Below are 240,672 nucleotides of genomic sequence, written 5' to 3'. Positions count from 1 at the left end.
CTGCTTTTAGCAAAACATTCAATAACAAGTTAAGAAATACAGCATATTCCACTCCTGCCCATTGAAGTTTGGAAGTTATAGAAGAGAAACATTTTCCATTACATTATCTTCATGTTTTTGTAAAAAGACATCATTGTGAGCAGCACTGCTGTCCAACTTTAATTATCCTTGAGAAGATTCTACTGTACTACAAGACAGTGAAAAATAACACGAATGATTCAGAATCAAAAAAGAAATCCAAAATATTAAATATTTATCATTATGCTGGCTTCCAATGTGGGACTATTGTTACGTGGGATTGTCTTGTTTAATCTTGTTGCAGCAAGGTTTTGCAATGCCACATAAGGCATATGATGCAGAGTGGGATTTGTCTTCCAAAATTTACTCTTAGATTTGTCCAAACTTTTTACAGATCTTGTCCCTTCACCTACGTTTGCCAATAGAGAAATGATCAAAGGGTCCATATCATGACATTAGCTGCAAGCATGAAACTCTTGTCAAAACTTGTAATCAATATGGCTCACAGACTTTAGACTTGCATTTTACAAATAATTAGCTCTGAGCTCTGAAAATGTTCATAGGTATTTGCTTTGTCTACTTTGTAACGGAAGTATTAGTCTGGTTAAAATGGAAGAATCTATTAACTTGTTAATCTGTTGCCACTAGATTTTTTAAAAATAACATTTTAGTACATTAATGTCATAGTAGGCAAGTACCATGAAAAGGACAAATTATGGATGGTACAATTTTTATCTTGAAACCAGTTTAAAAATCACACAATATCAAGTTATAGTTCAACAGGTTTATTTGGAAGGACACGCTTTCAGAGCATTGCTCCTTCATCAGGTAGATAGTGGGGCAGGATCATAGGACACAGAATTTACAATAAATACAGTAAATCATAGTAAATATAGATTCTGTAAACAATGGAAGTTGAACATGTAATGTTAGGGAAAGTAGGCCAGATATATTAAACTAATTTACCGTTCTGACGTAGAATCACTCTGGGCTTGAAATGTTAATTCTGTTTCTTTCTCTACAGATGCTGCCAAACCTGCTGAGTTTCTCCAGCAATCTTTGTGTTTGTTTCAGATTTCCAGCATCCACAGTACTTTGCTCTTATTTAAATTAGCTGCTAAAAATGTGTTGCTGGAAAAGCGCAGGTCAGGCAGGATCCAAGGAGCAAGAGAATCGACGTTTCGGGCATGACCCCTTCTTCAGGAAGGAGGTCTTCGATTCCGGAAGAAGGGCTTATGCCCGAAACGTCGATTCTCCTGTTCCTTGGATGCTGCCTGACCTGCTGCGCTTTTCCAGCAACACATTTTCAGCTCTGATCTCCAGCATCTGCAGTCCTCACTTTCTCCTCTTATTTAAATTAAACCACCCAAAAATAAGTCCACCCAAAATGCAAATTTAGTTAAAGGAGGAAGAAGGATTATTAAAATATGAAGTTTGCAGAAGAGTTAAATGGGCAAGCGTAAAGAACGTGTAATGTGTATATTCAATCTTATACAGCCAGGGGAGAGTGCTGATGCAGAGGAGGCTAAAGTTCTTATATATTTTTGTAGGTGCAGGTACACAAGATAACAGAAGTAAATTGAGATTAAATTAAAAGCAAAGATGAATGGACTAAAGAGCTTATATGCATGTCAGAAACTCCTTGAGACTTCCATAATAGATTCGTGCATTCCGTACATAAAGGAATTCCAGGTTCACCACATACAAAAGTATTTGGTGGACGGGACTGAATAAGTACGACAGTGGTTGATTACTAAATGAGCATTAGGAGGTAAGTTGGGGAGGTTGAACTGACACGACATATGGATAAATAAGTATCAGCACCAAACACATATGTAATGTATGACAGAATCCTGAAATGTGAGTTGGACTGATCTAATCCAGTCGATACACAAAAGGCCTCTCAGGTCATACAGCAACTGCGAATAAATGTCACTCACATCCATATTGCCCAAGTTGTGCTTTTGACTGGCCAATTTATTTTCAGAACCATAAAACCCTTGCCTTCTCTGCAGGACCTCACGAAGCAGCAGCACAACATTGCTTCATTTGTTCAGGTTTCGCTGCAATGATTCTGATTTAAAAATCACACAACACCAGGTTATAGTTCAACGGGTTTAATTGGAAGCACTAGCTTTCGGAGCGTCGCTTCTTCATCAGGATACAGAATGAAATACAGGGCGTCAGAAAACAACCACCAAACCATTTAAACAGATATTGAGTTAGATGATCTAAAGTTTAGTTAAAGAAATAGTTTTTAACTAATGTCTTAAAGGAGGAATACAAGGTAAAGAGGCAGAGAAGGAATTTCAGAGCTTGGGGACACAGGCTACTTAAGGTATGGCCACCAATGATGCACATTTAAAACTGGAAGTGCAAAAAAGCCATCAATTAGAGGATTATGTGCAATATCGAGGCTGCAAACAGACTGGCTTAATGTCAGATTACTGCCAGGGAAATTGAGCATCATTTTAAGAGTTCAGGAAGGATAGTGCACTCTGCATAGTTCCTGTACTATGTACCAGGAGACAAGTTAAATTACACACTTGATCTGAAGCTTAATGTACTGCAAGTTCACGCAATGATCAAAGAGAACCATCCAACCAACATAGTGCCAGGACTAAATTATCAACCCTTAGAAATAATGAAAGGTAGCAGCTGATGCAGTGTTAGAATTTTTGAAAAATATATATATATTGTGGACAGGCATCCATTTAACAAAAGAATCAATGCAAAGAAATCGATTGAAGATAAAAGGTCTGAAACAGGACAATATATGGGTACTTCCAATGTGATTTAAATAACACACAAGGATTTGGCCTGAAAAGCAGATAGCAGAGTAGTTTTTTTATTCATTACTGGGATGTAAGCATCGCTGAAAAGGTCCATGTTTACCACACATGTTCTCAACAAGGTCAGGCTCAGTAGGTCAGGCAGCATCCGAAAAGCAGGAAAGTCGACGTTTCGGGCAAAAGTCCTTCATCAGGAATAGAGCCTCTATTCCTGCTGAAGGGCTTTTGCCCAAAACGTCAATTTTCCTGCTCCTCGGATGCTGCCTGACCTGCTGTGCTTTTCCAGCAACACTCTGCTCTAAACTCTGGTTTCCAGCATCTGCACTCCTCACTTTTGCCAAGGTCGGGTCCAGTGACTATACAATGCATCCACCATGCTATTAAGAGAGTTTGTGGAGTTTCACCCAGCAACAATGAAGGAATGGCAAAATAATTGCAAGTCAAGATGTCATGCGACCTGGAATGGAACTTGCGAGCAGTAATGTTCCCGTTTATCTGCTCTCTTTTTTCTTCCAGATGGCACAGTTTGCAGGTTTGGAGAGGCTAAGGGGCAACTTTTTCACACGGAGGAATGGTGCCTATATGGAATGAGCTGCCAGAGGAAATGATGGAGGCTGATGCAATTGCAGCATTTAAAAAGCACCTGAATGGATATATGAATCAGAAGGGTTTTGGAGGGATGTGGGCCAAGTGCTGGCAAATGGGACTACATTAGGTTAGGATATCTGGTTGGCATGGACAAGTTGGACCGAAGGGTCTGTTTTTGTGCTGTACGTCTCCATGACTCTTTGATGAGATTTGAAACTATATTTCCAGATCATTAGCTTAAAGTCCTGGAAATCAAATCCGGTGACATGACTATTATGCCACCACCTCTCTTCCTTTCAAGCTCATCATGAGTTCATAACCTTTGACTCTGTTTTTTTCAGATGATAGCTGTTGATGATCATCCTTTTCGCAATTACACTTCCTTTATTATGCCTTTTTCTTATCTCTTCGTAAAGATTGTATCTTTTTTATTTTTCTGTCTTATTAATCATGTGGACTGAAATATGAAAAGGACTGCTTTTAAAAACTGAGGATCGTGAAATTATTGCTACACTTTTTAAAAGTGCACTACCTGACACTCTTTGCAAAATTTGTTTATGCTCCTGCACTGTAATGGTCTATGTTCCTGTTAATATACCGAAGACTTTGATCAGATCACCTCATAACCATCTAAATCTTCTGCACTGTTCATGACCTTTCAAGTATCTAAGCACCTCAACACCAAGTCTCTTTGGACAGCCACTGTATTTAACTTCATACAATCAAGAACATACCCTGATCTATCTGCCTGATGATACTTTAAGACTTGGTACACCATCAGTTACATTTGACCCTGCACCTCATATCCACCTAGCTCAACCCCTCCCCATTCCCGTACAACTGCTTCTGCCCTAAGACGTTCATTGCTATGTTGGTCAGGGGCAAGCAAGCTGGTTCTGGGGTGAGAATTGGCATAATCTGATTACTGCTAATAAGCAAATGAATCCAGCAGACCAATGTGCACTGGGCCTGGCACCAGCATCTTTCGACTCTCTCAACTTCTCTCTCAAGTTTTGACTTTGGACATCCTGCTACGAAGAAATCTTGTTGGCAACTGTGTTTTGTCAAAGACAATGGGAAGTTATTTATTTCTCATTCCATTCCAAAAAGAATAGCTTTCTTGGAGCCAAGATTAGAGTAATGCTGGAAAAGCACAGCAGGTCAGGCAGCATTCCGAGGAGCAGGAAAATTGACGTTTTGGGCAAAAGCCCTTCAAGATTCTTGAAGAAGGGTTTTTGCCTGAAACGTCAATTTTCCTGCTCCTCAGATACTGCCTGACCTGCTGTGCTTTTCCAGCACTATTCTAAACTTGACTCTAATCTCCAGCATTTGCAGTACTCACTTTCACCTAGCTCTCATGCAGCCAACACACTGTCTAATTCTCCTACAGAATTACAAACAATGCTTACAGAATAATTTGTAACAGAAAAGCAAAATGTCCTATAGCATTTGCCATGTATGTTAGGTATGCAAGATATGAATAAACTGTTGAAAGCCATCATTTTGCTCAGAATAGAGTTCTTCTTGTATGTACCTTGAGTTCTAATATTGAACAATACTGCTGTAAGTGTCTCAGATCAAATCAAATGAAACAATAGCATTGAGAACAATGACAGTTTCTGTTGTTTGTATTATGAAGCATATCATCATTGAGAAGTCATCTCAAGATTAACGTAAAGACCATGACCATTATTGTTTCTCAATAAAGCATCCTCATGATGTATTAATGACCCGTCACTAAGGATTGTCATTTGCAACAAAAAAAAGGAATTGACTGCACTCACAAGTAGGTTGGATAATGTTATCCTATTTTTTTTAATTTTTTTTTCTGAACAGCGGTTATAATTCTGATGTTTACACATTGAGAAACAGCTGGTTTTTTTTAATTGGCAAAGGACAAAGGAACAATCTGTCAGTGGTGTGATTACTTGAGCTCCTGTCACAATTAAGCAGTTTAAAGCAGACAGTGTTCAGAATGAAAGTTGCTGAAACACAGATAAGTGACCAATGAGGAGACACATCATGGCTGTGACCAGAAAAAAGCATATGGAATAGAGAACCCATGTCATTACAATTCTGCACTTTTGAATCAATCATATGTTTTGTACATTTTGAGGCCAGGTCTTATGAGATCCTTTTGGTTTTGTAGTGTAGGGCTCATTATTTATGACCCATGGATTCGTGCTGTTGTTTTAAGATTGGTCAGATTTTGTTGGATAGCTGTTTTGAAATGCTCAGTGATATCAACAGCTGAGGTTCAATTCCCACACCATCAGAGGTCATCTCAAAAGGTCCAGTCTTTTCAATCCCACCCCTCACCTGACGTTAGGCAACCGTCAGGTTAAACTTACTACCATTGTCTCTCTTTCTTTGATGAGAAAACAGCCCTCAGGCCCTATGGAACTGTGATGACTACGAATTGATCAGCCAATGATGAAGAAGGCTCGGTTCAATTGCTTCCTATTGTTTGATAAGTCAATTGCATCATAGCTCATGTTGCACTAAATATCTGTTCTGTGGGCTTGATTTTGAATGTTCATTCTCAACCATCATTCAGATTTGGTTGCCTCTTTGAACCAATGTTTGGAGTAATGTAAACTAACCAGATAGGACAAGGGGAAATTAGTTATCACAGGAAAATATCAAAGTGCAAAAGAAAAACAATGTGGATCCTAGAAATCCAAAATAAACCAAAAAGTACTGGAAATACACAGCATCTGTGGTTAGAAAAGTAGAAAGGTCATTCCTGAAACATTAACTGCTTCTCTCTCTCTCTCCAAATGGTGCTAAATCAACTGAGTGTTTCCAGCATTTTCCATTTCTGATTTCCTTTGTACATCAAAATTATTGCCATCATGTAGGAAAGTTTCACATTAGTGACATTAGGAAATACACTTCTAGAGTGCCACATTCAATCTGTGTATGTACTGAGGAGCAGTTAAGACATAATTTGGGGTGACATGGTGGCTCAATGTTTAGTACTGCTGCCTCACAGTGTCAGGGATCCAGACTTGGTTCCAGCCCATGTAGAGTTTGCACATTCTCCCCATGTCTGCGTGGGTTTCCTCCAGGTGCTCTGGTTTCTTCCCGCAGCCCAACGATGTGCAGGTTAGGTGGGTTGGTCATGCTAAATTGCCTGTTGTGGCCAGGGATGTGTAGGCAGAGTTACAGGGATAAAGTTGGATGCTGTTTGGAAAGTCAGCGTGGACTCGATGGACTGAACAGCCTGCTTCCACAGTGTGTGGATTCAATGAAATAGGACAATGTTTATTTGAAAATAATTCATATTTAAGAAATAGCAACAACCTAAGAAAGATTTGATCATAAACTCACCCTACGGTGTGTTCTTTTACAATTGTATGAGTTCAATTACCAGAATAAGTTCAGAGAGGGACATCCTTTATATCACAGTGATTTAAAAACAAATACAAAGTCTACTTATCTCACAAGTTTGAGATCATCAGTTATTCCTGACATCATTCTAAAATTACCATTGGTCAGTTGTTAATTCTGCTAGTTTTCAAAGAGAAATCATTAGGTCAATGGATTTGTAACTTTCCCTTTCAAATGAAATCAGGTCCAACTTGAGACAGCCATTGATATTGAAGTTATTCTAGGAACAGTGATATTTGTCTCTTATTTTGTGCATTTCACTGTCAAGTTCATGCAGAATTGCCTGGGTTTTCCACCATATTCTTTGTGTCTTAAGGCTGTGGAGCACACCCAAGAGCAGCATAAGCTTTACTGAAACATCCAAGTAAGTTACTAATTAGAGAGCAGATTACACCATAGTGCCATTAGTGTCATTTCTCCAAGCAGCTTGTACATCAATATCAGCATTAGATCTATGTGCAAATAATCAAATTCCTGACTGTTTGCCCATTTTGGATAAAGCATCACACACTGTGCCAAGTTTATTCTGGACGTCTTGAACAACTTTTTCAATGCTTTTGATATCCTTGAGGATTTCAACGCTTTGGGTGTAAGGGTTGTAGAGTATAGAGTACGGGCGTTTGACTGATTTGGAAAATTCCCTGGAAGAATAAACAAAAAATGTATAGTTTGTAATAAAGCAGAGTTAGAATTGCATCCAAAATGATTTCACAAAGAATATCAGGTAGCAGGAATACAGGAAAATAGGAAGCATAGAATGAGAAAATGTAACTGGTCCCATAAAGCTCAGTTCTTTCACAGACCATCCACAGTTTTCTCTGTGGACTCTTTCTCACCTGCTTAAATCTCCTAAAAAAAAGTCCCTCAATTCGTAAAGGTAATTTGGCAAAAATCTAATACTGATTTGTATGAAATATATTTATTCACAGGCTGTGGCAGTCACAAGAAAGCCCAGCATTTATTACCAATCCCTAGTTTCCCATTAGAAGGAGAAAGTAAGTGAGCTTCCTCCTTGAACTGCTGTACTCTGTGAAATAGGCAAGGTAGTCTTGCCATTCAAGGAGGTGATGTTCTTGAACAACTTTGCAGATTTGAATTGCAAGCCTATTATACAATGGGAGTCAATTGGATGGGTTCAAACCATCATAAGATTTGATACATATAAGTTAAAATACAAATTAAAACAATGTAAAATACAAATTTTAAAAATGTCCTGATGGAAAAATTTTAAAATATGCATATAAAATTTGTCATATAAAATTACCAATGAAATGATAATAACAATGAATGCTCACATGCAAATACTTCAGCACAGACAATGCACATTCACTGTGCACATTCTAGTCCAGGTTTTACAGCATAGCACATCATGAATATCAATCAGATACTTGATTTAGGCATTTTTCATTTGTCTGATACTTTCTCAGTTCTTTTTCTTCTAAAAACTGCAAATAAGTGAACCTTGAACCCTCGATGGACAAAATGCTGTATAAAATGTTTTGAGAATTCACAGCTGAGTTTCACTCTCCACATACAATGCTGTTTGGAAGGGGCTTTCCAGGATTTTTACTCAGCAAAAGGTGAACATTCAATTGCTCTCCAATTCAGGCAGCTACCCTTCAAGGATACCAGATCCTTCGCCACAGTTGAGAACAATTCTGTCCTACAAACGATTAGCAGCTACACCCTCTCACTGCTAAACATGAAATTATCTCCCCAAGGACCCTATCTTTCCGATTGATCAATAACTATGCACAAACAAAAAAATTAAGGAGAGATGTGGCAGAGTCACTAGACTAGTAATCTAGAACCCCAGACTAACAATTTAGGAACATGGGTTTGAATGCCACCACAGTAGAATTTGAATTCAAGGTAAAACCTGGAATATAAAGCTCTCTGGATGGTGACCATGTAAACATTGTTGATTGCTGTAAAAAAAAATCTGATCCACTTAATGCCTTTTAAAAGGACATGAAACTGTCATCTATACCCGTTATCTCTCCAGATTCATAGGAATGTAATTGACACTTAAGTGTCCTCTGGGCAATTGAGGGGCAATAAATACTGACTTAGCCAATCACACCTTAATATCATGAGTAAATAAAAAAAAGGCTACTAGAGTTCAAAAGCCAATTGAAAGCCTCTCCCCTCCCCCAAAAAAACCATACTTTGACCATAGATTTTCTTTGATAGAGAGACTTTCTGCACTAGCAACATTTTGCTAGCTGAAGATCACTGCTGTTTGTCTTATGTCTGTACATATAAAGGGATGAGAGAGAAAACATGTAAAGATTAGATTAGATTACTTAGTGTGGAAACAGGCCCTTCGGCCCAACAAGTCCACACCGACCCTCCGAAGAGCAACCCATCCAGACACATTCCCCTACATTTACCCCTTCACCTAACACTACCGACAATTTAGCATGGCCAATTCACCTAACCTGCACATTTTTGGAATGATCATTTCCTGCATTTGTCAAACACAGAAATTTGATGAACAGACTGATGGTCAACAAGAAGATAGATTACAAACACATTCAAACACACAGTAATGTTTAACTTTAGTTATGAGAGATAAATTTCAATTAAGAATGAATTGGATTTCACTCCAACTGATTCATCAGATCTGTAACCACACCACCTGGTGGATTAAAAGGAGAGTAGTGCATCAGTATCCATGAGAATAATTACACAGCAGACCAGACCTTTCTCACTGTAAAAATACAGAGATTAGGAATAACTTCTGCTGGAGGAAGGAGAAAAATATAAAGAAGTAGCAACTCTCAAAATCAATTTAACTTTAATGATTTAATGAACAATTCCACAAAAACAACAGGTTACACCTTTTCTTTAGCTGAGAAGTAATTTTCTTAAGTCGCTGAGTTGATCGGGCTGGTAGTTTTGCTGAATAGCTGATAATAAATTAGTGTAATCTGTGACAAACAACACAGAAACAGCTCCTCAAAACTATTCAATTAGATCATGCCTGATCTAGCTTCAAAGACCTATCTTTGCCCTACATCTCTTAATGACTTTAGATAATAAAATTCTCATTTTTTGGATTAGTGGTGCTGGAAGAGCACAGCAGTTCAGGCAGCATCCGAGGAGCAGTAATAAAATTCTCAGTCACTTTTAAAATTAATATGACTTCAATTGCTATTTGTAGAAGAGAATTATAAACTTGGTTTGAGACTTCCGAACCGGCTTTCTCCCTGTTCTGTTTATTTCCATTAGTATCTTGAAAATTTGCCCCTTGACTTTTTAAATTCTGGAGAACATAAGCCTAATAAATATGTAATTCTCCTTATAGTTAACCCCTGAAGCAGAGGTATCATTGTCATTAATCACTGCTGTATTCTCTTCAAAGGCCAGTATAGATTTTCTAATGGTAGGTACTCAGAACTGGTCTCCTATTCGGGGTGGGGTATATAAAGCAACCTGCATCCCCTTATTCTGTGGTTCTCTAGATATAAAGGACAGCAATCCATTCGCCTTTAGAATCTTGTTTTAGTACTATGCACCTCAACTCCCAAGTGTCTTTGCACTTCCACTATTTCTAGTTTCGGCCCTTTGAGGGTGTACCATTCTACCCTTTAGGGCTAACTTATATTGGTTTACATTGAAATCCATTTCTTCCCAGTTTGTTCATTTACTTAAAAGTATCAGTAGCTATTTTGTAATTTTATGCTAAGACATGATTTTCTTAATTCTTGATCAAACACTGAATTTATGAGTCGGGAATTTTTTGTAATTCTATCTGCAGTGACACCTATCTTGACATTTTCAGTAAACTTGGACAGATGCCTTTTTTCTATCCCATCACAGCCATTAATAAATATGGTTGCTGTTTGAAGCTCCACACAGATTGACGAGAGCCACAATTAGTCAGATCTTGCTAATGAGTTTACAATCCCATCATACCTATTTATACATACTGTCTCCCCCTACTCAACCAACATCCTCATCAGGTCAACGATTTTCTATCAACTCCAGGGGCTTCAATTTTAACTTCCATTCTTTTGAAGAGCTAAATATTGGCTGGTAGCCCATGTAACTAAAATCCATTGGCATTCCCCTATTCTCTATTAAAGTCAACTTTTCAAAATATTCAATGAAGTATGTCTGGCATGAACTAGTCTTGAATTCGACCATTCATTGTCATGAAGCAATGGTACAGGGTAAAGAGAGGGGCAGAGTATAATTGTAATCATCATCATCAAAGTTGGGGAGTGCAGAAAATATTTCCAAGGATGTTGCCGTGGTTGGAGAATTTGAGATATAGAGCGAGGCTGGGATAATTTTCCCTCGAGCGTCAAAGGCTGAGAGGTGACCTTACAGAGGTTTATAAAATCATGAGGGGTATGAATAGAGTGAATAGCCAAAGTCTTTTACCTAGGGTAGGGGGGTCCAAAACTAGAGGGCATAGGTTTAAGGTGAGAGGTCCCTTTCTAAACATCTTTCCCCGAAGTGGCAACTTTTTTCATGCAGAGGGCGGTGCGTGTATGGAATGAGCTGCCAGAGGAAGCAGTGGAGGCTGGTACAATTACAACATTTAAAAGGCATCTGGAATGGTTTATGAATAGGATGGGTTGAGGGGGAAATGGGCCAAATATTGGCAAAAAGGATTACATTAATTTAGAATATCTGGTCGGCATGGACTAGTTGGACCAAAGTGTCTGTTTCCATGCTGTACAACTCTAGGACTCTATGAATAGTGGCTCATCATTGCTTAATAATTGAAAGAGAGCCCAGCAAATTCTCCAGTTACTACTGGGCAGAGATAGTGAAAACACTTGGTGCATTCATGACCACTTCCAAAGAATCAAGTTGTATAAATTCACAGTTTTTCATCAGAAAACTACAAATTAGACAGACTTTTACACCAGGCATACAGAATGCAAGTTCTGAAAATGCACATTGATAATTCTAGCCTCAAAGACAAAGCATTCTGTAAGACTTTCCACATATGAATAGTGTCCAAATTCCTGATGTGCACTCCCAACTTCCTAAACGATGTCAAGAACACATTACAAAGTGCATTTACTAATGTAAAAGAGGGAGAGATAGTACTCTAATTTCATAAGTAGTGGAGGAAAATCTCTTCAAGTTGCTTCATGTAACAAAGGAAACTGATTTCAATTCTCCTTATTCCTGTATACCATGATTAAACTGTTTCATAGGTTTTTGATTATTCTTTTAGAAGGAAAAAAAAGCAGTAAAACGTATGGATGACACATACAGCTCTCAATCATCTTGTATACTTCAAAATGGTATTCCAATATGACCAGTGTATTCATTTCCAAGTATTACTGGTTTTTCATCAGTCTTCCCCTGGGGATAGTGCTGAAAGTGCAAGACTGTGAAGCACATTTAGCAAGTAGCAAAACTCGCAATGTGTCAACATCCATTGATTCTCCAAACTGCATCATTAATCATCCATAGTAAATTCCCAATGCAGTCTGGAGCTGCTGAAGGTGCAAATTCATTGGAATATATAAAAGAGCTTGAATTTACAAATCTTATAGGCTGTTCCAACAAAAATGTGCAGGGATAAAATTCTGGCTAAACTTAAATCAGCACTTGAAAGCAACTCCAGGTCAGCTTTGTAGGTGCTGCTGGATGTAGGAAAACAATGGAGGGTTTCCCTCACCGTCCTCTGCCTAGACACATTACTACAACTGCTACACTCCTACTACACTTTATTGGTGGTTGTGGAAACTGTCAGATGAAACCAAGTCTTTCTTTCATTTTAGGCAAGTCGTGGTCACCAATGGGAGCTGACCTGACCTCCCCACTCCACCATCTTGACGCAAGAGTGACAACTGCAGTCCTTCAGTGGGTTGGTACCTGTGTAGGATGGTGAGAGACTACATCAGCTAGAATGAACTCAATCAAAAAACATAACCATACATGGGCTCTTCACCCAATAAACCCTTAAAATACAGAATTGTGTACACTTGAGAGAGTGTACTGAATGGGTGCAAGGTGAGGCAGCCAATAGCAAAGAGAGGGTTGGTATAGGCAAAGTTGCTCAGCCTGAGCGTGACCCCCACATTCTCATACACCCACCATCACCAGCCCACACAGAATACACCGAGCCAGTGTTTAGATATGGTGTACTCTTCTCCCTCTCAGGCACTGGTTGGAACCACATTAATCCCAGCAGGTGGAAAGCAATGGATCACGCTCTGGACTGGTGCCTTATATATGGTGAACAAGACAGAGTTATACATTGCAGAATTCCCAGCTCTTGCAGTCAATGTTTATATGGCTTGTCTAATTAACTTTCTGATCAACTGCATTTCTGTAGTATGAATATTACTTTCCATTTATCAGTCCAAGCCCAAATGTTGCTCAGATCTTGTTAAATGTAGTGAGTATCTGGGGAGTGCAAATGGTATTGAACACTGCAATAATCAGCAAGCGTACCTCACTTCTGACTTTATGCTAAAGGCAGTGTTATTAATGAAGCATCTGATAATATTTGGACCTTGTATCCTACCCGAAAGGAATTCCTGCAGAAATGTTCCAAGACTGAGATTGACCTCCAACAATGTCAACCATTTAACTTTGTGCTGGGTATGACTCCAAGCAATGGAAGGTTCTCCCCAGATTCCAACTGACTGGAGGAATTTCATGGCTCTTTGATGTCACACTCTGTCAAATGCTGCCTTAGAGGAGGGCAACAGTCAGACTTTGTACTTACCTTTCAAAAGGCTCCTAAATTCAGACCATGATTCAGAACTTCTAAGGAGCCATGAATCATGAGTCAGGGAGAAGCTGGTCTGACCCTATAAATACTGGGGGAGTATAGGAAATGGCTAACTACACAATGGAGCGGACTAGCTCAGGAGTGTTACGTGAAGCCTTATCCCACAACAGTGATAATTGTTGGTGTCATAAATGGAGTGAGAATCAGAAAGTCTGAAATTGCTCACCATGTTTGGCTTTGGAGCTATCCTGACTCTATAAACCTGGCCACGAGTCTTTCACCAATGTTTTCATGTGAAATTTTCCAATCAATTCTGAAGATAAACTGAAATGTTTTGGAGGTCAGAATAAATAATTAAATGGTGCAATTTAAAGGGTAGCAAGTGAATAAAAAATGGGAGCAACCAAAACAACCTTTCCTTTTCTTATGCAATTTCACTCTTTGAAATGTGGGGAAAATAACAAACCATATTGTCTGTTCTTCACATAGGCCGACTTCCTTGCTGTCACCAGTATCTTAATTTCCAGACAATTTCTCACTGCAAAACAAAAAACTGGACTTCCTTAAATTTAACTTTGAGCTCTGGGTTCCTTATGTACACCTCAGTCTCTTGTTCAACACCTGACTGTCCATGTTTCACATTGTCCGTTCTCTACATCACCAGGAGGATAGTAATGGCAGCAACCTCTTCTCTGTGCAATTATTCACCAGTAGTTTTGTCAAACTAGCTAGTGCCCTTCCCTTTAGAAATAGTTTAAAAAGGACATGGCTCACTATTCTGCAAAAATATGGAACTATTCAGGTAAGGGGGCCTGAATGTGACAATAGTCATTCCTGTTTTTTTTAAAACAGACCATAGACTATAACAAACAGATTTCTCTAGCTTTATCTGCAAGACCAGTCTGAGCTTTTCTAACACTTGCTTGAACTCACTTTACTTTCAAGCATTGTACTTATAAGTATAGCTCTAATCCAAATCCTTCACAAAAAGTCAAAAATAATCAAAAAATATCTAAACATAAGCAAATTGGATATATAGACTGTGCTCCCCAGTCTTTCTATTAATCAGAAATAGAATTCTACAAATTAACTCTCACCCGAGACACTTGTATCTCTCCCAGTCATAATTCACAAAGTTGTTTACTATGCCCAAGCCACACAAAGTAATAACAGCAAATATTGATGTATTTCTTGTGTTTACTGTTTCTATTCTGAATTTCTAACATTTTTTCTTTTACATCATAATTGGCATCCTTGGAAGTGACCCATGGGTGTTGTCACAGTATCTCATTTTTGACAACATATACTCATAAGGGTCCAGTAGTTGTACCTAATTATGGTTTGCTTAGCATCAGTGCAAACAGTGTCTTCAGGAAAAGGAATAGAACTGTGATTTCACTCCTTTCACAGTAAATGTTTGGCATTCCTCAATGTCATTTTATTCACATTGGTGATCGTGCCAAGTAATTTTCAAGCCAAGTTTGCAATATTACGTAGGTAGGTAGGTAGGTAGAAAGGACGAAAGGAACGAAAGAATCGCAATTAGATTTAAGACAGCTGGTGCTCCCTGAAACTTATTGACAGACCTGCAGTACCAACCACTTATATCATGCATATTTATTGGGACCAGCCATCTAAATTATGCAACTAGCATTAACCATTTTCCAATACAGATTTCAATTCCAAAGTAACCAGATACTACATGAGAAATACTACAGATTTTTCAAGCAGTGGTGAACCATTGTGATATTGCAACTAGTGTATAAAATGTATCTCCTGACTAACTTAGTGTTCATCATTCCAATATATTCTTAGACTTCTGATGCAATTGCTTTCAGTCTGATCACTTTGTACCATCATTAGCAACCAAACCTTATGGTGGCTAAAGTGTGTTAACAGTAAGTTGCTAGCAGTGAGCACCAAGGTCTATGGTAACAATGTTCAATGGGTTCTATTGATATTACTGCTGTTATTGTTGTTAATCTAATGGATGCTAATGAGCTTATTTTACACCTCTATTAATACAACAAAGGAAAGACTATACAAATGCAGATGTTGAGCATTTGTCTATTCATGGTAAGTCAGTTGTAGACTTTAGAAGGGAAAAAAAAATGACTTGCCTCATTTTGTTTTTGGCCTCCTCAAAACTTTCTGACAAAAAATAAGCTTCCTGGAAGGTGGTGATGAGGCATTCCTGTGTGCAGGTTGTCTTTGGATCAAAGGGTTTCACAATTGCTTTGTCTGACAGTGCATGCTGTGACAGAGAGTTACAAGTAAAACCGAAGTCACTCAATTATCAGCTACAAGCATATCTCATTGGAAATTGAAGAAAACATTTAATAACAGTTCTTTGCCTTTAGTTCTCCGATCGAAGACAGAAGTCCCGCACCGTAAGCGCGCAGTTGTCCATCTTGCTTACAAAGCCCAAACTCCACTGTGAAGAAGTAGCACTGCAGAGCAACATGGGTAACACATCAATTAGACAGACTGCTGTGAATGCTTATAATTCCTGTTTAATTCAATAGTCCATCAACCATCTAATGAATACTACACTGGATGTTTTTCAATATACTGCATAACAAGAAAAGTAAATAGTTTCACCTGCAGGCTCTTGTGGCAATTTAAGCAACTGGACATTGTAAAGTACATCATCTATCCCACTGCTAGGTAACAGTAACTGTGGCAACGACATTCTCTCTATCACTAACCAGCTTAACTCTGAATCACCAGAACTAAAGCAGTTGATCACTAACCTGGATAATTACCAAGGTTCTTTTAAAATCAAATTTGCAAATGTAAAGTAGTCAGACCTAAATAATCCAGATCAGTTTGTTAATAGGCAATGATTATCAAGAAAATTATTTAAAAATTCTTTTATAAAGAGATTGTCATGTAAAACAATTTAGACAAGGCTTTTCAAAGTTATAATTCATTCTTCCTTATTGATCTTAAAAACAGCAGCATATAGCAATCTTACAAGTTGAATTCTTAATAATATGTCTTAGAATCACAGCACTGCACAGCATAGAAAGAACCATTTGGTCCATCAACTCGCACTGACTCTTTCCAAAAAAACAAACCGGTTAGTCTCCCATCTCTGCTTACTACTTGATTTACATATATTCGCAGGACGCAGACATCACTGACAGGGTCAACATTTATTGCCATTGAGATGGTAGTGGTAAGCTGACATCTTAGACCATTGTAGCTCATGTGACATAGGGCCACCTATGGTGCTGTTAAGAAGATATGTGAAGTAGACAGACCAGAACAGAAGGAACCCTTTATTTGAACCCAATATTCAACCATTCTTTGCAAACATCTGGATCAATTCATATTTAAATGATATTTTTTCCTAACATTTGTTTGTGATGACCGCTAAGACAGTGATTTGAGCTTTAAAAGATCTTTGCAACATACGAAATTTCAGCTGTCTCCAATAATAATTCACAATTTATAAATCACTACTGCAATGTACTAGTGGAAAGTTGAATTTGTACATCTTGCAAGTTTCCTGAGACATCCTCAGTGAAACGAGGTCAGAAGTATCAAGGCACTGTTAAAGAAGAATAAAAATTTTCAGATCATATTCTCAAAACTACCAATTTACTCCATTACAAGGTGAGTTAGAACCATCAGAACTGTTAGAATAGAATAGAATCCCTACAGTGTGGAAACAGGCCATTTCGCCGAACAAGTCCACACCAACCCACCGAAGAGTAACCCACCCAGGCCTATTCCCCTACCCTATTAATTTTACATTTAACCTGACTAAGTCACATAGTCTACACATCTCTAAACAAATGGGCAATTTCGTCTGGCCAATGTGGACAGCACGGTGGCACAGTGGGCGGCATGGTGGCACAGTGGTTAGCACTGCTGCCTCACAGCGCCAGAGACCCAGGTTCCACAAGTAGGCAGCCTGTCTCCCGGAACGTTTCAGAGAACACCTCTGCGACACCCGTACCAACCAACCCAACCGCCCCGTTGCAGAACACTTTAACTCCCCCTCCCACTCCGCCAAGGACATGCAGGTTCTTGGCCTCCTCCATCGCCAGACCATGGCAACACGACGCCTGGAGGAAGAGCGCCTCATCTTCCACCTAGGAACCCTCCAACCACAAGGGATGAATGCAGATTTCTCCAGCTTCCTCATTTCCTCCCCCCCCCCCCCCCCCCCCCCGCCCCCCACCTTATCTCAGTCCCAACCCTCGGACTCAGCACCTCCTTCTTGACCTGCAATCTTCTTCCCGACCTTTCCGCCCCCCCACTCCCTCTCCGGCCTATCACCCTCACCTTAACCCTCACCTTTGCTAGGACAAATGTTCAGCACAACATCGTGGGCCGAAGGGCCTGTTCTGCGCTGTATTGTTCTATGTTCACCTCCTTCCACCGATCGCATTCCCAACACCCATCCCCCAAGTCCCTCCTCCCTACCTTTTATCTTAGCCTGCTTGGCACACCTTCCTCATTCCTGAAGAAGGGCTTATGCCCAAAACATCGATTCTCCTGGTTCTTGGATGCTGCCTGACCTGCTGCACTTTTCCAGCAACACATGTTTCAACCCTAGAGCTATGAGGTACAGTGCTAACCATTGCCGTCCCATTGATTATTTGCATTGATTATCTAGGGCTGACGGCCTGAAATTGGAAGTATTGATGGGGGTAGATGAATATGGCTTCAATGAGTCCATTGGAGGAAACTTTTAGCTCATCCAAGTGCTGGTACTAGGATTTCAACAATTTGACAGCAATATTTGGGTTAATTTAACAGTGACAAGGTCGAACTTGGTGCTGCCAGCATACATGAAATAAAATAGATATAGTATACATAGTATCTAATGGCTTTCAAGCTAAGTTTAAAACTATTTTCGATTTGGTTTGATTGAAGCTTAACAAAATAATCATCTTTCTACCATTAAAGGCTGTGCTTTTCTTTTTTTCTAATCTTCCTTTTAACCCTCGGAGTTTTTTTGAGCTACCGCCACCTCCACTAATCACTCCCTGATATTCCTAATCAAGTAAAAGACCTTCGCCAATGAGTTACCGTGAGGTGACCTCCATTTAGTCAAGGCTGACTTTTCCCCATCCCCATGCCCAGTGAGAGTGGTGGCTCATATGAGAGGTTTATCTACTTTTTATCTCTTATAATTCTTGGAATGTGAGCATTGGTTACAAACATTTATTGCCTTGATCTAACTGCCTTTGTGAGATTAGTGGTGAGCAGCTTTCTTCAACCACTCCAGTCTATCTGGTGTATGTACTGCTGGGGAGGAAATTGAGGGTTTGACCCAGTGGCAATGAAGGGATGGACAATTATATTGTTGCAAGTCAGGAGGATTTGTTCCTATGTATCTGCTGCTTCTGTTCTTCACTGTGGTGGAGGTTGCAGGTTTGGAAGTGTTATGATCCCAGTTATGTTATTACCAGATAATCAAATCCCACACAGGACCATAGCTTGACGTATCATATTTTTTGTTTTGTTTTGGCTTAAAAAAGTGGTCTCTTGCTGAAATTTAAGCACACAATGCTGCAGAAATGTAGCTCCAGGGTCCCTGGTTCAATTCCAGCCTCGGTTGACTGTCTGTGTGGGGTTTGCACATTCTCCCTGTGCCTGCGTGGGTTTCCTCCGGGTGCTCCAGTTTCCTCCCACAATCCAAAGATATGCAGGTTAGGTGAATAGGCCATGCTTAAATTGTCAATTACGTGATTAGTCAGAGGGAAAAGGGGTTTGGGTGGGTTACTCTTTGGAGGGTTGGTGTGGACCTGTTGGGCCGAAGACCCTGTTTTCACACTGTACGGAATCTAATCTAAAAGATGTAATCTAAACCTGAGGCATTTTTGTTCATCTATCTTCCCTCATACTTCAGTTGCATGTAGCTCCATTGTTGACCTGGGTTCCAAATGAGTGAAATGAATTTGATCCCATATTCCAGAATAGTGGTGACCCTTCGTAGGGTCGCAATAATACAAGAGAGATGGCACTGGAATGGAAGCAGGACCACGATGCAAAACAGGAGAAATTCAAACCCACACAATTCAACACTGATAAATGAAAGCCATGCTACCTCAATGGATACAGCTGAACTGGTAATAAACCTTGGTCTTCAGAAATTGAGAATAATGGGCTGGGATGGTGTGGGCTCTACACCCTGGAATGTTTGGTGAACTACTCGATCATACCCATTCCAAATCAATAGGGAACTTACAGTGGCTAACTTGTGAACATCTTCATCTGTCGCAGCGAGAGAGACGAGACCAAGCTCCTGCGAAAACTCTGCAAAACTTGGTTCTGCCAGAAGAGGCACATGTCCAAGCAGCTCATGACATGTATCACTGAAAAATACATGTTGAAAAGAGGAATATTTTGAAAAGGTATATGGTAATGTGTAATAGCTAAATTTTTATATCTAGGCTTCACCAGGTACATGTAAACACAAATACATAAACATATCAAGAAAAAATTGCTCAATTACAGTTTTATAAATGTAACACCATTAATTTATGTTAGCTTTATTCCCTACACAATATTTTTAAGATGGAGACAGCTAGAAGGCACAGCAGCTTAAAATATTGCCCCTTTGGTTCTGAAAATTGTTTAGTGTTTTTCACATCTGCAAAGCATGTACTACCTAACAATATTGGATATACATATGAAGAAAATCTCATTTCAAAATTCAAATCAGACCCCTGAGCGAAGGTCAGGTGACCAACACGGTGGTACAATGGCATAATGCTAGCAATAAGGAAACTCATTCAAACATAGATAAACAAATCAGTGAAGTGAACAGCAAAAAAAAAACAAAGAAAGCAACTATTGGAAGATGACCAAGCATTTCATATTGCCAACTCACACATCACGTCAGTGCTATGAGACAAGGAGCTTTTTTGATCATCAATATTGTGTCCCCTCTGTGCAGTCTGAAACTATGCTAGCACCAACAAATTTGCTGCTACGCATTCTAAAAAACATTTGCTCCAACAAATGGCAGTCCATGATATAACCAACAAAAGACTATATCACACCATATAACACATCATCAATTCTGTGCAGTGGTACAATCACAATGCAAAGACAGTATGCAGGAAGCGAGCTGCGTACCATTAACAGACTGAAAGAGTTTATGCAGAAATCCTGAAATAGCACCTTTCTCAGACTGCACACTTGCACTTCAGAGAATACAGTCCCTGCAAATGCTGCTCAATGCATGGATCCACTTTCTACTATCTATAGATATTTTCTGCTCAACCTGTTCAGAGATTTTACGTTGAACATCTAGAGCAGGTGTGACTTGGTCAGTGGCCACCTCATCCAGAGGATTGGGCACCATCACTGCATCACAACAGCCCCTCAGTTTTACACTCTGTAAAACAGGTTAGATTATTAGATTCGGGTCCTCTGTAATCAAGAATGGCCGGGAGAGGCAGACTCCTTTGTATCTTTGGAGACCAATTGGTGTGTCTGTGCTCACAGGCAGAGGCATCCAACTAGGGCTTGCTGCTGAGGAATAAACCGAAGGAATAAACATAAATCTATCACTCCAGCTCACTCTTTAAAACCTCCCAGAGGCTTAGTTCGACAATGAATTCCTTAGAAATTGATAGAGATGTGAAGTGCACAGCAGCTGCTTACCCCCTTGATCAAGTGGGTCTTAATATTAAAAGAATCTAAAGTAGGGATAAAATTATCAAACAGACTATGTATTTATTTTATCATAAATATAGGATTATGTTGTTCTTTTACATTACACCAATGTGCATTTACATTACTATTGCAGTGCCTGGTATAACATGATCTCTGCTGCATCTATCAGTTATAAATCCAACCTCAGGACATAACCTAACTCCAGAGTGAAGAAAGCAGAGTGAAAATCTTTGAAGGAGGGATCTGTACTGCAAATCTCCCCATTGTGGGAAGTTAAAACACTTTTTTAATCCACCCTCCAATTGCAACCGATTATTTAATATTGGTCCATGATTCAGGAATGCAGCTGCAAATCAGATGATCTAGGTCTCTAAGGCAAGACAGATATTTCTGTGCCTCCAATGGGGAGTCGTTTCCTTCACGAATATAGTCTTTGAAGGCAATGTAATAAGCAGCAGAATCTGTTCAGCTCTCTACATAATGTGGAACAGCGACCTTAAAAAAATGCCACTTCAGCATATACAGGAACGGCCTCGGGACATTAGATAAGAACTCAAAGTTAAAGTTACAGACGAATGTGGGTTCTAAAATTCCATACGCATGTTAAATTAGAATCAGATTATCGAATACTTAATAGTTATAACATTAATGATGCATTGCAGTAACATTTATAGTCTAACACATACATTCACTGAAATATGATGGAAAAGTATTAATTCATAAAATAGCCACTAATTAAATCGCAAGCAAGTTTTAGAATGATCGAAGAAAAAGGCTCGAACCTGGCAAACAGAAACTTACGGTTCTGGTGTGTAAAAGGGATCCGAACTGTGACGCACATACTGAGTGCAATGGAAAACCCGAAAAGCCAAGCCAGCTAAAAAATCCCTTGGGGACAAATAACCAGCTACAGGTCGGACCACAAAGCCTGATCGTTCTGAAACATGAAGCAAACGCATTTCAACTCGAATTCACTCCATAAATAGAGAGGAGGGGAGGGGAAGGACAAATTTCAGAGTGCAATAGTCGTAATCTCAAATACCTTTCAAAAATACTGAGACGTCTTCCAGTTGGGGGATATTGTCCTCTCTGTAGCCACAGTGCTTTGTCAGAAGAGGAAAGTTTTTAAGATATTCTCGGCATGCGTGAGTTGGGTAAAGTTTTGTGAGCTCTCGGAACACCGTTCCCCAAGTCTTAATTTCTTCCTCTGTGTACTCCACTCTGGGAATGGGTTGGCCACTAGAGAGCAGCAGCAGGTCACGTTATTGAACAATGAGATTAATTGCTGCTGCAATCTTTCACCATCTGGTTATGGAGAATATTAAGTTTTTTTTTTAACACAGTCAACTGATTGTTAAATATTTTTGTGGTGACCCACATCTTAATTGGCTGGGAAGTCAGTTCTCTACAGGCTTAAATACTACAGGAATAAAGTCAGTCTTCAAAAAGGTTGCACCATCCTGAAACCATTAAACTAACTGATAAACTTCAATTCTTTCAAACAATAGGATACAGAAAACAAAACTGAAGTATGAAAATGATGGAAAATTCTGAAAAAAAAGCATAACAAATCTTATCTGAAAAAGAATGTGAACATTACAATTCTGTGGTATATAGTACTGGGATTTATGTACTGTTCACTTGGTTTAGAGAGAGATCTTGGACACAATACTAGACACCTGTATTTGATAACCTACTGTGCACAGATGTAACTAAAGGAGTGTCACTGGGTAAGCAGAGTTAGAGAACCTTACTTAATAAGAAGGAACAGATAGTGTCAGGGGACAGTGTATGTGCAGACACTCAGTCCAGAGAGACTCCAGATCAGTATCTCAATATATAGGTAGCAATATTGCCTTAAAGCACAAGATAATAGATACTGCAAAACTGCAAAGTTATTTTCAAATTCCCAGTGGTCATTGGTCAGACAGCTTTGCTGAGAAAGGTACAAGGTATCACCAAGTATGATCAGCAAATCTAAGACATGACTAAATAGGAGAATAGTTATTTTTTCCATAGAAGATCAAATGATACATGAGCCCCACATGGAAATGCTACACCTTATGCATATTTCCCAGCAGGATGCACATGACGTTTTATTATTTGGCAATTAAAATAGTACACATCCTATTTGGTTTACTGGCTGGCTTCTAAAGTGTATTGATTCTGCCACGTACAGCAATCATAGCCAATGACTAATGACTTTCAACTTACTAATAACAAAGAGAAGCAAGGAAAATCCAAGGATCTCATTGGGTAAAATGTAGGGTGTTGAAGCAACCCTTTGAGATCAGTCAACATGGCCTTCAAATCTGCCCAGATAGGATGCACAAAATTAAACTCTATGCTTCACAATGTTCTTATCATAGAGGCCACGTACTTGAATTCTATAGGGAGAAGTTGAAAATTGTGAAGAGATGGAGCAAGAACAGTAGGAGGAACAGTATACAGTACAACATTCTGGATGAGCCATTGGAGTCAGTGGGGACGTGTGTTGAGACCTCAACAGCCAAGACTTTCTCTATTGGATGTTTGTAATTTCAACAGGAGCTATTTATAAAGACAGAAATGTTGTTTGCATAACCCATAGTTCTTTGTATATTTATATATGATTTACTTTTGGACAACTAACTAAATGTGTTTAGACTTTAACATTGATGTAGTGTGGAAAATGGTTACGTTAGGAAATTAAAATGAATCCCATTTTTCAGGAGAGATCTGAGGAAGCATATCTACATACAACAGGTGGTAGAGGTTTGGAACTCTATTCAACATATGGCAATTGGTGCTCAAATCAATTGTGAATTTTAAATTGGAGATATATAATGTTTTGTTAAGCAAAGAGATCAAGGAATATCAGCCAAAGACAGCTATTTGGAGTCAGGCCATAAATCAGCCACAATATTATTGAAAGGTTGGACAGGCTCAAGGGACTGAATGGCCTACTCCTCTTGCTATGCTCCCTCCTGGTAGAATAAGGCAATCCATTTGCCTTTGGTGTTTTAGTTGTTATGTTCCTAGCAAAGATTTCCCTGCATACTTAGTGTTTTTGCACAGATCTTTCATTCTGATATATTCCATACTCTTCATTCCATATATATCCTGTGTTGTTGCATCAACAGCCTCCAAATTTTAGTGCTGTTCTCCCACATTCAAATGACTCTCCTATTTCTTAATTAAAGTGATTCATTATTAATTTGAGAAGTGTTAAAAGTCCATTGTCATGGATGCACAATGGCGGGAAATGTTTAATAGTCATTACAACATTTTTTACATTGAAAACTGCAAAATTCAAAAATTGCATGTTCTTGTCATTTTATCTGTTGAGCATTGATAATGATGGAAGTGACAATTTAGTGTGTTTGTTTTTAACAAAGAGAAAATACAAATGTAGAAATGTCACAACAGGAAGGTTCCAGGACTGGGTGACATGATCAGATTATTATAGCATATATAGTTATTTTTTTTAAATTAAATGTAGATTATTCACATCTTGTCACATAATTTGTAATGTTCTTCTTTACATGAGGAGTGCCGGATGGAGTTTAATTTCAATAAATATGAGGTGCTGTATTTTGGAAAGGCAAATCAATATATACACTTATACACTTAATGGCAAGGTCCTGGGGAGTGTTGCTGAACAGAGACCTTGGAGTGCAGCTTCATAGTTCCTTGAAAGTGGAATCGCAGGTAAATAGGATCTTGAAGAAGGCGTTTGGTATGCTTCCCTTTATTGGACAGTGCATTGAGTATAGGAGTTGGGAGAATATGTTGCAGCTGTACAGGACATTGGTTAGGCCACTTTTGGAAAACTATGTGCAGTTCTGTCCTCCCTGCTATAGGAATGATGTTGGTGAAACTTAAAAGGGTTCAGAAAGATTTACAAGGATGGTGCTAGGGTTGGAGGGTTTGAGCTATAGGGAGAGGCTGAATGGGCTGAGACTGTTTTCCCTAGAGCATCAGAAGCTGAGGGGTGACCTTATGATTTTATAAAATCATGGGAGCATGGATTAGGTGAATAGACAAGGTCTTTTCCCCAGGGTGGGGGAGTCCACAACTAAAGGGAACAGATTGAAGATGAGAGGGAAAAGATTTAAAAGGAACCTCAGGATTTAAAAGGTATCTGGTTAGGTATATAAATAGGAAGGGGTTAGAGGGATATGGGCCAAATGCTGGCAAATGGGATGAGATTTACCTAGGATATCTCTATGACTCTATGCATTGGGGAAATCAGGTTGGACTGTCTCTCCTCGCGGAGACAGGGTTTCTGAGTACTGGTGTTGGAATTGAAAGAGCTGCAAGGGCAGAATTATTTATTAATTTGTCATATCAAATCAGAGTTAAAATGCAGGAAATGGAGGGGTGTGCTAGCAGGCCTTGTGAACACAGATCATCCCTCTGTAATGTTCAAAATTCTTACACATTTCACGCAACAATAAAACACAAGGTAGGTAGCTTGAGATGGAAAGCAGAATTATGTACTTGGAATTTGAGAGTCAAATGACTTTCCTTTTTTCTTCTCCGCCCCAAATCTCTGCTTACCCATTTAATAATACCAAGCATACTGCCATCTCTGCTCAGTGTCTCTTATCAACTGCAGCATAACAACTAATGCTGGAATTTCCTGAGATCAGATTTATGGAGCTTTCCTTGTAAGAAACCCATTGATCGTAGACCAATAGGACAATGTTTTTGTAGTAGACCTATGATGGTACAGCTTGTACTACATAAAATGAACTTTGAGGCAGTAATGTCTACATAAATCTGTAGCTTATTGGAAACAAACCAAATCACAGAATGTTTATGGCAGAATCAATGAAATTCTCATTGTTACCTGGTACCACGTACATTTTGTAATTCATAGCAACATCCACAAAGTACTTTCTTCGACTTCTGTACACATCATCTTTAAAGCCCTGAGAACAGAGGGAGATTAAGGCTGCCAGGTAGCAAACCTGAACTGCTTTGCACTGACACTGCTATTAAAGTCTAAATGCAATCTAAGACAAAGGCACTTTAAAAGGTTGTTACGCAACATTGAATTGTTATCAGAACAGACAGTATGCCCATGCTAAAGAAAACAAGGTGCAAACTTATAATACACATTGAAAACTGTGACAGCAGCACTTTTAATTGCACATGCATTAACTGCTTCATCGAGGAAGTCCAGATCACACAGAGTTCAGCAATGTAGAAACAGAAAACAGAAGTATTGCAGCTTTAAATTTTTAAGCTTCCCTTCCCTCTGCAACATGAGTGAGTCAGGGATTTTTTTTAACAACGAGTAATGTCATGGTCACTACTTTGGAGAGTAGCTTTATATTCAGATTTAATTATGTATTTAATTAATATCTATATTATAATCCATGTCCCAGAGCGTGGCCCCTGGATTATCTTTTCCAGTGATATTCTGACTATTTCAATGCCTCCCTTATATTAACTAGCAGGATTCACCTGGAAAGGGAGGCAAGGCCTCTGAATCTAAACATTTTCAGGGCAATTTGTCCTGGTCATAGCTAAAGAATTTTCTTTGTTGAAAAAGCTCACTTTTATATCTGAATGCAATTGGACCGAGACTGTCAAAGTCAGTATTTATTGTCCAACCCTAACTGGCCTTAACTAGTTTGTGGTGACAACTGAGAGATTTGTTAGGCCATCTGAGAGGGCAGTTAAGTATCTGCTACGTTGTCATAGGTCTGGAGTCACACTTAGACCCAGCTAGGACAGCAATTTCCTTCCCTAAAATACATCAGTTGGATTTGATTATTTCATGGGCGCCAATATGGTGTTGATTTTTGTGTTCCAAATTTATTTAATCGGTAAAATTTAAGTTCTTCATCTGACATGGCAGTATTTAATTTCACATTTGACCAGGTTACTAGTCTAGGTTTCCAGATTATTAGTCCATTACAAAATCGCAATGCAGCTCATTGGAGTCAAAGTGGGGTAATTTTTTTTTTAAACGAACTGGGCTGAGCTAACTACAACAGATTAACTAGACTCATCTTGTTCATCTTTACTATTTTGGACACAATTGCATTTAATTGCACAATAGAGAACTGCATTTTAATTAGTGTTTTCACGAATGTCAGCCTGAGACTAATGGCAACTCCATTCCCCATGTTGCTGTTTAAATGTGGACTCATTTTTGGTACTCACTGGGTGATCTGCATCAAGATCTGATCCATACATCAGGACTCTTTGGGAAGTTTTATCTAGTTCAGAAATCTTTCTTGGAAACCAAGGGATGTCATCCAATTCTATACATTAAAAAGAAGTACAAACACTGATAAGCCATCAGCACATTCTATATGCTACATAAATTAGAATGAACAGAGTAGTTTTCAAAAATGAGGGTTGTCCTGAAAATCCATGAACTAATAATTCCAAAGTAATGTTGAGGTCACAATTTTTCTACACTCCCTGGTTTGAGGTCACGGGAGGCTCTCCCTTGTGCATACTGGGCATCAGATGCATCTCAGATACACACTTGTACCAAATAAAGTCTGAAAACGTCTAGTGATTGTGAAATTTCTGGGTAGGTTGTTATCCCTCCCTGGGACTGTTCTTACAGTCGCCTTTGTAAAGAGGTTTCCTTTACAGAGGAACAATCAATCTTTTATAGCGCACAAATTTGTTAGCATGGAATGTTCTTTCACAATATTGATTATGGTATTGTCTTGACCATAGTTACAATGTAATGTTCATATGTATCTTACGCAGGACTTGCACACTATTAGAATTTGCATAATTGTTTTATTGCCCCTGAGAAGAGCTAATAAGTAACTAGTGACTGGACAGTTTCCTCTTTTTGGATGGGCTCATTATTACATTTAGTTTATGTGAGAATATGGAGGAATTTGTCATAATGGCCACTTTAAAGTTTTGGTGAGCTGTACAAAATAAGGAATGCCTTGCAAAATAGAGGAACTGTAATTTGAACCACAATAACAGTATCAACAAGTTGCAACTAAATGGCACAATCTTAAACTTTCATATATGATGGGAACTGGAATTTACACAACAGATAAAATTAATTCATTTAGAAATGAGTCAGCAATAACAATAAATAGTCACCACAGCTGATAAGTTACCCAAAAGGCCACTTGAGTCAATATTACTGAATGGTTACACCATTTATACATGACAAACTATTTGTCAAAAAGTGATGAACATATCAATGATGTTAGATTCTCTCTTGGTGATACTCATTACCTAGCATTTGTATGGCACTTACCACTTGTCTGCCCAAATGTGGAGACTGTCCAGGTGTTACTGCATTTGGACATAGACTGCTTCAGCATGTGAGGAGTCGTGAATGGGCTGGGCATTGTGAAAACAAAAATCAACAAACATCCCCACTTCTAACCTCCAATTTGAGGGAAAGTCATTGATGAAGTAGCTGAAGATGGTTGGGTCTAAACATTACCCTGAGGAACAACTGCAGTGATATTCTGGAACTGAAATGACTGACAGCAACAGCCCTAATCATCATCCTTATGTCAGGAATGACTCCAATCAGAGAGTTTTCCCCTTGATTGCCATTGACTGCAACTTTACTAGGGTTCCTTCTTGCCTCATTCAACTAATGTGCCCTTCATGTCAAGGGCTGTCACTCTCACCTCTCCTCTGGAATTCAGCTGTTTTGTCCTCGTTTGAACCAAGGCTGTAATGAGGTCAGGAACTGAGTGACCATGGAAGAACCCATCACTGAGGAAATTATTGCTGAGTCAGTGCTGCTTGATGATATCCCACTCTCATTCATGTCCACTTGATATTTCTGCACAATCATGTAACATGTTTTCCAGATGTTTTGGAGCAGAAAGATGCAATTTGAGGAAGATCTGTGAAGTGGCTTATGATCATGGTCCACTGTTACTTTGTGACTCCCAAACAGATGCAGATTAAAATGTGCACGAGCAAGGGCACCACAAAGTACTCTTTATATATCTGGGTCTACCATGTGCAAAACAAAACCCGTGGAATAAATGCAATAGGTAGTCCTTAATGCACAAGAACTGCTCCATGACTTGTTGCACTGTGAAGGTGACTTTTCCATTGACACTGTAATACAGCATTAGTAACTTGTCATTTCTTATTTGATTTGACTGAAGCCTATTCAGCAGTGCAATTGAATGGAGGTTCACACTGATGACAAATTAAACAAGAAGTTTGGTTAGCAGTTCGACAATCCAGCCAACTGCACTAAATTGATTCCCTCGAGGCTAGTACAATTACAACATTTAAAAGGCATCTGGATGGGATATGTATAGGAAAGGTTGAGGGATATGGGCCAAATGCTGGTAAACAGGGATTAGATTAGTTTAGACTATCTGGTCGGCAAGGACGAGTTGGATCAAACGGTCTGTTTCCATGCTATGCATCTCCATGACTCAAAGATAAGAAGAAAATCAACAAATCATTGCAATGGTTTCAAATGATTGCTTGCTGCAGCCCTCACCTTGTCAGGATCCAGGTAAAGTCCTTCCAGTGATAGACTTACATGCTTGACTTCAGGATTTTAAGTTGCGTTCTTGTTCAGCTGGTGAGCTCTCTCCAGCAGTCATACAAGGTTCTGATTGTGGTCTGTGATAGCCTCTTCCATAATGCCTCCACACCCAGTGACCAGGGCAATAGCTTTTGATTTGAGAAGATTGCTGATTATCTCATGCTTTCTGTATTGATACTCTTCTGGAACCGTGGAAATGTCAAACAGCATGTGCAACCAATTGTACCTCCCGAATGGTGTTCAGAACGTATTTAGAAAGCTACATTTCATCCAGCTTTACTGGTCAATAACCACCCTTATATCGTAAGAAAAGACATTGCTTTATCAAGTTGTAGTAATGCACTTCAATAATTAGCATGGGGTATTGTTACTTCTGCAAAACTTTATTGAGATCTTTACACACTCTCAGTTTCTCAATTATTTTCTGAGTTCTATTATGCTGCAATGTGTGTGGAAAATCGTGTCTCACTAACTTGATTGAGTTTTTTATAGAAGGAAGAAAGAGGATTGAAGCAGGCAGAGTGGTGGATGTGATCTATATGGACTTCAGCAAGGCATTTGAGGGGTTCCTCATGGTAGTCAGGTTAGCAAGGTTAGATCTCATGGAATACAGAGAGAACTAGCCATTTGGATACAGAACTGGTTCAAAGATAGAAGACAGAGAGTGGTCGTGGAGGATTACTCTTCAAACTGGAGGCCTGTGGCCAGTGGTATGCCACAAGGATCAATGCTGGGTCCACTGTTTTCATCATTTATATAAATGATTGAGTGAACGTATGAGATATGGTTAGTAACTTTGCAGATGACACCAAAATTGGAGGTGCAGTAGAAAAAGAAAAAGGTTTCCTCAGAGTACAACAGGATCTTGATCAGACAGGCCAATGGACTGAGGAGTGGGAGATGGAGTTTAATTTGAATAAATGTGGGTGCTGCATTTTGGAATGGCAAATCAGGGCAGGACTTACATACTTAATGGTAAGAACATGGAGAGTGTTGCTGAACAAAGAGAGTGCAGGATAATAGTTCCTTGAAAATTGAATCACAGGTAGACAGAATAGTGATGAAGCATTTTGTATGCTTGCCTTTATTGGTCAGTACACTGAGTATAGGAGTTGGAACGTCATGTTGCAGTACATTGGTTTGGCCACTTGTGGAATAATGTTTGCAATTCTGGTCTCCCTCCAATAAGAAGGATGTTGTGAAACTTGAAAGGGTTCAGAAAAGATTTATGAGGATGTTGCCAGGGTTGGAGGATTTGAGCTACAGGGAGAGGCTGAACAGGCTGGGGCTGTTTTCCCTAGAGCATCGGAGGCTGAGGGTTGACCTTATAGAGGTTTATAAAATCATGAGTGTCATAGATAGGGTGAATAGGCAACGTTTTTTTTTCCTGGGTGGGAGAGTCCAAAACTAGAAGGCATAGGTTTACGATGAGAAGGAAAAATTTAAAATGGGCCTAAGCGGAAACTTTTTCACACAGAAGGTGGTGCGTGTATGGAATGAACTTCCATAGGAAGTGGTGGATACTGATATAAATACAACATTTAAAAGGCATCTGGGTGGGTATATGAATAGAAAGGATTTAGAGGGATATGGGACAAATGCTGGCAAATGGGCCTAGATCTATCTCAGCTATCTGGTCAGCATGGACGAGTTGGACTGAAGGGTCTGTTTCCATGCTGTACAGCTCTATGACTCTATATGGGCCAGGAGCAGGACAAATGGAACTAATTTAGTTTGGGATTATGTTCAGCATGGATTGGTTGCACTGAAGGGTCTGTTTCCATGCTACTCTGACTCTATAACTGTTACAACACAGACAGACAGTGCAACCAAATCCGCCATTTAACCTCTATATTTGCAACACAGTAAAAATTAAAACCTGCAAAGACCCTCAAAGTTTTCCCCAATTGTTCCTAATTTTTCCTAATTGTTCCTAATTCCAATTTTTTGAATAACCAATCTTGGAGTTCACAATTAATAAATTATTGACACCTGATTGTAGTTTAGAAGACTTAGCAATTTCCTAACAATACCGTAACTTTGGCAAAATGAAATTAAATGGTTCACAATTCTTAGTTTATAGCTCCAACCAAAATTGATTTAAAAAATAATAAAATGAGGAGGTCTAACATAATCTGGACCGTCAGAGTTGTCATTTTCTTGACTGTTCCCTTATTTTCTATATATAGCACTTCCTCTTTCAGGCCAGAGAGCAGCTGGAACTCCTCTCCAAGAATTATTTTGAATTTTCCCTTTGAGGAACCCCAAGGACAGTGGATAAAATCCTCTTGTGTGAACCAGCCTGAGTTCAGGTGATGGCAGACAATGAAAGTCACAGTCAAAAGACTGCTTCTAGTCACAGTTGTGTTGCAAATAAAGACTTGCTCTCATTCTAAGTGGTAGACACCAGCTAGGTAGTAGTCAGACAAAAGGAAAATAGGACAACAAATGATCTTACTGTCATCCTGAATGCTGGAATTCAATCATGGTCCAAAGGAATCAGAATGACAGAAATTAATCTATCTCCAAAACTAAGGGGTACGAAACTGGCTTTCCAACTGCCAATGTTAATGTTCCTATCATCTGCATTGCACAAACAATTCAGCAATTGATCTGCATTTTTTTTTCAATTTTATCTTATTGAACTCTTATTGGACGAGTTGGACCAAAGGGTCTGTTTCCATGCTGTACATCTCTATGACTCTATGACTTTATACCGCACACAGATTATAAATAAGGTGTATGTTATATCACTAATTCTTCATGCATTTGGCAATGAATAAACTCACTCTTTGTAAACTCAAGAAAGCCTGACTTTCTTGGCTCTCTTTCAAGAGCAATTTGTTTTGGGAGAAAGGTATCCACAAGGGAAGAGATCATTTTAAAATTAATTTTTTATAACCAACGTAGGAGGGGATGAAGAAAGAAGGGCAGCCAGTTTATCTCTTTTCACCTTGGACCTTAACAGATTGAGGGATCCCAATTTGTGCTCTGATGTTGAACAAACATTGTTATTATATAACATTAATGTAGAGTTCAAAACAGATTTTGAAAGCTTTCAAAGGTTCTGCTGTCTGACATTTCTACTCCCCCTTTAGATCTAGGCTGCAATTTGGCTTGTAATACTATCTCCCCAGCACTTATGGCAGATTTACAACTTTTATACATGTTTTTGAAAAGTTAATTTTGCTATTGAGAATAGAAAAAAATCCAATTCTGTTTCACATCTTCTTTCATTTCCACAGCAGCATGGAGTGAAAATTGTGCAGCCATTCTTACTCATTGAATAGTGCAATATTGCAGACTGATGTTTGTTCATTTCTCTTTTTCAGTCATTGGCTGTTTTACAGCTCTGAAAATCTACACATGTTCACCTGGACCTTACTTGCTGTCTTTTCCATGGAATTTGGCTCCTTTGCAGCTCTGAAAAATCGAGATTCTATAAAGGCAGTAGGAGTATACTCAAGAGGGAAATCAGGAGGGCAAAATGGGGACATGAGATACCTTTGGCAAATATAGAGTTAAGGAGAATCCAAAGGGTTTTTACCAACGGACAAAAGAGAGAATAGATCAGCAAGGCGCCCTTTGTGTGAAGCCACAGGAGATGGGGAGATACTACACAAATATCTTGCATCAGTATTTACTGTGGAATAGGATATAAAAAATATAGAATGTAGGGAAATAGATGGTGACATCTTAAAAAATGTCCATATTACAGAGGACCAAGTGCTGGATGTATTGAAACTCATAAGAGTGGATAAATCACCAGCCACTGATCAGGTGTACCGCAGAACTCTGTGGAAACCTAGGGAAGTGATTGCTGGGCCCCTTGCTGAGATATTTGTGTCATTGATAGTCACAGGTGAGGTGCCGGAAGACTGGAGGTTGGTAAGAAAGGTGGTACGGAAAAGCCATTGAACTGTAGACCAGTGAGCCTGACGTTGGTGGTGGGCAAGTTGTTGGAGGGAATCCTGAGGGACAGGATATACATATATTTGGTAAGGTGAGGACAGATTAGGGATAGTCAACGTGGCTTTGTGCGTGGGAAATCATGTCTCACAAACTTGATTGAGTTTTTTGAGGAAGTAACAAAGAGGATTGATGAGGGCAGAACAGTAGACGTGATCCATATGGACTTCAGGAAGGCATTAGATCTCATGGAATACAGGGAGAAACTAGCCATTTGGTTAGAGAACTGGCTCAAAGGTGGAAGACAGAGGGTGGTGGTGGAGGGTTGTATTTCAGACTGGAGGCCTGTGGCCAGTGGTGTGCCACAAGGATTGGTGCTGGGTCCACTACTTTTCATCATTTATATAAATGATTTGGATGTGAGCATAACAGGTATAGTTAGTAATTTTGCAAATGGCATCAAAATTGGGGGTGTAGTGGACAGCAAAGAAGGCTACCTCAGATTACAACAGGATCTTGATCAGATGGGCCAATGGGCTGAGGAGTGGGAGATGGAGTTTAATTTAGATAAATGTCAGGTACTGCATTTTGAAATAGCGAATCAGGACAGGACTTATACACTTAATGGAGTGTTGCTGAACAAAGAGAGTGCAGGATCATAGCTCCTTGAAAACGGAATCATAGGTAGACAGGATAGTGAAACGTGAGGAGCTGCATTTTTGGAAAGCAAACCTTAGCAGGACTTATACACTTAATGGTAAGGTCCTAGGGAATGTTGCTGAGCAGAGACTTTGGAGTGCAGGTTTATAGCTCCTTGAAAGTAGAGTTGCAGGTAGATAGGATAGTGAGGAAGGCGTTTGGTATGCTTTCCTTTATTGGTCAGAGTATTGAGTATAGGAGTTGGGGGGGTCATGTTTTGGCTGTACATGACATTGGTTAGGCCACTTTTGGAATATTGCGTACAATTCTGATCTCCTTCCTACCAAAGGATATTGTGAAACTTGAAAGAGTTCAGAAAAGATTTACAAGGAAGTTGCCAGGGTTGGAGGATTTGAGCTATAGGCAGAGGTTGAATAGGCTGGGGCTGTTTTCCCTGGTGCGTTGGACACTGAGAGGTGACTTTATAGAGGTCTATAAAATCATGAGGGACATGGGTAGGTTAAATCAACAAAGTATTTTCCTTGGGGTAGGGGAGTCCAGAACTAGGGGGCATAGGGGAAAGATATAAAAGAGACCTAAGGGGCAACCTTCTCAAGCAGAGGGTGATACATGTATGGAATGAGCTGCCAGAGGAAGTGGTGAAGGCTAGTACAATTGCAACATTATATGAATAGGAAGGGTTTGGAGGAATATGGTACGGGTGCTGGCAAGTGGGACTAGATTAGGTTGGATTATCTGGTTGGCATGGATGAGTTGGACCGAATGGTCTGTTTCTGTGCTGTACATCTCTCTGACTCTATGATAGCATGTTCCAAGTAATGTGTGTTTAATAACTGTCACAGATTGCACACAAATTTACACATAGCAACAGCAGAGGTCGCAAGACTACAATAATCAAACCAGTAAAGGTACAATGGCATTTCTCCATACAACACCGACTATAACAAATTTTAAAATAAAGTACCTTTCTACTATATGAATTCCAACATGAAATTTTAGGTTGGGGAAATTCTGAAGAATAATTATTTTCCACCTATTTGTTCAATGAAAAGTGTAAATTATCCCAGAGCAATTTTACTCAGCGCCCTCAAATCCAATAGAAATGATTAATATGCAACAAATTCTCGTATCAATCTATACTTAAACACAGATGCTGAAGTTCTGAACTAAAACAGAAATGACTGGAGGAACACAGCTGCTCTGACAGCTTCTGTGGAGAGAAAAGAGAATTAATGTTTTGAGTCCAGTGACCATTCTTATGAGGTCCTGCCACCCCTGCTGAGTTTCTCCAGCAATTTCTGTTTCTCTTACTGACATATGTACCACAGCCACTGAATTGCTTTGGGTCCCAGAGGTTAAAAAGTAAAATTTACATGACCAGCCAGCTGGAATCACTCATTTTTACTAATGTGACCACTGCAGAACAAGGTGTGAATTGCAACTCATACCTTCTTCCTCTGTCCAGTTGTTGGCCAGTGGATTCAGAGAAATAACGTTTGTGTTGACTCTTAATAGCTGAATCAGTTCATTAAAATCTTCTTTCGTGCTGCTGCAGTCCACAAATATCTCAACCTCCGAAGCTCTCCTCTTTGATTTCCTGGACTCTATATGAACTAGGTTGATGTGTTTGTCCTGATAAAATAGAATTTAATTCAAAATTTGGAACATATACAGGGAGAGTCAAAATGAAGTGTTGGTTTGGCAAAAGTGGTGTTACAGTTGAGGCAAAATTATATTAGCTTCAATCGTAGTTCATGTTGTAATTTGAACACTGTCTTTATGTTGAACAAACACTATGATTTATGTTTATCAGAGTTAACTAGCAAATATCAGGAAATCTGGCATACAGAGACGGAGTGTACTCCGAACAAAGATCATTAGCCTGAAGCTTTAACTCTACAGATGCCACCAGACCTGTTGATTATTCCCAGAAATTTCTAATTTTATTTAAGATTTCCAGAAGTATTTTGCTTTCAAGTTTGGGTTTCTCAAAAGTGATCTACAAACATTCAATCCCTCCATCACCGGTGCTCAGTAGCAGCAGTGTGTACAATCTACAAGATGCACTGCAGAAATTCATCAAAGGGCCTGAGACAGCACCTTCCAAACCCACAACCACTTCCACCTAGAAGGACAAGGGCAGCAGGTACTTAGAAACACCACCACCTGCAAGTTCCCCTCCAAGCCACTCACCATCCTGACTTGGAAATATACCACCATTCCTTCACAGTCATTGGGTCAAAATCCTGGAATTCCCTCCCTACTGGCATTGTGGGTCAACCCACAGCAAATGGATTGAAGTGATTCAAGAAGGCAGCTCACCACCATCTTCTTCACGGCAAATAGGGCTGAGCTATCAATGACCAGCCAGCGATACCCAAGTCTCACAAGTGAATAATAAAAAAGGGAATGGAGCTAAAGTGCAAAGTTATAGCACTACATGCCCGCTACAGAGAGGATGGTGGAATTTTAGCATGACATTTTCACAAACAGTTTCCAACGTGGACATAGGAATTTGTTGTTATGAGAATGTTAATAAAAATGAGAAGAAATATGATTTTGTAGATCAGGAGTCCATGCAAACATTATATTATATTATAGGTAAATGCAATTAGTTTTCAGGAGGTAAACATGATATCTTCAGTTGTTTCTCTGTACATTATAAATCTTACCTGAAAGATTTGAAGGGCTTTCACAAGTCCACCAACTTCATTTTTCATGGCAAACAGAATTGTTGTCCTGGTACTCTCATTCTTGCCATTTCCTTTGCTAACTTTCTTCTCATCATGTTTATTGAACCACCCTTTATTTACCTGCAAGAAATGTTTCAAACAGTTTTCCTTTACAAAGTGGTTATCAAATCAGAAGAATGTGTTTAAGTAGTAATAATAACTGTGTATAACCGTGAAAATGAGAGGGCTGTACTGATGGTAATTTATTGAATCTGAAGGGGAGGCGGTCAGGCGCCCACATGCTGGAAATGGTCATTCCTTAGCACTTGTATCATGTGAATGATACTTTCCATTTATCAGGACAAGATTGGATGTTTTCCAAGTCTGGTTGATTGCAGTTTTGGACTGTCATTTTCAGAGAAATTGCAATGGAACTGAAGTCTGTGCATTCTTTCAGTCCCAGTTCTGATCTTACCTGATGCAAGGACAATTATTGATAAAGCATTTGCAGATCAATGGGCTAAGGACACTGTCCTGAAGACATCCTGCAATGATGTCTGGAGTTTGAAATGATTGACCTGCAACAATCACAACCATCTTCTTTAAAGCTGGATCTATCCCCAGCCACTGGAATGTCTCCCCCACCTCTGCCTTCCCGCGCCTTCCCGCTCCCCCCCACCCCCCCCCCAACACCCCGCCACCATGCAGATTCCTGTTGATTTATATTTTACGAACATTACTTGCTGCCATGCTCAGGGAAATCATGTATCTATCTATCAGTTCTTTGAAGAGCTAGCGTGTGGTGTGGATAGAAGGGAACCAGCAGATGACTATACATAGATTCCCAGAAGGCATTTAATAAGATGCCATATCAAACATTATTGTGGAAAATAAGAGCTCATCATGTAAGGAGTAACATGTCAGTATAGACCAAAGATAGCTCGCAAACATGAAACAGAACAGGTTTAAATGGATCCTTCTCAGAATTGGTAGGATGTCATGAATCATGTGCTGCAGATCAATGCTGGGTCTCGATTATTTACAATGTATATAAATAGCTTGGATAAAGGGACGGAAGATATGGTTTCTAAATTTGCTGATGCCATAAGGCTAGGTAGGAAAGAAAATTGTGAAGAGGAAACAAAGAATTACACAGAAATATATACATAGCTTAAATGAAGGGGCAAAGATCTGGCGAATGGAATAAAATAGGCGAAAATGTAAACTGTCCATTTTAGCACAAAAAGTTTAAAAAAAACCTATATTATCTAAATAATAAGAGTGCAGAGCTCTGAGATGCAGAGAGATCTGGGTATTCCAGTGCATGTATTTCAAAATGTTCACTCACCTAAGACAGATATTTCTATGACGCAAAAAGTAGTGGAAGCAGAGCCGTTGAATTGTTTTCAGGCAGAGATGAATGGATTCATGATAAGCAATGAGGTAAATGTTGAACTGAGGTTGGGTTGAAATATGGATCAGCCATGGTCTTAGAGAATAGCAGGGCATACTGAAGGGGCCAAATAGCCTATTTTTGCTCCTAACTTATGTTTGTATTCAGTCAAATGCTGTGTTGATCTCAAGGGCAGTTGCTCATATCTAATAGCTACAATTCAGCCCTAAGACATTTCTTGACTTTTAGTAGATTGAATTGGCTGAAGACTGACAAACTGATACGGGAACGCAAGGGAAACACAAATGATTAGGAAGGGTGTTGCATTCTAAAAATCTAAATTTGTAACTTTCTAAGTTTCTGATCATTTTTTAGTATTGCTCCTCCCACCCCCTATCTGGGATTTATTATGCGATGAGATAAGCCACATTGTTCCAGCAGCATATCAAAAACCAGAGGTGAAATTCTGGTCCTGAAACTATCTGTACTGGTATTACACGACATGTAATCATCGATTTGAATTATGCAACAAACCTTTGCATATTATAGATTTACTTTTCCTCCACTTTTACCTCCTTCAACAGGAAACCCCAGAGCTTGTCAGATACAATTATGTCCTGCGTGATATAGGAATTTACGTAATTTGTTTTCATCATGACAGGTCCTGAAATGAAATCATTAACTTTTTCAATTACGAACATTCCAAAGCATGCTCCGAAGTTCTCCTGTGTAGATCTGGAAATTAGTTTCATATTTCATAAGGGCCAGACTGAAAATCCTGGGCCTTAAACCTTCCTTTGTGTTTAACTGGGAATGTATTTTTTGCTCGCTACCTTGATAATCTGTCATAACAACCGTAAGTTTCTTTCCCACTGATGTGTAAAGCACTTTGTTTTTTCAACAAAGGGCATATCTCTAGGATTTGGGGCAAACATTCACAGTTCTAGTAATCTTTTACTTCAGTTCTTTCTGCCCTCCATAGAACATAGAACAGTACAGCCCGCAATGTTTTGCTGAACATGACGCTAAATTGAACTAATCTCTTCTGCCTGTCCTTGGTCCATATCCCTCCATTCCTTGCATATTCATGTGCATATCTAAAAACCCCTATTGTATTTGCCTTCACCATCACACCTGGCAGCAGTGTTTCAGACTCCTACCACTTTCTGTGTAAAAAAACCATCCCCTCACATCTCTTTTGAATTTTTCCCTTCTCGCTATAAATGCATTCCCCTGTTACTGCACATTTCAATTCTGGGAAAAAGATTCTGACCATCAACCCTATCTATGTACTTCATAATTTTATAGACTTCTGTCAAGTCCCTAATTGTGGCTTTGCTTTTGATTGGGGTATAACTGTAAGCTGTGTTTTACTGCATTTTACTCCATCTACATTTCCTTTCCCATCAGTTTAGTTTCAAACGACTTATTGCATTTTTAATGATTTCAATTTCTCCTGCTTTTGACTACCATCTCAATTGTAACGACAAGAATATACTGAAGCTTTGCTGACTGTCAAATCTGGTCAGAGATTGTTTTCTTCAAGCAAGCATTGTTCCTACAGTACTGTAGCAAATACTGTAAAACTGTATTCTTACCTTTTGCATTCTTTTGTAAAATTTCTCAAAAAATATTTTTACCATGTCACAAAATCACTTTCAAGTTTTTTTCCACCATCATTTCTTTATATCCCTTTGCAGTATCCAGTAATATATGCTTAAGGACACTTAGTAAAATAATATTTACCAACATAAAGAGTATTTATTTGGTAATTAATATTTTAGGAAGTCGCATATGTTTTATGGGGTCAGTTTGAATAACATGTGTGATGAAGTACAATTGCTTTGTTGATCAGACAAAAGCAATGTTTTTTTACTGATGGACCAAACGTCCCCATAAAACATGTAACACAATGACTTCCTAAAAGATTTACGTGAATGCACATTCTTCTTTTTAATTAAAATTACCATCACTGTAATTTACAATATAAAATGGCTGATCAATTCACCACTGACATCACAAAGTGTCATTTCCCAGACTCAGTTATTCTGCTAATTGAAAAGGCCAAACAAGAAAAATCATATGTATCTACCATCACTTCGGATTATTAAGTCATTTCCCAACCTGAGTTACACTGTGCAATACTTAATCGTTATTCCTTTAATTGACTTATTTCTCTAAATTGTGTGAGGCTTTTATTGCTAATAATTTTCCAGGATTAAAGACAGGATTCTTGGCAGTGTGGAGGAATCGAGGGATCTTCGGGTCCAAATTGTTAGATCCCTCAAAGTTGCCACCCAGGATGATAGGGTTGTTAAGAAGGCATATGGTGTGTTGGCTATCATTAGCAGGTGGATTGAGTTCAACAGCTGTGAGGTTATGCTGCACCTCTATAGAGCCCTGGTTAGACCACACTTAGAATATTGTGTTCAGGGGTTCTAGTTGCCTCATTATAGGAAAGATTTCAAAGCTTTAGAGAGGGTGAAAAGGACATTTACCTGGACTGGAGGGCATGACTTATAAAGAAAGGTTGAGGGAGCTTTCTCATTGGAGCGAAGAAGGATGAGAGGTGACTTGATAGAGGTGTGCAAGATGTTGAGACAATTAGATAGAGTGGATAGCCAAAGAGTTTTTCCCAAGGTGAACTGTCTATCACAAGGGGCAAAATTTTAAGGTAATTGGACAAAGGTTTAGAGGATATGTCAGAGGCAGGTTCTTTACACAGAGAGTGGTGGGTGCGTGGAATGCACTGCCAGCAGTGGCAGTAGAGTCAGATACATTAGGGACATTTAAGCGACTCTTGGATAGGCACACAGAAGTTAGTACAGTGAAGGATATGTAAGTTAGTCTGATCTTACAGTAGAATAAAAGGCTGGTACAACATCGAGGGCCAAAGGGTCTGTATTATGATGTGCTGTTCCATATTCTATGATTACTACATTATAGAAGTCTTCATGCCCTATATACTATAACAGCTTTCACTGAAAAATAAAGAGTTAACCAAATTGAATTTATCTTCATTGTATAAAATTATTAATTTGTGTTTAATTAAGGAATACTATATGACACTGTCGAGCAATTTTTAATCTCTTATGAAATAGCATAAAGAGTAATGCACAGCACATTTCTTACAATGCTGACAGTTGATTTTTTTCATGATGTTCATTGAATGTATTCCAGTTTACAGCAAACTCAGTATCCCAACAAAGATTGACATGTCTGCCTTCAGTTTTGATCAGAGTTATCCTGGCTTTGAGCTTTAGCTGCAATTATTTTATTTTGGACAGGGCATTCAGTGCAACAGGACAAGTCTTTTTTTTAGGAGTTTAGGAGTAGGAGTTGGTAATGCTGCTGCCACTGAGCTAAAAGACCCAAAGTACAACTCCCATTTCAGGACTTACTAGATTATAGAATCTCTATGTGAAAATAGGCCCTTCAGCCCAACCGACCCTCCGAAGACCAAAACCAACCCACCCAGACCCATTCCCCTACCCCATTATCCTATATTTACCACTGACCAGTGCACCTAACTTACACATCTCTGAACACTATGAGCAGTTTAGCATGACCAATTCGGCTAACCTGCACATCATTGGATTGTGGAAGGAAACCAGAGCACCGGAGGAAACCCATGCAGACATGGGGAGAATGTGCAAACTCCACACAGATAGTTGCCTGAGACTGGAATTGCACCCAGGCCCCTGGTGCTATGAGACAGCAGTGCTAACCACTGAGACACCGTGCCATCCAAAGAAAATTCCAGCAATTGGTACAAGAAAGCCAGTGTGCATCAGTATCAATCCCCAACCCAGAAACATGGGAAGAGTTAACAGTAGAATGGACACCTGGCTATAAAACTAAAGTACAAATGAAATACAGTACTTAATATTAAAGGATGATCAACTGGCATTGTGCTGGGAAAAGCAGAGGGACCTCAATAGGTGCCTTCAGTCAGTTTAGCTGTAGTAATTATGATATTATGCATATACAATGACCTAAGCACTGTACAGCAATTTTACTCATATACGGGAATGAGAAACTAAATTCATAGCCAGATAAATATAAACAGCTTGAGGCAAATTCAGCTTATGACTGGGCACTCCACCTGAAGTCAGTTGATTAATTTATATTGTGAAATCAATGTATGTTGCTTTATATCCATATCTAACATAATACTGGACTTACGTTGCAACATTTTCACAAGGTAAGTATAGAGAAAATATCAAGCAAAATTGTTACGAAAGACTGAAATAAGGAAGATACCGCTGACTAATGAAAATATTCTTAATTTTTAAAAAATGTTTAAAATAAAAGCAAATCTACAAATATTTTTGCCAAATTAGCGGAATAACAATTCTTGTAAAATATTTATAAACATGAATTTGAGGAAAGTGCATATTATTGGCTTCAAACTCCACTAGCAACTCAAATTTCAAAATACCAGTATTGTATGATTTTATTACCAGTATAGAGAGCAAATTAATTCTGGACTCGACAATGAGAATTGAAAGAATATTTGATTGAAGTCTACTGTAACTGGTGAACATTGTTTTTAATTAATTTTCTCTTGTATAGTTTACAAGTTTAACCCGCTACGTGATTTCACTGCAGTGACAAAAGCCATAACTGAGTCTTCAATTGGAATAACTATATAATCATAAAGTCAGAAGTCACACAGCACCAGGTTATCGTCCAACAAATGTATTCAAAATCAAAAGCTTTCAGAGTGCTGCTCCTTCATCAGGACTATAACCTGATGTTGTGTGACTTTTGGCTTTTGTCCATCCAATTCGAACACCAGCATCTCCGCATCATATATGATCACAAAGTATTGTCCATCTTTAAAATTCCTCAATATAAGCAAATATAATGTAGTTATCATCCATTCTGTCTGCAACTCAGAGATGTCAGAATAAAATTTAATATGAGGTGAACATTTTTACCTCCTACAGTCTGGTTAATTATTAATAATTTTACTCAATATTAGATAATTGTTTATAAAAACTTTTTTTAAAAAACAATCTTATATCAGTTCGTAAACTGCATAATACTTGAAAGACCTGCTGTACTGGAAAAGATTTGGTCAGTATTCCAGAGAGAATGTGTTGTGAATGTAATTTTTTTTTAAAAATTTGGATATCTAATGTTATCATCGGGTGAGCTGACTGTGAAGCTATCAAATTGAAATTAAAAACCCAGTTGATTCACTAATGTCCTTAGGGAAAGAAGGCTGCTTTCCTTACCCAGTCTGGTATACATGTGACTCCAGTCCCACATAAACATGGTTGACTCAACTGTTCTGCTAAGTAGCCTAGTAAGTTACTCAGGTGCCCAACAACCACCTTCTCAGGGAAACACATGCTGGCTTTGGAGGGATGCCAAATCTGAGGATAATAAAAAAAGGAAAGGAAATATCGGAAGTATATGAAACTTCACAATAAAAACATGTGGCCACTAATTCTTAAGATACATTTATTTATGGAATTCACAGGAAAGTCTTTTACTGTGTGGCAGACATAATGACTTCAACTTGATAAAGCTATTATTCAAACCCAAGAAACTCACAATCTTCAAATAGAGCATTAAACAGGTTTGGCTCAAGAATTTGGTATTTGAAACAATATAACAAAAGTAAATCTACAAAGTAAATATGTGTGCTTTATTTATTACCCAATACAACAGTTCTCAATGTGACAAAAAAAAGCTATGAAAATCGTATCAGCTGTAACATGTATAATGGAGCATTACTGACCCATGTGAAACTTGTGATTAGTTAAAAACTGCTGCTCTCCCTTCCTCACTATTATCTTCCATGGACTAATCTGACCTCCCTCAGCCTCAGCATCTCTTTTGTCAAACTATACCAGGGAATCTACCTTAAAGTGTTTGTTAATTTCAAGTAAGTATTCAATCCATATTAGAACTTGAGCTATCTATATTCACTTGAATATTACTCCTCAATTAGCTTCATTGCATCCCAAATTAAATCAACTTTCTTGAGTATACACTTTCCCCGTTGTTTATCTGAATTTCTCCATCAGCAAAAACACTTACAGACTGTATTCTAAATATGTATATCCTGGTACATAGAGTGGGTTGATTCACACAAATTCTGTGATCCAATGAAGCATTAGGAGCCAGAAAAGACTGAATATTTCTTAGTTCCAGCAAGTATACTACAAAACCCTAGATCTACCACGACTAGTTTAGCCAAGTGTAAATTGGGTGCCTTTTTTATGGAACTTCATACAAATATTATCAAGATATGTATAATAAATGCTAGAGATGCATGCATCTCTGGAACAATTAAAAAACCTGCTCTTTGACATTTATCTTGAAGTGGATTATTGAACTATAGCTGTTGGAAGAGTTTTTAAGGATTGTTAAGTAAGAAAAGGCTAAGAAACCAAAACCAACTAATAGCAACAATCTGCTCTAAATCAGGAGACTTACTGAACTCCTGTGTAAATATAATAACAGATAATCAGTTATGAAAAGTAGTTAAAATTAAATACCTGGTGTTCAACTCGTTATAAGAACCTTACAACATACAAATGGCCAAAGTGGCTCAACAAGTCCATGTTGCTGTTCACCCTCTGTCAGCAAATCAGACTGAGCAACTCTGTGCTCAATTGCCTTCAAAACCCTTTCTCCCTCATCCATCCATCCATCCATCCCATTTCATGTTGATCACTGATATCATTTGTGCCTCAGTCACCAGTCCTGATTGTGGATTTCGCCTTGAAAGTCAAATCCATGTTAAATGGCCTCTCATGTCTTCTGTTCTAAGTTTTAAAAAAAACATCCTGCATCTATTCCTCCCACACCATCAATTCTCTCAAGACCAAAGCACACTGCAGCTGTGAACACACCTGGTCGCTTACACGTTGCTGCCTCGGCAAACCTGAGTCCAGCGACATTCCTCGTTTTGCCCGGTATTTATTTCCAATCATCATCATCATCTTGGCACGTTTTTAAGGGCAAGGTTTTGGAGGACTGGAAGGGTAGGAGAGTGTTCTTCACTGGGACGGCGAGTCAGCCTGGGTAATAGCCTGAGGCTGCTAAGGGATCTTTAAATACCCTGTCGAGCTGAAGGGCGGAGCATGCTAATTTACTAAACCGCACTCTTGGGCTCCTTCAGGCATGGGCTGTACTGTTTAATTCTGGATCAGTGGTGCTGGAAGAGCACAGCAGTTCAGGCAGCATCCAACGAGTAGCGAACTTCGGAAAAGTCCTCTCCACCTCACCAATGGCAATGAACTCCAGCTGTAAGATTACTAATTTACATTTCAGCCTCTGGTTTACATCGCAATGTTGAGAGCCAGGTGATAACAAAAGGGTTTTTTACACAACCGATTAGAGCAGGGTGCACTGAAATATCCGCGCGTTGATGCATCCGATCTGATATTATTTCATGAAATCGGATTAATGTTACAGTAAAAATGCATTTATCATTTTCTTTGTACAGAGAGCATTTAAACAGTTAAAATACTAAATCGCTCTTCTTATTGGTGGCCAAAGATTTCAATATAGAGGGGGGTTTCTGACCCTTAGCAAATAACGTTATATGTTTGTAATGTGCTCAACAGTTATCTCTCTCCGTTCCCTGGTTCTCCCCAGCTTTTAAGTGGCTTCCAAATCCCTGGTTTGATGATGAATCGCAGTTTGAATGTTTGAAAAAAAATACTTTCAATGCCACCAAAGTCAGTGAAATTTAAGATCTGTCAATTAAATGCACAAAACACTATCTCCTTGTGAGAGTCCTCAACAATAAGTGTATCAGGGAGAGGCCCCTGTTTTCTCTCCCTCTCATTCAATATGCACTTGTCTTAAATAAACTGGTTTATTGATTTCATTGCTCCCCTTCATACCAAGATTTCCCCAATACTTTTTCTCCATGCCCATTATCTTCTAGCTTCTGTGACAAAGATGGAATTCCCATCAGAGGATTGAACACAGAATATCAGACGGGGGGAAGTAATGAGCATATATCATCTGACGACTAATACTGAGAATATACAATACATTAATTAAAAATAAAATACTGCAAATGTTGGAGATCTGAAATAAAACCAGAAAGTGCTGAAGGAACTCAGCCGATCTGGCAACACTGGCCGAGAGAGAGAACCCTTTTGGAACCTCTATCCTCTTGGTATTTTGATTTTCTACTCTGTCATCCGCAAATTCAGAAACCATATATTCTGTCTCCTCGTTCAAATCGTTTTCATGAATTGTAAATTTGATCCCCCCACACATCACTCATTATATCTTGCCAACCGGAAAGATCAATGTATGCCTACAGTTTCCTGTCAGCTAGCCAATCTTCCGCCTAGACTAGTGTCACCTCCTATTCCATGAGTTTTTATTTTCTGCAATAATCTTCGATGTGACATCTTATCAAAAGCCGTCCAGTTCCCTTCAATGTATGCACTTACTTATCCAAAGAACTCTCATAATTAGTTAAACATAATCTCCCTTTCACAAAACTCTGCCTGGTTACCTTGACTTTTTCTAAGTACCCGCTATAACATCTTTAATAATAGTTTCTAAACATTATTTTCTATGACAGATTTTAAACTACTGGCCTGCCACTAATTGATTTCTGTTTGCTTTCTCTATTTTCAAAATTAACAGAATAGTCTCTAAATCTAGGAACAGTTGGAAAGTTAAACCTAATGCATCAGCTATCATACTAGCTACTTTTTAAAGCCTCTACCATAAAGTCCATCAGCACCCATTTGGCATAAGACTTTATTTGGCTCTTGCCCAATTAAGTTCACACATTGCTATTATGTCAGGGACAGGTAAATCCCACCCCTGGTATACCAGAGAATTCTAACTGGACAAATGAAATTGCATTGAATTGCACTTTCACAAAAAGTAGCACAGGATCACAGAAAGGTTTCAGTAAAGAAAGAGGTTATTCAGCCTATAATGTCTGTGCTCAACTCTTGAAGGAGAAATCTACCTCCTTCCACTCTCCTGCCTTTTCTCCAAATACTTGCAAGTTTTTATTCTTCAGATACTGATAAAATTCCTTTTTGAATGCTTCAGTTGATCCAGGTTCACCATACTCTCAGACAATGCATTCCCAATCCTAACCACTCACTATACAACAAGGCTCACCTTCACTTTTGCTAATCACCTTAAATCGCTGCCTTATGGTCTTGACCATTCTATCGATGGAAGCAGTTTCTCCTGATTTACTCTATCCAGACTCATCATGATTTCAAATAGTTCCAGCAAATAACTTCTCAACTTTCTCTTCCAAGAAAACATTCCAAACTCTCTAGTCATAGAGAAACAGACCCTTCGGTCCAACTCGTCCATGTTGACCAGATATCCCAACCTAATGTAGTCTCATTTGCCAGCACTTGGCCCATATCTCTCTCAACCCTTCCTATTCATATACCCATCCAGATGCCTTTTTAATGCTGTAATTCCACCAGTTCCTCTGGCAGCTCATTCCGTACATGCACCACGCTCTGTGTGAAAAAGTTGCCCCTTAGGTCCCTTTTATCTGATCTAGATCCCATTGTAATCTGAGGTAACCTTCTTCACTGTCCACTACAACACCAATTTTGGTGTCATCTGCAAACTTACTAACTATACCTGCTATGTTCACATCCAATCATTTATATAAATGATGAAAAGTAGTGGACCCAGCACCAATCCTTGTGGCATACCACTCGGCCTCCAGTCTGAAAAGCAACCCTTCACCACCATCCTCTGTCTTCTACCTTCGAGCCAGTTCTGTATTCAAATTGGTAGTTCTCCCTGTATTTCATGAGATCTTACTTTGCTAACTAGTCTGTCATGAGGAACCTTGTTGAACACCTTATTGAAGTCCATATAGATCATGTGTACTACTCTGCCCTCATCAATCCTCTTTGTTACTTCTTCAAAAACCTCAATTAAGTTTGTGAGACATGATTTCCCATGCACAAAGCCATGCTGACTATCCCTAATCAGTCCTTGCCTTTCCAAATACATGTAAATTCTGTCCCTCAGGATTCCCTCCAACAACTTGCCCACCACTGACATCAGGCTCACCGGTCTATAGTTCCCTGGTTTTTCCTTACCCTCATCCATGGAACCATTCTTAAGAATAATTTCTGTGCCGTTTTTAATATTTTCACATACTATATAAAATGTGATGACTAGAAATACTGCAAATGCTGCAGTTGAGATCAAATCAGTCTTTTGTATCAGGATAGCAAACTTCCTTGCTTTGTAGCCTATGTAGTTACTGATGAAGATCAGGTGCCATTTGCTTTGTTGACCACTCTGTCAAAGGGAATGAATCATTACATCATAGACAATCAGATCCTACCTCAAGACACCATCCCCTAGATAGCAGAAACATGATGCACAAAATGTCATTTCAACTCTCAAAATCTAACAATTATGATACCACAATTCTACTCAACAAAACAAAGTAAGAAAACTTAGGGTATCATCACTGTCCTAGGCTCCACATCTTCAGTTGTTTCATCAGTGGCATTTTCTACTTTAAAGCAATCCATTTGATGTGCAGCAAGACCTGGACAATATCCTGTGGTGGGCTAAGTTAAATAACATTCACACCATAAAAAGTTCCAGGCAATGACCAACAAGAGAGTCTCTAATCATCTCACCTTGTAATTAAATGGCATTACTAACACTGAATCTCCCATATCTTAGGGATTTCCCTTGATGAGAAATGGAACCGGATAGCCATTTAATAATGTAGCTGCAAGAGCAGGTCTGAATCTAGAAAGTCCATGGTAAATAACAGACCCCCTGACTTCCTATTTCCTGCCCACAATCTACAAGACAGGAGTGTGGTGGAATACTTTTCATTCGGTCGGATGAGTGCAGATCTAACAACAGCACAACAATTGAGAAGCTCAGCGCCATCCTGAGAGAGGCTACCCATTTGACACATCACTATCAGCTTAGAAAAATCACTGTCGCGAGTGTAGTGCTGGAAATGCACAGCAGGTCAGCCAGCATCCGAGGAGCAGGAGAATCGACGTTTCGGGCGTAAGCCCATCATCAGAAATCCTGATTCTTCTGCGCCTCGGATGCTGTCTGACCTCCTGTGCTTTTCTAGCAACACACTCTCCACTCTGATCTCCAGCATCTGCAGTCGTCACTTTTTCCCTTAGAAAAAATCACTTCTGTCTCTGACAGTACAGTGTACAATGGATTATAGTTTAGCGATGTAATGGTCCAAGCACATATTCCTCTCCCCAGATTAAAATGTTGGGGTGTGAGGCAACCAATCCAAGATCTTGACAGTTTCCCTGCAACAATTTGAAGCTGAGACTTTTGGTCTGCTTTCAGTAGGATATCTCATCTTGGACAACTCCTGGTCAATTGGATCAGTGGCAGTTGTGTTTTCCCTGTCGAATAATCAGGAGTGTCGATCATTACTGGAGCTGCAGACAGTTCCACTAAACCAAGAATGCAGACTGAAAAATGTGTTGCTGGAAAAGCGCAGCAGGTCAGGCAGCATCCAAGTAGCAGGAGAATCGGGATTTCTGATGATGGGCTTACGCCCGAAACATTGATTCTCCTGCTCCTTGGATGCTGCCTGACCTGCTGCATTTTTCCAGCAACACATTTTTCAGCTCTGATCTCCAGCATCTGCAGTCCTCACTTTCTCCAAGAATGCAGACTGTCCCAGTCAAAGTGGTGTTCTTCCTCACCCTCTCTCACTATTATCCTTACATACGGATGAGGAAGGACACCACTTTGACTGGTACAACACATCCATCCTAGGACAAGCCAAACAAAGACACGCACAAGAATTCCTACTGAAACGCTATCAACAAACACATCGAGTTAGACTCCATCTACCACCCCCTGAGAAAAGGAACAGGAAGTGACTTCACCACAGGAAATGACATCACTAACCCAAAGAAACCCAAACATATAAATAGAAAGCAAGAATTTTCAGCATTGCTTCGCCAGAGGCCCACTGAAGGTGTTACCTAGTAGAGTAACGAAACGTTTGGAAATGAACCTTCCAGCTCAGCGAGCAAACCTACAACCAAAACCTCAGCCTGAGCTACAAATCTTCTCAAAACTCACTAAAACCTAGAGCTCCCTTGATAACAGCAGTGTGTACTTAACCAGATGGAACACAGTTCAAGATGCTAACTCATCACCAAAAGCAATTAGAGATATGCAACAATGGCTAGCCTTGCCAAGGTTGCTTAAATCCTGCAGGTTAGCACTGCTGCCTCGTAGTGCCAGAGACCCGGGTTCAATTCCCGCCTCAGGCGACTCTCTGTGTGGAGTTTGCACATTCTCCCCGTTTCTGCATGGGTTTCCTCCGGGTGCTCCGGTTTTCTCCCACAATCCAAAAATGTGCAGGTTAGGTGAATTGGCCATGCTAAATTGCCCGTAGTGTTAGGTGAAGGGGTAAATGTAGGAGAATGGGTCTGGGTGGGTTACGCTTTGGCGGGTCGGTGTGGACTTGTTGGGCTGAAGGGCCTGTTTCCGCACTGTAAGTAATCTAATCTAATAACTCCAGGAACTTGGATTCAATTCCAGCCTCGGGCAACAGTCTGTGTGGAGTTTGCACATTCTCCCTGTGTCTATGTGGGTTTCCTCCTGATGTTACGATTTCCTCCCACAGTCCAAAGATGTGCAGGTTAGGTGAACTGGCCATGCTAAATTGCCCATAGTGTTCAGGGATGTGTAGGTTAGATGCATTAGTCAGGGGTAAATATGGGATAGGAGAATGGGTCTGAGCGGGTTGCTCTTCAGAGGGTCGCTATGGACTTGTTGGGCCAAAGGACCTTTTTCCACACTGCAGGGATTCTATGGTGGCATGAAAGAATGAAGAGGGAAAACATAGCATCATCAAGCAAATTTTCACAAGACAGATAACAAAATGATGTCCAAAACAGGTGAGAACCTCACCAAGGTATTAGTACTGGACTGCTTATGACTGGTCATGACTGGATCACATTCTAGGAAAGGGCTCCCATGACCATAGCAGTGACGAGCCTACCAGTTTCTGTGGTTGCCTCAATGTTGTTGGTGAGAGTGAGAGGCAGAATGTGCACAGCAAGAAAGAGAGTTATCTTTTTAGGCCAATGATCTTCGGCTGGAATTGGTGACTGAACTAGGTAGCTTGAGGTACATTGGGAGCACATTGAAAAGTAAGTGGCTATACAGCAGGGAAGTGGTGAATAATTATGTGGTTTGTAGCAACAAGAAGGGGTGTCTTGTAATTGAGGAGCATGTGATGTTCTGGGGCTTGGCAGATCTGAAGTTATAATCCCTTGAATTGACTCATTCTGATAAAAGACTGACTGACTTCTGGTCACCAATGCCAACTATATAGATTATTTTAGACCGTAGAATATTCACATGCAAACTCATATACTGGACACTTTATCAAGACTCATATTCCAATGTGGCAGATAAATATTTTTGTTAGACATATGAACGGATTTGATACCATGTAACAACTGATAACATTTTAATATAAGGGTTTATTTTAATACTTTGCAGAGGTAATTACAAGATGCAGATCATCAATATCAACCCCGTTGATTGTGCAATAAACGAGAAAGCATGACTCACTCCTGCAATACCTGAGACCAAAATACTGTCTGCCTTGTACAAGAAAAAAAGAATGAGTAAGTGCTGCAAAAATGAACAAAGAAAAATTATAACCTTCTCAATCCAATTCTGGATGAGCAAATGTTTAATTACATACTTTCCATACTAACCCCCTTATCAGAAGATATGTATCAAAGTGATAGCTGTATGTGATTCTGAATAAAATTAGATTACTAACTTCGAAAAAAGTTGCATTGAATACCTGGTACTTCTTTTGCAACACATGTGAAATGCAATAGCATATTAAAAAGACTGTTTTAGGGAGTGAACGATTAAGATTTTGAACATGTTGTCTGATATTGGGAGGGGACAGGCTGAATCGAGGCCCTCAAAAGATATTTGGATAATTATCTGAGGAGAAATAAGTTGCATGGCTGTGGAAAAAGGGCACAGGCTGAGTTGCGCTTATAGAGAACTGGCATGGACAAGATAAGCTGAATGATCTCCTTACATGCTGTAACTTCCTATGATTCTTCTCTGGCAATTTGACAGAAAGTAAAAGAAAAGTTCAACATCAAAACCATCATTTATCTTTGGAAGCACACTAGCTTTCGGAGTGTCGCTCCTTCATCAGGTGGTAGTGTCGCGACGCTCCGAAAGCTAGTGTGCTTCCAATTATACCTGTTGGACTATAACCTGGTGTTGTGAGATTTTTAACTTTGTACACCCCAGTCCAACATCGGCATCTCCAAATCATTTATCTTTACTTCAAGTGATTGTTTTGTTCATTATTTCTTTTTAATCATTCTTCATTCTCATCCAAGTTACTACCTCAGATTTTTCTATTTCAGATCAAAGAGAGGGTGGATAATAGTTTTACTGTACATGAAACATTTTGTTCTTTGCTACCAATTCCAAAGAAAACTTTGGAATAATGCAATGTCTTCAACAGGATCAAACACTGTGCCCTTCTAAATATGCCATGGGTGGCTTAGTGGCTCATGATTAGTATTGCTGCCTCAAGGTGCTAGGGACCCAGGTTCGATTCCAGGCCCAGGCAACTGTTTGCATGGAGTTTGCACATTTTCCCCAGGTCTGTGCAGGTTTCTTGTGGGTGCTCTAGTTTCCTACTACAGTGCAAAGATGCACAGGTTATGTGGACTAGCCATGCTAAATTGCCCAGAATGTAGAGGCTAGGTGGATTAGCCATGGTAAAGGCAAGATTATAAGGATAGTGTAAGGGAGTGGGTCTGGGTGGGATGCTCTTCAGAAGATTAGTGTGGATTTGATGGGCCAAATAGAAACCTTAGGGTTTCCAACATATATGTTTTCATAAAAGCTATGTCTGAGGCAATGCATATTTTTGGGCAGCCCTGGTATTAACATTGGCCCCATGGCAGCAGCAGCAGGGATCACCAACAAGGCAAATGAAACCAGCATCAGATCCAGTTTCACAAAATACAAGGTCTTGTAAGAGCTCTTGACTTTCTCTTGTAAATTTCCTTCAAAGCCAGCAACTTCTTTCAACGAAGGGCCTTTTTGCATGAAGCTTTTGGGTTTTAGCTTGGCAATTTTGCAGAAGTCTTGACTGAAGCTGAATGTGTATAACAGTTGCTCCTGATCACAACTGGGATCATAATAATTAGGAACTCTTGGCAGGAGTTCAAATCACTGGAATTAAAAGGGGTCCATGTCTTTCTATCTTTTTAAAACAACAGTTGTGTGGTGGTTCTGGACATAAAGCAGATGTGTTTTAGTGAATTTTATTGGAAGATGGCTTTGAATTTAACTTTTTTTTGGATGGTGCAAGTTATAATAGTGGATTATTTGAAATCTTTGACTAAAGCTAAACTGAGTGTTAGTGGCTTAATTGAACATTGAAGTAAAAGCATGAATTATAAGGATGTTATGCTTCAAGTGATTAACCATCATTTAGAATTGGAAGGAAGGAACCAGAAAATATGATATCACGAATGGAATTAGCTGGAATACAACTAGAAATGGAAAAACTGAACATAAAGTGAGATAAAAAGACTTGAACTGGAGACAGAAATACAGATTTAGAGTTAAAACAATTTAAAATGTAAAGGGAAGAAAAAGACAAATAAAGGAATTTGGAAATAAAACGTGAACACCAAAGAGAGAATATGAGTTGGCCAAAGGAAATAATACTTTGGAGGATACTTCTGATTTTAAAGTGGGATATAACTGTACTAAATCTACATTTAGTGCCTAAACTTACTGAAAATGGAATCATTTGGTATTTTACCTCATTTGAGAAGAAATCTGGACAAATAAAGAGGCCAATTATTACTTTAATGTTGAGAGCATTTTGACAAGTGCAGCTATGGCTGAGTACACTGTTTGGCTGAAGAATCATCTGCAGTGTGCAAAACTATCAGGCAATACTGAATGCTTAACAGCTTGTGCTTTAAGCTTAACAATTAATATTTAGGACTACAAGAAAGAAACCTCATCGGACATTTGTAGGATTTGCAAGGAAAAAGAAATGCTAGAGGATGAGTGGTTTAGACCACTAAAGCTAGAGGGAAAAAATTGAGAATATGAGGAAAAATTTGATCATGGAAGAATTCAAAAATAGCATTCCTGTAAATTTAAAACCTTACTTAAATGAGCATCAAGTATTAAGGATAAGAGAATCAGCAATCTGACAGATGACAATAATACATCACACATAATTACAATTGGGAGATCATCAAATGGAGTTGAAACCTGTTGCTCTTTGGTTAAGTCTGAGTTGTGATGCACGCTAAGCTTTCTGCCATGAATCCTCGTGCATTTTTTCACCTTATCTAACCAAATTCCCCCATGGATCACACCTTAAAATGTTGGTGTCCAATTTCCAACATGGACATTGTTTGGAGCAAGCAGAATTCAAGTACTCACACTGGCTTTTCTTGTTCAGTTTTTCCAAAGTCTAGCTTTTTTTCTCAAGTTTGGTAAGCTGGGAGACTAAATATTGATGAGGTGAGTTGCCAAACAAGAAACTTGCATGCCGCTCACAAAAATAAAGATAGGTACCGTGAATTGATCCCAATTTCAAGATGGGGCTTGCTGTATGTATGTCACCTGATTCCACTACACAGTACTTCATTGCTTTTGAAGAATCGAGAATGTGGTGCTGGAAAAGCACAGCAGGTCAGGCAGCATCAGAGGAGGAGAACAGACGTTTCAGGCAAGAGTCCTTCATATGGAATTCACCAGTTTCCTTATTTTCCCTCCCCCCACCTTAGATTAGATTCCATACAGTGTGGAAACAGGCCCTTCAGCCAACAAGTCTACACCGACCCTCCGAAGAGTAACCCACCCATTTTCCTCTGACTCATGCACCTAACACTATGGACAATTTAGCATGGCCAATTCACCTGACCTGCACATCTTTGGACTGTGGGAGGAAACCAGAGCACGCGAAGGATACCCACGCAGACACGGAGAGAATGTGCAAACTCCACACAGACAGTCGGCCAAGACTGGAATCGAACCTGGGTCCCTAGCGCTTGTGAGGCAGCAGTGCTAACCACTGAGCCACCGTCCCACCATCTTATCCCAGTTCCAACTTTCCAGCTCAGCACTGCCCTTATGATCTGTCCATCTTCCTTCCCACCTATCCGCTCCACCCTCCTCTCTCACCAGTACCCCCACCTCTATCTACCTATCACACTCTCAACTACTTTGCCCCCAGACCCTCCCCCTTCCATTTATCTCTCCACCCCTTCGGTTCACAAGCCTTGTTCCTGATAAAGGGCTCTTGCTCGAAACGCCAATTCTCATGCTCCTTGGATGCTGCCTGACTTGCTGTGCTTTTCCAGCACCACACTCTCGACTCTGATCTCCAGCATCTGCAGTCCTCACTTTCTCATACCCCTATAAGACTCTGCCCATGCAAATTCAAAAGTGCATTGAAGGAATACCAGATGGACATTATCAATACAAAGTCATACCCCATGGAATGAAAAAGGCATTGGCAACATTCTACAGACTAACCTACAAAGTCATTGAAGGACTATGTATCTGTTGTTTACATTAATTATTTTGTTTTTTAGACAAAACTGGATATATCTGTACCACTTGACTAAATTTTTTGATTGGTTACAAAAAACCAATTTGCTTATAAATTTGGCTGAGTGCATTTGGCAAGGCAAAGGTGATTTATTTCAACCACACTGAAATAAGGCCCAAGTATCGTCTTGCCTCATGTGTGTGGGGACCATTTCACTGCAACATGAATTGATGGGATTGTAAAGTCTGTCAATTATTTTCCAAAGAAACATATCAGCAATATTCAATCACTGAAAGTGAAACAGTTGTGTGTTGGTGCTACATCATGAACAACGTAGAAGGTATTGTCATTTATGCAGACCGCAATCTATTGATTTTCTTTGAAGAAGCTTGGTACAAAAACTTAAATATTTCATTGGAGCTTAATTCTTCAACCATGAGGGTGGCACGGTGGCTCAGTGGTTAGCACTGCTGCCTCACAGCACCAGGGTCCAAGGTTCAATTCCAGCCACGGGCGACTGTCTGTGTGGCATTTGCATGTTCTCCCTGTGTCTGCGTGGGGTTCCTCTGGGTGCTCCCGTTTCCTCCCAGGTGAATTGGCCATGCTAAATTACCCATAGTGCTAGGTGCATTAGTCAGAAGGAAATGGGTCTGGGTAGGTTACTCTTCAGAGGGTCGACGTGGACTGGTTGGGCTGTAGGGCCTGTTTCCGCACTGTAGGGAATCTAATCTAAATACAGTTGAAAATCATTCATCTACCTGGAAAAGAAAATGTTACAGCAGATGCTTTATCAAGAGCACGTATGAAGACACAATGTGGGACATTGGTGACGCCATTTTTAGAATACGGTGTTCAGTTCTGGTCTCCCTGCAATAGGAAGAACATTGTTAAACTCCAAGTGGTTCAGAAGAGATTTAGAAGGATGTTGTTAGGATTGGAAGGTTTGAGCTATAGTGAGAGACTGAATAAGCTGGGGCTTTTTTCACTGAAGCATTGGAGGCTGAGGGATGGCCTTTAAAGAGGTTTATAAAATCACAAATGGCATGTATAGGGTAAATAGCCATGGTCTTTTCCCCAGAAACAGGAGTCCAGAACTAGAGGGCATAGGTTTAAGGTGAGAGGGGCAAAATAATAAGAGGGACCTAAAAGGGCAACTTTTTCAGAGTGTAGTGCTTATATGGAACGAGCTGCCAAAGGTGGTGTGGTGGTGGCATATACAATTACCAAATTTAAAAGGCATCTGGATGGATACATGAATAGGAAGGGGTTAGAGAGATAAGGGCCAATTCAACTAGATTGGCTTATATCTCATTGGCATGGGTGAGCTAGACCAAATGGTCCGTTTCAATGTTGTACAATGCTATGACTTATGCAAAATATGGTAACTGTGTAACCAATTATTTAATTTCAATGTCATTCCTGTTAATGTGAACGTTGCAATAATGTTAAGATAATTTTAGATTTGTAATGAAAATGCTATTTAAAGATTCATTTTCATTCTTTCCAGGGAGTACATGCAACATAAGGCATGTGATTTATCTATATTTTAATATCACTTATTTGAGTGTTAATATTTGAGCTATTGCAATATGGTTTTGGCTTGTGTGTCTGAAGAGATTCAATGATTAACTTGCATGTATTTCTCTTGCCATTTTCATTTAAAACTGTCTGACAGAGATAATCTTTGGAGATTCTAGGTGTGAACGAAGTAAAAGTGCATCAGGATTTTAGTTTAGAAGGTCAAAGATTATGATTTTGTTTCTTTTAATTAGGGGAAACACTCATAGCTCAGGAATAAGCTTTTGGATTTCAGTTTGGCTGTTTTGCAGAAATCTGGGTTGAAGCTGAATTTGCAATTCAGTTGTTTCTGATTAATGGAGGTTTTAACTTCTTAATAAATATGTTACCTCAGTGTAAGCAGTTCCATTTGAAAGTTCCAGACCAGAAGTATTTCAATACAACCTGAAGGAATAATTTGAATCTGAGAAAATCTAAGCTCAGTTATATGAAGGCTCCAAGTAGAGGTTATTGGTTGTCAAGGTGAGGAGTTGAAGCCAGAGTTAAATTAAGCCCTGTGGTACAAAAGGGAAGAGGATTCTCTCTGCTGAGTCCTATAAAGGTACAATTTTGGGATCAAAATGTCTTATGATCAGTTTATAAACCTTTAAACACATATTATATGCAAATAGCTTGGTTTATTCTACTTTATTCTTAATTTTGTTGATGGAAATGTGTTGCTGGAAAAGCGCAGCAGGTCAGGCAGCATCTAGGGAACAGGAGAATCGACGTTTCGGGCATTAGCCCTGCCCGAAACGTCGATTCTCCTGTTCCCTAGATGCTGCCTGACCTGCTGCGCTTTTCCAGCAACACATTTCCATCTCTGATCTCCAGCATCTGCAGACCTCACTTTCTCCTCTTAATTTTGTTGGCCTAATAAACTTGTTTTATTGTTAAACCAAATCTGCAGCAAAGCATATTTGTAATGCAGCAAGAGACCACCTCATCAAAACCAAAGAAAACTGGTTCAAGCAAGGCAAATTTCAGTCTGGAATCTGACTTGAGAATTAGCATCAGTTGGAATCATAATATTTGCTACAATGAAAAAATAATTAGAGATGTTTTGAACTTTTTCCCCCTCACTTAACATTTGACAGTGGCAACATTCACAGTCAGCTTCCAGCATTAATAACCAAAATAAAATTAAGTGGTACAGGTATGTTGCCCAGAATTATCCATAATTGATAATGGATAATGGATGAGAATCTAAGGATGGAGTCAAGCTCAAACAGTTAAAGTGTCCTTATCCCACAAATTAATAGATGTACTCTCTTGAAGGCATCTATTTCTCTCCCTTACAAAAGAAAACACGGTACATACAAATATCAGCAAAGGTTTCCATTGTATGTAGTTTTTACTGTGTCATAAAATAAAGAAACACCTCCCAGGTGGGAGTTCCCATGTGTATTCATAAATCAAGAACTAAAACCAATCCACAAATACGGTATCTTCATTAGTTCCAAAGTAAAAGTTTCAGATTTCAACTGAACAGCATGAGGTTATTGTGAAACTCTGATGTTTTGTGCAATGGCAGATATATATGTAACTGGCATTTATTTTAGTCTACAATATTATCAATCCACGTTTACAATGTATGAAACAATAATGTGATGAGATAAATGTAATTTTATGCACATAACTAAAAAGACAGCATCCTGCAGAAACAAAATATTCCACGTCAAGATCTTATGGCACTTTTTTAATAAAACTAGTTTCCTTATAAATGGCAGAGAATGTATGTCATAGCTACTGAAACACTGCGCAATAAATCTTTTTAAACCAATAAGAAATTTGGAGAAAGCAAATATTGCCAACAGGACAACAAATGAGAGGCATAAACTGAATGAAAGATTAAGATGATCTGTGCTAATTTCCTGGACAACAGGAAATTAAAGCCTTAGTGGATGCTAGTATTCTTTTTGGACTCCCTATAATTGTGTAACCTAAATAAAAGTTTCTGGAAGTTTGTAAAGCTTTAGCTCAAGAAAAATTTTCATCACAAAAATAAACTTTAAACAATGTACCTATAAACAGAAATGGATCTAGTTTTCAATGTAATAACTTTGTTTATTGTAATTTTAAGAATAGTGTTGAGGAATCCATCTTGAAAACGTTTAGTTCACAAACTAACAATTTATAAATCAATAACGGACACTTATTTTTTCCATGTAGAAGGAAGCTATTTGGTCTTTAGTGCTTGTACCTCTGACAGTCATCCATTTAGTTCCTTTAACCTCTTCTATATCTACTTTATTTCTTTTTTAAAATATATATTTTGTTTCATATTTCCATGTCATTCCAATTAAATTCATATTAGTTAAGTGAGGCAGTACAAACTTTAGCCAGATTTAATATTTTAGCTAAAGAGAGAATTAACAGCATTTTATAACATTTGATCAAGCGAACAAATTATAGCAATTAGGTCATCACTCATCCCACAGAACATGCAATTTTCCATACAAGTACAGGGATAATATTGCTTAAAGGCTGGAAGGGGATAAGATATACTTTAAGGAACTATTGAGAAGTAACTGAAAATAATGTTTCCAGTATATACCAGGTAATGCCTACTGTATGGGTACTCCAATAGGCTGGCAGGCTGCGTCTTTCTGGCATAGTGGTCACCACGTGCTGGAGGGGTGGTCTCGGTTAGGCAGTCTTGGTTTGGCGGTCTTGTCCCAGCATGGAGGTCTTCTTCAGCAACAGCATATAGGATTCCAACATTCACCATTTTAATTGGTTTTCCCTGAACTGAAAGTGATCCGAGATGAACTCGGCCTTAATTTTTACTTTCTTCTTCTTATCTGTGACTTATGTCATTGATACAGACACCACATTATGGCAACTTATAAAACTTTTCACTATTTTTTGTAAAAAACACAGGGCAATAAATTGCTATTCTATTCTGTTCAACTCTATGTATGGCCTTCACCTGGAAAATATTATACTGTGTCTGATGACTTTGGATGATGTACAATACCTCGTCTCTCACAATACCAAGATATCCCTCTTCAGTGGAAGCAGTAGGCAATAAAAAAACACTAACACCTATGCTCCTCAAATGCAGGGAAAGATCGTAATTGATAAATACCCTAAGAAAAGGTGGTACAGGCTTCTCCAGCCTGCCTTCTTGAATTGTCCCATTCCATGGTAATTTACTTTATATGACTATACAAGGCATTTTGCACACTAAAAATATATATCATTGATGATATTCTAAGTAAAGGAAAGATTTTAAATACTTTAAACATTAAGTTTTTTTCATATGTAGACCTTAAATGGTTACCAATGCTTTAAGTTTAAATCAAAATAAGTAGAGCTATAAGAGCTGAAGCACAAAGTATTGTCTGATCAGTCAATGGCATTGTTATTGACTGTATGCTAAATCAGAGTTTTAGTTTTTGAGATATCATATTAACATCCTCCAGAAACTCAGTTCGAATTAAACTGAAAACTCAAGTTTTCTTTGCACTAAAGACATTAGCTAAAGCTCTTCAAGGATGTTTATTTCAATTTAAAAGTTTCTTTGTTACATTTATATTAATGGGTAGCATACAAACTTATGTAATTTTACACCTTTCTTCCATGTACTTGACTTTAATGCCTTTGTAAAGTAAAATGATCTTAAGTTTTCCATAATAAAAAGCAGTGCAAACAGGGATTTCCTTTTCAACAAAACATATTTGTACTAAAAATAGTCCCTTGTGAACACAGTACATATGTTAGAAAGGAGAGTTATATATTACATTTACTTTTGTACACAATCAGAATACAAAATTTCAGGCTTTATACAACTGTTAGAAATTGTTCCACTGTACATTTCTTATTATAGTAAAAATCAAAGTAAATCAAGTTATACATTTATTGAACATGCTTTAATTGTTAACCATACATTAGAGTATGGATTGGAAATGCAGTAGCTTAAAAATATGCTTTTCAACATATATTCTCAGTTGATTAGAAGATATATAAAATTTTGTTTTGCATTTTGATAAGGAATATTAGGCTAAGCATTCCATTAATTGCAATTTAAAATAACTTTCTTGGCAGTTCTGACAATCTCTAGCAGTGCTATACCTTACAGGATCCCTGAAGAGAACTCTCCTGCTATCAACTAACTTCAGGTCTTATAGTCTCAGATTTAATGTTACAATGTGGTGAATATTCTTTAATTAATACTGCATATTAATGTATCACAGCAGAGAAACTTGTAAGCAATGTCTTCCTCCACAGCACTGTAGAATACAGTATTAAGCTGAAGTCTCATTTGAATGTTCACAGGTTATTTTACAAATACTTGCAATCAATTTTGTTAGAGCTATCAGGATAGCTAATTCAAAATCTGTAGAGTAGCTCTAAAGTACTAGATTTATTTTAAGAACAAATATGTCCGGTGGAACTTTTTAACGACTTAACCAACAGCTGACCAAATCCTCCATCCACTATATTGGTTTTCCTAAATCTTCAACTCACACAAAACTTGATCAAGAATGAAATATCTCACCCAAGTGCTCATTTTAGACAGTCATTAAGCACCAATATGGATCAGACAAGCTAGTTATAAAGCTTATTTAAGAGCTACAAAAAAAAATTATGTCTTTGATTTCAGGAGGAATTTTTAAGAGAAAACCCTCTTTCAATTAAATCACAGGTACTAATTAGATAAGCATTCATGAATTAACAAAATAATTATTTTTTTCTTAATATGAAACAAAACCTCATTCCCATTCAACATTCATGTTTGACACGAGGAAGTCTGAAAAATCATTTCTATATGAAGGCCCTTATGGTTTTAAGTAATTAGAAAAATTAAATTTTCTTTGCATTCATTTTTTAAAAAACATTTGGAACTGCAACAGAGCACTTCTCATACCAATCCTGCACTTTCTTTCCTTAAACATATCTAAAACCACAGATCATTCCAAATACTGATATGTTATCTATGAAGACTTTTGCAAAAAAAAGTAAACAAATTGTGGCATCTCACTTGGCTAGGGTCACAAAATTTCAGATTTCAACTTCATTCTACAGTCGTTGCCTTGCGCCCATTCTGAGCAGTGCTTGTATGTTCAGCTAAGTTTTCATTTGTCTGTGTTAAGGAGGCCACTGCCGAAACAGAATGACTTGCCCTCCAGGAATTTTTGGTAACTCCTGACTCAGATGCATTGATTTCCAAATCAGGGGTTATAGTTGTGCTATCCTTTAGGCCGAGAATTTCACCAACAGCCTGTGGCAAATCCTAAACAATACACACAATAGTTTAAATTAAAAAAAAACACTTTAATTTCAAGTTTTTTCTTTTTTACTTAAAATGCACCATACTATTATAATTTTAAACTGTAACCTTGGCAACGACAAGATACAGGAAATTGAAATATGGTTGTCAAAGGTTGCCATTGAAAACCTTTTGTTACTTTGTAATTTCTCCATATTAACTGATAAGTCTATGCAACAGCAGAGATGATCAAGGGAGTTTTAAAGTGTGCATTCAGAACTGATTTGAGCATTTGAAAACGGAACAATAGGCATCTGTACATACAATTTCAAATAGACTGTGTAGACACAACATAACACTAATAATATTAAACAAACGTTTTTAAATAAGTTTTGTTTAAACAAGATGTACCACACAGTCTATAATCAAAGCTATTCATGTACATTTTCACTCGAATTAAACTGTATTGATAGCTTGAATCATTTATTACAAATATTACAGCTACTTTGAAATTAACAATCCTCATTGGACAAAATTGTGAACATGAATGAATAACTTAAGATTATAAAATTTATTTTAATATCTAATTACCTGCATTAACAGTATTGCTCTATGCAATAAAAGCATTTATATTTTAATTAATAGCTGGTATAAAATGCACTTGTGTGATCCAAAAGGCTTGTCACATTGTCATGCATAATTCATTACTGTGAGGTTAAATACTTCATGGCATATCACTCACCTTACATTTCATCATTTGACAGTAAATTGCCTCTGCTTTACAAAGTACTTCTTCTACATCCAATTTCAAAGAAAGTTCATTGATATGCTAAGAATACAAAAGTAACAAGTCCTCAATATGGATTTCAAGGAGGAAAAAAGCCAAATCCTGCATTATATAAAGTTTAAGGTAGATTAAGCCTGCTTGTGTGCGTAAAAGATGCAAGAGAATGACATTTCTTATCACTAGGTATGAAGAAAGAATTATGTTTTCCTTGAAGGAGGTTGGGAAGAGATCTGATAGAGATATTACAATCATTGAGTCTGGACATACTCGATAAGGAAAAACAAAATGTGACCATTGGTGGAAGGAATTAGAGCCTGGGTTTTCCATTGACCAGACATTCATTATTCCAGTGTGGATGGGAATTGCTTATGGAAACCCCGAGGAATCCCCATCATAGCAGATTCTAAATTAACTGCCTGGAAACTGTAGACTTCAGTGGCAAATTTCTCTACACTTAAAAATCTCCAAACGGCTCGGTTTAAATCCAATACTTCAGGGGGTTTTAATGAAATTAAATAAGTAGCCACTGCAGAAAAATTAGACTATTTAACTGGCCCCATAGTAACCTAAGACCCATCCCCAACTTCTCCTCTCCCACCCACTCCCCTGCACAAGCCAACACCCACCCTTCTTGACCTATTCTACACACAGTTTTACTTACCTGGTTTCCTTGCCAATTTGCTCCTACCCACTGAGCACCCTATCCCCTCCCACTTGGCAGCTAATTCTGCTGGGAGCCTACTTTCTGATCACCGTACCTTCCAAACAGCCTAAAATCACACTTACCCTACGAACGTAACTTTTGACAGCAGCTGTTAATGTGCTCTCTAAACCTTTAAATTTCAGTATACAGCAGCTGACTGCTGTGAAATAGGGGTACCGTTTGCCTTCTGCTAACCGGTCTACATTATTAAAGAATTGTCAGAATAGAAGTGAGACTGCACTTCTGGACAAGCCTTGATTAGAATCTCCATTCAAAACTGAGGAGCCCTCTTCTTTTGTAAAATGTGGAGCAATAATCAATGGAAGATTGCCACTTCCCAGAACATCTAGCCCCAGATGGCACAGATTTAAGGTAACTGGCAAAAGAAGCAACAACAACATCAGTAAGAATATTTTCAGTGACTGCATGGTTAGGAGCTGAAATGCAGAGCCTGATAGCTTTTATCAAGGCATTCAAGTGGAAATTCAATCATTACATGAAAATGAAGAAGGTGGAGTATGGGGTTAACACAGGAAATAGCAACAATGCGAATTGCTACTTTGGAGACCCAGCACTGACGTAATGGGCTGAATGGCCCCTCCTGTGCTGTAACTAACTGCTTGATTCTGATCTGAAATATTGGTAAAGCATGCAACTCTGCATCTGATCTTTTAATGTATAAATAATTAAGTACCTTTAGAATTTCATTAAAGCCATAATGGTTTTCCATTATCTTCTGTTTTTCAGAGTCTAGTATAGCACAGCATATCAACAGATGAAAATTCTGGCAAGGCAATCCAGTCCACATAACCTAGAAAACAAAGAGATTTTTTTTCCCCCAATGCTTGTCAAAATTTAATTTCCTCCATTCTTATGATTTGATTATTACTACTGTGATCCCTTCCAGAATCAGGAGGAAGATATGAACATTGTTGATAACAGTTCGGGTGTCAGCACTTTCAAAAAAATAATCTTCAAATATCTTCACAATTTAATTTTTTGTGGTCTGTTTCCCACCTGGTTGATGTAATAATTGTTCCATTTGTTTCTGTTAGCAGTATGTTCAGCTGAACATCTAGCTGAAGGCACATTTAAAAAAAAAATTCTCTCAATATTGTCAGGGAAACTAGAACTATATTCTCTCTAAATTACTCAGCTAAACAAAATCAAAAAATACTAAATGAGAGAGAACTAAATGATGCATACCTACACGAAAATTTCTACCCTTCCTTTTGGGATCTACAAATCAAGTTTAGATACCGGTATGTTCCCGAAGACTTTGTTGTGAGTACATTAATGCAACCATGCTTTTTCACCCCCAAATCCTCCACCCCCGCCCCCACCCCCACCCCAAACACACACACACACAATGGCAGACAAATATAACAAATATATATAGAACTAATTGATTATTCATTTTTTTGCTGGCATTTATAAGTTTGGATCTTGGAATGAGAAGTAAACTTTCAAAATTAACTGACAATACCAAACTTACAGGAGTGGCACACAAATTATTACAAACTGCCTGCACAGGACACCTGTACCCAAGTGGAATAGGCAGACATGTAGCAGAAGGCACTTAATGCAGATAGTGAAACGTGAGGCAATGCATTTTGTCACAAGGGATAGAGAGAGTCAGTTCAGACTGACAGCCCAATTCTAAAATGTGTGCAGGAACAGAGGGACCTGGGGACACATGCATATTAATCTTTAATGGTACCAGTGTATACGGAATGATTTGCAAATTGTGTGGGGTCTTGGACTGCATAAGTAGAGGTATTGAGTACAAAAGCAGGCGAGTTGCTCTGAACTTGTTTGGGGGGCTCTAGTTAGACCTCAACCTGAATACTGAGTCTACTGCAAATCACCACACTTGAGGAAAAATGTAAAGGTCTTTGAAAGGGTGCTGAAAATAATGGAAAGTGAAAATAATTCCAAGGAAAGGAGATGGAAGAGAAATTTGATAGAGGTATAAACAACGGTGACAGGCTTAGATAAGGTAGTCAAGGTACACAGACACAAGATTTTGGGCATGACATACAGGGGCAAGTGAAGAACACTTTTAGTCAGCCAATGTACCTTCCCCATGAAGATGGTGAATGCAGAAACAAAGAATAATTTTAAAGGAAATTTCTACTTTCCAAGTACTGTGATTAAGATTTAGATCTGATGGTATAGACAACCCTTCCATAGGAAAGTGGAATATTTGTTCCATATTGTTCTAATGGAAGAGACTTCTGCCCTTTTTTATAACAGGTTATGCATTCCACATTCCTTAATTACAGCTTCAGATTCAGTATTTTTATCCCTTGTTAATTAACATATTCTGCCAGTTGTTTGGAGAAGGCAGAGTACAAATCAAATTCAAAACGAAAATGCGAAACTAACAAAAAGTCCATGAGTAAATGTGATTCTGTAATTCAGCAGAACTTGCTGAACAGTCCTGAGTACACTAATGGCAATAATAACAGGAGAAAGTAAGGACTGCAGATGCTGGAGATCAGAGCTGAAAATGTGTTGCTGGAAAAGCGCAGCAGGTCAGGCAGCATCCAAGGAGCAGGAGAATCGACGTTTCAGGCATAAGCCCTTCTTCAGGAATGAGGAGAGTCACGAAACGTCGATTCTCCTGCTCCTTGGATACTGCCTGACCTGCTGCGCTTTTCCAGCAACACATTTTCAGCTGGCAATAATAACAACCAATTTAAGATAACCAGTTGAGCTCATAACATTTCATCACTGTAGCAATTGGAACCATGACCAGACAGATTCCAGCGAATGCTCCATAGAATCCCTCGTGTGGAAACAGGCCATTCGGCCCAACTAGTCCACACCAACCCTCTGCAGAGCACATCAACCAGCCCCAGCCCCATCCTCCTACCCTATCTCTGTAACCCTGCATTTCCCATGGCTAACACACTTAACTTACACATTCCTAAACACAATGGGTAATTTAGCATGGCCCAATCCATCTAACTTGCACATTGTTGAACTGTGGGAGGAAACCAGAGCACCCAGCAGAAATGGGGAAAACGTACAAACTCCACACTGGCAGTTGCCCGAGAATGAAATTGAATCCAGATCCCTGATGCTGTGAGGCAACAATGCTAACCACTGAGCTTTTGTGCTGCCCAGGCATTAAATATGTGATTCTTTATTTGGGTAGTTAAACTGGGCCAATCAAGGAGCCCTAGCTGACAGATATAAACAGGAGATTCAGAAGGCCTCCTCAGACTAGGACTAGCTTTGAACTAGGCAAAAGTGAGGACTGCAAATGCTGGAGATCAGAGTCTAGATTAGAGTGGTGCTGGAAAAGCACAGCCGGTCAGGCAGCATCCGAGGAGCAGGAAAATTGACGTTTCGGGCAAAAGCCCTTCATCGTGAGCTGGCTGGTCACAACCACAGTGAACATGTTTAAAAAAAAAAGGGTGACTTGGTGACAGGATACCAGCCTTTGTGCAGTTACATCAGACACTGCTCTGCAAACAAAAGTAACATGATCAAGGCTTGTGTCATTTTCAAATATCCCAGAAACATGGGGAACCTATGAACCTATGGGAATACCTTTGCGGTATTCTCCCTGGCATTCCCTCATAACAGTCAGCTTGCCAGTGAGTTAGCACCATTTTTCTTCTATAGGATAAATCGTTAATGGTTAAAATTTGGCATTCTTGCATCTGCCCTGATGAGGACAAGACGAAAAGTTTCAGCAACATGTCTTCCTATTCAGCAATATTTCGTTCCTTTATAAATAGAGTTATTGCAAAGTAATTCTGACATTTTTAAAGGTGAACTGAAAATCAAAATCACATTCATCTGTACAATATGCATGAAATGATTCTAACCTCCCAGAGTCTAAGAGTATCTTGAAAGTTGAACTCTCTTTTGAACCGTATTAGAAGCCACCTGAAGCAGAAGTAGAGATATCCAGATTCTTGAGATTCTAGGAAAACAACTTATCTTGTTAAAAATTCTCTTTTCCAGTTGAGCAGGGATATCTAAAGTGATCTGCAGCATAGTTATTTTGTTCATGTTTATATTCAATTATCAAAGCTTAGATTTCTGAACTGACTTGAAGGAAAAAAGTTGTTTTTACTTAACAGTAATAACATTCAGAGGTGATACAAGGCATTTTACAGTTTTTAAAGTACTTTAAAAATGTAGGCTGTATGGTTATGTAAAGAAATGTGAAGAAACAACTAACACTTGCCCAACACCACCTATCAACAGAAAAAGGTAAATGATTAGTTTGTTTGTTTTGGGTGGTTGAGTGACATTAATGAAGGAATTGGAAGAACTCCACTGCTCCTCTTTAAAACAGTGCTGTAGACCTTTTGCATTCACTTCAAGTAGTTGGGGCTTCAAATTAACATTGCTTTCACAGAGCAGATGTGAAAATAAAGCATACTGTGAACAATTAGAAACTGAACATCTTAAACTCATTTCTAAATGGGACTCAACCAGAATAATACCATACACGCTTCTTACAGCTATTGAAATTAATAACAAATAAAAATATTGGTCCATAAAATTTATTAATTGCAAAACCTGACTGAATATCTGTTTTAAGATTCTTCAATTACTACTTCTGTATTTTATTTAAATGTAGTTCTCTATTCAAAATGTTATTTTTATCCTGCAAAACAAAAAAAAATCAGCTCCTTAGAAGATTGCTGACTTCCCATTGCAATTGTCCTTTGCTGAACAGAATGGAGATAGTTGTGGAATTGGTGTTTAGCAGAATGGAAATACAACACCCAACTATGTGCATATTGGTTTATAGGAGTCTCAATGCTACTGCATTCAATCGGCAGGCAACAATTATTAATAGTGGCCATAATCATAAAAATGATCAACCGACAGGAAAATGAATATAGAGCAAAATCTAGCTTTTCGGATGGACACTTAAAAAAAATAAACTTACCAAGATAATTCCAGAACCCCAAGTCTAGCAATTTTAATAATGTACTCAGCTGGGATAATTCTGTTTTCATGCCTTGCATTTGCTCCTCAAAGTTGCAATGCTACAATAAAAATAAAGATATTAAACATAAATATTATATTAGAATTTTACAAACAGTAAAAATACTAATAATTTTGACACCTTTCATTTATGAAAAAAAGTTGCACCTAACTTGCAAACTAGCTAATCCATGTCAAAAATCCACCAACTAATATCATTGATCTATTTTCCTTTTCCTGATCAGCATTAGACAATTGAAGGTTCTGAATTCCCATATTCACTTCCAAACTCTTCTGAGTTGTGGGAGATAAATACAGCAAAATAAAAACATTAAAAGCAAGATGAGAAATAGACCAGGAAAGGGAAGGTAGAAGGAAATATACCAAAAAATGGCAACAGATGAAAAAAATAAATCAGGAAAGGAAGGTAGATATAGAAGAATTATGGCAAATAAAAAAATACAATGAATAAATAGGGAAAAATAAGATATCAGCTGCAAATAAGCCAAGGAAGGTACGTAGGCAAGTGGATGGATTTGAAAGATCAAAGTCCAAATTGAACTGCCTCATAAAAAGATAGTATTTCAAGCACTTGAAAAATATTTTTGGTTATATCAGGCATAAATTCACTTTTTTAATCTGACGTTAAATTTATACGTTCATGAAACATGCAACTAATGACCATTTTTAAAATTAGACATTTGATTATTCAACAGCATGCAGTTTTACCTGCAGTTACATGAAGAGAGTTACCATTAACACTTGAATGTGGCTAGACAACCCAAGTATTAAGACAGTGCTATCCATTGATAATCTCTCACCTGCTATAAATTATGAATAATGGCATGAGGACACATTTGTTTTCAAAGTTGGCTAGTTTACATTCCTAGCTTTATGATTAGTTGAAGAAAGAAAACAGTAACTTCTACATTACTGTTAACAATAAACCATCCTAAATTCAAATGACCTTTGAATTTTGGGTGCCCTCACACCAATAACTTGTCTTAGGGTTACAACTGTACTTAAAAAATGACCATTACATCACTTAAAATTATGAAACTACAAGATCATATTGGCAATAAGAGACAGCATCTGGCAATTAGATGGTATAAATGCAGTGTCTATTTAAATCTAAAAGGAACGTACCCATTCTAAGTAAGTGTGCTGTAGAGAAGCTCAGTTCCTTTGCCTTGTGATCTAAATTCTGAACTCAGTACTCTGTGGATGTGTAACTTTTTAAAAAGTTTGGGAGATCCATTTAAGGTGGTTGCAAAACTTAGAATTCAATTCTAGCTAATTTTAATTCTTACCATTTGTTCTATGAAAGCAACAAAGCACCAAAAGGCATCCACTTCATTTTCCATAACATACAATATGGGAGAAAGCAAATCACTCATTCCTTGAATGTACCCTAAAAATTAAACATTTTATAGTTAATCAGTAATAAAGCCACATATTTGGCAAGCAATTTCAATACATATTAAACTCAAATGAAATCAGTAACTTAATAGCAAATGTTTATTTGCATGCTGTCCCTATCTATATAGGCATACATTTGCAATGTTTTTATTAAAGCTTAAATTAATGCTACAAAAATACATTTGATAGAAAATATTGTCATAACTTATCAGTAAAGTTAAAGCTAGAGATTTACAAAATAATAAATGTTTGCATAAGTAAAACTGAACGTAGTTTTCACAGATCATAATACTTACCAAGATCAAAATCATACATGCAGTAGGTCATTAATATATCATGCAATAAAATCAATCCAGGATTTTCATGCCCTTCATAAAAAGGATTTGTTCTATCTGTTCTGTTGACGTCTTTCTCTAAAAGAAATATTTGTTTCCAAACAAATTAAAATATTCAAACAACTTTCTGAAATCAAAGCATTTGTTCTTTTCAAAGATGACATTTATGTATTTGAACTAAGTTTTAACCAGTATCTTCATGCATGGTTTTCTTTTACTGCTCTTGGTTTTTAATGGATTAATTCTTCCCCCTCCCAAGATGAAACACATTAATTCCACAATGAAATACCATGGCCTTTAAAGTATCAAGGCACTGCACCAAAAGCCCTTATCAGAATGAAGAATTTATATACTGACATTTCAGTGACGATCAAATAAAACAACATCAAAGAACATAAATAGTAAGCAAAACAATTTCAAAATATCTGCAGTTTAATAAATGATCAATTGTCTTAACAGTTAAAATACTGACTCATTTAAAGAAAGACTGATTTAAGAACACAAGAACAAAGAGTAGGAGTAGGTATTTCAGCCCTTTGAGACTTCTCTGGCATTCAATATGATCATAGCTGATCTCATCTCTGCTTCGATTCCACTTTCCTGCTCGCTCCTTACAATCCTTTAACTCATTACCAATTGAAAATCTGCATATCTCCTCCTTACATTTATTCAGTGTTCCACTGAACCCTGAAGTATTGAATTCTACAGATTCACGACACTTTGAGAGAAGTAGTTCCTCTTCAACTCCCTTTTAAGTCTGCCACCCCTTAGCCTAAAAACATGACATCTTGTTATAAATTGCCCGACAAGGTGAAACGTCCATTCTACACCAACTTTTTCAATCCCTTTTAGCATCTTGTATATCTCAGTTGGATCTCCTCACATCCTTCTAAGTTTTAGCAAGTATAGGCCTAAACTTCTGAATCACTCCTCATAAGAAAAAAAACCTTTCTTGGTTGGAATTAATCCAGAAAACCTTCTTTGAACTGCCTCCTATCTAATTACATCCTTCCTCAAGTGAGGGTACCAAAATTGTATACAGTACTCCAGATGAAATCTCACTATTACCTTGTAATTTGTGAGCAATTTAGCTGCTTGACACTGTAACTCAGGTATTAACATGAAAACTTTGAGGTGCACATGATGATAAAAGTAGCAGTGTAATTTGAGATTTAAGTTAATAGTCCAGCTTCTAAGTTTACCACAAGATTTGGGACAGCATATTTTCACTAATGAGGAGCATTACTTCCGCATATTGCAAAACTACATCTTATAAATTGCCAAGGTGTCCTAAGATTTAGAAATATTCCTTTGTGATTGTTTAATATTATGACAGAACAGCTATCCACTCTCTCAAGAAGTTAGATATGAATGTAAACATGGGCAACTAAGATTACATGAGAGCACTGTGGTCAGTGCAATGTTAGGTTGGTAATGTGACACAAGATGAACCTGTTGCATACATGTTATGGCTACTGGTGTGAGACAAGAACCCATTATAATTATTGCAGTCTTTGAAAAATCCATAATTTACATTTAAAAAGGAGTCAGCAGTTGCCATCAAAAGGTTAAAGCAAATTTAGCCTTTTCTGCTCTTCATGAAAAACCAAAATGGTTAAATGAAAATCTAGGACTACAAAATGAATAAGAACATGATTAATTCTGGACCTAACAGTTAACCGCTTTACTGCTTTCTACCACTAACCCATACCTTAAAACATGTCTCGCTCTGACAAACCAACAAATAATAGCTTGAAAGGCTTCACAAAAAAATGCCTTAAGTAGAAAAAATGTCAAGAATGGCTAAAAGCATAAAACAATTCTTTAAAAGTGAAATGTTTTCCAGCTGGTTACAATTACAATATTTTTCTGCATAATAATTTCTCCATGGGCAACTAAGAAAATAAGAATATGTCTCTTGAATTTAGTATTGCTGGGTGTAGCAGGATTTGGAAAAATTGCACAAAGAAAACAACAGCCAAGTCAAAGACATTATACAGCCTCGACCAAACAATAGTTCTCTGAATACCCTTAAATGTTTGAGCCCATGTAAATCATAAGCAAATTACCATGCCAAGAAGCTGAATGTTTACAACTGATTTTTTTTAACTAAAATTCGAAAGATGTAGTTAGATAGCACAATAATCACCGAACAAATTAAACACTTTAAGAATAAACAACCAGCAAAAAGAACGTTTTTGTGACGACGTTGACCGAGTATAGAATTCAGTGAGAAAACATGCATTCAATTCTTATGATAAAAGACTACAAGATCAATTCAACAATGATTAAAGATACAGTATGAAGGGAGCCAAATCTTTAGGTTTAGTAGACTCGATGTGATGTTTACAAGTCAGCTCAGAAAGAAGGGGTAAAGATTGGAGAGTGCTACACAATTGATATGCACAGATTCAATAAGGTAATGATAAATACTATAAATAAACAATGAGAGATTGGTAATGTCATACAAGCTTTACATAATTTGTTAATCAACTGGTAATGGCCTGGGTTAGAATCCAATCTCAGATGATGAGAAGGTTGAGAACCGATGAATATTTTCCCTCTTTCATGGTTGGCTAGTTCTGAACTGAAACAGTTTTGGACGTCTTAGTTCAGTCCCTTCTGGACAAAGTTGATCAGAACAAAACTACTCAGAGTTCCGCATCTAGATTTAACAATCTTACTCAGAGGCCAATTGGATGGCAGGAAACGAATATGTAGTGTCTTTGAGTGACAGAGACAGAATATCTTTCCAGGGCTGAGATGAAAATGTAGTGTTGGAGAAAAGCACAGAAGTGTTAATTTCTCATCTAGTTTAGTCTATGCGCTCCATGCATATTTTATACAGGCAAAGAGTACCAGAAGTAATTAAAAAATTCAATTATTCTTATTTTAGACAAAATGAAATTTTGTATTCACAAACCAAGTAGCATTTCAGTTTGAATATATGCTTTTACTTCCCTCAAAATTTAAGAAAGTTAAGCTTGTTTACCTATAAGACTCTTGTAATCTTTCAATCTTGTATTTCTTTTTTCTTGTTCTTCACTGACTGACTTCCACTGAAGCTTCATCCTGAAGTACTCATCTCTATACAAGTGAAATATGAGCAAAGTCTAAAACTAATTGATTACTGCCTTAGCTACTGCAACCAGATGTAGTGTTTATTTAACATCACAAAAATATAAATACTAAACTCATTAAGCTGGTAAATGCTTTATTAAAAAAGTAATTTTAAACATTGCATAAAATCAACTACAACAGGGATAACATACAAATTTTCACTAATTCCTACAGATATGCCAAACTCTGGGTATTAGGATTGAATTCATTTCCCTGCTCATCACATCAAAACAAAGAAGTGTACTGGATATAAACAGAAATTTTTTTGTACAGTTCTCGGAAGAGACCAGTAGAGGTCTAGAAAAGATACACTTAGCAACTGGTTTCTCAAATCTATGATATTTGTAGAACAAAAAGAACTCACGTTTTTCTTTTGATTAACAATCTTCTATCTTCTTTTGAACTATCCCACGGGAAGTAATTTAAAAGAAATTTCCAAGTCAATTTTCTTACTGCATGACAAAGACCCTGAGAAAGGAAAATATTCAATACTTGAATAAAATTCTGCAGTTGTAAAAAAAAATTAATCTTTGGGACAACCTAACTTTAGTATTCCTTTCTATTAGATTTGTAGTTCAGCACAAAATAATCAAGGCTAAATTTTACACATATACATACCCCTTTTCCTATTCACCATGTGTCTTTTAGGTTTCCTAAAACATTTTAAAACTGGTTTGCAGTGAAGATTTCTATTTAGAACCTTCCCCAAAAGTCAAACTCTTCACCATTTGATTATTTGTTTTCTAAACATGTACTTCTATGCATTAGCATCTGCTAGCATCCTTCCATTTACATGTGATAATAGACACACGGCAAATCCACTGGCAATTGACTAATTCTACCAGGTGCATTTTGCAATGGTTGCTGAAGTGACTAAACTGAGAGATACAGGTTCTATCACAAGTGCTGCACAAAAGGTTATAAGATGTCATTGAGAGACATGGTTGTTGGCACAGGAGCCTGCTGTCAGATTGTTATTGAAGTGAATTGCCATGGTGGCACACAATAGCCCATAGATAATGTTGCCTTTTCCTTCTGTTGTTGACTAATGTTTCCCATGTGTGGAAAATAATGTTTAGGGTTTTATTTCATAACTTCAAGAATTGTTACAGAGCTTTTTGCATCCTGTTGAGTTTTTAGTTCTGCCTTTCTCCCCATATCCTTAAGAATCCATCAATCTTCATCCTGTAAACATGCTCATGCCAGTGAAGTTGCCTCTGCTAAGGAGTGCTCGCATACTTGGAAGATTTGACTCTGACAGGACTGGTACATTTGTGATTTTCTTTTTCCTGGAAAAGCTGCAAATCACTGCAGACATGAATAACAATTGTCCCTTCCCTTCCTAAAAGCTGTGAGTTGTCCATGCTGAGCAAGCATACAAGGTGATAACAGCTGAAAATGTGTTGCTGGAAAAGCGCAGCAGGTCAGGCAGCATCCAGGGAACAGGAGAATCGACGTTTCGGGCATAAGCCCTTCTTCAGGAATTCCTGAAGAAGGGCTTATGCCCGAAACGTCGATTCTCTTGTTCCCTGGATGCTGCCTGACCTGCTGCGCTTTTCCAGCAACACATTTTCAGCTCTGATCTCCAGCATCTGCAGACCTCACTTTCTCCTACAAGGTGATAAGAACATGGGTCTCCATCAAGCAACCAGTGGGTCTCGAATCCTTTTGTTGTTTTGAGGCAGCCATATTTAGTAGCTGCTGTTTGTGTGTGAGTGCTCGAAGCCAAGAAACAGATTTTCTGCCACCATCGACCTAAGATGGTAGAAGTTGCTAACCCCTTCCAGTGGTGTGTTGTTCACGCAATAATAGTAGGCCATTCAGCTTGTTGAGCCTGCCCCACTATTCATACAATCATGGCTAATTAAACAATTCAATGTCTCTTACCCAAACTTTCCTCATAACCCTGTAAGCCACTCGCAGAAATCAATCTCCACTTTAAACATAACTAAAGACTGGATATTTCTCAGCTCTCAATGGTCCTCTCAGTAAGCAAATCTTTCATCTCAGACCAAAGAGACATCAGCCTTATTTTAAACTGTGCCTCCAGTTCCACACTCCACAACCAGAGAGTATCTTACCTGCATCTACCCTGTCTATCCCTTTAAGTATTCAGTAATTTTCAATGAGATCACCTCTCGTTCATCAAAACTCTAGAGAATACAAGCCCAGTTTGCCCAATCTCTTTTCACAGGAATGCCCTCCCAGGAATACATCTGGTGAATCTCTATTGCATCGTCTCTCTATGGAAATAATATTTATAATAATAAAACCTCAGATAAGGAGACCAAAATGGCATGTAGTACTCCAGGTGTGGTCAAACCAAGCTCCTATCTAATGAAGCAAGGCTCTCATACTCAAATCCACCTGCAATAAAGGCTAACATTCCATGGACCTTCCTGATTGCTTGCTACCCCACAGAATAACCTGCACTGACTTTCTGACAGGACACAGAGGTCTCTTTGTACATTTACAATTTTCCACCTCTTACCATCTAAAAAATACTCTGCTCATCTGTTTCTACCAAGGGGACACCCTCACACTTTTCCACATTATATTCCATCTCCCACATTCTTGCCCATGCATTTATCCAAATTCTTCTAAAGCCACTTAACATCTTCTTCACAACATACATTCCCACTTAGCTTTACATCATCCCAAAATTTAGATGGTAATTGATCCCCATCTCCAAATCGTTGATATATATGCGAATAGCTTGGCTCCAAATATTCAACAGTGCAATAGCCCATTAGTCACAGAGCCAACACAGGAATGACCCATTTATTCTTACTCTGTTTACTGGCAGTTAGCCATTCATCAATTATTGTCTGTCCTATCCATCATGTTTTAATTTTTCTGACCAGCGCCCTGTTGGGAACTTTATCAAAGGTCTTCTAAAAATTGAAGTATACTACACCCAACCACTTTCCATTATCAATTTTGCTAGTAATATCTTCAATGAAAAAAACTCCAATAAATTCATCAAGCACAATTTTCTATTTGCAAGTCTATGCTGACTATAATGAAAGCAAAGTACGACAGAAATAAAAACACAACGTGAAAACTATTTTAAAAGAATGCATTTACCCCCCTGAATATCAATTTTTTCACATTTTCTGGGTCTAGGACTTTTCCTTCTGCATCCATGCATTGTGACCACCTCTCAATAGAAACTGGTTCTCCTCTTTGAATTTCAGGTCTTATGCCAAGATCAATCTGAAATAAATGAAATTAAAATGAATGATGCTAATTTAATTCCACTCCACACCACCTTTACAAACAAACAACAGAACTACTAAAATACACATTAAAAGCTGAAAATTCTTTAAGATATCCTTAACAAACACAAGTTTATGGCATTAAGATAACTCACTCGTGTAATAACTTCAAAACCTGGCTCCTCCTGATGATTAATTTCCAGGCCTGAAATAGATTCATTAAGATCCATTTCAGATGCAGGTCTTTGTTGGGATGTTACATCATAACCACGAAATGCATACATAAGGTAGTTTGTAACTTTTGAAAAACCTCCTAATGTTGTTGTATATGGATCCTTCTTGAATTTCTGTAAGAGAAACCCCAAGATAGTTAGATATACTATACTGCTATATAAACATTCCAGAAAAATGCATTGCTTACTATTCACAACAAGTCAAATCAATTTAATTTTCATTGTATCCTAGGCAATAGTTACAAAGTGATGCTGTACAAGGATACTCAAAAATTGGGATCAACTGCATAAAATAATTACCTTTGCAGAATATTAAATAAACAAATTTTGTGTATGCATGATGGTGGATTATCCAATCAGTGAATGTTCATTTTTGAACATACTTTAGAAAAGAGAATTAGAGGCATTTTAAAATTATGGAAATGTTTGATAGAGTAGATGCAGCGAAAAATTTTTAAATTGTGGGGTCCTCCTGTTAGGCTCAAAAATTCTCACTTGGTTATGTTCTAAAGTGTCATATCAAATATGTTTTTCAGTATTAGCTAAAGTAGTGATCTGATCAAGATATTGACTAACAGTGGCAACACTACAGCACAATTTGAAACAAAGAAAATTGAAGAACATTCATAAGTCCAAGAAAATAAATGTCATACTGAACTCAACATTGACTCAGTTTCTCTCTGCAAATATTACCAAAGCTGCTAGACTTCTCCAGCACTTTGTTTTTACTTTAGCTCTCCAAGATCCACAATTTTATGCTTTTATGTGATATCTAGATTTCTAATTCACACTCACCAAATAAGACAAACTGTTTTTAACCATAAGTCACAGTTACTTAGGTTACACAGAGGGGATTCTAACGATCATGTCTATGCTAGTTACAGTGACAACATATATTTGTATCATGTCTTTGAAAATATAAAGCATCTCAGAAGGATTATAAAACCAAAATATGATGTCAAGCCACATAAGAGGTTATTAGGTCAGATGACCGAAGGAAAAGTCAAACAAGTAGGTTTAAGCAGTGCCTGAAGTGAGCAAAGCCAGACAGAGAGGTGTAGGGAGGGAATTGCACAGTTTAGTGTTTAAAGACCAAAAGGCATAACTAACAATGGTAGAGCAGTTAAAATCAGGGATATTCACAGTCAGAATTAGATGACTGCTACTATCGTGGAAGGTTGGAGGGCTGCACAAGTTTACAAAGATGGAGAAAGAGAGAAGAGACCATGGAAAGATAAGAAAACAAAGATAAGAATTTTAAAATCAATATACTGCTTGCTATAGTGTACTTTGGGAGTCCTAGTGATATTTTGGATTAATTTGATAATCATAGACAAAGCACACATTACTATCCTGATCAATATTCAGAAATTATTTAAGTATGTATAGTTGCACATTGCTGATTAATCCATTATCTCATCTCTGATAATCAGCAAATGATTTCATTCATTGCATTCAGGTTATACTATTCAAATGGACAAAACATGGGTGTTCAGGAGTCAATGAGGTTTTTTTGATTTAGGACCAGAGTTGGAACTAAACTCCAGAATGTCAGCTTTTAGTGTTGGAGGTTGTTCAAGAAGTAATGCTTTCTTTCCTTAAAAATGGGGAAAGTGAAAATCAGTGAAGTAATAAAACTAGCTTTAACTGTTAGTCTGTACATTTGTATTTGCGTATACAAATCTAACAATTAGTTTGTGATATCATCTAAGTACTACTTAGACTGATTTTGTAAATATTGGACAGCTACACATCAAAGCACAAGACAGACATGATATCAATTCTGGTCAAACGTGATCGACCATCTCATGTCAAGAGTATTCTTTGGTCCAATTAAGTATTAGAAAAGATGAGCATACTCTTATGTCTCAGACACTCAAGACAAAAAAAAAGAGACTATTTTAAAATATACATCTTAAGCATATCATGCACTTACTTGCACTAAGCCAACTGCATTCTCTTCGAACAAGTTCTCAAAAGACTGAGAAAGTGCCTTACTGTTGTATGCAACATGGAGTACTCGGTCATCATGTGATGATCTATAGGAAAATACAAAAAAGGATGATCACATTTTTCTGAATTCTTTTTAAGCTTAGTTAGGATGTCAGTATTCATTTGGTTCAAAGACCCATGCTTCGAAATCAAGTGGGAAAAAAAAATCCTCTATCAATATTTATTGATAATTAGGTTTAACAGGAAGATTCCAAACTAATTTATGTCTTATTTGTGTTAACTATGCTAATCTACACACTGCTTCAATTTATTTGTTTTTGTTTTACTGAGTGTAGCTGAACAGTTATCAATTAGATTATCTCATCTCAGTTACACCTAATCCACACATTTATATTATTAAAATAGAGTGATAACAACTTTAATAACTGAAAACCGCTGGCTAACAAGATGTGCTAGCCTGAAAGGAAACATCTGACAAAGCATTTCACTTGTGAGAGCCAATCTACTGCTGTGCATATTATGAAGGGGTAGCAGTTCCAAACAAAAAACTAATTTCACAACAGACAGCTGGAGTCGAAGAACTGACCAGACAAGTTGGAAAAATGAATACACTTTGTTAAACATTAGCATTTAATTGCTGTGCTGCTATTGAGTAAAAGCTCATGATCTGTAAGCAAGCTTTAAAACGTCAGTAAATTTAGCAGTAAGCCTACTAAGCAGCTTTAATCATGCACTAAAAACTGAAGAATATTTATAAAATCAACACTACCAATGACGATTCAAGCTCAAATTGTGTTCACCCTCCATTAAAGTTGTGATTTTCAGGAAAAGAACCACAAGTGATTCATGAATTTCCATTGGAATCAATAGTAGAAATGGAGTTTGGTTCCTTAGGGCATTTTCTTGCTCAGAAAAACAATACCAAAAAAGAATGATGGCAGAGCAGTAGACATTGTTTATTTGGATTTTAGTGAAGCCTTTGACAAGGTTTCGCATGGTAGACTAATTAGTAAAGTTAGGTCACATGGATTCAAGGTGAGCTTGCCAATTGGATACATAATTGGCTTAACAGCAGGAGACAGAATAATGGTAGAGGGCTGCTTTTCAAACTGGAGGCCTGTGACCAGTGGTATTCCGTAGAGATTGGTTTTGGGTCCTTTTTTTGTTAGTCATTTATATAAATGATTTGAATGAGAAAATAGAAGACATGGTTAGTAAGTTTATGGAGGACACCAAAATTGACGGCATAGTAGACAGTGGAGATTTCCGAAGATTACAAAAGGATCTTGATCAAATAGGTTAATGGGCTAAGAAAATGGTAAATGGAGTTCAGTCTAGCTAAATACAAGGGATTTCATTTTGGTACAACAAACAAGGGTGGGGCTTATACAATTAATGGTAGGCTCTTAGACAGTGTTGTAGAACAGAGGGACCCAAGAGCGCAGGGACATTATTCTTTAAAGTTCACATCACAAAGAGACAGGATGGTCAAAAAGGCATTTGGCATATTTAACTTCATTTCTCATTTCTTTGAGTAAAGGAGTTGGGACATTATGTTGAGGTTGTACAGGACATTGGTGAGGCCTCATCTGGAATACTGTATCCAGTTCTGGTTGTCCAGTTATAGGAATGATATTATGAAGCTGGAGAAAGTTCAGAAGAGATTTACTAGAATGTTGCTGGGTATGGAAGGCTTGAGTTCTCAAAAACAGCTGGGACTATTTTTCAGTAGAGCACAGGAGGTTGAGAGGTGACTTGATAGAAATTTATAAAATGACAGGTATAGACAGGATTGATGGTAGTTGTCTTTTCCCTAAAATGGAGAATTTCAACACTGGGGGCACATTTTTAAGGTGGGAGGAGAAACATTTTTAAAAAAGATATGAGGTGGTTTTTTTTTTTACACCGAGGGTAGTTTGCATATGGAATGAATTTCCTGAGGAAGTGCTTGATGCAGGTACAATTACAACATCCAAAAGACATTTGGATGGACACGTGAATAGGAAACGTTTGGAGGGATACGGGCCAGAAGCAGGCAGGTGCAACTAGTTTAGATTGGGATTATGTTCAGTATGGACTGGTTGGACCAAAGGATCTGTTTCTGTGCTGTATGACTCTATGACAAGCTAAAACACATTCTCATTCTGTATTCTACTTGAAATAGTTTTCAAAATTAAGTATATCACTGAATATAACAGTAATACTATATCCAAATTTATTTGAAAAAATTATGCAAGAATTGTTTGATTTTGTCAACAATATCACCAATTCTTTTCAGTGTCTTAGAGGGTAATCCAAGCAGTCATTTGACAGTGTCAGAATACTTTAATACATCCAATTTCACTGCGAGGATGATAGTCTTCCTTGCCCTCTTTATAGCAGCAGGCTCATTAACATCACTTAATGAGTGTTTCTGACTGATTTTTAAAGTATTGTATGCTCTAAGTGGTAGAGACATCAATGGCCTCTGTCTCTCATCCACACAACATTGCTGAAACTCGGCCCTGTCTTTCTCTTTTTCCTTTCCTACAAGAAAATGCTTGTCTAAAGGTCTGGAGTTCCACAACGTGGTGCCAATGGGTCCTAATGTCAAAATGACTCTGATATGCAATGAAATGTAGCGCAGCAAAATTACATCAAACTGGAAATGCCAACCTAATTTGAAGAAACAAGATCTAAAAATAAAACATTTAAATACAATGGTATTAAACGAGACTTGTAAATGACTACCTGTAATCAGAAACTTAGGCCAGTTCTATAATCACAGGACATTAACATCTCTTCTCCTTCTTTCAAAAGGAGGTACACATAAACCTCCAGATACTTTGCTGGTTTTTTGGAGGGTGGGTGGGAGGGGTGAATGAAAAGCCATAAAGATGAATTAATCAATACTTTAAACAAAAGCACGGATCTTTTGTTTTAAGTAAAGAAATGGGTCAATCCCCTGGTCACATCAGAGTCTTGACTGGAGGATGAGCATGAGTTGGAGCAGAGCATCCATAACATTTCATTTCTCAATCTAAGGTCATATTTTTCAACTTTTCTTTGTATATGTTGATATATTATTTGCATGTGAACAATAATTATGCATTACTTGTAAAGTAGCAATTAAAGTAGGAGCTTCTATGCGTTATAAACTGAATTTGAGACAGAGAAACAGACACGACTGTGTCATCACGAATGGGAGGCTGTAAAACTGTGTGATAGTTTACATAGCCTGTTTCAATCATATATATGAACATATGAAAGCATGGAAAAACATGATAACAAAGAAATAATAAATCACAGTGAGATGTAAAATTTTTAATATATTACAATTAATACAGATTCAGATTATCTATACGAGCATGTCACAGTTGTGTATAACACTAGCCTCAGATAATTACAATATTCAAACAAAAGACTGCCAGACACAATGACACAAAGAGCCAAATATACAATTTCCTGCAAAGAAATTAATGAATTTTTTAAAATATTTATGCATGCATTTTAAGATCACCTTCAAGGGCAAATTGAGAAAATCTACTAAACTTGATTTATATTATAAATTTTACAAAAATTCATTTTGTTAAACTCAGTAATATATTTTTTTTAAAATCTCAATTTCTTTTGTTATTTATTTTACTTTTTATTCCTAGATCACTGGCATCAAAGCACTGCCACACGCTAAATTCCTCGGTCAGGCTCCTTTCTGCTCCCAACATCACTTAAAACATGAAGTACTTTACTCTTAATAGATTCTCTCTGACCTAGTGAACAAATCCAGCATGTTTCATTTCATTAACAAATTTTCTCCTCATCTTTAGAGATACTATAACATGAAATCAGGACCTATACAGCTTGTTAATTCCTGAACTATATCTGACTCAAAACTAAGAAATGAAACATAAGAAATGACTGTATGCAAACTAGCTGCAGATTGAAAGAAAATAAAGGACACAATATAAAAAATTTCAAACCATTAAAATCGTGCGACAAGAAAGATAAACTGTTTGACAGTTAGATACACAGATAGAGGAAATTACATAGAGATCAACAATGGTCAGACCATAAGCCTCTCAGAGTGGCAGTCAAAGAAAATACTGTACAAAGGAAAAGAAAGAGTTTAAAGTAGGAAAGCTTCACAGGGAGATCTGTAAATAAAAATAATCTCAATTACAGGAAGTGCAAGAAAGAACATAGCACAAGGGGTGAGCGAGGCGCAAGCAAAAATGACAAGGAGAACATATAAGACGCATAAATATTTTTAACCTTACTCTGAGAAATGGGGGATCATTTAGTATATTTGTAAGCTGAAGTTAATTATTACTGGCAAAGATTTTAACAGGACTCTGGATATTTTAACAAGTGATGGATCATTTAATGTAATTGCCACGTAAAATGGTCATCGACATTTTAAATTTTACCCAAAGTATCATCACTTCCCATCTTTTCAACATCAGTCACAAGAAAATTATCAACAACTGAAATGAAGCAGTTAACCGTGAATATTTTAGCATCAAGTCAGAAGGCAAAGAACTAATATTCTAAGCGAATGGATGGCTTCTGAACAATAATAATATACAATTTAAAATTATGTGAGGATAGTAATAAGCTTAAGATTTGTTTTAAAAATGGGCAAAAAACTTATGTATTATGTAGACGTACAATCACACAAAGGGGGGGGAATCAACAGTAAAAAGAAAGTGGACCTTCCGGCATACAAAGTAGAGAGAGCAAGAGCGAGACAGCGTACGAGAGAGAGAGACAGCGAGAGAGAGGTAGAGAGAGAGAGAGAGGGAGAGCGAGCAAATGAGCGAGAGGGAGAGACAGACATGACCCTCATCTCTCTTCCTGCCAACCATTGACATTATCAACAGCAAAACAAACATGTGCAATATCAATTTAAGCTGGAAGACGTCTCTCTGACAGATAGTTAGATTGCTGATCTCATTTTGTGATTACATTTTATGAAAAAGTGCTTTCAGAACAAAATGTATTAACTATTGCTGATGCTGGGGAGATAGACAATGAAATATATGCATAAGCACGTCTGGAAGCATTTATTAAAATTAGAACAATAAAAGAAAAGAAAATACTCCATATGAAATATTAGTAGCCACACATTTTGTCTTTTAATTGATGTTAAAGTGAATCATTCTTCTGGCACATGGGCGTGTCTTATTTCATTTGAATTAACATTTTGTTATTGAATTTTTTTAAAAATCCAATTTTAAATCCAGAAATCCAATTGCAATTATAAATTGTAGCCTAGGGACTTGTGAACATTTAAAAATTAACACCAGCAATCTCTCATTGGAGATACTCAAGGTAAATTTTCAAACCAATGGTTAGATTTAAAGTATCCAAGAAATATACTCTAGACTTGTTACAGTTATACTACAAAACCAGTTTTCAAGAGTGACGACAACACAATTATACTGTGCAGCCCCAGTTACAAACATGCATTCCCACCATGATGAAAATATCCAGAGTCCTGTTCAAATGACAGAAAATTATTTTCCACGTGGCAGGATCTGAACATAAACCAACTCCAGAACTATACTAGCACAAACATGGCAATATAACATTGGAGACACAACACAATTTGCTGTCAGAGGTCATTTGTGCTAAATTTAAGAAACGACCTGTTAGATCCTTCAGATTCTGTAATTACAATTTCTCTAACAATTTTAATTTCAACAGAACTCCAATTCTGAAGGGGGATAATACTGGACTTGAAATGTTAACTCTGCTTCACTTTCCAGAGATGCTGCCTGACTTGCTCAGTTTCTTCAGTGTTGTGCATGCTTGTTTTGGTCCTTTGATGCTATTTGGTTAAAAGTATTTTGACAGTCTCTAGTGAATAGTTCAGTGACTGACTACCATGATAACCAAACTGCAAAAATAAAACTTATGGTGTATCAAGCCAAGTCTCACTTTGGAATCTGACTTGACCATTATTACTATCAGCTGGGAGTGTAACAACTGAGACAAAAACTTCTCAGCAAACATTATGTGCAAACTTTACATTAGAGCATTTTAGAACAATGTAGTGAAGAGAAGTATCTAACCATATTCAATGATGTTTCTGGCTTTCCAAAATGAAGATCTTCAGTACAAACCAACATCAGTCCAGATAACTGAAATAACTCCCTCTCGAACCTGGAGATCTTCCAGGGGCCACAGATTACAGTGTGCAGCAAAATAAGAAAAGTTCCTAAAATGTAAGCAGGCTTAAAAGAATCACAGGACTGAATTGTGCAATGCATTGGATTTCCTAACCATCCCCTCCTGCTCATCAGCTAAATGGAGAATGAGAAAGCAATTTGTTAGCTATTTTACAAATGTTTTTAGTTTGCGCAATTGGTCTGAAGTAAATAATGAGCCGTGATTTCTCATATGAAAATGGCAAACATTTAATAAAAATAGAGACAGAGATGCTATTTGGCCTATCTAAAAAATACTTCAATGGAAAATGTAATTTCTCAGCCATCTCCTTAACATACAATTGTTTGATTGTTGATTTCCTTACACATTGCAATGGTTTGTCCTGCATCAGTTTCATAGGATATATTTGTCACTCACTAATGGCAGCCACAATGCAATTTAACAAAATGACAATTACTATCAGTCTTACAGTTTAATCCATCCTCCAATTCTCCAACAACAGATGATGCTTCCTCACAAACCAGATCAGGGATCAGTCATGTTCAAATTGAAAGGTGGAGTATACTCGATGATATAAAGAGCCCACACTTGTGCTTATCTCCTGTTTTTAAATACCCTACAATTGTGCAGGAAATAATACAACAGCACAGTCATAATATTTAAATAATTAATATGTGTACATATATGGGATTCTATTTATTTGAATCTGTTGTTGCAGATCATTCCATCCTGCTTCAATAATTTATCAAAAGAAATTTATTAGCTTTCCTGCCTAAACAAATAATCTGAAGAGTCCAACGTATTTTTACAATTCATTTATGATTTTAATGTAATCTACAATATAACATACCGACCTTTATAATTAACAATCATTTTTAAATTTGCCTTGATCATTATTGTATATTCAATTTATGATATTAACAGTAAGTTAGAAAGAGTCTGACATGAGAGTGAGGTACACACAGTTCATTAAATCATATCAACATTTTGTGATACACTGAGGCATTTCATAAAGAAAACCTGAATAATGAACAAACAACTTGGAAATGTGAAAGATAAAAAAGGGACCAAGTTGTGCATCAAACAAAGACTAGTCATTTGATTTGTTTTGATTTATTATTGTCACATGTATCGAGGTACAGTGAAAAGTTTTGTTTTACGTGCAGTACATGCAGATAATAATACAAAGATGCACAGTGATTGAATTGAGTGAGGAATACCAAGTTACAGCTGCAAAGGTGCATAAAAAGCAAGCTCAACATGAGATTTGAAATTTAACAGGCCCATTCAGAAGTCTGAAAACAGCTGGCCTTGAACCTGTTAGTTTGTGTTTAAATTTTTGTATCTTCTGCCTGACGGATGAGATTGTTTCAGATCAAAACCAGGATGGGAGGGGTCTTTGATGACGTTGGCTGCTTTTCCAAAGCAGCGAGAAGTGTAGATAGAATCAACAGATGGAATGCTGGCTTACATGATGGACTTGGATGTGTTCACAACTTTCTGTAGTTTCTTATGGTCCTGGGCAGAGCAGTTGCCACACCAAGCAGTGATGCATCCAGATAGAATGCTTTCTATGGTACCTCTATAAAAATGGATAACAGTCCTTATAGACATAATGAATTTCCTTATCCTCCTGAGGAAGAGGAGGCACAGTTGTGCCTTCTTGACTGTCACGTCAACGTGAGTGGTCCAGAGCAGATTGCTGGTATCAGCATTCCTAGGAACTTACACTCTCTATCATCTCCATCTCAGCTCCATTGATGTAGATAGGAGCTTGCCTTCCTCCTTGTTTCCTGAAGTAGACGATCAGCTCTTTAGTTTTGCTGATGTTGAGGAAGGGATTGTTATCTTTACATCATGCCACCAAGCTCTTTCTTGTATTCTGTCTCATCACTGTTTGATATCCGGCCTATAACAATGGTATTGGTAGCCTTTTAAAACAACATATTATACTGCAACATGTTCTTAGCTTTGTGCTCATTACTGGAGAAAGACGATGACTGAGCTTCCAACCTAAATTGATGTATTAAACATCCAGTGAGGTTTTGGTTAGCTATCAGAGATTAAATTATAAGCAAATGCCATCTAGTGGCAGTACATGCACAACTACCAGTTAACTGCTGTTCCAGTATTTCCTAATTTGCTTGAAGTCTAGAATTTTAAGTTTGTTTTTATTTGTATTGGCTTTATTATAAATACTTTAAAAATCAATTACAATGATCTCCTGGAAAGACTGTATTGGAACTAATAACAGCTTTACTGTACAAACTAAGAATTCTCAAACCTCTTTTGGTCATGATAAGTTTGATATAGGAACATTAACAAAAGATCCTTCTGCAGAAATGCAGAATTGTTATGTATTGCCTAAAAACTATAAAATCACCAACTGTATAGACTGGGAGAAAAATCAAATTTGTTTTGTATATCAACCAAGTATTTCAATCTGAATTATGATTTGGAGATGCCGGTGTTGGACCGGGGTGTACAAAGCTAAAAATCACAACACCAGGTTATAGTACAACAGGTTTAATTGGAAGCACTAGCTTTCGGAGTGCCACTCCACCTGATGAAGCAGCACTCCGAAGTCTAGTGCTTCCAATTAAACCTGTTGGACTATAATCTGGTGTTGTGTGATTTTTAACAATGTGAGTTAAATCTTGATTTTATTTACATCTTCAAATGATCCCATCCTCAGGCAGCTGCCTATTCTAAGAGTGTCTTGGCACCGTCACCATGAATGGTCATTGTTGGGACTTGACCTGAAGTAAGAGAAAGCAATGTATGATTGTCACTCTCACAAAACAATACATCTGGTCTGTGGGCAAGGACTGGAATAGTGGGTGAGGACGGGGACGGAGAGCTTGCCATGGAAATGGCCAATGGCATTACGTGCACCTACAATTAGCATGATACAATTACAAAATTCCAAATGTTCTTTTGAAAAAGATACTATAAGTTATATTAGCAGGAAAGAATATGAAGTAATGTGAAACATGGGGAAAGAAATTAAAATTGTTCAGAAAGATGAATTTAAAGTGCTAACACAAAAGTTATAGCAATGAAACTGAATTTTATGCAAGTATTCTTCAATTACTCACTCACTAAGAAGAACATATCGCTTAAGGCACTGCAGTAGAATTGTGCTGCCTCCATGATGGAAATGAAGAGCTGGCAGAAAAGTATCATCCCAAAGACAAAACACCATGTATGACCAGCCCATGCCTTCTGAATTTTTTTTAATGGATTTCAGGTCAGTCAGACTGAAGGAAAATGCCCATTTACTTCTTTTATTCATATTATATGTTGAATCATCTAAAAATGTAAAAATTAAATAGAAAAAAAATTTAGTTCTCAACAAAACAATCATCCAAGCATCACAAGGTGATGTTAAACCTGGAAAAAAATGTCATTACTGCTTGAAAACAATTACAGAAAGATCAATGCAACAGTCAACTAATTATTTCTAGCTATTTTGTTCACAGTTCAGTTAGCATGATATGTTTGTTTTGTTATTGATCATGGGACGTTAGTATTCTGGTTAGGTCAGCATTAATTGCTCACCCTAATTGCCTAGAAGGCAGTTGAGTTAATCATATTGCTGTGGGTCTGGAGTCATGTTTTGCAGACCAGTCAAGGATGCGAGATTTGCTCCCTAAACGACATTAGTGAACTAGTTAGGCTATTCTCACAAATGACAATGGCTACATGGCTGTTACTAGGCTAGCTAGCTTTTTATTCCAGATTTTATACTGACTTAAACTTTCACCATCTATCTGAATCCATGTCATAAAGTCACAGAAATGCAGCACAGAAACAGATCCTTCAGTCCAATTCGTCCATGCCAACCAGGCATCCTAAATTAGTCTAGTCCCATTTGCCAGCACTCAGCCCATTTCCCTCTAAACCCCTCCTATTCATATACCCATCCAGATGCCTTTTAAATGCTGTAATTGTATCAGCCTCCACCACTTCCTCTGACAGCTCATTCCATAGATGCAGAATACACTGTCAAAAAGTTGCCCCTTAAGTTCCTTTTAAGTCTTTCCCTGCTCACCCTAAATCTATGCCCTCTAATTCTGGAGTCATGAGGCTGAGAGGTGACCTTTATAGAGGTTTATAAAAACATTAGGGGCAAGGATAGGGTAAATAGACAAGGTATTTCCCCTGGGGTGGTGGAGTCCAGAATTAGAGGGCATAGGTTAAGTGGGGAAAGATTTAAACGGGACCTAAGGGGCAACTTTTTCATAGAGTGTTGTGTGTGTAGGAAGGGGGAGTTGAAGTGGTACTCTGCCAAGGACATGCAAGTCCCGTGCCATCTCCACTGCCAAATTCAAGCCACCCGAAGACTGGAAGAGGAGTGCCTCATCTTCTGCCCTGGATCCCTTCAACCACACATCATCAACATCGACTTCACCAGTTTCCTCATCTCCCCTCTCTCCACTTCATCCCAGATCCAAACCTCCAACTTGGCACCGCCCTCTTGAACTGTCCTACCTGTCCATCTTCCTTCCCAGCTATCTGATCCACCCTCCCCTCCGACCTTTCACTATCACCTCCCACCTGCATCGACCTATCACCTTCCTACCCACACCCTCCTATTTATCTCTCAGCCCCATTTCATTTTACTTTGTGTTCTGAGAACTCTTTAATGTGATCTGCTTGATGACATTACTAGTGCTGGAGACCAAAGATCCCTATCATTAGTGCCAGAATCAAATTAATATTCGTGAAGGTGAAATCCATGTCACAGAGATTGCAGATCTTTAAGCAGTTTTTGTCCTGATTAGCAATTACCATCAAAACTTTGTTGTTGGCTCAAACACAGGTCATACACTACGAAATAGAGACGGAGTACCTTCTTGCTTTTAACAATTAGATAAAAAAAATTCTGGGACTTGGAGCACTTACTTAGCGAAGTTGCATGGTAACAGGCAACACACTTCATAACTGGCTTCAAAAGAAAATCTAACCCAAGTATTGCTGACACAGAGAAACTAACTTTCTGTTATATTACAATCTTATTGCAGGGCTTCAAATACCCAAGCAGACACTTAAGTTCCCTTCCTATTCATTCCAATATTTCTAAACATCCTATTTGAAGTTTTATCTTTACCAAATGTATTTCCATTGCTCACCGCTATACAAGGTTTAAATGCCTTATAATACATTACTGAGACAAATTATGATTGGATCCATTAAAGGCCAGTGACGCTACAGAACAAATGTCAAATAATTTTAAAAATCTCTTAAAGCCAATATTTTTAAGGTGTCATTACCTACCATCAAACACCTACTTTTTCTCTTCATGCCTTACAGATTTGAAAGACAAATCTCTCTTACAAGTACCATTCCCTAGTTTCTTTCCACATATCCACCAAATTCACTATTGAACTTAGTGCCAAATTAGAAAGAGTAGTTTTGTCTTCACTATTGTAAAACTGCTTGGATTCCATTCCACACTAAAAGCAAAGCTCACACCTTATTGTCTAAAGAATATGCGGAAAGAAATCTTAAATATTTATGACACACAAATACTAAAATGCTATATTACCAGAATGCGACTTTATATTTCATTTTAGGGTGATTAATGATCTAATTATAATATTTGGTTCTTGTAGTGCTTCATGATATATGAAGAATATTCAATTTAAAAAGTGTGAAAAATATTAATCAAGTACTACCAGCCATGCCTTAAGTTTAAGGAGTAATTTTGTAAATTCCAATCCAGATATTGCAATTCAAATTACACTTGGTGCTTTAAATGCGTAAAATAATTTATTAGTTTTAAAGCATGTGCTCTTTAATGTAATGACTACATTGTAAACAATCCATTTAGTGTATTTTACATACCATCACCATTTATAAAGGATTTCTTTTTGAAAGTAACGGTATTAACCATGTCCCATTCAGCTTCACAGCTGATTTGTTGCATTGTACTCCTAGAAGATCTTTCTTTCGGACATTGATTCCATTCGACAACTGAACTAGAATCCTAAGACAAAAGTTTTCAATAAAAAGCATATTAATTTGAAATTCACTTGTAGCATTAAACAACAGGAAACTAGCACCCGATAAATTCATGAGACAGACGCCAGTCAAACAATATTTCAAAACATTGTAAGTAATATTTATTGGATATTCAATGTGAAAAACTATACAGTGAAATAATGTGAATTGTATGATACATTTTCTCGATTATTCAAACACATACATTACTATTTAAGCTATATTTTCAAAGTGCATATTTATTTTGTTCTCATTCAAGCTAACATTGGAAATTGTGTTATCTCCTCAGGTACCCTCCCCCCAATCACCCTCCCTCTAAATATGCATTCTCAACCACTCTAAACTTGCAAATTAAACTCCACCTTGAATTTCCTCTCCAAATGCCTTCAATAGGCTGTTGACCACCACACCCACAACCAATATTCCTACATCTAAATCTCTACAAACACGTTCCTACACTTCACATAGTATTGAAATAGTTGTAATCTTCTGTGGCTGCTGTCTGAGCACAAACTGCATATTCTTGCCACTGTGATTGATAATTCATTCAGCTCTCGATATTTTTTAAATCTATTCAGCCATGTTAACACATACCTCTATAGTTGGTGAGACTTGAACTTGGATCTTCTGATCCAGAGGCAGAGACATTACCAATATGCCACAAGAGCTTATTTTGCAGATTTACTCTAGCAAATGCTTGCCACTTACACTACAGTAAAGCAACACAATTCATTCAGAGGTGAGAGATGAATGAACCCCCAAAATGGTTAAAAATCACACAACACCAGGTTATAGTCCAACAGGTTTAATTGGAAGCACACTAGCTTTCGGAGCGTCGCTCCTTCATCAGGTGGTAGCCACCACCACCTCCGTCAGTTCATTCCATACATGCACCACCCTCGATATGAAAATCTTGCCCCTTAGATCCCTTTTAAATCCTTCGTCACGCACCTTTAACCTATTTCCTTTAGTTTTGAACTCCCATACCCAGGGGAAAGACCTTGACTACTCAATCTATCCATGACCCTCATTATTTTATTAGGTTCTACCACCTGATGAAGGAGTGACGCTCCGAAAGCTAGTGTGCTTCCAATTAAACCTGTTGGTTTGTTTTAAAATTGCTTACCTGTAGCGGGCAGCGGTGTGTTTTTTTTTACTCTCTCTCCACAGAAAGAGCGGGAGCAGCAGAGGAAGTGACGGCAAGCAGAGGGGCAGCCGGGAAGGAAAAGTGAGTATATAAGTCAGGAAGGCGGCTAAACCCGAGATTCTACACCTGTAGTATCTCCCACCCACCCTCCTCCTCTAACCTTCTTACTACTCTGCTTTTTCTTTTAAGGTAAGGATTTTTATTTCTTTACCAGGGACTAGTTAAAAATTTACTTCGTTTTTTTTTGTGTGTGTATACATCAAGTCCTTATTTAGGGTAAAAAAAACTATAGCAGAGAGGTATCAGAAGGTATTCTAACTCATACTTGTACAAAGTAAGTAATTAACTAACTAAGCAGAGATGGCTGGGCAGGTGATGTGCTGTTGCTGTATGATGTGGGAGCTGGCTGATCCCATTGTGAACGGCAGTGACCACATCTGCAGCAAGTGTTGGTTGCTGGAAGAACTCCGGATCAGAGTTGATGATCTGGAATCTGAGCTTCAAACACTGCGGCACATCCGGGAGGGGGAGAGTTACCTGGATGCTTTGTTTCAGGAGGCAGTCACACCTGGGAGATTAAATAATTCACATTCAGCTAGTGATCAGGCACAAAAGAGTGTGACTGTAAGTGAGGCAGGTAGGGGGAACCGGAGTTCAGGAGTGGAGGAGCCTCAGCCCTTGGCCTTGTCCAACAGGTACGAGATTCTTGCTCCCTGTTCGGATGAGGAAAAGGGCTCTGGACAGGATGAGCCAACTGACCAAGGCACCATGGTGCAGAAGGCCATTCAAGAGGGGGGAGCTAATAGACAAGTAGTGGTTATAGGGGATTCTATAATTAGGGGGACAGATAGTATCCTTTGCAAGCCGGATCGGGAGTCTCGCATGGTGTGTTGCCTGCCCGGTGCCAGGGTGCGAGACATCTCCGACCGGCTTGAAAGGATATTGGAGCGGGAGGGGGAGGATCCAGTTGTTGTGGTCCACGTTGGTACCAACAACATAGGCAAGACTAGGGTGGAGGACCTGTTTGGGCGTTACGAAGCACTAGGCAGGAAATTGAAGCACAGGTCCTCAAGGGTCATAATCTCCGGATTACTGCCCGAGCCACGTGCCAATTGGCATAGGGACAAGAAAATTAGGCAAGTAAACACGTGGCTAAGGGATTGGTGTGGGAAAGAGGGATTCCACTTCATGGGGCATTGGCATCAGTTTTGGAACAGGGGGGATCTGTACCGTTGGGCCGGTCTCCACCTGAACCGATCAGGTACCAATGTTCTAGCGAAGAGGATAAATAGGGTGGTCAGTAGGACTTTAATCTTCTGAGTTGGGGGGAAGGGAAAGTGAAAGCGACAGGGAGTATGGAGGTAAATGGCAAGATAAGCAGCAGGATAGCATGTTTCCAGGTGGATTTAAAATTGAGGCAGACTGAGAATGCAGTAAAAAGCAAGGATAACTTAGGACATATGACTTCCAACATCTCTAATGATAAGGAAGTTAGCATTAAGGCACTTTACCTGAATGCTCGTAGCATTCATAACAAAGCCGATGAACTAATGGCACAGATAATAGTGAATGATTATGATGTAGTAGGCATCACAGAGACTTGGTTACAGGGGGGTCAGGACTGGCAGTTAAACCTCCATGGTTTTTCAACTTATCGAAAAGATAGAGAGGTGGGCAGTGGGGGTGGGGTTGCCTTGTTAGTTAAGAACAAAATTAAATCTATGATATTGAATGACATAGCGTCGGATGATGTGGAGTCTGTGTGGGTGGAATTGAGGAACCACAAAGGCAAAAAAAACATAATTGGAGTTGTGTATAGACCTCCTAACAGTGGTCAGGACCAGGGACGCAACATGTACCGGGAAATAGAGAAGGCATGTCAGAAAGGCAAGGTTACATTGATCATGGGAGACTTCAATATGCAGGTGGACTGGGTAAATAATGTTGCTAGTGGATCTAAAGAAAGGGAATTCATGGAATGCTTATAGGATGGCTTTTTGGAACAGCTTGTCATGGAGCCCACAAGAGAGCAGGCTATTCTGGACCTAGTGCTTTGCAATGAACCAGACTCTATAAAAGATCTTAAAGTAAGGGAACCCTTAGGAAGTAGTGACCATAATATGGTAGAGTTCAGTCTGGAGTTTGAAAGGGAGAAGGCAAAATCGGATGTAATGGTATTACAGTTGAATAAAGGTAATTATGAGGGCATGAGAGAGGAACTGACTAAAATAGACTGGAAGCAGAGGCTAACCGGGAAGACAGTAGAGCAAAAATGGCAAGAGTTTGTAGGTATAATTGAGGACACTGTATAGAGGTTCATTCCCAAGAAAAGAAAGATTAACCGGGGAGGGATTAGACAACCTTGGCTGACAAAGGAAGTCAGGAAATGTATTAAAGAAAAAGAGAGATCCTATAAAGTGGCTAAGAACAGTGGGAAATCAGAAGATTGGGAAGGATACAAAAGCAAACAGAGGATAACAAAGAGTGTAATAAGAAATGAGAGGATCAAATATGAAGGTAGGCTAGCCAGTAATATTAGAAATAATAGTAAAAGTTTCTTTCAGTACATAAGAAACAAACGACAGGCAAAAGTAGACATTGGGCCACTTCAAACTGATGCAGGAAGCCTAGTGATGGGAGATAAGGAAATAGCAGTTGAACTTAACAAGTACTTTGCGTCAGTTTTCACAGTGGAAGACATGAGTAATATCCCAAAAATTAAAGGGTGTCACGGGGCTGAGTTGAGTATGGTTGCCATTACGAAAGAGATAGTGCTACAAAAGTTAAAAAGTCTTAAAATTGATAAATCTCCTGGCCCCGATGGGACACACCCTAGAGTTCTGAGAGAGGTGGCTGAGGAAATAGCAGAGGCATTGGTTGAGATCTTTCAAGAGTCACTGGAGTCAGGAAAGGTCCCGGATGATTGGAAGATGGCTGTTGTAACCCCCTTGTTCAAGAAAGGATCAAGGCAAAAGATGGAAAATTATAGGCCAATCAGCTTAACCTCGGTTGTTGGTAAAATTCTAGAATCCATCATTAAGGATGAGGTTTCTAAATTCTTGGAAGAGCAGAGTCTGAGTAGAACAAGTCAACATGGATTTAGTAGGGGGAGGTCGTGCCTGACAAACCTGTTGGAATTTTTTGAGGAGGTAACAAGTAGGTTGGACCGGGGAAACCCAGTGGATGTGGTCTATCTAGACTTTCAAAAGGCCTTTGATAAGGTGCCACACGGGAGGCTGCTGAGCAAGGTGAGGGCCCATGGTGTTCGAGGTGAGCTGCTGGGATGGATTGAGGATTGGCTGTCTAACAGAAAGCAGAGAGTTGGGATAAAAAGTTCTTTTTCAGAATGGCAGCCGGTGACGAGCGGTGTCCCGCAAGGTTCGGTGCTGGGGCCACAGCTGTTCGCATTATATATTAATGATTTGGATGAGGGAACCGGGGGCATTCTAGCAAAGTTTGCCGATGATACGAAGTTAGGTGGACAGGCAGGTAGGACTGAGGAAGTGGGGAGGCTACAGAAGGATCTAGACAGGTTGGGAGAGTGGTCCAGGAAATGGCTGATGGAATTTAACGTGAGCAAGTGCGAGGGCTTGCACTTTGGCAAAAAGAATAAAAGCATAGACTACTTTCTAAATGGTGAGAAAATTAATAAAGCCAAAGCACAAAGGGATCTGGGAGTGCTAGTCGAGGATTCTCTAAAGGTAAACATGCAGGTTGAGTCCATGATTAAGAAAGCGAATGCAATGTTGTCTCTTATCTCAAGAGGGTTGGAATATAAAAGCAGAGATGTACTTCTAAGACTTTATAAAGCTCTGGTCTATAATTTTCCCATTTGGAGTACTGTGTCCAGTTTTGGTCCCCACACCTCAGGAAGGACATACTGGCACTGGAACGTGTCCAGCGGAGATTCACACGGATGATCCCTGGAATGACAGGTCTAACATATGAGGAACGGCTGAGGATTCTGGGATTGTATTCGTTGGAGTTTAGAAGATTAAGGGGAGACTTAATAGAGACGTACAAAATAATACATGGCTTGGAAAAGGTGGATGCTAGGAAATTGTTTCCGTTAGACGAGGAGACTAGGACCCGTGGACACAGCCTTAGAATTAGAGGGGGTCATTTCAGAACAGAAATGCGGAGACATTTCTTCAGCCAGAGAGTGGTGGGCCTGTGGAATTCATTGCCACGGAGTGCAGTGGAAGCCGGGACGCTAAATGTCTTCAAGGCCGAGATTGATAGATTCTTGTTGTCTCGAGGAATTAAGGGCTATGGAGAGAACGCTGGTAAGTGGAGCTGAAATGCGCATCAGCCATGATTGAATGGCGGAGTGGACTCGATGGGCCGAATGGCCTTACTTCCACTCCTATGTCTTATGGTCTTATAACCTGGTGTTGTGTGATTTTTAACTTTGTACACCTCAGTCCAACACCGGCATCTCCAAATCATGCCCAAAATGGTCCTCACCTAATTAAGCCAGTGTTTCTTTGAAGAATTAGAGCCATACAGACAGAGATATACATCATGGAAACAAACCCTTTAATCTAACTCATCCATGCTGACCAGATAGCTAAATTAATTAAGACCCATTTGCCAACATTTGGCCCATATCTCTCTAAACACTTCCTATTTGTGTACTCATGAAGATGCCTTTTAAATGTTGTAATTGTAACAGCCTCCACCACCACCTCCGGCAATTCATTCCATACATGCACCACCCTCTATGTGAAAATCTTGCCCCTTAGATCCCTTTCAAATCCTTCCTCTTGCACCTTTAACCTATGCCCTTTAATTTTAAACTCCCATACCCGGGAGAAAAGACCTTGACTACTCAACCTATCCATGATCCTCATCATTTTATTAGGTTCTATAAGGTACGTGGGCGGCACGGTGGCACAGTGGTTAGCACTGCTGCCTCACAGTGCCAGAGACCCGGGTTCAATTCCCGCCTCAGGAAACTGTCTGTGTGGAGTTTGCACATTCTCCCCGTGTCTGCGCGGGTTTCCTCCGGGTGCTCCGGTTTCCTCCCACAGTCCAAAAAATGTACAGGTTAGGTAAATTGGCCATGCTAAATTGCCCGTAGTGTTAGGTGATGGGGAATGGGTCTGAGTGAGTTGCTCTTCAGAGGGTCGGTGTGGACTTGTTGGGCCGAAGGGCCTGTTTCCACACTGTAAGTAATCTAATCTAATCTAATCTAAAAAAAACCCTCAGCCTCCGATGCTCCAGGGAATACAGCCCCAGCCCATTTAGTGGTTCCCTATAGCTCAAATCTTCCAACCCTGGCAACATCCTTGTAAATCTTTTCTGAATTATTTCAAGTTTAGCAACATCTCTCAGAATTGCTCACAGTATTCCAAAAGTGGCCTAACCACTGTCCTGTAAACTGCAACAAGACCTCCCAACTCCTACACTCAATGCACTAACAAATAAAGGCAAGCATACCTAATGCCCTCTTCACTATCTAAGGAACTATGAATCTGTATTCCAAGGTCTCTTTATTCGGCAACACTCCCCAGGACCTGACAACTGAGTGTATAAGTCCTGCCCTGATTTGCCTTACAAAATCACAGCACCTCATTTCTCTCAACTGAAGTCCATCTGTCACTCCTCGACACATTTGTTAATCTGATCAAGGTCCCATTGTACTGTGAGATAACTTTCTTCACTATTCACTACACCACCAATTTTGGTGTTATCTGCAACCTTACTAACCATATCTCCTATTCAAATCATTTAAATAAGTGACAAAAAGGAATGGATACAGTACCAATTCCTATGGCGCACCACTAGTCACAGATCTCCAGTCCAAAAAGCATCCCTCCACCACCACCTCTTGTTTATATTGTTTATATAAAACGTTTATATAAATCTCTCGACTAAAATAAATTTAAATGGAATACATTTGGTCGACTAGAAGATGAGCTCTAAGCATTTTGATTATACATTTAAGTTTAAATTCATTGCAATGAGATCCTTTGTTAAAACTAGAATTTTGGTATGCCAGGTTTTGACAAAACAAGATGTACTAGCAAACTATATCATGAAACACAAACATAGAAAGAACATATAATTAAGGTGCAAATCACTTTTTAAACCACTGCAAACTTCTGAAGGTGAATGGGTGAATGTTGGTTAGGCTCACTATCACATTGTACAAATGTACCCCACCTAACATGTCATTACACATAAAACAATAACACTGTATAGTTACACAGTTCCTGTCAATCTGCTCACATCACCAAAAATGTATTTAAATCTAATTATTCCATTTGATTATGTGATAAATTACCTTGCCTGCACAAAAAATGTTTGAAGAATCCAGAGAATCATCCACTGGTGACCAATCCACTACAGCCCCAGTACCCTGAAAGAAAAAGTACATAAAAGACTACAGCCACCATCAACTAATTAACCTGTATGAAAACTTCAACAACAAGTTTTAAATATGAATAAAGAAAAATGTAGAACATCCTTGCAAAAAGATATATGAACCCATTTATGGCAGAAATGATTATCAATTCATTTAGTAATTTATTACATTGCAGATTCGGTCTAATACAAAAAGTGTATTAGGAAAGCAGTTCTATCATGAAGGAATCATCTCAATTTAGACACTTATTAAATAAAGCCAGCAAATTAGTTCACAAAAGTTGCACAAGCAAGCCTGTATTGGTATTGTTCACAGGGAACCAGAGAGCACACTATTTTATAACAATATGTTTATATAGAAAACAACTTTAGTGACATGGATTTGCTGATGAATACATCAAGTACATTTTTGTTAAAGAGTAATGTGTTTTTAAAAATGTCAGCATTTTGGCAAATTACTTCCACAACACTCCATTATTGTGTAACAACAGAGTGGCATTTGACACATAAAATTATACCTTGTCAGTTTTGGAGGATAAAAAACAAGCTAATGTAATCAATATTATCTATTAGATGGTAGCTATCAGTACTGTGCAGGGGGAACAAGTTTAACTGTCTAGCAAATCAATCCACCCATCAGTCATGCTTGTTGACCTACATTTCGTGGGGTGGCACGGTAGCTCAGTGGTTAGCACTGCTGCCTCACAACACCAGGGACCCAGTTTTGTTTCCACCTTCAGACAAACGTGTGTGGAGTTTGCACATTTTCCCCGTGTCTGCGTGGGTTTCCTCCAGGTGCTCCAGTTTCCTCTGACAATCAAAAGATGTGCAGGTTAGGTGGTTTGGCCATGCTAAATTGCCCATAGCGATCAGGGATGTGTAGTTTAGGTGCAATAGTCAGGGGTAAATATAGGGATCTGGACGGGTTACTCTTCGGAGAGTCGGTATGGACTTATTGGGCCAAAGGGCCTATTTCCACACTATAGGATTCTATGATTTGCTCTAATCTAACAATGAATTGATTTCAAAATTCACATGCTGGTTTTCAAATCCCTCCAAGGCCTTAACCTTTCTCAACTCTGCAATATCTGCCAGCCCCACAACACTTTGAGATCTCTGCAGCCCTCCAAATCTTGGCATTTTTTCATCCTTTGGGTAAACATATCAAGCCCTAGATTGAGGACTTTCAAATTCAATTCTTAAAAAAGATCTTGCAAGGTGCAACAAATTAAATAGATACGTAGTTACTATGGTCAAGAAGGCACAACACCTCTCCTTCCTCAGGCGGCTCATGAAATTTGGCATGTCCATAAGGACACTCATCAACTTCTACAGATGCACAATTGAAAACATACTGTCTGAGTGCATAACAGCCTGTATGCAACTGCTCTGCCCAGGATCGTAGCAAACTACAGAGGGTGGTGTGCACAGTCTAGGCCATCATGGGAGCCAACCTTCTATCCATGGACTCAATTTGCATGGCTTGCTGCTGCAGAAAGGCTGCCAATATTATCAAAGACTCTTCACACCCCAGTAATGATTTCCTACAACTTCTTCCATCAGGCAGAAGACACAGAAGCCTGAGCACACGTACCAGTAGGTTTAGGGACAGCTTGTTCAGGCCGTTGTGAGACTACTGAATCAACTCTCTAGCCTCAAATAACGCTGACCTTGCTAATGTTGATCTCTCTTGTACAACCTGTGCAATGATACCTCTTTGCCTCTATCTAAATCTTTTGTTCTACACATTCTTGCTTACTATGATCCACCTGCACTGCTCTTAAACAAAGCTTTTCATTCAAATTGGTACAAGTGACAATAAATAAAATCAAACATATCTGTTTAAAAACTTAATTCCAATTCTGTGAAAATAGGCAGACAAAATACCTTGGCCAATTCAAAATCTTACAGGGTTTTCCATCATAAATGGCTTTATATAATTGCACTAATTAATATAATGACTACACAGGAAGTTTCCATGTTAAATATAAATTACAGGAAGTGAAGATGTGAAATGTTTGCAAATGGTTCCTCTTGTTTACCATTTAACTTCTGCAAGTTCTTACTGCATCTCAATTCTGTAACTGTTGAATTTACCCATGAATTTAATTTGCTTCCTGACTGAAATCTCTAAGGTAGATTAACTAACCTTAGAGATCAACCAGCTGGGTTTTCAAGATGCTGGTTGCTATTTTTCAAATATACTAAAAGAAAGCCACAGGGTTATTAACGCCTGCCCCTTCCCTATTGGTGCCACCTCATACTCATTGCAAATCTGAATTGAATTTACTTACAGTTCCCCCCCAGACATGACCTTTGAAAATTTATACCATATTTAAATATTAAGCTATATTATTAACTACACAGGTTTCCTAAAGTCTCACTTCAGGTTATCCTTGTACGAAATTTCCTAGTTACCTAATCTCTTTGGATACAGCTGTTGTATTCGAATAGACCACAGTCCCAAATTGATCCTACAGCTATCACCACCATCACGACATCCTCAAACTCAACTGCATCCTGTACATCCATGTCTTCAACATCACGGATGATCCAATGGTGAAGAAAATTCACCTGCTGACTTTCAGATTACCTCAAGCTATCTAGGTGTATAACCAATCCAAAAGATCACATACAACAGCAAAAGGATCTAAATATTTAGACGAGAAAACACTGACAGATTGTATTGAATTGGAGACAGTAGTAAAGATTAGCAATAAGTGCAGAGCATCTGTGAAGGCAGAAGTTGAGAAACAGGCTGGCAGATCTGAAATTTCAGTGTAATCACAAGGTGCAAGATAAAGCTTGTGCTAGGTTCTGGTTAGTCAAGCCATCAAGGATTTTGGACCAAAGGAAAGTACAGGGTTGGTCCATTGAGTAGCTATGATCCTACTCAATGGATGAATAATTCTATCTTCAGTCCCAGGATGTTATTTCCACAGCCAAATCCTTTGCCAGTTTTCTTGTCAGAATTTGGCAGAATTACTGCTACTACTTGACTAAAATGGTGGAAGGGAACAAACTAAGGTTGAAATCAGTATTTACTAAATACTGTCCTTGGATTGTTTGGAAACAGTCTTGAAGATGAATCAAACCTTGGGGTGCACAGGGCCTCACTTAGATTAAACATTTATATAGTTTCAAGTTCTCATTGTAATCTTTTAGAATAGACAAAATATGTTCAGATAAAAGCTCCACACTCTTCCAGAGAATGCAAACAACTGAATGTAATTTAACTCCAGGGCACGTTTCAAATGGACATGATCTTCTAACTAAAAACAGCATGTGACTTTTCCACAGCATGTCTATACCAAGATTGATTTGGTCAAGAATCATTTGTAGCTTGGGAGTGGCAATACATCTCAAATGGATGAACTCATGAGCAATCATTAATCGATGACTAACAAATCTGGACTGTCGAGAGTCATAACCACTTCCAAGGATATTGATGTTTAAGGAGATTAACAGTCAGTCAGTGACAGTCTAGGACTCGCAAGGTGGCAACAAAACATGCACTGGTGTAATGTCACATTACAAGGCTCAGATTTCAGCATTTTTCTTTTCCGAATGCAGGTTACTTGGTAAAAACAACAAACTCTGCAACTAAAAATTGCAAAAAGAGATGGAAAATTTTGGAATTATTACAACCAGCACCACTGGATTTGACATTGTGGAAAGAAACTAAATGTATTCATCATTTGCAAAGTTGCACAATCTCACCCAATTATTGTAATTGTCTTCTATTGTAAGGATATGCAGTAACCAAAAAACCAAATTCATTGGCTGAAATACCTTATCAATCAACCTCAGTATTCCTGGAAGTGTATCTTGTTCACCAATTCTTTCAGAGCATGCATGAATAAATACTCCATCTTGTTCATATACAACCTGAAATAACAAAGATGGAACAGAGTTTATTTTAAAGTTTGGATTTGGTTGAATGTATAGCATACAAATGAAAGGCTGTCCTTCAACTTTGCTGCTTTAAAAGCTCGTCCAGAATTAAGCCAAATGCTCAACAATTGTAAAACTGGGCTAAACCATTCTGCGTGGCTGCTGGCTTAACGATCGTTTTCTCAACCTGAGTTTGATGAGATCTTCAGCATCACTGGTGGGAAATTAAATTAATAAACTATCTGCCTGTCCAGAAAAATCATAAAAGATGACATAGCAATATTCAAAAAGGAAATCAAGAATTTTCCAACATTGTGGCCAAAGTGTATCCCTCAATCAAATCAGACAAAACAAATTAAATGATGATTGTTGTTCCTGGAACCTTGCTGGTTGCAAATTGTCTACTGAATTTGGCTACATAACAACAGCCACTACAATTTGTACTAACTTGCTTTGAAGTATTTTAGGACATCTAGAGGCATGTCAGAAATTACTTGCGTGTGCGCGCGCGCACACACACACACATTGTAAATGCTAATTTATTTGGTTCATGTGAAACTTATTTCATATGTTGGTACGTTGACATTACAAATTACAACCATATTATAAATCAATATATAATTTGACTAAGTACTATTATACAAACAGATTAAAATGGTTAAATACTAAAAGCAAATTACTAACGCTTTACAATACAGCACTCAAACTAATTTTCAAATAAGAAACATTGACTCCATATAAATTTGGCATACTAAGGAATTCACTTACAAATCACTAAATATACCAAACAATTCCAGAAGAAACTTAAAATATTATTTTGAATTACATTACACATCCGAAACTGACTTTAAAAAATGCAAATTCAGTTTTGTTTATTTCAATAGCTACATGTATAGAGATAGCTCTCCAGCATCTAAATGTTCGGTCCTTCTTTGCTTAAAATCAAGCAGAATACTAACTTTTCAAACAATTCAAAACTCAAAAAACAGGAACTCTTCGTCACATTTTGAACTATCTACAACAGAGATTTACAATTTCTACTATCAAAAGTCAGCAAAGGATACCTTCCTGCACTAAAATAACAAGAATAGTGCAATTTAACAATAACTTGTATTTGCATTACACTTTTAACATTGTAAAGTGTCCCACAGGGGCTCTAAAGCAAACTTTGACTAGCCACAAAGGAAATATTACTTTAGATGAGGATGAAAAGGTAGGCTTTATGGAATATATTGAGAGGTGGGGAAGCAAAGAGCTTTAGGAATGAAGTTCTCGAGCTTTCGCTCTTGGCAGCTGAAAAAATATTCAACAATAGTGAAGGTATTAAAATCAACTATGCTAAATGAGTCAGAAATAGAGAAGCACAGGTTTCTCAGAGTTTGGAGGCTAGGGAGATTCCAGAGATAGAAGGGATCAAGGCAATCTAGAGTTTTGAAAACATATATGAGAATTTTAAGATTTTAATATTCCTTAACAAGTACACAATGTCAGCCAACGAACACTGAGGTGACAAGTCATCAGAAATTGTATTAGTCAAGATATTGGTAACAGAGCTTTAGATAACTTTAACTTTATGAAGGGTACAATGGGAAAGACAAGCCTATGATTAGGTTAGTCAAGTATAGGGTAAGCAATGGGTTTCAGTAGCAGACGAGGGTAGGTGAGGCCGAAACTAGAAAGCATCAGCTTAAGGTAAAAGGAGACAGATTTAAAAAGAATCTAAGGGGTACCCTTTTCACACAAAGGGTGGTGCCCATATGGAATGTGCTGCCAGAGGAGGTGGAGGAGGCAGGTGCAATTACAACATTTAAAAGGGATCGGGAATGGGTATATGAATAGGAAGGGTTTAGAGGGAGACGCGCCAAATGGCACTAGATCAGATTAGACTATTATGTCAGTGCAGAGAGAACGCTCAAGTTGGCAGCACCAGCAAGGTAGGCAGTATTCGGGCTCCTGAGCCCATCGCTCCAGGCAGCTGCTTCCTCCTTTCTTTCCCTACTGTTTCTGTCTTCTTTCTCTTCATCTTGTTCCTGTTGCAGCAGCAGAGAGGGTGACATCATGGAGGGGAGAGGCCAGAGCAGAATTCTTGGCGAAGCAGCAGCCTGACCTGGCAGTGGAGTGAGGGACTCCTGGTTGTGGTGGGGCCAAAGTGAAGACTCCATGCATCGGTGAGACAGCAGAGGCAGCAGAGCCATGGATTCCTGGTTGCAGTAGGCCCATAGTGGAGCTGCTGGTTAGTGGCATGGCAGTGGCAGCAGCTCCTGGTTGTGGTAGGCCCAGAGTTGGCGAGACAGTGGTGACAGCTGAATGAGGGGCCTCTTCTGGTTACAGAGTGAATGTAGGTCCATCTTAGGGCCCAGAGTTGGCAGGGTGGGCCCAGCACTGAAGAGATGGTGCCTGAAGAGTGCTGACTCCATCGTTGGTAGGTGCAGCACAGATGCCATTGGTCAGCCGGCTCAGGACTCAGGACTCATGGTAGAGTTACTGCAGCAAACATGGACTTTCTTTCAGCTTTGTCTTTTTATTCTTGAAATATTCGAATGGTGCCAGATTGTGGCAATAGTTGAAGCTTTTCACAGTAATTTATCGTGTTGTTCGTTGTCGAGAACAAGTGACAATAAAGTATTATTCATTTGTTCAAAGGTTCTGTTTCCGACTGTATAACTCTAACTCTATGAGCTGAGGCAGTGTTGCGGTCACAATGGTATATTGGTTGAACTAAGCAATCTTAGTGATGGCATGCAAAGATGATTCATCTTAAGGTCAAATATGACAAATTTGAAAACAATAGTTGAGCCCAGAATGCTACCAGGAAGGATATAACATTGGTTCATTATTGGGAAAAGAGTTCCAAAGACTTGTGACACTCAGGAAAAAGAAATTGCCTCATCTCAATCTTAAATGGGTGACCCCTGATTTTTAGTGACCCCTAGTTCTAAATTTTTCATAGAACCCTTCATAGAATCCCTACAGTATGGATGCAGGCCATTCAGCACATCGAGTCCACAGTGACTCATCGAAGAGCATCCTACTCAGACTCACCAGCCTCCCTGAATTTCCCATAGCTAATCCACCTAGCCTGCACATTGCTAGACACTATGGGCAATTTAGCATTGCCAATCCACCTAACCTGCACATCTTTGGACAGTGGGAGAGAACCGGAACAACTGGAGGAAACCCATGCAGACAACGGGGGAATGTGCACACAGACCGCCACCCAAGGCTGGATTTGAATCCCGGTGCCTAGCGCTGTGAGGCAGCAGTGCTAACCACTGAGCCACTGTGCCACCCCTGCCACCATGTCCCATAAGTGGAAACACCTCTCCAAATCTACTGTCAAGATCCCACAGGACTGCACACATTTCAGTCATCACCTCTTACTCTTCCAAACTACAGCAAAGCCCAGCCTGACTAATGTTCCCTCTCAGGATAACCCACTCATTCCAGGTATCAATTTGGTAAACCTGATCTGAATTGCTTCCAACACATTTACATCCTTCCCAAAATAAGGAAATCAATACTGTGCACAGTACTCCAGATGTGGTCTCACCAATGCCTTTTACAACTTAAGCATAACCTCCAATTTTGTATCCAATTCCCCTTGCAATTTATGATAATATTCTATTAGAATGTTAAGTGATTATTTCCTAATCACTTGCTGTACCTGCCTACTCACCTTTTGTGATTGATACACTAGGACATCCAAATGTGTCCATACCTCAGAGCTCTGCAATCTCTCACCATTTAGACAATACACTTCTTTTTGTCAAATGGGCAATTTCACATTTTACCACGTTATATTCCATTTGCCAGATCTTTACCACTTACTTAACCTATCTATATCTTTTTGCAGCATCCTTATGGTCTCTTCATTATTTACTTTCCACCTATCTTTGCAGTATTAGCAAGACTTTGCAATCACACTTTCTGTCCCTTCATCCATTCTGTTTATATAAATTGCAAACAGTTAAGATCCTAGCACCAATCCCTGTGATACACCACTCATTACTTTTTGCCAACTCAAAAAGGCTCATTTATACCTACTCTCTGCTTCATGTTAGCCAGCAAATCTTCTATCCATGTCAATATGCTACTTCCTCTACCACGAGCATTTATTTTCCACAATAACCTTTGATGTGGCACTATCAAATGCTTTCTGCAAAGCCAAGGACAGTACAACCATCAGTTCCCCTTCCTTCACAGCTGTGGTACATCCTCCAAGAATTCCAACAGTTCAAATATGACTTAGCTTCACAAAAGCTGACTCTGCCTGAAGTTTATTCAAGTATCCTGCTATAACCTCTTTAATAATAGCTTTTAATATTTCCAAATCTCAAATGTTAACTCTCCCATTGTCTTCAACTTCTGACTTTTTTTTAAAAGTTACGTTCGCTAACTTCCAGTCTAGTGGTACTTTCCACAAAGCTAGGAGTTCCATAAAATTACATCCAATGTATCAGATATTGCACTTCTTTTAAGATCCTAATATAATTTCCATCAGGACCAGACACTTGTCAGCCCCCAGCTCCAGAGTTAGTGAAGAAGCAGTGTATTTGCGAACTGAAATGAAGATAATTCAGTCTTCCAGATACAGCATGTAGATGTGAAATGAGGAGGGAACAAAGGTGAGATCTTTGGAGAATACCAGAGGAATCAATGTGATAGCAAGTTATCTTCTGGCTACTCTTATAAATATATATATGAATGAGAGCAGGTAACTGCAGCTCCACACAACTGTATAGCAATGGAGAGATGTTGGAGAAGCAAGGTGTGGTCAACTGTGTCAAAGGCTGCCCACATGTTAAGATGGTTACAGGGGGATAATTCATCTTTGTCACAATTAATCGGGAAATATTTGTGACTTTGATAAGAGCCACTTGAGGGCTATGACAGGGTAAAATCCAACTGAAGTGATTCAAAGTACAGCGCTGGGAATGATAGACCAGGATTTTACATACATGTTGAAGGGTTTTGGAAAGAGAAAAAAGGTTGAGGATGAGATGGTAGCTTACAAGGACAAAGGTCAAGGGCCGGGTTTTGAGGAGAGGATTGAAAGGAGATTATTACCTGAAAACAGAGAACCGTTAATATTAACTAAGGTAGGAACCAGGATTCTGGTTAAGAAGTTAGCAGGAATATGATTCTGGCAACAGAAGATCAATCCTAAGCTACCCATTAGGCTGTGTGGGTGCTTGGCAACTCAGCAAGCTGTGATAAATAATATGGTGCATTGTTTTGCCAAAATTTTAAAGAAAACACACAATAAAAATCTGTGACCTAACAAAATTTAAAAGGAACACCAGTGTTTTGAGAAGGCATAAGGTCAGAAAGTAGAGAATGATACAAGTCCGGACTAGGGGACGTCCCAGTAGAGAAAGAGCACCTTAGGGGAGATCTAGTGAAACTGATTAGTGAAAGGGAGGAAAGTGGCACAGACAACAGAATTCAGGGGAGATCGAGTTTGTTGTAGTTTAGTTTGCATGGTGCATACCATCGACTGTATGGCAGCATGTATAAACTACCCGATAATATGCACATCTCTAAAGTTAACATATATTTCTGCTCTCTTTCAGAATTTGTCAATCAATTAGGCAACAGTCTAAAACCATACATGTCCACAAAGTATAAACAATACAAATTTGCTAACATGAAATATATGCAAAATTTTCCATCAATCCATCAGTTAAGTGAGCATGATAATCTAGCTTAGTAAATGAAAATTATTGTGATATTCATAGACCAGATTTCAGGGCTGCTTGCACGCAACAAATAACAGTTTGGATCTATGTAATGTAGATATCATTAAAAACAGTTTGATAGAATCATACCATAGCTGCATGACTACAGATCACTTCATAAAAAGCAACATTGCTTCCTGTTTCACATCTTTCAAGTCGCTCTCGTACTTATATACAGATCAACTCACTTCTCAAGTTTCTTCCAAACAATTTCCTGTAACTGTCATCCTATAGTAAAACAATTATAGCAATTCTGCTTTGCTGGTTACAGCTTTTATGAAAAGTTCTTACGAATTTTCAAAGCTGATTTTAAGAACTTGTCTTTCTGAGAAGCTTACCATTGGAATATCTTAGCTGAAAAATGTGTTGCTGGAAAAGCGCAGCAGGTCAGGAAGCATCAAAGGAGGAGAATTGACGTTTCGGGCATCAGCCCTTCCTGATTTTCCAGGAACACATTTTTCAGCTCTGATCTCCAGCATCTGCAGTCCTCACTTTCTCCCATCTGAATATCTTAGCCTTCCCATGGTTTCAACCCATTCACAGGACAGTGGGTTTTGTCTTTCCTTTGAGACTATGTAGTTCTGTGTCAATAATGCAAGCAAATCAGCATATAAATATTTTGGCCAAGTTTTAATCGATTTAATAACTTTCCACTCATTTTTTTAGTGCAGTGCTAACTTGCTAGCATCAGTCTATTTTATTGTCACAATATTTGCCTCATCCAATCTCAGAATTGCCTGTGTAAGAATTTTCACTTTGTACACTGTCTACCATTTATTATGTAATTTGTTTGCAGTAATAGTTATCAATTCATCTAAAGGTTACAAGACTTTCAGCCAAACTGCAATGTATGTCGTGATAAAACAAGGATTTATTTCAGCTCAAAGTTTGGAAACGAACCATCTCATGATCTTTAGATCCTCTCAACAGTCTTATATTTTTTAAAGTACATACACAATCAATACTTAAAATATTTTATAATAATGTACAGAAGCTGCTTGCTTTCATATCAAATCTCCTTTAAGGCTTCTGGTATTTTTATCTTTTCAACATGCAGAAAGTCACAAGAGGTTTCACTGAAGCATTAGGAAACAAACCACAAAACACAATGTTTGAACAGATAGTTAAAAGCTTAGTCAAAAATGGGAAATGTTAAGAAATTATATAAAGAAGGAAAAAGAGTTAAAGAGGCTCAGAGGGGTCAGGGATGGAATTTGAAAGTTGAGATGTAGGCACTGCCGCTTTTGGTGGTGTAATGATATTCTGATATGCAACAGATCAGAACTGGAAGAGCACAGAGGTCTCATAACGCTGGAGTAGGGTTGAGACCATGAAATATGGATTGACAATTTAAAATAGAGACCATTAACAATCTGAAACAAAAAAAGCTTGTTGTTAATTGCCTACTAATACATAATTGAATATGCAGATCTTCTTTAGTTAACACATTTTCCCCACAGTCATGTTTGAATATTAAATTTCAAAGCAATTGACAATAAAATATTAAATATACATTACAGCACACAATCTATTGAGCCAGGCAAGCTGCTGCCAATGTTTATGTTGCATTAAATTGTTCCCACCCTACTTGATCTTGCCCAATTAATTTGCACTTTGTTAACATACTAATATGAAGACTGAATCCTCATTTTGTTTTACTACAGATATCAATAAGATATTCTAGAAAGTGAATGATCACTGGCAAGGGAATTCATGATCACAGTTGTAAGTTCCTCATTCCACCATCACTCTGGCAAAGAGTTCCCAGTCTAGGTGCAGGAGAATCACTGAGGACGATGGTAATAAATGAGATGATTGCCAGCCAGCTTTAAGCTGGAGTCAGTGTCAGCAGCAGGTGCCGCACTCGTGGCATTTTCCCAAATTGACAAGTTGTCAACACAGCGCAACCTCCTGTCATCGTTAAAGTCCAAACGTTAATCTTTAAAAAAAACATAAACCTTCACAAACCAAAAACTGCGGAGATAATTTCCCCCACCCCAAAAATAAAGCCAGGCGAGCTGTCGGTTATAAAGCGGTTTAATCAAGTGGCCTCGGAACTACCTAGAAACCGGCGAAACATAAACACTCTACCTTTGCCGCCGCCATATTGCTGCCGCTGACGTCAGCACTGTCACGTGCCGTGGGACGGGAACAACGGTTGGGCTGCGCGCGCCTTCTACCAACAATCATCAACCAGGCAAGATGGCAGGTGCCGTGCTGCACATGGGTGAGCACCAAGACGCCCTCTATGTCGGCGATGACAGTACAGCACGTAGGAGTTCAGACCTTTAGAGGAAGAGTAGGTTATGATGCAGAGTTATAATGAAGCTCATTCCTGATGAAAGGCTCCGGCCCGAAACGCCGATTTTCCTGCTCCTCGGATGCTGCCTGATCTGCTGTGCTTAATTTCTGATCTTGTTATACAGCGTGGAAACAGACCCTATGGTCCATATCTCCAGCATCTGTTGTTCTTTGTTTTATTTTGATATTGCAAGAGAAGGGTCCTTACCAGCAGAGCATGAAGGCCATTCATCTTATCTGGTCCATGTGAGTAACTCGGAGAAAGTGAGGACTGCAGATGCTGGAGACCAGAGTTGAAAAGTGTGGTGCTGGAAAGGCGCAGCAGGCCAGGCAGCATCCGAGGAGCAGGAGAATCGATGTTTCAGGCATAAGCCCTTCTTCAGGAATGAGGGTGGTGTGCCAAGCAGGCTGAGATAAAAAGTGGGGGGAGGGGTGCTTGGAATACGATAGGTGAAAGGAGGTGACGGTGATAGGCCTGGGAGGGGGTGGGGGCAGAGAGGTCGGGAAGAAGATTGCAGGTCAAGAGGGTGGTGCTGAATCCGGGATTGGGAGGGGAAATGAGGAAGCTGGAGAAATGTACATTCATCCCGTGTGGTTGGAGGGTTCCTAGGCAGAAGATGAGGCCCCTTTTTTTACAGGGGCAGGGTGGGAGGAGGTGTAATCTAGGTAGCTGTGGGAGTCGGTCGGTTTGTAGTAAATGTCTGTGTTGAGTCGGTCGCCCGAAATAGAAATGGAGAGGTCTAGGAAGGGGAGGGAGGAGTCTGAGACGGTCCAGGTAAATTTGAGGTCCGGGTAGTAGGTGCTAGTAAAGTGGATGAACTGTTCAACCTCCTCGTGGGAGCACGAGGTAGCGCCAATACAATCATCGATGCCATCCCATATTCCCAATTCCTTCGCCTCCGCTGTATCTGGTCCCAGGAGGACCAATTCCACTACCGAACAGCCCAAATGGTCTTCTTCAAGGACCGCAATTTCCCCTCCGATGTGGTCGATGATGCTCTCCACCACATCTCCTCCACTTCCCGCACCTCTGCCCTTGAACCCCGCCCCTCCAATTGCCATCGGAACAGAATCCCACTGGTCCTCACCTTCCACCCCACCGGATACATCGTATCATCCTCCGTCACTTCCGCGACCTCCAAACAGACCCCATCACCAGGGATATATTTCCCTCCCCACCCCTATCAGCGTTCCGGAGAGACCACTCCCTCCACGACTCCCTTGTCAGGTCCACACCCCCCAACAAACCAACCTCAACTCCTGGCACCTTCCCCGGCAACCGCAAGAAGTGCAAAACTTGCGCCCACACCTCTCCCCTCACTTTCCTCCAAGGCCCCAATGGATCTTTCCATATCCGTCGCAAATTCACCTGCACCTCCTCACACATCATTTACTGTATCCGCTGCACCCGATGTGGTCTCCTCTACATTGGGGAGACAGGCCGCCTACTTGCAGAATGTTTCAGGGAACACCTCTGGAACACCTGCACCTACCAACCCAACCGCCCCGTGGCTGAACACTTTAACTTCACCCTCCCACTCCACCAAGGACATGCAGACCCTGGCCAGATGACGCCTGGAGGAAGAGCGCCTCATCTTCCGCCAAGGAACCCTCCAACCACACGGGATGAATGTAGATTTCTCCAGCTTCCTCATTTACCCTCCCCCCACCTTATCTCAGTCCCAACCCCCGGATTTAGCACCACTCCCTTGACCTGCAATCTTCTTCCCGACCTCTCCGGCCTATTACCCTCACCCTCCCTTCCACCTATTGTATTCCCAGCGCCCCTCCCCCAAATTCCCCCCCCCTACTTTTTATCTCAGCCCACTTGGCACACCAGCCTCATTCCTAAGAAGGGCTTATGCCCAAAACGTCGATTCTCCTGCTCCTCGGATGCTGCCTGGCCTGCTGTGCTTTTCCAGCACCACACTTTTCAACATGCAAGTAACTCGCCTGCTTTCTCCTCTCCATCCCTGAGGCACAAGTCAGAAGTGTGATGGAGTCTCCTCCCCACTTATCCAGACCAAGTGCAGCTCGAGAGGCTTGCCATCATCCAGGAAGAAGCAGCCCACTTGATTGGCACCATATCCACCACCTTCAGCTTATGGTTCTTTCACTGCCAAAGCACAATGGCAGTAGTGTGCACAATCAGTCTACTCTCAATCATCACTAAGGAGATGGAAGGTGTCATCAACAGTGCTATCAAGCAATAACCTGCTCACTGACACCCCGTTTGGGTTCCATCAGGACCATTCAGCTCCTGACCTTCTTGGTTCAAACATGAACAAAAGAGCTGAATTCTACAGGTGAGATGAGAGTGACAGCCTTTGACATCAACCTTGACCAAGTCTGGCATCAAGGAGCCCTAACAAAACTAGAATCAGTGGGTATCAGATGGTAAACTCTGATTGGAATAATGCTGGCACATAGGAAGATGGTTGTGGTTGTTGGAGGTCAGTCAAGTCAGCTGCAGGACATTTTTACACAATTTCCTCGGGATAGTGTCCTAGGCCCAATCATCTTCAGCCACTTCATCAATGACTTTCCCACCATCATGAGATCGGCACGTTAACCGATGTTTGCACAATGTTCACCACTATTTGTGACTTCTTAGATGCTGAAGCAATCCACATGTAAATGCAACAAGATCTGGATAATATCCAGGCTTGGGCTAACAAGTGGCAAGTAACATTCACATCACAGAAATACCAGACAATGACTATCTCAAATAAGAGACAATCTAATAACCACTCCCTTGACATTCAATGATGCTACCATCACTGAATTCCTGCACAATCAAAATCCTTGGGATTACCATGACCAAAAACTCAACTGGACTTGGCACATAAACACAGACTACAAGAATAGATGTTTAGGTTGAGGGAAGGGTTTTTGATCGTGGGGAATGCTATGTCTTGGTGTCTTCTTGAGATTCACTTCTGATTTGTACCTTGGAGGTGGTGGACAGGCAATGGGATGCAAGAGGTGCGTTACTCGTTGCAGAATTCCTAACCTCTGGCCTGCTGATGTAACCACAGTATTTGTATGGCTGTTCTAGTTTAGTTTTTGGTCAATATTGATCCCTAGGATGTTGATAGGAGGAGATACAAGGAGCAATAGTTAGATTTTCACTCGTTGGTGATGTAATTGCATGAACTTGTATAGCACAAATGTTAACTTTCCACTTTTAAGCCCAAGCAGGATGTTGTGTATGTCTTGCTGCACATGGACATGCACTGTTTTAATGACGAATTGCACGAGATATGATGAAATCAGTGAACATCCCACTTCTGATCTCATGATGGTGAAGTGTTGCTTCGATGTCAAGGGTGGTCCCTCTTACCTCATTTTGGAATTCAATTGCTTTGTCCACATGAATCAAAGCAGCAATGAGTTCTAGTGTTGAATGACTTTGGTAGGACGTAAACTGAGCATCAGTGAGTAAGCTGTTTGCAGTTTAAGTGGCAGTAGTGAACTAACAGTAGTAATGCTTATTAGATTATTTCAGTTGGTATAAGTAGAATACTTATTGAAATAAGAACATAAGCGCAAGCAAGCAGGATGAGAGGCATCAATTAAAATTTAATCAATAAAAATTTTTTTCTAATATAACGCTACAAGAGCAACTGGGTATGTGATGTGTGGTAGCTGCAGAATGTGAGTACTTATGGACACTTGTGTTCTCCAAAACACACCCGCAGTAAATTTCTGCGGTCAGAGGAGCATTCGCTCAGAGTCATTGAGGCTGAGTTGTAGACACTACCACACATCAGTGAGTGGGACAGTTATCGGACGGTTTGTTCCCTGATGTTAGCACACCTCCTAGGATAGGCTTGTCTGATTTGGTCCATGGTCAGCCACACAAAAGTGTGACTGGGAACAAGGCAGATAAGAGTATCAAGACGTTGGAAGTGGAACATTCTCATCTTTTTTCAAATATGCAATAGGTTCCAGGTTTTTGCAACCTGCATAGATGTAAGGAGGGACTGCAGGACAGACAAGCAAGCTGTTGTACAGGAAACCATTCAAACAGGACAAGTTAATAGGAATGTATTGGTAGTAGGGGGCTGAATAGTCAGTCAGATGGACACAGTTCCCTGTAGCTGAGAGCAATAGTCCCGATGGCTATGTTGCTTGTTGCTTGTCCAGTGCCAGGTTCAGGACTTCTGCTCTGAACCAGAAAGGAATTTGCAAAGGAAAAGGATCCAAATATTGTTATTAAAAGATGGTACCAAATGACATACGCAGGAATAAAACAAGATTCTGCTTAGAGAGTAGGAGGACTTGGAACTAAATTAAAAATCAGAACCTCAAAATCTTTAATCTCTGGATTAGTTCCTGATCCCTAAACAAATTGGCAAATGGTAAAGACTAGAGACTTAAATGTGTGGCTTAAAGAATGGTATGGGAGAAATGGGTTTTGAATCCTGGAACACTCGCACCAGCACTGGGATCAGTTGGCATAATCTTCATCTGAACTGTGCTAAGACTAGTGTTCTTGCAAGTCATGATAATTAGAGTGGAAGAGAGAGCTTTAAGCTAATAGTTGGCGGGGGGTGTGGGGAGGAGGAAGAGGAGGAGGAGGACTACCTCTTCCATAATAATAGTAATTGTTTCCAGGTCCGCACCTACCTTTGTCTCTTTGTCAATTACTGGCATAGTATTCGTGTCCGCCACTGTGAAGACCAATACAAAACACCTATTAATGCTTTGGTCATTTCATCATATCCCATAACTAAATACCCCTTCTCATTCTCTAAACAACCAACATTTACTTGAGCCACTCTTTTTTTTTGTTTTATATATTTATAGAAACTTTTGCTATCTGTCTTTATAGTCTGTGCTGGTTTTCTCTCATTGTCACAAAGCTGGTCCTTTTTCTAAAAGCTGCCATTTTTCTCAAGGATCGTGTGTCCTTGGTTTTGTTTTCAGAGGGGTCGTAAACCACTCAGGCTCTGTATAGACTGGTTTGGTAGAGAGATCAAAGGCCTTTTTGTTCATACATAAAGAGATAAGACTTTAGGCCAAAGCGTAAAATTTAGAAGTGACCTGTATAATGAAAGGGGAGTGGTCAGTCCTAGAAACTGGAGTCTTGGTTGAGTCAGTTCAGCAACCTGTAAGCCTTTGTTTCACTTTTTTGCTCTGTGTTTACGGCGTTTGTTTATTGGGACTGTTGTGTATATCAGGAACAGCATAATTAAGTCTAGTTTGGATAGACTGAGTTCTGCAGGTGTTCTTTATTCTATTCTTTGTGTTTCATTCCATAATGTTGTGAATAAAATTTTGTCTGTTTTAAAAACTGGTAGTTAACCTAGCTAGTTTACTGTGGGTAACTTTCACTGTACACTTACTGAAACAAATTGCAAAATTACAGTCTGGGCTGCTTGCTTAAGAATGTTTTGAGCGGTCTGGTTTAGTCCATAACAGATTGGGGGCTCTTTGTGGGATTTTAAACAGCAAATTGGTAGGTGCTAGTGTCTTTATTTTGGCTGTTGGTTTGGTTGGGTAGACAAAGTTTGGGATAGCAATGGCTGGAAGTGGACGCAGGAGTTTTCTGGAAATGGACGCAGGAAAAGTGAATAAGATCAAGATGTTGGAATTAGCAGACAAGCCGGGTATTGGTGCTGCTTCCTTCTCTGAGGAAAGGAGAGATGATTACTGCAGTAGCTCCGCATTTAAATTTGCTGGAAACACCATCAGAATCTATAGAGATGGCAAGAATTCAATTGCAAATGAAGCAGCCTGTGTTAGAGGCGAGAGATAAGGAAAGGGCAGTAGAACTGAAGCAGTTTGAATTATAATTAAAAGAAGAAGAAAGGCAAAAAGAGAGAGCAGCAGTTAAGGGAAGAAGGAGAGCAGCAGAAGAGAAAGAAAAAGAGATTGTTTGAACTTCAAATACTGACACTTAAGAAGGAAATCCTGCTTAAAAAGCTGAATATAAAGGCTGTAGGTAGGCTTAGTGAGGAAGAGAGTGAGGATGAGCAAGCCCCCTGGTAGTCAATGTTTAAGTTTGAAACTTTATTGCTGGAACAGCACAGCAGGTCAGGCAGCATCCAGGGAACAGGAGATTCGACGTTTCGGGCACAGGCCCTTCTTCAGGCCTGTGCCCGAAACGTCGAATCTCCTGTTCCCTGGATGCTGCCTGACCTGCTGTGCTGTTCCAGCAATAAAGTTTCAACTTTGATCTCCAGCATCTGCAGACCTCACTTTCTCCTCAATGTTTAAGTTTGATCAAGCATTGCCTAAATTTGATGCAAAGGATGTGGAAGCCTTTTTCATCTCATTTGAAAAAGTAGCTAAACAAATGCAGTTGCCAGTAACCATGTGGGCTTTGTTGATCCAAACAAAACTTGTAGGTAGCGCTAGTGAGATCTTTGCATCACTATCAGAGGAGCTATCTGGGGACGTTGAGGAGGTGTATATGCATAGACAATGTTTCAGGAATCTAAGGAGGGACCCTGATCAAACCTATATTGAGTTTGAAAGGATCAAGCAAAGTAATTTCGATAGATGGATAAGAGCTTTAAAGATAGAGCAAACCTACAATGCCCTTAGAAAAGTAATTATTTTGGAGGAATTCAAAAACTCACTGCCTGAAGCAATGCAAACTCATGTGGAAGAGCAGAGAGTTAAAATGGCAAGGTTAGTAGCTGAACTGACTGACGATTATGAGCTGGTTCATAAAACACGGTTTGGCTTCCGGAATCAATTTCAGTCCATGAGGGATAGAAAGGGAAAGGTAGATCTCGGTGAAGGTCATAAGGAGAACTTACCACAGGGCAAAAAAGAAACCCTTGAGGGGGACAACAAAGATAAAAAACTCTGGTGTTTTCATTGTAATGAAGTGGGCTACATGAAATCACAGTGTTGGTGGGCTAGGAGAAAGCCAAATGTAGGAAAACAGGACAAGCCTGGAAGTTTCATTCGCATGGTAATAGAAAGCCCAATGGAAGCTAGAAAGCTAAATCAGAGGTTGGGTAAGGAGGAAGTACCAGATCTGCTTAAAAAATATACTTGCAAGGGTAAAGTTTATTCACATGGGCTAGGAGTAGCAGGTAAAGAGGTTTCAATATTAAGGGGACACAGGATCCTCTCAGTCTGTGACGCTGAAGGATGAGAAGATACGCACTCCTGAAGGACTATTTCCAGAAAAGGTTCTGGTAACAGGAATACATGGTGAGACAAAAAGTGCTCAATTATGTAAAGTGAGGCTAGAGTGTCCAGAGAAGAGTGGAAAATTTGTGGTAGGAGTACTGGATAATCTCTCAGCTCCAGTAATGCAATTTCTCCTTGCAAATGACATAGCTGATTCACCGGTAGGCGTGCTGCCTACTCTAGGTGAAAAGCCAGTGGAGACACAGGCAACTGAAGCACTGCAGGAGTCTTATTTGGAAAGTTTCACAGATTGTGTCCTAACAAGGCTCATAGAGGCATAAGCTGAAGCAGGAGAGATAAAAGACACAGACAAAGAAGCTGAAATAGCTTTATCAGAGACTTTTTTTGATCAGATAAGTGGGACAGAACAGGAGCAAATAGGTAAACATGCAGGTATTTTTAGCTTGGCTCAGCTTATTGAGTTACAGCAGAATTTAAGGCAGTTATACCAAACGGCATATACCGAAGAGAGTGAATATATCCCTGTGTGTTATTAACTGAAAAATGATGTCTTAGTGAGGAAATGGAGACCATCACACTTTCAAGCTGACGAGAAATGGGCAGACGTTCATCAGATTGTTTTGCCAGTAAGGTATAGAAAGGAGCAGTTGCAAGTAGTGCATGAGCTACCACTTGGAGGTCATTTCGGGGTACGGAAAACACAGGCTTAAATCCAAAGACACTTTGACTGGCCTGGACTACACAAGGATGTAGTTGAAATTTGCCAGACATGTCATACATGTCAGTTAATTGGTAAACCACAGGCAGTAATAAACCTGCACCGTTAATACCTATTCCAGCACTTGAGGAACCTTTCAAAAGAGTCTGATTGATTGCATAGATCCCGTACCTCAAACAAAAAGTGGGAATAAATATTTATTAACAATAATGGATGTAACGACTAGATTTTCAGAGGCAATCCCATTATGCAATATCACAGCTAAAAGGGATGTAGAAGAATTAATCAAATTTTTTACTAGATACGGACTACCAATAGAGATCCAGTCAGATCAAGAATTAAACTTCACACCCAAGCTATTCAAGGAGCTTATAGATAACTTTAGAATAAAGCAATTTGCATCTACTGCGTACCATCTAGAATCACAGGGAGCACTAGAGAGATGGCATCAAGCACGAAAGACCATGTTGATGGCTTATAGTCAGGATTATCCAGTTGATTGGGATACGGGAGTTCAGTTTGTCCTTTTTGTGATCAGAGATGCACCAAATTAATCAACCACATTCAGTCCATTTGAATTACATTTTTGGGCATGAAGTAAGAGTACCATTAGAATTGATTAAGGAGAAATTAATAAGTCAGAATTCAGAGACCACACATTTCGAATATGTGTCAAATTTTAGAGAATGATTAAATAGAGCTGGAGAGGTGGCGAGACAGCATTTAAAAGTATTGCAGCATACAATGAAACAGGAAGCAGACAAGAAATCACAAATTTACAATTTTGCTATCGGTGTTAAGGTATTAGTGTTACTTCCAGTAATAGGTAAACCTTTAAAAGCAAGGTTTGGTGGACTTTCTCAAATCGAGAAGAAATTGAGGGAAGTGAACTACTTGATTAGGACACTAGATAGGAAGAAATCTCACAGCATCATGTGAGAATGCTGAAAAGGTATTTTGATAGGGAAGGACAGCTTAGATTACTTACAGTGTGGAAACAGGCCCTTCAGCCCAACAAGTCCACTCCGACCCGCCGAAGCGCAACCCACCCAGACCCATTCCCCGACATTTACCCCTTCATCTAACACTACGGGCAATTTAACTTGGCCAATTCACCTAACCTGCACATTTTTGGACTGTGGGAGGAAACCGGTGCACCCGGAGGAAACCCACACAGACACAGGGAGAACGTGCAAACTCCACACAGAGAGTCGCCTGAGGCGGGAATTGAACCCGGGTCTCTGGCGCTGTGAGGCAGCAGTGCTAACCACTGTGCCACCGTGCCGTCCACTAAGGTGTTAATGATTACAGCACAGAAGGAAGAACCAGGTTCAGAGGATTCTGAATTGGACATTCCTCAAATCAAATTGGACAACAAGGAAGTTGTCAAAAATTGGGATAAATTATTGAGTTACCTTCCACAAAAAAATCAAAATGACCTGAAAGAGTTACTACTATCACATGGGGAGATATGCAGAAATAGATTGGGAAGTACTAACCTAATTGTGCATGATGTAGATATAGGAGCTGCTGTTCTGATTAATAGACAATAGGTGCAGGAGTAGGCCATTCTGCCCTTCGAGCCTGCACCACCATTCATTTTGATCTAGGCTGATCATCCTTAATTAGTATCTTGTTCCTGCCTTATCTCCATAACCCTTGATTCCACAATCCTTGAGAGCTCTATCCAACTCTTTCTTAAATGAATCCAGAGACTGGGCCTCACTGCCCTCTGGGGCAGAGCATTCCACACAGCCACCACTCTCTGGGTGAAGAGGTTTCTCCTCATCTCTGTCCTAAATGGTTTACCCTGTATTTTTAAGCTGTGTCCTCTGGTTCGGCACTCACCCATCAGCGGAAACCTGTTTCCTGCCTCCAGTGTGTCCAATCCTTTAATAATTTTATATGTCTCAATCAGATCCCCTCTCAGTCTTCTAAACTCAAGGGTATACAAGCCCATTCGCTCCAGTCTTTCAGCATAAGGTAGTCCCACCATTCCAGGAATTAACTCGTGAACCTACGCTGCACTCCCTCAATAGCCAGAATGCCTTTCCTCAAATTTGGAGACCAGAACTGCACACAATTCTCCAGGTGTGGTCTCACCAGGGCCCTGTACAGCTGCAGAAGAACCTCTTTGCTTCTATACTCAATCCCTCTTGTTATGAAGGCCAGCAAGCTATTAGCCTTCTTCACTACCTGCTGTACCTGCATGCTTACCTTCATTGACTGGTGTACAAGAACACCCAGACCTCTTTGTACTGCCCCTTTACCTAACTTGACTCCATTTAGGTAGTAATCTGCCTTCCTGTTCTTGCCACCAAAGTGGATAACCATACATTTATCCACATTAAACTGCATCTGACCACTCACCTAACCTGTCCTGGTCACCCTGTAATCTCCTAACATCCTCCTCACATTTCATCCTGCCACCCAGCTTAGTATCATCAGCCAATTTGCTACTGTTATTACTAATACCATCTTCTATATCATTAATATATATTGTAAAAAGCTGCAGTGCCAGCACTGATCCCTGCGGTACCCCACTGGTCACTGCCTGCCATTCCAAAATGGAGCCGTTTATCACTACTCTTTGTGTTCTATCAGCCAACCAACTTTCAATCCAAGTTAGTACTTTGCCTCAATACCATGTGCCATAATTTTGCTCACTAACCTCCTATGTGGGACTTTATCAAAAGCTTTCTGAAAGTCCAGGTACACTACATCTACTGGATCTCCCTCGTCCATCTTCAGAGTTACATCCTCAAAGAATTCCAGAAGATTAGTCAAGCATGATTTCCCCTTCATGAATCCATGCTGACTCTGACCTATCCTGTTACTACTATCCAGATGTGTCATAATTTCATCCTTTATAATAGACTCCAGCATCTTTCCCACCACTGAGGTCAGACTAACTGGTCTATAATTTCCTGCTTTCTCTCTCTTACCTTTCTTAAAAAGTGGTACAACATTAGCCACCCTCCAATCCGCAGGAACTGATCCCGAATCTATCGAACTCTGGAAAATAATCACCAAAGCATCCACGATTTCTCGAGCCACCTCCTTCAGTACCCTGGGATGTAGACCATCAAACCTCGGGGACTTATCAACCTTCAGACCTAACAGTCTCTCCAACACCAATTCCTGGCAAATATAAATTCCCTTGAGTTCAGGTCCTTCAGCCACTGTTACCTCAGGGAGATTGCTTGTGTCTTCCCCAGTGAACACAGACCTGAAGTACCAATTCAATTCTTCTGCCATTTCTTTTTTCCCTGTAATATATTCCCCTGTTTCTGTCTTCAAGGGCCCAATTTTAGTCTTAACCATTTTTTTGTCTTTCACATACCTAAAAAAGCTTTTACTATCCTCCTTTATATTTTTACCTTCGTACCTCATTTTTTCTCTGCGTATTTCCTTCTTAGTAATCCTCTGTTGTTCTTTAAAAGCTTCCCAGTCCTCCATTTTCCCACTTACCTTTGCTATGTTATACTTTTTCTCTTTTAACTTTATATGTTTGTTAACTTCATTCATCAGCCATGGCCACCCATGACTCCTCCTAGGATCTTTCTTCCTTTTTGGAATGAACTGATCCTGCATCTTCTGCAATATACACAGAAATATCTGCGATTGTTCCTCCACTGTCATCCCTGCTAAGGTATTGCACCATTGAACTTTGGCCAGCTCCTCCCTCATAGCTCCATAGTTCCCTTTATTCAACAGAAATATTGTCACTTCCGATTGTACCCTCTCCCTGTCAAATTGCAGATTGAAGCTTATTGTATTATGGTCACTACTTCCCAATGGCTCCTTCACTTCAAGGTCCCTGATCAATTCTGGTTTGTTGCACAATACTAGATCCAGAATTGCCTTCTCCCTGGTAGGCTCCAGCACCAGCTGTTCTAAGAATCCATCCCGGAGGCACTCCACAAAGTCTCTTTCTTGAGGTCCAATACCATCCTGATTCTCCCAGTCTACCTGCATGTTGAAATCCCCCATAACAACTGTAGTAACATGTTTGCGACAAGCCAATTTCAGCTCCTGATTCAACTTACATCTGACATCCAGACTACTGTTTGAGGGCCTGTAGATAACTCCCAAGAGGGTCTTTTTACCCTTAGAATTTCTCAGCTCTATCCATACTGACTCTACATCCCCTGATTCTAGGTCCCCCCGTGCAAGGGACTGAATATCATCCCTTACCAACATGGCCACCCCACCCCCTCTGCCCATCAGTCTGTCCTTATGATAGCACGTGTAGCCTTGAATATTCATTTCCCAGGCCCTGTCCACTTGAAGCCACATCTCAGTTATCCCCGCAATATTGTATCTGCCAATTTCCAAAAGACCCTCAAGCTCGTCCATCTTATTTCTAATGCTTCTAACAACATCCTTATAGGTATAACCCTCTAAAGTTGATACAAGTTCAGAAGGAGATAGAGCGCATGCTCCAAGATGGCATAATCAAAGTGAGTTCGTGACTGGAGCTCACCCACATTCATGGTGCCAAAGGCAGATGGTACCCAAGGGCTATGATTAGATTAGATTACTTACAGTGTAGAAATAGGCCCTCCGGCCCAACAAGTCCACACCGATCCGCAACCCACCCAGACCCATTCCCCTACACCTAACACTTTGGGCAATTTAGCATGGCCAACTCAACTAACCTGCATATTTTTTGGATTGTGGGAGGAAACCGGAGCACCCGGAGGAAACCCACGCAGACACGGGAAGAATGTGCAAACTCCACATAGTTGCCTGAGGCGGGAATTGAACCCAGGTCTCTGGCGCTGTGCGGCAACAGTGCTAACCACTGTGCCACTGTGCCGCCACGTGTGGACTATCACAAAGTCAACGCCATTACAAGCAGTACTTTGGTTCCTGAGATTGAGTGGATTTTACCGAAAGTTTGTGGCGAATTTTAGCATTGTGACTGCTCCACTCACTGAATTGTTAAAAAAAGGGCAAGAAATTTAAGTGGATAGCAGACTTTCAAAAGGCATTTGACAGCCCAAAAACTGTGTTAACCACTGCCCCAATTTTAGCCACACCTGTGTGCATGAAGCCTTTCAAGGTGGCTATCAATGCCAGTGATGTGGGTGTCGATGCAGTGCTCCTACAGGAGGATGACGAGGGACTAGAAAGACCCATCGGGTATTTTTCCAGGAAATTGAATGTTCATCAACAGAAATATTCAACGGGAGAGAGAGACTTTGAACTTGGTGTTGGCATTACAACATTTCAGTGTTCATATTACCAGCAACACATCTGAGACAATTGTATCCACTGATCATAGCAATCTTAGCCACATTAGGAAGATTTAAACAATCCTTGGATAAACGCATGAATGATTATGGGGTAGTGTAGGGAGATGAGCTGAGAATAGTTCACAGGTCAGCGCAACATTGAGGGCTGAAGGGCCTATTCTGTGCTGTATTGTTCCATGTTCTATTTTCAATAACCCATTGACATTGTGGGGAAATTTAAGGACAAAAATGCCAGACTGTTTAGATGGAGCTTGTTGTTGCAGCCATTCAATTTGACAATTGTGCATGTGGCAGGTCGCAAAAACGTGAATGCTGATGTGTTGTCAAGACTCGAATGAGATACAGAGGTGTTCACCGGCAGGTGTGCCATGGCCTGAACTCAAATGTGGTTGTGCATGTTTGTATGTACATAGTTAGTGTAGTGTATAGGTGTGTTTTAGACTACTAACCAGTTTTTCTGAAGTGTTTTAAAAATGAAGCCATCTTTTGATATTATGGTTCATTTTTTTTAAGGGGCGGTGTCACAAAGCTGGTCTTTTTTTCTAAAAGCTGTTCCTTTTCTCAAGGATCCTGTGTCCTTGTTTTTTGTCAGAGGGGTCATAAACCACTCAGGCTCCGAATCGACTGGTTTGGTACAGAGATGAAAGGCCTTTTTGTTTATATGTAAACAGTTGAGACTTTAGGCCAAACTTACGATTTAGAAGTAACTTGTATAATGAAAGGGGAGTGGTCAGTCTAATAAACTGGAGTCTTGGTTGAGTCAGTTCAGCAGTAGGCTGTGTGGAAACAGGCTGCTAGACTCTCCTTCTGCTCTTCTAACTTCAAGCTGTAAGCCGTTGTTTCATTTTTTGTCCTGTGTTTAAGGGGTTTGTTTACTGGGACTGTTGTGTATATCAGGAACAGCATAATTAAGTCTAGTTCGGATAGACTGAGTTCTGTAGGTGTTCTTTGTGTTTCATTCCACAATGTTGTGAGTAAATTTTTGTCTGTTTTAAAACCTGTTAGTCAACCTAGCTAACTTACTCCAGGTAATTTTCATTGTATACTTACCAAAGCAAAGTTACGGTCTGGATTGCCTACTTAAGAATGTTTTGAGTGGTCTGGCCTAGTCCATAACACCATGTTCTATCTTACTTTTCTTTATAGTTCTTTTTATGGCTTTCTGTTGACCTTAAAGTTTTCCCAATCTTCTATATTCCCACTGATCTTGGCCTTCTCTTTCAATTTGATGGCCTCCCTTATTTCCTATACTGGGGCTTCAGTAAAGGATTCGTAGATGCTACTTTCTCTGAAATCTCTCTTATTGTTATTTCTTCCTGGATTGGAAAATAGCATATGAGAATCTGTGTCTGAATTTACCTTTATGCCAAGAGGTCTGTTTGTGGGATGTTTCTATATTAGAACAGTTAATTAGTCATCGGTACTGTATCTATTATTCAGTTAAGTTTTCCAATAATTAAATGATTTTAAATACCTCTTTCTTTCATTTGTATTTTAACTATTTGTATTTTAAAAGAAATTGTATTTTGCTTAACGTCAAGTAGCATCACATCTGGAAAATATAATTCACATCTACCTTTTAAAGTAAGAAAAAAGTTCGGCTCGAGGCTACTTTCTTAAAATATTTTGAGGAGGTCTGGCTTGGTCCATAAGAAATGACACAGTAGCCTTCATTATAAAAGGATTTGATAACTGCAGTGAAGGACTCTTGCTGAAATTGAATATAGCTTTTGTAAGACCACACATTAAGAATTACATGTAGGGTTGGTCTCTTTTCCCAAGGTCGGATGAGGATATTGAGCCTGTATTTTCAGGAGTTCAGAAGAATGAGGGGTGGTTGAATTATACAAAAGTCCTACAATGTTTGACAGGTTAAACACAGTAAAGAACTTGCCCCTGTCTGTGCTGTCTAGAACTAGAAAGGACAGTTTAGGAATAAGAGATAAGCCATTTATAATTGAGATGAGGAAAGATCTCTCAGGTGGTGCTTCTTTGTAACGCTGTATGCCAGAGGGCTTTGCAGGCTAAGTCATTGAGTATATTTAACATAGATATTGATTGTTTCCTAAAGTTAAATTATTAAGTAATATGCAGTAGTGCAGTAAAATGGCAATGAGATAGAAGGTCAATTGAAGGCTTAGTGGAATCCATAGGCTGACTGGCTTACTACTGTTTGTATTTCGTATATACCTACACAGGTGTCTTCATCCATTTTTACAATACATAGCTTCAAAAAATAATCAATGCAGTCGTAAAAGAAACTGGAAGATATAGGCTAACACTCATGCAAGAAAACTGTTGTCATGATAAAGAAAGAAGATAGAGATGGAAATGTGTTGCTGGAAAAGCGCAGCAGGTCAGGCAGAATCTAGGGAACAGGAGAATCGACGTTTCGGGCATTAGCCCTTCTTTTAAAGAAAGAAGATATTCCAGTAAGCAAATAGCACAGTAAAGAAGCAAGTTAGAACATGTCAGTCAATTTAACTGTCTGTGAAACACTAACCTCTGATATTAAACACAGCATTGAGGTACAAAAAAAAGGATTAGACAAGGCAAAAATGATTTTACTAAATTAAGCAATAGTCAAACAAATGTCAGCTTGAGTCTTGAAACATGAAAACATGTACAAAAATGTAATCCTTGATGATACAGTGAATAAGGGGGAACCAGCTCCCATTTTTCCAGTCTCCATAATGAGTCACAACAAAGGTTTAAGTTCTTCTTAGCATGAGCCACACCTCTCCTCAACAAAAAAATATGGTTGACTTTTACCACAGCAGTAAGGAGCCAATTGCAAGATTGCCTTAAGATAAAAATAAAAACAAGTTTAGTAGCTGCTAGTCCTAAAAATAATAATAAAAATGTGATACAGTCTTTGTGTAGTCACTTCAGCCTTCATCCACACACAGGTACGAAAGGATGGTGCCCACTACAAAGATAAAAGAATATATTGTTTAAAGTCCTTTGAGTGACCTCATAATGTATGGTTTTAACCTGAATTCACAATTGATTTGTTGGATTCTTGGACTGTCTCCAGAAGCAAATACTTGCAGCTATCTTTTAAGTCCTTGGCATTCTGATGGTCCTTTACAGTCAGTGCTGTAACAAATGTTTTTCTTCTCGAGAGTCAGAGAGAGAGAAAGGGAGAGCCATTTCCAGTTCTAAATCTCTCCTGTTTTGTAAAAGGAGCTCCTCAAAATATAATCTGTGTAATATTCTGTGCCTGGGGAAGTTATGTGCTTAGGCTTCATAATTGTATACAAGGTTCCATGTCCAACATGTGACATTTCTTACAGTGGCGGGATTAAAATAAGAAATTAAAGCCTTTTCATGCATTTCATGGGGCGGGTGGTGAGAGTAGACTGGTTTCATTGTCCTTTGGCAGAAACGTTAGTATCAGCTCAGACTGACTTGTTGATTTTGTGAAGGATTTTTTACAGAACTAAACAATATTGAAGAAAAAACATCAGCTTGAGTCTTGAATTGAGAATTTGTGTTCTAAAATGTTGTGCTTAGTGTTATGATCGGCTATGGTTACTCGAAGAATAACCAGTTTATGACCAACATTGGGGATGGAATCAAGTGATGGCAGTGGTTATTTAAGTAAATATTTTTGACTGCTTTTTAAAATCCACAATGTTTGGACAACAGCATTCAAAGATCTGTAGTCCCCATGTTTCATATCATTGTGTTACTTCCCTGATATGAGAAAATGGAATGTCGTCAATATTGTAATAAAGGGGTCAGAATGAAATAACTAGGAAGGCTGTAAAATAGTTACATAGTTTCTGGACTAATAATGCAGAACTCATTGCTCATGTTCTGAGGATACCGGGTTAAATCCTACCATGACAGATGGTGAACATAGAACAGGTCAGGACAGGCCCTTCAACCCACCATGTCTGTGCTGACCATGATGCCATTCTAAGTGAATCCCATGTGCCTGCATATAGTCTGTATCCCTCTATTCCCTGCCAGTTCATGTGTCTGTCTAAATGCCTCTTAAACACTGCTATCCTATCTGTTTCTATGACCTCTCCTAGCAGTGTGTTCCAGGATCTACTACTCTCCATGTAAAAATGTTGCCTTGCACATCTCCTTTAAACCCCCCCCCCCAACTTTAAACTTATGCCCCCTACTATCTGATATTTCCACCACAGGAAAAAGACTCTGGCTATCTGCCCTATCCATGCTTCTCATAAGGTTATACATTAGTTCACCACTCAGTCTTTGACAATCTAGCAAAAAAAATCCAAGTTTGTCCAACCTCTCCTTATAGCTACGACACTCTAGTCCAGGCAACTTCCTGGTAACAAAAACAGAAGTTGGTGGAAAAGCTCGGCAGGTCTGGCAGCATCTGTGGAGAGGAATCAGAATTAACATTTCAGGTTCAGTGACCCTTCAAGAATGGCAAATCTTTTCTGCACCTTCTCTAACGCCTCCACGTCTTTCCTATAGTGTGGCAATCAGAATTGCACACAATACTCCAAATATGGCCAAACTAAAATTCTTATACAATTGCAACATGACTGGCAAGCATACCTTATGCCTTTTTTACCACCTTATACACCGGTATGCCACTTTCAGGGAATTGTGGACTTGCACCCCAAGATACCTCTGTATATCAATGCTCCTAAGTGTCCTGCCATTTACTGTATATTTATTTTTTGCATTTGATCTCCCAAAGTGCATTACCTCACACTTGTCTGGAATAAACCCCATCTGCCATTTTTCCACCCAACTTTCCAACTGATCTATATCCTGTTGTATTTTTTCACAACATTCAACACTATCCACAACTCCAGACATCAGACCACCTACATTTTTATCTAAATAACTAATTTACATGACAAAGAACAGTCCCAGTACTGATCCTTGGGAAACATCACTGGTCGCAGTGGTTCTGGAGCAGCGGACGGCATGAGGAAATAGTCTCGGAGCAGCGGCTGACCCAGGGATGTAGTCTTGGAGCAGCAGCCCGCTCAGGGAAGTAGTACCAGTCCAGCGGCCGGCGCGGGAAAGTAGTTTCAGAGTAGCGTTCAGCACAGTTAAGTCGTTCTAGACAGCAGCCGGCGCAGGGAAATAGTCTCGAAGAAGCGGCCAGCGCGGGGAAGTAGTCTCGGAACAGTGGCCGGCGCAGGGAAGTAGTCTTGGAACAGTGGCTGGCGCGGGGAAGTAGTCTCGGAGCAGCGGCCGGCGCGGGGAAGTAGTCTAGGAACAGCGGCCGGCGCGGGGAAGTAGTCTCGGAGCAGTGAACGGTACGGGGTAGTAGTCTCGGAGCAATGACCGGTACGGGGAAGTAGTCTCGGAGCAGTGACCGGTACGGGGAAGTAGTCTCGGAGCAGTGACCGGTACGGGGAAGTAGTCTCGGAGCAGTGACCGGTACAGGGTAGTAGTTCCGGAGCAGTGACCGGTACGGGGAAGTAGTGTCAGAGCAGTGACCGGTACGGGGAAGTAGTTCCAGAGCAGTGACCGGTACGGGAAAGTAGTCTCGGAGCAGTGACCGGTACGGGGAAGTAGTTCCGGAGCAGTGACCGGTACGGGGAAGTAGTTCCGGAGCAGTGACCGGTACGGGGAAGTAGTGTCAGAGCAGTGACCGGTACGGGGAAGTAGTTCCGGAGCAGTGACCGGTACGGGGAAGTAGTGTCGGAGCAGTGACCGGTACGGGGAAGTAGTTCCGGAGCAGTGACCGGTACGGGGAAGTAGTGTCGGAGCAGTGACCGGTACGGGGTAGTAGTCTCGGAGCAGTGACCGGTACGGGGAAGTAGTGTCGGAGCAGTGACCGGTACGGGGAAGTAGTTCCGGAGCAGTGACCGGTACGGGGAAGTAGTTCCGGAGCAGTGACCGGTACGGGGAAGTAGTGTCAGAGCAGTGACCGGTACGGGGAAGTAGTTCCAGAGCAGTGACCGGTACGGGGAAGTAGTCTCGGAGCAGTGACCGGTACGGGGAAGTAGTTCCGGAGCAGTGACCGGTACGGGGAAGTAGTTCCGGAGCAGTGACCGGTACGGGGTAGTAGTCTCGCAGCAGTGACCGGTACGGGGAAGTAGTCTCGGAGCAGTGACCGGTACGGGGAAGTAGTTCCGGAGCAGTGACCGGTACGGGGTAGTAGTCTCGGAGCAGTGACCGGTACGGGGAAGTAGTTCCGGAGCAGTGACCGGTACGGGGAAGTAGTTCCGGAGCAGTGACCGGTACGGGGAAGTAGTTCCGGAGCAGTGACCGGTACGGGGAAGTAGTTCTGGAGCAGTGACCGGTACGGGGTAGTAGTCTCGGAGCAGTGACCGGTACGGGGAAGTAGTTCCGGGGCAGTGACCGGTACGGGGAAGTAGTTCCGGAGCAGTGACCGATACGGGGAAGTAGTCCTGGAGAAGTGACCGGTACGGGGAAGTAGTCTCGGAGCAGTGACCGGTACGGGGAAGTAGTCTCGGAGCAGTGACCGGTACAGGGTAGTAGTCTCGGAGCAGTGACCGGAATGGGGTAGTAGTCTCGGAGCAGTGCCCGGTACGGGGAAGTAGTCCTGGAGAAGTGACCGGTACGGGGAAGTAGTCTCGGAGCAGTGACCGGTACGGGGAAGTAGTTCTGGAGCAGTGACCGGTACGGGGAAGTAGTCTCGGAGCAGTGCCCGGTACGGGGAAGTAGTTCTGGAGCAGTGACCGGTACGGGGAAGTAGTCTCGGAGCAGTGATGGGTACGGGGAAGTAGTTCTGGAGCAGTGACCGGTACGGGGAAGTAGTCTCGGAGCAGTGACCGGTACGGGGAAGTAGTTCTGGAGCAGTGACCGGTACGGGGAAGTAGTCTCGGAGCAGTGACCGGTACGGGGAAGTAGACTCGGAGCTGTGACCGGTACGGGGAAGTAGTTCTGGAGCAGTGACCGGTACGGGGAAGTAGTTCTGGAGCAGTGACCGGTACGGGGAAGTAGTCTCGGAGCAGTGACCGGTACGGGGAAGTAGTTCTGAAGCAGTGACCGGTACGGGGAAGTAGTCTCGGAGCAGTGACCGGTACGGGGAAGTAGTCTCGGAGCAGTGACCGGTACGGGGAAGTAGTCTCGGAGCAGTGACCGGTACGGGGAAGTAGTCTCGGAGCAGTGACCGGTACAGGGAAGTAGCTCCGGGGCAGTGACCGGTACGGGGAAGTAGTTCCGGGGCAGTGACCGGTACGGGGAAGTAGTTCCGGGGCAGTGCCCAGTACGGGGAAGTAGTTCCGGAGCAGTGACCGGTACGGGGAAGTAGTCTCGGAGCAGTGACCGGTACGGGGAAGTAGTTCCGGAGCAGTGACCGGTACGGGGAAGTAGTCTCGGAGCAGTGACCGGTACAGGGAAGTAGTCTCGGAGCAGTGACCGGTACGGGGTAGTAGTCTCGGAGCAGTGACCGGTACGGGGAAGTAGCTCCGGGGCAGTGACCGGTACGGGGATGTAGTTCCGGGGCAGTGACCGGTACGGGGAAGTAGTTCCGGGGCAGTGCCCAGTACGGGGAAGTAGTTCCGGAGCAGTGACCGGTACGGGCAAGTAGTCCTGGAGAAGTGACCGGTACGGGGAAGTAGTCTCGGAGCAGTGACCGGTACAGGGAAGTAGTCTCGGAGCAGTGACCGGTACGGGGAAGTAGTTCTGGAGCAGTGACCGGTACGGGGTAGTAGTCTCGGAGCAGTGACCGGTACGGGGAAGTAGCTCCGGGGCAGTGACCGGTTCGGGGAAGTAGTTCCGGGGCAGTGACCGGTACGGGGAAGTAGTTCCGGAGCATTGACCGGTACGGGGAAGTAGTTCCGGAGCAGTGACCGGTACGGGGAAGTAGTCCTGGAGCAGTGACCTGTACGGGGAAGTAGTTCCGGAGCAGTGACCGGTACGGGGAAGTAGTCTCGGAGCAGTGACCGGTACGGGGAAGTAGTCTCGGAGCAGTGACCGGTACGGGGAAGTAGTTCCGGAGCAGTGACCGGTACGGGGTAGTAGTCTCGGAGCAGTGACCGGTACGGGGTAGTAGTCTCGGAGCAGTGACCGGTACGGGGAAGTAGTCTCGGAGCAGTGACCGGTACGGGGAAGTAGTCTCGGAGCAGTGACCGGTACGGGGTAGTAGTTCCGGAGCAGTGACCGGTACGGGGTAGTAGTCTCGGAGCAGTGACCGGTACGGGGAAGTAGTCTCGGAGCAGTGACCGGTACGGGGTAGTAGTTCTGGAGCAGTGACCGGTACGGAGAACTAGTCTAGGAGCAGTGACCGGTACGGGGTAGTAGTCTCGGAGCAGTGACCGGTACAGGGTAGTAGTTCTGGAGCAGTGACCGGTACGGGGAAGTAGTCTCGGAGCAGTGACCGGTACGGGGAAGTAGTTCTGGAGCAGTGACCGGTACGGGGAAGTAGTCTCGGAGCAGTGCCCGGTACGGGGAAGTAGTCTCGGAGCAGTGACCGGTACGGGGAAGTAGTCTCGGAGCAGTGACCGGTACGGGGAAGTAGTCTCGGAGCAGTGACCGGTACGGGGTAGTAGTCTCGGAGCAGTGACCGGTACGGGGAAGTAGTCTCGGAGCAGTGACCGGTACGAGGGAGTAGTTCCGGAGCAGTGACCGGTACGGGGACGTAGTCTCGGAGCAGTGACCGGTACGGGGAAGTAGTTCCGGAGCAGTGACCGGTACGGGGTAGTAGTGTCAGAGCAGTGACCGGTACGAGGGAGTAGTTCCGGAGCAGTGACCGGTACAGGGAAGTAGTGTCGGAGCAGTGACCGGTACGGGGAAGTAGTTCCGGAGCAGTGACCGGTACGGGGAAATAGTTCCGGAGCAGTGACCGGTACGGGGAAGTAGTCTCGGAGCAGTGACCGGTACGGGGAAGTAGTTCCGGAGCAGTGACCGGTACGGGGAAGTAGTTCCGGAGCAGTGACCGGTACGGGGAAGTAGTCTCGGAGCAGTGACCGGTACGGGGAAGTAGTGTCGGAGCAGTGACCGGTACGGGGAAGTAGTTCCGGAGCAGTGACCGGTACGGGGAAGTAGTTCCGGAGCAGTGACCGGTACGGGGAAGTAGTGTCGGATCAGTGACCGGTACGGGGAAGTAGTCTCGGAGCAGTTATCGGTACGGGATGTAGTCTCGGAGCAGTGACCGGTACGGGGTAGTAGTCTCGGAGCAGTGACCGGTACGGGGAAGTAGTTCCGGAGCAGTGACCGGTACGGGGAAGTAGTGTCAGAGCAGTGACCGGTACGGGGAAGTAGTTCCGGAGCAGTGACCGGTACGGGGAAGTAATCTCGGAGCAGTGACCGGTACGGGGAAGTAGTTCCGGAGCAGTGACCGGTACGGGGAACTAGTTCCGGAGCAGAGACTGGTACGAGGGAGTAGTTCCGGAGCAGTGACCGGTACGGGGTAGTAGTGTCGGTGCAGTGCCCAGTACGGGGAAGTAGTTCCGGAGCAGTGACCGGTACGGGGAAGTAGTGTCAGAGCAGTGACCGGTACGGGGAAGTAGTTTCGGAGCAGTGACCGGTACGGGGAAGTAGTCTCGGAGCAGTGACCGGTACGGGGAAGTAGTTCCGGAGCAGTGACCGGTACGGGGTAGTAGTCTCGGAGCAGTGACCGGTATGGGCAAGTAGTTCCGGAGCAGTGACCGGTACGTGGAAGTAGTTCCAGAGCAGTGACCGGTACGGGGAAGTAGTTCCAGAGCAGTGACCGGTACGGGGAACTAGTTCCGTATCAGTGACCGGTACGGGGAAGTAGTTCCGGAGCAGTGACCGGTACGGGGTAATAGTCTCGGAGCAGTGACCGGTACGGGGAAGTAGTCTCGGAGCAGTGACCGGTACGGGGAAGTAGTGTCGGAGCAGTGACTGGTACGGGGAAGTAGTTCCGGAGCAGTGACCGGTACGGGGAAGTAGTTCCGGAGCAGTGACCGGTACGGGGAAGTAGTGTCGGAGCAGTGACCGGTACGGGGAAGTAGTCTCGGAGCAGTGACCGGTACGGGGTAGTAGTCTCGAAGCAGTGACCGGTACGGGGAAGTAGTTCCAGAGCAGTGACCGGTACGGGGAAGTAGTGTCAGAGCAGTGACCGGTACGGGGAAGTAGTTCCGGAGCAGTGACCGGTACGGGGAACTAGTTCCGGAGCAGTGACCGGTACGAGGGAGTAGTTCCGGAGCAGTGACCGGTACGGGGAAGTAGTGTCAGAGCAGTGACCGGTACGGGGAAGTAGTTCCGGAGCAGTGACCGGTACGGGGAAGTAGTCTCGGAGCAGTGACCGGTACGGGGAAGTAGTTCCGGAGCAGTGACCGGTACGGGGTAGTAGTCTCGGAGCAGTGACCGGTATGGGCAAGTAGTTCCGGAGCAGTGACCGGTACGTGGAAGTAGTTCCAGAGCAGTGACCGGTACGGGGAAGTAGTTCCAGAGCAGTGACCGGTACGGGGAACTAGTTCCGTATCAGTGACCGGTACGGGGAAGTAGTTCCGGAGCAGTGACCGGTACGGGGAACTAGTTCCGTATCAGTGACCGGTACGGGGAAGTAGTTCCGGAGCAGTGACTGGTACGGGGTAATAGTCTCGGAGCAGTGACCGGTACGGGGAAGTAGTCTCGGAGCAGTGACCGGTACGGGGAAGTAGTCTCGGAGCAGTGACCAGTACGGGGAAGTAGTTCCGGAGCAGTGACCAGTACGGAGAAGTAGTCTTGGCACAGTGACCGGTACGGGGAAGTAGTTCTGGAGCAGTGACCGGTACAGGGAAGGAGTCTTGGAGCAGTGACCGTTACAGGGAAGTAGTTCCGGAGCAGTGACCGGTACGGGGAAGTCGTTCCGGAGCAGTGACCGGTACGGGGAAGTAGTCTCGGAGCAGTGACCGGTACGGGGAAGTAGTTCCGGAGCAGTGACCGGTACGGGGAACTAGTTCCGGAGCAGTGACCGGTACGGGGAAGTAGTTCCGGAGCAGTGACCGGTACGGGGAAGTAGTGTCGGAGCAGTGACCGGTACGGGGTAGTAGTTCCGGAGCAGTGACCGGTACGGGGAAGTAGTGTCGGAGCAGTGACCGGTACGGGGAAGTAGTGTCGGAGCAGTGACCGGTACGGGGAAGTAGTTCCGGAGCAGTGACCGGTACGGGGAAGTAGTGTCGGAGCAGTGACCGGTACGGGGAAGTAGTTCCGGAGCAGTGACCGGTACGGGGTAGTAGTGTCGGAGCAGTGACCGGTACGGGGAAGTAGTCTCGGAGCAGTGACCGGTACGGGGAAATAGTTCCGGAGCAGTGACCGGTACGGGGTAGTAGTTCCAGAGCAGTGACCGGTACGGGGAAGTAGTGTCAGAGCAGTGACCGGTACGGGGAAGTAGTTCCGGAGCAGTGACCGGTACGGGGAAGTAGTCTCGGAGCAGTGACCGGTACGGGGAAGTAGTTCCGGAGCAGTGACCGGTACGGGGAAGTAGTGTCAGAGCAGTGACCGGTACGGGGAAGTAGTTCCGGAGCAGTGACCGGTACGGGGAAGTAGTCTCGGAGCAGTGACCGGTACGGGGAAGTAGTTCCGGAGCAGTGACCGGTACGGGGTAGTAGTCTCGGAGCAGTGACCGGTATGGGCAAGTAGTTCCGGAGCAGTGACCGGTACGTGGAAGTAGTTCCAGAGCAGTGACCGGTACGGGGAAGTAGTTCCAGAGCAGTGACCGGTACGGGGAACTAGTTCCGTATCAGTGACCGGTACGGGGAAGTAGTTCCGGAGCAGTGACCGGTACGGGGTAATAGTCTCGGAGCAGTGACCGGTACGGGGAAGTAGTCTCGGAGCAGTGACCGGTACGGGGAAGTAGTCTTGGAGCAGTGACCAGTACGGGGAAGTAGTTCCGGAGCAGTGACCAGTACGGAGAAGTAGTCTTGGCACAGTGACCGGTACGGGGAAGTAGTTCTGGAGCAGTGACCGGTACAGGGAAGGAGTCTTGGAGCAGTGACCGTTACGGGGAAGTAGTTCAGGAGCAGCAGTGGCCGGCGCAGGGAATTAGTTCTGGACCTTTTTCCTGTCCAGGAGCAGCGGGAGATAGCAGCAGGTAGATAGGATAATGAAGAAGGCGTTTGGTATGCTTTCCTTTATTGGTCAGAGTATTGAGTACAGGAGTTGGGACGTCATGTTGCGGCTTTACAATGGTTAGGCCGCTGTTGGAATATTGCGTGCAATTCTGGTCTCCTTCCTATCGGAAAGATGTTTTGAAACTTGATAGGGTTCAGAAAAGATTTACAAGGATGTTGCCAGGATTGGAGGATTTGAGCTATAGGGAGATGCTGAACAGGCTGGGGCTGTTTTCCTGAAGTGTCGGAGGCAGAGGGGTGACCTTATAGAGGTTTACAAAATTATGAGGGCATGGACAAGGTAAAAAGGCAAAGTCTTTTCTCTGGGGTTGGGGAATCCAGAACTAGAGAGCATAGATTTAGGTTGAGGGGGGAAAGATATAAAAGAGACCTATGGGGCACCTTTTTCACACAGAAGGTAGTACATGTATGGAATGAGCTGTCCGAGGAAGTGGTGGAGGCTGGTACAATTGCAACATTTAAGAGGCATTTGGATGGGTATATGAATAGGAGGGTTTGGAGGGATATGGGCTGGGTGCTGGCAGGTGGGACTACATTGGGTTGGGATATCTGGTTGGCATGGACGGGTTGGACCGAAGGGTCTGTTTCCATGCTGTACATTTCTATGACTCTATGAGACAGAGTGGAGGTGATGTGCAGACCAGGAGGGTGCCGGGAGGGTAAGGAAACTGTTTAAACTCTCACCTTCAATGCCTGCAGCTTTTTTCCTGTCCGGGAGCAGTGGGAGAGAAAGCGGAGGTGACATGGAGACGAGAAGGTTGCCAGGAAAGTAAAGACTTAGTATATATTTGGGCAGCGGCTAATCCCGCGATACTACATGTGTATTTTCTCCCCGGCCCCGCCTTCTCTAACCAGAAGAAGAAGACTCTGTAATGGTAAGGTTCTTTATTTTTCTCTTTATTTTCTTTCATATATTTAAGTGCCTTGTTTGGTTTTAGTTAGTTGATATAAAGCTAAGGTTTACAATGGCATGGGACCTCAGACCCGTGGCATCTGCATCTTGTCTGATGTGGGAGCTCAGCCACGTTCCTGATTCTTACACTTGCAAGAAGTGTGTCCAGCTGCAGCTCTTGTTTGACCGCATGGAGCTCTGGAGCTGTGGATGGACACACTGTGGACATCTGCGATGATGAGGAGGTTGGGGGTAGCATGTTAAGTGAACTGGTCACACTGCAGTTTAGAATTGCTGAGAGAGACAGTGAATGGGTGACCAAAAGGCAGAAAAAGAGGAGGAAGCCAGTGCAGGTGTCCCCTGTGGTCATCTCCCTCCAAAACAGGTATACCATTTTGGATACTGTTGGGGGAGATGGCTCACTGGGGAGGACAGCAGTTGCCAAGATCATGGCAACGTGGTGGGCACTGCTGTTCAGAAGGGCGGGAAAAAGACTCTTAGGGCCATAATCATAGGGGATTCTATTGTAAGGGGAGTAGATTGGCGGTTCTATAGCCGAAAACGAGTCTCCTGGATGGTATGTTGCCTCACAGTTGCTCGGGTCATTGATGTCACCGATCAGCTGCAGAGTATTCTAAAAGGTGAAAAGCATATAGGCACCAACGATATAAGTAAAAAAATGAGATGAGGTCCTGAAAGCAGAATTCAGGGAGCTCGGAGAGAAGTTAAAAAGGAGGACCTCAAAGGTAGTGATTGGTTGAGTAGCAGAAAGCACAGGGGACTGTCAAAGAATACAGGAGAATATAGATAGACTGGAGAGTTGGGCGAAGAAGTGGCAGATGGAATTCAATCCAGGTAATTGAGAGGTGATGCATTTTGGGAAGTCTAATTCTGCAGCAAATTATACAGTAAGCGGAAGATCCTTGGGAAAGGTTGATGGGCAGAGAGATCTGGGCGTTCAGGTCCATTGTACCTTGAAGGTTGCTGTACAGGTGGATAGAGGGGTCAAGAAGGCATATGGTATGCTTGCCTTCATTGGACGGGGTATTGAGTGGAAGAGCTGGCAGGTCATGTTAAAATTGTACAAGACCTTGGTTCGGCCACATTTAGAATGCTGTATACAGTTTTGGTGGCCACATTACCAAAAGGATATGGATGCTTTGGAGAGAGTGCAGAGAAGGTTTACGAGGATGTTGCCTGGTATGGAAGGTGCTAGCTATGAAGAGGGGTTGAGTAGATTAGGTTTATTTTCATTAGAAAAAAGGAGATTGAGGGGCGACCTGATTGAGATCTACAAAATCATCAAGGATAAAGACAGGGGTAGATAGAGATAAGCTTTTTCCCAGGGTGAAGGATTCAATAACGAGAAGTTACAATTTCAAGGTGAGAGGTGAAGAGTTTAAAGGGGATACACATGGCAAGTACTTTACACAGAAGTTGGTAGGTGCCTGGAACGTGTTGCCAGCAGAGGTAGTAGAGGCAGGCACGGTAGATTCATTTAAGATGCGTTTGGACAGATGGATGAGTAGGTGGGGAGCAGAGGGATACAGATGCTTAGGAACTGGGCAACAGGTTTAGACAGTGGATTTGGATCAGCTCAGACATGGAGGGCCGAAGGGCCTGTTCTGGAGCTGTAAACTTTCTCTGTTCTTTAGCAACAGCAGCCGACACAGAGAAGTAGTCTCGGAGCAGTGGCCAGCCTGGGCAAGTAGTTCTGGAGTAGCAGCCAGCCCAGGGAAGTAGTCTTGGAGAAAACTTACCTTGGAGCAGCTAAGAGCCAGTGCGAAGCAGACTGGAGGCTTGGAGCTGAGTGGGGACAGTTGGACTGGACCTGGCATGGGTGGTCAGACCATGTGTGGTAACCCCAGTATGTAGCAACTGCAATTTAACGCTTATTTGAAATCTGTTTTGTCTGACTGTAGTCAAATCTTTAGCTGTGTCTTATTTCTAACTTATTCTTTAAATGCTGAAAACTACTTCTTGTTTTTTTTTCTCCTCTCTATCTAATACAGGGAAATAAAAGAGCAGAGTCCTTCACTCACACTGATCCAGCTCCCTCACAGCCAGCTCTCAGAGTGAACAGAACCTCTGACACTCCTGTTTTCTTTCCCCTTCCCCTGCCGAACTGCGGTAGTGCTTATATTTTTACTTCATGTTTTATATTCTATTCTATCTTCTATGACTGAGCCAATTTTGTATCCAACTTACCATCACCCCACTATACCATGTGATTTAATCTTTTGGACCTTCTGAAATGGTATGAGCATCCCTAATTGCCCTCAAAGAGATGTGGTGAGCCATCTTCTTTAACAACTGCATTCTGAGGGTATAGGGTCACCTACAGTGGTGTTAGGAAGGGAGCCCTAGGATTTCTACTCAGTGACAGTGAAAGAACAGTGATATATTTCAAAGTCAAGATTGTGTGTAGCTCGAGGAAAACTTGCAGGTGGTGGTATCCCACGCATCTGTTGACTTTGTCCTTCTAGATGGTAAGGACCCTTGGTGAAATTTTGCAGTGCATCTTGTAGGTGTACGTACTGCTCCTACGGTGTTTTGATGGTGGGTGAAGTTAATTGAATTGACCTGAACTTATTGTCACGTACCGAGGCATAGTGAAAAGCTTTGTCTTGCGAGACAGATCACATTGTTAAGTAGCATAGATAGTAGTAAATAATAGATAAACAGCGGCAAAAAACACAGGTACAAGCGAACGTTAAGAGTTTGTGAGTCCATTCAGTATTCTTACAACAGTAGGGCAGGGACTGTTGTGAAACCAGCTGGTACATGTGTTCAGGCTTCTGTACCTTCTCCCCGATGGTAGAAGTTGTAGAAAAACATTACCAGGGTGGGATGGATCTTTAAGAATGCTGGCGGCCTTTCCGTGACATCAGGCCTGGTAGATGGATTCTATAGATGGGAGGTTGGCCTTTGTGATTGCCCGGGCCAAGTTCACCACACTCTGTAACCGTCTCCGATCTTGAATGGTACAGTTGCCATACCAGGTAGTGATACATCGAGACAGAATGCTCTTGATGGCGCACGTATAAAAGTTGACAAGAGTGCTGAAGGTTGTGGATGCAATGCCAATCAAATGGGCTGAATGGTGTCAAACTTCTTGAGTTTTTTAGATCCTGAACTCAAACTACCAGTTGGAGAGTATTGTGCAAACAAAAGATGAGTTATTTGTGTCCAAATTACTAGCCTCTGACCTGCTCTCGTAGTTTTTTGTTCACTTTGGAAATGGATGTCCCTGGCTGATCTGGCTTGCCTAGTTGCCCTTGAGATGATGGTGAATATTTATATAACTTATTATTTATATAGCTTGTCCAGTTCAGTTTCTCATTAATGATAACTGCCAGTATATTTATAATGAGAAATTTAGCAATGGCAATGCCATTGAATGTCAAGGACCTGTGGTTGGATTCTCTCTTGTTGGAATTTGTCATTATCTGGGACGTGTGTCACAAACATTATTTGCCAGTTATCAGCCCAAGCCTGGTACTGTCCAGGTCTAATTGCACATAGTACAGACTGATTCAGTATTGGAGTTGTCACAAATGGTGCTGGATATTGTGTAGTCATTAATAAGTGAATTTCTAACTTATGATGGACAGAAAATCATTGATGAAAATGGTTGGATGTAGGACAAGCCTCAATTACAATCACATTCCATTATGGTGGGTTTGATAATGACCAGTGGAGAGTACTCCCCGAATCCCATCGACTCCAGTTTTATTCTCATTTCTTGATGTCATACTTAGTCAAATGTTGCCTTGGGCAGTCACTCACATCATGTCTGTTGATCATTTCTTTTGTACATATTTGGACTGAGGCTGTAATGAGGTCAGAAGCCACATGGCTTTGGTGGAACCAAAATGGTCATTGCCCTAAAAGGAGTGTGGTGAGGTCATTGAGCACGTAATTACTTCACGAGTTGCACTTGATGATCCTTTCCATCACTTTGTTGATGATTGAGTAGATTGATTCAGGTGTTAATCAGCTTTGTGAGATTTGTCTGACCTTTTGTGTACTGGACGTACTGGACATACAATTTTCCACATTGATAGATGTACTGGAACAGCTTGGCTAAGGGTGTGGCTTGTTATGGAGCTCCAGTCTTCAGTATAAGGAATGGTGTATTATTGCTAGAGTATTATCCGAGATCATAGCCTTTTAAATATCTACCACCTTGAACATTTCTTGCTAAACAAAATATTTCTTGCTATCACATGGAGTGAATTGAGTTGGTTAAAGACTGGGTGGGAACTTTAGGAGGAAGTTGAGGTAGATCATCCACTCAGCATGTGTAGCTAAAGATTGATGCAAATCCTTCAGCCTTGTCATTTGCACTGATGTTCTGGGCTTCCCTATTGTTGGATTGAGGATGTGAATATAAATATGTCTACAATGAAGTCCTCAACATTGACTCCGCATCTCATGAACTGAGGTCATGAAGAGGCAGTGGCCTTGGTGTTATCACTGGACTGTTAACCCAGAGGCACGTGTATTGTTCTGGGGACCCAAGTTTGAATCCCACAATGGCAATTGGGGGAATTTAAATTCAATAAAAATGACAACAATGAAATTGTGGTTGGAATAAGAATATAGGTGTCCTTTTTGGAAGGAAATTGCCACCCTTATCTAGTCTGGACTACAAGTGACTCCAGGCCAACAGCAATATGGTAGATTCTTAACTGCTGTTTGGGATGGGCAATAAATGTTAGCCTAAACACCCTTATCCCATGAATTAAGTTTTTAAAAAGTCGTGGGCAAGGAAACATCTTACTAGTCTAACTACTAAAAATTCCACCCCTTCCCCACAGCTGGTGAATCAACATTCCTCCATGCTGAACATCACTTTAGAGTACTAAGAGCACCAAATGTACTTTGATTGGGGACTTCAATAGGTATCAGTGAGAGAGGCTTACTCCACTACTGACTGAGCTTGACAAATCTTAACAACTCTTAAGCAGTCTGACAGACTTGATCTTAGGCAGGTGATGAAGGAACGAAGAAGGAAAGAAACTTGGAAAGAAATAAGAGTCTTTACAGGAAATAGGGTGCGAGAATGTATCGTCCAGGTAAATATGGGAGTCGGTGTGTTTATAGTGGATATTAGTGCCCAGAAAATGAAACAGAGATGTCAAGGAAGGGAAGGGAAGAGTCAGAGATGGACCAGATGAAAGCAAGGATGGGATGGAAATCAACGTACCTTTCCAATTCGAGACTCTATTCCATTCTCCAATTTCCTCCATCTCCATCGCATGTGTTCAGATGATGCCAACTTTGACAAGGGATCCTCCAAAATGCCTACCTTCTTCCTCAACTGAGGATTACCCAGCACAGTTGTTGGCAGGGCCCTCAACCGGATTTTAACCATCTCCTGCGCCAACCCTCACCAACTCTCTTCCCTCCCGCAACAACGATAGAGTTTCCCTGATCTACTATCGCACTAGCATCCACATCCAGAAATTCATTAGTCATCATTTCTGCCATCTCCAGTGAGATTTCGCTGGCCAACTACCAGCCACATATTCCCCTTCCCTTCTTTGTCCGCCTTCTGCAGTGACTGTTCCCTCTAGGCCACCTTAGTCCACTCTTCCTTCACTCCCAACATCCCCCCACATCCCCATGGTACCTTCCCCTTCAATTGCCGAATGTGTAACACTTGCCCATTTACATCCTCCCCCCTCAGTATTCAAAGGCACAAACACACCTTCCAGGTGAAGCAGCACTTTACCTGCACTTCACACAATCTAATCTATTGCATTTGCTGTCACAATGTGGTCTCCTCTACATTGGGGAAACAAAATATAGACTGGGTGACCGCTTCACAGAACACCTATGTTACACTTGTAAAAATGACCCTGAACTTCCAGCTACGTGTTACCTCAACACACCACCCTGTTCCCTGACCAGGCTTGCTGCAGTGCTCTAGCAAAGCTCAGCGTAAGCTTGGGGCCCTGAAGTTTCTAGATCTAATATACAGTTCTTTAACTTTAGAGCTTGAACTCTCCTATGTCCTTGACCCCGCCCCACAGGCCTTGTGATCTCACAGTCTGCTATTACACACTACTCATTGTTAGCCTCTAACACAGTCAATAGATATGGAGCTGGAAAAGCACAGGAGGTCAGACAGCATCTGTTAAGCAGGAAAGTGAACATTTCGGGCCAAAATCCTTTGTCAGGACACTTCATTAGCCATGAACAGTCTCCATTAACAGCTATTCATCCTCCTAACCAGATCATTATTCATTCCTTTGTCCAATTGTTTTTCTCTCTCTTGGGCTCTATCCCCACTTATGGTTTACTCCTTACCCCCTCCGCCCACATTATGTTCTGCATTAAAAAAAACATTTTCCTAGCTACCATCAGTTCTGAGGAAGGGTCACTGGACCTGAAACATTAACTCTGATTTCTCTTCACAGATGCTGAAAGACCTGCTGATCTTTTTCAGCAACTTCTGTTTTGATTTTGGACTTACGACATTCATAATTATTTCTGTTTCTTCTCTCAATCATGTTGTTTGGCAGTATCACCTTGCCAGATGGGATAGACGTTAACAGATCTAATACCATGCATCCGTAAGGCACCGTAAACCATCAGTAGCAGCAGAATTATATTCAATCACAATCTACAACCTCGTGATCCAGCATATCCCCATAAACATTAACTCAATCCATAACTCTAACCCATCAAGCCATATCAATAAAAAGTGCAGAAAGGCAAGCCAGAAGTCGCAACACTCATAGCTAAAACTGAGGTTTCAACCTCATGATGCTACATCACCAACTTTGTTGGCAGATATAGGACTAGTAGGGAAACTAATATTTGAAACTAACATTTTAGGATTGATTTAGTTCAGTTATAATCACAATTAATATATTTGATTAATCTGATATTACAGTGTGCTTAAATATAGCCAATATAGATTGACATTCTAGCATCATGTGACTTTATTTAGGTTTATTTGACAGAGAAATACAGCATGGGATTGTGCACAAGTGATGAGCATAACCTAAATGTTTTAGACTTACAGTTGTAAGGTCGACGAGCATCATTGTTGTTTAAGATCCAGATTTTGAAGGTTGAATAAGAGAGAGATATAGCAGACCCAAGCTTGATAGCCCTTATCATGGCCCAGCCAAGTCCTTGTACTAGTATTTTAAAAGATATAGCAATTAACTAAATGTAACCTTTGTATTCATTAGCTATATAACAAAGCAAGTTTGTAATTGAATAATCCTAGATTTAACTCATTTTGTAAAAAGTAGTATACTCTATAAACTTCCATATTAAAACAATATAAGTAGCATAAACTGTTTCCGAGCATTAAACTAAGTAGAACTAAACCAAGGAAAAACAAACTGGTAGTGATAAGTATATGAGGTAATGGGAATTTCATCACTTAAGTGAGGATTGAGACAGAAGTTCAAGATATGAATCATTGAGTCCAAATTACACATGCCTTCCTTTTCCTTTGAACAAAGAATATTTATCTTAGTAAAGTCACAATAACAAACTTAATGAAGTCTAAATTGGACTTAAGTGGCTCCCGTACTGGAGCTGCCATCAACATACTAAGATTTCCCCTCCTAGCTTGAGCTGTTTCAATTTAAGCTTCCTTCCTCTTTCCTGGAATTTTTGTTTGATGACCTAGTTCTAACTCTGCTGCTCCAATTTTAATTTTTCTCAGAACCTTCACCTTACAATTTAAGATGGTTTTACACTCATTTTATTATTTGTTTTCCTGACTATTCAGTGCAACTGAACCCTAAGTGCCTTGAAACATCTAAATCTTCCAAGGTCAGTACCAGTAATTGTTGGTCAGCTACGTTATTCGGTTCTGTGAATGTGGACATCTTAGCAATATAGTTTTACAGATCCAAAAAAGGTTTTTTACAGTGTGCTGTAACATGGCTTTTGAAGGAATTTTTTTTGCCACTCCAATTCTTTCATTTGCCTGCACATACAATCCTGAACAATAATCCCCCAATGTTGTAACAACCACGTGAGAGGGGGTGAACCAGTTTTTCCTCTTTCAAACCTTTATGGTCAGTCAAAACAAAGGTTTAAGTTCTTCCTAGTGTCAAGCTAAACTTTCTCCAATTAAAAACATCATTACCTAAATTTTACTAAAGCAATAAGGAGCCAATTACAAAGCTTTCTCAAGTTAAAAAAGAACAATTACCCACTAACCCGAACAGTAAGATAGCACCAAGCAACATCAGCATACACCTTTTGTACTGTCACTTCACCCAGAGATAAAGCAAGATAGTGTCAAGTGTCAAAGTACATTCATTTGAGTGTTTGTGTGATGCAAGGTTTTAACCCAAGATCACAATTTGGATTCTTGCAGCCATGAGCAGTTGCAAATATTGCAGTAATCTTTTAACTTTTGATTTCTTGTTGTACCCTTCCACTCAGTGCTGTAATCAGGCACATTTTGACTCAAGGCAGAGACAACACTTTTGCTATCCATTGATCAGTTCTGCAGCCCATAATCCATCTCTCCTGCCTTGCTGAATAAGCTCCTAGAAATATAAGAGAGCTGTATATTCTGTCCCCACAACAGTTATGAATTTAAGCTTAATTGTAGATGAGGTTTCATCTCCAACATACGAAGTTTCTAACAGTGGTGTAAAACAAAACTGGAGAGAAGGGCTTTTTCCGTACCTTTCATGGGGCTGATTCATCTAATTCTTTTAGGTAAAATGTCGATTGCAGCTCAGATTAATCTTTCACTAATCCAAATTGGATTCATGAACTTGGCCATCTTGTGTGGCATTGTACTCTTTTGCTACCTTACCCCACCCTCCTCTCTGACCTATACCCTCCATCCCCACCCCCATTCACATTGTACTCTTTGCCACCTTCTCCCCAGCCACCCCACCAACCCCATTTATCTCTCCACCCTGGAGGAGGCTTCCTGCCTCTATTCCTGATGAAGGGCTTTTGCCTGAAACGTCGATTTGCCTGCTCCTCGGATGCTGCCTGACCTGCTGTGCTTTTCCAGCACCACTCTGATCTAAACTCTGGTTTCCAGCATCTGCAGTCCTCACTTTTGCCATCTTGTGTGGGTCAAGTGAAGCCCTCTGTCCATTTAATTGTTTCAGTCCATCAAAATCCCCAGTATTAAATAATTCACTGGAATTCAAAATTCAACAATTTGTGCTTTAGATCATCTTGACGTTAGTCAGTAATGAATTACAGATGTGGAGTTCAGCGATTGGGAAAAAGAAAATAAAATCGACAGTATAAAACGTTGGTGATTAAAAAGGAACCCAAGAGGGAATTGGGTTGAGTAAGTAATTAACATAGTATTAATTGAGACCAGAAGAACAAGAGGAAACATAAAAACCACAAGGAGACAAATGAAGTTCTATGGATCTTAAGCAGAAAAGTTGGAGTGCCTAATCACTACCAGTAGGATTGACAGAAGAACAGACAGCTGGCACCAAAGAAAGCAGCTGGACAACATTAGAGACTGTCTTAAACAGAATTCCAATAAGGTTAAACAGTTGTTGCTATGAAGACTATAGTCACTTCCATCACTTGGCATAGCACTTAAGGTAATAAAGTGTATTAAAGAATGTATTAAAATGGATCCATGATTTGATTAATTTAATCTCCTGATGAAATTTTTTGAATTAATATAACTAATTTCCAAATTTAGACTGGGAGTTAAGTGTAGTAGATAAACATTCACCAGGTGTCAAAGCAGTTTACTTGCAATAGGATAAACTTTATACAACTATGTACCTTTTATAATTTGAATTTGTGTGCCCTTCTACTACTCTTACTTTATTCCAGATTAAAGTTTCCTAAATCATTTACTATCTTATACAAGTCTAAGATCATCTCTCTGGGTTGAAAGGTCAGACTCAAACCCCTCAAACTAGAGACCAGCTTTCAATGTTTGAACGTCATCCTTGTTTTTTGGCATCCAAAACCACCACATTGCTTGAGTCACTGGCTGACCATAGCACACTAACAATCTCCTCTTGTAACATAATTCAACTGGACAAGTTCTTGTCTTCCCAAATTTGAATATCCGCAGAGAAATTTCTGTCCTGCCATAGTACCAAAATATTTCTCATTGAAATCACAAATGATTACTTATTTGACCATACAAAATAAACGGGAACATCTTGATTTGTCTACAGTTTTGTCCCTCCCTGTAAACCCCTCCAATCATTGGAGAAATCTGCACTTGTCCACTCTGGACCCTCAAGCCTTCCCAATTTAATAACTACCCTAAAATAAAACAAAAGTACTGAGGATGCTGTAAATCAGAAACAAAAATAGAAGTTGCCAGAAAAGCTCAGCAGGTCTGGTAGCAGATGTGAAGAGAAATTAAAGTTAACATTTTGGTCCAGTGACCCTTCCTCAGAAGGCCATCTCCCCTGTCTGGCTGAAATGTCTTACTTAACTTTATAGATTTCATGTGAAATACCTTGGAATAAAATATTATTATGTAATTTGCTCTCAAGGCAGAGGTAGATATTCTTGACAAACAAGGGAGTTCAAGGGAGTTAAAGGGGCGGCACAGTGGTTAGCACTGCTGCCTCACAGCACCAGGATCCCAGGTTCAATTACAGCTTAGGGTGACTGTCTGTCTGTGTGGAGTTTGCACATTCTCCACATGTCTGCGTGGGTTTCCTCCAGGTGTTCCAGTTTCCTCCCACAGCTCACTGATGTGCAGTTCAAGTGAACTGGCCATGCTAAATTGTCCATAGTGTTAGGTGTGTCAGTCAGAGGGAAATGGGTCTGGGTGGGTTACACTTCTGAGGGTCAGTGTGGACTGGTTGGGCCGAAGGGCCTGTTTCTACACTGTAGGGAATCTAATCCAATCTATTATTCGGAGATGCCGGTGTTGGACTGGTGTATCTCACTTTTTAGATTGGAATCAATCTAAACATCAGGTCATAGACAGAGAACACAGGGGGCTAACACCTTCAACATATTGTCTAGCTATCACCATTGTTAACAGATAACCCGAGAATGCAACTTTTAAAAAAAGGGTTTTGTGATTTACACATGAAAGAAGTGAAACTATCACAGTGTTCTAACAGATGAAAGGCTTAACAGACAATCAATTCTTCAATGTATAATTTCAGTTACATCACACTGCAAATGTTTGCTATAAATTCTGTGTTACCGATCGAGCCCTCCACAATCACCGATGAAGGAGCGTCGCTCCGAAAGCTAGTGTGCTTCCAATTAAACCTGTTGGACTATAACCTGGTGTTGTGTGATTTTTAATTTTGTAATCCAATCTAGGTTATCAGGGATAGGTAAGAATCAGATCAGTCTTGAATTTATTGAATGGCAAATTAGGGATTATAAGATTTACTCCATCCCAAATTTGCATATCATCTAAAGAAGCATTACTCTGTGCCCTTGGTTGTTATTGATGTGATAATGCTAAAGTTAAGTGCTGATAATCAATAGCATTGTTACAGAGATCTGAAGAGATGCTATAAATGGCCATGTTTATCACCCTTTTTGAAACAAATACTCTGCCATTTTGCAAAGCAGTAATAAGTACACTATTCATTGATTTTCCAATGATTGTTAGTCTCTTGAAATCTCTATCAAACTTCTAAAGTTTTTCCCATCTAATTCATCTCAAAGTCCAATATTTTGACTGGATACTTTTCAGCTGTTACATCATCGCTTGTATTTTTCTCTTGGGATGGTGCAATGAAATTTACTATTACATACCCATGAATTTCAAACCCAGTTAGCTTTTAAAGATCTAAGTACATTCCTGGCCACTGCTCTATTACATTGAAATGATATTTCATTGCTGTCATTTGTTGATGTAGATGTACATTTTTCAGTTTCCTTGGTTCCTCTAATCACCAATTAAATCTAGCGTTAGTATGATATTGTATTCGTTTCAGGGAACCTCTTTTCCTTGACAGAAACTGAAAGAACAGTGACTGCTGGAAATCAGAAACAAAAACAGAAACAGCAGCTGACCTGCTGAGCTGTTCCAGCAATTTCTGCTTTTGTCCCTTTTCCTTTATATGTAGATGTAGTTTTCCTTTCTTATTCCAACTATTTATTAAATTCCTTTCAAATTTTTTGACAATCATTCAAGATCAATTTTTTTCTTATCTGAAGCATTACTCTTTAAAGAATGCTCCATTTGTTTTCCATGAAAGCATTGGTAAGCCATCCCTCTGCAATGCAAGCACTTGAATATTTCCCTTCTCTCTTTTAATTTATAAATCATGATTTGAGTTTAAGAGAGTGTCAAGTTTTTTTCTTAAACTTGATCATTCTATGTTTGACTTGAAGCAATTAAAGATTTCACAGGTTCTAGACATATCTGTCTGAAAAAAATAATAAAAAAGGTTCACGATAGATTTAGTAGTAACATGCTCAACTTCACTATAATTGATTTTAGTACAGTTGATAAAGACCAACCTTATAGCCATTGTACTTACCATGTTAACATCCACTTGTTGAAAATGGGTTAAAATACATTACAGCTCCTTAACGAGATATTTATGCTAAAGGAGCCCAATCAAGGAAACGCCCAGCAGTGCTTTAACACAGATACCTCTTTAGTGCATTTATTACATTGATTTAGATTTACAGGTAAGAAATTTTGCATTGCACCTTTAAACCATAATCCAAAAAACATTACATTTCTTCTCACAGACACTGTGCACAAAAATTTAATAAACTATATTTTCCCTCAGACCTTTGTTGTCAATTTGCAAAACCTACTTCAGTTCCAAAGTATTGGTTGGGAAATGGGTCTTAGGGTAGTTTGGTTATCGCTCATTTCCACACTACTAAAGGTCAATTTCACCCCTTTATTTCAAATTTTGGTGAGATAAATATACTTTGACAGAAGCAATGGCCCAGATTTTACTGTCAAAGTAACAGACTAACTATTCTTCTCATTATTTACGCATATATGTCACATAGCAAATACAGTTGAGAAGCATATGCATAGTCAATGTCAATACCCTAAAACTGCTGTCCAAGATAATTTCATGAAAGTGTTTCACAATTGCAATGCAATCAATGTGCTTATTTGCACAGTAGATGCAAACTAAAACTGGTCATAAAGTTAATTCTTGTCATTACAAATGTAAATATCTCTTAAAGTATCTAATAACAGTCAAAAATTGCCATCCAAGATCCTCAGCGCCGATAATTAACAGTTAAGTGTGGAATTTTATTATTTTAGGCATTAATTGTTCAAGGTTTTAAAAATATAAAATTTCATTTAAAAAAAGCATTTTCGTTGGTCTCTCCTCTCTAAATCCAAGCTTTTTTGCTCCATGTTAGCTGACATTAAATTCATCCAGTAATTTACTCTTCCTTTGCCATTGTTCCTTTTTTCCTCAATCCTTCAGCCTCATTAATTAAGGAGACATAGTTGCTTGTCTTGTTAGCTTGAGCACCAGGTGCCATGTTTCCCTCATCTACAGAATCATCAACTATGAATTCCAGCTATTTGGCTTACAAAAAGGAAAACCTAAACATTGAAGAATAAATCTATCCAACAACTGGTGTCATTAGAAAATTTGTTACAGCAAAAGCTGGGCCATTGTTTAAATGCTTTCAACCCCCATTCACACTGGCTCTTGGAAAAACTAAAGTTTATAAGATATACACGCCTTGTAAAGTGGATAAAATATTTAATATGACATTTTTATGCATGTTTTCACCATGTTAAGAAATAGATGAATAAACTCATAATAGGGAGAGCCTTGTGCAAAACCCTGCTCAAACTAGAAAATAATTGACTGAATCTGCACATTTAGTAATGTTCAAAAATAGTCAAATGTGTACTATTCAACATGTACATAAGTTATTAAATAATAGAGATCTGATTTTAAAAGGACAATATAACTGGAGCTTCTACATGCTAAAATGTTTCATGCAAATTATACAGCTTCTCAATTAAAAAAAAAGTCAATTCTAAATAAGATTCATGACAAAAGCCATAGATCATTTCTGTTCAGACAAGTGTAAAAAAAAAAGGAAAAGCAAAACCTTCTGGTCACACATTTCATTTTGTTTAGCACTTTTAGTCCTTTAAGATGAGTTTTAAAACACAACATTCGGCTGATAAGAAATGTGATGTGATGCATGGCAGTCTCCACGTCAAAAACAAAGCTCAACAGTTTTGGTCAGTTAAGAACAGCAGCCTCCACTGCTCTGTTGTTGGGGTTCATCATCAACTATCTGTACACCTCTTCTTGTGTTTGCAGATTGGCCATTGCCATTACCTTTTGCCCTTTCTTCAGCTTGGGCTGTTTCTATCATTCCTGAAAATAGGTCAAAAACAAAACTTGGAGAAAGTGAGGACTGCAGATGCTGGAGATCAGAGTCAAACAATGTGGTGCTGGAAAAGCACAGCCGGTCAGGCAGCATCTAAGGAGAGGAACAGTCAACATTTCAATCATAAGCTCTTAATCAGGAATGAGGGAGTGGCCCAAGGGGGTTGAGAGATAATGGGGGGGGGGAAGGGAAGGTACTTGAGAATGTGATAGGTAAGTGAAGATAAGGTGAAGGTGATAGGTCAGAGAGGAGGGTGGAACAGATAGATGGGAAAAAAGATGGACAGGTTCAAGAAGGCAGTGCCGAATTGGAAGGTTAGATCTGGGATAAGGTGGGGAGAGAGGAAATGAGGAAACTGGTGAAATCCACATTGATCCCATGTAGTTGGAGGGTCCCAAGATGAAAGATGAGGCGTTCTTCCTCCAGGCATCAGTGTCTAGAGTTTGATGGTGGAGGCGGCCAAGGACATGCAAGGATACCTTGCCTCCCAGCCCACCCCCTCCCATTTATCTCTCAGCCCCCTTGGGCCACCCCTTCGTTCCCAATGAAGACCTTGTGCTCAAAATATTGACTTTCCTGCTCCTCGGATGCTGCCTGACCAGCTGTGCTTTTCCAGCACCACAACTCTTCAACAAAAGTAAAACTTGTTCAGTACAAAAAAAAGGAGATAACATTGAGTCTATATTTTAAAAAGAAGTTTAAATACAGTTTCCACACTTTTTGCACTTTGATTTAGAAGATCGTGAAAGCTATGAAGGTACAGAAGAGACTGAGTACTGTATTGCTATCAAAGCCTTATGTCTTGCATTCATCAGGTAAGAAACATAAAAATCTCAAATCTCAAAGGGAATGACAACTAACACTGCATGAGGGGAGGATGCAGATTAGTTGGTAATTGGCACCAGTTAGTAAAGACATTGCCATACAGAACGTACCAAGGAACAGTTAACTAACCGGCTTTTGTTTAAATTCAAACCAGGCACATCAACTGATTTGCCCAGGCATGAAGACAGGTTAGGAGAATGTATTTTTGTTTTACAAAGTAATGAGTTAGAATGCTTTATTAGAAATTGTTTGAAGTGAAATTCATATGAAAGGATACTGGATGTGAAGAAAATAAAGAGTAAGGGAACAGGACTAAATAGATTGAATTGTGAAATTAACAGACTGAAAACATTTACTGAAAACAAACTGTCAAAGTGGATAAGGGGATGTGTCAAAAATTTGTTGCCACATTTAAATCAGCCATTCAACATTTCTATATGTCTAATAATATGTGCTAAAAAAGTGAAATTAGGAAAATAACTTCAGTTACTCTTCTGTAACATCCAATTAAATTGAATATCTACCAAGAAGAACATTCTTTTTCCATTTTTCATCAGATGTTTGAATCACTGATGATACATGCGAAGAGTTCTTTATTATTTCTAACAATTAAATTGAATTTCAACATTTTTAACCAAACAGTTAACATCCAATATGTTATAATTAAGAGGCAAAATTTCACCTACTTTTACAAAGGTCAAGAAATAGTTCTTCAATTCCCTTGTTCAACTTAGCCGACGTATGGAAGTGTTTTGCTCCAACTGATTCAGCGTACCTGTACAAATATCAGTTAACATCCAAGTTTTAAATTAAGGCTGATTTTGCAATTCAATTAGTGCAATGAGCGAAAAATAGAATGTTTGTGCACTTACACCTCTGCTTCTTCAACTGATACATGACGATCCTTTTCAAGGTCTAATTTGTTACCTGATAAAAGAAGCACATAAACATTAGAATCACAGGTACTAGGCTTTCAAATTGGTTAGAATACACAAACAGCATTCTAATCTTTCTCATCAAGGCCAATGAGTTTTAAATCAGGATCAAATTCTATTTAATGCAAGATTCTGCAATTTCAACCATTCCATCAACTTTTTACTGAAAACCAAAAACTTTGCTCATTAAATCAAATATACATGAGTGTATTCTCTGAACATTTATTTCACTAAAATCCCATATTCTTACATATCTAAGTTCTGGAAATAATACAGTACATACAGAAGTTTTGGAATTTCAACAATCAAAATTTGTGAGAAGATTTGTAGCTCGGGTGCTCGTTGTTGTGGTTCTGTTCACCGAGCTGGGAATTTGTGTTACAGACGTTTCGTCCCCTGTCTAGGTGACATCCTCAGTGCTTGGGAGCCTCCTGTGAAGCGCTTCTGTGATGTTTCCTCCGGGTGCCGGGAGCCGCTTCACAGGAGGCTCCCAAGCACTGAGGATATCACCTAGACAGGGGACGAAACGTCTGCAACACAAATTCCCAGCTCGGCGAACAGAACCACAACATTTCAACAATCCTAAAGCAATCTGGTCATTTCCAACAATCTTGGTTTATGTTTAGACCAACTACATAGAAATTCAAAGATCTCTAAATCAACATCAAACTAATGCATTCTCTGATCAGAATCTAGTTTTTTTTCAGGAGTCTGGTCTTGTGCAACTTAGTTACTGCATTTCCTACAATAATAGCAGTGACTACAGTTCAAAAGTAATTTATTGATCTTAGGGTACCTGGGGACAGCTGGTGGTTGTGATAGGTGCTACCTAAATGTCTTTCACAGCATTCAATTGCGACATACACACTTCTTAAGGATCTTAGCAAGATGCTGAGAGACAGTATCGCTTGGTTTAGGTGTCTAAACCCAGGTGTCACAGTGTCAGAAAAAGAGCAGGGCCATTTAGTACTGAGATGAAGTGAAGCTTAAGTATTTAAAGAGTTGTGAATTTTTGGAATTCTCTATGCAGAGAGCTATGGATGCTCAGTCATGGAGTTTATTCAAGATAGAGATCATTAGATTTTTGGGTATTTAAAGGATTTGGGAATAATCCAATAGGAAGTTGAAGATCAGTCATGATCACTCTGAATGGTAGGGTAGGGTCAAAGGAGCCTTTACATGCTCTTGATTTAGATAACGTATGTTTACATTGGCCCAGCAAGTTTTGTGCCGGTTGTTTCCAGTGAAAACTAAGCCTGTTGCCTTTCTCGAATCCCCAGAGCCCACAATCATGTTCTATTTCAAATTTTCCCCCACTTTTTCCTTAAAAGATCTGTTAGTGCGGTGGTTTCTAGTTCAAACATTACCTTTAGCAAGGCACTTAGCATTCCAACAATCCTCTCTGTAAGATATTTCTGGTAACCTCTTACTGTTTTGCAACAATTTAAAAACATGTCACCTTGTCACCTCCCCTACCATAGGAAATATCATCCCATCAAAACAGTTAACTTGAAGATATAAATTTTCCTCCAAGCAATTTCCAATTAATATTTTTGATCTCACCAAGATGAAATACAACAAAGCAGCAATGTACACTTTCAGACCAGGACAATGTCCCTTACAGGCAAAACTTCAAACTTTGGGTTTGCACTAGTAGCATAACTGAATTTTAAATTGCATCTTACTCCTCAATAACACATCCAACAAGCTAAACCATTGACACTTTAAATCATAGATATGTGACATGTGTGACATCATATGTGACATCACTTGACCACTGAAGTTATTCTCTGGTATCATTTTCCAAATTAGATGTCCTGAATTATTTACTATTTGGACTTAGGTTTGGTGAATTCAACAAACAACATAACTGAAAATGACTGCAGTATATTTATAAGTATACAGATAATTACATTATTATATTTGATGTTTAAGACAATTATCTTAAATCACTCCATAAGACATTACAGTTTCAAACAACTTTTAGGTGAAGTACGAAACAAAACTCACTCAGGACATATTGTCAAATAGCTGATCACAATCTTGTGACTAAGATGAAGTTCATAAACTGAGTTTTTGTTTCTGGCCTTTTCAAAATATAAATCCCATGATCATTTTGGAATTCTAACACTTAGACATTAGTCTCATGCATTGATAAGATGGAACTCATGACAGTTATCACTGTTTTGTAAATTTAGTTTATAATAACTGTGACAAATTACTGGAAAAATAAGGCCAAAACTCTACGTATAGAGTCATAGAGTTGTACAGCATGGAAACAGACCCTTTTGGTCCAACTCTTCTGCACTGACCAGATATCCTAAGGTGATCTAGTCCCATTCACTAGCATTTGGCCCATATCCCTCTAAACCCTTTTTAAATGTTATCATTGTACTTGCCTCACCATTTCCTGTTGCAGCTCATTCCAAAAATGCACCAGCCTCTGCATGAAAACATTGTCCCTTTGGATCCTTTTAAATCTTTCCCCTCTCACTTTAAACCTATGCCCTCTAATTTTGGACTCCCCTCCCTTGGGGAAAAGGCCTTGTCTATTAATACTATTAATTCCCCTCATGGTTTTATAAGGCTCTACAAGATCACCTCTCAGCCTCTCCCAATAGTTCAAACCCTCCAATCCCTTGTACATCTTTTCTGAACCCTTTAAAATTTAACATCTTTCCTATAGCAGGGAGACCAGAATTGAACCTTGTATTCTAAAAGTGGCCTTACTGGTATCCTGTAAAGCTGCAATATCACACCTCATCAATCGAACGGTCACAGATGCATCTGTCCACAATAGTAGTGGTAGGAGTAAAAACTGCATAGTCCTTGCAAAGTTCTATCATCTCTGTTGAGGATATCCTCTGTTGTTCTGTGTGACATTATCAACCTGCTAAATGGGACAGTTTTTGAACACACCCACCAACTCAAAACTGGGCTACCATGAGGCACTGTTGGCGATCAGGCAGCAGTATTGTATTCAACAACAATTTAAAACCTCATAACTTGGCATATTCCCCATTCTACCACAACCAGCAAGCTAGAAAATAAGCCGAATACAAGAAGAGTGTGGGATAGCATGCAGGAGCAGCACCAGTCATGCTTTAAAAAAATCAGGTGTCAACCTGGTGAAACGCTAAATACCTGAGGTAACATACAGTAAAGAATGCTAAGTGATCCCACATATAATGGATCAGATCTAAGCTCTGCAGTCCTGTCACATTCAGTCACGAATGGTAATTAACTGGCAGGAGTTGGAGATTCCACAAATTGCTGTATCCCCAAGGATGGGGAACCAGCATGTCATTGCAAAAGACAGGTCTGAAGTATTTGCATGCATCTTTCACCAGAAGTGCTGAATGGGGGACCCATCTCAGCATCCTCCAACAATAGTGCTGCAGACTTGTGCTCCGGAACTAGCTGCGCTCCTGTCCAAGCTGTTCCAGAACAGTTATAGGCATCTATTTGGCAATGTGGAAAGTTGCCCAGGTATGTCCTGAGCACAAAAAGAGGGTCAACTATAACCTGGCCAATTACCACTCTATCAGTCTGCTCTTGAACAAAGTGATGGAAGGAGTTACTACAGTTCAATCAAGTGAACTTTCAAAGAGTCACCTGCTCAATGTTGATCAGTTTAGGTTGCACCAGGGCCACTTAGCTCTCAACCTTATTACAGGCCCAGTCCAAACACAGACAGAAGACCTGAATGCCAAAGGTGAAGTGAGAGTGACTACTATTGACATTAAGGTAGCATTAGACCAAGTATGTCTTCAAGGAACCCTAATAAAACTACAGACAATGTGAATCAGTAAGAAACTCTCCACTAAGTGGAGTCACATCCATTCTAAGGTCAGTAGTGGGGACATTTGCTGATGATTGCATGATGCTCAGCACTACTCACAACACCTGACTTGAATATTCTACATACATTTGCAGAAAGACCGAGACAACATTCAGTAGGCAAAAGTGAGGACTGCAGATGCTTGAAATCAGAGACTAGATTAGAGTGGTGCTGGAAAAGCACAGCAGGTCAGGCAGCATCCGAGAAGCAAGAAAATCGACATTTCGGGCAAAAGCCCTTCATTAGGGTTGATGAAGGGCTTTTGCCCGAAACGTTGACTTTTCCTGCTCCTAGGATGCTTCCTGACCTGCTGTGCTTTTCCAGCACCACTCTAATCTAGACAACATTCAGATCTAGGCTAATAGTGGCAAGCAACATTCATGTCACTTAAAAGGAGGGCATGACATCTACAGCAACAGAGAATGTAATCCCTTGACATCCAAAAGCATTACCGTCTCTGAATACCCCACGATCAACATCCTGGAAGATTATCATGGACCAGAAATTGAATTGGATCAACATTATAAATGCTGTGGCTACACAAACAAATCACAGGTTATAAACTGTCCCGCCAGTCCCTGTCCAAAATCTACATGGCAGAAGTTCGGAGTGAGAAAAAATACTCTCCATTTTCCTGGATTGGTGCAGCTCAAACAACACAAGAAGCTTGATACTAATCAGGACAAGGTAACCTGCTTGATTGGCACCATAACTGCCACCATCAACACTTGTTTCCTGCATCACTAATGCACAGTGGTAGTAAGGGAGCACACTGTTTACCAGATGAATTATAGTAATGCAACAAGGCTCCCTTTACAGCAATTTCCAAACCTGTGACCCCTACTACCTAGGAGGATAAATGCAGCAGATTCACAGACATGCCACAACTGCAAGTTTCCTTCTAAGCCACACACCACCGTAACTCGGAATGTGCTAGTAAAGTTAAGGCATTTGACAGAAGGGCGATATTTATTCTCCGTAGAACATTTAACAAAATCATAAATGAAACTGTAAAAATTATTTAAAATTTCACTCAAAATAGCACATGAGGGAAATCTTCAATACTGACTTTTAAAATACAGGATGTTTGTAAAAGTTTTGGGAAAAATATTTCGCTGACATAAAACGCAATCTTTTAATCATTTAACTTAAATGCTCCAGGATAATCTTATCCTCATATAATACTAAAACAAAACCATATATCTCAATGACCAGTTTTTGGCCAGGAGGTTCTATAGTCATATAAATTCGAAGTTAAGGTAATGAGATGTTTAATTTAATGGCATCTAGCATTCTTATCACTCCATATGATCAGTTTGCCAAAAATAAAATCAGGTTGATTTTAAAATAGTTTACTGAAGTCACATGCCTTCATTTTAACAGTGATTTTTAAATCATAGATAGTAATTGGGTTTTCCAGGCCTTGGAAAACTCAGTAGGTAAAAGAAAGCGAGAGGAACAGGATTCATGAAATAACTGCATTTACATTATAGCTTATGCGATAGGAAGATGAGGGCATCTTCCAAGTGCAATAAGTTACCAGATAAACCTCTACATTCCCAACCCACTCTCCTCCAACTTCATGATTCTTCAGCCCCACACCACCTTCTCTCCAATCACCATCAATTTCCGCCCCACGCCCCCCTCAGTTATATCTTCTACACCAGTGTCTTCACCCCTCCACCAATTAGACCTTTGAGAGCACATCAGCTGCAGTTTTGGAATGTAGTCTGTTTGTTGGAGAACATAGCAGGTTGGTTTTTGGTAGGAAACCTAGAAAGAAAGAAGTCAAGATTCAGGAAACCTATCAGGTTTCCTGATCTCCAAACATCACACTTACTCCTGACCCACCCAATGATAATGTAATATGCATCCAAGCTAAAATTCAAATCTTTATTTTAGAACAATATCAAATTCTGAAACATTATTCAACTCAAGATTATTATTTAAAAACAAAATCATTTACTAGCAGATGAGATGAACACTTACCTACAATGCATAAAGAAATATCATTTCCTAACATTTTCCGCAATTCTTTCACCCAATTTTTCACCTAAAAAAGCATTAGATTTTGTAAGTATTAGTGCATAGTTTCTTCATTCAAAATTTCACCATGCACATAAAAAAAACCTTTATCATCCAAGCGTCAGCTGTGGTAAATTTGAGGGTTAGGTCACACTCCAGAACTTTAACACAAAACTCCAGACTGCAGCTCAATGCAGCACTGAGGAAGTGCTACATTGTTAAAGCTGTCATCTTTTGGATTAGACTTTAAGCCAAGTCCTCACCTGCCCTCTTAGATGGGCATAAGAAATTCGTCTGTACTGTTTTGATGAACAGCAGGGGATTTATTTTAATGTCGTGGCCAATTGTTCACTCAATCAACACCTGCCCCCCTCCCCAACTCTGGTTATCATACTGCTGTTTGAGAATTGCCATGTGCAAATTGATTGTTCAATTTAATAATTTACAACAAATATGACACTTCAAAAAATAAAGCATTTAAGAACATCTGGAGGTTGTGAAGTTCTGAAGCTTTCTTCATGGAATATTTAATTTGTATGCCAAATGTTGCCCTATCATTTCTCTCACAAGTCTTCAACGATCAAAGGGAAGGGTTTAGGAAAGCTAAATTTTCAAGATACCTTTTAGAAAAATTCAATTAGCCAAATTGATTCCTGGATTTTTGTTCAATTTCAAGATGAAAACAATCATAGGAAAAGGGTATAAGAAAAATGCTTGTTCCAGACAAGAACAATTCACTGAATTGTGCAAGAAGAGCGTTATGTAGAGAGCATAGGCTTAAGGTGAAAAGGGGAAAAATTTAAAAGGGACCAGAGTAGCAGCTTATTCACACAGAGGGTGGTGCGTGTATGGAATGAACTACCAGAGGAAGTGGTGAAGGCAGGTACAATTACATCATTTGAAAGGAACCTGAATAGGTACATGAAGGGTTTAAGAGGGATATGGGCCAAATGCTGGCAAACGTGACTAAAACAGTTTACGCTATCTTGTCAGCATGGATGAGTTGGACCGAACAGTCTGTTTCTCTGCTCTATGGATCAAGTAATGAGAGATGACATAATTTTTTTTCCACTTGTTACTGCCCTGGCATGAACCAATTTATAACTTCAAACTAATAAAGACTACAAGATTTCACAAAACTTAAATCAAAGTACTATATCTTTCCATTTCTCCTCTGTAACATTCAACTTAGTATTAGCTATACTGTGTCATTATGGAAAACTGTAACTATGCAGTTTTAAGCTCAATTGCATCTTCATGCCTGAATTCTTTAAGAACTCACCTTCTGAAATGAGTCTTCATCTGTGATATCATACACTAATATGGCTCCATTAGAATCTCTGTAATATATCGGACCCAAAGCATGGAACCTTTCCTGACCTGCTGTATCCTGGTTTGGAACACAAAGGTTTGTTTTCATAATTACTTTTAATTCCACATTAGCAGAACATACAACGATTTCTATTGATATGGGACTAATAAAAAGTTCTAATTCTTCACAGATGGGCAAATAAAAATGCAAGGTGTCTCAAGAAGTCAAGAGACTAATTCTCTGCAATGGATTTGGAGGAGACTTAAAATAGAGAGAGATGTAGAAACAAAGTGTTGCCATGAAGAGCACTAAGATAACTGAGGGACTGACAGTTGCAAGGTAGTTAGAACTTGGAACATTTTGAGTGTGTGGAAACTAGTACAGGCCTTTCACAAAATACCAAGAAAAATACAGTCATCCTCCAAGCTATCTCCCATCAATTGAGATCAACTGCAAGGTCTGGGAAAATATGGATCATTTTCTATACATTTGGAGCCCTCCTCTTCATAAAGGCAGACATACATAATGAAGTTAATCATTGCCTCTAACATGTCAGCTCATCTATCCAGGATCTCAAACCCAAGACTAATGACATGGTTTACCAAGCAGTAATGACCCCCTCGTTCCTGATTGTAGGCAATGGACACTTTATTAACCTACAACAGGCATCTCAAAACATTACAGAAATATTACCAGTGCTGCATTCATAGAATCCTCTCATAGAATCCTCCAAATCCAGGGGCAGGAAATGGAATCCTCCAACAACAATACCCTTCGAAGCTAGCACAACCAGCATTGAGGCACTAATCATTCAAGAGCAACTCCACTTGGGAAGTCATCCTTATATCTGACTTCTGTTTCCTAAAGCAACTACTCAACTCTGAATTCGGTTGTGGCAGAAGACACTTAGGAAGACAGCGGAAAAACATTTTAGAGATGCCCTTATTTAAGATGTCCTTGTCTTGTAACCAACCAAAATGGACAGCATTTATTTGGGAAGGTGCTGACCACAGAAAGACTTTGACAAGAGCAGACAGATATCGAGACCTTGCATAAAGTACACAAACAGGAAAACACTCAACAGCCCAACCCTTCAAGCACTACCTGTCCCACATGTGGCAGTGCCTGAGGATCATTCATCAGCCACCTCAGAACTCACTGAACCACAGTAAGAGCAAGTTATCGTCAATCTCATAGGACTGCCCAGAAGAAGATAGGTCTGTATGAGAAAGGACAGAAACAGCAAACTTTTAGATGTGGCATTGACAGACAGTGGAGGATGGAAAGGTCAGCAAAGAAAACAAATAATTTTCAAGCCTGTAAATGGCAAAGTCATGAATAGTTTGAGCTGAGATAGAGGCCAGAAATACAATGTAAGTAAGCCATCTTCATGAATTTAGAAATTCGAAATCACACTGAGCATATCAAGATTTTAAACTGTTTCACTCAACTGACAGTGGTAAATGGTGTTTGTAGGGGTGGAGTATGTTGTGAAATTTAAAAGTGAATAGTTTTTGTGTTTGTGACATTGGCTAACCAGAAGAAGAAAATCATCAATGCTCGCTAGCACAGTGGAGGCCACAGAGGTCGAAAAGTACAGCTGGAAAGCATCTGCTAATGTTAATGCAGCTCTTGGGCTTACAGATAATGTTGCCAAGAAGCACCTCATGTATAAGAAAGAGGCCACATGCAGATCTTTAGGGGACAATGAAGATAAACTTCTGGAGAAACAGACAGAAGCAATTGCTGAAAACACACTGCTTATGGTGTTCCACTACAAGGGAATGGAACCATACAAGGACTTAATTCAATCAATATTTTGATTAGATTAGATTAGATTCCCTCTTCGGCCCAACCAGTACACACCAACCCTCCGAAGAGTAACTCACCCAGACCAAATTTAGCATGGCCAATTCACCTGACCTGCACATCTTTGGACTGTGGGAGGAAACTGGAGCACCCGGAAGAAACCCACGTAGACACAGGGAGAATGTGCAAACTTCACACAGACAGTCACCCGAGGCCTGAATCGAACCTTGGACCCTGTTCCTGTGAGACAGCAGTGCTAACCACTGAACCACCGTGCCGCCCATTTTGTGAATAATTATAAATGAAGTATGTTTCAAATAGTTTGTAAAATTGATAAAAATGAGGACGACTATCACAGCAAAAACAATTCATTAAATTTTCACTTTAAGAAAAATTCAGATAAAAGGAAAAGAAAACTAATTCATACATAATATTCAAAAATGCTTCAGCCCTTCAGCACTGAAGAAGGGGTCATGCCTGAAAAGTCAATTCTCCTGTTCCTTGGATGCTGCCTGACCTGCTGCACTTTTCCAGCAACACATTTTCAGCTCTGAAAGCTGAATATCACAATAACAAAACGGAACAAAAATATCATCTTCACTGGGATTGGTTCATGTTTTAACAACTATTTTACAATTAATGTGTTAGTGAAAAATAGGGCTTATACCACATAAACTCTAATGTCAATAAAAATTTTTCAATGTTGTGATCAAATTAATTTAACAAATTTGAATACTTACCCAAATTGCAATATTTACTCTTTTGCCTCCGATATTCAGTTTTTTGGTCAAGAATGATGCCTAAAAATGGACAAAGACAAGTTGTGGAACAGCAGATCTTTGGTGCAAAAGCTATTACACAAAGAATATTTAAAAAAGCAATAGAATAATATTTACTTTTTAAAAAGTGGAGTATATCTGATGTTTCAAATTTTGCATCTTTAACATCAACAATAAACAGTTACCTGAATTTACAGACAACAAAACAACTCAGCGAGTGAAAAAAAATCACGCACAGAAATAAAGCTGGCTTGGAGTAGACCCATTTGATGTGTCAGCAGCACTTTTCAATGACATGGAGTCATAGAGTCACAGAGATATACAGCATGGAAACTGACCCTTCGGTCCAACCCGCCCATGCCGACCAGATATCCCAACCCAATCTAGTCCCACCTACCAGCACCCGGCCCATATCCCTCCAAACCCCTCCTATTCATAAACAAGTTAGATTTCAATTATTTGGTCCACTATTTCCAACTACCTGCATTTGGTGCTCAAGTAGAGAATGGAGCAGTTGTCAAGTTCCAAAGATTAGCAACCACAGCTTGTGGAGAGTAGCATTCAATTTAACAAATTCTAATTTCAGCCAACAGGTATTGCAATCTTAATTCTGATGTGGAGGTGTCAGTGTTGATCTGAGGTGGACAAAGTTAAAAATCACACAACACCAGGTTATAGTCCAATAGGTTTATTTGGAAGTACAGTACTAGCTTTCAGAGCACTGCTCCTTCATCAGGTAATCAGTGGGGCAGGATCATAAGACACAGAATTTATAGCAAAAGATCACAGCTTCATGTAATTAAAACCATATATAAAACAACAATCCAAGCTTGTTTAATATATCATTTTAATTCCATGACACTGTGATCTTTTGCTATAAATTCTATCTTATGATCCTGCCCCACTGATGAAGGAGCAGTGCTCTGAAAGCTAGTACTTCTAAATAAACCTGTTGGACTATAACCTGGCAGTGTGCGATTTTTAATCTTAATTCTACCAATCTACTCCCTTTGTTCTGCTCTATGACCTACATAGAGTTATAGCGACGTAAAGCATGGAAATAGACCTCTTAGTCCAACTTGTCCATGCCTACCAGATATCCGAAATTAATCGAGTCCTATTTGCCAGCATTTGGCCCATCTTCCTCTAAACTCGTTCTATTCATACACCCATCCAGATGCCGTTTAAATGTTGTAATTGTACCAGCCTCCATCACTTCCTTTGGCAGTTCGTTCCATACATGCACCGCCCTCTGTGTGAAAAAATAGCCCCTTACCTCCTTTATAAATCTTTCCCCTCTCACCTTAAACCTATGCCCTCTAGTTTTGGGCTCCCTATCCTGGGGAAAAGACCTTATCCATGCCCCTCGTAATATGAGCAATGAAAAGATCAGTTATGTTATAAATTAGTGCTGATCTAGATTGGCTCCCAATTCAACAAAATCTCTATTTTAACATTTTCATTCTTATTTGAAATCCCTCCACAAGCTCTCACCCTTTCAACTTCTGCTAGCCTGTCAAGCTTCAGCGTTTTCCGCACTTCTCAAATTCCCACTTTTGCACATTCCCGATTTTCATTTCTTCAGTTGTCTTGGCTGTTAAGCTCTTGAAATTCTGTTCTATCTAATTCAATATTGTACAAATGATATTCTCCTTTCAGATGCTGTCCACAACTCCTTCAAATCTTCTTGACACCTCTCGCAAAAAAACCCATTAAGAATAAGTTGTAGGAGCAGAAGTAGTCCATGCAGGTCTGCTCACCATTTAATGAGATCATGTGACAGTCCTCAATTCCACAGTCCTGCCTATTCCCCACAACTGGTTCAAAGATCTGTTTATCTCAGCTTTAAATATACTTAGGAACCCAGACTCTGCAGTCCTTTGTGATAAAGGTTCCTAAAGATTCTACCACCCCACCCACCAATCCCACATTGAGAATCTACCCCCTGGTCTGAGACATTCCCACAAGGGGAAATAACTTCTCAACAACTGTTGTGTCAAACCACTAAAAATCTTGTTTCAATAAGGTCACAACTCATTCTTCCAAATTCTAACAAGTACATACCCAACCAACTCAACCATTTGTCATAAGAAAATTTCTCCATACCAAAGATTAACCACGTGAGTCTTCTCTGGACTGCCTCCACTGTGAGTATATTTTTCCTTAGTTAAGGAGACCAAAGCTATTCACAATATTTCAGGAGTGGTCTAAATAGCTCCTTTTATTCTTTTAGCAAGACATCTCTATTTTTATATTCGATCCTTGACCTTGGAAATTACTGTCCCACTGTCAACCTTCCCTTCATCTCAAAATGTCCTGAAGCATGTTGTCACTTTCCAAATCCAGGCTTACCTTTCCCTGAACTCCACATCTGAATCACATCAATCAGGTTTCCACGACTGTTACAGTATCAAAACTGCTTTTATCAACTTCACAAATGACAATTTGTGAAATTCCATCCTTGTCCTTCTCAATCTCTCTGCATCCTTGACATTTGAATACACTATCACTCTGCTGTCATCCAGCTGAGTACTGTCACTGCAAAACTCTTTTTTTTGTGTCTGTCTGTCTAATCAGTGCCAGAGAGTCACTAGCAATATCTTCTCTTCCAGATTCTATGTTATGTCTGATTTCTCCTAAGGATCTATGCTTGGCTCCATCCTGTTTCTCAACCATTTTCTGCTTCTTAGTGACATCATCCAAAGCCACACCATCAGTTTTCACACACGCAATGACAATATGCAGCTTTATCTTGGCACCACCACTCAACTTTCCACTGTTGCTAAATTATCAGGCTGTTTACCTGACATCCAATACTAGATGGCCACATATTTTCTCAAATGAATCTTGAGGAGACTAAAGCCATTGCTTTCTGCTCCCTGGCTATTGACTCCATTTCTTTCCATGTAAAAAATGGAACATTAAGCCAGCCTATTTGCAACCTTAGTGTTGTGTTTGATTCTAAGATGAGTTTCTGACTTAGAGTCATAGTCATAGAGATGTACAGCATGGAAACAGACCCTTCAGTCCAACCCGTCCATGCCAACCAGATATCCCAACCCAATCTAGTTCCACCTGCCAGCACCCGGCCCATATCCCTCCAAATCCTTCCTATTCATATACGCATCCAAATGCCTCTTAAATGTTGCAATTGTACCAGCCTCTACCACATCCTCTGGCAGCTCATTCCATACACGTACCACCCTTTACGTGAAAAAGTTGCCCCTTTTATATCTTTCCCCTCTCACCCTAAACCTCTGCCCTCTAGTTCTGGACTCCCCGACCCCAGGAAAAGACTTTGCCTATTTATCCTATCCATGCCCCTCATAATTTTGTAAACCTCTATAAGGTCACCCCTCAGCCTCCGACGCTCCAGGGAAAACAGCCCCAGCTTGTTCAGCCTCTCCCTGTAGCTCAGATCCTCCAACCCTGGCAACATCCTTGTAAATCTTTTCTGAATCCTTTCAAGTTTCACAACATCTTTCCGATAGGAAGGAGACCAGAATTGCACACAATATTACAACAGTGGCCTGACCAATGTCTTGTACAGACGCAACATGACCTCCCAACTCCTGTAACTCAATACTCTGACCAATAAAGGAAAGCATACCAAACGCCTTCTTCACTATCCTATCTACCTGCGACACCACTTTCAAGGAGCTATGAACCTGCACTCCAAGGTCCCTTTGTTCAGCAACACTCCCTCAGACCTTACCATCACGTGTATAAGCCCTGCTAAGATTTGCTTTCCCAAAATGCAGTACCTCGCATTTATCTGAACTAAACTCCATCTGCCACTTCTCAGCCCAATGGCCCATCTGGTCCAGATCCTGTTGTAATCTGAGGTAACCCTCTTCGCTGTCCACTACACCTTCAATTTTGGTGGCATCTGCAAACTTACTAACTGTACCTCTTATGCTCACATCCAAATCATTTATGTAATGACAAAAAGTAGAGGGCCCAGCACCGACCCTTGTGGCACTCCACTGGTCACAGGCCTCCAGTCTGATAAACAACCCTCCACCATCACCCTCTGTCTTCTACCTTTGAGCCAGTTCTGTATCCAAATGGCTAGTTCTCCCTGTATTCCATGAGGTCTAACCTTGCTAATCAGTCTCCCATGGGGAACCTTGTTGAACGCCTTACTGAAGAGCATAAAGGTCACATCTACTGCTCTGCCCTCATCAATCTTCTTTGTTACCTCATCAAAAAACTCAATCAAGTTTGTGAGACATGATTTCCCATGCACAAAGCCATGTTGACTATCCCGAATCAGTCCTTGCCTTTCCAAATACATGTACATCCTGTCCCTCAGGATTCCCTCCAACAACTTGCCCACCACCGAGGTCAGGCTCACTGGTCTATACTTCCCTGGCTTGTCCTTACCACCCTTCTTGAACAGTAGCACCACGATTGCCAACCTCCAGTCTTCCGGCACTTCACCTGTGACTATCGATGATACAAGTATCACAGCAAGAAGCCCAGCAATCACTTCTCTAGCTTCCCACAGAGTTCTCGGGTATACCTGATCAGGTCCTGGGGATTTCTCCACCTTTAACTGTTTCAAGACATCCAGCACTTCCTCCTCTGTAATCTGGACATTTTGCAAGTTGTCACTATCTATTTCCCTACAGTCTATACCTTCCATATCCTTTTCCACAGTAAATATATACTGATGCAAAATATTCATTTAGTATCTCCCCCATTTTCTACGGCTCCACACAAAGGCCGCCTTGCTGATCTTTGAGGGGCCCTATTCTCTCCCTAGTTTGTCCTTAATATATTTGTCCTTAATATATTTGTAAAAACCCTTTGGATTCTCCTTAATTCTATTTGCCAAACCTATCTCATGTCCCCGTTTTGCCCTCCTGATTTCCCTCTTAAGTATACTCCTACTTTCTTTATACTCTTCTAAGGATTCACTCGATCTATCCTGTCTGTACCTGACATATGTTTCCTTCTTTTTCTTAACCAAACCCTCAATTTCTTTAGTCATCCAGTATTCCCTATACCTACCAGCCTTCCCTTTCACCCTGACAGGAATATACTTTCTCTGGATTCTTGCTATCTCATTTCTGAAGGCTTCCCATTTTCCAGCCGTCCCTTTACCTGCGAACATCTGCCTCCAATTAGCTTTTGAAAGTTCTTGCCTAATACCGTCAAAATTGGCCTTTCTCCAATTTAGAACTTCAACTTTTAGATCTGGTCAATCCTTTTCCATCACTATTTTAAAACGAATAGAATAATGGTCGCTGGCCCCAAAGTGCTCCCTCACTGACACCTCAGTCACCTGCTCTGCCTTATTTCCCAAGAGTAGGTCAAGTTTTGCAACTTCTTTAGTAGGTACATCCACATACTGTATCAGAAAATTGTCTTGTACACACTTAAGAAATTCCTCGCCATCCAAACCTTTAAAACTATGGCAGTCCCAGTCGATGTTTGGAAAGTTGAAATCCCCTACCATAACCACCATATTATTCTTACAGATAGCTGAGATCTCCTTACAAGTTTGTTTCTCAATTTCCCACTGACTATTGGGGGGTCTATAATACAATCCCAATAAGGTGATCATCCCTTTCTTATTTCTCAGTTCCACCCAAATAACTTTCCTTGATGTATTTCCAGGAATATCCTACTTTAGCACAGCTGTAATTCTATCCCTTATCAAAAATGCGATTCCCCCTCCTCTTTTGCCTCCCTTTCTATCCTTCCTGTAGCATTTGTATCCTGGAACATTCAGCTGCCAGACATGCCCATCCCTGAGCCATGTTTCTGTAATTGCTATGATATCCCAGTCCCATGTTCCTCACCATGCCCTGAGTTCATCCAGATATTACTACCCTTGAGGACCTCCTTTTTAAATTTCTACCTAACTCTCTGTAATCTCCCTTCAGAGTCTCAACCTTTTCCCTTCCAATGTCGTTGGTTCCAATGTGGACAATGACCTCCTGCTACCCCCTCTCCCCCCTGAGAACATTCTGCACCCTCTCTGGGACATCCTTGTGATCACCAAAATCACCTATCCCAACCTCTGTAACAGCATGCAACTTTACCCACTTCATTTGCTGGTGGAAACTCCATTCATGTCTTCATTATCTGTAGACTCGACTATTCCAATTGTTTTCCTGGCAGATTTTCCAACTTCTACCCTAACTTGAAGTCATCCAAAATTGTGCTTCCTGTGTTTTAACTTGCTCAAAACCCCTGTTTCCCTATCACCTCTTAGCTCATTAACATACACTGGTCTCAGTCAAGCAATGTCTCAATTTGAAAATTCTCAGCCTTGTATCCAAATCCCTTCACTTCCTTATCCTTCCCTTTATTGGTAACCTGCTCCAGTTCCACAATTCTCCAAAATATCTATGCACTTCTAATTCTATCTCGCGTGCATCTCAATGTTAAACTCTGCATACTGGTAGTCATGTCTCCAATTGTTGGGTGCCAAGTCTAGAAAGCACTCTGCTTCTCTACTTTACTTTCCTCTTTTAAGACGCTCTTTAAAAACTTCTAACTAAGCTTTTGATTATCTCACTTAACATCTGCTTATGTAGCCTGATTTCATTTTTTTTAAATTTCAAAAATATACTTTATTCATAAAATACTTTAATGGTCTGTACAGTTGGACATGTCATATATATGTAAACATTCCATTTGTTTGCATATCGAAACAGAGTAATCATTCCTAGTTACAGGTCGGTACGATTACATTTTTAGCTGAGGTGTCAGCAGAGCCCAAATGACTGCGCGGACCCCCTGTTCTTCTTTAGGCAGGCAGATGTTACACGGTGGTCTTTCCCCACCGCGCCTTGGTGGCAGCTGCCCCAAGCTTCAGCGCTTCCCTCAACACGTAGTCCTGGACCTTGGAATGTGCCAGTCTGCAACACTCAGTCGGGGTCAACTCCTTCAGCTGGAAGATCAACAGGTTTCAGACCACCCAGAGAGCGTCCTTCACCGAGTTGATGATCCTCCAGGCACAGTTGATGTTCGTCTTGGTGTGCGTCCTGGGAACAGGCCGTAAAGCACGGAGTCCCACGTCACAGCACTACTCGGGACGAACCTCGACAAACACCACTGCATTCCTCTCCAGACTTCTTCTGCGTAGGCACATTCCAGAAGAAGGTGTGACAGTCTCGTCCCCCCCCGCAGCCGCTTCGAAGGCAGCGTGTGATGCGGCTGAGAGTCCGGGCATGCATAAAGGATCTCACAGGCAGAGCCCTTCTCACCACCAGCCAAGCCATGTCTTGGTGCTTGTTGGAAAGTTCTGGAGATGAGACATTCTGCCAAATGGCTTTGACAGTCTGCTCAGGGAACTGCTCGATAGCATCTGCCCTCTCCTTTTTCTGAAGGGTCTCAAGGACGCTACGTGCTGACCACTTCCTGATGTACTTGTGGTCAAAGGTGTTTTTCTTCATAAACTTCTCCACGAAGGACAGGTGATACGGAACGGTCCAACTACTCAGAGCCTTCCGCGGCAGCAAGGCCAGGCCCATCCTTCGCAACACCGGGGACAGGTAGAACCTCAGTACGTAGTGACACTTGGTGTTTGCGTACCGGGGATCCACGCACAGCTTGATGCAGCCACACACAAAAGTGGCCATCAGGGTGAGGGTGGCATTGGGTGTATTTTTTCCCCCATTGCCCAGATCTTTGTACAGCGATTCCCTTCGGACCCGGTCCATCTTTGACCTCCATATAAACTGGAAGATGGCCCGGGTGACTGCAGTGGCACTGATTTCATATTTTGTTTTATAATGCTTCTGTGAATTGTCACAGACATTTTATTACTTTAAGGGCACCATATGTGTCAATGCTGTTGCAAACGATGGTTTACTCCACTGCTCCAAGATACTTGCATCTTTGGTCGTCTGTTCTCATAGCTACTCATGTAGCTAAACATATGGTAAATGTTTCAGTGAAGTACCTTGGGATGCTTTACGATATAAAAGATATTATCCTGTGGGTCATGAAAAGTCAGTTACGAATATGCAAACTGGAGGCAGTTCAAACCTCTCAATTTCAGAGTATCGATGATATTCAAATTAACTATACTGTCAATGCATATTCAAATCTTATTTGCCTTTTTGTGAAAGCTTTGCAAAGACAAAGAAACTTGACCTCAATTCCTTTAAAACAAGAAAACAAAATGGCATTTATTTTGACTAGAAAGTAAAACAAAAAAAAAAAATCGGGAATCAATTATTCAACAGAATAAGATGAAAACATCATCTCAATTTGGAACAGAGCTGTTCATTCATTGTTGTTGGGTTAAATTCCTGGAACTCTCTTCAAAACAGCATTGTGGATGTACCTACACCCCAAGGACTTTGTGCGGCAACTCACTACCACCTTTGCTGGGACAAATACAGGAGCCAGTGACACCCACATCCCATGATTGAATAAAGAAAGCCAACAAGTCCAAGAACCTCTCTGTATGTGTATATCTTCTGCACACAATTATTAAAATACATCCATTTATGGGTTCTTAATCTTTAACTATATTACTGACAAAGGCTATGGCCAAAGTGGATCACTCGACAGAAAACAGGAAATTTTAACATCAAATTTGAATGAACGGAAAAGAGACAAGAACAGCTGTGTCTTCTAATAAATTATAGCAAGCTTAATAACACTAAAATCAAGCATCTAAAAAATGAATGTTACTTCTGGTAATATATTCAAATACCAGAGAGGCTACATAGAACATATAACATAGAAAAGTACAGCACAGAACAGGCCCTTTGGCCCACGATAGTTGTGCTGAGATTTAATCCTAACGTAAAATATAGTAACTTAACCTAAGCACCCCTCAACTCATTGTTATCCATGTGCATGTCCAGCAGTCACTTAAATGTCCCCAATGACTCTGCTTCCAACAGCACAGCTGGCAACGCATTCCATGCATACACAACTCTCTGCGTAAAGAACCTACCTCTGACGTCTCCTTTATACTTTCCTAATATCTTTGAGGCACCTATGTACTTGCACACCCAGATCCCTCTGTTCCTCCACACTACCAAGAATCCCATCTTTAATCCTATATTCAGCATTCGAGTGCGACCTTCCAAAATGCATCACTTTGCATTTATCCAGGTTGAATTCCATCTGCCATTTCTCAGCCCAGCTCTGCATCTTGTCTATGTCGTGCTGCAGCCTGCAGTAGCCCTCTATACTATCAATGACACCTCCAACCTTTGTGTCATCTGCAAATTTACTAACCCACCCCTCAACTTCCTTGTCGAAGTCATTTATAAAAACTACAAAGAGCAGAGGCCCAAGAACAGAGCCCTGCGGGACCCCACTCAACACTGACCTCTAGGCAGAATACTTCCCATCCACAACCACTCTCTGCCTTGTCAGTCAGCCAATTCTGAATCCAGATAGCCAAATCTCCCTGTATCCCATACTTCCTGACTTTATGAATGAGCCTGCCATGGGGAGGCCGATCAAATGCCTTGCTGAAGTCCATATACATCGCATCCACTGCTTGACATGTCGTCGACCTGTCTTGACATCTCCTCAAAGATCTGAATAAGATTTGTGAGGCATGACCTGCCCCTCACAAAGCTATGCTGACTGCCTTTAATCACACTATGCTTTGCCAAATAGTCATAAAGCCTATCCCTCAGAATTCTTTCCAAAACTTTGCTGACCACATATTTAAGACTGTTCTGTAATTGCCAGGGATTTCCCTATTACCCTTCTTGAAAACAAGAACAACATTCGCCTCCTTCCAATTCTCCGGTACAACTCTTGTGGACAGTGAGGAGACAAATATCCTTGCCAGCGGCTTAGCAATCTTCTTTATCGTTTCCCAGTGCAGCATAGGATAAATCTGGTCTGGCCCTGGAGACTTATCAATCTTCATGTTTTCCAAATATTTACCAAGTTTTTATAAATTGTCTTTCCAGTTGCATTGATTCTGAAACAACCAGTTGCAGAATTTTTTTTATTTTGATTAGTTAACAGATTTATTTAAAAGTGGTCAATAATCTTTCAAGAATTAGTATTCCAGAAATATAACTGTCAATGATACAGAGCATTATTTTGATTTTATTCCTCAACTAGGGCTCAAAGATCAAGTCATTTTCGATATTTTGTAGAACACAAGCAGTTAAAAGAAAAAAAAACTCAATGATTACAAAATCCCCTGACTAAACCCTACCGTCATGTGAAACATGCTTTATTTCACAACCAAAAACAATGCGACGAAATGCCACGAAACCAAATTCCATACTTTCGTTTCTGTGAAAAAAACGTCAAACTTTCAATTTGCCACTCCATTAAAAAAATTAGCTGCGGAAGTTCCGAATTCAATGGAATTGTATAAGCCTTTAAAAGATGGTCCTGCATGCAAGAAGTGAAAATGAAGCACAAACGCCAATAACATAAAATTTAGGAAGTGTTGCTGAAGATATTTCGGAAACGAAACTTGGCCAACCTGTGAATGAATCTGATACGCGTCCCACAAATTTTAATGGCAAAATATCATTTGTGAGCTTTGTTTGTTTTAAGAACTATCTGCCTTCTTAACAAATGAAGGGCGAAGCATTTCTCCTCCTTCCAGCTCCCCCAAAAGATTCACTGATCGCTGGCAAAACAACAAAAATAACACTGATGTGTGACTGTGGGTCACACAACTTACAGTCAGTTGGTTGGTATAAGCGTACAATAGGAAATGATTTTCACATTTCGGCAGCAGGGCCTCCTCGCTGCCAGGAGAACTGACCGCCTGCCCCACCAGAGTGAGGGGGACAATGATCCAAAACCCACGGGTGGCCGTGGGAAATGGAAACTGAAGTGAAAGAGGTATGAGGAATAGGAATGACGAACCTGGAGTGTAGTGATGTGCTTATCGTTGAATTTGTTCTCACAATATCTCAACACCAGAGACGTCTTTCCCACACATCCTTCCCCCAGCAGGACAACTTTAAACGAATAGGTTTTACCGCCTCCAGCGCCGGCACTCGCCATAATCAGCAGAGAAACGGAGCCCAACAAAAATTCGAGCACAATCGCATGAGACCGCGGCGAGCTAAGAGCTGTTGTAATTGGGAAGTCAGTTAGTCAGCCTGCCACAGTAAACAAGCCACTGCCCTCTTGTCTAATGGCGTCTCCTTCCTCCTGCGTCACCCCCTCCAGAGGACTAGGCTGATTGACAGCTATGGAAGGGAGCGGAGCAAAGGCGGAGCCAGGGCCTCGGTAGGTGGGGACAAGCTGAAGGCCGTGGCCATAGGAAAGGATGGACCTGTACCTTTTCTGCAACTTGGCAGGAAGATAGAACCCTCCGTCTTCTCCAAACCACCGCCCCCAACAAAATTACAATTGTGCAGGTTCAAAAACAGCATCTTCACCAGTTGAAAAGTGTGGCACTAGAAAAGCACAGCAAGTCGGGCTGCATACAAGAAGCACGTTTCAGGCATAAGCCCTTCCTCAGGGATCAGAGACTCGTGCATATGTGACCAGTTCAAGCAGGCCTTGAGAGCCAAGTTAAACCGAGGCAAGAGCAAGGCTGTGCTCTTCGGGAACTGGGCCGACCAACCCTCCATCCCATTCACCGTCAGGACCGACCACCTGAAGGTGCTGAGTATTTGGTTTGGAGGGGCTGGGGTGTGTGCCAAGTCTTGGGAGGAGCATATCAGGAAAGTGAGGCAGAAACTGGGCAGATAGAAGCTACGGTCACTCTCCATCATGGGTAAAAACCTGGCCATCAGGTGTTAAACAATGTCAGCGTTGTTATATGTGGCACAGGTCTGGCCTATTGCCAAAACCTGTGCTGTTGCTGTCACTCAGCTCAGCTTCCATTTTAATATGGAGATCAAAGATGGACCAGGTCCGAAGGGACGCTACGTATAAAGATCTGGGCAACAGGGGAAAAAACACACCCAATGCCAACCTCACCCTAATGGCCACCTGGGCGTGTGGATCCCCGGTATGCAAACACCAGGTGTCACTACGTACTGAGGTTCTACCCTGTCCCCGGTGTTGCGAAGGATGGGCCTGGCCTCGCTGCCGTGGAACCTCCAAGTAGTTGGACCATTCCATATCACCTATCCTTGTGGAGAAATTTATGAAGAAAAACACCTTTGACCACAAGTCCATCAGGAAGTGGTCAGCACGTAGTGTCCTTGAGACCCTACGGGAAAAGGAGGGTGGATCCAGTCGAGCTGTCCCCTTGGCAGACTGTCAAAGTCATTTGGCAGAATGCCTCATCACCAGAAATTTCCAACAAGCACCAAGACATGGCTTGGCTGGTGGTGAGAAGGGCTCTGCCTGTGAGATCCTTTATGCACACCCAGACTCTGCCACACCACACACTGCCCTCAAAAGAGGCTGTGGAGGAGACAAGACTGTCACACACCTCCTTCTCGAACGTGCCTACGCAAATGAAGTCTGGAAAAGAATGCAGTGGCGTTTGTCGAGGTTCATCCCGAGCAACTCCGTGCTGCGGGACTCCGTGCTCTATGGTCGGTTCCCCGGGACACAGACGAACATCAACTGTGCCTGGAGGATCATCAACTGGGTCAAAGACACACTCTGGTCTATCCGAAACTTGATCTTCCAGCTGAAGGAGCTGACCCTGACAGTGTTACGGACTGGCACATTCCAAGGTCCAGGACTAAGTGTTGAGGGTTGTGCTGAAGCTTGGGGCAGCTGCCACCAAGGCGCAGTGGGGAAAGACCGCAGTGTAAACGTCTGACTGTCAAAAGGAAAAATATGGGGCCTGCTCAGAAGTGCTGACACCTCAGCTAAGTATATGGATAGTTACAGACCTGTATATACAAATGATTAATTCTGATCTCTATGTAAAGAAATGGAAGGTGGACCTATGAATGGCACTATCAATTGTACAGATCAAAATATTTTATGAAGTATATTTTTGAAATTAAAAAAAATCATTGAAGGACTTAATGCTGGAAACATGGACTCTGCTTTTCCAAAACCACACTTTTCAATTCTGGATGAACTTCTCAAATTTCAGGTTCAAAAATACCTTTTGCCCTGCTGTTGTTAGACTTCTGAATGGATCCCTCAAATTTCAAATTGACTGTTGGTCTTGCGTTTTGTGCACTTTCTTTGCAGCCATAACTTTGTAAACACACTGTGCAACCACCCTATGATCTTTGTATGTTATAATCTCTTAAGTGCAGGGAAAGTTCTCTGCAGTAAAGTGCATGTGACAACAATAAACCAAAATCTAAATAAACAGTGATCAAGATTCTACAGCAACGCTAACATTTACCTAAAAAGTTATAAATGACATGCCAGTTATTTGCTAAAATCATGGTATCAGACTAAATTAATTCATCTTTTCATAACAGGGCACAAGATGTCATTTTGTATCCCTGCATTGCTTTGACCAAGAAAGCCAGGTAACATGACTGATACAGGTTAGAAAATAAGGTTTGGGTTAATTGGCCTATATTTTCCCTTGAATGGCCCTGCAATTGTGCATACTGCTACAAACATGCATCAGTGAAGGGTAGAACGGTGGTGGATTGGGTGCCAGTCAAGTTGTTTGATGTGTCTATATTCTTGGCCACTGTTGGAGTTGCACTAGCTAAACAGGTGTAGAAACAAGTTGCTTGCTGCAAAATTTCCTCAATTCTGACTTGATCTTTTAGCAAGATATGGCCCTGTCAAATTTCACATGATCCTGTTGGCTGATTACATTTTTCATGATCCCTTCAACTAAGGTGGCATGCAGTTTGAGCACATACTTCCATTAATTAGCAAAGCTGTTCTTACCAGTTTCTACAATAAACTACTTCAAGGGAACAGAAGAGCTGTATGTGTAGGGTAGGGAAGAGAGGGGACAACTGAAGAGAATCTGAACCAAGACTTGTTGACCTTGATATTGTATTTGGTACAGCAGTTGGTAACCAATATTCAGGATCACTCATTCTTGCCTCTCTTTTTTTTTAAAAAGTCGGTCACCTGCAGATGGAACAATTCCAATCCTCTGAGGAGCGCTTCCTACCTTCAAATTCAGTTCAAAACCCTTCAGGTCCTATCATCTAGAAATTGTAAAGAAATAAATGTTGATGCCTTACAAGCCATTGTGCTCAAACACCACAATTTAACTCCCATTTGTATGACCTTGTCTTTATCTACAACCCTGTAATCAATCCACTCCCAATTCAGGGTTTGAACCATCAGATTTTCATATTTCATCATTGAAAGGCACAGCTGTCACAAAGTACATGAAAAAGTGAGAATCAAACAAACAATGTGACATTCCAAAAACCTGAAAGTATTGATTTCCAGTACTATTGAATAACTATGGCTTTGGAGGTAATTTATTTATCTGAACAATGTATTGCAGTAGTGAAGGTTGACTGCAAAAGTACACTGAAAATAAGATTCTGGCTATTAAGCATAAAGGTTTATTATAACATTAGCATTTTGATTTGATAGTGTAAAACATCATACAATAAGTAAGAGCAGAGTGGAAAAATTGCAACTATCCCATTGAAATAGGATTTCACCTTTTGGTAAGCACCCATTGAAAAAGACAGTCCTGGTGATAGAAGATGCATTTAGGTATGCACAAAAATCCAAATATTAACTGGTATTTCTTCCAAAAGAAAGCCTTTGTTCCAGATCATTCTCTTTATTTCCAATGGAGAATTCATGAACTTGAGAAGTAATCTTGTTGCTTTGAAGCCTGAAGACATTTAAAAGCAGGTTACACATACACAAGCACTAACATTTGATATTTTATTTAGCATTAAAGTCTAGTTACTAAAGATGTTGTTCTTGTGACAGCACATTAGAGTTTTATCACTGAACATCAAACCATTACTTAAAAAGACTGATAGGATGCGGATGTCACTGGCTATGCCAGCATTTATTGCTGTGGAGGAAATTAATTACTTCAGCCACCATGTTGTCACAAGGAGTGAGCGCCAGTATTTTGATGGAGGTGCCACTGTTGGACTGGGATGGACAAAGTTAAAAGTCACAACACCACATTTAGACAGACCGGTTTAGTTGGAAGCTTACTTTTTGGAACACTGCTCCTTCAACAGGTAGTTGGAGTAAAGATCAAATTCTGTCTTATGATCGTATATTCCACAAACACCTGATGAAGCAGCACGCTGAAAGCTAGTGCTTCAAATAAACCTATTGGACTATAACCTGGGTGTTATGATTGAACTTTATTCAGGATTTTGATTCAGCAGTGAAGGAACAATAATAATTTAATGTCAGGATGGGGTGAGTCTTAGAGTGGAACTTGTTAGTATATTTTATGTTCTGCTGATCTTGTCCTACATGGCAGAGGCCTATGAGTTCAGAAGGTATTGTCTAACAAAATTAGAGTTTCTGCTGTTGACCTATTGACAATTCAGTGGTGTAAAAAATCCCACAGATAGTACCAAATAAGTCAATTCAATAAAACTGTAGATGAAGATTTGAAACAAGTCAGAGAAGCTCAGCTCAGAAAACAGTTATTTTTAGAGTCCAGTCTGTTGGGTCACTGACTTGTTGTCAACCCAATTGAGTTCAACATCCACACACAGACAACCTATTGCTTAAACTTAATACTATATCAGATCACATTTAGCTAATTTAAATTGTATTGTTCAAAAGTTAAAGGCCAAGGCAAATACAAAAAAAAGTCATAAAAAAGTAGTCCACTAGTCAATCTGTCTGCAGAAGTCAATCTTTCAGGGAAAAAAAAATGAAAGGCTGGCTTTAGAGTCTAGGCAATATCATTAAAGGGTCACTGCATGGTTTGAAGTATGAATAGCTGGTTTGCATTGAGAGACAAGCAAAAATTAAAGTGAGTTGGCTAATGCCAAGGCAGATTTAAAAATCAGCCTGTTGACAAACATGACAACACCTCTGGAGAAGGTGGGGCTTGAACCACGACCAGAAGGTCCTGAGGTGGTAGTGTACTACCACTGTACAATGCAACAGGCCTTCAACAATTCAATTTGTCTACTAACTAGTGAAGATTTAAAATGTCGGAAGGAACCCCAGTACATTTCCAGGTTGATGGAATAGGATTCATTAGGCAAACAACCTGTATCTGAAAAACCAAGGACATTAAATAAGTTGGACTGAAGTCTTGGCTAGAGACATTAGGATTTTCAAGTGAGTACACCTTATTTCGTGATTTCTTCCCCATTTGTGTAGATCAGATGAAGCATTAGTTATCTGAACAGGTAATTTACACAAATTTATGCTAATTGCTGGAACGGTATACAGCAATTGAATTCATCAAGACTTCTCAATTTAAAGTTTCCTCTTCTGTTGGAGGGGGAGCAAAGCACAGACAACTCATTGCAACTCCTCACAGGAAGAGTTGCATTGCTGGTCAGGGTTGATATCACGGCTGTGCGAAAGGAGGACACTATGGAGGGATTGAGCAGTGAAGCATTATGGGTAGAGCTGAGAAATAGGCATGCAGTTACATTGTTGGGGCTGTACTACAGGCCTCCCAACAATGAGGGTGAGGTAGAAGAACAAATAGGTAAACAGATTATGGAAAGATGTAGAGGCAACAGGGTGGTGGTGATGGGAGATTTTAATTTTCCCAACATTGACTGAGATACACTTAATGTCAGATCTGGATGGGGCAGAATTTGTAAGAAGTGTCCAGGAGAGTTTTCTAGAGCAGTATGTCAATAGTGTGACAAGGGAAGGAGCCATATTGGACCTGGTGTTGGGGAATGACCAGGCCAGGTGGCAGAAGTTAAAGTGGGGGGGGGGTTCTTTGGGAATATTGACCACAATTCTGTAACTTTTAGAATACAGATAGACAAAAGATGAGAGTGGCCCTCAGGGAAGGGTACTAAACTGGGCCAAGGCCTATTATATCAGAATTTGGCAGGAGCTGGGAAATGTGGATTGGACTCAGTTATTTGAAGAGAAGTCCATATTCAGTATGTGGGAGGCTTTCAAAGGAATGTTGAAGATAGTGTAGGATAGGTATGTCCCTTTGAAAACAAGGGATAGGAAAGGCAATATTAGTGAACTGTGGATGACAGGAGAAATCATGCGACAAGCCAAGAGGAAAAGGGAAGCAGACATAAGGTCCAGGCAGCTAAGAACAGAACAGGTCCTGGAAGAATATCGGAAGAGTAAGACCAATCTTCAACAAGAAATCAAGTGGGCTAAAAAGGGTCATGAAATTGTTTTAGTGAGCAGAATTAAGGAGAATCCCAAGACCTTTTATTCTTATCCAAGAAGAAAGCGGGTAACTAAAGGAAGGGTTGGTCCACTAAAGGATAAGGAAGGTTGAGTGTCAAACCTGAGAAAATGGGTGAGATTCTCTGATTACTTTGCATCAGTGTTCACTGAGGAGAGGGACATGATCAATGTTGAGATTAGAGATAGAAGTTTACTGTGGATCACGTTGACATGAGGGAGGATGTGTTGGGTAGACTAAAGGATATTAAGGTAGACAAAGCTCCAGGATTTGCTGAGAGGGGAGAGGGGAAATAGCTGGTGTCCTGACATATCTTTGTAGCAACACTAAACAGGTGAAGTGCCAGAGAACTGGAGGTTTGTAGGGATATTTCAGGTAACTACAGACTAGTGAGCCTGATGTCAGTGGTGGGGAAGTTGCTGGAGAAGGTACTGAGGGAAGAAATCTATTTATATTTGGAAGACAATGGGCTCATCAGTGATAGGCAACATGGTTGTGTGTGGGGGAAGATCGTGCCTTACCAATTTAATAGAGTTCTTTGAGGAAATGACCAGGTTGATAGATGAAGGAAGGGCTGTAGATGTCATATACATTGACTTTAGTAAGGTATTTGATATGGTTCCCCATGGTAAACTAATGGAGAAAGTGAAGTCGCATGATGTGCAGGGTGTTCTAGCTAGGTGGATAAAGAACTGGTTGAGCAACAGGGGACAGTAGTAGTTGAAGAGAGTTTGTCGAAATCGAGAAAGGTGAGCAGTGGTGTTTCCACAGGGATCAGTGCTGGAGCCACTTGTTTGTGATATACATGAATGATCTGGAAAAGGGCACTGTTGGTATGATCAGCAAGTTTGCAGATGACAAGATTGGTGGAGTAGCAGAAAGCATAGGGGACGGTCAAAGAATACAGGAGAATATAGATAGACTGGAGAGTTGGGCGGAGAAGTGGCAGATGGAATTCAATCTGGGCAAATGTGACATGATGCATTTTGTAAGGTCTAATTCTAGAGCAAGCTATACAGTAAACGGAAGAGCCTTGGGAAAAGTTGATGAGCAAAGAGATCTGGGAGTTGAGGTCCATTGTTCCCTGAACGTTGCTGCACAGGTGGATAGTGGTCAAGGAAGCATATGGTATGCTTACCTTCATCAGACAAGGTATGGAGTACAAGAGCTGGCAGGTCATATTAAAAATTGTACAAGACTTGGGTTTGGCCACATTTAGAATATAGTGTACAGTTGTTGTCACCACATTACTAAAAGAACATGGACGCTTTGGTGAACATGCAGAGAAGATTTGTTGCCTGGTTTGACAGGTGCTAACTATGAAGAGGTTGAGCAGGTTAGGATTGTTTTCATTAGAAAAAAGGAAATGGGAAGGGGTGGAGAACCTGATTGAGGTCTACAAATATCATGAAGGGAATAAACAGGGTGGATATAGATAAGCTTTTTCCCCAGGGTGAGGGATTCAATGAAAGGTCACGTGTTCAAGGAGAGAGGTGAAAAGGTTTGAGGATACATGTGAAAAGTACTTTACACAGAGGGTGTTAGGTGCTTGGAATGTATTGCATCACAGGCAGGCACAGTAGATTCATTTAAAGTGCATCTGGATAGATGCACGAGTAGGTGGGGAGCAGAAAGATAGATGCTTAGGAATTGGGTGATAGGTTTAGACAGTGGATTTGGATCGGCTCAAGTTTGGAGGGCTTAAAGGCTTGTTCCTGGGCTGTAAGTTTTTTGTTCATTATTCAGCACAGTCAACTGAATCCAACATTCAAATTTGAAGACAAAAAGGAGAACAACAAACTTGTAAAGTCATGCACCTAATCAGCAAAAGCAGCCTCATCTTTTGGCATGTACCTAGTCAAATTAGCTCTTCCAAGTTGCATATATGAACTTACCATAAAGATAACATGTTAAGTTACACAGTTGGACCAAATTACTACACTTGCTGGTTATACTGAAGAAGTTTTATAAAACCATTCTAAATGCAGGTAAGTTTAATTGTTGCATTCATCGTTCAGTCAAGATTCTTATTGAAATTAATAGTTATTGAAAACCCACCATGAGTCAAACAAGGGTTTCACTTACATTCTGTTAAACTTATTAGTTCTGGGTTTAAACTAGTTTGGCAAGGGGGTGGGTAGTTGTAGATGGGGCAATGACAGGATGTAGTGAATCTATCAGGAAGGTTTTTCCACATGATGAAACAAAGGGATCAGTTAAAGTGTGTTTGCTTTAATGCAAGGGATGTCAAAAGTAAGGGCAATGAACTTAGAGTATGGAGCAGTACTTGGAACTATGATGTTGAGGCCATAACAGACATGGGTTTCACAGGGGCAGGAATGGTTGCTAGATGTTCCAGGGTTTAGAACATTTAAAAACAGGGAGGGTGGAAGAAGAGGGGGTGCAACATTACTAATCAGAGTGCATCACAGCTACAGAAACAAAGGTTGTTGAGGAAGGTTTGTCTACTGAGACAGTATGGATGGAAGTTAGGAACAGCAAGGGAGCAGCCACCTCATTGGGTGTTTACTACAGCCCCCTAATAGCAGTAGGGAGATCGAAGAACTCATGCCGGTAGATTTTATAAAAATGCAGATGTAGCAGGGTTGTTATAGGCGATTTCAACTTTCCCCAATATCGACTGGCGCCTCCTAAGTGTAAATGGTTTGGATGGAGCAGTTTTTATCAGGTGTGTTCAGGAGGGTTTCCTTACTCTATGTAAACAGGCCGACAAGGGGAGAAGCAATTTTGGATTTGGTGCTCAGCAGTGAGCCAGGACTGGTGTCAGATCTCAGTGGGAGAACATTTTGGTGACAGTGACCACAACTGCCTCACGTTTACCATAGCCATGGATGGGGGAATTTGGCGGGGGGGGGGGGGGGGGGGGGGGGAAGGAGCAATTACCAGGGGACAATATTTAATTGGGGAAAAGGAAATTAGGACACTATCAGACAGGAGTTGGAAGTACAGATTGGGAGCAATTGTTCCATAGAAAAGGCACAACATAAATGTGCAGACTGTTTAAGGAGCAGTTGCAAGTAATGCACAAATTTGTTCCTGAGACAGGCAAGACAGGGTAAGATTAAGGAACCTTGGATGACGAGAACAGGGGAGCTTCTCGTCAAAAGGAAGGCAACAGCTTATGCAAGGTGGAGAAAGCAAGAATCTATCGCAGCTTTAGAAGATTACAGACTTACTAGAAAAGAGCTCAGAAATGGACTGAGGAGAGCCAGAAAGGGGGCACGAAAGAGGCCTGGCAGGAAGGATTGGGAAAAACAAAAGGCATTTTACTCAAGTGAGGAAAAAGAGAATGATCAGGGAGAAGGTAGGGCTGGTCAGGGATCATGTAGGCAACTTGCGTGTGGAGTCTGAGCAGATAAAGGAAGTCCCAAGTTTTTTGCTTCAGTTTTCACTAAGGAAAGGGACCTTGTTATAAATGAGAATTTTGAGCAGCAGGGAAACAGGCTTTACCAGATCAAGATTGAGGACGTTGATGTGCTGGAATATGCTGTCGTTGCTCCAGGAAGCCAGAAAGGAAGTTGCTAAAGTGCTGAAGATCTTTGCTTCCTCACTCTCCACAGGAGTCAGAATGCAGGATTGGAGGGATGTGAATGTTGTTCTGCTTTTCAAGAAGGGGAATAGGGAAATCCCTGGCAATTACAGACCAGCCAGTCTTACGTCTGTGGTCAGCAAGGTTTTGGAAATAATTCTGAGGGATCGGAGTTATGACTATTTGGAAAAGCATAGCATGATTAAAGGCAGTCAGCATGGCTTTCAGGGAGCAGTTCACAAATCTTGAGTTCTTTGAGGTGATTAGACAGGTTGACGAAGGTCAAACAGTGGATGTGGTGTTTATGGACTTCAGAAAAGCATTTGGTAAGGTTCCCCATGGTAGGCTCATTCATGATGAAGGGCTTTTGCCCGAAACGTCTATTTTGCTGCTCGTCGGATGCTGCCTGGATTGCTGTGCTCTTCCAGCACCACTGATCCAGAATCTGGTTTCCAGCATCTGCAGTCATTGTTTTTACCTCATTCATGATGTCAGGAAGTATGGGATACAGGGAGATTTGGCTACCTGGATTCAGAATTGGATTGCTGACAGAAGGCAGAGAATGGTTGTAGATGCAAAGTATTCTGCCTCAGGTCAGTGACAAGGAGTGCCTGCAGGGCTCTGTTTTTGGGCCTCTGCTCTTTGTAGTTTTTATAAATGACTTGGATGAAGGAGGTTGTGGGGTGGGTTATTATATTTACCGATGACACAAAGGTTAGAGGTGCCATTGATAGTATCGAGGGCTATTGCAGGATGCAACACGACAGACAGGATGCAGTGCTGGGTAGAGAAATGGCAGATGGAGTTCAATCTGGATAAATGCGAAGTGAAGAACTTCGGAAAGTTGAACTCAAATGCTGAATATAGGATTAAAGACAGGATTCTTAGCAGTGTGGAGGAACAGAGGGATCTTGGTGTTCAAACACATACATCCTTCAAAAGTTGCCACCCAAGTGGATAGGGTTGTTAAGAAAACATGGTGTTTAGGCTTTCATTAACAGGAGGACAGAGTTTAAGAGTCACAATGTTTTGCTGCAGCTCAAGACCTTGCTGAGACCACACTTGGAATATTGTGTCCAGTTCTGGTTGCCCTATTATAAAGATATGGAGGCTTTGGTGAGAGTGCAAAGAAGGCTTACTAAGATGTTGCCTGGACTGGAAGGCTTGTCTTACAAAGAGGTTGACTAAGCTCAGACTTGCTCTGGAGAGGAGGAAAACGACAGGTGACCCGACTGAGGAATACAAGTTAATGAGAAGCATGGATAGAATCAATAGCCAGAGACTTTTCCCCAGGGCAGGATTGATCGGCACAAGGGGTCATAGTTTTAAAATATTAGGAGAAAGGTATTGAGGGGATGTCAGGGGAAGGCTCTTAATGCAGAGTTGTGTTTGCATGGAATGCATTGCCAAGTGGTGGTGGAAGCAGATTCATTAGAGACATTTAAGCAACTGCTGGGCATTAACATGGACAGCAATGAATTGAGGGGAGCATAGTTTAGTTTTCTTTAATTTTAGGATAGGGATAATCCTCGGCACAAATAGGCCAAAAGGCCTGTTCTGTACTGTACTTTATGTTCTATGTTCCATGTTTAGTTGAGAACTAATAGGACATTAACACATTAAATTTCTAGTAACTAGTAATTAATGGGAACTTGGGCCCTGAAGGTAATGCAACAATTGAATTTGCTTACCTGAAGTTAATGTAAAGTCCAATTTGATTCTACAAAGCGTCATAACATTTGTTTTCTCCTTACATGCTGTTTTGATCACTTCAGTTTCTCTAGCACTTTACAGACCACCATCAAGACAGGGCTTTTATAACTTACTCTGTATGGTTCATGTGTTTTGTTTTCATCAATCTTTGAGAGCATGGAGAAAGCATGCTGTCAGTTGGACTCCGGAAGAATTTCCTAAACATGAAAAAAATGTAGTCAGTCATTGTCATAGAGTCAGATGTACAGCATGGAAACAAACACTTCGGTCCAACCTGTCCACACTGACCAGATATCCCAACCCAATCTAGTCCCACCTACCAGCACCCAGTCCATATCCCTCCAAACCCTTCCTATTCATATACCCATCCAAATGCCTCTTAAATGTTGCAACTGTACCAGCCTCCACTACATCTTCTGGCAGCTCATTCCATACACGTACCACCCTCTGCATGAAAAAGTTGCCAGAATACCCCTTGCCATTTGCAAATTTTCTAGTTAAAGCAGCTTACTTTTCCTGTGCCTGTTTTCTTTTTGTTAAACTTGGTGTTGGGGGTTGTTGGTTTGGGTCACTGTGCTTAGTCAAAGCTTTGTTTGAACTCATTTCAAAACCTAGTGGGGTAAGAAGAGAAATGTTAAGCTGATAACATTCAATATATGCAGCCAGTCAAATAAAACTAGCAAAAGATACAATGCCAAATTCCATTGTCATAGAAACAATAAGAATAGGAATAGTGTTGACAATACTGAGTGGCTTTGAGCCATTATTATGGGGTGAAAAAAATGTGACTATTTGAAATGATGCAAAGTCTTCACTTGAAACACCCCTAAATGAAAACTGCACCCAAAATGTTTTCTGGTGGACAGTGAACAACCCTTATCTCCTTCAACTTTGTCAGATTAGAATTTCCAGGCTTTCAAAGCCAAGCTGGCAAACAACTGGTTAGTACTCAGTTGTGGTAATGCAACTATTGGCCCTTCAGCTTGCTTCACTGAAGCAAAGAGGCTGACATGAGAGCAAATACCAAATTTGTCACCACAATAGTTTTGGTTTTAAAATTCAAACAGGTCATTTAAGGGATGAACATGTTCAAAAATTCAAATTTTGACAATTGTGTATTTGACATGGCGAATGCTGAAAGGTAACCATCTTACAGATTAGCACTGTCATAGCAATTAAACCATTCAGCAGGATTAGTTAGTGATAAGCATGTTTAAGATTCAGCATTGTCAATTATATACCTCATTTAAAACATCAAGTGCAAATTATGAAGTTCATGGGAGAAGGAAGAATGAAGCTGCACTGATTATGCCAAGAATCAGAATCAGATATACAACATGGAAACCAATCCTTCAGTCCAACTTGTCCATGTCAACCTGATATCCTAAGTTAATCTAGTCCTATTTGCCAGCACTTGGCCCAAGCCAGGTAAACCTTCCCATAGACAAAACCATCCAGATGTCTTCTAAATGTGGATGTAGGTCTGCTCACTGAGCTGAAACATTAGTTTCAGATGTTTCATCACCAGACAAGATAACAGTGAGCCTCAGGATGAAGTACTGGAGGTTCGGCCTGCTTTCTATTTGCGTTTAGGCTTCCTTGGGGTGGGGACTTCATTACTTGTTCTTTTTCTTAGGGGTTGTTAAATGGAATCCAAGTCAATGTTTGTTGATAGAGTTCCAGTTGGAATGCCATGCTTCTAGGAGTTCTCATGCATTTCTGTTTGGCTTGTCCTAGGATGGATGTGTTGTCCCAGTCAAAGCGGTGCCCTTCCTCATCTGCATGAAAAGATAACTAGAAAGTGGATTATGCAGTTGTGGCTAGTTGATGTTCATGTATGCCAGTGGCTAGTTTTCTGCCTTTTTGTCCAATGTAGTGTTTATTACAATTTTTGTAAGGTATTTTGTAAATGACATTAGTGTTGCTTGTTGTTCATTAGCTGCTGTTTTAGTGTTGATGAGCTACCATGATGCCAGAGGTCCGAGTAGTCTGACAGTCATTTCCAAGATATCTTTGATGTAGAAGTGGCTAAGGTTTCTGGATGTGTTGCCTGCTTGTTTGGGTTTGTTGCTGAGAAATCAATGGACTGTGTTCATCAACTGCAACAACATCCTAGGACAAGCCAAACAGACATCTGAGAATTCCTGAAGCACTGCATTCCAACCAGAACTCTATCAATAAACACATTGACTTGGATCCCAGTCGCCACCACCCTCAGGAAACCTAAACACAAATAGAAAGCAGGCCATACCACTAGGGCTTCATCTGTACGCTCACTGATGTTAGATTAGATTCCCTACAGTAAGGAAACAGGCACCGTCCCAGTGCGGACTTGTTGGGCCGAAGGGCCTATTTCCACACTGTACAAATCTAATCTAATTAGAAACCTTTCCCCTCACCCTAAAGCTATGCCCTCTAGTTCAAATATATGCAGCCATTGGTAAAAGACTGGTCTATTTACCCTATCCATGCCCATGATTTTATAAACCTCCATAAGATCATCTTAGCCTCTGAAGCTCCAGAGAAAAAAAAACAGCCCCAGCCTATTCAGCCTCCCTATTGCTCAAACCCTCAACTTACAGAAATAGAAGTATTACCTTCTATTTTTGGCAAGGGAGCCTCAGTTTGTGCATCTTTCGATTTGGCAATAATTTGACTTTAGATGCAAAAACTTTTGCAACGAAAGTGAATTAAAGCCTAACAGGAGTGAACAGCTGGAGAGAACAACTTAAAACATGCTGCAACCTGCAGAATTAAGGTTCTCAAATAAGTAGGAGATAAAGCTCTTGCTAAAATCTAATACTTGCAATTGCAAACTTGCCAAAATGATTCTTGCAAGGTGCCCATCTGTGTTGGATAAAAACACACATAGGTTTCAATTAAAATCTAAGTAGTCAAATTTAATTTCAACCAACTATCAAATGAATACAAAATAGCACATCCGTAATTCAGCTTTGATAATTTAAAAGTGTCAATTGTTTAAATTGCCTTTTCAGTAAAACACTGTTCAGTGCAGTGACAGAGCATTTCAGAGGCAGATCCTAAGTTGAGAACAGAAAAAAAAAAACTATCTTCACCTGAGGAAAAATCAGGTTGGATATTTGATCGTTTTCTTCCAATTTGTTCAGCAGGATCAGATCAGGCACGAGATCTACTTTAGAAAGCAGTGAAGACATACATTTGAAATATTCACTCCAAACCAGTAAAGAAATAACTTCCATTTAAAAAAAATTGCGCAGGGTAATCAATTTTCCCAAAAATTGTATATAGCAAGTGGAAAAATAAACATCAACATTAAAAAGGTGAAGCAAGCCCTGGACCAATTCCAAATGCAAAAGCAAACAGGCCACGTAGTATTAACTCATGTAATTTCTAGCCCTAATTGCTCATGATTCCTCAATTCAAACTACCCAGAATGTTTCAAATGATTTGTTATAAATCATTAAGTCCAGCAACATATTACAGTTAAAATGAAAGTTATTTATATTCTTAAATCCATGTTCTAGCCCTCACTACAGGAATGATACAAAAACACCAGACTGGTTAATTTGCTTTTATGACTGCAATTTGAACTAAGCATGAGGATGTCATACTTCAGTTGGAGTAATGGATTTTTTTCAAGACCAAAATCCAATCCTTTGGCTGGGGGGGGGGGGGGGGGGAGGAAGAGGAGGAGAGGGGAGGAGGAGAGGGGAAAGGAGTTCCACAAGATCAGAACATAAAGCATTAAACTTAAGAGTAGTTTAAGCAGAATAGCAACTCCATCTCTTCCAACCAAAGCAAATCAAGTACTAAGAACAGAAAAAGGCAGCATCTGTGGAGAGGGAAATGGAGTTAATGTTTACTCCGACGTGACTTCAGAAAAACAAAAAAGGTACAAAAACATTTGAGATGTTTGAGACATCAACCCATCTTGCTTCACATTATCCTGGTAGCACATCTTGTAGGACTGTCACATCCACTCATGTGGTGGACAAATTACTCACTGCAGGTGGGACCTCAGGATATCCCCATCCTCAATGAAGGAACAGCCCAGTGCAAAAGATAGGCTTAAGCTTTGTTTAAATCTTGAGCCAGAAGTGCAAGTGGATGATCATCTCTGCCTCAATTGTCCCCAACATCACATGCCACACCAGCCAATTCAATTCATTCTGAATGAGTTGTTTGAAGGTACTACAAAGGCAATGGGCCCTGAAAGTTCCACCAATACCAGTGATTTTGCTCCCGAATTTGCCATAATTCAATTGCTGTTCCAGTGAAGTTACAACACTGGCAAAGCAACAACATTGGAGTACACCTGCAGACAAAGCAGGTCAAATCTAACTCAGTCAAATAAGATTCTAGACCAATTCCTTATCAGTAACTGATGATGACAATGCTATCAAGCTCAGCAATAACCTGATCAACAACTAATTAGGGTTCAGCCAGGGCCAGAGCTTCTGACCTCAAGCCTTGGATGAAACATGAACAAAAGTACAACTCCAGAGACAAGGTTAAGCAACATGGTCATACTCAACCTAGTGTGACAAAGAGTCCCAGCAAAACTGGAATCAAAGGGGCATGGATGATAAACTCTCCATTGGTTGGAGTCATATCTGCCACATGGGATGACAATTGCAGCAGCTGGAGGTCAGCCTAGTCTGCATTTAGTGTCCTTGACCTAACAATCCTTAGCTGCTTCAAATGACCTTACCTCCAACATGAGGTCTGAAATGGGGAAAACAAAATTGTTGATTATATAATGCTCAGCATCATTCATGACTCCTCAGATACTGAAACACTCCACAGACAAGTGTAACTAGACAATAACAGGTGGCAAGTAACATTGAAAATGCCAAGCAGTGACACAGTGTTAATCTCAAATAAGACAATCTGACCAAAGTCCCTTGTCGCAAGTCCCCACTGTCAACACCCTGAGGATTACCACAGACTAAAAACTCAACTAAAATCAGATATAAATATAGTGACTATAAAGGGCAGGTCAGAGACGAGTGACACGCAAGTAATTCGTCTTACTCTCCAAAACATGCTCTCCATCCACAAGGCACAATTCCCATTTGCCTGGATCAATGCAGCTCCAACACCAGCAACTTGACACCATTCAAGACAAGGCACCCAGCCGATTGGTACCAGATCCAAAAGATACACTCCCTCTGCCCTTGATGTAGAGTGGCAGCTGGTGTACATTACTGGCCATTCTGCTATAACATTTCATTAACACAAATTCACTAGCAATTGATGAATTGGGGCTACTGTTTTAAAAGTATGAACTTTAAAACATGCAATGGTTATAACAAGATTCCAGCCACATTAGTATAAATTGTGCTGCTATTACATAATCTTTTTATAACAGGATTGCAGGAGAACAGAGCTACCAAGTTAAAGCAGAACCAACTACCTAAAAGATGAAATGCAGACATTTGAAAGGTCCTTAGACAACACCTTCCAAATCCCCAACAACTTCCATCTAGAAAGACAAGCACAGCAGATACATGTGAACATCACCGACACATTCTGTTCTAAGGCACTCATCACCCTGACTTGGAAATACACCCGGGTCCCTCTGTCTGAGCCACTATCCGAGAATTCCTTCCTTAAGAGAAGCATGAGTCAACCAACAGCACTTTGAGTTCAGCAGTTCAATACAACAATTCACCACCACCTTCAAGGGTAACTAGGACTGGACAATAAATGCTGGTAAGTCAGTAACACCCTCATCCCATAAATAAAAGAAAACACGAGTGATAATGTCTCAACTTCTAGGCCAGAAAATCCAAGTACTATGGATGGATCCTAGACATGTCAGTTAACAATATCTACGCGAACAATTACAGATGTTAGTAATTGCAATGCAGAAAAAAAACATTGAACAAATCAACTTTGGCAAAGGACAAAATATGAACGATTAAATCAGAACGTTTTTGTCAGAAGTAATGGTGTACAGAAATTAAGCTTATTACTCCTCCTAAAATCAATACTTTCGCAGATCAAATTCCACTTTGCAGACCAAACGGGAAAGAGCTTCGGACGCTCGAAGTCGGAAAAAGAAAAGTTGCTAGAAAAGCTCGGCACTATTGTTTCCATTTATATTTGGATGCGTCCTGAACACTAGCTAAGAGTCCAGCAAAATAACAATCCAACGCCACCAATCATCAGCCTTTTTATAATCCCAACAACCTGCAATTAGGAAGAGATCGAAACAACCGAAAGTATCTCACCTTTCCGAAATTACCCTCTCTGTGTATACAAACCCACTCTCTTACTAACAATCACCACCGTTTACTATTAAGCGCGGCGCATATGGTCCCCTTTTATAACCGTCCATCCCACTCATCACGTGCTACGGGTTCCGCAGTTCCTCATTGGCCAGTTTCCCCGGGACCATTCAAATGATGACAAGGTTCTGAACGGTTGAAGTGGCGCGGGCGGTAGCCCTTCCCCTTGGGGCCAACCGTCAGCGTGGGGGAAGGGCGCGGCTCTGTGTTGTCATGGCGACCGATGCGCCATCCTCAGGCGGCGAGGCCAGTTGCTAATTTGTCATGATTCTACCTAGGTGGCTTAAAAACGAGTTGTTTTTGTCTCTATGCAAGTGCATGTACCCTTCGACAGGTTGCTTCTCACTTTTTAAAATTCCAATGGCAGTAGGCATGATCTACTCATTCTCTCAAATAGACAGTCCCTGCAACCCCAGGATCAACCGAGTGAACCATATCTGTCCTTAAATAAGGTCCCAAAGTTGTGACTGTATTCCAGCTGTGTTCTTACTAATGCAGTGTACAGCTTTAACAAGACTTCCTCACATTTTTTAAAAAATCAAAGAGCTGTGAATGCTGAAGATCTGAAAGGAAAACAGAAATTATTGGAGAAATTCAGCAGGTCTGGCAGCATCAGTGGAGAGAGAAACAAAATTAACTTTTCGGGACTGTCCAAATTACAGAGGAGGAAGTGCTGGATGTCTTGAAACACATAAAAGTGGATAAATCCCCAGGACCTGATCAGATGTAACCTAGAACTCTGTGAGAAGCTAGAGAAGTGTTTGCTGGGCCTCTCGCTGAGGTATTTGTGTCATCGATAGTCACAGGGGAGGTGTCAGAAGACTGGAGGTTGGCAAACATGGTGCCACTATTTAAGAAGGGTAGTAAGGACAAGCCAGGGAACTATCGACCAGTGAGCCTGACGTTGGTGGTGGGCAAGTTTTTGGAAGGAATCCTGAGGGACAGGATATACATGTATTTGGAAAGGCAAGGACTGATTAGGGATCGTCAACATGGTTTTGTGCGTGGGAAATCATGTCTCACAAACTTGATTGAGTTTTTTGAGGAAGTAACAAAGAGGATTGATGAGGGCAGAGCGGTAGATGTGATCTATATGGATTTCAGTAAGGTGTTCGACAAGGTTCCCCATAGGAGACTGATTAGCAAGGTTAGATCTCACGGAATACAGGGAGAACTAGCCATTTGGATACAGAACTGGCTCAAAGGTAGAAGACAGAGGGTGGTGGTGGAGGGTAGTTTTTCAGACTGGAGGCCTGTGACCAGTGGAGTGCCACAAGGATCAGTGCTGGGTCCTCTACGTTTTGTCATTTACATATATGATTTGGATGCGAGCACAAGAGGTACAGTTAGTAAGTTTGCAGATGACACCAAAATTGGAGGTGTAGTGGACAGCGAAGAGGGTTACCTCAGATTACAACAGGATCTGGACCAGATGGGCCAATGGGCTGAGAAGTGGCAGATGGAGTTTAATTCAGATAAATGCGAGGTGCTGCATTTTGGGAAAGCAAATCTTAGCAGGATTTATAAACTTAATGGTAAGGGAGTGTTGCTGAATGGTAATGGGAGTGTTGCTGAACAAAGAGACCTTGGAGTGCAGGTTCATAGCTCCTTGAAAGTGGAGTTGCAGGTAAATAGGATAGTGAAGAAGACGTTTGGTATGCTTTTCTTTATTGGTCAGAGTATTGAGTACAGGAGTTGGGAGGTCATGTTGCGGCTGTACAGGACATTGGTCAGGCCACTGTTGGAATATTGCGTGCAATTCTGGTCTCCTTCCTATCGGAAAGATGTTGTGAAACTTGAAAGGATTCAGAAAAGATTTACAAGGATGTTGCCAGGGTAGGAGGATCTGAACTATAGGGAGAGGCTGAATAGGCTAGGGCTATTATCCCTGGAGCATCGGAGGCTGAGGGGTGACCTTATAGAGGTTTACAAAATAATGAGGGGCATGGATAGGGTAAATAGGCAAAGTCTTTTCCCTGGGATTGGGGAGTCCAGAACTAGAGGGCATAGGTTTAGGGTGAGAGGGGAGAGATATAAAAGAGATCTGAGGGGCAACCTTTTCACCACAGAGAGTGGTATGTGCATTGAATGAGCTGCCAGCGGAAGTGGTGGAGACTAGTACAATTGCAACATTTAAGTGGCATTTGGATGGGTATATGAATAGGAAGGGTTTGGAGGAATATGGGCTCGGTGCTGGCAGGTGGCACTAGATTGGGTTGGGATATCTGGTTGGCATGGACGGGTTGGACTGAAGGGTCTGTTTCCATGCTGTACATCTCTATGACTGATAGTAGCTAAGCAAAAATGGGATTTATGCAAATGACAGACAGTGGATGGAAAGGAGTAACCAGATAGAGGCCAGAGAGAGAAGGAAAGTTAGGCAGATTAAAGGATAGTTAAGCCAGGGGAAGAGAAAAACTGATAATGAGGAACAAACCGTAACTGGTGAGTTGCCGCAGAGTTCAGTTCTTGGACTTCAACTATTTACAATCTGTATAAATCATCTGCAAGCAGGGACAGAGTGTAACAGGAAAGTTTGTGGATGATACTGAAATAGGTGGGAAAGCAGGCAGTGATTAGGAGAGAAAGGTTTCACAGATGGATATTGATAGGATACGAGAATGGGCCAGATTCCGGCAGATGGAGTTTAATTTGAATCAGTGCAATTTGGTCGGAAAAATAAAGGGGCAAAATATTATTCAAATGGGAAGCAGATTCAAAGTGCATCAATCCAGAGGGATCTGGATGTCTTTTGCACAAATCACAGAAAGTGGTTAAGCAGTTCCAGCATATTAATAAGAAAAGCAAATAAAATTCTGGCATTCATTGCAAAAGGACTGGATTACAAAAGTAAAAAAGGGTTGTTACAATTATATAAGGTTAAAAATCACACAACACCAGATTATCGTACGGTTACAGTTTATTCAGAAGAACTAGCTTTCACAGCGCTGTTCCTTTATCAGGTAGCTGCAAAACAGGATCATAAGACAGAATTTATAGCAAAAGTCTTTCATCTTTTAGAATGGATTGCAGGTTTCAGTTCATTAATATGTAAATCCCAGAACTTCTTTTAAGTCATATTCTCAAGATTAATAAAGGTTTTATTTTAAAAAGTTGACATCTCAGCTCAGACTATACACTAAAGGTGTGAGGATAGAGTCTATCTGTATCCCAATCTTGAGTCAGACTGGTTCTATTTCCAAAGTAGGAATTTATAAAATATTACATGGATTGGCTGCCTGCATTGACTACCTGCAGGTTCTCAACTAGAAGAAAGTGAGGACTGCAGATGCTGGAGATCAGAGGTTGTGCGCTTTTTGAGCAAAATATAAAGTAAAGTATCGACAAATATAATTCTGCAAATGCAGATTCATCCCATAGACTTATTGTGTGTGTACGTGCATGAGAACGAGTGTGAGTATGCATGAAAGAATGTGTGTTTGCATGTGTGCATGCCTGCTAGTGTCTGTGAGAGTGTGATGGAGTATGAGAGGGTGTGTGCATGGGTGTGAGTTTGGGGGGAGGGGGGCAGGTGTATGTGTGTGTGTATGACAGTGAGTGTGTGTATGAGAGAGGGTCTGCGTGAGTGTATGAGTATGTAAGCGTGTACTGTGGAAGCTACTACTCTAGCTTCCACAGTAAATATATCAAAACAGTCATCCCCTACGGACAAGCCTTACGTAGACACAGGATCTGTTCAGATGAGGAGGAATGCGATGGATCCTGAAGGTACTCAAGGCTGCCCTCATAAGAAGAGGGTACAATGCTCAACTCACAGATCGCCAGTTCCAGCGTGCTACAGCGAGAAACCATAATGACCTCCTCAAGAGACAGACACAGGATGCAACCATTAAGGTACTCTTCATTGTCCAATACTTCCCAGGAGTGGAGAAATATGCCATGCTCTTCTCAGATTGCAACACATTATAGATGAGAATGAGCACCTCACCAAGACCTTCCCTACGCCTCTACTTCTCGCTTTTAAACAACCACCAAACTTTAGACAAACCATTGTTTGCAGCAAACTGCCTAGTCTTCAGGCCAACATGGATCACAACACCATACAATTCTGTCATGGCAACCACTGCAAGACAGGTCACATTGTCGACATGGATTCTACCATTACAAGTGGGGGCACCACCCACCATGTACGCGGCAGGTACTCATGTGACTTGGCCAACGTTGTCCATCTCATACGCTGCAGGTAACAATGCCCTAAGGCATGGTAGATTGGTGAGACCAAGCTGACGCTATGACAACAGATGAATGGACACTGCACAACAATCGCCAGACAGGACTGTTGCTTGCCAGTTCGGGAACCCTTCAGCGGTCAGGCACATTTGGCCTCAGATCTTCAGATGACTATCCTCCAAGGCGGTCTTCGGGATATGCAACAACATAGAATGGCCGAGCGGAGGCTGACAGCCAAGTTTGGAACCCATGAGAATGGCCTCAACCGGGACCTTGTTCAAAGTTTGTGAGAAGATTTGTAGCTCGGGTGCTCGTTGTTGTGGTTCTGTTCGCCGAGCTGGGAATTTGTGTTGCAGATGTTTCGTCCCCTATCTAGGTGATATCCTCAGTGCTTGTGTTCATGTCACACTACAGGTGACCCCACTACTCTATACACTGTCTCATACACACACTCTCTTGCATACTCACACACTCATGCGGAACCCCTCTCATACACATCCTTCACACTCATACCCATGCACACGCCCTGATTAGATTACATTACATTACCTTACAGTGTGGAAACAGGCCCTTTGGCCCAACAAGTCCACACCGATCCGCCGAAGCGCAACCCACCCATACCCCTACATTTACCCCTTACCTAATACTATTTTAGCATGGCCAATTCACCTGACCTGCACATCTTTGGTCTGTGGGAGGAAACCGGAGCACCCGGAGGAAACCCACGCAGACACGGGGAGAACGTGCAAACTCCACACAGTCAGTCGCCTGAGGTGGGAATTGAGCCCGGGTCTCTGGCGCTGTGAGGCAGCAGTGCTAACCACTGTGCCACCGTGCCCTGTCACAGGATTATACTCCATCCACATTCACACACACATTTTACCAAGCATGCACACATGCAAACAACACTCTCGCATGCATACACACATATAAGTCTATGGGGTGAATTTGCATTTCCAGTCACAGAGATGTACAGAACGGAAACATACCCTTCGGTCCAACTCGTCCATGCCAACCAGATATCCCAACCTAATCTCGTCCCACTTGCCAGCATTCTATCAGGTCAACCCTCAGTCTCTGACACTCCAGGGAAAACAGCACCAGCCTATTCAACTTCTTCCTATAGCTCAAATCCTCCAATCCTAGCAACATCCTTGTAAATCTTTTCTGAACCCTTTCAAGTTTCACAACATCCTTCCAATAGGAAGGAGATCAGAATTGCATGCAATATTCCAAAAGTAGCCTTACCAAAGTCCTGTATGGCCGCAACATGACCTCCCAACTCCTGTACTCTGACCAATATCGGAAAGCATACCAAACGCCTTCTTTACTACCTATCTACCTGCGACTCTACTTTCAAGGAGCTATGAACCTGCACTCCAAGGTCATAGTGATTCCAATGATCCAAAAATGTGAATCCTTCTCCCATACACCAGCTCCTCAGCCAAGCATTCATTTGCTCTATCCTCCTATTCCTACCCTCATAACATCAGGAGTAATCCAGATATTACTACTCCCGAGGACCTCCTTTTTAAATTCTTGCCTAACTCTCGATATTCTCCCTTCAGAATCTCATCCTTTTCCCTTCCTATGTCATTGGTTCCAGTGTGTACAATGACCTCCTGCTGGTCCCTCCTTGAGAACATTCTGCACCCTCTCTGAGACATCCTTGATCCTGGCACAAGGGAGGCTACACACCATTCTTATTTTTTGCTGCTGGCCACAGAAACATCCGTTGGTGCCTTGGACTAGAAAGTCCCCTAACACAATCGATCTCTTGGAACCCAACATACCCCTCATTGCATTACAGCCAGTCTTGATACCAGAAACTTGGCGATTTGTGCTACATTCCCCTGAGAATCCATCACCCCCTACATTTTCCAAAACAGCATACTTGTTTGAAATGGGGATAGCCACAGAAGAATCCTGCACTACCTGCCTTCTTCTCTTACCTTTCCTGGAGTTAACCCATCTATGTGACTATATCTGTGACTTCTCTTCCTTCTTATAACTGCCATCCATCACACCCCCTTGCTCTTGTTAATTCCTCATTGCCTCTAACTGTCACTCCATCCGATTCATTTGATCTGATAGGATTTGCAACTAACGGCATTCATTGCAGATATAATCCTGAGTAACACGTAAACTCTCCCTAAACATCCACAACCGACAAGAAGAGCATATCACTGTAATCAGGACCATTTTTGCTTCTTCCAATCTACAGACCCAGAAAATAGCGCTGTCTTATTCCTCAACAAAACATTGCTCCAGGCTAACTTAATACTTATGGCTTACTTTTTTAAGTTTAATCAAGAGACATATCTTAATAAAACATATAATCAATAAAGAACCCACTCTACTGACTACTGTAGATTTACAGCAAGGCTATACTTAACACTATTCACTTATCTGTTTCTGGACTGTGACATCTCCCAAATAGGTTTATCCAAGACCAGTTGTGAATTTGCAGAATTATATTTTGCAGATACATTCTATTTTGCTCAAAAAGCACACAAGCTGCACGCAACCAATCCATGTAATCTTTTATGAATTCCTACTTTGGAAATAGAACCAGTTTGACTCAAGATTGGGATACAGACAGACTCTAACCTCACATCTTGATTGCATTGCTTCAGCTGAGATGTCACCTTTTTTTATAAAACCTTAAATAATCTCATGATTTAAAAGAAGTTCTGTGATTTACATATTAATGAAGTGAACGTGGAACCCATTCTAAAAGATGAAAGACTTAAAAGTAACCTAGGTTTGTTCAATATACCATTTCAGTTGCATGACACTGTGACCTTTTGCTATAAATTCTGTGTCTTATGATCCTGTTCCACAGTTACCTGATGAAGGAGCAGTGCTCAGAAAGCTAGTTCTTCTGAATAAACCTTGGATTATAGCCTGGTGTTGTGTTTTTTTAACTTTGTCCACACCAGCTCCTCCATATCACAGTTATATAAGGCATTGGTGAGACTAAAATTACACTATTGTGTCCAGTTTTGGTCTCCTTATTTGAAGAAGGATGTACAGTAGTGGCACTGGAGGCAGTTCAGACGAGGTTAACAAGATTGATTCCAGGGATGAAAGGGCTGTTGCACAAGGAGCAGTTGAATAGCCTGGACTTGTACTCGCTGAGGTTCAGAAGAATGAGTGGGGGAACTGTTTGAGGGATATAAAATGCTGAATAGGATTGATAAGGTGAACAAAAACCAAAAGAATTGCGGATACTGTAAATCTATAAGGTAGATGTTGAAGAGATTATCTCCTTTGCGGGACAGTCTGGAACAACAGTTGATCGATATAGAGTGAGAGAAGGTAGGTTCAAAACTGTGGAAGTCACTGTCTCGGAGTGCAATGAAGGTAGAATCAATCTACAGGTTCAAGAAAGAAATAGATGTTTCTGATGAAAAGCAGGATAAAGAGCAACAGAGATGGAAAAGGAAAGTGGAAGTGAGACCTGGATAAGATTAGCCATGATCATGTCAACTGGCTGACCAGGCTCAAAGGGCTGAATTGCCTACTCCTGCTTCTAATTCGTGTTTTGTTACGTATCCAAAATAGTCTGGCTGTGGTAAAAGCCACCCATGTCATGACAGAGCTTTATTCCTAGCTGGTATCAGTTCTGAAAAAGAGTAACTTGACCCAACATTAACTCTGCTTTCTCTCTACTGATGCTGCCAGACCTGCCGGGTTTCTACACCAATTTCTTCTTTTGTTCCTTATTTTCATATTCCATTCTCTTTTAATAAAAACCAACATTCCACTTGCCTCGTGTATTACCTGCTGAATTTACATGCTAACATCTTGTGATTTGTGTTAGGTGTCCCAGTAGTTCAGGCAGCATCTGAGGAGCAGGAAAATCAACGTTTTGGGCAAAAGCCCTTCATCAGGAATAGAGGCAGAGTGCCTGTAGGGTGGAGAGATAAATGAGAGGAGGGTGGGGTGGGGAGAATGTAGCATAGAGTACAATGGGTGAATGGGAGTGGGGATGAAGGTGATAGGTCAGAGAGGAGGGTGGAGTGGCAGGGCAGAGGAAATGACCTGGGAGTTGCAGTAGGAGAGGGACTCCCTGAGATTCTTGTAGATAGAGGAGGAAAACTTCTTCAAGGCAGGCATCCTTGCAAGAGGATTTGCAGTAGGGTTAAAATCAACTAGGTAAAAACAAGGACTGCAGATGCTGGAAACCAGATTCTAGATTAGAGTGGTGCTGGAAAAGCACAGCAGTTCAGGCAGCATCCGAGGACCTATCACCTCCATTCCCACCCCCATTCACCTATTGTACTCAATGCTACTTTGTCCCCACCCCCACCCCTCCCTCATTTATCTCTCCACCCTGCAGGCACTCTGCCTCTATTCCTGATGAAGGGCTTTTGCCCGAAACATCGATTTTCCTGCTCCTCGGATGCTGCCTGAACTGCTGTGCTTTTCCAGCATCACTCTAATCTAGAATCTGGTTTACAGCATCTGCAGTCCTTGTTTTTACCTAGTTGATTTTAACCCTACTGCGAATCCTCTTGCAAGGATGCCTGCCTTAAAGAAGTTTCCTCCTCTCTCTACACGAATCTCAGGGAGTCCCTCTCCCACTGCAACTCCCAGGTCATTTCCTCTGCCCTGCCACTCCACCTTCCTCTCTGACCTATCACCTTCATCCCCACCCTCATTCACCCGTTGTAATCTTTGCGACCTTCCCCCACCATCTTCCCTGACCTATCACCTCCATCCCGACCCCCATTCACCTATTGTACTCTATGCTACTTTCTCCCCACCCTGCTTTCATTTATTTCTCCACCCTGCAGGCACTCTGCCTTTATTCCTGATGAAGGGCTTTTGACCGAAACACCGATTTCCCTGCTCCTCGGATGCTGCCTGAACTGCTGTGCTTTTCCAGCACCACTCTAATCTAGAATCTGGTTTCCAGCATCTGCAGGTTTCTTTGTGCTCTAGTCTTTCTCACTTAAAATAATATCCAGCAATGCTATTCTTGCTAAAGTGCATAACTTCACATTTTTCCACATCATATTTGATTTGTCAAATGTTGTCTCTCACTTAGCCTTTCGATATCCATATGTAGATTCTTTGCACAACCCTCACCAGTTGCCTTTCACCCAATTTTGTGTAATCTGCAAACTTGACCAGAGTGCATTGACTTTTCTCATCTAAGCTATTAATACGTGTTGTAAATAATTGCTCATCCAGCATCGATCCCTGCGACACTCCACAAGTTGCAGGTTACACAGTCATCTGGATGTGGAGCCACTGATACCCTGTATAACCTCCCTGCTTTTTCATGCCAACATTCTACTTGCTTTCCGAATTACTTGCTGCACATGCATATTAATCTTTTACGATTCATGCACTTGGACACCCAAATCCTGCAGGATCTCAAAGCTCAGAAATCTCTCACAATTGCAATTATATCCTTTTTTATTTTTTCCTGCTAAACTGGGCAATTCATATTTTCATACATTAGTTTAATTTTCCAGATCTTTGCCCACACACCAAGCCTACTTTAGTTTATTGAGTCCTTCCAGCGTACTCTTCATAAATTACCTTCCTATCCACCTTTGCGTCATCAATAAATTTGATCCCTTCTTCCAAATCATTAAATGCATTTAAAGCATCGAGTCCCCACCACTGACCCCTGGCACCACAGTGTCCATTACATTTTGCCAACCAGAAAATGACCCATTTATGCCAATGCCCTCTTCCTGTCAAATCATGGGTAACAAGGAAAATTAAGAACAGTATTAAATCCAAGGAAGAGGTATAAAGATTGGCCAAAAAAAAAGCAGAGCTGAGAATTATGAGCAGTTTGGAAATCAGCAAAAGAGAATAAAGGGATTGTTTAAGAGGGAGAAAATAGAGGACGAGAGTAAGCTTGCAGGGAACATAAAACTTGATTGTATGAACTTCAATAGGTATGTGAAGAGTTAAAGATTAGTGAAGGCACATGGAGATGTTAGAATGGAGAACAAAGAGATGGCAGACCAATTAAATACATTAGTTTTGCCCTCACAAAGGGATTCACAAATAATGTCCCAAAAATGTTGAGGAGCCTGGAGTCTAGTAAGAGGGAGGAACTGTTGGAAATCGATATTAGCAGGGAAATTGTGTGCAGGAATTAGATGAGATTAAAGGCCAATAAGTCACCAGGGACCAAAAATCTACATTCCAGGGTACTTAAAATAGTGACCCTAGAAATAGTGAATGCATTAGTAGTCATCTTTCAAGACCCTATACACTCTGGAACAGCTCTTATGCATTAGAGGGTAGCTACTGTCACCACACTATTTAAAAAAAGGTAGAGAGAAAACACGAGGAATCATATGTTAGTTAACCTGACATTGGTAGTGGGGATAATCCAAAGTCCATTATAAAAGATTTAATAGCAGAACACTTGGAAAACAATGACAGGATCAGACAAAGTCAACATGGATTTACAAAAGGGAAATCATACTTGACAAATTTACTGGAATCTTTCAAGGATGTAGCGAGTAAATTTGATAAGGAGAAGCCAGTGGATGTGACTTACTTGGACTTTCAGAAGGCTTTCAATAAGGTTCAACTTAAGAGACTTCCATGTAAAACTAAAAGGCTTGAGACTGGGGGTAGTGTGCTGATATGGATAGAGAATTGGTTGTCAGACAAGAACCAAAGAGTGGAAAGAAGCAGGCATATTTGTCAGTTGCAGGCAGTGCCAAGTCAGGGACTATAGGGATCAGTGCTGGACCCATATATTTATAAAATATTCATGATTTCGAGGAAACTGAAAGTAAAATATCCAGGTTTGCAGATGACACAAAGCTGGGTGGCAGGATGAGCTGTGAAGAGGATGCAGGGATGCTTTAATGTGATTTGGACAAGTTGAGTGAGTGGATAAATGCTTGGCAGATGAGGTACAATATTGATAAACATTGGTAGCAAATATAGGAAGACAGATTATTATCCTAAAGGCAATAGATTGGGAAAGGGAGAGATGCAATGAGACCTGGATGTTTTTGTACATCAGTCATTGAAAGTAAGCAGGTGGTGAAGAAGGTAAATAGTATGTATCAAGAGGAATCAAATACAGGAGCAGGGATGTCTTGTGGCATTTGTATGAAGTTGAGAGTATGGCGCTGGAAAAGCACAGCAGCATCTGAGTAATAGGAGAATCAACGTTTTGGGCATAAGCCCTTCATCAGGAATCATGCTGAAGGGCTTATGCCCAAAATGTCGATTCTACTACTCCTCAGATGTTGTCTGGCCTGCTGTGCTTTTCCAGCACCACACTCTCGATTCTGATCTCCAGCATCTACAATCCTCACTTTCTCCTCCGCAATTGCATGGAGCTTTGTTGAGACCACACCTGGAGAATTGTGTGGAGTTTTTGTCTCGTTGTCTAAGGTAGGATGTCTAGCTGTGAAGGAAGTGCAACAAAGATTTAAACAGATGTTTTCCTGGGACAGCAGGACTAACATTTGAAGAGAGACTGAATCAATTAGGATTATATTCACTGAAGTTGAGAAGAATGAGGTATGATCTCATAGAAAATAATAACATTCAAATAGGATTCGAAAGGGTAAACACAGGAAGAATGTTTACAATGACTGGGGAGTCCAGAACCAGGGAGTCACAGTTTAAGGAGTAGGCCATATGACATATGCTATTTAGGACTGAAATGAGAAGAAATTTCTTCACCCATAGTGTTGAGCCTCTCAAATTCCCTACCACAAGAAGCAATTGAGGCCAAAACATTGAATATTTTCAAGAGGTTAAGTATAGTATATTTGGGACTTACAGGATCAAAGGAGAAATTGAGGACTGCAGATGCTGGAAAGTCAGAGTTGAAAAGTATGGTGCTGGAAAAAGTACAGGTCAGGCAGCATGCAAGGAGCAGGAGGTTTGATGTTTCGGGCAAAAGCCCTTCATCTTTGGGAGAAAGCAGGAACAAGGTACTGAATTGGATGATCAGCAATGATCATATTGAATGGCGATGCAAACTCAAAAGGCCAAATTGTGTACTCTGATCCCTATGTTCCATATTTCTGTCCATGTCAATGTTATCCTCTACACCAAGAGATTTTATTTTCTGCAGTAATCTTGATGTGGCACTTCTGAAAATCTAAGTTCGGTATATTTTTAATAGTACACGTCACTTCTTCAAAGATTGCCAATAAATTGGTTAAACATGATTTCCCTTTCAAAAAGCCAAATTGTTTCTGCCTGATTAACTTGAACTTATCCAAGTGCCCTATCATGATGTCTTTAATAGCAGCTTCCAGTATTTTCCATATGACCAATCTTAAACTAAGTGACCTATAATTTACTGCTTTCTATCTCTGTCCTTTTTTGGAGAAAGGAGTTAATATTAGCTATTTTCCAACCAAATGGAACCTTCCCCAAATCCAGTAAACTTTGACAAATTAAAACCAGTGAAATTTAACCAGTAAAACTATCTAATATCTCACTGGCCATTTCTTTTAAGAGCCTAGGATGCAAATCATCTGGATCGGAGTTCTGAAGAAGAGTCACATCGGACTTGAAACGTTAATTTTGTTTCTTTTTCCAGACACATTTTTAGACTACTGTGATTCCCCCAAAATTTTCTGATATCGTATCGAGACATTGGAGATTGATGGGTAACCTTGTAGAAGTTTATAAAATCATGAGGTGCCAGGTAGGTTGCATAGCCAAGGTCTTTTTCCTTGGGTGGGGAAGTCCAAAATTAGAGGATACAATTTTAATAGGGAATAGAACAGAGTAGAATAGAATTTTGTTGTCATGTGTACTTTTACATGAAAAATATAGTGGAATGTTTTATAGGTCACTTCAAATGGAGCCTACATCAATACAGAAGTCATATAACATAAAAAGAAAAGTGTAAAATTAAGACAAAGTTCATCACAGTTGCATTAACTGTTGCTGGGTTTGGGGAAAGCCAATTAAAGAATGGTTGAATACTCAGCCAGGACGAGACAGCCATTCTGGGATTAGAGCGCCATTCTGGGGCAAGACTGCCACGCCACCCACTGGAATACTGGGCTGGAACCCTCTGCCAAAAAAGACCGCCATGTTGGGCCAAGACTGTCACTCCTGGATGAGACCATCTGCCAGACTGCTGGAATACCTGGAAGCTGAAGACAAAGATCTCCACACTGACACAAGTGGGCAGCACTGTGGCATAGTGGGCGGCACGGTGGCATGGTGGGCAGCACGGTGGCATAGTGGTTAGCACTGCTGCCTCACAGCATCACAGACCCGGGTTCATTTCCCGCCTCAGGCGACTGACTGTGTGGAGTTTGCACGTCTCCCTGTGTCTGCATGGGTTTCCTCCGGGTGCTCCGGTTTCCTCCCACAGTCCAAAGATGTGCAGGTCAGGTGAATTGGCCATGCGAAATTGCCCATAGTGTTAGGTAAGGAATAAATGTAGGGGTATGGGTGGGTTGCGCTTCAGCGGGTCGGTGTGAATTTGTTGGGCCGAAGGGCCTGTTTCCACACTGTAAGGTAATCTAAAAAAAATCTAATCTAATCTAATCCATGCCAGGACAAGACCACCATGCCTGGACAAGACCGCCACACCAGGAGACTGTCACTGTGTGACAAGAGCACCACTTGTCCTTCAGGAGTCCAGGCCTAGCCATGGCCGGGGAGTCTTGGCCTAGACTGACAGTCTGGGTGGGGGATTCAGCCTGGGACCTGCTCCTCACTCACTGAGAGAACCCGGGCTGAGTGGAGCCATGTCGTGCTCATCCTGGTGTTGCTGCTGCTGCCGCCGGAGGACTCCTCCTTCAGCTGCCACTCTCCAGACAAGCAAAGAAAATAATGCAAAAAGAAAGAGAAAAGAAAAAGAGTTAAAGAATAAAGAAAAAAAGAAGATAAAGAAAGCCAGGATCATATAAGCCCAGGTTCAGCCCACCTACTCCACCACCAACTTGGAAGAAAAAGGTCTAAAGTGAGAGGGGAAAAATTTTAAAAGGACGTGAGGGGTAACATTTTCACACAGAGGGTGGTGCATGTATGGAACAAGCTGCAAAAGAAAGTGGGGAAAGCTGGTACAATGACAAAATTTAAAAGGTGTCTGGATAGGTAAATGAATAGGAAGAGTTTAGGCGGATATGAGCCAACTGCTGGCAATCGAGACTAGGTCAGACTGAGATGTTTGGTTGGTATGGATGAGTTGGACCGACTGGGTATATTTCCATGCTGTCTGACTTCACCACTCTAACTGGTCAACCCACAGTTTCAACAGTTTGCTAACTTTTCCCTCCCTCATGATTTTCTTGACTTCCTCCTTCCCTTCCATTTCCTGAGTGTCAATTATTTCCAACATGTTAGTTGTATCCTTCAGAATGAAGACCGACACACAATAACAATTCACTACATTCTGTTTTTTTTACCCTCTGCTTAACAACTTCCTGCAGCATGATGCTTTCGCTAGTCTGTTTAATCACTTACGTTCATCTGCACAAGCTGAGCACTCCTCAGACCTATTTGACCATGACAATGTCTGATGCACCTCCATTACTGTCTGCTGACTCATGATCATATCCACCTGTATCTCATGCTGATTAAAACAGAAATTCCTGCTTTGAGAAGTGTGACTGTATTTCAGAATAAGATTTCCAGATATTTCTCCCCTTCCCTTATGTTGTATAATGTCTGCAATTTCACTTGTAAATCAATAGTCCTGATTCAGAATTCCTCTAGATGCTTGCAATTTCTGAAAACATGTTGGTCCTTGATGCCTTGGCATCTAAAACCTGCTACAGTCCACAGTTACATCATAGTATCTGTTCTGCCATTGTTGCTTATGTTTCTTTAGTTAATTTACTTTAATTACTTTGTGCATTAATTTAGAATAATTCCTACATATAAAGAATCTACTGTGCACCTTAATTGCTCAAAAACTACAACTAAAATTATGGTTTTCTTAATAACACAGCTATGTATTTCAGGTATTTATTTTAATATCTTACTTTTTTTATTTATATTGTTTCATGTTTTATTTATTTTGTTTTAACTCTGGTGTCCAAAGCTAGTAATTAACACTACCTCTCACACGAAGCACGTGCCAGGCAATCAAATGACTGGTTTTCTAGCACTACCCAAAACATCTGGCACCACCACACTCTACTCCCAAATTGAAAGTGAAACTGCCACCACTGCTTTCTCTTTCTTTGGAATACCCAGCAGGTCTGACAGCATCTGTGGACAGAAAAGCAGAATTCGCATTTTTGGATCAAATCTGACACTTAGGCATTGAAGGAAGTTTGATGGTTAAATGTAATTGAAATGTGGGGATTGAGGGAAAAAGAAGAATAAAAGAGAAGAACCGGGATAAGGTGGAGGGCATATGAGATTAAATGACAAAATGTCACAGAACAAAAAGCCAAATAGCATAAGGAATTTTGTCAGAAAGAAAGAAAGCTTTGGTCCAGAGTAAAGCATTTATATTCACGCTTTCTGACACTTTTGTCTTTTTACTATAACCTTTATCCGTCCCTTTGCTTTTTGTTCCAGGGCAACTTTATCATATCATCTTTCTTGGAATTGTTCATTATTTGTCTTTCAGATGAGTATCCGACTCTCAGGTAAATGTAAGTGATTCTTGAACATTGTTTTGAAGAAACATGGTATCCTGGCTAATATTTATCACTTAATCAACACCACATATTTGTTTGTGGGAATTTGCTGGTTCCAAATTAGCTACCAAATTTCTTGCACCCCCAACAGTGACTTAACTTCAAAAGTAGTTCAAAAACTCTAAAGTGCTTTGGAACATTCAGCAATCATGAATGATACTATATAAATGCAAGCCTTTTCTTTCTCGATCATGCAATTACCTTGTTAAATACTCCACATGATTATTATATGCTAAATTTATTACTTGTCAAAAATATTCAAAATTACTTAGGTTTGCCCTAGATAAAATAATTTCCTAAATAAAAACCAAAAGAACTGAGGATGGTAGAAATCAGAAACAGAAATTGCTGGAAAATACTCAGCAGGTCTGGTAGCATTTATGAAGAGAAATCAGGGTTAATGTTTCAGGTCTGGTGGTTGAGGAAGGGTCATTGGACCAGAAATGTTGACTCTGATTTCTCTCCACAGATGCTGCCAGACTTGCTGAGCTTTTTCAGCATTCCTTATTTTTGTTTAAAATAATTTTCTGTTCCTATTTCTTATGGTCTATAGATTGGGACATTAGCTCTTTGTTTAGGGGGAGGGAGCAGCGTCACATAAAGGCAAAATGTTCAACTCAAAACCCATCTGTTTACACAGAGTTAAAGTTGGACTTAAATCTATTGATGAGGAAGTCTGAATATAGTGAAAACGTGAAGATACTGTCAAATTTACAGAGCTGGGGAAATGGTTTGCTGAGTAGCAGGTGTGGAGAGATTCCAGGTTCACACTGGTTCAAGTGGTGAAGATTAGTCCGCGGGGACTGAAGATCAGATTTATGAGGTGGGCAGGGTAATGGATCCTGGGGAGACAGATAGGAGTTTAAAGTCATTTGGAGAAACTAATCCAAAAATATTTAAAATTGGAGTATAACATCTGACAGCAGAGTTACTTAAACTGCCACAGTTATGAACAAGCTTTTCCAGTTTGAGAAGCATTTTTTCTTTTTTGAATTTTCTTTGTCCAATTAACAACTACACTGCTGAGTTCATTCTATCAAGTAAATTGTATTCAATCTGTTAATTTTGATAGGCTGTAACTACACTCATTATCCTAACTAGATTCGTAACAATTTAAGTCAAATTAGTTTCAATATCTGACTTGTAAATCCATAAACAATAGAAACTTGTGATGAAATTAAATAAAGAGAATCAAATTCCATCTGTACTTGTACATATCATCAATCTAACTGGACAGTTTGGGGAGTATGAGTTTAGAAGCTAACAAGATTAGATGAATTTTAAAACAGTATAGGGCCCCTTATCTAAGGAAGGTGTGCTGGCATTGGAGGTAATCCAGATAAGGTTCCTTGGTTAGAGGAACTATTTTGAGGAGAGGTTGAGTAGTTTTGGCCTATACTCACTGGAATTTATTGTTCTGCCCAAAACATTGATTCTCCTGCTGCTCGGATACTGCCTGACCTGCTGTGCTTTTCTAGCACCGTATTCTCGTCTCTGATCTCCAGTCCTCACTGGAATTTAGAAGAATGAGAGGCGACTTTATTGAAACATACAAGATTCTTTGGGGATTTGATAGGGTAGATACAGAAAAGTCATTCCCAGTTGTCAGAGAGTCTAGACCAGAAGGCATAATCTCAGAATGAGGGGTTGCCCGTTTAAGGGAGAAATGAGGAAAAATATCTTCTCTCGGAGGGTAGTAAATCTGTGGAATTCTTTACCACAGAAAGCTGTAGAAGCTGGAGCATTAAGTATATTCGGATTGAGATAGCCAAATTTTTAATCAGTAAGAGAATGAGGCGCAGCAGTGGCTCTGTGGTTAGCACTACTGCCTGACAGCGCCAGGGATCCGGGTTCAATTCTCCACCTTGGGTGACTGTGTGTGGAGTTTGCACATTCTCCCTGTGTCTGTTTCCTCCCACAATCCAAAGATGTGCAGTTTAGATGAATTAGCCATGCTAAGTTGCCCATCGTCACGGGTAATTATAGGGGAGGGGAATGGGTCTGGGTGGGTTACTCTTCGGAGGGTCGGTGTGGGCTTGTTGGGCCGAAAGGCCTGTTTCCATACTGTAGGTAATCTAATCTAATCTAATGAAGGGTTATGGGGAGAAAGAAAGAAAGTGAAGTTGAAGACTGTCAGATCAGCCATGATCTCATTGAACGGCAGAGCAGACTCAATGAGTTGAATGGCCTATTTCTATTCATATGTATTATTGTTCAAAAAATGATAGAAAATAACCTTGAGAGACCAAGTAGTGCTGGAAAAGTATTGACCTGCTGGTTTGGTTGTTTTCAACTTCTTTCATGTTCTAGGATTTCCACATTCTGGGAAGTGCACAGATCTAGTCTCCTCTCAAAAAGATGGAAAAAATATAATGATGAATTGCCATTTCATCAGCCTACTCTCCGTTAACAGCAGAGTGATGGCATTTTTTTTCCAGTGCTCTTTTGTGGTATTTAACCATCAGTGACATGCTTACCCACATTCAATCTTGATTATTTGGCATTACCATTCCTTTTGCCTTTTGGTTGCGCCAGACACTTTCACAATATTGGTTCAAAAATGGTTAAAACAGCTGATTTCCAGAGATGACTTGAAAACAATTACCAGACATTTACTTGACATTAAGGCTGGATTTGACCAAGTATGGAATCAGTAAGGCCAAGTAAAGTCAGGGGAAACTCTCCACAGCCTGGCATCATGCCTAGCTCAAAGACAGATGGTTGTGGTTATTGCAGGACAATCACGGAGGATTTCCAGGTCCAACCATATTCAGATGCTTCATCAATGACCTCCCTCTATAATATGATCAGAAGCTTGTTGATGATTTCAATATTCAGTTCTATTAAGAATTCAGATAATAAAACATTCCACAGAGCAAGTCTTGCACAATATTCAGTCTTGTGCTTATGTGTCAAGTAATATATGAATGAATGAATGATTTTGTTGTCAAGGGTATTTTACAGTGAGAAAACACTAACAAGAAAGAATTTAATCATATTTCCTTAATACTGAATGGTATTAACATAATTAAATACTCCACTATTAACATTCTGGGGGGGTTACTTCTGATCATGAGCAGAGGAGGACAAACCACATGTAGAAGGTAGTCAGTGAATAGATATTCTGTGGTGAGGAACCCACTTCCCCTAAAAGGCTATTTTCTTTACATATTACCAAGTCAGAACATAGAACTTAGGAGCAGGAGTAGGTCATTTAAGCCTGTTCTGTCATTCAATAAAATCATTGTTGGTAGTGGTCTCAATTTCTTGGTGTATGCTGCCTTATTATCCTCTATTCCCTGGTCTATCAAAAATCAGCCTTCATAAAATGTAATTGTTATGAAGGTGTAGAGGTGTACTGTACCTTTAAGAGGGAGAGGAAGCTCGCAAGGACTGACTGAAAGTCCAGAGTGTCCTGAACAAGGTAAAAATGTAACACTTGATCAAAACAAATACCTGGAGTTGTGTTGCCATGGAACAAAAACAAATTTAAATTCGGCCAGTTTAAAATATGCCCCAGATATCAAAATCCAATCAAATTTGAATTTCACTGTTTGGGAGGACGTCAAACCAATGAAATGATCCAATGTTTTGGGGTATAAAATTGGACATGTTGAACAGTTAGGGTGAGAACAGCAACAAATGCAAACAAACAGACCGCGAGCTGAATAGTTCTCTGAAAGGTACCTATCTATGAAAAATTTGTGCAGAACTCCAAAGTCGACCTCGAGGAATCTACAGAGAACATTTGACATCTGAAGACTGTACCGATGTTTGAAATTGATTTTGCCATAAATTTAAGAGGGAATTTAACGGATCAGTATTGTAGAGTGGGAGGTAAAAGATAGGTTTAAGAGAAAGGTGACCAAAGCAATTCAGTAGAATATGGTGCTTTGTAGGAAAAAGAATTGTAAAAATGAAATATTTCTATAAATGAGATTCTTAAAGCAGAAAAAGAGACATCCAACACTATATAAACATTTAAGAAAATATGAACATTTAAGAATAAAAGTGAAGCAGAAATGGCTTATAGAAGCTCAACTGGGACTCCAGGTTTTATAAGTGGAATGTTGAATATAAAAAACATGAGATAAATCTTGTAATTATGAAAGAAATTTACAAGGTCACAATTGTTGTGTACAGTTTTCAGTATACAACTGTTGGGAATATGCTTGATTTGTAGAAATGATTTACCTGGAGGCTCAGTGTCAGCTCAGTATCGTTGGAAGACCTCTGTTCCGGACATTTATCTTTGCAATGCTGGACAGTTTATTTGTCTATTTTCTAAGATCTTGTAACTAAAGAAGCTGTACCTCGGTAACTTGTACCTAAGATAGCGCTTAGCAACAAAAAAGTGTCAACTCTTCAGTGTACTCATTGAGTAACAATAAAGCTAATTCTATTCTATTTTCAACTGGATAAATGCTAAAGTTACTGAAGGAAACTTGAAAACTGACATGAAATATTGGAACTTTTCTCACTGAAGCAGAAAATTGCATGGGGATCTAATAGAAGATGTAAAATTTACGACAGCTATTGAAAAGGCAAAAGTGAGGACTGCAGATGCTGGAGATTAGAGTCAAAAATGTGGTGCTGGAAAAGCACTCCAGGTCAGGCAGGAGCAGGAAAATTGACATTTTGGGCATAAGCCCTTTATCAGCTATTGAAAAGGTAAGAGTGCAACAGTATTTCAAATGGTTGGTGACTTAGTACCAGGGAGACAAGTTCTAAGATTCAACACTAGAAAAATTAAGGTAACTTTTCTGAGGTTGCTATTTAGGCACATTTTGAAACATAAATAGGAACTGGATGAATGGCTGAAAAGCAACAAAAAAAAAGCAAGTTGAGTAAATAATAGGAAATAGTTCCAGCAGAAAAGCAAACAAACAGTCATTGATGTAATGAGCTCAATGGTCTCTGCCTGTGCTATAATATTTATGATACTGTAATATCAATTATGAATGGAATGCAACTGAAATGTAACATGTATATACACTAGTTTTATTAATTGATTACATAAAACATTTGTTTAATTTCAGATAATTCAAACTATTCTGAAGGTGTACTTTACACAAAATATTGTCACATTTCTTAAAAAAGGAACTTTTTTTACAAAATAATTACGCATACAAGGGAAAAAAAATCTGCCATATTAACATGAGGGAAAAGATGGAATAAATGCTTTAAAAACAATATAAACACTTTACTGGATTTTGTGTAACAATGCCATGCAAAATTAGTTCGATTCTGAATGTGACCGTAATGTGATAAACTGTGGATAAAATATTTGTCCATGTGACAGAAAATAGAACACTTCATTCACACAATAGACTTCACAGCAATGTTCCTCAGAACTATTCAATATATTCAACTATTCCTCAGAACTATTCAATGGATAAAAGACAAATTATCTAAAAACCTTTCTAATTTATGTATTGCTTACCCAGTTCTCCACATAAACCTTACTGCATTTGCCTTTTAAGTGACCAGATTGCAACTTGATGTTCCAGTTCAGAGTTTAAAGCACATAATCTGGCAGTGCAGCAATATATCTTGCAGGTAGGTTAATACATTTAGATTCTGGTCAATCTTCCAGGTGGCCATAAAAGATCAGATGAAAACAATTTTCAGTAGACTCACTAGGTTGGTACTAGCTATGGAGAGACTGTCTTGTAAGGGAACACTGAGTGGATTGGGTCCATATTCTTTGGAATTTAGAAGAACAAGAGGTGATCTTATTGAAAAATGTAAGATTCTTAAATGACTTGACAAGGTAAATGCAGAAAGATTGTTTTCCCACATGGGAAACCTAGAACCAGAGGGCATTGTCTCAGAAAAAAACAGATTGCACGTTTAAGTTAGAGATTAGGAGGAATTTCTTTTCTGAGGGTAACAAATCTGTGGAATTCTTTACTATAAAGGGCTATCGAGGCTGAGTTGTAAGTATATTCAAAGTTGAGTTGGATGGATTTAATGAGAAAGGGAATGGGATAAAGGCAGGAAAGTGGAGCCATCAGATTGGCCATCATCTCATTGATTGGCAAAGCAAACCCAATAGAGAACTTATAAGAAAAACAGGATGTTCTCACATGTCTTAACTAATATTTCATCGTCAACCAACACCAAAGGTGTAGTGGTTTTGTGGTAGTGTTTTATATTTCTCCTATTTCTGGGTCAGAGGTCCAGCTTCGATAGGGAGGCGCTGGCCTGATGGTCATATCACTAGATTATTAATTCAGAGACCCAGGCAATGATGAGGACTTGTGCTCAAATAGTGGAATTTAATTTCAATTTTTTAAAAAATCTGGAATTAAAGAGTCTAATGATTACCATGAAAGCATTATTGATTATTGGGGGAAAAAAAGTCTTCCTTAGTAATGTCCTTTAGGGAAGAAAACTACTGTCCTTATCTGGTTTGGCCTACATTTGGCTCCAGACTCAGAGCAACGTGCTTGACTCTTAACTGCCCTCCAAGAATTAGAGATGGTCAACAAATGCTGGTCCAGCCAGCAGTGCCCACATTCTTTGAAAGCATAATTTTAAAATGCCCCACCTGCCACAGAGATATGTCATGACACATCCAAATAGGTAAATGTTAAAAAAAGTAATTCAGGCAATGAGGTCATGAAGACACAAAAGATACTATATGTTATTTCTCAACATATTATCATAGCACACTTAAAAGTAATCTACAACTATATTCAAATATCTGACTGTATAAAAGTTTGACTTTTAATTAATTATAGTTAATATGAATGTACAAACTGCAGATAGTGAGTTAAATCAAGATTTATGAACTTTGGGCAACTCAATTCTACCTATGTTTACATTTCTTAGTTGCTAGTTTGCTTAAAGGTTTGGGGGTTTGAAAAGGATTGTTTTCAGCACAATCACCTCATTGTTAAATGTAACCAAAAACTAAACAACAAGATTTGCTGATATTAGCAACTTGTGATTTATTCAAATGAATGAAAATACAAATTTAAACTCTTAGTGTATTTGCTGAGGTTTTGACTGCTCAATGTAGGCTATGGTGAGTATGTTTGGATACTATACATTAAACATAACATAATCAGATATTTCAAAGTGTTTCTCTAAATTTTTGCCTAAATCAGTTTTATACTTAAAAAAAAATTAGCTATGTTAAATACTAATTGTATGATGCTTATGCAAATTTACTTCCAGGAGAAGAGGTCAACAGGGTTTCATAAATTACCACAAGTATTAAGAACATCTTTCCAAGAAGTTCAGAAGAACAAAGAAAAAGGAGCTTTCCAGAATGCTCTTTCAAAAATAATCTATTCCTTAATGTCTCTGCTGATTTCTTTTCCCCATTATAATTTACATTCACTAATTCTTTTCTATATATTGATAATAACTGATTTAAAAACTATGCTCATAGTTGTTTATGCTCATTCTGTTTCTTCAATTTATGAGGAGGGAGGGAGTGATGGAGTAAAAAAAACACGGATTAAAATGTTATTATACTTTGTTCTGCAATTCAAACTCTGAACCACGTGCAAATTAGTTAATTGCTGAATGGATAATAAGGTTTTTTCCTTAATGCATGGCTAAAAGTGTTGAATGGGAGGCAGATTTATCAATTCAGGGGCTCTGGCACTGGTGCCAAGAAATAGGAAGCTGTTCTTTCCAAACGGGCTCCAATTAAACTGCGATGAAACAAGTATCCATTATATTTTTAAAAATCAATTCACAGAAAATATGGATTTCTTTAAGAAATGAAAACTCAATACAAGTGATCAAACAGAAAAACTTAGAAATGGTATTTGATGAAACAGGAAGCTTTTGATGTTGTCAGGAGGAGAAATAACATTGAGAGAATTTTAGATTGTTATTTTCCTTTATTCTTTCATGTGATCACTGACAAGGCTAACATTTATTGTCTACCCTTAATTCATTTGAATAGAGAAATGTATTTGTCTATTTCCAAATCAATCATATTGCTGTGGTTGTTTGGAATCACATGTACACCTGCCAGATCAGGTAAGGATGGCAGATTTATTTCCCTAATGGGCATTAGTGAACCAGATGGGTTTTTTTATGACAATTGACAATAACTGCTGTGGTCACCATCACCAAGAGCAGCTCTTATTGCCACATTCATTAATGAAGTTTGAACTTCACCAACCACCATGTTGAAATTTAAATCTGTGTCCAGAGAGTAATAGAGGTTGGCACAGTGGGAATATCACTGGGCCTCTGGATTACTCATCCAGTGACACTACCACAATGTCACTGTCTCTCCTAGAAATGAAAGATCACCAAGAAATTCGTAAAGACAAACTCGAACACAAGTAAACAAGCGAGAACAAAACTGATTTAAAAACCTTCTGTAGGTATGGAAAAACATAAAAATTAAATTCAGAAAACTAAAGTGAGAGACTGCCTCCTCAATTAAACAATCCTCAGAACTCCCCCCACTCTATGATGCCCCTGTGTTTTGGACTCCAGCTCAACAAATCTGAACAGAAGTTTCTCTTTATTGCAAATGCGTTTGTTAAAGATTCTGGTATAGCACAAAACCAGCAATTCAATCCAAGCCAATCTTGATGTATGTTTAATTACTCAAGATTTATGTATGACTTTAATTAATTAAACTAATTTTTCTTTGCTCAGTCCACTTATTGCTGGATTTGGTTTGTGTTATTGTAGATTAACTTAAGATTTACCTGTAAATTATCCCTTGGGGCTGAAACATCATTTTGCTTTTATTTCTCCTGTATCACTCTCAGTCTTAAAGCTATTCAGTAACTTCATTTCATTTTTAAGCTCTTGCTGGTCAGGATTCACAACTCTTCTGTCAAATACTGGATTCAAGAATTAGAAGGTAGAATTTCAAATTCTGAAATTTAGGCAGCAGTGTTTTGAGTAAAACCATGATAAGATTGAGAATCATCAGTAAGAATTTAACAAAAAACAAGTTTTCAAAAAGACATTGAATAAACTTTGATTTGAAATGTTGATTTACATCCAGAATCATAAGGAGGAAACCAACCAGTGATTTTGAAGAGTGAGCTTGGCTGATCAATAGTTTACTGCCAAAATCTGTTCATCAAAGTTATAAGTTGTTACATAATTTAAGTATGTTCTCTGATTTAGAGGCATTGCTGAAAAAAATGTTAATAAAAAGGAGCAACAACATCAATTGTAATAAAAAGACTATTCACTGAGATGTAACATATTGAGGGTAAGCTTTTTGATTGAAGACACCAAATAACATTTCCAAAGAAACAATAAATAAGTAAACAAAGTAAGCGTGTGAAGATACAGCTTATGCTTCCACAAAGTTGCAATATTGGAAGTATTTTTGTACATCTTCATTTTAATTCAGACTTCCGTTTGTTAGTGCAATACTCATATGCAATATTTTATGCTAGCAGATGATTAGAATCCTCCTTCACTATGTTTCTAAATTGCTAACTTCCTTGGCCAAAAAGGCCAAGTCATTCCCGGCAGCAGTAGAGCAATAAGGATCGCAGAAAAGAGATTTACTGCATTATTATCCAGAATAGGTTTTCCGGATATATGCCGTCCATTAGGAGTAATGTGATTGACAACCATCCCACTGTCTTCATCAAAACCTGCAAGGACATAAGAAATACAAATATTTGCTGGAGATAAGATTACAGTGCAATTATGTGCAAAGCAAACATTTCTGTCTTGTATAAAAACCAAAAGAACTTTAGATGCTGTAAATCAGAAACAAAATGAGAAGTTGCTCCTGGGAAAGCTCAACAGGTCTGGCAACATCTGTGAAGAGAAATCAGAGTTAATATTTCAGGTCCAGTGACCCTTCTTTAGAACCCATTAATTTTATTTTCTCTTCACAGGTACTGCCACACCTGCTAAACTTGTCCAGCGACTTCTGTTTTTATTGCTGTCCTGTACTCCAGTTTTGTATGATTTACTAATTTATAATGAACAGCAAATTATGCCCCTTGTAAAATGGCCTGTGAACTTGACAACCTGGCTTGAAAGCTTCCTTAATTTGCCAGCATAGTCAATGACACATAAGATGTAATAGAATTAATGCATTTATGCTTCACATTTGTATACAATTGCATGAATATGTTTGACATGCATTCATTTACATAATGGCTTATTTGCTAGGGAATATTGCAGCCAAGGAAAGGCTTTACCTCATTCAAGTAGTGCAGTACCATTACTTCGTCACTTCTACAATCTCTTTTAGTCAGTGTGGATGGGGACAAACATTTTCTTCCCCTTTACACTGCAATCAGCAAGTAGAATAAAAACAATCATTCATGTTTAAAAACTTAAAATACAAACCTGAATACTGCATTACGGCGCCTAAATAGGAATCCAAAATGGAGCCAAGGAAACCTGCTGCAGCACCATATATAACAATCGGCCACTGAGGTGGTGAAGTATTCAGGTCCTCCACAAACAGCAATTGAGTTAATAGATAGGCTAATCCAACAGCCATTCCACCAAGTAAACTCGATGCAAGGCCTACAAAGGTAACTCCTCCATTAGTACCTGAAAATAAAACTTGTTTTAGTCAGTTCAACTTTTGTTTTTTTTTAATTCTCTCATGAAATGTGGGCATTGTTACCCAGGAGAAAGTGGTGGTGAGCTGCCTTCTTCAACTGCAGCAATGTGCATGTTATAAGTAGACCCACAATGCCGTTAGCAAGGGAATTTCAGATTCATGGTTTGGTTGAAAATTATGAATTATTTTTCCTCTTTTCTTTGGGCTTTACTTTCACTTAGTATTAGCAGTTCTATTGGCTGCATCTAGCAGAAACCAAATAACGGCTCTAAAATATTTCATAAGAGGGCAAAGCCTCTGCTTTTGATCAGATTTTGATGCACTAGTGAAAGAATTTGGTACAATTTGTACAATGTTGGCAAATTCAATAAAGTTGGTAATGATAAATTTTTCAACTTTTATAAATAAAGATTTTTCTCGTCAAATGAATGTTGTAGGATATCAATATGGGTTAGCTACTGACTGGCATCTTTTAGAAAACAAAATGAATTCTTACCAATGGGAACCTTTTCCCACGTGGTGATCAGTCTTGGATGCGTTTTGCTGGCAACGCTTCCTATCTCTGATGCCCAGGTGTCACCTGAACTACAAGCCAGCGCTCCCAGGAGAGACAGACACATCCAAGAGGCAGTGTACTGCTTTGAAAAATCAATTGCAATTTCTCCCGGCCCAGTTTCAATCATATAAAGTAAGGCAATCTCTGTAGGAACACCTCCATTACAAAATACCTGTATCCAGTTCCTCTGGCCACCTGTGAAAAGAATTGATATAAACACTCAGAATAGAATAGATGAAAATATGGTTAAATAAATAGGTGAAAACATTCAAAATAATTACAAACATGCAACTTCATGATTTTCCTCTAGAAATATTATTCAGATCTATGTGTGATCAAAATAATAATGAGATTTAATATTCTGTGATTGGTTTCACTTGGCAGATTTAGGCTGCTGTAGATATAGTTATGATACACTCTGAATTTTTTCTCTTCAAAAGATAGAATGAGGACTTTCATGAAGACTTTTTATGATGAAGTGTGAGCTTTCTTTGCTGTTCGTTCATCTTTTTGGGGGAACAAGTGAAGGGTAGGCCAGCAAAGTTAGTATTCACATTGAGCCGAATGGTGCTGATCATTAAATGGCAAGAACAGAATTTAAATGAAAAAAAAGTTTAATCAAGCAAGAACTGAAACAGGTCTTTTCCCTTGGAGTCTTCCAGGTTAAAGTCATAGGCAATATTATAATTCTGATCAGCAAACCACAAATAGCAAGTTTAATTTCACATGCCAGGTGAGAAACCAAAACTATCAAATTGACCATACCTCAATGCATTTTATTTACCACTGAAGATTGTTTTTGGCTACTGCTGCCACATCTGGCTCTTCAGTCAACGTTTAACTCTGCTACGCATCCTGTTAACTGCATTTCCAGACCAGAATCCATGTCAATTGCTATGGCAAGCCATGTGCTACTGTCCATTGACAATCCACTGTTGTCCTGCTATTCAAATTCTATCAATACTTATAAGAGTAATGTGAGATTGGAAGTCATATCAGTCAGTGTTAATCCATCTCTACTATCCAATTAATCACTTTGAAATTGGCAAACCCAGTGGCATGGAAAACAACTGATCTGTATTACTCTTGTTTACTTTCATCTCTTCCCAATGTTTGTCTACCATCAACAAGGCATCAGTCAGGAGTGTGATGGAATACCCTCCATCTACTTGGTTGGTGCAGCTTTAACAACACTAGAAAAACTCAACTTTATCCAGGGCTCAATTGGTGCTTCATCCACCACCTTTAATATTTGCTCCCCTTAACTAACACTGTGGCATAAGCATGCACAAATGCAAGGTGCACTGCAACAAATCATCAAATCTCCAGACCGCACTTTCTAAATCTGCAACCTCTACCACTTGAAAGGACAAAGGCAGTTGTACCTACAGCACATGGACTGCAGTATTTAAGGTGTTCTTCAGGGCAACTGGAAATGGGCAACAAATACTGGCATTTCCAGTGATACCTAATTCCATGACAAAAAAAGGATCTCTTCTTTTGCTTTCTTTTCCTACCAAGAGACAGATGTCAAGCTAAGGAGTTGCTAGAAATGAAAATTGGCATAGAAATTGGAAAGAAACAGCAACTTATTTACGCATTCCTCTAAATTTAAGCAACAAAGCAAATATCTTTGCATAGACTAATGAAAATCAATTATGTATGTGATTTAACAAGATGTAGATTCTGAATGCAAATTAAATGTGTTCGGTCCTACTATTGAGATGTGTTTACGTAATCACTACTGATTCCTACCAATTAGAAACAGCTCACAATACCTTTTGATCCACTGTTTTAAAAACACATTAAAATCACCAGTTCTGAGTTTTCTGAACATGATTAGAGGCTTACTCATCTTCTAACAAGAGTTATTCACAAGCATTATCCTGGGACTCAACTCTTCTGCATCTTTACTGAAAATTATTTAAAAAATATAAAATCTAAATTGAAAACTTATTTCAGAGAACACAAGGATAAATGCAGAACCTACAGACTAGCCAGTTCAATCTCAGCGATGAGAAAGCATTTAGAAATGATCATTCAGAACAAAATTAACAGTAATGTAGACTAGTATGCATTAATTTTTTAAAAAAGTGATTGTGTTTATGAATTGAATAGCTTTTTGATGACCTAACAGAGATTCAAGATGATATTATATCTTGTACACAAACTTTCAAAATACGTTTCATATTAGGGTTGCAAGCACCTGGAATAAAAGGTACAATGGTAGCATAGAGGTGAATTTAACTGAGTGACAGGAAATAAAGTAGTGCTGACCAGAAAACTGAAAGAACTGTGAATGCTATAAATCAGAAACAAAATCTTAAACAGAAATGGCTGGAAAAGCTCAGCAGGTCTGGCAGCATATGTGGAGAGAAATCAGAGTTAACGATTCGGGTCCAGTGACCCTTTTTCAGAACACGTCTAGTGCTAAACAGAGTCTTCTCTTCCCCCGAGAGGAAGGTATATATTGGGGCCTAAGGATTAGCTTTTATTGATATAAATATTACATATGTTCTTTTTGAAGATTAGACTCTCTACAGTGTGGAAACAGGCAATTCAGTCATGACCTAGACTCAGGTGTTTTTAAAAATTTACAGACAACACAAAACTTAGAAATATTGTGACCTGCGAGAAGGATAGAGGGACCACCAGACCAAAATAAATAGGAACAGGAAAAGGCGATCCTGCCCCTCGAGCCATCTCTAACATTACTCATCAAGAATCTGTCTTAGCCTTAAATATACACACGAACTCTGCCCTCAGAGCACCCTGATGCAAGGAATATCAAAGATACTTAACCCTCTGAGAAGAAATTCCTCCTCATCTCAGTTTTAAAGTGGTGCCCCTAATTCTGAGATTATGCTGTCCGGTCTTAGACTTTCCCATGACAGAAAATATCCTATCAGCACTTACCCTGTCAATCCCCTTAACAATCGTATATGTCTTCATGATATCACCTCTCATTTTCCTAAATTCCAGTGAATAGAATCCCAAGCTGTACAATCTTCACCCATAAGACAATCCCTCTATACCAGGAATCATCCTGGTGAACCTTCTCTGAATTGCATCCAATAAAATAATATTTTTTTCTGAAATAAGGGGATGAAAAGTGCTCACAGTATTGTTGATGTGGTCTTACCAGCACCTTGTACAGTCACAGTAAAACTTCATTGCTCTTATACTCCAACCCCATTGATATAAGGGCCAACATTCCATTAGCCTTCCCGATTACCTGCTGCACCTATACTCTAGCTTTCTGTGTTTTTCTGTTCAATTACCCCCAAGCCCCTTTGTGAGGGAGCTTTCTGCAGTTTTTCTCTGTTTAAATAACACTGTTCTTTTTGGAAGGGAGAACAACTTCACATTTTCCTAAATTTTGCCAACTTTTTGTCCAGTTACTTAAACTCAGTAATAAGACTTCAAAACATTCTTCTAGGGTACAAAGCTAAAAGAGGGTGCAGGAATAGAGAAACCTTCGGTGTATGTGCATAAATAGATGAAAGCAGTGAAGCTATGTGAGAAATTGTTAAAAGGTCATACAGCATCCCAGGCTTCTTAAATCAAGCCATGCAGTCCAAAAACAAGCAAGATGGGTGAACTGTTATAAAACACAAGTTCTAACTTGACTAAAGAACTGGGTTCAATCTCAGCATAGTACCTCAGAAAAATCTGAAGGTACTAGACAGGCTGCTGGAAAGATTTATGACAATGGATCCAGAGATGAGGGAATTTAAAATACAAGGGTAAATTGAATAATCTAGGCATTTTTTTAATGAAAAGAAAGAGGAGGGCAGATTTAGTGTCAATATCCAAAACTTTGAGGGGTGCAAACTGAGTAAATAGACAGGAAGTGTCCTCAATGGCAGAAGTACAAGAAGCTAAGGACACTGATTTAAGGTGATTCGTAAAACAACATGAGAAAAAATGTTCTACAAAATAAATGATTAGAATCTGGAATGCACTTCTTTGATTGGAACACTTAATCAGAGATTCCAAAAAGACAGCTAAACATGTGAAGAGAACACCTCTGGGACACCCGCACCAACCAACCCAACTGCCCTGTGGCTGAACACTTTAACTCCCCCTCCCACTCCGCCAAGGACATGCAGGTCCTTTCCGTCCTCCATCGCCAGACCATGGCAACACGATGCCTGGAGGAAGAGCGCCTCATCTTCTGCCTAGGAACCCTCCAACCACAAGGGATGAATGCAGATTTCTCCAGGTTCCTCATTTCCCCTCCCCCTCGCCACCTTATCTCAGTCCCAACCCTCGGACTCAGCACCGCCTTCTTGACCTGCAATCTTCTTCCCGACCTCTCCGCCCCCACCCCCTCTCCGGCCTATCACCCTCACCTTAACCTCCTTTCACCTATCGCATTCCCAATGCCCCTCCCCCCAAGTCCCTCCTCCCTACCTTTTATCTTAGCCTGCTTGGCACACCCTCCTCATTCCTGAAGAAGGGCTTATGCCCGAAATGTTGATTCTCCTGCTCCTTGGATGCTGCCTGACCTGCTGCGCTTTTCCAGCAACACATTTTTCAGCTCGGATCTCCAGCATCTGCAGTCCTCATTTTCTCCAAGGGAAAATAATATGAAGGGTTACAGTGAAGTGTGGAGGAGAGGGAAATGCTATTGCGGAGACTGGACAAAGACAGAATAGCTACAAGATTGAAGGAGACCATTTTTTTGGCCTCTATGATTCTTTGCTTCTATCATTCTTTATGACTGAGAATAGCCTTGCAATTCCTTCATTTAGTTCAATACCTTGGATAAATCAGTAATAAAAATGGAATCAGTAAAATGTTGGGGAGCTGCAACAACATAACAGAACAGACCGATAGTGAGGGCCCTGATGGAGACAGCCTTAGCAAGGTGGAGTGATTTAGTGAAAGCTTTAGGGTGTGCGACCAGGTAAAATAGCTGAAGATCCACCAACTGGAGTTGAAGCAAAGGAGAGGAGGGATAGAAAGGAAAACAGATAAAAGTTTACCTATTTCACTTTTCTATGCTGTAGCTTTGTAAAATGAGAAAATAGCAGTACAAATTATAACGCAAGTAACAAATTTGTTAGTAAATATGCCAAAATGTTTAATCAATGTAAATATTTAAGTTGTAAATAAAATCATTGCAATATATACATTGTACTTTCAGATTTTCTACTTGTTTGATTTCTTGAGTAAACAGCAGAAATATTTTCTTTTAAGCACAAAGGACATGGATTGGTAAAATTACCTTCCTTATATTCTGCATCCAAACGTTTTTTTGCTTCTGCCTTCCATTTTGTGAGTTTCGATGAGCTAACAAAAAAAGTTAGCAATGCAGAGAAGAAACTGAGGTTGGCAATTGTAAGGATGAACCCAACAATCAAAGCTGGGGGAAAATAAAATTTAAGAATTTTCAAAAAGCCATACAAACAACACATTTTTCCCTCAAGAATTCTCCACTATGAATGGACATAACAGAGATTAGCATATCCAAAATTAAAGAGAAGCGTTACAGCTTTAACTAAAGCTGATAAATTTGAAAAATAAGAGCGTTGTTGGGTAATTGCTAAGAAGCTATAGTCCTGGAAACAGGAATCGCTTTCATGAAAAAATACAAGATTTCTTTCACCCAAATCAGACATAATTTACCATTGCAACATTTTAGACAGAATACAAGTCATCTGAGTTGTTTATGACAGTCCAATGTCTATTTTTCCATAATTGCTTCAGCGAGTTTATCCTTCTTATGTATCGTGAAGTTTGAGTTTATGAAAAAGATCAAGTCTAGCTACTCACAGACACACTTGCAATCAGCTGACATAGCTTGATGAACTGCTTCAGATTCACTCACTGGAACAAATATAGATGGAAATTCTGACAGAATTTGAGACGGTAATGATAAATGATTTCCATCAGTTGCTGAATTGGTAGGGCTTGCAAATTTAGAATTGAAAAAAATAGCAAGATGTTTTTTTCCTCTATATAGAAGTCTTAAAGGTTATTTTAAAAATATAGAATTGCTTGTCACAAGAGACTCTTGAAATTGACCAAAGCAATGTATATAATAGCATTCAACATTTGAAGACATTTCTGCACAATAGACCAAATGCTCTACAAAGGTGTCGCAGAATCCACTTTCTCAATTATGAACAAAATGTAGGTCATGTTTCAATACGATCATAGCTAATGGTTGTAAGAAAAAAAATGATGTTGAAATACAAAATAAATTTGCATTCATATTGTACCTTTCCCATATTCAGGATATCTGTATATGAAATATTATTACCCTTGTTTCTCTCCCCACAGATGCTGCTTGAGTTGTTAAGCTTCAACGTTTTGTATTTTCCATCAGATTCCGAGGAATTTCAATATTTTCATTTTAAACACCCCATTAAACATGTTTTCGTTATATTAAGAAAAAACTGCGGGTGCTGGAAATCAGAAACAAACTGAGAAATTGCTGGGAAAAACCCAGCGGCACCTATGGAAAGGAAGCAGAGTTAACTTCTCAGATCCAGTGACCTGTTCTGAAGAAGGGTCACTGGACCCAAAATGTTGACTCTGCTTTCTTTGCATCAGATACTGCCAGACCTGTTCAGTTTTCACAGCAATTTCTATTTTTGTTTATATGTTTTCATTATATAATGTTTTCACAAGATATTTAAAATTCCAACTTTAAAGGATTAAACCATGCTTCATCTTCATTACAATGTAATGTAAGATAGACTGTGGCGTTAAAATAAACTTATGAAAAATCCATCTGTTTTCGTTAAGACCATGTGCTGCATCCATTTCAAGAAATTAAGCATTCAATTTCGATTGCATTGCTTGCCTTCCCAGGCAATTTTATAGCATATTTGATCTTCAGCATACTGCAAGTCTTCAGACTTACAATATAACATTTAAGTACAAACTAAACTAATTTCCTCCAAGTGAAAATTGGGAAGATTGAAACCACTGTCTCAAGTTTCAGTTTACCAACTCCATTTTTGTCCCCGGCAACAGTCTGAAATTAAATCTATCATATTTAATGCAGATAAATTTCCAACCAACTATTCACACTATCTCCTTTGCATTGCCCATATTCACTCAACTGAACTCCACAACCCTATAAGAATCTTAGGAGGATTGATTGAGTCAATGCAAAGAGGTTGTTTCCCTTTATGGGAGAGCACAGGCCAAGAGGGCATCATGTTAGTGCAAGAGGCTGCCTCCTTCAGACATAGTGGAAGGATTTCTTATCTAAGATAGTCAATCTGTAGAATCTTTTTACCACAGATGGCTGCTGAGGTAGGGTTCTTAAGTATTTCAAGGCTGAGAAGGATTGATTTTTAATTAGTAAGGGAATCAAAGGTTTTGGAGAAAGTGGAGTTGATTATCAGGTCAATCATATTCTAACTGAATGGTGGAACAGACTGAATGAGCTAAATGGCCTACGGTCTTATGGTCAGTTTCAGTTCATCTCTTCGGAAATTCTTTCTCCTGCCTTTGTTAAATCTGGACTTGACAATTCCAACACAATCTTGACTGATCTCCCATATTAAAGGGTGACAATAACTAATTTTATTCTCGATAAACACGGTCATTCAAAATTTGGCTGCCTATGTCTTAACTTTCAAAAAAATTCCATTCACCTATCACTCCTGATGTACATTGGCTCCTCCTTAAGCAACATGATGATTTTGAAATTTTCGACTATGTTTCCAATCCTCTACACTGCCTTGCCCCATTCCATCTCCAATCAGCCACACAACCCTGAGGTACCTGCGCATCTAATTCTGTCCGCTTGAACATCTATGGTTTTAATTTTTCCAGCATAGATAAACATTTCTTCAGTCACATTGGAGTGGAATTTTTTGCCGATACCTTTCTGGCTCCCTACCTCCTTTAAAGAGGCTTTTAAAAACCTAATTCATCCACCAAGCCTTTGACAATCTGACCATGTTTGGGGTCATATTTTATAGTGATCCTGTGAATTGTCTTGGGAAGTTTTATTGCAAAGGAAGTAAGAAGGCCAAAAGGTGTAGAGAGGAAATTCTTGGCCAATGCTACTCATGGCATGCTTGTCAATATAAATACAAGATGTTGCTACTTCCTTGTAAATGTCTTCATTCAAATAGAAACTAAAAATTGTGAGAATGGCAAGGCAATGGAACAAGTACTGACGTGGAAATATGTTGAAGTTTCCTTAACAATGGAATACTGAGTTGAATGGTATTTTTTTGTTTGTTGGAATAGGGTCTGTGTTACTCTGGTGAACACCGAGGATGTCTCAGTTCTGGCTAGGAACCATATGTGTGAGATCTAATCCAGCGCAATCCTCTAAATTCAACCAGTCTACTTAATGTACATGGGTTAATATTATTCTATGTATTAGTAAACATCTACTGGCAATGTAACTGAAGTAGAAAAAGTAAAACATCAAAATTTTATACATTTGTTTAGTTTGACAATTTACCTCCAATAGCTCCACTGCGATCAAGACTTTGTTTCTTTAGTGCATGTGAAGCAATAACTAGTGGAACTAATACAGAAAACAGCCATCGCCAAGGTGACACGGGTCGTAGAGTACCTAAAGGAAAGATCAAGGCAACTGTAATAAAATACCAAAGGTCATGACATATTTTACTTCTTAGATACAAGGTCGACAATGATCAAGTCATGAATCAGAACTCTTTTCAATGATTTTACACAGGACACCAGCATCATCCTAGCAACATATGAAATTTCACAGGTATATCCTGTCAAGACAAAGAACAAATCCAAAACAGTCAATCAAGCAAGCTCCGGTCATTAGCAAAGTGAAGGAAGGATTGTCGACAGCATTAACAAATAGCATTTGTTTAGCAATAACCTGCTCACTGATACTCAGTTTAGGTTCACCAGGGCCACTCAGCTCGGAAACCCATTACAGCTTTGGTCCATGCATAAGCAAAAAAAGCTGAACTCCAGAGGTGAGCTAAGAGTGACTGCTCTTGTTGCCTTGATGATGACAACACTTGACAAGTACATCATCAAGATCCCCAAGCAAAACTGGAGTCAATTGGAATCGGGGAAACTTCTCCATTGTTTGGAGCCATATGTAACATTCAAGGAGATCTCTGCAGTACTGGGATGTCACTGCATGAGTTCCTTAGTATTATTTGCAACTCTTTAGGTACAATGCAGTCAGCACCTGTATGTGGTGAAATGTCTAGGCTTGGGTTGACAAGTGGCAACAAGTAGCATTCATATCACACTGATGTCAGACAATGTCTATCTCTAACAAAGGAGAATCTAATCACCTTTCCTAGGTGTTCAATAGCATGACCAGAGCTCAACTGCTACCATCAAAATCCTGGGAGTTACCACATAACTGAAAGCAAACAGGAGCAGCCATGTAAATAATGTGGCTGCACAAGTGAAGGTCAGAGGCTGTGAATTCTGCAGCAGGTAGTTCTCCGAACTCCTAAAAGGGTGTCCACCATCAACAATGTTCAAAATGTCAGGAGTGCTATGGAATACTCTCCACATGTTTGGTCAAATACAGCTCCACTTCACTCAAGATGTTGGACTCATTCAGAAGAAAGCAACCTGCTTGATTAGTATCAAGCCCACCAGCTTCAATGTTCATGCCCTCCACCACTGATGCTCAGTAGCAGCAGTGTGTAACACCGACCAGATGTGCTGCAGAGATTCAGCAAGGTACCTTAGACAGAACCTTCCAAAAGCAAATTCTGACTTTTAACACCTAGCAGGCGATTTTGAAAAATTCATTCCTGGGATGTGGGCATCACTGGCTGAGTCAGTACTTATTGCTAATCAATAGTTGACCTTAAGAAAGTGATTTGAGGTGCCTTCTTGAACTGGTAATCGGTAATCTCCAGAATGTCGCTAAATGTCAAGGGGCAATGGTTAGATTTTCTCTTCTTGGAGATTACTGCCTGGCACTTATAGACCCATACAGCAAGGAAACAGATCCTTCAATCCAACTTGTCTGTGCTGACCACATGCATACTGCAATCTGACCTAGTCTCATTTGCCAGCATTTAGTCCATATTCCTCTAAACCCTTCTGGTTCATTTACCCATCCAGATGCCTTTCAAATGTTGTCGTTGTACCCGCCTCCACCATTTCCTCTTGTAGCTCATTCCATACACACACAACCTTCTGCGTGAAAAAATTATCCTCTCAGGTCCTTGTTAAATCTTTCCTCTTTCATCTTGAACCTATGCCCTCTAGTTTTGGACTCACCCACCCTTGGAAAACTACCTTGGCTATTCACCCTACCCATGCCCCTCAATGTTATAGACCTCTCTAAGGTCACCTCTCAGGCTCCAATATTCCAGCCTATTAAGCCTCTCCCTATAGCTCAAATCCTCCAATCCCAGCAACATCTTTGTAATTCTTTTCTGCGACCTCAGGTTTATCAACGTCCTTCCTATAGGGGGGCAACATCAGTTTGTGCTCTTTGGTTTTGCCGATTTCATCTTGTTTATTTCTTTCTTTTTCCCTTCATGATGCATTCAGATAGCTGCCAAGCAAACAAACATCGAAGCCTCATCTGGACACAACCTTTCTTCCTGGACTATATCCATTACACCTCTTTTGCTTCTGCATCACAAAACATTTGGTGGTTAATCTCCTGTGGTCTCCTCTCTAATGTAGACATTGCATTTTATTTTTCCTGCCCCCTTCATCTTCCACTGGCTTAAAAACTCTTTCTATTCATTCACAACATATAGATGGCAAAGGCTTGACTGAATTTATTCCCCGTCCCTAACTGCCCCAGAGGAGTGGATAGTGAGCTTCCTTTTTGAAACACTGCAGACCACATGGAAGGAGCAGTGAGATAGTCCCAAGTCAAGATGGTGTGCTGCTGGTTGGGAAACGTGTAACTGGTCCCAGAGGACTGGAGAACTTTTAAATGTGGTTCCGATATTTAAGAAGGGTTATAGAGATAAGCCAGAGAGCTACAGACCACTGACTCTCATGTCATTGGTAGGGAAACTGCTGTGTGGTACAAATGTTACTTGCATCTCGTCAGCCCAAATGTGCTATACATGCTGAAATTGGGAAAGACTGCCCGAGGATCTGAGGAGTTGCAAGTGGTGATTATTGCACGAGTGAACATACCCTCTTTACAATGGAGGAAAGGGAAGATGCATGGGGCCATCCCTTCTGAACAAATACCAACCTGAATAGGATCGATATCACCATTCTTCAATTGTTGTTCGGTCAAAATCCTGGAATTCTCCCTATCCAACAGCACTAGTCGTACCTACCCCCATGTACTGCAGTGATTCAAGGCGGCAGCTCATCAATTTCTTAAGAGCTATTAGGGATGAGCCAAAAATGCTGGCCTAGCCAATGATATTCACATCCCATCAACAAATAAGATAAATTCAATTCACAGATAGTATTTATCACAACAGCATGACATCTTCTTTCAATCATTTTCTGAACCCATCATTGCCAGAAGTTCTCTTTCTCATTACCAATACTCCATTTTCAGTCCTGCATCAAAAAAATTATAATAGGTCATATGAGATATACATTAAGATTGAGAGTAGCAAGGACAGTGAGAGGTTGCTATGCTACATTCTGCTACTCAGGAATCACACAAAGTGAAGCATGAATGGACATTATGTACATTGTCAGGGGCAAAACTGTCATAGAACCCGAATCCCAGTGATGTTATGTAAAGCTAAAAGGAAAGCATTTATCTATGGAAGAAAGTTTGAGAATCAAAAAGTGAAGACAAAGAGAAAGATAAAGCAAAAAAACAAGACTTTTCTTAAAGAAACTTCTGGATTCAGGCACAGCCTATCAGCAGTGGGTTAAGATAGACTTATTCAACTTCCATCAAATAACATCTCAGCTAATTTTTGTTTTGCTCTTCAATTATTAAAAGTGTCAATAGCAGAATTCCTTCAGCAGGCAATGAAATTTGCAAATAAAAATGGAAACATCTAATTTATGGGCAAAATAGATTTAAATAATATTAACAAAATTAATGATTCATAATACACAGAATAAAGAAGAAATAACGTCTGATCAATTGATTTCTAGCTGTTTAAGATATCAAAGGATATGGACATAGCATTGGAAACTGGCATTGGGATAAAGGATTAGTGTGACTGAATTGAATAGTACACCAGATGAGGGGCCAAATAATCTACTGCTATTTCCTTTGACTAATAATAGTGTCTTGATATTTCATGTTTTAATTTGAAAACAGGAATGATAAGCTAGATTAATTATAACAATGTTTATTCCATATGTTTAATTATACAAATATTGCATTAGTTTTCAACTATTCAATAAAAGTATGTTTGTAATGTGGTCAGTTTAGTGTTTGAGTATTGATTACATATAAAAATAGTATTAGCTTAATCTGCAACTTTCTTACCCCACCCACCACCTCAAACAGTTCTGACCATTCCTATTATTTATAAAACGTGACCATGTACAAACGTGTTCACTCTATTTACATTTGAAGTTTAAAAGAATCAGGGTGCTGCCTACTGTCTTCTCCCATTCAATTTAACAGAGAGTGAAAATCTGACAAAATCTTATGCTTTTCTAAAGCTCAATAACACACTTCTTTAACAATGTAGTCAATCAATTTAGATTATTCTCGAAGGCTTTTTTTGTAACAATATACAGTACATAATTCGTCCAAATTACTGGTGGTGAAATGAAGGTGTATTTACAACAAAGTATTGCATTCCTGTGGAAGAGAGGTTCAAAAGTCAATGGTAGATCCTCAAATGCAGTGTAATCATGATTTTGAGAGTTTAAAACTTAACATTCATGAAGGCACTAGCTAACATACATTTTGGAAACCAAGAGTACCAGGTTGGAGACATGAATGTAAATAGGCTCTTTAATCTTTAAACACTTTAATAAGTGTTTCATCAACTACTTATCCTTCAGAATATTAAATACTGTAGTTTTTAACAATTAGATATTTAATATCAAACACACTGTATGCTTACTCCAAGTTACAAAAAGGATTTATGAGCTCCAAATACATATCAAAACAATGCACTTACCATAATAAGTACTGACAGTCATCGACACAATCCAAAATGATAAGGATATTGCCACTATCAAACTAAGGATAACAATATTTCCCATCATGTTTACAAATTCTTTGTACGATGACTGGTGACCAATGTTCCTAATGTTCACACCCGTACCTAAAGCCAGAGAAGGGGGGAAAAAAGAAAGAAAAGGTAATTTGCAATATCTCCACACAGCGGTGAGCATGAATAATCCAGACAAGGCAGAGTATCCGTCCCTAACCCTCTAGTGAATTGATGATTAATCTTTGCTTTCGAAGGAACGGGTACAGTTTGGTTCGGATCTTATTTACTAAAATCAGCGCTGCCTGAAACTCATACACTATATTCACAATACCTCTGCTGGTCGCAGTTTGGGGAAACATTATTACCATTTTCGTCCAAGGGATTTGCCTTTCACAGTTTGCAGACAAGCAGTGGCTGCTGTGGAAGATATATATAGGGAGACTCGGAGGAGACAGGTCCAGCCTCTTAACACAGACAGCTCAGCTCAAGTCAAGTCAGGTCACACCCCCTCCTAAAACCGGTCCCGACCCCACTCAACGTTGAACTTGGCTCCTGCCGCCCGCAAAATGACAGCACTTCCTGGAAGAGACAACCACTAACTTCCGCCTAGCAGTTTCTAACCAATCAGAAGGGTGTAATCGATTAGGGTCTCGGAGCGCCCCCCTCAGGCCTAACGATGCAATAAAAAAGCTGAACTGGCAAAAAATAAAAATCATTTACTGTAATAGAAAACACAGAGATTGCTGGGGAAATCCAACAGATCTAGCAGTAGGGTGAAACTGCGCTATCGTTTCGAGTCCAATGGACATCCTTCGCAGCTCTTCTTTCTGACCTTAGGATGTCCGCAGAGCACTTTGTGGTTCATTAAGTGTTTACTTCAACTGTAATTAATGTACTGAGAGTCTTGCGTTGGCAATGATAGCGAAATTGTCAGCTTAATTATTCCACCAAGACTGACTCTGTGACTCAAAGTCCGGGCAGACACAGAGGGGAAAAACTGTTTTAAAAAAGTAAAACTTGGAAATGAACGTACTGGTCGCACTGAGGTTCCATTTGACCTTTTTGAGTGGTTTTCTTTCACTTATCATCAACGATTCTCGTTTCACCAGAGGTCACGCATTTGAAACTCAAAGTTAACAATGTATTGTCAATAGCTTCCATTTCTATGTAAGTCTCGCTGTTGAAACCCTGAAAAATTAGGTGTTACTAAACATTTTAAAACCATACTTCAGAGTACCTGTTAAATATTCCCCCTCTCCTTGAAATTTTAATTTTATATTTAAGGAACATAACATTCCTCTAGAATGATAAAAATATCCACATTCTTAAGACTTTTTAAAAAAATATTTTTATTTTAGCTTACCTCAAAATGCAAATTATAATATTTTATTTCATGATCTGGACATTTCAAGACGAATGATATAAAACTACTTTTAATTTCTGTCTGAAAAATCTTCAACTGATTGGCTGTAAAACTCTGCATATTATTGGGACTTTGCTAAGATACCTGCTGGATTTTACACTAGATTGAATTATAGTTGACAATGGGAAGACTTGCATCACAGAGTTCACTTTGCAACCAATTTTGAGATTAATGGCAAACATTTTTTCTTCCCTGATGATTGCAAAATTCAGTAATATAAATATCACAACAGCTAACTGGAGAACAACAAGGTCAACAAACAACGTGATCAATAACCAGTCTGTTTTGAGACACTGTTTTCAGGATAAATGTTCACTTCAAGGGAAGTTTCAATGATTTGTGTGCCACAGAACCAAAACAGAAAACAAATGTGTGAATAATCTCTGAATTTTTGCTGCTTTTTTCTGAGCACCCAAGAGGAAGGAAATTGTATGTTTTATTTGAAAGAGGAATTGTTCAGATAAACAGTATTGCATTTTTCATAGTTCTAAAGTCCTTCACAGCAATTGAATCACTTTAGTCACTGAATATAAAACAATGGTGGCGGCCAATTTGTGCACATTAGATTACCTCAATAACGTAATTATCTCATCTGTTTCACGTGGTTTTTTTTGAAGAATTTCATGTTTTTTACATTCATGGGATGAGGTCATCGCAGGCAAGGCCAGCATTTATTACCCATCCCTAATTGCCCAGAGGGCAGTTAAGAGCCAACCACTTTGCTGTGGGTCTGGAGTCACACGTTGGCCAAAACAGATAAGGATGGCAGTTTCCTTCCCTAAAAGACATTCGTGTCCCAGATAGGTTTTTTCCAACAATTGACAATGGGTACATGGTCACCATTAGACTTTTAATTCCAGATATTTATTGAATTCAACTTCTACCATTTACTGTTGCGGGTATTGAACCAGGGTCCCCAAAACATTATCTCAGGCTCTGGATCAACAGTCCAGTTATAATAGCCTCCCTCCTTGTTCAGGATTCGAGACAAATTTTGGTTCTTCTCTAATTAGAACTATGATTAATTATTAATTTGGGTGTCAACCTTCATAATCTGATAGTGTCAGAATGACGTCAGAGACTTGAACACATAATCTAGCCTAACATTTCAATGAAGCACTGAGGGAGTGCTGTTTTAGTTGAAGAATCCATCTTTCAACTAAGATATCAAACCAAGGCTCTCTCTATTCTCTCTTGTTGGCACAAAATATCCCATGGCACTGTTCAAAGAAGAACATAGGAGATCTCTTGGCACAATATCAGTTGCTATCTCACAGCCAACATCAACTGAACATACTCATCAGATCAGGCAATGTCGGCAGAGAGAAGCTTGAGTTGATATTTCAGGTGATCTCGAGAGTTGGATTGCAGGGTGGGGGTGGGGTTTATGATAAGTTTCAGCAGGGTTGGGGGAGGTAGTTATTTGGTACAAACTGTTTGTGTTTCCTATCTGAATCTGACTATAATTTATGGATATGGCACATGGGCACATTAACATGGAAATTGTGAAGTTGTCACTCACTGCTCCACCACAGACTGCCCAACTCACCCCCCATTATTACCACCACAGCCAACAATCGTGGAAAGTAGTTGATATGGTGAGAACTTCCTTTTATCCACTCTCATTTCGCTGTTAGAAAGCCTATCAAAATTAGAGATTTCATGGCAGTATAATTAACAGCTATTATTAAATGACCAATTTGGGCCTGACAAAATATTTCATTATTTGTGGAACATTGCTAAATGTCTCCATTGTGATTAAATACTTGATATTTAAAACTATTTTTGAGTAATTATTTTTAAAATAATATTTCAATTTCTACTTTCACCTCATCTATATGTTTCATTTGCTTTCTACATAGAAGTTTGAAAGTGTTTTTTTTATATAAGTGATGAAAAACAGTGGACCCAGAACTGATCGTTGTGGCACACCACTGGACACAGGCCTCCAGTCTGAAAAGTAACCCTCCATCGTCACTGTCACTTCGAGATTGTTCTGTATCCAAATGGCTAGTTCTCCCTGTATTCCACGCGATCCAGCCTTGCTAACCAGTCTACCATAAGGAAGCTTGTCGAATGCCTTACTAAGGTCCATATAGATCAGGATGTTGCCATAGTTGTGGATATGCTCGCCAAACTGGGAGCCTCCTGTGAAGCGCTTTGTACTGTATCTTCTGGAATTTATTTAGTTCCGTTCCTGCTGCTTCCAGTTGCTGGTTCCGGTTATTTGCTGTAGTGGCAGTATTTTGGGTCCAGGTCTGCGTGTTTGTTGATAGTGTTTGTGCATGAGTGCCATACTTCTAGACATTCTCTGGCTGTCCTCTGTTTAGCTTCTCCTACGATCGTTGTGTTGTCTCAGTTGAATTTGTGGTCCTTGTCATCTGTGTGTATGGCTACTAGGGACAGCTGGCCGTGGCTAGGTAGTGTTCGTGTATGTGGATTTCTAGTTGTCTGCCTGTTTTTCCTATATCGTGTTTCATGCAGTCTTTACACGGAATCTTGTAAATTATGTTAATCTTGCTGATCATGAGTATAGGGTCTTTTGTCCTGTTGAATTGGCTGAGAGTGGCTGTCAGTTTATGCGCTGTCATGGATCCGAGTGGTTGGAGAAGTCTGGCTGTTAGTTCCGAGACTTTTTTATATCAGGTAGTGTGGCTACTGTGTTGGTTCATGGTATGTTCTTGTCGCATTATTTGTCTGCTAGCCATTTGCAGATGAAGTTGCAGGGATATCTGTTCTTGTCAAAGACTTGGTAGAGGTGTTCTTCTTCTTCTCTTCGCAAATTGGGAGTGCTGCAGTGTGCTGTCGCCCTTTTGAACAGGGTCCTGATGCAGCTTCTCTTGTGGATGTTCAGGTGGTTGTTCTTGTGGTTCAGGATCTGGTCCGTGTGTGTGGCTTTTCACCACTTCTGTGGTGCATTCACTCCAGAAGAAAATCACCTCTACAAAGTCTTTGCCGAGAATGGATATCCCCGCAAATTCATCTACAGATGCCTGGCAGACAATCAATGCAACAAGTATATGCCATGACCGAACACACTAGCCATACGATCTTATATAAAACAGTCTCAGAATGAACAGCCAGACTTCTCCAACCACTTGGATCCATGACAGCTCATAAACCAACAGCCACGCTCAGACAACAGCTTCACCAGAACAAAAGACCCTATACCCATCATGTGCAAGACTAAAGTAATTTACAAGATTCCATGCAAAGACTGCATGAAATGCTGTAAAGGACAAAAAGGCCAACAACGAGCAATCCACATCCACGAACATCAACTAGCGACCAAATGCCACAACCAGCTATCCCTAGTAGCCATTCACACTGATGGCAAGGATCACAAATTCAACTAGGACAACACAACGACCATCGGACAAGCCAAACAGGGGACAGCCAGAGAACTCATCCACAGACTCATCCACAACCACAGCACTCATCCATAGACTCCATCAACATTGACCTAGACCCAATATACCAGCCACTACAAAGAACTACCTGAACCAACAACCGGAAGCAGCAGGAACGGAACCAAATAAATTCCAGAAGACGCAGTAAAGCAGGGCTTCACGGGAGGCTCTAAAGCCCTGAATATGTCACCTAGACGGATGCAACATCGGCAAATCAACTTCTCAGTTCGGCGAACATACCCACAACCATGACAACTAGTACCCAAGCTACAAAGGCAAAAGTGAGGACTACAGATGCTGGAGATTAGACAGTGTGGTGCTGGAAATGCACAGCAGGTCAGACAGCATCTGAGAAGCAGGAGAATCGATGTTTCCGACTCAACACTGACATCTTCTACAAACCCACCGACTCCCACAGCAACCTGGACTATACTTCCTCCCATCTTGCCTCCTGTAAAAATGCTATCCCTTATTCCCAATTCTACCAACTCTGCCGCATCTGCTCCCAGGTGGACCAGTTCCACCACAGATCACACCAGATGGCATCCTTCTTTATGAACCACAACCTCCTCTCCCACGTGGTTGAGATGTCATCCAGTGCATCTCATCTACTTCCCGCACCTCGAACCCCACCTTTCCAACTGCAACAAGGTCGGAGCGCCCCTGGTCCTCACCTTCCACCCTACAAACCTCTGTATACATCACAGCATCCTCTGTACCTTCGCCACCTACAAACAGACCCCACCATCAGAGATATATTTCCCTCCTCACTCCCATCCGCTTTCCGTAAAGACCATTCCCTCCGCGACTCCCTTGTCAGGTCCACGCCCCCAACAACCTACCCTCCCCTCCTGGCACCTTCCCTGCCACCGCAGGAATTGCAAAACCTGCGCCCCCACCTTCCCCCTCACCTCCGTCCAAGGCCCCAAAGGAGCCTTCCACATCCATCAGAGTTTTACCTGCACTTACACACGTCATTTACTGTATCCATTGCTCCCGATGCAGTCTCCTCTGCATTAGGGAGACAGGACGCTTATTTGCAGAGTGCTTCAGAGAACATCTCTAGGGCATCCACACCAACTAACCCCATTGACCTGGGACCAAACACCAACTCCCCCCCCCCAATTCCCCAAGGACATACAGATCCTGGGCTTCCTCCATCGCCACTCCCTAACCACCCAACGCCTGGAGGAAGAACACCTCATCCTCTGCCTTGGGACCCTTCAAACCCATGGCATCAATGTGGATGTCACCAATTTTCTCATGTTCCCTCCCCCCACTTATCCCAGTTCCAACCTTCTAACTCAACACTGCCCTCATGACTGGTCCTACCTGTCCATCTTCCCTCCCACCTATCCTCTCCACCCTCCCACATATCACCATTACCCCGACCTCCTCTAAACTACGTTCCCCCAGCCCCACCCCCCTCCCATTTATCTCACCATCCCCTCAGCTCACATCCTCATTCCTAATGGAGGTTTTTTCCCAAAACGTCGATTTTCCTGCTCCTTGGATGCTGCCTGACCTGCTATGCTTTTCCAGCACTACACTCTCCACCCAAGCTACAAATCTTCACACAAATCTTGAAGATCAGGATGTTGCCAGGGTTGAAGGCTTGAGCTATAAGGAGAGCCCGAATAGGCTGGGATGTTTTACCTGGAGCTTTGAAGGCTGAGGGGGGACCTCATCGAAGTTTGTAAGGTCATGAATGGCATTGATAGAGTAAATAGACAAAGTCTTTTCCCTGGGGTTAGGAGTCCAAAACTAGAGGGCATAGGTTTAGGGTGAGAGGTGGAAGATTTAAAAAGGACCCAAGGGGCAACTTTTTCATGCAGAGGGTGTTGCGTGTATGGAATGAGCTATCAGAGGAAGTGATTTAGGTTGACACAGTTACAACACTTAAAAGACATCTGGAGGGGTATCTGAATAGGAAGGGTTTAGAGGGATATGGGCCAAGTGCTGGCAGAGGGTCCTAGCTTAATGTTGGGTATCTGGTCTGCATGGACAATTTGGACCGAAGGGTCTTTTTCCATGCTGTACATCTCTCTGACATTATGATTTGATTTTAGTGCTTTTCATTTCCTGTTTAGCTGTGTATGAGAAATCTTGTCTGGCTGCTTAGACTTCACAATGACACCAATGCAACTTTATGTTAGAAATAACCATTAAGAATCACTGCAATCCATTGCACTGGAGGTAGTAGATCTCGCCACAAAAATTGCTTGACCTCTCAGTGTGATTTTCCCCAGTGCGACTTTCCCTGGTGCCAACAACCCTGGGCCATTTATAATCTTTTATCTCATTGGATTTGTGGGACTTGGCTATGTACAAATTTCTATATCAGAATGGTGACTACATTTTAAATGTATTTTATCAACTGTGAGGCACTTTGCTTGTCATGCATGTCATGATGCAAAAATGCAAAATCTTTTGTTTGTTTTATCATGAGACCTAATGTACTCTCCATTCACTTGGACAACCCGTGTGGCCTATAACCTACCTCGATCTCTTCATTTCCAACTGGTGCCAAGACATTAGCTGCCTCAACCTCTACCCCCTCCCTGACTCCAACCTCTCACCCTCACAATGCGCAGCCCTCCACTCCAATCCCAACCTCACCGTCGAACCAGCAGATAAAGGGGGTGTAGTGGTAGTTTGGCGCACTGACCTCTACACTGCTGAAGCTAGACGCCAACTCAAAGACACATCCTTGACCATGCCTCCGTGACTACCTGGTCAGGTCTACGCCCCCCAACAACCCACTCTCCCCTCCTGCACCTTCCCCGCCCACTGCAGGAAATGCAAAACCTGCACCCACACCTCCCCCCTCACCTCCAACCAAGGCCCCAATGGAGACTTCCACATTCATCAAAGTTTCACTTGCACATCCACCAATGTCATTTATTGTATCTGTTGCTGTCTCCTTTACACTGGGGAGACTGGACGCCTTCTCGCAGAGCGCTTTAGAGAACATCTCCAGGACACCAGCACCAATCAACCCTACTGCCCCATGGCCCAACATTTCAACTTCCCCTCCCACTCTGCCGAGGACATGCAAATCCTGGGCCTCCTCCACCGCCACTCTCTCACTACCCGATGCCTGAAGAAGAATGCCTCATCTTCCACCTCAGAACACTTCAACCCCAGGCCATCAATGTGGACTTCACCAGTTTCCTTATTTCCCCTCACCCCACCTTACCCCAGCTCCAAACCTCCAGCTCAGCACTGTCCCCATGACCTGTCCTACCTGCCAATCTTCTTTCCCACCTATCTACTCCACCCTCCTCTCTGACCTATTACCTTCATCCCCATCCCCCTATTGTACTCTTGGTTACCTTCTCCCCACCTGCATCCCCCTCCCATTTATCTCTCCACCCCGGAGGCTCCCTGCCTTCATTCATGATGAAGGGCTTTTGCCCGAAACATCGATTTTCCTGCTCCTCGGATGCTGCCTGACGTGCTGTGCTTTTCCAGCACCACTCTAATCCAGACTCTGATCTCCAGCATCTGCAGTCCTCACTTATGCCTAATGCACTCTCTTGCCCACAAGATGGACTTCAATTTATCAGCTACGTGTTTAAAAAGATGATTAAAAGAGATTTGATTTTAATTAATGTGATAGTTCAGGTTACTTTTCAGATCAGAAGACAGAAATATTTTGGGATTAATGCACAATTAAGCCATGATCTGACTGAATTACAAAACAGACTTGAGTGACTAAATGGCCCACTTGTGCACCACATTCCAAATTTTAGCTGCATTTCTATGTCATATTGTGTGCTGTATTTTAGTAGCTGTAAATCATTACCATACTAAAGAAACCAGACTTAATTATAGCAGATGACAGACTTGCATATGTATAGTGAATTTTGATTCCCTGGCTGCATCACAGCCAATGAAACAACAGCCAATATCTGGACACAGGAAATATAACAACCAAAAACAGAAACTGCGAGCAGTAACAGTGGAAAGAAAACAGAGTTCACATTTCAAGTCCAGTGACCCTTTTTAAAATGTATCTTCCCAGTCAATTTTTTCTTTCCCATTGTCTAGTCCCTTCTCACATACATCTGCATTCGTTTGATGCTTTATGTCAGTTCGAAAAATTCATTTGCAGGTACCAGCTGCCTTTGCTTCACCATGCATGTGCAAAACCTCTATGCCTATCAATCATTGGGTTGGGCTTTGGGCTCTCTGCTTTTTTTTGGTAAGAAGGCCTGAACTACCTCTATGTTCGAAGCTCCTTGGATGCTGCCTGAACTGCTGTGCTCTTCCAGCACCACTAATCCAGTACCTCTATGTTCCGCCTCGGGACCCTCCAACGCTGGCATCAAAATAGATTTCATCAGTTTCCTCATTTCCCCTCCTCACACCTTATCC

The 240,672-nt window shown here is 40.3% G+C and overlaps 4 protein-coding genes and 2 long non-coding RNA genes across 17 annotated transcripts; all 6 read right to left on the bottom strand.

Annotated features, from left to right (window-relative positions):
* Positions 1 to 6,563: 6,563 nt before the first annotated feature.
* LOC122559755 (tryptophan 5-hydroxylase 2-like) lies at positions 6,564 to 45,249 on the bottom strand. Its single transcript, XM_043709720.2, has 11 exons — positions 45,163 to 45,249; positions 36,898 to 37,038; positions 35,674 to 35,857; positions 27,307 to 27,407; positions 25,996 to 26,063; positions 22,190 to 22,386; positions 21,949 to 22,084; positions 19,712 to 19,838; positions 15,858 to 15,953; positions 15,624 to 15,757; positions 6,564 to 7,432 (listed from the first exon to the last, which is right to left on the bottom strand). Exons 1-11 carry the CDS (start codon positions 45,247 to 45,249, stop codon positions 7,258 to 7,260), a joined length of 1,446 nt encoding a protein of 481 aa, XP_043565655.2. The 3' UTR covers positions 6,564 to 7,257.
* On the bottom strand, positions 8,984 to 15,608 carry LOC148146732 (uncharacterized). Its single transcript, XR_015760391.1, has 2 exons — positions 9,228 to 15,608; positions 8,984 to 9,192 (listed from the first exon to the last, which is right to left on the bottom strand). It is a non-coding gene; the product is annotated as an uncharacterized LOC148146732 (long non-coding RNA).
* A 14,514-nt stretch (positions 45,250 to 59,763) lies between the features above and the next one.
* Positions 59,764 to 145,368, bottom strand: tbc1d15 (TBC1 domain family, member 15). 8 transcript variants are annotated; one of them, XM_087997123.1, is made up of 17 exons: positions 143,996 to 145,368; positions 102,838 to 102,933; positions 98,966 to 99,040; positions 91,374 to 91,515; positions 88,622 to 88,835; positions 79,357 to 79,459; positions 77,343 to 77,534; positions 77,057 to 77,185; positions 74,334 to 74,437; positions 73,842 to 73,936; positions 70,811 to 70,927; positions 70,406 to 70,506; positions 69,058 to 69,157; positions 67,979 to 68,076; positions 64,831 to 64,947; positions 63,389 to 63,475; positions 59,764 to 62,670 (listed from the first exon to the last, which is right to left on the bottom strand). In XM_087997123.1, the coding sequence occupies exons 1-17, from the start codon at positions 144,017 to 144,019 to the stop codon at positions 62,452 to 62,454; spliced, it is 2,013 nt and encodes a 670-aa protein (XP_087853249.1). In that variant the 5' UTR covers positions 144,020 to 145,368; the 3' UTR covers positions 59,764 to 62,451. The 8 variants fall into 8 exon arrangements, with proteins under 8 accessions (XP_087853249.1, XP_087853248.1, XP_087853247.1 ...); XM_087997122.1 differs by lacking the exon at positions 143,996 to 145,368 and adding an exon at positions 115,611 to 115,652; XM_087997121.1 differs by lacking the exon at positions 143,996 to 145,368 and adding an exon at positions 110,769 to 110,799 and having other exon boundaries at positions 77,081 to 77,185.
* A 4,163-nt stretch (positions 145,369 to 149,531) lies between these two features.
* Positions 149,532 to 173,924, bottom strand: LOC122559757 (ras-related protein Rab-21). 2 transcript variants are annotated; one of them, XM_043709730.2, is made up of 7 exons: positions 173,628 to 173,924; positions 162,759 to 162,818; positions 160,180 to 160,287; positions 158,862 to 158,925; positions 152,969 to 153,023; positions 152,783 to 152,871; positions 149,532 to 151,281 (listed from the first exon to the last, which is right to left on the bottom strand). In XM_043709730.2, exons 1-7 carry the CDS (start codon positions 173,766 to 173,768, stop codon positions 151,253 to 151,255), a joined length of 546 nt encoding a protein of 181 aa, XP_043565665.1. In that variant the 5' UTR covers positions 173,769 to 173,924; the 3' UTR covers positions 149,532 to 151,252. The 2 variants fall into 2 exon arrangements, with proteins under 2 accessions (XP_043565665.1, XP_043565664.1); XM_043709729.2 differs by having other exon boundaries at positions 149,532 to 151,258; positions 173,628 to 173,918.
* Positions 173,925 to 177,065: 3,141 nt separating this feature from the next.
* On the bottom strand, positions 177,066 to 191,531 carry LOC148146731 (uncharacterized). Of its 3 annotated transcripts, none has more exons than XR_015760334.1 (5): positions 191,434 to 191,492; positions 188,293 to 188,366; positions 185,727 to 185,826; positions 185,329 to 185,412; positions 177,066 to 177,462 (listed from the first exon to the last, which is right to left on the bottom strand). It is a non-coding gene; the product is annotated as an uncharacterized LOC148146731 (long non-coding RNA). The 3 variants fall into 3 exon arrangements; XR_015760335.1 differs by having other exon boundaries at positions 188,293 to 188,369; positions 191,434 to 191,448; XR_015760333.1 differs by lacking the exon at positions 188,293 to 188,366 and having other exon boundaries at positions 177,067 to 177,462; positions 191,434 to 191,531.
* Positions 191,532 to 212,296: 20,765 nt separating this feature from the next.
* On the bottom strand, positions 212,297 to 232,001 carry tmem19 (transmembrane protein 19). 2 transcript variants are annotated; one of them, XM_043709733.2, is made up of 7 exons: positions 231,791 to 232,001; positions 231,424 to 231,570; positions 226,845 to 226,958; positions 223,635 to 223,772; positions 218,342 to 218,596; positions 217,623 to 217,832; positions 212,297 to 216,913 (listed from the first exon to the last, which is right to left on the bottom strand). In XM_043709733.2, the coding sequence occupies exons 1-7, from the start codon at positions 231,825 to 231,827 to the stop codon at positions 216,741 to 216,743; spliced, it is 1,074 nt and encodes a 357-aa protein (XP_043565668.1). In that variant the 5' UTR covers positions 231,828 to 232,001; the 3' UTR covers positions 212,297 to 216,740. The 2 variants fall into 2 exon arrangements, with proteins under 2 accessions (XP_043565668.1, XP_043565669.1); XM_043709734.2 differs by having other exon boundaries at positions 231,825 to 231,999.
* Between the last annotated feature and the right edge of the window lie 8,671 nt (positions 232,002 to 240,672).

Source organism: Chiloscyllium plagiosum, unplaced genomic scaffold (assembly GCF_037043375.1).
Source record: "Chiloscyllium plagiosum isolate Xiang-an unplaced genomic scaffold, Cpla_swu_hap1 HiC_scaffold_19, whole genome shotgun sequence".
NCBI lineage: Eukaryota > Metazoa > Chordata > Chondrichthyes > Orectolobiformes > Hemiscylliidae > Chiloscyllium > Chiloscyllium plagiosum.
The sequence above is the reverse complement of the archived record's forward strand: the minus strand, read 5'-3'. Positions and strand labels throughout refer to the sequence as shown.

Bases quoted from the DNA above. Each gene is read 5' to 3' on its own strand.
- LOC122559755 (XM_043709720.2), bottom strand. From the start codon at position 45,249: ATGATGATGATTGGAAATAAATACCGGGCAAAACGAGGAATGTCGCTG. The intron at 26,064-27,306 runs GTGAGTACCAAA...CTCTGTTCTCAG, and splicing joins ATCTTGATGCAGATCACCCA to GGCTTTAAAGATGATGTGTA. The intron at 7,433-15,623 runs GCAAGTCATTTT...TTATTCTTCCAG, and splicing joins GAGGCCAAAAACAAAATGAG to GGAATTTTCCAAATCAGTCA.
- tbc1d15 (XM_087997122.1), bottom strand. From the start codon at position 115,637: ATGCCAGTAATTGACAAAGAGACAAAG. The intron at 102,934-115,610 runs GTAGGTGCGGAC...TTGTTATTTCAG, and splicing joins TAATTGACAAAGAGACAAAG to GTTGTATATGAACAAGATGG. The intron at 62,671-63,388 runs GTGAGTGATATG...TGTATTGTTTAG, and splicing joins GTCAAATGATGAAATGTAAG to GATTTGCCACAGGCTGTTGG.
- LOC122559757 (XM_043709729.2), bottom strand. From the start codon at position 173,768: ATGGCGAGTGCCGGCGCTGGAGGCGGTAAAACCTATTCGTTTAAAGTT. The intron at 162,819-173,627 runs GTTCGTCATTCC...GTCCATTTTTAG, and splicing joins AGCACATCACTACACTCCAG to GCATCATTCTTGACCAAAAA. The intron at 152,872-152,968 runs GTAAGTGCACAA...ATATTTGTACAG, and splicing joins TCAGTTGAAGAAGCAGAGGT to GTACGCTGAATCAGTTGGAG.
- tmem19 (XM_043709733.2), bottom strand. From the start codon at position 231,827: ATGGTAATAATGTTTCCCCAAACTGCGACCAGCAGAG. The intron at 226,959-231,423 runs GTAAGTGCATTG...TCTTTCCTTTAG, and splicing joins GACTGTCAGTACTTATTATG to GTACTCTACGACCCGTGTCA. The intron at 223,773-226,844 runs GTAAATTGTCAA...ATTTTCCCCCAG, and splicing joins TCGCAGTGGAGCTATTGGAG to CTTTGATTGTTGGGTTCATC.